The sequence below is a fragment of the Salvelinus fontinalis genome, chromosome 9 (assembly GCF_029448725.1).
Source record: "Salvelinus fontinalis isolate EN_2023a chromosome 9, ASM2944872v1, whole genome shotgun sequence".
Classification (NCBI taxonomy): Eukaryota; Metazoa; Chordata; class Actinopteri; order Salmoniformes; family Salmonidae; genus Salvelinus; species Salvelinus fontinalis.
The window spans coordinates 32,998,394-33,255,458 of NC_074673.1; the positions used below are offsets into that span (position 1 = coordinate 32,998,394).

At 42.4% G+C, this 257,065-nt stretch overlaps 7 protein-coding genes across 21 annotated transcripts; 3 read left to right on the forward strand and 4 right to left on the reverse strand.

Moving 5' to 3' along the window:
* The first annotated feature begins 509 nt into the window (after positions 1 to 509).
* Positions 510 to 128,938, forward strand: LOC129862456 (S phase cyclin A-associated protein in the endoplasmic reticulum-like). 4 transcript variants are annotated; one of them, XM_055934150.1, is made up of 32 exons: positions 510 to 837; positions 30,338 to 30,455; positions 31,532 to 31,608; positions 31,833 to 32,030; positions 35,672 to 35,707; positions 36,358 to 36,458; positions 40,083 to 40,199; positions 40,969 to 41,096; positions 41,271 to 41,527; positions 42,285 to 42,614; positions 44,827 to 44,994; positions 45,162 to 45,225; positions 48,517 to 48,634; positions 48,772 to 48,883; positions 49,306 to 49,446; positions 49,812 to 49,967; positions 50,069 to 50,211; positions 50,939 to 51,020; positions 51,144 to 51,296; positions 53,698 to 53,805; positions 69,711 to 69,847; positions 80,761 to 80,826; positions 80,947 to 81,073; positions 90,839 to 90,954; positions 103,809 to 103,932; positions 105,791 to 106,014; positions 107,795 to 107,950; positions 112,547 to 112,787; positions 114,535 to 114,684; positions 126,937 to 127,128; positions 127,805 to 127,853; positions 128,094 to 128,938. In XM_055934150.1, exons 1-32 carry the CDS (start codon positions 661 to 663, stop codon positions 128,195 to 128,197), a joined length of 4,470 nt encoding a protein of 1,489 aa, XP_055790125.1. In that variant the 5' UTR covers positions 510 to 660; the 3' UTR covers positions 128,198 to 128,938. The 4 variants fall into 4 exon arrangements, with proteins under 4 accessions (XP_055790125.1, XP_055790128.1, XP_055790126.1 ...); XM_055934152.1 differs by lacking the exon at positions 510 to 837 and adding an exon at positions 8,240 to 8,584; XM_055934153.1 differs by lacking the exon at positions 42,285 to 42,614.
* A 9,481-nt stretch (positions 128,939 to 138,419) lies between these two features.
* Positions 138,420 to 143,074, reverse strand: LOC129862457 (insulin gene enhancer protein ISL-2A). 2 transcript variants are annotated; one of them, XM_055934156.1, is made up of 6 exons: positions 142,868 to 143,074; positions 142,315 to 142,504; positions 141,568 to 141,827; positions 140,566 to 140,849; positions 140,219 to 140,386; positions 138,420 to 139,125 (listed from the first exon to the last, which is right to left on the reverse strand). In XM_055934156.1, the coding sequence occupies exons 1-6, from the start codon at positions 142,923 to 142,925 to the stop codon at positions 139,009 to 139,011; spliced, it is 1,077 nt and encodes a 358-aa protein (XP_055790131.1). In that variant the 5' UTR covers positions 142,926 to 143,074; the 3' UTR covers positions 138,420 to 139,008. The 2 variants fall into 2 exon arrangements, with proteins under 2 accessions (XP_055790131.1, XP_055790130.1); XM_055934155.1 differs by lacking the exon at positions 142,868 to 143,074 and having other exon boundaries at positions 142,320 to 142,410.
* A 3,670-nt stretch (positions 143,075 to 146,744) lies between these two features.
* Positions 146,745 to 156,788, forward strand: etfa (electron transfer flavoprotein subunit alpha). Its single transcript, XM_055934159.1, has 12 exons — positions 146,745 to 146,865; positions 148,521 to 148,670; positions 148,796 to 148,877; positions 149,041 to 149,123; positions 149,329 to 149,428; positions 151,082 to 151,192; positions 151,433 to 151,534; positions 151,629 to 151,697; positions 152,590 to 152,672; positions 155,193 to 155,258; positions 155,381 to 155,461; positions 156,430 to 156,788. The coding sequence occupies exons 1-12, from the start codon at positions 146,827 to 146,829 to the stop codon at positions 156,463 to 156,465; spliced, it is 1,002 nt and encodes a 333-aa protein (XP_055790134.1). The 5' UTR covers positions 146,745 to 146,826; the 3' UTR covers positions 156,466 to 156,788.
* Positions 156,789 to 156,865: 77 nt separating this feature from the next.
* On the reverse strand, positions 156,866 to 209,652 carry LOC129862458 (transmembrane protein 266-like). Of its 2 annotated transcripts, XM_055934157.1 has the most exons (12): positions 209,136 to 209,652; positions 208,485 to 208,626; positions 207,188 to 207,287; positions 195,584 to 195,778; positions 168,995 to 169,149; positions 167,749 to 167,822; positions 166,552 to 166,608; positions 166,218 to 166,356; positions 165,588 to 165,709; positions 164,680 to 164,872; positions 158,598 to 158,660; positions 156,866 to 158,489 (listed from the first exon to the last, which is right to left on the reverse strand). In XM_055934157.1, exons 3-12 carry the CDS (start codon positions 207,199 to 207,201, stop codon positions 157,843 to 157,845), a joined length of 1,659 nt encoding a protein of 552 aa, XP_055790132.1. In that variant the 5' UTR covers positions 207,202 to 207,287; positions 208,485 to 208,626; positions 209,136 to 209,652; the 3' UTR covers positions 156,866 to 157,842. The 2 variants fall into 2 exon arrangements, with proteins under 2 accessions (XP_055790132.1, XP_055790133.1); XM_055934158.1 differs by lacking the exon at positions 208,485 to 208,626.
* A 5,089-nt stretch (positions 209,653 to 214,741) lies between these two features.
* LOC129862461 (pro-neuregulin-4, membrane-bound isoform-like) lies at positions 214,742 to 216,914 on the forward strand. Its single transcript, XM_055934162.1, has 5 exons — positions 214,742 to 214,798; positions 215,055 to 215,105; positions 215,224 to 215,317; positions 215,539 to 215,691; positions 215,812 to 216,914. Exons 2-5 carry the CDS (start codon positions 215,096 to 215,098, stop codon positions 215,885 to 215,887), a joined length of 333 nt encoding a protein of 110 aa, XP_055790137.1. The 5' UTR covers positions 214,742 to 214,798; positions 215,055 to 215,095; the 3' UTR covers positions 215,888 to 216,914.
* Positions 216,915 to 217,668: 754 nt separating this feature from the next.
* On the reverse strand, positions 217,669 to 220,633 carry lactb (lactamase, beta). 2 transcript variants are annotated; one of them, XM_055934160.1, is made up of 6 exons: positions 219,805 to 220,633; positions 219,576 to 219,642; positions 219,249 to 219,439; positions 218,797 to 219,103; positions 218,533 to 218,698; positions 217,669 to 218,406 (listed from the first exon to the last, which is right to left on the reverse strand). In XM_055934160.1, the coding sequence occupies exons 1-6, from the start codon at positions 220,177 to 220,179 to the stop codon at positions 217,884 to 217,886; spliced, it is 1,629 nt and encodes a 542-aa protein (XP_055790135.1). In that variant the 5' UTR covers positions 220,180 to 220,633; the 3' UTR covers positions 217,669 to 217,883. The 2 variants fall into 2 exon arrangements, with proteins under 2 accessions (XP_055790135.1, XP_055790136.1); XM_055934161.1 differs by having other exon boundaries at positions 219,811 to 220,630.
* Positions 220,634 to 223,187: 2,554 nt separating this feature from the next.
* Positions 223,188 to 236,838, reverse strand: LOC129862463 (tropomyosin alpha-1 chain-like). 9 transcript variants are annotated; one of them, XM_055934163.1, is made up of 10 exons: positions 236,609 to 236,836; positions 235,727 to 235,852; positions 231,741 to 231,874; positions 231,037 to 231,154; positions 230,729 to 230,799; positions 229,842 to 229,917; positions 229,349 to 229,411; positions 229,140 to 229,209; positions 228,234 to 228,312; positions 226,837 to 227,044 (listed from the first exon to the last, which is right to left on the reverse strand). In XM_055934163.1, the coding sequence occupies exons 1-10, from the start codon at positions 236,720 to 236,722 to the stop codon at positions 227,041 to 227,043; spliced, it is 855 nt and encodes a 284-aa protein (XP_055790138.1). In that variant the 5' UTR covers positions 236,723 to 236,836; the 3' UTR covers positions 226,837 to 227,040. The 9 variants fall into 9 exon arrangements, with proteins under 9 accessions (XP_055790144.1, XP_055790139.1, XP_055790141.1 ...); XM_055934169.1 differs by lacking the exons at positions 226,837 to 227,044; positions 228,234 to 228,312; positions 235,727 to 235,852 and adding exons at positions 223,188 to 224,871; positions 236,004 to 236,129 and having other exon boundaries at positions 236,609 to 236,838; XM_055934164.1 differs by lacking the exons at positions 226,837 to 227,044; positions 228,234 to 228,312 and adding an exon at positions 223,188 to 224,871 and having other exon boundaries at positions 236,609 to 236,837.
* Positions 236,839 to 257,065: the final 20,227 nt, after the last annotated feature.

Consider the following 257,065-nt stretch of genomic DNA (forward strand, 5'->3'; position numbering starts at 1 on the left):
GAATACAGCTATGGTTTCCATTTGCTTCAGCCTTTTATGAGCCATCCTCCACTCAGCAGCGTCCACTGATACTAAAGTTTGGTTGACAGTCATTGAGCCAAAAAACGATGTGCCTACGCTTAATACTAGGATATTGCTTGGCTAGGATGATAAGGCTCCGAATTTCCATGAAATACATGATTTGGTGACAATTCTGAAGTCAGACGCGTTAGCTACAGGCGACCGCCTGGCAATCTGTAGGAATAATTATCGTAAACAAACTTTTGCGTGCTCCAATTCGAACAGTTTGGGTAAATATTTGGCAAATAATGATGAGGATGACAAGACGCAAACATCGACCTGACAAAAAATGTAGTTTCTTGTTTTTATCCCGCCCATTTACTTGGTTGCCATGGTTGAATGTTTAACTCCCACCGGGGTAGCCCGAATAATGAGCTTTGTGATTGGTTTGTATTTCTTCAGTTACCACCAAACCAATTCATGATTGGATATCCTATGTGTCTGTCATAAATGTGATCATACTCTTCCTGCAAAAAGCTAGGTTGCTTTTAGCTGTCAGTGGTGTTTTATGTCGTTTCCATCAACACCGAAAACGCTACAAGTTAGATCATTTTCAAATAAAATAATTTTTACCCCGAGAATTGAATTACATTTACGTCAATGTCAAAAGACAGTCGCCACGATGGACGACGGCGTGGCGCTGGTCAACACCGACTCGGCCCTAGAATTGGACAAGGGCAAGGCGGAGACGGGAGGGAGAGGTCTGGCAGCAACAGCTCTGGATCCTCGCATGGAGGAGGCAAAAGCAGGAATACTCCCATAACCGTTGCCTCGAAGGTAGCTAGCTCTATTTTCAAGTTATACTGTATAATACACCAGCAAAGTAAGACCGTGTTTAGCCAGCCAACAAAAATATACCAATTTAGCAAAGGGGTTTAGGCTGTGTTTCTGTATAAGCACTTTGTGACATCTGCTGATGTAAAAAGGGCTTTAAATACATTTCATTGATTGATTAATTGATCGAGCGCTAGATAGTTAGCTAACTGGGCTACCACTGTCGCTATTCTGTAGCGTTCGTTATGTTGTCGCTAACTCCGCTCAGCTGAAACCCACGGCTATTTTGACCCAGCTAGCCAACTAAAGTAGCTAATGGTGTGTTGAGTTGCAGGGCCTTTCGATAGGGGTTTTATTCCTTTTGTCCAAAGTAAATAATATTTTCTTGTGTCGTTATGTTAACTATACGCTACCGGTCAAACATTTTAGATCAAGGGTTTTCTTAATTTTTACAATTTTCTACATTGTAGAATAATATTGAAGACATCAAAACTATGAAATAACACATGGAATAATTTAGTAAACAAATCAAAATATGTTTGAGATTCTTCAAATAGACACCCTTTGCCTTGACAGCTTTGCACACTTTTGGCATTCTCAACCAGCTTCACCTGGAATGCTTTTCCTACAGTGTTGAAGGAGTGACCACATATGCTGAGCACTTGTTTTCTGCTTTTCCTTCACTCTGTGGTCCAACTCATCCCAAACCATCTCAATTGGGTTGAGGTTTGGTGATTGTGGAGGCCAGGTCATCTGATGCAGCACTCCATTACTCTCCTTTCTTGGTCAAATAGCCCTTATGAGCCTGGAGGTGTGTTGGGTCATTGTCCTGTTGAAAAATAAATGATAGTCCCACTAAGTAAAAAAACCCAAATGAGATGGCGTATTGCTGCACAACACTGTGGTAGCCAAGCTGGTTAAGTGTGCCTTGAATTCTAAATAAACCACTGACAGTGTCACCAGCAAAGCACCCCCACACCATAACACCTCCCCCATGCTTTATGGTGGGAAATGCACATGTGGAGATCATCCATTCACCCACCCTGTGACTCACAAAGACATGTTGTTTGGAACCAAAAATCTTAAATTTGAACTCCATACATACCAAAGGACAAATTCCCGCCGGTCTAATGTCAATTGCTCGTGTTTTTTTGCCCAAGCAAGTCTCTTCTTATTGGTGTCCTTTAGTAGTGGTTTCTTTGCAGCAATTCGACCATGAAGGCCTGATTCACGCAGTCTCCTCTGAACAGTTGATGTTGAGATGTCTGTTACTTGAACTCTGTGAAGCATTTATTTGGGTTGCAATTTCTGCGGCTGGTAACTCTAATGAACTTGTCCTCTGCAGCAGAGGTAACTGGGTCTTCCATTCCTGAGGGGGTACTCATGAGAGCCAGTTTCATCATAGTGCTTGATGGTTTTTGTTACAGCACTTGAAGAAACGTTCAAAGTTCTTGAATTCTCCATGTTGACTGACCTTCATGTCTTAAAGTAATGATGGACTGTCATTTCTCTTTGCTTATTTGAGCAGTTCTTGCCATAATATGGACTTGGTCTTTTACCAAATAGGGCTATCTTCTGTATACCACCCCTACCTTGTCACAACACAACTGATTGGCTCAAACGCACGAAGAAGGAAAGAAATTCCACAAATAAACTTTTAACAAAGCACACCTGTTAATTGAAATGCATTTCAGTTGACTACCTCATAAAGCTGGTTGAGAATATGCCAAAAGTGTGCAAAGCTATCAAGGCAAAGGGTGTCTATTTGAAGAATCTCAAATATAAAATATATTTAGATTTTGTTTAACCCTTTTTGGTTTCTATATGATTCCATGTGTTATTTCCTAGTTTTGATGTCTTCACTATTATTCTACAATGTAGAAAATGAGTAAAAATAAAGAAAAACCTTTGAATGAGGTGTTCTAAAACGTTTGACCGATAGTGTAGTTGTCACAGAACAATGAGACCGACATTTCACTGGATGTATAAATGTTCAGCATCCGCTTGGCCTTTCCACTCACTACCAAAACTGGTTTTGAGAGGAAGCCCAGTGTGAGAAGATCGAACGAGATGGATTTTTATGGAGCCATCGAGCTGCCAACAGGTTGAATGTATGTATCGTTTGAATCGTAAGAAAAGCCATGCATGACATGAAACAGTTAAATTAGGTCTGTAAACGTGCAAACCCTATGTTACGACAATGAATTAACATTTACACGTTCAATTATTACTTTGTTTCCTATTCCTCGGTTACAGATATTTTTTTATATGTACACATTGTCAGAAAGGTGGCATCTGCAAAGGACATGAACTGAAAGTTGCTAGACGAAGTTAGCTTGTCAATAAAGCAACTCTAGCCCAGACGTTAGTTGCTTTGCATCTTCCGGTTTCATTTCCAAAATAAAAGCCTAGAGGTTGTTTTAGAACGCCATTCAACAACGACATTACACCAATAGTTGGCGTAGCATAGGGTTGGGCCTCCAGCAAATGACTTTGAAGAGCCTTTTCTAGAATAACCGCCAGAGCTGCAAAATAGAAAGTAAATATGATTTAGGCTAGGCCTATTCCACTATCTAAATAGGCCATTCTGTTGTGTGTTATTTAATTGCCATATAATTGCATCATTTATTTTTACAGCGGTGTGGGGATCCTGTGGGTATCATGTAACCTAATGAATCTCACTTTTTCACTTTTTTTTTTAAATATTTGGGGAGGCCTAAATAAAACTTTGAATTATTAAAGTAATAGGCTAAAGAACTTTGGAGAATTTAGATTAATTTTGAATACACATGGATTTTAATAAAGATGGCTAAGGCTGTTCTATTCTTGTTGATTTTGTTCCTATTGCAACTCAGACAAATTACAGAATGGATGACTTTCTCACTGTCTGAACTGAAGGATGAATTCAAATCAAATTTTATTGGTCACATAGATGTTAATGCGAGTGTAGCGAAATGCTTGTGGTTCTAGTTCTGACAGTGCAGTAATATCTAACAAATAATCGAACAATTTCCCAACAACTACCTGTTACGCACAAATCGAAAGGTGTGAATGAGAATATGTACATATAAATATATTGAAGAGCCATGGCTGAGCGGCAGTTAGGAAAGCTAAGGCTAGCTAGTACAAACTCAAAAACGTTCTGGGACACTGTAAAGTCCATGGAGAATAAGAGCACCTCCTCCCAGCTGCCCACTGCTCTGAGGCTAGGAAACACTGTTACCACATTCTTATTGGCAGACTCGACAGCCTTGGTTTCTCAAATGATTGCCTCACCTGGTTTACCAACTACTTCTCAGACAGAGTTCAGTGTGTCAAATCAGAGGGCCTGTTGTCCGGACCGCTGACAGTCTCTATGGGGGTGCCACAGGGTTCAATTCTCGGGCTGACTCTCTTCTCTGTATACATCAATGATGTCGCTCTTGCTGCTGGTGATTCTCTGATCCACCTCTACGCAGACGACACCATTCTGTATACTTCTGGCCCTTCTTTGGGCACTGTGTTAACTAACCTCTAGACAAGCTTCAATGCCATACAACACTCCTTCTGTGGCCTCCAACTGCTCTTGAGCCGGCTAGTAATAGGGGTTGCAACAATTTCAGCGGATAATTTTGGAGAGGGTCCAGATTGTCTAGCCCAGCTAATTTGTAGGGGTCCAGATTTTGCAGCTGAAATGTTGCATATCGCGGGGGCTATCCGATGCTAATGCAGTACACCATAGGATGTTTTTGTGCTGGTCAAGGGCAGTCAGGTCTGGAATGAACCAGGGGCTATATCTGTTCTACTTTTTTTGAATGGGGCACACTTATTTAAGATGGTGAGGAAAGCACTTTTAAAGAATAACCAGGCATCCTCTACTGACGGAATGAGGTCAATATCCTTCCAGGATACCCGGGCCAGGTCGATTAGAAAGGCCTGCTCGCTTTAGTGTTTTAGGGAGCGTTTGACAGTGATGAGGGGTGGTCGTTTGACCACGGACCCATTATGGACGCAAGCAATGAGGCAGTGATCGGTTGAAGACAGTAGAGGTGTGTTTAGAGGGCAGGTTGGTCAGGATGATATCTATGAGGGTGCCCGTGTTAACGGATTCAGGGTTATACCTGGTAGGTTCCATGATAATTTGTGTGAGATTGAGGTGCATCTAGCTTAGATTGTAGGACGGCCGGGGTGTTAAGCATATCCCAGTTTAGGTCACCTAACAGTACGAACTCTGAAGATAGATGGGGGGAAATTAATTCACATGTGGTGTCTAGGGTACAGCCGGGGGGCTGAGGGGGTTCGATAACAAGTGGCAACAGTGAGATACTTATTTCTGGAAAGGTGATTTAATTATTATTTTTTTTAAGTACAAGCTTGAATTGTTTGGGCACAGACCTGGATAGCATGACAGAACTCTAAAGGCTATCTCTGCAGTAGATTACAACTCCACCCCCTTTGACAGTTTTATTTTGGCACAAAATGTTGTAGTTGGGGATGGAAATTTCTAAATTTGATGGCCTTGCTACGCCAGGATTCAGACACGGCTAGGACATCAGGGTTGGCGGAGGGCTTGCAAACCATTACAGACTACAAAGGGAAGTACAGCCGAGAGCTGCCCAGTGACATGAGCCTACCAGATGAGCTAAACTACTTCTATGCTCGCTTCGAAGCAAATAACACTGAAACATGCATGAGAGCACCAGCTGTTCCGGAAGACTGTGATTACGCTCTCCACAGCCGACGTGAGTAAGACCTTTACGCAGGTCAACATTCACAAGGCCGCACTGCCATTTGCATACAGATTCACAGATGATGCAATCTCTATTGCACTCCACACTGCCCTTTCCCACCTGGACAAAAGGAACACCTACAGTTGAAGTCGGAAGTTTTACATACTCGTTTTTCAACCCCTCCACAAATTTCTTTTTGACAAACTATAGTTTTGGCAAGTTGGTTAGCACATCTACTTTGTACATGACACAAATTTTTCTAACAATTGTTTACAGACAGTATAATTCACTATCACAATTCCAGTAGGTCAGAAGTTACATACACCAAGTTGACTGTGCCTTTAAACAGGTTGAAAAATTCCAGAAAATGATGTCATGACTTCAGTGGCTAATTGACATCATTTGAGTCAATTGGAGGTGCACCTGTGGATCTATTTCAAGGCCTACCTTCAAACTCAGTGCCTCTTTGCTTGGCATTATGGGAAAATCAGAAGAAATCAGCCAAGACCTCAGGAAAAAAAATTGTAGACCTCCACAAGTCTGGTTCATCCTTGGGAGCAATTTCCAAACGCCTGAAGGTACCAATAGTACACAAGTATAAACACCATGGTACCACACAGCCGTTATACTGCTCAGGAAGGAGATGCGTTCTGTCTCCTAGAGACGAATGTACTTTGGTGCGGAAAGTGCAAATCAATCCCAGAACAAAAGCAAAGGACCTTGTGAAGATGCTGGAGGAAACGGGTACAAATGTATCTCTATCCACAGTAAAATGAGTCCTATATTGACATAAGCTGAAAGGCCACTCAGCAAGGAAGAAGCCACGGTTTGCAACTGCACATGGAGACAAAGATTGTACTTTTTGGAGAAATGTCCTCTTGTCTAATGAAACAAAAAAAATAACTGTTTGGCCATAATGACCATCCTTATGTTTGGAGGAAAAAGGGGGATGCTTGCAAGCTGAAGAACACCATCCCAACCGTGAAGCACGGGGGAGTCAGCATCATGTTGAGGGGGTGCTTTGCTGCAGGAGGGACTGGTGTACTTCACAAAATAGATGGCATCATGATGAAAGGAAATTATGTGGATATATTGAAGCAACATCTCAAGACATCAGTCAGGAAATTAAAGCTTGTTTGCAAATGGGTCTTCCAAATGGACTTTGACCCCGAGCATACTTCAAAAGTTGTGGAAAATGGCTTAAGGACAACAGTCAAGGTATTGGAGTGGCCATCAAAAAGCCCTGACCTCAATCCTATAGAAAATTTGTGGGGAGAACTGAAAAAGCATGTGTGAGAAAAGAGGCCTACAAACCTGACTCAGTTACACCAGCTCTGGCAGGAGGAATGGGCCAAAATTCACCAAACTATTGTTGGATGCTTGTGGAAGGCTACTCAAAACGTTTGACCCAAATTAAACTATTTAATGGCAATGCTACCAAATACTAATTGAGTGTATGTAAACTTCTGACCCACTGGGAATGTGATGAAATACATAAAAGCTGAAATAAATCATTCTCTCTATTATTCTGACATTTCACATTCTTAAAATAAAGTGGTGATCATAACTGACCTAAGACAAGACAGGGAATTTTTACAAAGATTAAATGTCAGGAATTGTGAAAAACTGAGTGTAAATGTATTTGGCGACGGCGTAGCTAGCTGACGTTAGGTGGCTGGTTCGCTAGCTAACATTGTCACCCCTTTATTTTATGAATGTGAAATGTGAGATTAATAGTATATATTTTTTTTAAATAAAATAAAAATTGGGGGTGAGATGAACCTGCCAAAACTCTGAAAGCTATTATTGTACATCAGAATTGCAACACACGATTGTTTCAAGCCTAAAATGTTAGTCCGTTATCGTAACATGGTGTTTGAATGTTCACAGGTGAAATTTCACGTTTTACGTTTCAGGTTTCACACATGGCTTTTCTTACGATCCTAACGATATGTGCGTTCAACCTTTTGTCAGCGGTCTGACTCCATAGATTTTGGCCGACATTCAAATTTTTTTTGCAATGCTTTGTCAACATGTGGCAATACATTGTCTGCTGACATAATATGCCAGTTTATAATATTAAAAGAGTCAAATACTTCACTTTGTAGTGTTATGTCAGTCATTAGGAAAAAACATAATTCACTGGAGCTGTGGATGTACTTTCTAAAGATGGGTGTGCTCAGGTTATTGCTCCGACAAAAAGTAAAACTTCTTAATAGATCCTGTTAAGCCATTCTTCTATTGCTAAGGGTTGATTGTTAGGCATTGCATTGTTTTCTATAAGAATCCCTGCTCACACTAAATATCTTGCTGCATACCTCGTATGCTCGTAGCAAAGCTTATTTTGAGACTGTTACTCATTTGGCACAAAGGTGCAGGCGGACCATGTGGGTTTGTGCTTTTCCTCCAGCCTTGTATGATTCATCCACTGCCAAGTCCAATCGGATGCTGCTGAGCCTTAGCCTCTCTGGCTAATGCAGGCTTACATTAGCACACTCCTTGAGCCTGCAGCTACACTAATTTCTGTCAGTGGAGGACGGGGGCTGAGGGGCAGGCCTGCTGTGTGCATGCACATGACTGCACAGTGCTGAGGGAGAGCAGGGGCTGCGATGCAGTGCTGTGAGATGAGAGGAGCTGTAAACACAGGAAGCAGTGCAGAGGAAAGGAGAGGAGACCCGGGTGAGTGGCAGGAAGGCAGACGGACAGCAGCAGCAGTGGTCTGCAGCACTGGCCCAGGGGCTGGATGCTAGCTCAGCACAGTGCTCCGAGCTCAGCCCTGATTACAAACGGAGCAGAAAGGATTGACAGCCCACTAAGCACCAGGCTGTCTCAATCACCATTTGTGGTGAAGTTGACACAGCTGGGCAAGTTGCTATAGAAGTGCTAGCTACAGACTGTCTATTTTGATCCTGCTGTTAGATGATGATGTCACCTATCACAAGTGGCAATGCTGGGGAAACAGGTTGGCTGAAGTGGGCTGCAAAAGTATGTCAGGGGCGGATAAGGACGAGGAACCTGCTTACAGACTCTACTTCTATTCTGTATGTATTTTTTAATCCATCTTTCTTTCTCTCTCTTCACTCCCCCACTCGTTCTGCAAGCGTCTGTTTGTAAACTTGCTTTTTAAAAGGGTAACTCTTTTAAAACTACACCAAGCTCTTTCCTGTGTGCTTGTAGAGGCTGTCTGTGACCGAGTTGCATAACAAGACTGTATTCTCCATCTTAAATGGAGAAGTGCTGAAATATACAACCTGCACTGTCTATCATAGTCAAGGCCAGGTGGCAGCAGCTGATTAAGTGGATCAGGAGAGCCTTCCCATAAGCCTTGCCTAACTCAGGCTGTACAGCTAGGAGTCAGTCAAGATAGGCTTCCCTTCATGTCAAGAGTCATCTGTGATAAGATGGCTGCCAAGCCCATGAAACGGTGGAAATATTTACTGTCATCTGGGCGACGCATTTGCTATGATGGTAACGTAGCTATTTGTTTATTTCAGTGGGATTTGGCTACTCTGTTTGATGTGCAGCCTAGGGATGTTGGTGCTTGATCCTATTGTCCTTATGCTTTTCTGGTAGGAGAATGAAGCTGGGCATTTCCATCTAAAAGGACCCATGAGCACCAACATAGAAGCATGTCAAATTGGGTCTCAAATGAAAGCAAGGAGTGTAGGCTTGGGTGGTATACCGTATACCGGGTATTTGGAAATGGCCACGAGATGGTTTTTCAATACCTTCAATATGGTTGAAACTATTTCTTTGAAGTTTTTCAATAGATTTTTATATTTGTAGCTGCTTTTTAAATAAATACCTGCAGTCAACGTGTACAATACATAAGGAGATAAAGCAGATTGCGTTCTTCATTTCACCTGTCACATTGTTTTACTTTATGAAGCATTCGTAGTTCCCCAGAACAGTTGAGCCAGTCACGTGTTTGTTTGTAAGTAGCACAACGGGAGAAAGTGGGATCAAATTTAATTTGTCACATGCGCTGAATAGAACAGGTGTAGACCTTACTGTGAAATGCTTACTTACAAGCCCTTAGCCAACAATGCAATTTTACAAAAATCTGAGTTAAAAAATGATTTACTAAATAAAGGTAGGGGTAAAGTGACTACCGTAATTTCCGGACTATAAGCCGCTACTTTTTTCCCACGCTATGAACCTCGCGGTTTATACAATGACGCGGCTAATTTATTATTATTTTTTTTCACAAGATTCATTCCGCCAAAAAACTGAGCACCGTCACATAATGTGCCGTAAATCGAGCGCGCTCAAACTTGCCATCATTCTGATTTACCGTAGTCATTTTGTCACCCTCATCATGGCAAAGAAACTGAGAAATGCATGTGATGCAGCTTTCAAGTTGAAGACGATCGATCTGGCTGTTGGAAAAGGAAATAGAGCAGCTGCACGGGAGCTTGGCCTTAATGAGTCGATGATAAGACGTTGGAACTGTGCAGATCTGACTGAAAGCCAAAACAATCGCCACCGCAATGAAGTTTGACTTTCTTGGTAGGCTACTGTTTACTGCTATTTATTTTTTATTTTTGTTACAAGCCGTGTTTCGTTAAAGCCTATTTATTTTTGTTACAAGCCGTGTTTCGTTTAAAAGCTTATTTATTTTTGTTACAAGCCGTGTTTCGTTTAAAGGCTGTGTAAAGTTCATTCGTTTCAATGTACCGGTAGGCACTTGCGGCTTATAGACATGTGCGGTTTATTTATGTACAAAATAGATATTTGTAAAAAATTCAGTGGGTACGGCTTATATTCAGGTGCGCTTAATAGTCCAGCAATTACGGTATGCATAGATAATTAACCGAGAGTAGCAGCAGTGTAAAAAAGTGCAAATAGTCCAGGTAGCCATTTGAATAATTGTTCAGCAGTCTTATGGCTTGGGGGTAGAAGCTGCTAAGGAGTCTTTTGGACCTAGACTTTCGCTCTGGTACCGCTTGCCTTGCAGTAGCAGAGAGAACAGTCTAATACTTAGGTGGCTGGTGTCATTGACAATTTTTGGGGGGCCTTCCTCTGATGCTGCCTAGTATAGAGGTCCTGTATGGCAGGAAGCTTGATGTACTCGGCCATATGCACTACCTTCTGTAGCGCCTTAGTCAGATGCCGAGCAGTTGCCGTAGCAGGCGGTGATGCAACCGGTCAGGATGCTCTTGATGGTGCAGCTGTATAACTTTCTGAGCATCTGCGGACCCATGACAAATATTTTCAGTCTCCTGAGGGGGAATAGGCGTTGTCGTGCTCTCTCCATGACAGGCTTGGATCATGATAGTTGCCACCAGAGGTCTCGTCACAGTCCCCAAGTCCAGAACAGACTATGGGAGGCGGACAGTACTACATAGAGCCATGACTACATGGACTTCCTCTATTCCTCTATTCCACATCAAGTAACTTGTGCAAGCAGTAAAATTTGATTTAATAAATAAATAAAATACACCTTATTAACCAGCGGAGACTGTGAAGAAACATAGGCACAAACACACGATAACATACGCACTATACACACGTACACATGGATTTTGTGTTGTGGATATGTGGTAGTATAATAGGGGTTTGAGGGCACACACTTACTTAATATGTTGTGAAATCTGTTGCAAATGTATTGTAATGTTTTTATTAAATGTATAACTGCCTTAATTTGGAGCAGCTAATGGGGATCCGTAATTAATACAAATACTACAGCCCCGTCGACGTGAATGAGGGCGTGTCGGCCCTCCTTTTCCTGTAGTCCACAATCATCTCCTTTGTCTTGCTCACGTTGCGGTCAGGTTGTTGTCCTGGCACCACACTGCCAGGCCTCTGACCTCATATAGGCTGTCTCATCGTTGTCGGTGATCAGGCCTACCACCATTGTGCCTTCAGCAGACTTAATGATGGTGTTGGATTCGTGCTTGGCCACACAGTCGTGGGTGAACAGGGAGTACAGGAGGGGACTAATGATGCACCCCTGAGGGGCCCCCCGTGTTGACGATCAGTGTGGCAGATGTATTGTTACTTACCCTTACCACCTGCGGGCGGCCTGTCAGGAAGTCCAGGATCCAGTTGCAGAGGGATATGTTTGATCCCAGGGTCTTTAGCTTAGTGATGAGCTTTATGGGCACTATGGCGTTGACTACAGCTCAGTGTTAAATAAACAGCGTTCTCACAGGTGTTCCTTTTGTTCAGGTGGGAAAGGACAGTGTGGAGTGCAATAGAGATGGCGGCATCTGTGGCTCTGTTGGGGTGGTATGCGAATTGGAGTGGGTTTAGGGTTTTCAGGTTGATGGTGTTGTGAGCCATGACCAGCCTTTCAAAGCACTTCATGGCTACAGACGTTAATGCTACGGGTCTGTAGTCATTTAGGCAGGTTACCATGGCGTTCTTGGACTAAGGGACTATGGTGGTCTGTTTGGAACATGTAGGTATTACAGACTCAGTTAGGGAGAGGTTGAATGAAAATGTCAGTAAAGACACTTGCCAGTTGGTCCGCGCATGTTCTGAGTACACGTCCTTGTAATTTGTCTTGGCCCCACAGCCTTGTGAATTGAGATTTGGGCCTGGTCTTTGTTCAGATATCCAGAAGCTTTTTTAGGTCGTAGGAGATGGTAGCAGAAACATTATGTACAAAATAAGTTACAAACTGTGGAGAAAAAAAACACTCACAATGGGTTAGGGGACCGTAAAACGGCAGGCATCCCCTCCGGCGCAGAGAGTGATCAGGGGCATTCAACTATAGTTGTCCTTCACAGAAAATAACTTAGTGCAACACAATTGGCAGAAAATTTGCTTAGAATGAAAAATGTTTTTTTTGCAAAAACAATGCATGGCCATCATATTTCTGTTTTTCACTGAAAGAATGTAGCCAGCTCCTAATGTTTTGCTTGCGTTTTACCAGAGAAAAGTAGGCTACACCGAAAAGTAGCTACAGTAAGATACACCCCCCCCCCCCCCCCCTTCGATTATTCGGCAGGGACATATGCAGGATGCTACCCTTAACAGCATGGCCTTCGTTCCAGATCCAAACCTACAACCCAATTTTGACCAAAATTAACCAGAGAGATTACTGCTACGAACGTTTCCTTTTTATAAGCTATACAGGGGTTTGCTTGCTAGAGCACCCTACCATCAGAGACATGAGGACACTATCCAACCTAGAACTGAGCTGCCAGACTTGCAAGGACAGACCAGAGACAACTTCAATTAGCATTGAGGTGTGAAGTAAAAGGTGTCGAGGCCTTTGGGCCCAACAAGTGGCAGGAGTCTTTGAAGCCCACTCCTGCTGTTCTAAGACCATCCACTGGCATTTTCTAGAAGAAATCTGCCTCCAGAAATAACAGCTTCTCCCAAGTGGGTTTGACACCTACTCCCGTTGCCTGCTGCACTGCTGCTTGGATTCCACCTGGCGATCTGTTCACCATCTGCCCTGGCCTGTCTCCACCTGTCTGGTACAGGTACCCCATCACACTCCCCCCTCTCTCCCGAGCTTTCGCTTGCCTCCAGCACACACATACTGTTGGGGCGAGTGACTCTGAACTTTATGGTGGAAATTACAAGATTATGTTATAATTTTATTGCATCAAATGGTTGTTTTATGCAACAGAATAGAGGATTCTTAACTATTGTTTGTGTGTTCTACTGAGGATGGGCCTCTGGGACATAACACTGACAGGAGATTTGATGTATTTTGGGTGATATAACTTAAAGAGACCGCCTTCCAAAGCATGAGTTGTTATTTCTGTTCTATATGGTACCAGGGAGAGATGACCCCAGGGCCAGACCCTGGTCAGTACACAAAGATAACTGTTTTTACAGCAGATGTCTTTATTATACTGTCTTTATTTTTATTTTATTTCACCTTTATTTAACCAGGTAGGCAAATTGAGAACACGTTCTCATTTACAATTGCGACCTGGCCAAGATAAAGCAAAGCAGTTCGACACGTACAACAACACATAGTTACACATGGAGTAAAACAAACATACAGTGAAAAATAAGTCTATATACAATGTGAGCAAGTGAGGTGAGATAAGGGAGGCGAAGGCAAACAAAATATATATATAAATAAAAATATAAAAAAAGGCCATGGTGGCGAAGTAAATACAATATAGCAAGTAAAAAAACACTGGAATGGTTGGTTTGCAGTGGAAGAAAGTGCAAAGTAGAGAGAGAAATAATGGGGAGCAAAATAAATAAATAAATACAGTAGGTAAAGAGGTCTGCTGTGAATTAAAGTATCTTCCATACAAATCTTAACCTTGTGACCCATTCTATACATCTGTTGTTTGTCATGTAGGTTTTAGCTATAAAAGACCTTGGTACTTTTGTCTCGGGGCTCTCAACGATTCATCTGAGGGTGATTCGTCAACCAGCCATCATTATCGTAGAGCACTCAATCGATTCACTTTTATATGTGTGTGTTGTATTGACCTGCTCCCTTATTAATAAGTGATTAAAATGTAGTTTAAGTATTACTCTGACTTGTGTGATAGGTTTCTCTCCTCATTTGATAGTAAAGAAATTAACCACCACAACTTACAATGGCTAGCCCCAAGTCGTTATATATATATTTTTTTTTCTTGTGCATTTTGCTATTTGCCTCATGACTCCTGCATGCTTTTTGACTACAAACTTTCTTTATCCAACCGTGGGACAGACTGTTTGTTCCCACACTCGGGACTCTGACTCTCTATTGGTTACACAGACTTTTGGCCAGCCATCCTATTCTAACCACCTCTCGCCGGCTTTGTATTCATGTTACCTGATGAAATTGCTGTATAATATGATCGTGTTGCCAGCTGATGCACATTCAGATGTCATAAATCAGCACTGCAGAGCTCTCCCTGTCCTATGCCGTGCCTTGATTGTATTACTGTTGATGATATCTGGAAATGTACATATACACCCTGGCCCATCTACTGTTGCTAGCCCCAATTCTGATTTGTGCTCTGATATCTGCTTCACTGATTTCTGCTCTCGTAAAAGCCTGGGTTTTCTGCACATTAACCAGTGTCCGAAATTAACGTTTTGGCTCACCTGCCAAGGGGACTGGTAGATGAATGAATCCACCAGCCAAGCATATTTTTACCGGCCAAAATAATAAATTGCCTTTTTGCGTAACATATACATTATTTTCAGTACATTTCATTGAGATAATAAGGGATTACGTTGAATACAAACTTAAAGAAGAGGCCAGGGCAAAATTTGAAACAAAATGATTTTAATATATTTATCAACGGTTAATCAAATCAAATTTATTTGTAGAGCACATTTAAAAACAACTGTAGTTGACCAAAAGTGCTCTAGAAAGTGCAAAAATGCCAAACAGTGGGCACACAATGAAATGAACAAAACCGGTCAGATACAATGAATAAGAGTACATAGAAGTCAAAACAGGGCAACAGCAATGGTAAGATAGTTATGAGAAGTGCAGTGGACATAGAACTGGTGCTCTACTGATATAAAGGGGAAACAGGGGAAGCAGATCTACAAATCCTTTGCTTTGAGTAGAAATACCCTGATAAAATACAGGTAAAATAGAGACTTATCACATGCTGGTTAATTTTGGCTGTGGCTAGATTTAATTTCCCAGCTTGAATACAACAGAATAAGTCTTGAACTCAAAATTCTACTGAAGTATTTGCTATTAAATGTAATTAAGGATCAAACATAAAAGTACATTTTAAAGGTTTTGTAAACCTACCAGATGCTTAATAATAATTTTAATCAACTTAAACCTCATCAGACTCCTCACTCTCTACTGCAATCACCCTCTTTGCATGGTCCATGAAGTCTGGCCTCCTGACAGAGTCTTGGTGCCACAGCATCACAGCTTTTATCAGATCATACTCCCTGATCTCTGGAGAGGACAGCTGGACCATGAGGTCTGACAGTGTATCAGACTTTAGGTTGGACCGCCAATTAGTTTTCACCTGTATTAAAACCTCTTTCACATTCAGCTGTGGTGGCAGAGAAGAACAGGACCAGGTCAACCAATCCCAGCAAGTCAGGGCAGGAATGCTGATGGCTCCTGTTGACACGGAACCAGGACATCTTCTGCAGGGACTGAGGCTCTTGGTACATCAGCACCTTCAGGACAGTCCACTGGTCAGGGATCCTTTCAACATGGATGCCAGAGGTCTACAGGACAGGCTTGAAATGGTCCACCAGGGTTTCCAGTTCAGTGTCACCAAAATCTTGAATAATTGTATACATTACAACAGGCATCATTCAGTTTTAATTCTCAAACTATAAACATTTTGCTTAGCTGTGTTGTGTGTCACGCAGGAAGCCACAGAAGCGGATAACAACAGCCTCCCTCGCAGTACTGCAGTATTTCCTGGCCTTGGCCTGCTGGACATTTTAGGCATCAGCAGATTGAATCTGAAATGCATAAAGAACAAAGATTGCAACCGTGTTTGTTGTCATTTACTGGACATGATGACTTTTGGAGTACTTAGCATAGCAATCTAGACAAGCCCCTGTTAACATCACAGGAAGTGGTCCAGTGCAAGCAATAGGTGTTCTAACCATCGGGTACTGCCAATTCTGGTGGCACCAGTGGTGTGTGCCCAAGAGCCTGAAAGCTGTTTACCAGGTTTGCCCTGTTCAGTGGACTGGTGTGCTAGGTGTAGAGTCCACTGAGGAGGTCTTCTAGTTTCTGAAACTTCACATTGGACCGGATGGCATCAGAAAAGGTCAGTTCAAGGCGGTGTGCCATACTGTGGATGCCGATTTGATGTATGCCCTGTCCCCCTTCAGCTGGCTGACCACACCATTCTTGGCTCCGGTCATCACAGCAACTCCATCTGTTCCCAGAGCGACCAACTTGCTCATGCACTCATCACACACTCCCTCCATGATGGCCCTGATGGCGTTGCTTATGTGTGCCATGTCTGCCTTCTCCACCAACTTGATGCCAAAAAACTTTGACTCGATCTTGCCCTTGTGACAGAATCTGACATAAACTAACTCCTCCTCTTTCACAGACCTGTCTGTGGAGCCATCTGACATAATGGAGAGAAATGTTGGCTTTTTCAGATTCTCTCTGTTGTTGTTTCTCTCCACCTCTGCAATATGGTTTATAAACTCTTTGGCCTGCTTCTCATTTCTATATGTTGAGCCCACAGCGATAACCTTTTTAAAATTCTTAATCCAAAATGCAAACATCAAATTAATTAAATAATTAAATATACAATCAGGTTATCCAATATAGCTGGCACTTGATTGTGCTAAATTTGCCTTCTACCCTTTCTTTACTTAAGGATCAATACTATAAGGCTGGTAAAGTAAATTGTGTCACAATGCTTTAAAATCTAAACGGCATCTGGAGACAAACATTAAAATAGAATGTTACAGAGCCATAGGAAAGCATGGAGATCCATGTCAGCATCAGTAGGCCTATCATTTTATTGTATTTATACACTATTTTGAGAAGAACCCAAGCTTATCAAGAGCTGAGAAATAACTGACTACTGGACCACGTCTGTTAAATAGACTTGAAAAAACTAGCTACAAAAGTAATAGTCTAGCTACAAGAGTAACAACATTTTCACATACTCGCACATCCACTCGAAGTCGAAGTGGTCTCGCCTTCTTGCCAATGGCATGTAGAGTCCTAAACAGTATCTTCGTGCTGGTCTGCTCTGACATTGCCATTAGCGCCGTCACAGAGGGGGTCAAGAGGAGAGGCTCCGACACAGACACGTAGGCAATGTGACACTTGCTGTGTTCATGGTCACGAATGTTCTCCAGCTTCATTGTTTTATTTCCGATGACAAATGAGTGGTTTCTGCTTTTATCTTCACCATACTGGTGACACACAGAACAACTCATCACCACAGCCTCAGCATCATACTGTAGCCAGCCTCTTCAAACTCCTTTATCTCCAAACCTCCATTTCTCACAAACATAATTTTTTTATGTGATTAGTCCTCCTTTTCGTCGGTGGGTTTTCGTTTCAAAGGTTGGCTTATTCCAGGTAAACCAAATAAATTTTTATTTGTCACATACACATGGTTAAACGCTGCCACATAACAGCTATTTAATGAACGGTAGCTAGCAGCAGACCCGTGGCAAGTGAGTGATGTCTAGTAGCTGGTGTCCCGTACGGTAAACAGTACCGCGAATCTAGGCGCACTAGAGACGGTCTGTGGCTGGCAAACACGAGTAATTTCCTCCGAGCCATCATGCCAAATATTTTATTACTTTACTATTTTGGTACAAACATTTACCCGCCAGTGTGTCGGATAGCCTTCTGAGATTTACTCGTCAAATGGAAAATCTATCTGCATTTGTCGCTTGGCGGGTGTTTTATTTTCGAACCCTGACGTTAACACTAGAAGCTTATTACCTGAAATGGATAAATTGAAAAACATATGGGGGGGGAAATATAATGACAACCCTCAAATTTATTGGACAATTATAACTGTCTGGTTTCCCGTCTTGTCTCTGTCATCTTCTACTGTGAGATTAACTGCTTTATGGCCTTTGCCTTTTTTTTGCCAAATCAAAAATGTTTGTCTTGGAAATTTCAATCCAAATGACGGTTAAGATTTTAAGTTACAGTTTCTTTTCATTTTTTTTTTTGTACAGAGATATATATTGTAATGATAACAAAATGCATAGTCTGTCTTCAATACAGTATGACGTTGGGTTTAAAGTCTTTTGGCCCCCCAATGTGATTTCTGGAACCATGTTGATAAAGAATCTCAGAGTCAGAGTGCTGATTTTTTTAACCATAATCAGCACCATAATAAACACATCCTACAGCTGTTCATATTAGTCAGGACTTTTAACATAATAAAGTAGCACTATTTCAAACATATTTTAAATGTTGACTTCCATTAGATTGAATGGTGGAACCCTTTGGTCTTTAAAGCAAAAAGCTCAAGCCAGAGACAGGTCCCTGGGCATGGTAACCAGTAAGCCTGTACTGTGACTGATTGTGTGATTACATGAATACATTTAAAAAACATTGTTTTAGCCATGATTATCTTCCCTTGTGTGGTGTAGCTGCATATTTAGAAAACAAGGAAAGGAGAAACCCCATGATTGGTGGAACCGTAGGAGGAACATGATTAGTGGAACCGTAGGAAGAACATGATTGGTGGAACCGTAGGAGGAACATCCAGATGTGTTGGTCATTACTGAGACATGGTTGAATACTGATGTTAACCTTTCTGGTTATAACCTTTTTTGGCAAAACGGATCTTCCAAAGGTGGGGGAGTTGCAGTCTTTACCAAGGATCACCTTCAGTGCTCGGTTGTCTCCACCAAGTCTGTCCTCAAACAATTTGTATTGTGTTTTTAAGCATTCAACTTTCAAATAACTCTTTGTTGACTGTTGCTGGGTGCTATCGTCCTCCATCAGCACAGGCCTGTACCCTACCTGCCCTAAGCTCTCTCCTGGCCCCTTACACTAAGTCTGAATTTGTCCTGCTAGGTGACCTAAACTGGGACATGCTTAAACCACCTGACCAAGTCCTAAAGCAATATGGCTCCCTAAATCTTTCTCAGATTATTACCAATCCCACAAGGTATGACTCCAAACACACACAAAAGGCTACTCTCCTTGATGTTATCCTCACAAATAATCCTAATAGCTATCAGTCTGGTGTTTTCTGTAATGACCTTAGCTATCACTGTTTTACAGCCTGTTCGTAATGGGTGCTCAGTGAAACGACCTGTCCTGATTTGTCATAGACGCTTGCTAAAAAACTTGAATGAGAAAGCCTTCCTTCATGAACTGACCTCTGTAAAATGGTATAGAATCAGCTTGATCCCCTCTGTCGAAGAGGCTTAGACCTTCTTTTTGGATATTTTCAGTGTTATTAACAACCCCCCCCCCCCCCCCCATATATGAGAATTAGAAACAGGTTCAGTCCCCGGTTTGACTGTGATCTGGCAGAGTTACTTCACCTCAAGAATTGCATTTGGCAAAAGGCTCGGCACACGCATACTCAGGCTGACTGGCTCTCATTCAGGCAAATGAGAAAGCCCGAGTGCACTTCTATCTGGAAGGCCAAAGTTAGTTACTTTAAGGAGCAGTTCTCTCTCTGTGGGTCCTAACCCGAGGAAGTTCTGGAAAACGGTTAAAGACCTAGAGAATAAACCCTCCTCACAGCTGCCCATGTCCCTTGATGTTGTGGTTGTTACTGACAAGAAGCACATGGCTGAGCTCTTTAATCACCACTTCATTAAATCAGGAATCCTATTTGACTCAGCCATGCCTCCTTGCCTGTCCAACATTTCCTCATCTCCCATCCCTTCTAATGCGACTATCACCTTTCCTTTTTATCCTTCCCCGCTACAAAGTTTCTCCCTGCAGGCAGTCACTGAGTCCGAGGTGCTAAAGGAGCTCCCTAAACTTGACCCCCCAAAAAACATCTGGGTCAGATGGTTTAGACCCTTTCTTCTTTAAGGTTGCTGCCCCTATCATCACCAAGCCTATCTCCAACCTTTTATAACCTCTCTCCTTTCTGGGGAGGTTCCCACTGCTTGGAAGGCAGCCATGGTTCATCCTTTATTTAAAGTGGGAGATCAAGCTGATCCTAACTATTATAGGCCTGTTTCTGTTTTGCCCTGTTTATCAAAAGTGTTGGAAAAACTTGTCAATATTCAACTGACTGGCTATCTTGATGTGTATAGTATTCTCTCAGGTATGTAATCTGGTTTCCACTCAGGTTATGGATGTTTCACTGCAACCTTAAAGGTCCTCAATGATGTCACCATTGCCCTTGATTCTAAGCAATATTGTGCTGCTATTTTTATTGACTTGGCCAAAGTTTTTGATACGGTAGACAACGCTAAGTGCCCCAATGCATAGTGTACATTTTGGTGGATGGATAATGGTCTGGGGCTGTTTTTTCATGATTTGGGGTAGGCCCCTTAGTTCCAGTGAAGGGAAATTACTACGCTACAGCATACAATGATATTGTAGACCATTCTGTGCTTCCAACTTTGTGGCAACAGTTTGGTGAAGGTCCTTTTCCTTTTCAGCATGACAATGCCCCTGTGCACAAAGCGAAATCCATACAGAAATGGTTTGTCAAGATCGATGTGGAAGAACTTGACTGGCCTGGACAGAGCCCTGACCTCCACCCCATCGAACACCTTTGGGATGAATTGGAATGCCGACTGCGACCCAGGCCTCACTAATGCTCTTGTGGCTGAATGGACGCAGCAAAGTCCCCGCAGCAAAGTTCCAACATCTAGTGGAAAGCCTTCCCAGAAGAGTGGAGGCTGTTATAGCAGAAAAGGGGGGACCCACTCCATATTAATGCCCATCATTTTGGAATGAGATTTTCAAGCAGTTGTCCACATACTTTTGGAGGAGTAGTATATGAAATATACAGTGGGGCAAAAAAGTATTTAGTCAGCCACCAATTGTGCAAGTTCTCCCACTTAAAAAGATGAGAGAGGCCTGTAATTTCCATCATAGGTACACTTCAACTATGACAGACAAAATGAGAAAAGAAAATCACATTGTAGGATTTTTAATGAATTTATTTGCAAATTATTGTGGAAAATAAGTATTTGGTCAATAACAAAAGTTTATCTCAATACTTTGTTATATACCCTTTGTTGGCAATGACAGAGGTCAAACGTTTTCTGTAAGCCCTCACAAGGTTTTCACACACTGTTGATGGTATTTTGGCCCATTCCTCCATGCAGATCTCCTCTAGAGCAGTGATGTTTTGGGGCTGTTGCTGGGCAACACGGACTTTTCAACTCCCTCCAAAGATTTTCTATGGGGTTGAGATCTGGAGACTGGCTAGGCCACTCCAGGACCTTGAAATGCTTCTTACGAAGCCACTCCTTCGTTGCCCAGGCGGTGTGTTTGGGATCATTGTCATGCTGAAAGACCCAACCACGTTTCATCTTCAATGCCCTTGCTGATGGAAGGAGGTTTTCACTCAAAATCTCACGATACAGGGCCCCATTCATTCTTTCCTTTACACGGATCAGTCGTCCTGGTCCCTTTGCAGAAAAACAGCCCCAAAGCATGATGTTTCCACCCCCATGCTTCACAGTAGGTATGGTGTTCTTTGGATGCAACTCGGCATTCTTTGTTCTCCAAACACGACGAGTTGAGTTTTTACCAAAAAGTAATATTTTGGTTTCATCTGACCATATGACATTCTCCCAATCTTCTTCTGGATCATCCAAATGCTCTCCAGCAAACTTCAGACGGGCCTGGACATGTACTGGCTTAAGCAGGGGGACACGTCTGGCACTGCAGGATTTGAGTCCCTGGCGGCGTAGTGTGTTACTGATGGTAGGCTTTGTTACTTTGGTCCCAGCTCTCTGCAGGTCATTCACTAGGTCCCCCCGTGTGGTTCTGGGATTTTTGCTCACTGTTCTTGTGATCATTTTGACCCCACGGGGTGAGATCTTGCGTGGAGCCCCAGATCGAGGGAGATTATCAGTGGTCTTGTATGTCTTCCATTTCCTAATAATTGCTCCCACAGTTGAGTTCTTCAAACCAAGCTGCTTACCTATTGCAGATTCAGTCTTCCCAGCCTGATGCAGGTCTACAATTTTGTTTCTGGTGCCCTTTGACAGCTCTTTGGTCTTGGCCATAGTGGAGTTTGGAGTGTGACTGTTTGAGGTTGTGTACAGGTCTTTTATACTGATAACAAGTTCAAACAGGTGCCATTAATACAGGTAGCGAGTGGAGGACAGAGGAGCCTCTTAAAGAAGAAGTTACAGGTCTGTGAGAGCCAGAAATCTTGCTTGTTTGTAGGTGACCAAATACTTATTTTCCACCATAATTTGCAAATAAATTCTTTACAAATCCTACAATGTGATTTTCTGGAGTTTCCCCCCCCTCATTTTGTCTGTCATAGTTGAAGTGTACCTATGATGAAAATTACAGGCCTCATCTTTTTAAGTGGGAGAACTTGCACAATTGGTGGCTGACTAAATAGTTTTTTTGCCCCACTGTATATGAATATGAGCTGGATTGCAGGTCTTTTCAATTTGTTTATATTAGTTTGTGCTCGTTAGCATATTTAGCTAGCAGGCTCCATTCGCTATTACTTGTGCTAAAAAGACGATGTGGAAATCTGGGTACCGCCCAACCCTGTGAGTGCTTATTCCTAATTTTTAAGTGCCAAAAAACGTGGAATAAGTAAAGGCTGTGATTTTCCCTAATTGTTAAGAGTCTAAAAATGTGGAATAAGCAAGGCTTCGATTTTTGGTAAACAGATGGAAAAGGGGTCTTAATTAGGGATCAAATCCCTTTAGCGGGATCGATTTGACAACATCCAGTGAAATGGCAGAGCGCCAAATTCAAATTAAATTACTGTAAATATTTAACTTTCACGAAATCACAAGTGTAATACATAAAAATAAAGCTTAACTTCTTGTTAATCCAGCCACCATGTCAGATTTCAAAAAGGCTTCACGGCGAAAGCAAACCATGAGCTTATCTGAGGACAGCACCTCGCATACAAATGCATGACAAATATTTTTCAAACAGGGAGGTGCGACACGAAAGTCAGAAATAACAATATAATTCATGCCTTATCTTTTGAAGATCTTCTGTTGGCAGCAACACCTCAGGGCACAACTCACATAAAAACTGTGGATAGAAGTATGGTTATTGTCATGGTAATATCATATTGTTGTTCAATTCATTCCATGCATTTTATATTTTCCAAATAAAAGAACTTACAACGACTTTCTATTTTATGTTAAAACGCTAAATAATCTCCTGGTGGATAACAAAGTCAAATCTACTGGTAACACAATTAGACTATACAAATTGCTACATTCATTTGGACATGGTTATTAAAATTGTGGCTTGAACCAGATTCCAGGTTCTCTGAGTTCTATCCCAAGTCGTGTCATGGGACAAATTGTTCTCAAGTCTCAACTGTCACTGACAGGCACTACCATTCACAAAGACTACAAAAATACCATTATTTCCACGACACTGTTCAGAAGAACTAATTAAAACACTACCATGACCGTTTATATCTACTATATGAAGTGTCTGACAATAGTGGTACTTCTATCTTTTAATTAAGCCCATGCCATCTCTTCGGTGTGAACCTCCCACAGAATACATGCTGATATGGCTCATTAGGTTTTAAACATGCATAAACAGCAAGCATTGTCCTGGTCTGTTACTATTTCATGTCCTTCGGGAATATACACAACTGACGTACTTAAAGTGAGCAAACAAATGTATTTTTTTTTTACATAGAAACTGGGAAATTCCATAGTAAAATAATTTGACTCAGATTACTCACTTTAAAATGTATGCCAAACTAAAACCATTGATCAAAGTTAACAAACTATACAACTATACAGCACATTTGTGGCCTGCTGGAGGTCATTTTGCAGGGCTCTGGTAGTGCTCCTCCTTGCACAAATGCGGAGGTAGCGGTCCTGCTGCTGGGTTGTTGCCCTCCTACGGCCTCCTCCACGTCTCATGATGTACTGGCCTGTCTCCTGGTAGCGCCTCCATGCTCTGGACACTATGCTGACAGACACAGCAAACCTTCTTGCCACAGCTCGCATTGATGTGCCATCCTGAATGAGCTGCACTACCTGAGCCACTTGTGTGGGTTGTAGACTCCGTCTCATGCTACCACTAGAGTGAAAGCACCGCCAGCATTCAAAAGTGACCAAAACATCAGCCAGGAAGCATAGGAACTGAGAAGTGGTCTGTGGTCACCACCTGCAGAACCATTCCTTTATTGGGGGTGTCTTGCTAATTGCCTATAATTTCCACCTTTTGTCTATACCATTTGCACAACAGCATGTGAAATGTATTGTCAATCAGTGTTGCTTCCTAAGTGGACAGTTTGATTTCACAGAAGTGTGATTGACTTGGAGTTACATTGTGTTGTTTAAGTGTTCCCTTTATTTTTTTGAGCAGGGTATATACTGACACGGTGACTGAATTCCTCAGGAAGTGTACAGATGTTGTTCCCACTGTGACGATTAAAACAAACCAAACTGTGGATAGGCCTATTTATATGCTTTATAATGCTATGTCTGTATTTGATTAGAGCTTTGATTGAAAATTCAAGCCTGACGCTACCTGAGCCTGATGAGCCCTACATTAGACATTTTTAATGAGCCCATGCCCAAAAAGCCCAAACAATTGTGCCGTTATCCAATACATACAGTGCATTCAGAAAGTATTCAGACCGCTTTTTAAATTCTCATTAACCTACACACACTTCCCCATAATGACAAAGCGAAAACATGTTTTTAGACATTTTTTGAAAAATGTATTACAAATAATGTGTTTATGTAAATGAGGTTTCAGACCTTTTGCTATGAGACTCGAAATTGAGCTCCGCTTCATCCTGGTTCCGTTGATCATCTTTGAGATGTTTCTACAACTGGAGTATACCTTTGGTAAATTCAATTCATTGGACATTATTTGGAAAGGCACACACCTGTCTATATAAGTTCCCACTGTTGACAGTGCATGTCAGAGCAAGAACCAAGCCATGAGGTCCAAGGAATTGTCCGTAGCGCTCTGAGACAGCATTGTGCCGGCATATATCTAGGGAGGGGTACCAAAAAATGTCTGCAGCATTGAAGGTTCCCAAGACCACAGTGGCCTCCATTCATTCTTAATTGGAAGAAGTTAGAAACCACCAAGAGTCTTCCTAAAGCTGGCTGCCCGGCCAAACCGAGCAATCGGGGGAGAAGGGCCTTGGTCAAGGAGGTCACCAATTACGCAATGGTCACTCTTGACAGAGCTCCAGAGTTCCTCCTGTAGCACTCCACCAATCAGGCCTTTATGGTAGAGTGACCAGACGGAAGCCACTCCTCAGTAAAAGGCACATGACCGCCCTCTTGGAGTTTGCCAAAAGGCACCTTAAGACTCTGACCATGAGAAACAAGATTCTCTGATCTTACTGAACTTCTTGACCTGAATGCCAAGCATCACATATGGAGGAAACCTGGCACCATCCCTACGGTGAAGCATGGTGGTGGCAGCATCATGCTGTGGGGATGTTTTTCAGCGGCAGGGACTTTGTGACTAGTCAGGATCGAGAGAAAGATGAACAGCGCAAAGTACAGAGATCCTTGATGAAAACCTGCTCCAGAGCGCTCAGGACCTCAAACTGGGGTGAAGGTTCACCTTCCAACAGGAAAACTACCCAAAGTACACAGCCAAGAGACTGAATGTCTTTGTGGCCCAGCCAGAGCCCGGACATGAACCCGATCGAAACCAATCTGGAGAGACCTGAAAAATAGCTGTGCAACGACGCTCCCCATCCAACCTGACGGAGCGTGACAGGATCTGCAGAGAAGAATGGCAGAAACTTCCCAAGTACAGGTGTACCAAGCTTGTAGTGTCATACCCAAGAAGTCTCGAGGCTATAATCTCTGCCAAAGGTGCTTCAACAAAGTACTGAGTAATGGGTCTGAATACTTATGTAAATGTAATATTTCAGTTATTAATACATTTGCAAAGATTTCTAAACCTGTTTTTGCTTTGTCATTATGGGGTATTTTGTGTAGATTTGAGGGGGGGAAACAATTTAATCTATTTTAGAATAAGGCTGTGACGTAACAATGTGGAAAAAGTCAAGGGTTCTGAATACTTTCCGAATGCACTGTATACATCTAGAACAGGATTGTCTATTTGGATGCTAATTGAATTGGAGTGAAAAAGACTGCGAGAGTGTTCTTGCATGCACTGATTTTTAAAGCAACGATATTTGAGTAATGGGCTGTTTTTAAAACGGCAGCTGCAATTAAAAAAAAATACAAAATCTTGGTCTGACCGTAGTTGCTGTCACGAACCGGCTACCACCCTTTTACTCATCCCTGCTCCTTAGAGGCTACTGCATAGACATGGAACACTGGTCACTTTAATAATGTTTACATACTGTTACCCACTTCATATGTATATAGTGTATTCTAGTCAAGTCCATCCTATTCAACTATTGCTTTACATGTACTGTTCTATCCTATGTCTTATTCAGATATACTATGTATTCTATCCCCATAATGTCTGTGACGGAAAAGTCCATCACTGGCCGCGGGCAGTGTTTGGTATACTAACACACGCACACACACTCATCGCCCCCTCCCTGCTACGTTAACTTGTGTGTCGACACAAGTTAACTTCGGTATCTTAGTACATACATTACAAACTTTATGCTTACCTCCCGTTAGTAACAGTTTGTTATGGTATAAACAGACAAGCATTCATGTTTAAGTTGAGAAACATTTATTGTACTTATCAATGTTATGGATGAGCTCGCTGTTTGGTTCTGTTCCTCTTCTCCGTCTCTGTAGCTTCCGGGTATGCTGGGATAAGGACCAGAGCTATGGTAATCGAGCTGGGACAAGGACCAGAGCTATGGTAATCGAGCTGGGACAAGGACCAGAGCTATGGTAATCGAGCTGGGATAAGGACCAGAGCTATGGTAATCGAGCTGGGATAAGGACCAGAGCTATGGTAATCGAGCTGGGATAAGGACCAGAGCTATGGTAATCGAGCTGGGATAAGGACCAGAGCTATGGCAATCGAGCTGGGATAAGGACCAGAGCTATGGCAATCGAGCTGGGATAAGGACCAGAGCTATGGCAATCGAGCTGGGATAAGGACCAGAGCTATGGCAATCGAGCTGGGATAAGGACCAGAGCTATGGTAATCGAGCTGGGATAAGGACCAGAGCTATGGTAATCGAGCTGGGATAAGGACCAGAGCTATGGTAATCGAGCTGGGATAAGGACCAGAGCTATGGTAATCGAGCTGGGATAAGGACCAGAGCTATGGTAATCGAGCTGGGATAAGGACCAGAGCTATGGTAATCGAGCTGGGATAAGGACCAGAGCTATGGTAATCGAGCTGGGATAAGGACCAGAGCTATGGTAATCGAGCTGGGATAAGGACCAGAGCTATGGTAATCGAGCTGGGATAAGGACCAGAGCTATGGTAATCGAGCTGGGATAAGGACCAGAGCTATGGTAATCGAGCTGGGATAAGGACCAGAGCTATGGTAATCGAGCTGGGATAAGGACCAGAGCTATGGCTGGGATAAGGACCAGAGCTATGGCTGGGATAAGGACCAGAGCTATGGCTGGGATAAGGACCAGAGCTATGGCTGGGATAAGGACCAGAGCTATGGCTGGGATAAGGACCAGAGCTATGGCTGGGATAAGGACCAGAGCTATGGCTGGGATAAGGACCAGAGCTATGGCTGGGATAAGGACCAGAGCTATGGCTGGGATAAGGACCAGAGCTATGGCTGGGATAAGGACCAGAGCTATGGCAATCGGGCTGGGATAAGGACCAGAGCTATGGCAATCGGGCTGGGATAAGGACCAGAGCTATAGCTGGGATAAGGACCAGAGCTATAGCTGGGATAAGGACCAGAGCTATGGTAATCGAGCTAGCTTTGTAGTGACTGTCCCGAATGGCTCGTTCATGTGAATGGGCGTATTGGAGGACACCATGTCAGTAGTGATGGGATTTTGTAAATGTGTTATATTGTATCATGAGAAACTGATTACAAAGGTGCAATGTATATAATTAATGTTTAGCTGAGTGGAAAATGTAGGCTTTGATGCTGGTAATGGCTTCATTAATTAGTGTTTGGTATGTTCTGATGGGAGGGGCTACCCCTACAAAAGGAGCGCCTCTCTCAGTTCAAAGGGGTGACCATTTTGGATTGAGCTGTTGATGGGGCAGCATTGTTTTTAGCTTTCCCATAATGTATACTTTTGATGGCAGTACTGTTGTTTCTCTTCCGGATTCACTATGTAAATAAACACCCTTGCACAGAAGTACTTTTGCGGCTCCGCCATCTTTTTATTTGATAGAGGTTAGATTTTTCTGTTTAATCTTCTGGCCTACTCTACGCGGCAGTCTATACATCCTATATGGAAGGAGAGTTTACATACATTCTATACATCCCCAACCTGGAAGGAGAGTTTACAGTCTAACCAGCCACCTAGGTATTAGAATATGTGGACAATTACAAAGTCAGAACCGTCCAGAGTGTGCGGGCAGGTGCGGGCAGCGATTGGTTGAAGAGCATGCATTTAGTTTTACTTGCATTTGGAGGCCACAGATGGAGAGTTGTATGGCATTAAGGCTTGTCTGGAGGTTAGTTAACACAGTGTCCAAAGAAGGGCCAGAGATATACAGAATGGTGTCGTCTGCGTAGAGGTGGATCAGAGAATCACCAGCAGCAAGAGCGACATCATTGATGTATACAGAGAAGAGAATCGGCCCGAGAATTGAACCCTGTGGCACCCCCATAGAGACTGCCAGAGGTCTGGACAACAGGCCCTCCGATTTATGATTGTCATAACTCACCATCACTGTGGAGCTTCTCAAAGTAATTTTTCCTTCTTCTCGAACAGCAAGTAAACAGTCTGTTTTTACATCCATTGAGAATGACAATAGTTCCTCAACGTAGCCTATTTAAAAAAATCTTTACAGCTCTCTCCCTTTCGATTACCACTCAGCATGAAAGGTGAAATGTCATGCTCTGATCCGGTGGGAACTAAATAAAATAGGCCTGCCTGATTTATTTCTTATCCTTACAGCTGAGTCTGTCTGTCCAGAGCTCACTGACCTGGGAAACTCTGAGGACCCAGAATATGTTATACAATGTTGCAAGTTTACTAGCTTCAGGCTGGACCAAGTTAATCCAATACTTGATACAATGTTTCAAGTTCCTTGCAGACAGGCCATGCACAGCCAATGGGATTTATAGGATATTTATATTCCTCATATTTTCTACCTGTTGGCTGCAATGTTTTTTGGCTTTATGTGGGCTATTTTTACATATTGGCAATGGCAATAGAAGTTACTTTTAGATAAGTATCATTTTCACTGTTGGCACTGGGAATGTAAGCATTTCGCTACACCCGCAATAACATCTGCTAAACGTGTATGCGACCAGTAAAATTTGATTTGACACAGATTTTTATCCGCAAGACGTCATTTTGGTGGAATCACTCCACTGGTGGGAGAATGTAAATATTTTCTTTATGCGGATTTTAGAATATTTGCATGAAAATCTGTTGTCAATTGGATGGAAACCTAGCTAGTGTCAAAAAAACTAATTTATTTTGTGGTTATGGAGAACATAAACCTAGATGCCAGGCTTTCTCAATAGATGGAAACAGCAGTCTTTAATTGGCATTGCGAAGTGGGACTCACTGCTTATAAAGCTGATTTTCTTTTGGTATTCATGCATGGGATCCTCTAGACCATGTTGTGATGTCTGTCTGTGCATATCTGTGTGTGTGTGTGTGTGTGTGTGTGTGTGTGTGTGTGTGTGTGCACATGCATGTGAGTGCGAGAGAGGGGAAAAGAGGGGGCGAGAGCCAGCTAGGAGTGAACAAGAGATTTTTGACATGACTAACTCAATGCTACATGAGGTGCCAGGACCCAGAGTTCAGAGACGTCTCTATTAAACACAGTACTCTACATTTATGTATTATAAGGCATTTGATGCCCCATTCTGATTAAAACTCATAACCTAGAGACTTATGTGTACATGTCCTCCTGTTACCAAGCAGCATAACATAACATGCTGGTGTGAAGAACCCCATTGTGCTTTTCAAAACTTCACATGCTTCTGTCCAGTTTGGGACAGGTCTCCTCAGATGGCCATAAAACATTTGTGCACATTCTCTAGTGTAGCCTAGTCTATATGTAGGCCAACCCTGCTGCATAAACATTTCCATCTGCCGTACAGAGCACCAGCTTTTATCAACAGCTTGTTGTCAGTGTTATAAACTTGCCCATGTGTAGTTACGTTTTGGTATTTGGTACCATTTGACGTGATCCCCATTTTTGTCTGCAGGCATCCTTTCAGCGCTCAAACAGCCATGACAAGGTGCGGAAGATTGTTGCAGAGGAGGGCCGTGCTGCTAGAAATCTCATTGCCTGGAGTGTTCCTCTAGAGAACAAAGAGGAGGAAGGTCAGTGATGTCAAAATGCACACAGGCACACTCACATGCTAAAATGGGGCTTTCAATACTATGTCAGATTAATGACTGTCTTAATGTACACAGTGTTTTTCGCCAGATATATTTTGTTATCTTGGTGGGTATAGAATTGGTTGGATGGGCAAACTCCAATGTTCACCTCCAGTGGCAGGAGCTGATGTTGACTTTTATAGTGCATGAATCAGAGGGCATTGGGGTGAGGAAAAGTCACAAGTCCAGACACTGCTCTAAGCTGTAATACAACATCTACTATAACAAAATTACATCTTCAAATTCACCTCTGTTGTTCTTTCGATTGGCCCCACATCTATACTACCCCTCACTGAGACGACTACAGTAGATAGATTAGAGATTGCCTGCCCTCTGATATTTCTATACTTGAGACGGTATGCAACGTTGCATTAGAGATTCCAACTATTAAGTTAAACTGGTGTTAAGATATACACTGATAATGTGTGTCAGTTCATTAGTTTAAAAATATCAATATGACTCGGATTTAATGAGCTTCACATCCACTGACTAGGCAGAAAAGTGGGGGTTGTTTTAATTGATTGACGGAAAACAATCAGTTTGCCCGCTTTTAAACAACACGATTGATTATGATTAGGAACATGCATTAATTAACCCAGTTAATCCTTTGAATGAACAAAGGCAGAATATTTCATAACCGGCTTAATAGGTTCTGCAATGGGTAACTACAATAAAGAAGAAAGATGTTTCATCTGTGATACCAATAACCTGCTCTTGCTCACAGCTTTTTCATTCTAACAGGGTTGTTTTTCCACAGTATTTGGGCATTTTGCCAAAGTAAAAACCTTTTCCCTACTCTGACAATGTTGGGCAGAGAACAGCTTGAGAGAGAGTGTTTTTCTCTTGCAGGGCTTGTTACAGGCCTGTGTTATGTAAGGTGTGTGTGAGGTTCTGCACTTTTATGTTTAGTTCCTCCCTCAGGCCATATTCTATCTTTGACAAAATGAAGGGTGACCAGATCAATGTAAAAGCCATGTGTGTATTTCAGAACTACATGTTTTTATTTTTATGTTTCACAGGGAAGTCCAAAACTCATACCAACACCCATTTGAGGAACCAGCGGATCAACTCTGGTCTGCACAGGAATAAGAAACAGGTGTGCACAACACATCGTCAACTCTTAAACTAATGGGGATAGAGGCCAATATTAGCCCACATATTCAAATTTTGCCACCCTTTTATAAAAAAATGTAGTAAAAACTAAAGATGTGTGAAATGGTTTGCTCACTGCTATTTATTCACCTTTACCACTAGAGGGCATTGTAGATGTAGTTGCATCCTATTATTTGTCTTAAATCTCCCCTCCTGCTGTCTCCACAGAATGCAGGACTGGACAGCAAGAGTACAGCCGGGGCCTTGCTTGAAAAGGGAGCAGAGAAGAGCCCCTCCAAAGCCAGGCAGCCGCGCAAGGTGGACCTGCGAGCACGATACTGGGCCTTCCTCTTCGACAATCTGCGGCGGGCCGTGGACGAGATCTATGTCACCTGTGAATCTGACCAGAGTGTGGTGGAGTGCAAGGTAGGGACCCAACAGACTGTCACCCAACACCTCCTGTCATATTTTAACTCTAGCTACTTCAACAGGGTCCTTCTCAACAAGCTCACAGACAATAAATATAAGTAGTTGAAGGCACTTCAGATCTTCAACACTAGAGGGAGATATTGAGTTGATAACGGAGGTTCTCCCCCTCTCACATTCCTGTTGTTCTCTGGTTAGTGTCAGAGGGGCCTTTGAAGGCTTGCTGGTGAAAGAATTATCACAAGGCACTCTCCTGGATCTGGCTGGAGGGGGTGGATGTTGATGACCTGGTGTGGATTTGTGGCATGTGGTTTTCTAGGGTTGTGCTAGTGGGCTTGGAATGGAGGCTGGGCTGGCCGACTGGAAGGGAAGCCATGCCGGAGTCTCTGTTTGGGACAACAATGATTGTGAACTGAATAACTGAAAGGATAGGCTACTGATAGCACACAATAAGGATATTGGGATTTGTTATGAAATTGTTGCTGCTTACAACTGAGTTTCATTCCAAAACACTATACATCCATTTTCAGGAATATTGGTGAATTAGCTTTTATTGTTAAAAGAGTACAAAAATAAATAATGAAATAGATTGGTGTCTTTTCACTCTAATCATGACCTGGGGTTGTTCAATGTATTTGTTTAAAATCTACCACTTGATGGCTTCATTTCAGAGACACACATATGGCTACCTTCATGTGTGTGTAAAATAAGATATTTTATTCATAGATTTTAGATGTGTATGAAAATGTGTTTTTTTGCAAAATTCTATATATCCTCCTCACTCTGAGAATGTAGTAGTACTGCTAGGTTTTACAGTCAAACGTAACAAATAACTACATTTATTATAAAGAAATGTACAAATGATACATCAATATAAAAAAAGATATATATATATATATATATATATATATATATATATATATAATTCAATACAATATGAGATCTATATGTAAAATATTTCCATTTTACATTTGACTCATTTAGCAGATGCTCTTATCCAGAGTGACTTACAGTAAGTGCATTCATCTTAAGATGGCTCGGTGAGACAACCGCATATCACAGTCAAATATAGAGGATACAAACATTCCATTCCAGCTAAACAATGGATATATAGCATTTTGCAAAATAACACATTTTCATACACATCTAAAATCTATGAATAAAATATCTTATTTTACACACACATGAAGGTAGCCCCATAAGCAATCATTTCTGATGAAAAAACACAAATGTGAAATATTGGTGGATATAGCGTTTTGGAAATAATCTCAACTGTTATCAGTGGTGTACACCAGGCATGGTATGTTGTTGAGTGTCACTCCAGCAGCACACTAAAGCCCTTGTTTACTAGGCAGGGCCAGTAGTGTAATACTGCTTCAGGGCTGTCCTGCCATGTTGCTCTGCTCTGCTGTATTGATGATTCTGCCATGCTGCATTATGCTGAGCATGGTTGTGGTGACCGCGTGTGGTCAGTGCTGGAACACACTGCCCCTGCCTGTGGTCTCCATGCTGACAGTGGGGCTGTGTGAGATGTAGTCTGGCTGCTGTGTTGTGTTCTCACCCCAGTGAAGTCTAATGGGCTGGGCTCATATGCCCGTCAGTCCCACGACTCCCACCCAGCCAGCCTCAGCCTGGCCCTAATGGACTGACTGACTCTCTAATAAATGATTGAATTAGCTGGAGGGGAAGCAGAGTGCTCTGATACCACCCGGCCACAATCCCCTGGAGTGGTGTAAATCTGCACTTTGTGCTCTCGCACAAACACAAAACAGACCCACTGCGCTCTGCCACCCACAGGCACATAGCGCTGGCCTGGTGATGTGACATCACTTTGTTCTCAGGCCTATAGACTAGTTTAGACATTTAGAACTGTGGGGAGAGTTTGATTGTGTGCTTCTGTTGTTTGAATGAGACTAACAGACCAACAGATACAGTTCAGCCATTCCTTCATCAACACTGGCTCCTCCTGTGTGGGACCCTCCAGCCCCAGCCAGGAGAGCCAGCCCATGCAGCGATCTGATTTATGCTTGTATATTAATAACGCCCACATCTCTTTAACCCACAGCCCCCAGGTCTAATTAGTTATTTCGAATAAACCATTTGTTCTGTCTGGGCCCTGATTTATGCCACATCATACTATGCTACCATGAAGGGGAGGAGAGCTACAGTAGAAGGGATCTACAGCATCATAAATTATGAAATTGAGGAAGCTTCAAGGCAAAAACAAACATGATTTGGCACACAATATATTGTCAGAAACTAAAAGTGAAATTGGATGAACTTTCACTAATAAATGTTGTTAGCATTTCATTGTTACTGAAATGACCATGTTTTTACTGTTCATCAGGCTTCATATGACCTCTAGCAGGTTTAAACCTTTATGCAGTTCTCAGGAAATCTTAAGTACTTCTACTTAGGTGAGTAGTATTTGTCGGCAAGTGTGTTGGTTTGTGTCGTGAACATGGTTTTCAGAGCCTTCACGCAGTGTCACACCAGGCAGTGCCTCCCTCTGTCCTCAGCTGTTGCAGCCTTCATTATCAAATGAAAGCAGCAGCAGAGGGCCTGGCTAGGGCTGTTAACTAGCTCTAATCAGCAGGCCTGCTGCTGAACACATCTTTCACTGGGCTGACTTCTCTATTAACTAAAAGCACTGTGAAGCTTTACTCTCAATTACCACTCCCTCCCATACTCCCCATCAATCACCAGAGCTCTGCCTGGGCTGACTGCTGAGGAGGGGACAGATGGGCAATAGTCTTCACAAGCCAGTATGTCCCCTCTCTGTCGGTTTCACTAGAGTGCTGGGCGGAGGAGAGGACTGGCTCTAGCCTTCACAACTTACTATGTCCTCTCTGTGATAAACAAACATGAACCTCGTCTCTAACAAGTAGGTTAGTGGGTAGGTTTTTTTTTTTTTGACCATGTCAGATGACCTATAATAATTAAAGAAATATGACTTGTGTAGCCTACCAGTTTGACTGAGTTCTAAGATTTTGTATTTTGATAGCCACCTTCACAGAGGATGGGAAATGAACAGTGGGTAGAGTGAGATTGTGTATTTCGCTCTGGATAAGAGCGTCTGCTAAATGACTTAAATGTAAATGTAATGTGTATCAGATGAACAATAGGTGGCATCACCGGACTCTCCCTGTGCCAGTAGCAAGAAATGATTACAAGCCAATTAAATTTGTCTTGGGCCCTCTGGTAATGTCATTGATCATTTCAGCCCCACCTCTTGTGGTGGTTCAGGGAGAAGTATTTTTACTGAGATGTTTTTGTCTTCCCTTGTCATGGGCTGAATAGAAGGGCCTCTTACCTGTTTGTGTGGGTGAGATGTGCTTCACTGACTGTGACTGGGCCTGGCCCAGATTCCCACTCCTCTGGGTTTTAGAGGTGCAGGGGGCATTTGGGTTACTGGAGCCCCAGAGTGCTGTGAGATTTGGAGCTGGATAGAGCCTCTGAGATTCTCCACAAATAGAGACAATACACAGGGTGCAGAGATCTGTGCCACTTCTCCCTCACTATGGCTGTTTCCAAAGTTAACCTATTACAAGACCACACTGAATAGTCTGAACTGAATTTCAAATCATAATCTCTAAGACAAAGTAGTTTCTCATTGTACTGATATTATATGTGGATTGCAGGGCATCAAGCATCTAAAAAATCTTAAGGGACACAAGGTACGTAAGGATGGCTGGGGGGTGGTCCGGAGGTGGCCCGGCCCCCGTCCGTAAGTTGGAGAATTTTTCAAACACATGAAACAGCTTTTTCCTGCTATCTAGAGCTATAATCATATTGTTAATTCTATGTAAAAAAAAAAATATATGTAACATTTTATTAAACGTATATTTTTCTGCATATCTAAGCATACCTCTTGAGCTGTCGTTATCCTCCTGACTGGTGGTTCTTTTTTTAAAGAATCTAAATATGCTTCTTTGCATCTGCTAAAATCTGGGTAAAAGATTTAAAGGAATGTAAGTTTTATTCAGTACATTTAGTTATTCCTTGCTTTTCTAAAACTTATGAACCATGCCAGCTAACATGGTTAATCTAGCTACTCTAACCTGATTAACAGCCTGAAATGGCTTCTTGGTAGCTAGGCTAGTTATGAGGTTGGGAGATTAGGAACTTGTCTGGGCTAGCTAAAGCATACTTCATAAAATTGACAAGTGGCTAGTAGTGTTACAGAAGAGAAAAAAATATTGGACAAATCTGAGTGGGCAAGTACCCCTGCGCCCCCTATGGGCATGACGCCTCTGGATGTTTGTGTGATTGATGATGGATACACTGAGATGCCCCGTCTGTCTGAAAGGTGTTTGTCCTTATTTAGGAGGTGCTGATGATGTTGGACAACTATGTGCGGGACTTTAAAGCTCTCATCGACTGGATCCAGCTGCAGGAGAAGTTAGAGAAAACAGATGCCCAGAACAGGTGATCGATCGATGTCTTGTCTCTCTCTTTCTCTCACACAGATGTATGTATGCGTGTGTATATATGCGTGTGTGTATGTATGTATATATATATACACACACACACACACACACATATATACATATACATACACACACCTCTATATATCCATTAGCGGCGGCTGTCGTAGAGCTGGGCGATTATCGATTTGATTAATTAAAAAGAATGTCTTTGCACAATATTCCAAATGCCTGTATTGCAAGAATCAAGATTGTTATTTTTTGTTATGTCCGCTTGTTCACATGTTGTATTTTTGGTCTCATCTCTTTCACTCCTTCTGTGCTGTATGCACCTCTCCATTTACACCAGAGATCTGTATATAATGAAAAGATGCTTGTATCCGCCCTAACAATGTGATTCTTTGTCCCAAAGGTGGGAAGACAGGCGACAAGCTTAGGTCCAAAATAAACCCATAGAAATGCATTGGGCTTATTTCGGACGTATTTTAGCGAACGTGAATCCTCTCTCTTCACCACTTCCTCTATGGTTTACACACACCAGGACCCTACCCTGTCTCTCACGCCAACAAAGTTGAGAGATCACATGGACACCAAAACACATTGAGACATTAGTTTACTGTAGTAGAGAAGTTAACTTTTCTAACCATACCCGTTTTATGTGTCAACTACTCAAATTCCACGTAGAGCAGACACTACCAAAACGAGAGTATCAATGAACATTGATTCTGTAAAATGAATGCTCAGGTTGTCGTACACGGGATTGGGGTACCACATACCGCTAGCAGCATTTTAGCCAGACTGTTATACTAGCTGTCTAGTCTGTTTATAAATGTGCAACACACCATTTTATATAAGGAATTGGAAACTCGTTCTCATTCTGATAAATAAGGTAGGCCACTTGATTTCAACATCTGACCAAAGTGGACAGGCTAACATGCTGTTTAAACAGTTGGAGACAGAACGGTGTGTTCATAACAATTCACCTGTTCAACCTCGTTAGCTAGCAAATAGATCCAAGTTGGCTAAACTTGAAATATAAAGATTAGCTGGCTAAGCACGAGCATGTGGACTTGAGATTGTTAATGAGACCTGTGTTATTTTCTATAGCCTAATGCCTGCTACAAGAAGTTAGTCATTTATTAGTGAATGTGCATTATGCATGGTTCTAGTTAAGTGTGTAACAAAAATGGGCATTTTCATAGACAGACTTGAAAGCCAGATCTGTGACTATTACAACAAAAAAGCAGGTTAAAATATGTGGATGAAATAAATACACTTATTAGTGGGTCTTGTGGTTGTGGAAGGCTTATATTTAGCCCAGGTATAACTTCACAAGCCCTGAATTCATTAGATTATTGCTGACTGTTTGAAATGCTGTGTATTTTACCTTTAATTGTACAACGCTTATTTAGAGAACATACACAAAATCGAAATGTATATCGTGAATCGCACATAAGTTTGAACAAAATGTAGATATGATTTTTAGGCCATATCGCCCAACCCAAGGCTGTCCGCTAATCAACCGATTACAGATTCATGTTCCACTTCATATTAACTAGGCTACTCTATATTTAAACGTTTCAATTCACTAGTCAGTCGAGCCCTCTCCTGCTGGAATGAACGATATGCATCTTCTAGCGATCTATTGATAGTATAGACACCTGTCAGTCACAAAGCGAGCGATGACAGGGAAACGCAGTCTGCTGTCTATCCCGCCTCCCTATATAATTTTTGTGTGCTGGGGTTGGGTTGCAGTCGAATTTCTATACACGGGAGAGAGCAGATGCTGGTGAATTTGTATGTCCCATGTAATGTAAGCGGTAACGATTAGTCAAAATCCACGATTTAGCCTAATATTTCTGGCATAATCACGTGTTTCACGTAGCTAGCCTCGGAGTCTTGGAGCATAGTAGGCTATTTACTGTGCTTTGACAACTAAACAGCAAGTGTTGACTAGTTTTATAAAAGCTGTCGAACTGGCTGGATAAAGTCGATCTCCCATATCCCTTTGCCATTCATAAATCATGCAACGTGGTTACACTATGTCCATGGTATCGCATCCGGACAAGTAAACCAAATTATTTCCCAGGTTTCCTTTCCTAGGATGACGGGACTTGCCAGACAGTGACTCTAAAAAATTTTTTAAAACAGTGACGCTAAAGTGAGCGACTCGTCTTGTCAGTGTAGCCTATCGAATCTGTGAAAGAGACATTTATTTGGCTCCCTGATTTGCATAGCTTACTGGTAGGTTTCTTGACGATTATCTTTAGATAAATTATGAAAACATTCGATGAAGATGGTGAATCATCACTGCAGGAACAATAGGTAGTGGAGTGCCTCATTATGGTCCAAATACTGTGTGATAATTCGGGCCCAAACGGAATCCAGACATTACAACGGAGTTTAACAATATACATGTTTTTATTGACTTAAGTAGGGAACCAACTAAAGGTATTGAAAATGTTTTAGTTTTCCCAAGTTTATCATAAGACATGAGCAGAATGCGTCAGTGATAAGTATTTGCTGTAACTTTCTGAAGAGGCAACGATAATGTCCCTGTGTGTGTGCGCGTTGCGCGTGTCTACCACTTTGTGTAGCCGTTAGCGATGATGCTAATGAAAACAGTCTTCTGGTAGATGGAGTCTTTCCCAAAAACCTTCTCAGTTAAATCTTAACTACAAAGTAGCCTATGCTTACCTGGCAGAATATCCAGTGGGTATTTGTTTTGCAAACTTTACCATCATGTGCGCAACAAAAACACCGCTAAACAACAGCCTCTTGCTAGGTGCACACTTGAATTAAAGGGTAACTACACCCACAAATCCAAAATTCGTTTGTCCCAGACCTCAAAAGTAGTCTCCAGATGTGGTTTAAGTATTTGTGGATTTAGAACATCTCGTTGTGGACTTACAACATCAAATGTGTTTGTTTTTCTATTAAACGTGATTTTGACAGTGAAACCCTAAACTGAAAAAAAACGTAACCTACATTTTTCAAGATAATGTGGGCTATTTACTAAATATTTCTGTTTTAATAAAACACAATTTGAAAAACAAACATTGTGGCCATTCATATCTTGCAATAAAACCGTATCTAAGACATGTTAAAGGTTTAATGTTCTCCAACTTAGAACATTTTCCTGATCATATAGAACTGGACAATATCCAAAACAAGACATTAGAATGTACCAAAATAGAGCTCCTTCGGCCAAAAAATCCTTTGCCCCGGGGCACCTGGCTGTTTCTATTTGGCAGGGTACTCACACTGCTTTCGCTCTGTCTCACTCTCACCCCCACCCCCATCACTCCCTGAGGGAACCTCTAAGTGACATCTCTGCTCCATGCCATTGAGTCACAAACAGACTGGATCAATGGCTTCTCTTTAACACAATGACCACAACACCTGTTAATTGACTAAGATATAAAAATCCAAGCTTTTATGTTGCCTCCCAATTTGTACATTTTACATAGACTGTTAATCAATCAGTCAACCTTTGTTTCTGTGTTCCATTAATTTAATTGTTTTTAGGTTAAGTGAGACAAAAATCTCACCTTGAACTATGGTACTACAGTATATTACAAGTTTATGAAAAACATATTCATTTCTTTGTCCCCTCTGAATCCAGACCCACGTCTTTGGCTTGGGAAGTGCGTAAAATGTCCCCAGGTCGTCATGTGTTGCCTAGCCCATCATCGGACAGAATGGTCCCTTCTCCTAGTGCTCGCCGTGCCCTCAACTTTGGGTAAGATTTCTCCATCTCATTTTTGGTTCAGTTGACAGCCCTAATCTCTACTGTTTCTGATCTGAGCTCAAAGTGCTTACCATCATGTTTATGTAATGACTGACAGTCATTATGAACACACAGCAGTCATCAAAATCCCTTGTTGTTTTACTCCCCATCAGCACATTCTGGGAAGCAGTACAATCTGTTGTGCCTCAGCATCTTTCAGCTGCAGCCTGGCTGACATTACGTGTAAAATGGTCAGCCATCATTAGATGTTTACAGTTAGCGTAAAGGGAACACAAATGCTAAAACTTTAACTAATCAATGTAAGATATGATGTGCCGACTGGTCTAGGTTGGTAGAGGCTACTCTGTGATCTGATAAGGGGATTGATTGCTGATGGCGAGGCATTTGTTTAATGTAATTTGTTGAGTCTCACTGGCCCTCGCCACAGAAACAGTGGGAGGTGTAGATAAAAGTGTGGTTAAAGACTGCTGAAGCATCAGTTCAATATGTGCAGTTCCCTGTAATCGAATGCTGCAGGAAATGGGTATTGATCATGAAGGAGGTCTGTTGCCTGAGACAGTCCTGTAGGACCTGGGAGTGTTGTGATGAAAACCCTAGCCTGGAATGACAGATGGAGCTGCTCCCCTTGGGTCATCTCTTTTAGTGGTCTTCACAGCCATTTATACTATTTTTGTACAGTGATAATCTCTCTGGTTGAAATGCGTTTGTGTATGTTGGCATTGTTCTCTTCTGGTTCTGATTTATGTGTTTATCTCTCCAGTGGTCCTCCACCCACACTGGCGGTAGCTCGTCTGTCCCACACGGGCCCCAGCTGGGCTGAGCGGGTCAAGTCCTCCCAGTCTCTCCCTGTCCCCAGCCAGTCCAACACCTGTCCTGTAGAGAAACCAGGTAAGCAGAGCTCTTTCCTCCATATCTATAGAATGAACTACATGATCCTCATCATTTAGTACACCTCTGATGTCCTTTTGTTGTCAGGGTGTGTCCCCCCTTCTGATTAACGCCTATGGGACATCGACATTTGTTTTGTTCTTTTCTTATTTGTGTGTGTTCTTCTGTGTCCAGGTAAGAAGGACTCTGAGGGCTGGGAGACAGTCCAGCGTGGACGTCCTGCTAGGCCTCGCTCTGCCATCATCGTAGCCAAGGTCAGCCCGGTCCTGGCCCACATCAGCCCTAAAGACGACAGTAACAAGGAGAACCAGCAGCTCCTTGGCAGGTCCTGCCCCCTGGATAAAGACAAGGGTCACTGTGAACAGCCAATCCCTGAGGAGCCTGTCCCACTTGAGGAGACGGCAGGAGACTTGGAGAAGGGTAACATGGAGGTACTGAGCCCTGACGTCGCTCACCCTACAAGGAGTCCCCAAATATAAATGATTCAGGAAGACGGGAGATGTGGTGCAGAGTAACTCAAAACCGTTTTATCAGCCACATTGTTTTTGTTTTGGGCTCCACAGTACTCATAGACAGCCTGTCCAGATGGGGCATATCAGTTTTAACACAATTGATCGTACACTGAAATTTCAGAGGCAGAAAGATGCCATTTTAACTCTCATGAAATAAATTCTCAATGTCTCAGAACACACTGGGTAGGGGTGTATTCTAGGCATTGCTTGATTTAGACAGATTTCATGTTTCCACATTTATACTGAAAAAAATATAAACGCAAAAAATATAAAAATATAAACGCAACATGAACTATTTTTACTGAGTTACAGTTCATATAAGGGCATCAGTCAATTGAAATAAATGAATTAGGCCCTAATCTGTGGATTTCACACGCCTGGGCAGGGGCGCAGCCATGGGTGAGCCTGGGAGGACGTGGGCCCACCCACTTGGGAGCCAGGCCCAGCCAGCCAATCAATTTTTATGTTAGTTCATGAAACATTTGACATTTTGCGTTTATTTTTGTTCAGTATAGTTTATTTGATGATCTGATGAGGTTTGTGTGTTTTAGGGCATGTTAGTACCAACCTCCCTGCATGATGTGTGTGTTAATCGTTTTGATTTGTCACTGCTCTCGTGAAATGCTTGGAATATGCATGTCTTTAATATTGTGTGTGTGTGATTGTGTCGGTGCAGCCCCCAGCAGACAGTGTGCAGGACTCGGGGCAGTGTGTCGACACACCCTGTGAGGACACGCCTCCGCCCATACCAGCCCCAACCCCTTCTCTTACACAAGCCGAAGACCCTGCCCACTCCGCAACCCTATCCCTACCAGCTCCAGTCCCTTCCTTAGCCCTCCCTCCGTCCCTAGACACGGCCCAGATGGATGGGCCCAGTGCTCTGGGGAACAAGGGGGCTGCCGGGGGTGCGTCACAGGGCATGGCAACATCTGCTCCAGGACAGGCTGAGACGCCCATGGCAGCGGTGAAACTGGAGAGTGTGCTGGACCCCACAGAGCTTTCCACTGTGAGTGCTGAGCGATGGAGGAGCAGAGGGAGGGGAGGGCTCAGTGCGCGGGTTGGGGGGGGGGGGGGGGGGGTCAGGGATCCCCCAGGGGCCTTCACCGCCTAAACAAAGTCAATCTACAGAACCTTCAGCCACAATGTGAGATGACATGCTGCACAGCCCGCTCAGAACAGCCCTGTGCCAGGCAGGACGGTTTACTTTGGGGTGTTGATGGTTGGCTGTGAGAGGATGACCATATGGGTCCGGTTGTGGGAGCTATGAAAGCAGTGTCTGTCGTGTTCGTTGCTGGAAGTAGCCAGCCCAGTTGTTATGCTGTGTTGATGAAGTGGGCAACAATCAAAACTTGACTGGGATTTGAGCTGAAATGGTGAGAGAACCTGTGACAGGGTGTCCAGTTCAGGGACAGGTTCAGCCCAAAGGGCCATGGGTCATGGCATGTGTACAGTTGTGGCCAAAAGTTTTGAGAATGACACAAATATTAATTTCCACAAAGTTTTTTGCTTCAGTGTCTTTAGATATTTTAGTGTCTTTAGACCTGCCTGCTGCCATTCCTGAGCAAGCTCTGTACTGGTGGTGCCCCGATCCCGCAGCTGAATCAACTTTAGGAGACGGTGCTGGTGCTTGCTGGACTTTCTTGGGCGCCCTGAAGCCTTCTTCACAACAATTGAACCGCTCTCCTTGAAGTTCTTGATGATCTGATAAAAGGTTGATTAAGGTGCAATCTTACTGGCAGCAATATCCTTGCCTGTGAAGCCCTTTTTGTGCAAAGCAATGATGATGGCACGTGTTTCCTTGGAGGTAACCATGGCTGACAGAGGAAGAACAATGATTCCAAGCACCACCCTCCTTTTGAAGCTTCCAGTCTGTTATTCGAACTCAATCAGCATGACATAGTGATCTCCAGCCTTGTCCTCATCAACACTCACACCTGTGGTAACGAGAGAATCACTGATATGATGTCAGCTGGTACTTTTGTGACAGGGCTGAAATGCAGTAGAAATGTTTTTGGGGGATTCAGTTCATTTGCATGGCAAAGAGGGACTTAGTAATTCATCTGATCACTCTTCATGACATTCTGGAGAATATGCAAATTGCCATCATACAAACTGAGGCAGCAGACTTTGTAAAAATGTATATTTGGGTCATTCTCAATTTTTGGCCACGACTGTACAATGACTGTGTCAGGTATTAGTTTGTTTTCTGTTGCTAATCTCCACTGTGCATTAGCGATCAGCAGCTGTCCTGTGTAAGGTTGGTTACTGCCTATGTAGTCTCTCTGCAGTTAATCAGGGATACCCTCCTTCACTAGCAGGGCTACTGTCTGTCATAGATACTTACACAGCACTTTAACCTCTTATGGAGGTTTTTTCTATACCTAGAGATGAAAACTTTCCCTGTAGATCATTCAAAAGACATCTTAGCTCAGATTAAACGCAGGCAGATCTGGTCTTAGTTCTGGACCAGGCCAGACACCTCTCTGGGTGGCTCAGATAAGCCCAGTGCTGCAGGACCCTAGTTAGAGACAAACAGCTTTGTTGGTGAGAAAAACCCCTCCCTCATTCCCCTTGTTAAGTTAGACTGGAGCTCTGGTCTCTCTGGACTGGAGTGCAGCTAGCTGTCTATCCTCCCTGATAGTAATTTTGGACTAAGGAAAGACTATTTGTCAAGTTCATGTCGGAAGTGTGAAGACTAATAGACATTGAGACATTTTGTTCTCCATCAGGCTATTTAGACTAATCTAGTAAGTATTTATTCTGACCTGTGTTTCATTGTTTTGAACCATGTCAGTGAAATGGTCCCTTAGTTGTGCCTCCTTCCACCATCTCGTCATCCTCACAGTGAACTTGTTCTGCATGACTCCTGAATGCTTCCTCACCTGTGATCTTGTGATTGGTCGTGTGATGCAGTTAACTTTTTGGTTTGATCTTCTTTTCAGTTTTGACATATATATAATACCAACATTTCAAAATGGTACTCTTAGAGCTGTATGAAATGAAGACACATTCTTCAAAATAAAACTCAGGAAATGTTTTAAGTTGATCACACCAAGCCCACCACTATATAATAACATATTTCAAAATCTTGGTAAAAGCAATAGACAACATTCCTGCATTTTAGAGATGTTGAGATAGACCCTGACTGCCAGTGGGCTTAGTCAAACCTGAATGACCTGAAGGAGCTGTATGTGAGTCTGTGTGTGTGCTGTGTCCAGCCACAGTCCATGGCAGAGGTCCTGGCTAAGAAGGAGGAGCTGGCTGACCGCCTGGAGAAGGCCAACGAGGAGGCTATCGCCAGTGCCATCGCTGAAGAGGAACAGCTGACCAGAGAGATCCAGGCTGAGAACAATGACCTGGAGACTGACAACGAGAGTGACTTCTCTGTAAGACACATACCTCACACACTCACACTTTTCTTTGGTCATATGAAAGTAGTTTGGTGGTTAAACATGTGAAGTGGTAGGATCTCTTTCACCATGTCTTGAGTTTTGCTCACTTTGCAATATCCTAATGATTGTCACTGATCATGAACTGATTCTCTTACTTCTAGGCCAGCATTGGCAGTGGAGGTGGACTCAACATGGACTGGAGTGACATGTTAGCCGATTATGACGGTAAATCTCTTTTCTGTAATTGATCTACACTGTACAAAAATATAAAGGCAACATGTAAAGTGTTAGTCCCATGTTTCATGAGCTGAAATAAAAGACCCCAGAAATGTTCCATAAGCACAAAAAGCTTATTCTTTTCAAATTTGGTGCACACATTTGTTTACATCTCTGTGAGCATTTCTTCTTTGCCAAGATAATCTATCCACCTGACAGGTGTAGCATATCAAGAAGCTGATTAAACAGCATGATCATTACACAGGTGCATCTTGTGCTGGGGGCTATAAAAGGCCACTCTAAAATGTGCAGTTTTGTCACAACACAATGCCACAGATGTCTCAAGTTTTGAGGGAGCGCGCAATTGCCATGCTGATTGAAGAAATGTCCCCAGAACTGTTTCCAGAAAATTGAATGTTAATTTCTCTACCATAAGCTCTACCATCCATCGTTTTTGAGAATTTGGCAATACATGGAGTTATGTAAGGAAAGACCCCCATGAAATGGGCAAAAATGAATGGCTACTTATTGACATTAGGCAAAACATATACACAATTGCAAATACCACTCAATTGGGTGGCAGTTGGTCAAAATCATATTGCAAGTGGAACATAGCAAATGCCGGGTGTAATAAACCAAAAATCCCAAAGGGGGCGAGCGCGCTCCACCGTAGGATTCAATATGGTAAATGGTCAAATTCAGGTCTCAAGGGTGAATCTTCAAAATCTGAATAAAAACACAAAAAATGAACCTCGGAAAAAGTGCGTTTTTGGACCGTTTTTTTTCTTCTTTTTTTGTCAATTATACATATGTAAGAACCGTATGTACCTAAATTTGTCTTATTTTATGCGAGTTTGTCCATAAGGCCTATGTTTTGTCCATTTGCCATATATGATCATAGGAAGTCTGCTTCCGAACCCAAAAGTCAGTGAACCATGTGCAAATAGCCTATATACTGACCAAATGGAATATATATATATCACTATGTTAAGCCCTGGATCAACCTAGAAGGTCTATTTGTCAAGTTCTGATCATAGGAAGTTAGAATTTCTCAATGGTGTTGATTCAGCATGTTAATTTCGTAATGGGAAGTCCTTATGGATGTACATTGGCAATGGACACTGTCAACTTGCAGAATAGCATGTTCACACTGACAATATGCTGTATAACTGCAGTATAACATGTTAAGACTGGCAATGTATTACACTACTGTTCAAATGTTTGCGGTCACTTAGAAATATCCTTGTTTTTGAAAGAAAAGCACATTTCTTGATCCATTAAAATAACATCATATTGATCAGAAATAGTGTAGACATTGTTAATGTTGTAAATGACTATAGTAGCTGGAAACGGCAGTTTTTTTTAATGGAATATCTACATAGGTGTACAGAGGACCATTATCAGGAACCATCACTCCTGTGTTCCAATGGCACGTTGTGTTAGCTAATCCAAGTTTATAATTTTAAAAGGCTAATTGATCATTAGAAAACCCTTTTGCAATTATGTTAGCACAGCTGAAAACTTGTTCTGATTAAAGAAGCAATATAACTGGCCTTCTTTAGACTGGTTGAGTATCTGGAGCGTCAGCATTTGGGGGTTCGATTACAGGCTCAAAATGGGCAGAAACAAATACCTTTCTTCTGAAACTCGTCAGTCAATTCTTGCTCTGAGAATTGAAGTATATTCCATGTGAGAAATTGCGAAGACACTGAAGATCTCGTACAACGCTGTGTTCTACTCCCTTCACAGAACAGCGCAAACTGGCCCTAACCAGAATAGAAAGAGGAGTGGGAGGCCCCAGTGCACAACTGAGCAAGAGGACAAGTACATCCGTCTCTATGGGCCGAGGCGGTTTCAATGCACCTAGTCTTGTGATTTTGGGACTTTTCTAAATGTTGTCATTTTCGCAACGTTAAAAATGAATTGAAGATATTGCAAATAGACAAGGCTGTTTCTCGACCTGAGAACCTTCTAGAGCCACAACTCACCGTGCACTACCGACTTAAGCTCTAGAACAGGTTTCTACGTTTCAGAGTTCTAGGTCTGACGGTTCTTTGATGGTTCGAACGCCGGTCACTATAGCAGGCTCTGTCTGTCTAAGCCCCACACTGTGTCAGTCCATATTGGTTGTGTGTGTGAGTGCAGAAAATCACGTAGAGCTCTGAAACACGCCTTAACATGCCTCAGCTGGATCTATAACTTTTTTTTTCATGAAATGGACGTTGTACGATTTCTCGTAAACTACGGTAGATAAATGACTGGTTCTATTTTTCCTTACACCGTAGGTTTATGTACTTTGACGTGAAGCGGTCAAATTAGTGCTGTATTACCGTTTTCGACCTTCAATCCCACAAAATGTGCATTAACTCAAAGAGCATTGTGGCCTCGATGTCGTCATGTTTCTGGGCTAAAAGTACATTTGGCCACCCGCTGTGCTCGAGTTTCGTCTTTGAAGTCTGTTTCATTTACAAGAAAAAGCCATGTCCATTTGGTTATGAAATGTCCATTTGCCATATAGTCAGTTGCCATCTGGTGGAATTTTCCGGTACAGCAGAAAGACATTTATTTATTTATCTCTGAAACCGAGTCTCCTTGACACTATTTTTTTACTTCCTGGAAGACCAGGCCTTGGTTGCGACCTGAGGTCGTCGGCCTATTTTAATATCACTCCCGGTCCTCTAGTAAGGGACCGTCCATTTGCCCTATGAAAATCCTCATCAATCATAAGGGAGTTGCCACATGCGTCCCTTAAGTATGGTATGGGCAGGCATAAGCTACAGACAACAAACACGATTGCATTTCATCGATGGCAATTTGAATTGCTAGAGATACCGTGACAAGATCCTGAGGCATGTCACCCATTGAGCATATTTGGAATGCTCTGGATCGACGTTTATGACAGCAACTTCGCACAGCCATTGAAGATGAGTGGGACAACATTTCAGAGGTCACAATCAGCAGCCTGATCAACTCTATCCTCAGGAGATGTGTCGCGCTGCATGATGCAAATTATGGTAACACCAGATACTGACTGGTTTTCTGATCCACGTCTCAACTTTTTAATTAAAAACAAATCTGGGACCAACAGATGTATATCTGTATTCCCAGTCATGTGAAATCCATAGATTAGGGCCTAATGAATTTATTTAAATTGACTTGTTTCCTTATTAACTTTAACTCAGTAAAATATGTTGCATGTTGAGTTTTATATATTTTTGTTCAGTACATATAATGAAATGTGTTGATGCTCTTGCTAAAGACACAGATTTGGTCAATGTCTAGACTCACCTCTCTCTGCAGCGAGGGAGCCCTGGCGTCAAAGCACCTCCTGGGGGGACATTGTGGAGGAGGAGCCTTCTAGACCCCCTGGCCATGGAATCCACATGCACGAGAAATTGTCCTCACCGTCTCGTAAAAGGTGAGACACACACCCACCCTCATGTCACGCTGAAGTTTGTCAGAGAAAAGATCTTGATTCATGTCAAAGTTCACTGCTACTGTGTGTAAGACAATTGGGGGAGAGGAAAGTCGTTTTTTTTCTGTCTTTGTTGGCAGAACCATTGCGGAGTCTAAGAAGAAACATGAGGAGAAACAGCTGAAGGCCCAGCAGCTCCGAGACAAACTGCGGGATGAGAAGACCCACAAGCTGCAGAAGCTCCTGGAGAGGGTGAGTGGCCATGCAGTGCAGAGACAACAGGAAACACCACAGACTAGCCCCAGACTGGCCACGAGGAGAGCTTCTGTCAGCACACTGCCAGATAGAATCACTAAATATCAGGCCAGCTCCGTCTCTCTCAAACCAGCTGGCCACAGATGTGTCTGGGAGAGACGTAGCCCAAACTCGGAATCTTTCATGACGTTTGTTTTTGTTCTTCAGGCCGTCGTGGGATGAGAGAGCCCTTGAATAATCCTGAGTATTAACCACATAAATACATGAAGTGGTGTATATTCACATTAATCCCTGTGGACATGAGACCAGAGCGGGTAGCAGCAAATGCTTTGAAAGCAAGACAACATGAAAATGTCTACCTTGGTTAGAGAAATGTACATGGGTGAAATGAGCTGACCCAAGCTGTCTTTCCCTCACAGGAGAAGGAGGTCAGGAAATGGAAGGAGGAGTTGTTGGACCAGCGGCGGAGGATGATGGAGGAGAAGTTACTCCATGCAGAGTTCAAGCGGGAGCTGCAGCTCCAGGCCATAGTGAAGAAGGCTCAGGAGGAGGAGGCCAAGGTACAGGACTGACCCCTTTTATATGTCCGAACTCAGAATCAAAGAGTATTTGCAAAAATAACAGTCACTGTGGTATAACTTTTATTTGATTGGCAATTTTCTGCATTTTTCAAAGTCCCATCAGGTAGCCCGATGTTCCAGGACTTACCCCTGGAACACTGCACACCTAGTCCAAGAGTTGAAGTATTTTCCTAATTAGATGTCCCTTGTGATAATACATTTTTGACACTGAGAATGTTCTTAAAGTAAAGACACAGGACTACTAAAAAGCAATGGCAAACTAGAGTAGAGGCAGAATTTTAGATTTTTTTTTTGTAGCTTGGTGATTCAGACTTGTTGACCGGTGGCCTTGTGACTCTGTACAGGTGAATGAGATAGCATTCATCAACACTCTGGAGGCCCAGAACAAGAGGCACGACGTGCTGGCTAAGCTGAATGAGTACGAGCAGCGCCTCAACGAGCTGCAGGAGGAGAGAGGCAGGAGACAGGAGGAGAAGCAGGCCAGAGATGAGGCTGTACAGGTAACAATGGACAGCAGCTCCCCCTTTTCCCCCCAGACCTCTCTGCCTTACCCCAGTGTACAGTCCCACTGACTGGCTGTGGTCCCTGTCTGTCTCCCCAGGAGCGTAAGCGTGGTCTGGAGGCAGAGAGACAGGCGCGTGTGGAGGAGCTGCTGATGAGGAGGAAGGAGCAGGATGCGCGCATCGAGCAGCAGAAGCAGGAGAAGGAGCGGGCCAGGGAGGACGCTGCACGAGAGAGGGCCAGGTCTGTACCACCTGGCTCACAGTTGGAATCACATCTTTTTTGGACTATCAAATGTGGCCCTCATTGTGCTTCATGTGCAATAGATTTACAGTTGGGAGTACCCGTCTGATACGGATGTCAAGGAGGTTGCTCTCCTCACTGAGCACGGTTACATGCACACAATAATACGATTATTGTAGGTAGTCAGATTAATATAATCGTTTGTTTAAAACGTTTACATGCTTTGCAAGAAGAACGATTTCCCTAATAATCCTGTTTCCATGACATCTGAAATCGGGCTACCTGATGGGACTTTTGATAAATGCAGAAAATTGCCAATCAAATAAAAGTTCTACCACAGTGACTGTTATTTTTGCAAATACTCTTTGATTCTGAGTTCGGACATATAAACTTTGTATGTGAAAGGTATTTCTAAACTGCATACGTTCAGTATTTCCCAAACTCACTTCACAAGCGCATAAGGGTAGGCTTGCGCTACCGTGCTGGCACAGGCACAGATACACAGCTGGAATACTGACTTAAGCTGTTTACATGTCCTAATAATTTGAAAAATTGCTCCGAAAATCGGCCTTTGCTTACTTAGATTTTGACGTTACAGTGATTAAGATAAGCAGAGTGTTTACATGACTAATTCCATACTCGGTCTACTGCCATAATCCACTTAATATTGAATTATTAGTGTGAATGTAAACGTACTCACTGCTCCTGTATGTTGTCCTCTCCACAGAGACCGAGAGGAGCGTCTGGCTGCCCTCAGCGCTGCTCAACAGGAGGCCATGGAGGAACTGCAGAAGAAGATTCAGATGAAGGTTAGTGTTGCTGCTGCACCTCACTGCTGTTCTAAAGACCAGACTAATGTTGACATTTCCTAGTTGCAGACCAGACAAAAGTTTACATTTTCTATTTGACTTCTTGGTTGTTCTCCTTCCCAGCACGATGAGAGCAGTCGCAGGCACATGGAGCAGATTGAGCAGAGGAAAGAGAAGGCAGCAGAACTCAGCAGTGGCAGACATGCCAACACTGACTATGCCCCTAAACTGACACCGTATGAGCGCACGAAACAGTGCTCATTGTGCAATGTTGTGGTATGTACTCATAGTCTAAGTCTGAAATGGTTTTTAATTATCTGTTTTTTAACAAGATGTCTTTGTATTATTCTTAGTGTAGATGCTGATTTTATATTTTGCCCAGTTGTCCTTGGCATATATTCCCTCTGACACTAGATGTGACACTATTTACCAGACGTCTGGTAGCATTAGACAGATGCTGACATACTGAGTAAAGAACCATTTTAGCATATACATTCTAATTTTCTTGATCCACTCTCCAGTGAGAAGTTCACCCTTTACTTAACTTAATTCCTTGCAATAATTTGTGAGGCTGATTGGCTTACATGCTTAACCTAAACTGAAGGGGAAAGCAGCAGCAGCTTTGTGGCAGTAGAGTGTCTGTGGAGGTCCTAACCATTGTTGTTTGGCAGACTGTATGCATAAAAATGTTGACAAGAAGGTGATTCAGAGGATTTTGGGAGAGAATGTATTTAAATGAGGATTTAACTGCATTGATTAAACATGAACTCTGGGGTGGAGATTTATGACTGGGCATGATTTTCAAATGACAGGCAACAAATCCATTGGCAGGCACATTTGTCTATGACGGACCCGGCCGGCTCTCACTGCTACAAGGTTGAGACACCTTGAAGCTCCAACTAGCATCAGATAAAGAACAGTGTGTGTGTGGGTGGGAGAGGGGGGAATCTTGTTAAAAATGTCAGATGACCTTGGCCAGCATCTGACACCGGAGATCATCTATAGGTCAGCAGCTGGCACTCTATTTAATGACATTAATCACAGGCCATCTGTAATAGGCTTTATTCCAGCCATGAGTGGGAGGAAAACAACACAGCCACATCAACCTCATCTCACGCTGTTTGTGTCAATTCTTCATCTTCACACCACTTATTCCAATGCTTCAGTCTGTGTATCGTCCAATCTTGCCCACAGTTTAATGTGTTAGTACTGTATCAGCTATTCAGTAGTGATGGGGAAAAAAATTGACACAGTTACGTATCACGATATTATATTGATACTTTGACTCCAAGTATTGATTTAGCTAGATAGCTGGTGCTTGTCGGCTGTACCTGCGCCAAAACTCTGGTATTTTTCATCCAATAACTTGTTCTGGGCAATTCTACGGTAACGAAATTACACTGAGAATACGATTTTTCACTTTAAAATGTATACCAAACAAATAACATTGACTTCAAAGTTCAACAAACCATACAACTCTATGCATAATGACTCAATTTACACAGTAAATATTTAAACATTTACTGGAAAACTGTGCGGATGCGAGGTTTGGTAACACAGTTACGGTAAAATCTCTCCCAGTTTTGTTCTGTTACCAAAGTTTGTATCTGCACAGTTCTTTCTGTAAATGTGTTTTTGTAGCATTTTCGGTGGAAATTGTTAAAAGTGCATGGAGTTGTATGGTTTGTTAAACTTTGAAATCAATGGTTTTTGTTCGGTATACATTTTAAAGTGAAATATCTGAGTCTCAGCATAATTTCGTTACCCTTGGAATTGCCCTTCTGCATCTTTTGAAATACTGAGCCAACATGTTTTCAGCATTTTTGTTTACATTACTTTTCAAAGGCTCTCTTGTACCTCTGCGCCAGCAATATGTTTGGAACATCAAATCACATGCATATAGAATCTTGAGAATCGCATATCATATTGGTACTGAAGTATCATGATAATCTCATGTTGAGAGGTCCCTGGCAAATTGCCAGCCTTACTATTCAGTGTGTCGTTTTCCAAACATGCCACTGTATATGGTCACTGTGTGTGAGGAGCAAGAATAACAGAAGGGACATTAGTTAATCAGTTGGTGTGAGGAGTAGTCATTGACACAGAGTAGAGGGATGAAAGATAAAATATTCTGCTTGATTTGTGATTGACCATCCTAGGGCAATCACATTAATGTTATTATATAGGCTGGATCATCCTGAGTGGATCTGTCAGCCACAATTTCATACTGCAGTATTTAGTATGGTCCTGCTGTGCTGTCAGAAAGGAGAATATCATGAAATGCAGCCATGAAGTCATCTTCAGTTTAACAATGCTCTCATGTCTGTCTGACACTTATCACATGCTGGTTGAAGAAACTACGCTGCCACACTTGCCACCTTTCTTCTTTACCTTGTCAATTCATTCCACTAAAGGCGTATTGTGTTTAACATGCACAACATATGGATCACGATCTGAAGACTGCAGTTAAGTTCCTGACACCTACTAAAATATTAGGTCTTACTATTTATTCAGTTTGTGAGTGGAGGTGGATAGGAAACATTCTGTAAGATCTTATTGAAAACCAGTTGTAATGTATAGTTGTAGTGGCCTCCCATGGGGGGTGGGGACCTTGTTGACCCCCTCTGCCTCTGTCTTCATTGTCCTCAGCAGTAACCTCTGACCTGTGTGTTTGTAGATCACCACGGAGGTGCACCTGTACAGCCACACCAAGGGCAAGAGGCACCAGCAGGCCGTGAGAGACAGCAGTAGCATCCAGGGACGGGAGCTCTCCGATGAGGAAGTGGTACGTACCCCCAAGCACTTAAAGACCCAGTGCAGTAAAAAAAAACAAAAAAAAAACATATATCCCTGTGTTTATATATATAATCTCCATACTGTGAAATTGTGAAAATTCTGATCATGCCCTTTTAGTGTAAGAGCTGTTTGAAAAGACCGTCTGAAATTTCAGCCTGTTTTGGTGGTATGTAGTTTTCGCCTGCCTGGTGACATCACCAGGCAGTAAATGGGTTAATAGACCAATAAGAAAGAGTTCCAAACCTCTACCAATAACAGTTAGTTTTCAGTTTTCCCCTCCCCACTCAGACCACTCCCAGACAAGTTCTAGCAAAATTCTTGAGAAATTGCCCTTTGCTATAAAGCTATTTTTATATTTTTGACCATTGTTTTCAATCAAAATCATACTAAGGTACTTAATTGTTACCCAGAATTGTAATATGATTTATATGATATGATATTGAGATGAAAAGGGATGCATATATCCTTTTCAAAGGAAGTCTTACCTCAAATATTCAGATACCCCATCCGTCCATCATCCCAACAAAATAATAATACTTAGATATTGTCTTTGATATTAAATGAATGTTATTGTTGTTTATGACAGGCTCATTATTATTGTTTGAATCATATAATGTTAGGCTCTCTCGCTGGCTTTGTGAGATTATAAAGGGGCCCTGAAATGTAAACAGTTAGGGTTCAGTGACTCAGTTGAGGGGTGACATCACCCCCATATCTATAGGCCGATCTGTCACAGAGCACTTTTCATGGGAAGGCTGCTCGTTAAAGGAAGGGGGCTTCTCAGCCTGCTCTGCAATATGAGATTTCCTTTTCAGCATGCTGCTCTTTGTGAGGCTGACAACTGTTGGTGCTATATGCAAAACCTTTGGCCCCAGCAGCTCCTTCATTCAAACCTGTTCTCACTGGCTGATCATTAATCCCACCACCTTCCACTCTAAATCATTTGCTTTCCAACTGACGCCCATTTCTCTGTTTGACAGTATGATAAACAAGGCATTGGCAATGAAGGCATGCAACTTTCCAATACAGTACTATGGCCACAGCCAGTATCACACTACCTCTTCAGACTGCCTTTAAACCATGCAATGTAGGCTATGCTTTACAATAGTAGTGGCGGGTGGGGTATGAAATGGCTTAGCTAATGGGCCCAAACGATTGCAATGTATGTACTATGGATTATCAGCATGGTGTTCCCTGCGTAATAATGGCTCTTCTTTGTTGTAATGGGATGAGACAAGACAACTGTACTGGACATGCTCTTATCATTTACTACACTATGTTTCAATTATGGGCTGTTCAGCCCTGCTTTTGTCCCACATTTTCATTCAGCTTTTGAGGGCAATCAAGCAGGCGTTGGAGAAATGTCCTGGGATTTTTGTTTAGATAGACTATGCTGGCCTTTCTTTATTTATGTCCTGCTCATTTTGGTGTGCAGTATTTCATTCATGCAACTGCCAACAATTTTCCAGCCGCTGGTTCCATAACTCTTGCTGGAATGAAAGATTTTTAATTAAAATGAAGATGGTTGGCTGAACTGTACAGAGGTCACTACATAGTTTTTCAGTGGAAGCGGGCAGCAGATGCCCCAAGGCTTAATATTTTGTCATTTTCTCTAATTTTCAAGGACTTGCGAATTAAATAGAAAATACAATGATTATCAACAGGGCTGGATCGATGTGCCGAGAGAACGGCTGGGATTGCAATCACTCTCTTTACTTACACTTATTAGTTGTCAAATGTCCTCTTTTAATGATATACGCAATGTCAGGGCCCCTCGGGTTGGACATATTGGATTTATTTATTGGTCACCCTTGACACAGCAGCACAAAAACACCAATGACCTCTCCAAGGGAATACTCATCCCTTCCCAGCCCCCTCCTGCATCCTCAGCTGGGCCTCTGAGAATGGAGCTGTGGGACAGGGCTGGGCCAAAAGAGGGATCACTAGGCTGTGATGGACTCCGGCTTCTGGGTATGAGAGTTGACCTCCTGGAGCCAGCAGTAAACGAGGGTGGTGTTGATGATGAATCCCTTCTGGTGGCCAGAGACCCCTGTTGAAATACACAGAGTGCCAGCTGAAGTACCCCTGTCTTTGCCAGGCTGTTAGAACAAAGTGTGCAGAGCTGTAAAGAGACCGTTTGAACTAGTTGAAGGAGTGAAGTTGCAGTTCAGAGTTCCTGGAAGATAAAATGTTCATTGAAAGACTTCTAAAAATGGACGGCATTAAACATTGAAAGATGCATAGAGAATGAATGTGCATTTTTTTGTAAGTCTGTCATATTTATCATGTTCTGTGTTGCAAGTGCTACTTGAATGTCACAGAAAGGATTCTGTTCCATAAAACAAGGTCCTGTGAGCAAGTTGCATGGATGGTGTGTGTAGCTGGATCCAGTGTGCCATCACATTGTACCCAACATGACATACCGCTGTCTATTTCACACCAAGTGCAAAGCCAACCTCTGAGTCTTGTGTCTTAGATTGTGCTCTAAAGAGGCCTGTTTTCTGGGCGCTGTGGGGGTGTGATGTTTAGAAAGCCCTCTGGTTACTCCTTCCAGAACAGAACAGAGGAGAAGCAGTGTGTGGTAGGTATTGTGAGGGAGCTCTGCCCTCAGGCCTGGCTCTGTGGCCTATTGTCTTCCTGCTTCATCCAGACACATGTCTGTCACACATCCTCATCAGATTACCTGTCATGATACAAAATAATCTTATAGTTAAGTTCAAATAAAAGCATTAGGCAATGACATGGTCATGATATCAATTAATTCTGTAGATGAGTTCATATTTAAGATCCTTTCTGACTTTTAATGTGATTTGTGAGATGGCTCGTGTTTGAACAATTCCGTTAAGTAAATGGAAGTAGCATTGGAGGGGATAGGCTCTCAGAGAGATTATTGAACAGCTGCCTCTCAAGCAAGTCAGAGCCACAGTCTTGACTGTAAGGCTCAAGAATTTCCTAGCCTATCCATTGCACCAATGTCCCTAGGATACAGAGGCATCTTCAAGACAGTCCTGCGAGCACGAGGTACTCTTTCTTTTTTATTATTTTTTTTCTGACATAATGGGATGTGGCCCCATGAAAACGCCTCGGCTATGGCATGTTTGTCTGGTAGGGTAGGGTACACTACAACTTTTTAAATGCCGATACCAAAACTTCTCTGGAGATACGAACGGGCATTTTACTTGCCTGTAAAGGAATGCCACTTCTGAACCGGGACTAACGTCCATCACTAGGCGACCAGGGGCTTTCTGAGTGGCACAATGGTCTAAGGCACTGCATCGCTGTGCTGCTAGAGATGCTGGTTTGAGTCCAGGCTCTGTTGCAGCCGGCCGTGACCGGGAGACCCATGAGGCGGCGCACAATTGGCCCAGTGTCGTCTGTGTTAGGGGAAAGTTTGGCCGGATGGGATGTTCTTGTCCCATCGCGCACTAGCGACTCCTGTGGCGGGGCGGGCGCAGTGCACGCTGACATGGTCACCAGGTGTACGGTGTTTCCTCTGACACAGTGGAGCGGCTGACTTCCGGGTTAAGCGGGCATTGTGTCAAGAAGCAGTGCGGCTTGGCTGGGTTGTGTTTCAGAGGACGCATGGCTCTCGACCTTCGCCTCTCCCGAGTCCATACAGGAGTTGCAGCGATGCGACAAGACTGTAACTACCAATTGTTACCATGAAATTGGGTAAAAAAAAAATGGAATAATAATCACTAGACGACCAGAACAAATAATCTCGAACAACTGCACATTGCCAGCTGCCTGCGTGCAGACCACTCTCTCCTAAAAAAGTACTTTAAAGTTTCACTTACCAAGACATTTAGTAGCTGCACATCAATCAGGAAAATGTATTGTTGCCAGGGAAACCATACAGAACATTCTATGCCACAGCAGAATTCTACTGTCTGAAAAGGTACAGACGCATCTGATGCGGCACTTTAATTGTCTGAAAGGTTATTGTCGCTATCGACATGTTACTGTAACTGCATTGTGTCTGTAAAGGATTGTGGTAGATGTAGGAGTGAGTGAGCGATGGACAACAATGATGCTGGTATAGATAAGGCGGCCTCCATCTCTAGCCAAATTGGGGGTGGGAATATCTCTCTGCTCTGCAACCAGTACTGAATGATCTTAAGGTTAGCGGCCCAATAATGGAATCTGAATTCCTGTAGAACTAGACCGCCCTCTAGTTTGCGCCTCTGCAAAAGCTGTTTTCGTATCCTGGGGGGCTTTTTGTCCCATGTAAAGGGTAGTATTAGGCCGTCCATCTTTTTGAAAAATGTATTAGAAAGAAAAATCCGAAGGCTATTTTGGAGAAACTTTTTGACGTGAGAATTGTCAAGTGTTTGGTTCTTTAGGAGGGGAGCGACTCTGGCCATTTTGAAGTCAGAGGACGCAGCTAGTGGTCAGTGATGAGTTGATGAGGGAAGTGAGGAATGGGAGAAGGTCTGGAGAAAGGAGGGGATGGGGTTGACCAGTGGATACAGAGGAAGAGAAGGTAGAGAGGAGGGAGTGAAAGGATGATAGGTCCTCCGAAGTTTAGTTTTCCTCCATTTTTGCTCAGCTGCCCGCAGGCCTGTTCTGTAAGCACACAAGGAGTCATTCAGCCACGGAGCAGGAGGGGAGGGCCAGGCTGGCCGGGAGTAAAGGGGACAGTGCTAGTCATAGGTTGCAGAAAGGGAGGAGAGTAGGGTCGAAGAGGCAGAATGAGAAGGGAGAAGGATTTACCAGGAGGGAGAGATGATAGGATAGAAGATGAGTGGGGGAGAGGGAGAGCGATGACGCATGACCATCTGGGTAGGGCCTGATTTAGCTAGGTTTGGAGGAGAGGGAGATGGAACAGGAAACCAATATTTTCAGAATACTCTAAAGTCTCAGGATATATAATTAACGTGAAAAATAAATGATAATGGCAATAAGAAAAATAATAACTCATGATCTACAGGAATACTTTGTGGACTACAAAAAATAACAAATGCTTAGAATGCTTAATAAGTGACAACAAAGAACAAATATATGAAGTTAACTTTATCCCTTAACAATATGAAAGCAAATCTAATTAAATGGAACTCTAGTGGGCATAATATTTATCATGTATGATATATTATAAATACCTCACGTGACTAAGACTAAGCAATTAGTCCAACTCTCTATTACTAATCAAATGTTTTGTAATGGGAAACAAAAACATGCTACATGTTGGCAGTAGGCCTTTTAGAATAATGCAAAACATATTATTGACTTTATCTAGCGACTCATACGATGCCAGCCCACTGAATGGACGTGTGGAATGGGTTTAAATTGTGTAAGTTACTTCACAATCGAATTTAAATTAGGCATAGCTGAGGTTGATTTTAATTTAGAACAATTGTGTCATGTTGAATTTTGTGTATTGCCTATTTATCAGCGTTGGTGCTCATTTTAATCATTTGACCATGCGCCTTGCATGATACATTCTCTTTTTATGTTTTACTTTGTAAAGTCAGCCTGCACAGCCAGCCCATCGAAACTATACCAAAATGAATTTCAAACATAATAAGAGTTAGCCTATAGACAAGATTACATTGACAATCTGATGAGTGACAATATTAGGCCTATCAGTTGTTAAATTGTACATGAAGAGATGGGTAACATCTTGTAATTGACAGATGCAGGGAAAGGAGCATCACTTTATCAAATCCTCCTTCAGTCACATGCAGTAAAACATTTTGATTTCTATATAGTATCTGAAATAGCACATTCTGCGGTTCATGACTCTTTCTTTTTGTCAACTCAAAATTCAGGAGGTGCAGCTCTTTTTCCAAATTTCACTTTTTCCAAGAATATCCGTGCTGTCCATGCTTTCAGCACATGACCACTCACGTGGCAGCATTGCTCTGGCTACTAACCAAAAACTAGTAACATAATAAACATAAAATTACAATAAGCTATTCTATCTTCGATGGATAAATGGGCAATAGAAACTGAATGTGACTTCAGTTAAGTTTTGGTTAGCCGCCGATGTCCAAACCAAGTACTTGCACAATGGCTTTCCATATCAGGGGAAAGATGAAACAAGGCCAGCGGGTGAGCGACTGTCTGAGACTGTGGTTTTGAGATTCGTGGAGCCTTACATGGGCAAATCTGACCATGGACAACTTCACATTAATTTCCCTGGCAGACAAGTTGATTGCAAAGAAGACTAGCCTGCTCGGAACTGTGAACAAACACGGGCGAGAGCTGCCCCCGACGTTGCAAACCAACATACCAGCGGCGCTGTACTCCACATCAGCGAAGGAGAGTTGTAAAACAACACTCATCGGTGACAAGTAAATAAGTGTTTCATCTAGGGATGCACGATATATCGGTGAACATACCGGAATCGGACGATATTAGCTAAAAATACCAATATCAGTATCGGCCCGATGTCTAGTTTAAAGCCGATGTCAAAGCTGACGTGCATACCGATATAACATGACGTAATGATGCCATGTAAAATGTTGCGCTTTACGTACAACACAGCATTCCTAACCTAGCCCACAATGTCTGCTGTGTGGATTGAGCAGTCAACAAGTCGAGCAGTCATTTGAAAGAGTATGAAAATTTCAGCGAGACAATTCAAAGGCGAAATCCATTAACTTCTCTTGGGTAGGGGGCAGCATTTGGAATTTTGGATGAAAAGCATGCCCAAATTAAACTGCCAGCTACTCATCCCCAGAAGATAAGATATGCATATTATTAGTAGATTTGGATAGAAAACACTGAAGTTTCTAAAACTGTTTGAATCATGTCTGTGAGTATAACAGAACTTATTTAGCAGGCGAAACCCCGAGGACAAACCATTCAGATGTTGTTTCTTTTGAGGTCACTCTCTTTTCAATGAGGTTTCATTGGGAAACCAGATTTCTAAGGGACCTTCTTGCAGTTCCTTCCATTCCACTGGATGTCAACAGTCTTTAGAAATTGGTTGAGGTTATTCCTTTGTGTAATGAAGAAGTACGGCCATCTTGAAGGAGGGTCACTCGAAGTGTCCTGTTTGTTAGAAGCGCGTGACCAGAAAGCTAGCTACAGTTGGTTTTAATCCTGTATTGAACACAGATCATCCCGTCTTCAATTTTATCGATTATTTACGTTAAAAAATACCTGAAGTTGTATTACAAAAGTAGTTTGAAATTTTTTGGCAAAGTTTACAGGTAACCTTTGAGATATTTTGTAGTCACGTTTCACAATTTGGAACCGGTGTTTTTCTGGATCAAACGCGCCAAATAAATGGACATTTTGGATATATATCGATGGAATTAATCGAACAAAAGGACCATTTGTGATGTTTATGGGACATATTGGAGTGCCAACAACAGAAGCTCGTCAAAGGTAAGGCATGAATTATATTTTTATTTCTGCGTTTTGTGTCGCGCCTGCAGGGTTGAAATATGCTTCTCTCTCTTTGTTTACAATGGTGCTATACTCAGATAATAGCATAGTTTACTTTCGCTGAAAAGCCTATTTGAATTCTGATTGTTGGCTGGATTCACAACCAGTGTAGCTTTAATTTGGTATCTTACATGTGTGATTTAATGAAAGTTAGATTTTTATAGTAATTAATTTCAATTTGGCATTCTGCATTTTCTCTGGCTTTTTGCCAAGTGAGACAGTAGCGTCCCGCCTAAACTCCGATTTTTGGATATAAATATGAACTTTATACTTTACATGTATTGTGTAACATGAAGTCCTATGAGTGTCATCTGATGAAGATCATCAAAGGTTAGTGATTAATTTTATCTCTATTTCTGCTTTTTGTTACTCCTCTCTTTGGCTGGAAAAATGGCTGTCTTTTTCTGTGACTTGGCTCTAACCTAACATAATCGTTTGGTGTGCTTTCGTCGTAAAACCTTTTTGAAAAAGCGGACACTTTGGCTGGATTTACAACAAGTGTATCTTTAAAATGGTGTAAAATACTTGTATGTTTGAGGAATTTAAATTATGAGATTTCTGTTTTGAATTTGGCGCCCTGCAGTTTCACTGGCTGTTGACGAGGTGGGATGCTACATACCCTAGTGAGGCCAAGATAATGGAATTCATTGCCCTTGACAATCAACCGTTCTGTCGTGGATGATGTTTGCTTTCGCCGACTGATCGAGCACCAGTACACACTACCAAGTGCTCTATTTTTCTAATGTTTTTCTACCGGAGTTACACAGTAATTGCGTCACTGCTATTAGCTTCACAACATACATACTATTGAACGCCGTTTGGGTTTTTGCGTGTCAAAAAAGATAGAGTAGTACTGTCAAAGCTATACAAAAAAGTCTGCAAACAAGCAAACGCCGGCCACGAACGATGTGTTTACAATACCGCGTTGGTAATAAAGCATTATTTGTTCGACCACAACTTCTGGGGTAGCTAGCTTTAGCTTGGTACCTAGCTAGCACCAATACAACCATCCTGAAAACAATGACCAGTAGAAACTGCAGTCATTTTCCTTATTCTTAGCAATGATTTAGTAATCCTTGTGAGTAAGTATTGGCTAGGTTGCCACTTGTTCTTCAGCTATTGAAATTGAACTTTAAAAATAAATAGCTAGCCAGCTACTTAACCCTGTTGCCCAAAGCTAACGTTATAAGCAGCCAGCTAGCTTCATCTGGCTAGTGACGCTCGACCTGACCGGGTTGTGTTGTGAAGCTAGCCACAATAAGGATTAGGCACAATAGTGGAATATGCGGTTTGCCTTCAAAATAAAAGTATGTCATTGATAGTGATGCAAATTAATACAAATAGTAGAATTATGCCATACATTTATTTTGAAGGGTAACCGCAAAGTCCAAAATTGTGGCTAATCCTTATTGTGGCTAGCTTCAAACAAATGGTTCCGACCACCATTAATCAAATAAGAACTGTCTTATAAATTACTGCTGTTTTTAGATGACAGCTAGCTACTGAAACAGATTGTTATTTTGCTATGTTTTTGGAAAAGAACATTGTTTGCATCCATTCTAGTACAGTTAAATGAATCCTTTACAATTGTCCATGCACTGGTGCTTTTGTTTAGAAATACAGCAAGTAAATTCACCTGCGCTCCTGCCTGGTTATAATTAATATTATTATTTGTATTTTTTTACATTTCTGCCTTGTTAAAAGAAGCTGTAACTGGACATTATTAATTACTATAACTCCTATTAACCTTTCTATCCCCGGGAACTAGCGGAACCACCCCCACATTCCACTGAAAAGGCAGCGCGCGAAATTCAAAAAATATATTTTTTTAATATTTAACTTTCACACATTAACAAGTCCAATACAGCAAATGAAAGATAAACATCTTGTGAATCCAGCCAACATGTCCGATTTAAAAAAAATGTTTTACAGGGAAAACACCACGTATATTTATGTTAGCTCACCACCAAATACGAAAAAGCACAGACATTTCTTTCACAGCACAGGTAGCTTGCACAAAACCCCCAAATAGAGATATAATTAGTCACTAACCAAGAAACAACTTCATCAGATGACAGTCTTATAACATGTTATACAATAAATCTATGTTTCGTTTGATAAATGTGCATATTTCAGGTATAAATCATAGTTTACATTGCAGCTACAATCACAAATAGCACCGAAGCAGCAAGAATAACTACAGAGAGCAACGTGAAATACCTAAAATACATGGTGTACAGCAAATGAAAGATAAACATCTTGTGAATCCAGCCAATATTTCAGATTTTTTAAGTGTTTTACAGCGAAAACACAATATAGCAGTATATTAGCGTACCACAATAGCCAACCACACAACCACATTCATTCACCGCAAAGGTAGCGATCGCAAAAGATATTCAATTATTCACTAACCTTGCAAACTTCATCAGATGACAGTCCTATAACATCATGTTACACAATACATATCTGTTTTGTTCGAAAATGTGTATATTTAGCGGTACAAATCGTGGTTTTACAATGTGAATACGTAGCCAAACTGCACAAAATTATCCGGATATATTTCTGACACTCACCTAATCTAATCAAATAACTCATCATAAACTTTACTAAAAAATACATGATCAAGCTAGACACCCCATTCCACCTCCACTCCCTGTTGACATCTAGTGGAAGGCGTATGAAGTGCATGTATATCCATAGATTTCAAGCAAATGAATAGGAGGGCCCTGGAACAGCCTCGATTTCAGATTTTTCACTTCCTAACAGGAAGTTTGCTGCAGAATGAGTTCTGTTTTACTCACAGATATAATTCAAACGGTTTTAGAAACTTGAGTGTTTTCTATCCAATAGTAATAATAATATGCATATTGTACGATCTAGAATAGAGTATGAGGCCGTTTAAATTGGGCATGATTTTTTCCCAAAGTGAAAATAGCGCCCCCTACACACTAACAGGTTAATGAATGAATGTTTTTATTGTAAGGGAAACTAAAATGGGCAATAGGCCTACGTTTTTTTCTAGAATTATACAAACATATCCTTGACTCTATATAAACAAGTCATAATTTTTTTTTTTTTAAAGTAGCCCCTTTTCTCTCCCCAATTTCATGATATCCATTTGGTAGTTATGGTCTTGTCCCATTGCTGCAACGCCCCTACAGACTCGGGAGAGGCGAAGGTCGAGAGCCATGCGTCCTCTGAAACACGACCCTGCCAAGCCGCAGTGCTTCATGACTCACTGCTCACCAGCTGCACCAATGTGTCGGAGGAATCATCGTCCAGCTGGCGAACGAAGTCAGCTTGCAGGCGCCCGGCCCACCACAAGGAGTCGCTAGAGCGCGATGGGACAAGGAAATCCCGTACCGCCTAACCCGGACGAAGCTGGGCCAATTGTGCGATGCAGTGCCTTAGAACGCTGTGCCACTCGGGAGGCCCCATGAATATTTATTAATGCAATTAATCCTTTACAATAGTTTATGCACTTTTATCAATAATTTATTCATCAAGCATGTTTGCGTGCCTTGCATATGCATCTGATGCATATGCTAAAGATGGACACCCGGCAACCTTCTCTAGCGGGTACCTAAAGTGCATTCGGAAAGTATTCTGACCGCTTCACTTTGTTACAGCCTTATTCTAAAATGTTTTTTATTTATTTATTATTAATGTATTCCCCCTCATCAATCTACACACAATACCCCATAATTACAAAGCAAAAACCTTTTTTAGATTAAAAAAATAAAATGTAGTTTTAAAACAACGGAAATATCACATTTACATAAGTATTCAGATCCTTTAATCAGTACTTTGTTGAAGCACCTTTGGCATCGATTACAGCGAGCCTTCTTGGGTATGACGCTACAAGCTTGGCACACCTGTATTTGGGGAGTTTCTCCCATTCTTCTCTACATATCTTAAGCGTTGTCAGGTTGTATGGGGAGTGTCGCTGCACAGCTATTTCCAGGTTTCTCCAGAGATGTTCGATTGGGTTCAAGTCCGGGCTCTGGCTGGGCCACTCAAGGACATTCAGATACATGTCCCGATGCCACTCCTGCGTTGTCTTGGCTGTGTGCTTAGGGTCGTTGTCTTGTTGGAATTGAACCTTTGCCCCTACGCTGCTTCAGGGATGGTATTGGCCAGGTGATGAGCGGTGCCTGGTTTCCTCCAGACGTGATGCTTTGTATTCAGGCCAAAGAGTTCAGGCCAAAGAGTTCAATCTTGGTTTCATCAGACCAGAGAATCTTGTTTCTGGGAGTCCTTTAGGTGCTTCCGTCTTGCCACTCTACCATAAAGGCCAAATTAGTGGAGTGCTTCAGAGAACGTTGTCCATCGAAGGTCCTCCCATCTCCCCAGAGGAAATCTGGAGGTCTGTCAGAGTTACCATTGGGTTCTTGGTCACCTCCCCATCCAACCTGACAGAGCTTGAGAAGATCTGCAGAGGAGAATGGGAGAGACTCCCCGAATACAGGTGTGCTGTAATTGCTGCCAAAGGTGCTTCAACAAAGTACTGAGTAAAGGGTCTGAATACTTATGTAAATGTGATGTTTTTTAATTTTTTTATATATATATATCTATCTCCTGGAGTCCAGGAAACCACTCACCCAGAGGCCGCGCTCCTAGTGGCCGGAGACTTCCATGCAGGGAAACAGTTCTACCAAATCTCTATTAACATGTTAAATGTACAACCAGATGGGAAGAAATTCTAGATCAATTGTACTCCACACACAGAGATGCGTACAAAGCTCTTCCTCGCCCTCCATTTGGTAAATCCGACCACAACTCTATCCTCCTGATTCCTGCTTACAAGCAAAAATTAAAGCAGGAAGCACCAGTGACTCGGTCTATAAAAAAATTATCAGATGAAGCAGATGCTAAACTACAGGACTGTTTTGCTATCACAGACTGGAACATGTTCCGGGATTCTTCTGATGACATTGAGGAATACACCACATCAGTCACTGGCTTTATCAATAAATGCATTGAGGACGTCATCCCAACAGTGACTAAGTACATACCCCAACCAGAAGCCATGGATTACAGGCAACATTCGCACTGAGCTAAAGGGTAGAGCTGCTGCTTTCAAGGTGCGGGACTCTAACCCGGAAGCTTACAAGAAATCCCGCTTTGCCCTGCGACGAACCATCAATACAGGGCTAAGATTGAATCATACTACACCGGCTCCGACGCTTGTCGGATGTGGCAGGGCTGGCGAACTATTAGACTACAAAGGGAAGTACAGCCGCGAGCTGCCCAGTGACACGAGCCTACCAGACGAGCTAAATCACTTCTATGCTCGCTTCGAGGCAAGCAACACTGAGGCATGCATGAGAGCATCAGCTGTTCCGGATGACTGTGTGATCACGTTCTCCATAGCCGACGTGATTAAGACGTTTAAACAGGTCAACATACACAAGGCTGCGGGGCCAGACGGATTACATGGACGTGTGCTCCGGGCATGTGCTGACCAACTGGCAAGTGTCTTCACTGACATTTTCAACATGTCCCTGATTTGAGTCTGTAATACCAACATGCTTCAAGCAGACCACCATAGTCCCTGTGCCCAAGAACACAAAGCAACCTGCCTAAATGACTACAGACCCGTAGGACTCACGCCCGTAGCCATTAAGTGCTTTGAAAGGCTGGTAATGGCTCACATCAACACCATTATCCCAGAAACCCTAGACCCACTCCAATTTGCATACCGCCCAAACAGATCCACAGGTGATGCAATCTCTATTGCACTCCACACTGCCCTTTCCCACCTGGATAAAAGGAACACCTATGTGAGAATGCTATTCATTGACTACAGCTCAGCGTTCAACATCATAGTACCCTCAAAGCTCATCACTAAGCTAAGGAACATAGGACTAAACACCTCCCTTTGCAACTGGATCCTGGACTTCCTGACGGGTCGCCCCCATGTGGTGAGGGTAGGTAGCAACACATCTGCCACACTGATCCTCGACACTGGAGCTCCCCAGGGGTGCGTGCTCAGTCCCCTCCTGTACTTCCTGTTCACCCACGACTGCATGGCCAGGCACGATTCCAACACCATCAAGTTTGCAGACGACACAACAGCGGTAGGCCTGATCAACGACAAGACAGCCTATAGGGAGAAGGTCAGAGACCTGGCCGGGTGATGCCAGAATAACAACCTATTCCTCAACGTAACCAAGACTAAGGAGATGATTGTGGACTACAGGAAAAGGATCACCAAACACTTCCCCATTCTCATCGACGGGGCTGTAGTGGAGCAGGTTGAGAGCTTCAAGTTCCTTGATGTCCACATCAACAACAAACTAGAATGGTCCAAACACACCAAGTCAGTCGTGAAGAGGGCACGACAAAGCCTATTCCCCCTGAGGAAACTAAAAAGATTTGGCATGGGTCCTGAGATCCTCAAAAGGTTCTACAGCTGCAACATCAAGAGCATCCTGACCGGTTGCATCACTGCCTGGTACGGCAATTGCTCGGCCTCTGACCGCAGGGCACTTCAGAGGGTAGTGCGTACGGCCCAATACATCACTGGGGCAAAGCTGCCTGCCATCCAGAACTTCTACACCAGGCGGTGTCAGAGGAAGGCCCTAAAAATTGTCAAAGACCCCAGCCACCCCAGTCATAGACTGTTCTCTCTACTACCGCATGGCAAGCGGTACCGGAGTGCCAAGTCTAGGACAAAAAGGCTTCTCAACAGTTTTTACCCCCAAGACTCCTGAACAGGTAACCAAATGGTTACCCGGACTATTTGCATTGTGTGCCCCCCCCCAACCCCTCTTTTACGCTGCTGCTACTCTCTGTTTATATTATATGCATAGTCACTTTAACCATACCTACATGTACATACTACCTCAATAAGCCTGACTAACCGGTGTCTGTATATAGCCTTGCTACTCTTTTTTTCAAATGTATTTTTACTGTTTTATTTCTTTACTTACCTACACACACACACATTTTTTCGCACTATTGGTTAGAGACTGTAAGTAAGCATTTCACTGTAAGGTCTACACCTGTTGTATTCGGCGCATGTGACAAATAAACTTTGATTTGAAATACATTAAGACACTTACATTTACATAAATCAAATGAGATCTTTCTCTCTTTCCTTCCTCGAAGAACTCCTCAGAACAACATTTACATTTACATTTAAGTCATTTAGCAGACGCTCTTATCCAGAGCGACTTACAAATTGGTGCATTCACCTTATGACAACACTGCAGAAGTCTTTGTTTCGGTGACGGTCTTAGTTTTTGCAACGAGACCGCCACTTATAGCTGCCGCTGAGAAAATGGAGACTGGAACACTGACACAAAATACCAATTGCCTTACAGAGGTGAAGAGCACACCACCTGGTACTAACTGATGATTGGCTAGGGGATGAGAAACCACTCCCCCTCCAATACAGCCTCTGATTACGAAAACAACAATCACAAATTGCCATGCCCCTTTATTACTCCTGGTTAATGTGTCAATCATCTGCAATTTATGAGCAGTCAGCAGTTCACACATCAAGTAGGCTACTGGGAAGACAGACTTAAAGTAGTTGGCCCTAGCTAGCAAAAAACAAGAACTATACAACAGATTAAGATACATCCAGGAGTGATAAGTATAATTTTGTATCAGGAGTCCTTTAGCAATAGAATGAAGCACTGCAGTGTACTAGTTATATGGCACTGTAACTGTAGTTATATTGCAAAATTACTGCAGTAAAAATATATATATTTTAGACACAGTATTTTCAGCATACTGAAGTTGTACTACAGTTATACTGCACTCTGACTGCAATCTTGTTTTGTAAGGGTCCTTCTGATTGATCAGGTTGATAACAAATCAATAAGTCAAAACAATGAAACCGTATGAATTGATTCCTGATCCTGTTTGTGATCGCTATTGCTCATGGATTATTGAGCACTTTAGCACATGGTTAACTGTAGGTCTTCTCTAGTGTGCTTATGATGACACCGTTCTTTCAAGGGTTTCTTCTGAAACCCCTTTTCAAGCAGCAGGTACACTGCCAACACTTAACAAAAATAAATGGAAGGCCTCATGCAGGCTAGGCTGCTGAATGGATACTGTTATCTAGTTAGACCATTCCATCCTCTAGGATTCTGGATGACAGCATAATTGGGTAATTGATTTTTTTGCACATACATCATGATTTTTAAATTGGGTTACATCCCTCTGTCTCCTGGTGGAGTTATCAGCAGCATCTGATCTGACAGACCTGGTGTGGCGCATTCTAGACTGGAAGCAAAACCTCTACCTAATTCAGCATTACCATGGGTGCCAGGCAGCAGGTGGACTCACAGGCTTCTCAGTGCCAGAGGTTATGTCTACCAAGAAAAAATGGGACCCTAGATAATTGCCTGCCTTTTTATTTAACCTTCTTTCCTCACTCCTTGTGTCCATTACAATTTCATATCAGCATCACATTTGCTTACACTCTTGGACACATTTTTAATAATGAGATTAGTTGTAATGAAATGTTTGCATGTGTTTTAGGAGCATCTTTCCTTAAAGAAGTACATAGTTGACATTGTGACGGACAGCACTGTCTCCTCTGAGAGTGTGAAGGACGGAGAGGAGAGGCAGAAGGCACGTAAGAAGGCAAAGAAGCTCCGCGGACGCATGAACTCCAGGTGATGCATCCATCTGTCCCTCTTCTCTCTCCCTCGCTCTCTCTCTCTCTCTCTCTCTCTCTCTCTGTCTGTCTGTGACACCCTCTCAGGCATAGAGGACAGCGCTGCCTTCGGCGATGTGCTTTGAGTGACAAGGCGATGGAAGCAGACGTTATGTGCATCACAGCTGTCCACAGAATAACACTGATGAGCTTAATTTATGGCCACTTTCTGAGATTGGGGAAGAAAAATGGGTATCGATCTGAGGCCCTGGCTTTCACCTGTTAAGAGCTCTCCCCCTAATTGCTGCCAGGGTTCTGCCAAAACTGAAGCCGCCTCCAGTGGGCAATAGTATGTTAAAGTATGTGTAAACCATGCCTATTTTTCTTTCTCCGGGCTATTGATTTTTAAATGAAGTATCAAAGAAATTCTATAGTAATCAACAAATAGGAGGCAACGCGCCTCCGTGTCAGATCCCAGGCATGGGATCAATCAGTTTAGTAGCCTGTCACAACAAGTGAGGAAGGAAGGGGTTGGGGGGCAGGATAGGGACACGGCAGAGTAGCGAGAAAGTTGTGGGATGAGCTGTTTGTCACGGGGCAGGTTGGACTGTGGCTGCCTGGGTGGTGCAGCACCTGAAATGACATATGTCTTATGCGCATCGTTAACTCTTACGAGCAAACGGTCCTGTATTGTAGTCACTTTTATTATCAGGACGCTCACTCACCTTGTGATGGATCCACTATGTTATACAGTCCATTTTTAAAAGCGTCCGCTAACATTTTAACTTAACTCAGCTTCTCAGTATATATCCGACTTATGTTTTATTTAAAGTGGACTGGTAGAGGGGGCTAAAGTATCCAACATATTAAATATGTAGTACTTTATTCTATAGTACTTCGCTTTCAGTGAAGTTTGTCATGAGTGTTTCTGTTCCCTTATGGAGGAGCTTGCTGCTGAGAAAGTGAAATGATCTGCCTCTGTTCACCAGCCCTAGCCCCATCCCCAGCCCTCTCTCTCTCAGTCCCAGCTCTAACCCTGCTGAGACTAGCACTCAGAGGCACAAGGCTTTTAGAGGTAGTAAATAACACAAAGCCCCAACTAGCATAATGGTGAGCAGTTCCATCGCTGAGTGGAAATGAGCCATTTTATTGGAGCATGGCAGGGTGTCTGTAAAATGCAAGAGATGTTTTCATTGGACTCAGAGGCGGGCTTTTATCCCCTCCATCATAAATTGCTGAACACAGTTTAACCCACATTTTGGCAGTTTGGCTGTCTTTTTTCCTGTAATATTGGGCTGCTTTTCTGATGAAAATATGCTCTTGAAAAGGCTTGTAAGTAGCATGTCATTTTGCGTCGGGATGCGTTCTGAACTTTGAAACATGGATTTGGAAGTGTGTACCTGCTCCTGTAGTGCATGCCGTTTGGCTGTAGCCCGCTGTGCGTGTTTCCCTTGGCTGGGAACAGAGTCAGTAGTGTGTTAGTGGAGCTCAGAAGGAGGTGGGCACACAGACACCCCTGTGTGGAACCTGGATAGGTCATCACAGCAATACTCCTATCACCCAGTAGAGGAGCTGAATGGGTCCGTATACACACAATGTTCCTGTGAGATGAGGCCCCAGGGAAACCACTAGAGGTTTCAGGCTCATCAAGCCAACTTGTAGTTAAAACAACCTGTCCATTTGGGTCCACCCCGACTGTTTAGCTGTTTTGCCATGATGCACAGTATATACAGTAACACAGCATCAAACAGTAAACATGTAACAATATAAAACTAAATTGGTAACTTTTTGCCTCAAGGTAGACATTTTTACAGCGTTGGCTCTCTTTAGTCAGTCAGGGCCAGCCCAGTCCAGATTAATAAAGAGCAGACTGTGATGAATTCATTATTAGTTCTGCATTGTAGATTTGTGCTTTTTCTCTTATTGCTGATTACTAATATTTATAGCCGCAGCCCATTTAGCCGAGCCTGCTGCCGAGCATGATGAATGGCTCAGCAATTGCTCCCCGTTTAACCTGAGCGGGTGTAAACCTGTCAGAGATGAATATTGTAATATTAGGAATGACAAACGGGCCAGGTATAGTTCAAGTTCTGGTGAAAGGAAAGCAGCAGCATTTTTTTATTCAGTCGTCTTGGAGGACATGTTAAATAATGTGATAGAATGATGGACCTCCATCACCCCACTAGCCGTTTAGCTGATCGGTTTACTCAGAGTGCCTATAGCATTTAAGGACCCTGACCTTGCCTTCACACCACATCTGAATATCTCGGGGTAATGCCTCTTTTGTAATGCAATTTATGGTCTGTTCTCACGGTAAACAATCTTTCTGTTTTCATACATTCGGAATATACAGTACTAATAGCTTTTCATGTTAAGTTTCTCTCAGCATTGGGAAAATGCATACATCCTTGGTTAATCCAGTAATCTTTGTGTGGGAATGTACATACACAACTAGGTTTCACATGGGGGCCACATTTTTCGGAGCTAGTAGTCGGCAGGCCAGAACATAATTTGCATATAAAATATTAGCACAATTAATAGGCCTACACAACAAATTGAACAAAATGTTTTAACACATCTGATGAGTACATTTAAATGACAGTAACATAATAATTTCGATCTGATTACACTAATAAAATCCCCAATGTTTCTATTAAGTTATTATTTTTGTCTTTCTCTGTGCTGTGATTAGTGGGGAGAAACAGGTCTACGTAGCCTACTGTAGGCTATATTTTTTTTAATGGCAACATTAGTTCAAAACAATTAGCTTGCTAGCAAGAGGAAAATGTCACTCTCAAAGTAGAACCACTTCATCCACTACATATCTACTATGAACATCAACCACTCCTATCAAAAGAAAGGTGGATAATGATCTAAGTTTCAGGGAAAAATGGACAGAGATATGCGTTCATCTTACAATCTTTCGCCAATGTCAAGCCAGTGTCTTATTTGCAATGAAAATGTCGCTGTTTGAATTATTTGTTATCTCAGACGACATTATGAATCAATGCATGGCACTTTCAAAGTGGCCTTCCTGCCCCAGACAGAGAAATTGAAGTGTTAACTGCTAGCTACACACACGGCACAAGAATGCTCCTTTGTGGCCTGACCCAACAATAGGTCTCAAGTGCCTCCCTAAAAGCTTCCTGAGGTTTAACCAAACACAACATGCCCTTCACAGACGCACAGGTATTTTGGTACATTGTGACAGTTTTAGAGGAACTGTCAAACAGGTGCCCCTGTCTGCGTCAACAGCCGGTCGCTACATCCGTGCACTGGCGGATGATGTGCATAGGATTGTTCTAGAGGGGCTCAATCAGGCTGAGCATTTTTCACTGGCTATTGATTAGTACTGACAACACCGACGTAAGCACAGTTGTGTGTGTACATGTCTGTTATTTTGATGGAAATGAATTTCAAGAATAGCTGCTGGCACTGATTCCCCTCAAAGAACACCACCCTCATATTCACAAAGCTGGAAGAATTTTTACACAACATGTCATTCAAAAAAGTCAACGGGGGGCAGACACAGGGGCCTGGTCAGCAGGTTGAAGGAAATCCCCCCCCCCCCCCACAAATGAATAGCTTGCATTGTCTCATCCATCAGAGTGTTTTATTTATTTTTTATTTTACCTTTATTTAACTAGGCAAGTCAGTTAAGAACAAATTCTTCTTTTCAATGACGGCCTAGGAATGGTGGGTTAACTGCGTTGTTCAGGGGCAGAACGACAGATTTTTACCTTGTCAGCCGGCTTTCACATAATCGAGGACTGCCTGCGCATCAAAATCACATCCATCACATCCATCTCAACCGACATCCACAAGATTGTGTCTGAGGAGAAATGCAACTTTTCCCATTAAGTAACTTAGTAGCCTAGTTGACTTTATTTAGTAAATACTGTCATTTATTGTGAGTGCTTATCCAAGGCTATTTAGGTCTCACGCTGACAGAATTTTCTGTTCTGTCATTACAGGAGCAGGCTAGCCCGAGTGTAACGAAGACACTGTGAGTCGAGGTGCAGATTAAACGTTTAATAAAACTACTAACATGGAACGAGACAACACAACAGTAGTGCGTATGCAAAAACACGGGGATCAATACTGACTGGGGATGGAACCTAAGGGAGTGCCAGATATAGGGGAGGTATTGGAGTCCAGGTGTGCCTCATGATGTACAGGTGCGTGTAATGATTGATGCAAGGTGTGGGTAATGATGGATCTTGTGGTTAGTATACCGGTGACATTGAACGCCAGCGGGGAGGAGCGGAAGTAGATGTGACAGTACCCCCCCCCCCCCCTCGCGCCACTCCAGCCACAGGATGACGCCAACCAGAGGGACGGCCCCGAGGATAAGTAGCGGGCCGGTCCGGGCGGCGAAGGTGGAAATCAGGGATAATGTTGGGATCCAGAATGTCCTCCACCGGAACCCAACACCGCTTCTCTGGGCCATACCCCAGTCCACAAGGTACTGAAGCCGACCCCCACAACTTTGGGAGCCCAGTAGAGATCTGACGGCATAGGCCAGACAACTCTCGATGTGGAGGGGTGTTGTGGAGGACAGCATCAGCTAGGGGACCGGGAACCACCGGCCTGAGAAGGGCGACATGAAAAGGTGAGATACGGTAGTTACTGGGAAGCTGTAACCTATACGTCACCTCGTTGATCCTCCGGAGAACCATGAACGGCCCCACAACCGGGGACTCAGCTTATTGCAGGGCAGGTGGAGCTGGTGTGCTGGAGTCTCACATGAGCATCACTCCACACTTCTTCTGTGCACCTGAACCACTCATCAACCACAGGAGCTTCAGTCTGACCCTGTCGGAGCCCGGGCCGGCTAAAAACCCAGAACACAATGGAAGGGGGTCAACCCAGTGGAGCAGTGAGGTAGCGAGTTCTGGGCATACTCTGCCCATGGAAGGAATCGAGCCCACTCTCCCTGATGGTCCTGACAGTGACTCCTCAGGAACCTCCCCAGCTCCTGGTTCATCCTCTCCACATGCCTGTTGGACTGAGGCCTAAATCCAGAAGTAAGGATGACCGTGACCCCGAGCTTCTCCATAAAGGCTCTCCATACCCGTGATGTGAATTGGGGGCCACGGTCAGAGACGATGTCCTCCGAAAAACCATAATGCCGGAAGACCTGCTGGAATAGTGCCTGAGCGACCTGGAGAGCAGTAGGGAGACCAGGAATAGGGGTTAAACAGGATTTAGAAAATCGATCCACAACCACCAAAATGGTGGTGAAACCGTCATGCACATCCGCTGGATAATGCTACTGCCCAAAAGGTGAGTGTGTACTCGGCAGCTGTCTGGTCCCTCTTGCGTAATTGGAGTAAGCGCTCACCCCACTCTCTGCCCTCCAGGGGATGATCAAAGCTGCATTTGGACAGAGCCATGAGCCCCGCATATGAATCTAGCTCCTCTCCTCTCTCCCAGACGTCTGTGGCCCATTCCAAAGCCTGCCCAGTCAGCAGAGAAATAACAGTGGCAACCTTGGAGCTCTCGGTGGTGGGGGCTCCCCTCTGGTGCGTAAAGTAGAGGGAGCACTGAAGTAGAAAGCCATGGCATTTAGATGGGGTGTCGCCATATTCATCTGGGAGTGAAAAATAGGCATCGCTGACCTGAGTAGGTTGCTGAATGTGCTGTTGTGCTGGCTCGCTGGGTCGACTGGTTGTTGAGTATCCTCCGCTAGTTGATGGTAACGCCTCCCGGGTATGTTCGAGAAATTGCACACTAGAAGAACCTCTCCCATAGCTGTCCTCAATTGTGCCAGCTGATCCTGGTGTTGACGTAGAAGGTATCCCTGCTCGTCGACTGTCTGGGAAATATTTTGTTCTCCTGCTGCTTCCATTGTTTGAGTCAGTATTCTGTAACGAAGACGCTGTGAGTCGAGAAGCAGGTGCAGGTGAAACGTTTAATAAAACGACCAACATAACAGTAGCATCTATGCGTAAACACAGGATCAATACTGACTGGGGAAGGAACCTAAGAGTGCCAGATATAGGGGAGGTAATGGGAGTCCAGGTGTGCCTCATAACGTACAGGTGTGTGTAAAGATTGATACCAGTTGTGCGTAAAGATGGATCACAGGACCGGTGGTTAGTATACCGGCGACGTCGAACCCCGGAGGGGAGGAGCGGGAGTAGACGTGATACCGTGACTCCTGATACAGACATTAACAGACATCGCCTTTCTTTAAATTAATGTTTTATGTAGGATGCTGCAGTTTGGGCTAGCTGTCATTGTAAGTAGGCCTAATTAAAACATCCCACTTCTATTAGGCCACATTTCTTTATTGTGAAAGATGCCGTTAAGCCTCAGCCAGTTGTCATTTTATATAGGCCTAGGTTTAGAAGAAATAAACTCCAATTAAGCCCTCTTCTTGTTTGTAAAGTCAAATTGAAATGAAGATTATTGTTGAAATGAATTACTCCACTGGTGTAGTTTTTATCCATCTGTTTACTGTTGCCTGCATTCGCCATCCTCATGAATGAAGTTAACATGTAACTTTTGCATTATTTAGGTGGGGTAACTTCCTTCCTACATCGCAGGTCCGAGTTGTTTAAATTATTATAATAAAAAATGATAATATTGCTGGCGGGCAACACTGACCTACAGTGACAGTCGGCTCTTAAGCCCTGTGTTTCTGATCGAATTACCTTCCATTAACCCACCCAAATCCCTCTACAATACTGTATGATATTACATTTACAAACGCAGGTTTTTTCACAGAGCACTGTATGGATGTTGGATGTCCTAGCCGTGTCTGAATCCTGGTTTAGGAAGGCCACCAAAAATCCAGAAATGTCCATCCCTAACTATAACATTTTCCGGCAATATAGAACTGCCAAAGGGGGCGGAGTTGCAATCTACTGCAGAGATAGCCTTTAGAGTTCTGTCATACTATCCAGGTCTCTGCCCAAACAATTTGAGCTTCTAATTTTAAAAATCCACCTTTCCAGAAACAAGTCTCTCACTGTTGCCGCTTGTTATAGACCCCCCTCGGTGCCCTGGACACCATATGTGAATTGATCGCCCCCCCATCTATCTTCAGAGTTGGTACTGTTAGGTGACCTAAACTGGGACATGCTTAACACCCCGGCCATCCTACAATCTAAGCTAGATGCCCTCAATCTCACACAAATCATCAAGGAACCAACCAGGTACAACCCTAAATCCATAACCATGGCCACCCTCTTAGAAATCATCCTGACCAACCTGCCCTCTAAATACCTCTGAATTCTTCAACCAGGGTCTCAGCAATCACTGCCTCATTGCCTGCGTGCGTACTGGGTCCGCGGACCACCCCTCATCATTGTCAAACACTCGCTAAAACACTTCAGCGAGCAGGCCTTTCTAATCGACCTGGCCCAGGTATCCTGGAAGGATATTGACCTCATCCCGTCAGTAGAGGATGCCTGGTTGCTCTTCAAAAGTGTTTTCCTCTCCATCTTAAAAAAGCATGCCCCATTCAAACAATTTAGAACTAAGAACAGATATAGCCCTTGGTTCACCCCAGACTTGACTGCCCTTGACCAGCACAAAAACATCCTGTGGTGTTCTGCATTAGCATCGAATAGCCCCCGCGATATGCAACTTTTCAGGGAAGTCAGGAACCAATATACTCAGTCAGTTAGGAAAGCTAAGGCTAGCTTTTTCAAACAGAAATTTGCTTCCTGTAGGATAAATTCCAAAACGTTTTGGGAAACTGTAAAGTCCATGGAGAATAAGAGCTCTTCCTCCCAGCTGCCCACTGCTCTGAGGCTAGGAAACACTGTCACCACCAATAGATCTACGATAATCGATCATTTCAATAAGCATTTTTCCACAGCTGGCCATGCTTTCCATCTGGCTACCCCTACCCTGGCCAACATCTCGGCACCCCCTGCAGCAACTTGCCTCCCCACTGCTTCTCCTTCACCCAAATCCAGACAGCTGATGTTCTGAAAGAACTGCAAAATCTGGATCCCTACAAATCAACTGGGCTAGACCATCTGGACCCTCTCTTTCTAGAATTATCCGCCGAAATTGTTGCAACACCTATTACTAGCCTATTCAACCTCTTTCGTATCGTCTGAGATTCCCAAAGATTGGAATGCTGCTGCAGTCATCCCCCTCTTCAAAGGGGGAGACACTCTAGACCCAAACTGTTACAGACCTATATCCATCCTGCCTTTCTAAAGTCTTCGAAAGCCAAGGTAATAAACATCACCAACCATTTTGAATCCCACCGTACCTTCTCCACTATGCAATCTGGTTTCCGAGCTGGTCATGGGTGCACCTCAGCCACGCTCAAGGTCCTAAACGATATCATAACCGCCATCAATAAAAGACAGTACTGTGCAGCCGTCTTCATCGACCTGGCCAAGGCTTTCGACTCTGTCAATCACCGCATTCTTATCGGCAGACTCAATACCCTTGGCTTCTCAAACGACTGCCTCGCCTGGTTCACCAACTACTTCTCTGATAGAGTTTAGTGTGTCAAATCTGAGGGCCTGTTGTCCGGACCCCTGGCAGTCTCTTTGGGGGTGCCACAGGGTTCAATTCTCGGGCTGACTCTTTTCGCTTTATATATCAATGATGTCGCTAATGCTGCTGGTGATTCTCTGATCCACCTCTACGCAGACGACACCATTCTGTATACATCTGGCCCTTTGTACACTGTGCTAACAAATCTCCAAACGATCTTCAACGCCATACAACACTCCTTCTGTGGCCTCCAACTGCTTTTAAATGCTAGTAAAACTAAGTGTATGCTCTTCAAACGATTGCTGCCCACACCCTCCTGCCCGACTAGCATCACTACTCCTGATGGTTCTGACCTAGAATATGTGGACAACTACAAATACCTAGGTGTCTGGTTAGACTGTACACTCTCCTTCCAGACTCACATTAAGCATCTCCAATCCAAAAGTAAATCTTGAATCGGCTTCCTATTTCGCAGCAAAGCCTCCTTCACTAATACCGCCAAACTTACCCTCAAAAAACGGAATATCCTACCGATCCTTGACTTCGGCGATGTAATTTACAAAATAGCCCCCAACACTCTACTCAGCAAACTGGATGTAGTCTATCACCGTGCCATCTGCTTTATTACAAAAGCCCTATATACTACCCACCACTGCGACCTGTATGCTCTCGTTGGCTGGCACTCGCTACATATCCGTCGCCAAACCCACTGGCTCCCGGTCATCTATAAGTCTTTGCTAGGTAAAGCTCCACCTTATCTCAGCTCCCTGGTCACCATAGCAACACCCACCCATAGCACGCGCTCCAGCAGGTATATTGCACTGGTCATCCCCAAAGCCAACACTTCCTTTGGCCCCCTTTCCTTCCAGTTCTCTGCTGCCAATGACTGGAAGGAATTGCAAACATCTTTGAAGCTGGAGTCTTATATCTCCCTCTCTAACTTTAAGCATCAGCTGTCAGAGCAGCTTACTGGTCACTGTACCTGTACACAGACAATCTGTAAATAGCACACCCGACTACCTCATCCACATTTTATTACTTACCCTCTTGCTCTTCTGCACCCCAGTATCTCTACTTGCACATCATCATCTGCACGTCTGTCACTCCAGTATTAATGCTAAATTGCAATTATTTTCGCCTCTAAGGCCTATTTATTGCCTACCTCCCTACTCTTTTACATCTGCACACACTGTACATAGTTTTGTATTATTTTTTTATTTTTGTGTTATTGACTGTACATTTGTTTGTAACTCTGGGTTGTTGTTTTTGTCGCACTACTTTGCTTTATCTTGGCCAGGTCGCAGTTGTAAATGAAAATTTGCTCTCAACTGGCCTACCTGGTTAAAAATAAAATAAATAAATAGATGCTAAAACATTTTTATTTACTCCAGGTCAAAAGTTTGCCCTTCTAGTTCATGTACTGCCAATGTGCAATGATTTATAGTACACTTTAAGATCGGAAATAAGGCCGTATTAATATTTTTGGAACTGTTACAACTGCTGAAGAAGACATTGATAACGTAGTGCAAAGACTAAAAAGTTAAGCACGTGAATTGATCATTTCAATGGTGGTATCGAGTTTAAACTCATGCCTTTTTATATGGTAAGGTTGCCCTTGAGAGCAGACATTTCTGATTTGCTCATAGATATTTCTCTGAGTGATAAATGTTTGCTGATTTAACCTTAGAAATGGTAAACATTGATAAAACCCCATAGTCAGTTTACCTAAATCTTTTGTCTTCACTGGAGCAACACAACCTTTTATTTCAGGGTTTAATTCTGAGCTGGATTGACATTAACAGTGTTTATAATCTCCTATATCTAGCTGATGCTAATGACTTGAGCCTTGTTCAGCCAGGACAGGTCTGGACCTCTAGGGAGGCTCCATCTGTCCTCTTCCGGGACCTGTTAGTTTATCAGCTGCTTTTTGTCTGACCGTAGGACCTTCTTTCTGTCAGCCTGGGATCTATAATAGCTCTTATCTGCTCTGAGATGCTGACTGTCTGACTGACAGACATATGCTCTGTGTGCTGCTAGTAGAGCCTGTCTTCTTTGCCATGTCTGCTGGTCTAATGCCACAGAGAACAGTCCTAATGACCCTGTGAATCTGTGGAGGTCATAGATTCAAAATACTGATGTCTTTGCTACCTGAGTTGGAGCATACTATTTATTTAACAATATAGTTTAACAGAACATGTGAAATGCCATTGTAAAGTGATGAGGGTGGAATGTCCTTATGAATTTTTAAAAGCATTTGAGGAACTATGCCCCTGTAGAATTAACGCATGATTTATTTAGAGTTACTGGGGGGGGGGGGAACAGTTGACAGGCAAAATAAACACTTCGTCTTAACTTGATCTTTTTCTGTTCCTTCAGACTTTTCATCCTCCCCTGCCTTTTCTCTGACCACTGGAGTACTCTTTTCCTCTTATTCAAATACTGTTTTTTATGTTCCCTATGTAGGGCAAAGGAGTACGAGATGTCAATGGAGGCAAAAACACAAGTCCCCGACTCCCCATACAAGGCCAAGTTAGTTCCCTACTAAACATTTATACCTTCTACTTCATCTACTTAACTGTAGTGAATATTGATGATACTGCAATTATAGTTGGAAGGATGACTGGACTAAACCTCTCCCCCTCTCCCTAGGCTCCAGCGACTGGTGAAGGACTTGGTGAAGCAGCTCCAGGGCCAGGACAGCGGGCAGTGGGCCAACACCAGGGTGTCAGGCCTGGACAGAACCCTGGGAGAGATCTCCCGCATCCTGGAGAAGCAGGTAAATCACTAACACCTCTCCTCCATGTCATATAGTGCTGCTTGGGTGTTGTTCTGTCAGTGCTTAGTCAGTGTGGGTTGTGTGTGCAGTGAGTGGGGCAGTTCTCTGAACTGAAGTGTTCTGTTTGGCTGCAGCTCTCTGTCTGTCTTCCAGTGTAGAGTATCACTTACTCCCCAACTCCTTGCCCCAGGTTATTTGTAATGCAGGCCAGATTAGCTATGCCTTTTCCATTGGCCACATGTTACTAATAGAGGAGCAACCCATTACTAGACAGGCAAACATTTGCATGCTTCAGAAGTATATTGTGGGTTTATACAATAACATAAGGTTTTCCTAGAAAATGTAATCCAAAGGATCTCAAATTACAGTGGAGTATCAGGTATTTCATTGGTATTTGCTGCTTTTTTAGAAAGATATATACTGAATGACAGACATTGATAACAGCAGTTGACTTAAGTCAATGTAATGAATGAAAGAGATCCACTGTAGATGAGACTTTGTTTGATGGTATTTTATGGAGTTGCATTGGGTTTATGAAGAGAACCTGTCACTGTGTTTATGAAGAGGAAAACATATAGTGACAAGCCATCATTCTTCTGCCAAGTTGCAGTTCAAGGCCCGATAAAGCACACTGTGCATGTTGGTGGGTGGGAGGATAGAGAGATGATGGTGTTTGGTCATTGACAGGGGGAGGGGTGGAGAGGCTATTACTGAATTTCCCCAGAGAGAGGGAGAGCGAGGTGGCAGGAGTGGCTGGCACAGCAGCACAGTGTAATGAGAGAGGAGTCGTCCAGTGTGATGGTGCTCAAGCTGTCACTAACAGGGGGACTCCTCCCATTCGCTCCATACTCTCCCTGTTGGAGGTCAGGGGTCATTGGGCCCGGAGTCCTCCTCAATTCAACACTGGGATCGCTAGGACAGACAACGCTGTGTGGATAAAGCTCTTTACATATTTATAGTTCATTAAAACAATTGAGGAAAGCCCTATTGTGAATTCATTAGAATTTTGTGGGTGTAGAGGGGTGGAAGAGACTTCATTCAGTATGTCTGTTAAACACATTCTTCCCCCTTAGCCCAGAGCAGAGTGAGGCCTGGGCTGAGTGGGGTGGGCCATGGTGGGCTGGCCTGTGAACCAGCCTGGGGAGCACTTCCTCCTCTAATCCCAGGACAAAGGCAAATAAATATAGTCTCTGTCAACATGGGTGTCTGCCCCCTGAGTCACTTTAAGTCAGGATCGTTTAGATTATTTGACCTAACAAGCATATCTCGTGTTATTGACTCACCTAGATATTTGTTTTTCCTCTGCGGTATCTGATTCAGTCTCCACTTTCTCTGCTAATTCCTTGAACAACACCCGACACTCCCCCTCCACGCTGCCTCAGTCAGGCATCCCCCCCCCCCCCAGTCTCCGACCCCAGCACGCCTCTCCCTCTGTGAGCACTAATGGGTTATTTTTTTGTCAAACTCAAAAGAAGTAGAGAGCTTTTTCCCTCTAAGATTTTTTTCAGGACAATTTCTTACCTTTCTGCTCTCACACCTTGGTAATGAACTCGCATATTTACACACTGGCCCAAATTTGTTTGTCACTGCTTTCAAATAAAGGCTGGCCTTAGATGGAGAGCGTTTATGACACTTGAGGGACTGTCAGAAACACTGTGGTCTAAGAGCTGAAGAGTGGAGACTGTATTTACATTTTCATTTGCCAGCTGTCATGGGCTGGTTGGTCTCCCCTTCATGACTAGCCGTTGGCTTGTTCTACCTGGGATGTGGAGGTGGGGGAATAGGGCAACAGAGTAACAAGAACATAGGGCCTCAAGGAGCCTGCCTGAAGTTGACGGATGTAGCCAAGATTAGCAGTGTCCGAATGTTGTGAAATACCAAGGTTATATTTTGTATTCCTGCACACTAAATGCAATACTCATCTAAGCCTAGTATACTGGTCTTGTAGCTGAAAATCATACTTTTCTCTAAATTCCTCATCCCCTTGGAGGGTTTTCTTTGTTCCACATGGCTTAGATTGGGAGTGTTAGTGTGTCATAGATCCACTTCCCCAAATGTTTGTTTTAATGTGCTTGTCAGATGAGACTAGGAGGACCAAACTGACAGGAAGTGTGTCAGGAAGCTTATTATTATTCTTCAATAGTCTGGTCCATGGCTATAATTGCTCACATTAAGCATTCAAATTGATGAGGTTAATTGTTATTTCACATCCAGGTTAATAATACACTCTTACTTTTGTAAAGAAATTGCAGATTTTGTGAAGATTAGTACCATTTTTGTAAAAATTTTTGGCTAAGGGTTATACTCCAATAACTTTCAATGCTATTGTTGGCTTACCCCTATACAAGAAGTGTTAAGATTTGAATTCTAAGTGTTATGGTTATTTAATCTAGTCTTGACAGCTATTGAACAGAGGCTATGTGATTTACTATGTTGCCAAACCTTAACCCATCTGGAAGTCTTTAGTTATTATGTTAACTACAGATTTTACTACAATAAATGAATAGGTAGAGTAGACTAAAGTTGGCCAGAATATGATCCATTCACATGACCTGCTCTTGAAAGGCCCTATTGTATGAAAATATCCCTCTTATTATGAGTTCGGAAGGATTTATATTATTTATCAAACAAACAAACTTTTGTGTTGTTGCTGCCAAAGTAAGTCCTAAAGTCAGGGAAATAATTTAATTTGACTGTCTTTGTTTCTCTGAAGTACCTACATGTTTCTTACCTAACCAGAACAGGTTTGCTGGAAGACTATGAATATAGCCTTTAATATTTGAGTTGATGTTTCCAGGATGGCTTACTTTTTGTACTTACTTCTTTAACTGGGGTCAAACATTGAAATCTCTCTGTGTTGTAGTTCCTCCATAGGCTGTCTGGTTTCTGTGGTGTGTCTGATTTTGTGCCTCGGTACAGGGTTTGCATTAGCCAATTTTATTCATTGATGGAAATACCAGTCAATGTGCTCCAACTTCAAAGGCAAATATACTTCATAGTCTAATAAATCCTCGGCTGTGTTTCTATTTTTACTCACGCAAAAGACACGCATAAGGGACTTCAGCTAAGTGCACCCCGACTGGGAACAATTGGTGAAGATTGTGTTGATTATCCCTGTTTCCAGTGTGCCTTCTGAGAGGGGATTTCTTTCTCCAAAACATCTTAAAGATGGCCTCACGATCGCGCCATTTTGAGGACAAAGTAAAGAGGCTGATGCGCCGTCGCAAGCTGCTCCAAGGAGTTGGAGAGTTTTGTCTTCCCAACAGCAGCGGCTCACTTTGAGCAGGCCAAGGTCTACCTCAAACGCAAGTAAATTAGAGGAAAGTTGAGCCTATTCAGTAGCACTTGGAAACTAAACATCATTGTCAACTCTTCACATCGCAGAGTTACAATGTTGCAAGAACTAGGCAGCCAACTGCCTATAGTAGGAAATAGAGTTCTCAATAAGCCACGTATATCACACATGGCACGAGTCACGACCCCACGATAGTTGAAATTATAATAAACATGTTTATTATCATCATCATTTGAAAATGGTGAGATATGATTTGAGCTTTAGAAACAAGTGCTTTTATAAATGTAGGGCTCAATTTACAGCATTGTAAAATAAGCTTTCTCTCAATAAACCAGCCTTAACGAATTTAATTTATTTACATCTTTTTACATATTTACATATTTATAATTTGTTTGTCCAATATCAGTTTTATAATTTCTTCATTTTGTGGCTCCCTGGAGCAGGGGTATACGACTCTTACCCTACAAGGTCCGGAGCCTGCTGGTTTTTTGTTCTACCTGATAATGAATTGCACCTAATCAGTCCCTGATTAGACAGAAACAGTGAAAAAAAAGTAGAGGAACTGGCTTTGTGGTCCAGAGTTGAGTTTGAGGGGCCTGGAGTGTCCTCTTTCCACTGCTGTGGTGCTGAATCGCAGAGGGAGGGGAGTGGGCCGGCACGGTCATGGCTAGAAGGGATTCAGCTTTTGTCAAATTAACACATTTTATAACCCATTTCGCTACACCCGCAAAAACATCTGCTAAACACGTGTATGTGACCAATAAGATTTGATTTTGATTTGACCTTTTTCTCCTAACCTGTTACGTTAGTTCTCCTAACATGCTACGAAAAGTCGAATCTGAAGTTAATTTAACAAAACCGGTCCATTCTAGCCATGTCCGGCCGGCCCTGGTGTTCGTAGACAGCCATGTTTTGTTATTTATTAGGCCTAATTAAAATGTTTATGCCTAAGCTAATTAAATTACTGAGGCCTACATTTAATTTGAAAACAGCAGTTTTTTGTGATTTATTAAAAATGTGATGCAAATAGCCTATAGGACAGGTCATTTGCAAATTATAGTATACAAATATTATATTTTTTACTTTTGACAGTGTAGGCGACTTGTTTTTCTTTTTTTAAATGACATTCACTAGTCTAATGAATCTCAGTCCATTTTATATAATAAACTCACCCAGTATTGTTTCCCATTTTAAAATGAACTCACCCAGTATTGTTTCCCATTTTAAAATGAACTCACCCAGTATTGTTTCTCACATATAATAAACTCACCCAGTATTGTGTCTCACATATAATAAACTCACCCAGTATTGTTTCTCACATAAAATAAACTCTCCCAGTATTGTGTCTCACATAAAATAAACTCACCCAGTATTGTGTCTCACATAAAATAAACTCACCCAGTACTGTTTCTCACATAAAATAAACTCACCCAGTATTGTTTCTCACATAAAATAAACTCACCCAGTACTGTTTCTCACATAAAATAAACTCACCCAGTATTGTTTCTCACATAAAATAAACTCACCCAGTATTGTTTCTCACATAAAATAAACTCACCCAGTATTGTTTCTCACATAATATAAACTCACCCAGTACTGTTTCTCACATAATATAAACTCACCCAGTACTGTTTCTCACATAAAATAAACTCACCCAGTACTGTTTCCCATTTAAAATAAACTCACCCAGTAATGTTTCCCATTTAATATAAACTCACCCAGTATTGTTTCTCACATAAAATAAACTCTCCCAGTATTGTGTCTCACATATAATAAACTCACCCAGTATTGTTTCTCACATAAAATAAACTCTCCCAGTATTTTTTCTCACATAAAATAAACTCACCCAGTATTGTTTCTCACATAATATAAACTCACCCAGTACTGTTTCTCACATAAAATAAACTCACCCAGTATTGTTTCTAACATAAAATAAACTCACCCAGTATTGTTTCTCACATAAAATAAACTCACCCAGTATTGTTTCTCACATAAAATAAACTCACCCAGTACTGTTTCCCATTTAAAATAAACTCACCCAGTACTGTTTCCCATTTTAAAATAAACTCACCCAGTATTGTTTCTCACATAAAATAAACTCACCCAGTATTGTTTCTCACATAAAATAAACTCACCCAGTATTGTTTCTCACATAATATAAACTCACCCAGTATTGTTTCTCACATAAAATAAACTCACCCAGTATTGTTTCTCACATAAAATAAACTCACCCAGTATTGTTTCTCACATAAAATAAACTCACCCAGTATTGTTTCTCACATAATATAAACTCACCCAGTATTGTTTCTCACATAATATAAACTCACCCAGTACTGTTTCCCATTTAAAATAAACTCACCCAGTAATGTTTCCCATTTAAAATAAACTCACCCAGTAATGTTTCCCATTTAATATAAACTCACCCAGTATTGTTTCTCATTTAATATAAACTCACCCAGTATTGTTTCTCACATAAAATAAACTCTCCCAGTATTGTTTCTCACATAAAATAAACTCACCCAGTAATGTTTCCCATTTAATATAAACTCACCCAGTAATGTTTCCCATTTAATATAAACTCACCCAGTACTGTTTCTCACATAATATAAACTCACCCAGTACTGTTTCTCACATAAAATAAACTCTCCCAGTATTGTTTCTCACATAAAATAAACTCTCCCAGTATTGTTTCTCACATAAAATAAACTCTCCCAGTATTGTTTCTCACATAAAATAAACTCTCGCAGTAATGTTTCTCACATAAAATAAACTCACCCAGTAATGTTTCTCACATAAAATAAACTCATCCAGTATTGTTTCTCACATAAAATAAACTCACCCAGTAATGTTTCTCACATAAAATAAACTCACCCAGTACTGTTTCTCACATAAAATAAACTCTCCCAGTATTGTTTCTCACATAAAATAAACTCTCCCAGTATTGTTTCTCACATAAAATAAACTCACCCAGTAATGTTTCTCACATAAAATAAACTCACCCAGTAATGTTTCTCACATAAAATAAACTCACCCAGTACTGTTTCTCACATAAAATAAACTCACCCAGTAATGTTTCACATTTACAGTCTCTCAACCAATCATTCTACTTTTGTGTACCAAACAGCATGCCATTACACCTTTTTAATATACAAACTCTTACTCAGTCTCTAAATGTTTACTCCAGCAGTCTTGTTGTGGTTTATCACTCCTCCCATACATGCAGATGCTGGTTTAGACTACTGAACAAAATGGAGACTTTGGTTACTCCTCACAGGCTTTTTTTGCAACTGTATATGTTAGTCGGGGTCCAAGAGGAAATGCATGTATGGGGGTGTGTCTGCCCTGCTCACTCCGTCTGTAATATTGTTTGGGGCAACCAGTTTGAGGCCAAAGACTGATTGACAAAGGGGCTGTGCTGTGTCACACCTTTAATGAACTCCCAGCCAGTTGTTCCCCAGCGTCTGTTGGTGGGGCCAGAGGATCGGGGCTTTCCCCTCCTCCTTTCTTTATGTATCAAATAAAAGTGGCTGGTGGGAGGTGACTACAAAAAGCTGTCTGGCTGGCCCTCCCTACCTCCCTTTCTCCCGCTTCTCTCAGCAGTGCCACAGCCACAGGAATTAACAGCTGCGAGCCTTCTGATTAGCTGGGGTAGTAATGGTCAGCAGGAGTAATAATTGTGTAAGATTCCTTCAGCTGTATAATTCATGTTGGACTCGACTGTCTGGCCTGCCCCCTCGCCTTTCCTCATGTCTTCAGTCATGTTGGGGGGTTTTCTTTAGAAGAAATGTACCCCTCATCCTATTACACTGTCACCAGAGTGTCTAGCAGGGAGTGACAGGACACAGACAGATCACACACTGCTCCATAGTTACATGGAATGGAGGATTGGTGCTAAGCTAGATGTGGCTTGTTGAAAAGATGTATCAAATCCAGATGTTGTAACCATGGCTTTGGAACCGGAAGCCTGTTGGCTGTAATCAACATTTGGCAACAATAGATACAATAGTTACTACAGCACACGTCCTATGGAGATCTCACCTTAAGGTTGTTATACAGTTCCCAGTGTGTTTCAACGGGTTATTTAATGAAAGACAGCTCTGTGTAACTCACAGTAAGTGTACCTGAAGAAGTCCGTACCAGAGGGTTCTGTTTAACATGGTGTGTAATTCCGCTGTTATTGCAATTTGCTCTCTTTAGTTCTTTCAATTTAAAAGTTATTCTTCATTGATCGGGAACAAGAAGGCCTATTATTCCTGCTCTGCTCTACTGCCATCCACAGTACTGAGCCAGCAGAGTGTAAAGCTGTACATCCTAGATAGAAGGAAGGGAAAGGGGGATGCCTACCTACTCAGTTGCACAACTGAATGCATTCAACCGAAACATGAGGAACACCGCAGAGGTCCACTCACTGATTACTATGCTGGTTTCTGCACCAAAAACACAAATATCTAATTGTGTTCTTTTAAGAAATGAATGATTGTGTATCTCCACACCAGCAGATGGGTCCAGTCTGGTAAGGATGCCATGGGTTTTGCAGATGTAGACCACCTGAAGATGTTGGCTAAAATGATTGGAGGTTAATCCTCTCCTTTTTTTCTTCATTGTCACAGCAGATCGATCTGTCAACAGGCCAAGACCGATGCAGCCAAACCGTCCCAGTCTGGCTTTATCGCCAGAGCTGGGCAGGTCCTAGTTAACCCCTTTAAAATACCATTTGATAAGACACCATGAAAGAGCTGCCTTTTCTCATTTAGCCCAGAAGCTTTTAGATGGCTGCGTTGATGGGTGAGTTAAGAATGGGTTAAACCCAGCTCAGTGCTAGAGACCATATCGATGGAAACCGTTGGTAACCTACACAAAGGAGGTTGTTCTCTTATAAACAGCACTCAACCACACACATGGGCAGATTGGACCATGGTAGAGATTTCCATAATCCTCACTGCACATCATACATAGGGCCTCTTGGTGTTTTTTCAGTGTGTTGGTCCAAATCCCTTAACCCTAGCAGAGTTCAGTGTTTTTTGTCACCGGATCCTGCTGACTAGTGCCTTGGCAGTCTGTGTGAGTGACAGATGAAGAGCTTATATATCGTTTTGCAAAGCGCTTCCTCAATGTGTTCAGGCTTGTTGGCAACCCCTTCATCCGTGGAACTAAAATACAGTGGAGTGCCTGGATTTGAGGGCTGTCACACTACCTGGGAGACAGTGACCTCATTAGGTGTAGGTGGGACCCCCAGTGTACCTCCATGCTTGTTGTGGTGAGGTATGACTGTCCCCCTGGCTGCTCCCTCTGTGAGGAAAGCCTTCCATCAGCACCCACTCCTCCCCTGGAGCCCCTATCCTCCCGGTCGACCCAGGCACTAACATGTCTGATAGCAGCCGCTTGCTCTGGGCTTAGGAGCTGTTGATTTATTGGACTGTGTAGCTGCAGCAGCATCTGACCCAATGCCAAGAGCTCTGACTCTCTTCTCCTCTCCTTGCAACAGGGCAGGGCCCTCTTATTTAGAGCTGTTTGGTCTTAGATCTATGGACTGCTGTGGACTATTGACACTGTATTGTGTTAGACTAAACATGTTCATTAAATGATGGTTTCAAGGCGCATTCTACTATACCTTTTTAAAACTGCAATATGTAACTATTTGGGCGACCCGACCAAATTCACATAGAAATGTGAGTTATAGATCTGTCATTCTTATTGACAGAAAGTCTCAGAAGCGGTGGATATGTTCTATGTGCTCTATTTCTATGCTTCCCATGCTAAAGTTGTTTTTGCGTCTTTTGCTTTCATTTTTTGTAGACCAGCTTCAAACAGTTAAATACAATATTTTTGGTTCTAGAAAATATATTTCACATCGGTTTAGATGACAATGATTTTCTACACTATACATTGTTTTGCCACACAAACTGAAATTAGGCAACCTATTAGAATATTAGCAACCAGGAAATGGCGGCGTTATTTTTGCATATTGCACCTTTTTTAAATGCAGTGTGCTAGGCTCAGCTGGGTGCACTTCCTCTGTCGGAGTTATAGCTCGTTTTATATTGGAATAAATAAAGAGTGAATTGAGAATGTATCCAATACTCTTACCTTGATTGATGATTTTCTTCAAAGTTTTTGTTTGATTTCTCTGTTCTCTACTTTTGTACAGTCTCTCCTCAGGCTGTGTTTGGGAACACAGACCACCCTGGTGCTGTGTGTGTGTGTGTGTGTGTGTGTGTGTGTGTAGAGGTCTGCAGAGTAGCTGTCCTCCATTGAGACTTGGCTGGACTGTAGTGGGGGTGGAACACTGGGGTTGTGCACTTTTGAGATTTAACAGGAATGCTTTGGGGATCACTTTGTTTCAGATTTCATTCCCAACTGGGAGGTGAGGAAAAGAGAAGCTGGGTCCATACTGAGAGTAACGTGATACCTTGGTCTGTTCAGCTCCCTGTTACCTGAATGTGGTTCTTGTTCTCTCTCTCTCTCTACAGAACAATGCAGATCAAGTGGCGTTCCAGGTGGGCGGGGGACTCTCTGCTCTGGAACAGATTCTGCTGGTCGTCACTGCAGCCTCCACCCCCACCGCAGTCCCACGCATTCCAATCAAGTGAGTACCAGCTTTTACAGTCAAATACAGCTCACCTCCTCTCCAAACACACTGTCTTTTCATACTCTCTATTCATATTAGAGGGTTTTACACAAACTATGTGGTTGCTGCTTGTGGCTCTGCAAGGGTCATGGTCATTGGTCAACTCTCTGTCACCTCTGCTGAGACAGCCATGAGGAAGTGTACATTTCAATTACTCTGTTGTTTTTAGATAGAACGACCCCATACAATACAACTTCATTTAACCCATTGAAATAAAATGGAAATGTTGTATTTTTGCTGTGTTTTTATTTAATTCCCCCCCCCTCCTGACACCACACATACACCCCCAATAGGCTAGAAACAGCACAGGGTCATCCGCAAAGCAGCATCCCTGGAGCAAGTTAGTCTCATTTAGTCTTCACAACCAGCATACGATATCCTGGCCTAGTGCTACTCTCATAGCCTAATGAGCCAGCGTTTCACTGTCCGGCGTCCGACCCGACCTCCACTGAAAAACCATGAGCCTTTTCAGCTGCTGTGTACAGCCTCTAAAGACATGGTCCACACTCAGACTGTGTCCTCTCCCTGACCTCAGTGACAGCTCTCCTCTGTTTACAATTGGAAATGTGCGGTAAGCTCAGCCCCTCTTTTTATTTCTCTGTTTATAGTGCTCGCATCTCAATAAATATCCTAAATGGATCATGAATAATAATGCACCATTTTTTTTTAAAATAAGGGGATTATATTTTGGTCATCTATTTTGTATTCATTCTTTTCTGTTGATCTACAGAAAGGCTGTGTGTCTAATCCATCAGACGGACTCTGTCGTGGTTTTGAGTTGTGGGTCTGGAGTTAGCGTGGCCTGCCAGTAGATAACCTCCGAAAGACCGCCATTCTCACAACACTGGGACTCTAATGGACTGAAATGGACTCTCTCCTTCACTTATTAGCTTTTACTGTTTCCCAAACCTCCACTAATGGACAAACGTTACTTGTATTTATAATGCTTTTACGTATGGCCATTCGTGTTTATCGATTTTCTTTAAAACATTTTACTTCCTCAATCACTAATCCTAGCGAATTTGAAGCAGACTTCAGTATTCTGAGGAATTTGAATAACTTAAATGGGGGGGGAGGTTTCTACTTGTAGGTAGCTAGGAGTCTTTTGCTCACAATTGGACTGTGTTTGCTTGTTGGAGCTGAAGACCATACACACTGTTGTTCCTATGCTTTGAGAGTTCCACTTGAGATACAGTGCATTTGGAAAGTATTCAGACCCCTTGAGTTTTTCCACATTTTGTTACCTTACAGCCTTATTCTAAATTGGATTAAATACATGTTTTTCCCCGTCAATCTACACACAATATCCTAAAATTACAAAACGAAAACAGGTTTTTAGAAATGTTTGCAAATGTATATATTTTTTTAAATACCTTAGTTGCATAAGTATTGAGACCCTTTGCTATGAGACTCGAAATTGAGCTCAGGTGCATCCTGTTTCTATAGATCATCCTTAAGATGTTTCTACAACTTGATTGGAGACCACCTGTGGTAAATTCAATTGATAGGACATGATTTGGAAAGGCACACACCTTTTTATATATAAGCGTCCCACAGTTGACAAAACCAAGCCATGAGGTCGAAGGAATTGTCCGTAGAGCACCGAGACAGGATTGTGTCGAAGCACAGATCTGGGGCAGGGTACCAAAACATTTCTGACAGAGTCTGAGTTCCTCTTTGGATATGGAAGAACCTTCCAGAAGGACAACTATCTCTGCAGCACTTCACCAATCAGGCCTTTATGGTAGAGTGGCTGGACTGAAGCCACTCCTCAGTAAAAGGCACATGACAGCCTTGGAGTTTGCCAAAACGTCTGATGAAACCAAGATTGAACTCTTTGACCTGAATGGCAAGCGTCACATCTGGAGGACACCTGGCACCATCCCTATGGTGAAGCATGGTGACAGCATCATGCTGTGGGGATGTTTTTCAGCAGCAGGGACTGGGAGAGTAGTCAGGATCGAGGGAAAGATGAACGTAGCAAAGTTCAGAGATCCTTGATGAAAACCTGCTCCAGAGCGATCAGGACCTCAGACTGGGGCAAAGGTTCACCTTCCAACAGGACAAATGACGCTAAGCACACAGCCAAGACAACGCTGTAGTGGCTTCGGGACAAGTCTCAATGTCCTTGAGTGACGCAACCAGAGCCCGGACTTGAACCCAATCGAACATCTCTGGAGAGACATGAAAATAGCTGTGCAGCAACGCTCCCCATCCAACCTGACAGAGCTTGAGAGAATCTGCAGAGAAGGGGAGAAACTCCCCAAATACAAGTGTGCCAAGCTTAGCGCCATACCCAGGTAGACTAGGCTGTAATCACTGCCAAAGGTGCTTCAACAAAGTACTGAGTAAAGGGCTTGAATACTTATGTAAATGTGATACTTCTGTTTTTTTTGTTGTCATTATGGGGTTTTGTGTGTAGATTGATTTGGGGGGGGGGGGGGACTATATTCATTTAGAATAAGGCTGTAACGTAACAAAATGTGGAAAAAGTCAAGGGGTCTGAATACTTTCTGAATGCACTGTAACTATGAAGAGGTGCGTAAGATCAGAGCAGGGTTTCCGTTAGGAACATGTGGTGACGGACATTTGAGAAATGTACCAGACTCATATGCATTGGGTGCCTAAGCTGATTAGGGCGTCCACCCACGGTGCTCAGAATGACAGAAATCACATTTAGAATATGGTCATTCATATTAACAGAACATGCAAGTTGAGAACGCAATGATGGGCGGTCCTTCTTACCGAATTCTGATGTGCACTTTGAACATGCTAGAATAACTGTCCACATTAACTTTTCCGCTGTCAACAAGACGAGTAATGAACAGCAAAATCACTAGCCATTGTCAATTTACTATAGTAGAAAAGTTTAAGCTACCTATTCTATTGGTCAGCTTGTGGAGAAAGAAATAGCCTATTCCAAACAGACTCTGGTACAGTTGTGGGATGATTGAACCCTAATTCATACAACCAGTGTGCCTAGGCTACGTAAATAATAACATTTTAAAAAGCAATGAGTCTGATGCAACAGATCAGAACGTTTAGCTTCAAACGTTGATAAACTTTCTTCACATTATAAGCGCTGCAATGCACACAAGGCAGTAGACTACTCGCAAATGTTCGTTCCATAATACAATTAGCAGGAAAACACTGTTGCCAAAATGGCACTGCACATGCGAGCGGTTTCATGTGACAGTGATGAAAATATCCTTAGAAATGTAGAAGAGAGGAGAGCTAATGGGCTACTTTGAATCATGGTATTAATGTATTAAACGTTCAGATTTCAAACAATTAAGCATATGTTTTCAAAATGCATACAGCCTCCAGCTCATTGCAAAGTGGTGTGTGACGCGCTGTTGAAGCCTGCCTTCCGTTTCCGTTTAATGCAGCGTTCAAAACAACTGGGATCTCGGAAATTTCCGACTTCTGTGCGTTCAAGACAAAACAAGCTCCTACTGGGAAAAATTGTTTTGAATGGGCTCTGTATCTGTATGCTGTAGGCCTATGTGTGTGATAAATAAGATACATAACGAATATACAATACACGCGCCAATTTAATTTATTATGCAAATACCCTGTAGATAAGCATTTCTATTTTTTTATCGTCCAAAAGCCGGCCATTACCCGCTAACGCAAACCATGGATCAGAGATACTTATTTTATCCTCTACAGAACAGCTTGTCCTATCCAGAGCTGAAGTGTGCAATGTCTAGTGATAATGGAATGGCCTCCCAGTTACCTTCTTTCAGTACTCAATTACTTACTACCTTGTCTGAACATGTTGAGAAGAACTTCTCCAGAGTTTCTATAAATATGCATAAGACTGAGGACAAGTCCAATACACCACGAAGGGGCAACTCACTCCTTTGTCATCACAATTAGGAATGTTAGGATGCAACTAAAGAAAAGCTCAAGAAATTCGTCCAGTTCTTGCTATGTGTTTCACTTGATATATATGAATCAGTAGTATTATACTTTTAACAGTATTTAGTGATCGTATTCATGATGTTGCCAATGGCAAAACATGCGCCGTGTTGCCAGGTCCTGTCTGGGCAGCTGGAATGGTCTAACCAGCACCTATGGTGTTTGTTGGTATTGATTGGCTCAGGTTGTGATAGGCTGTCTGTCTATAGACCGTCTCTGTGCTCTCTCTGTCATCCGTGCTGTAGAGTAGAAGGCATGGGGTTGTTGCTATGCCCCTGAGTGCTCTGAACCTGGGATAACCCTCCTACAGAGCATATCAATCCAGCCCCTCAGACACACCCAGCCCACACTCAATGTAGTCCGGTGCCTGGTTAAACATGTATTACTCCACCCACATTCTGTAAACACACACATTTACAAAATAGGAAAGGTAAGGGAGTCAAGTCGGGTCAAGGGAAGGGAATATTGAGAGCTACAGTGGTGATGAGATGCAACACAAGGACATGGTATGTCTGTCCACTAATCACTATTGCTCATCTGGATGGAGTAATGGGCGGTGTCTGTGAGACAGACGCTAACCACAGCGCTCGCTACATTATCTGTTTACAGTAATGCCGCCGTATTGATCGCCTCCTCTCAGATAAGCTGAGTGATTTACAAAAAAGTCAACTGCAGAGTTGGAGATGCTCAGGCAATATTACCCCTCTGGGAGGCCCACTCCACCTCGTTACCATTACATTAATGAGCTAATTCCTCAGTGAGGCTCTGCTAATGTCCCTGTGTAACCCTGTTGCCGCTGGATCCATGTCTAGACTAGCAGAGCAACAACTCTCATTAACATGAATATAGCAGTTTGTCGAATATATCAAAGATGTTAACGTGGAAAGTCATCCATAAACCATATTTACTTGCATGTGAAGATTAACCTTAATTGGTCTGCACCTGGAGAGTAATTTTGTAGTTTTGAAAATCGTTCAATCATCTAAATAATAATAAATAAATAAACTCTTCCTGATGTGTGTATTTTAATCTTAACGTGAGGGACTATTGTTAAAAATCCTTCAATGGATGTATATTTTTTTATTGGAGCAGTGCAAGTGTGTGCTCTGTGTGATTCTGAGTGGAAAGTGTTGTGTTCCCTAGGGGAGGAGGGGGAGAGCTGTCTAAAACAAGCTGTAAATGATCCCAGATCCTCACCAGGCAGCACCTCTGCTCTGGTCTCTCTGCCTCTGGAGACTCTTATCTTCAGTGTCACTATTAGTATATGGTGTGAAAATGTTTTGCCCCAGGCTGGAGGTGTGGATTAGGTGGGGGGTAAACTGAGGTGTCTTCTGACCCCGTTTTTTAAAACTTTATCAGCACATCCTTCCTCGCTTTGGGGAAATCACTATGTGATTTGATTAGCAAAAGCAAAGTTTCGTTATCACTACTTTAACAAATCCAACACTTCTCAGATGTGTTAAGGAAAGATGGATGCTTTCTTCAAGTATTCCAACCTTGTGTCAACTACTGTGTGTTTATGGGACATGTCCCTTTGTCTCCCAGAAGGGGTCACTGGGGAGTAGAGAGGGGGAGAGAGATGGGACTGGTGTCTCAGTGATATCTGGGCTCAGCACCAGAGCCTGTCAGCATATGTGCCCCCCTCTGGGGCTGCTGGAGTATAACTCAGAGAGAAGACAAGCCAGCGTTAGACCAGACAGACTGGCCCATCTGAAGGGCTGAAGAGCCAGTCTTAAAACTTTGAGTTGAATTTTAGAGAATCGTTTATTCCTTTAGAGTAGGGAGAAGAGACAATTCAATATGACTGTGGTTGTGGTATCCATTTTATCTAAGTGATAAGTTCTACCTTGCTGAAAATGGAACGAGCTGCTTTCTAGTTTTAGGGAGACGACTTAACAGTGCAGTGGCACTGCTGTGCTAGGACACTGCATGTTAAAACACTATTGTAGTTGACCACCTCTGTCACATTACTGAGTGTGTCCTGTGAAATCAAAGCTGCTCCCTGTGGTTTCCTTTCAGGATGTCGTTATAGGCTACGAGTGAATGAGTGTGTGCTTGCATGTGTGTGTGATGCGTGACGGCTCATCAGATTTCTCCCAGTTTATACCCAGCCGGTGTGGCATGACAGGCAGAATGGACATCTTGGAAGCACTCAGGGTATCAGATCGATCAACAGGAGAATCAAATGAAATGCCATTTAGATAGCAGTGAATGAAGGGATTGTTTGACGGTACCAGGAAATGGATTTGCTCCTCACCTTGTGTTTTCGCTTACACCATGCCCAAACCAGATGCGCGCAAATTGATTTTGTCCCCCCACACACCAAACGCGATCAGGACACGCAGGTTGAAATATCAAAACAAACTCTGAACCAATTATATTAATTTGGGGACAGGTTGAAAAGCACTAAACATTTATGGCTAGTTAGCTTGCAGTTGCTAGCTAATTTGTCCTATTTAGCTAGCTTGCTGTTGCTAGCTAATTTGTCCTGGGATATAAACGTTAAGTTGTTCTTTTACCTGAAATGCACAAGGTCCTCAACTCCAACAATTAATCCACACACAAAACGGTAAACCAAATATTTTCTAGTCATCTCTCCTCCTTCCAGGATTTTTCTTCTTTGGACTTTATATGGCGATTGGCAGCCAACTTTCATAATAAGGTGTATTACCACGACCGACTGACCTCGGTTCATCTTTCAATCACCCACGTGGGTATAACCAATGACGAGATGGCACTTGGGTATCTGCTCCTATAAACCAATGAGGAGATGGGAGAGGCAGGACTTGCACTGCGTTCAGCGCCACCAATGGAACGGACTTCTATTTTAGCGCTTGGCAACGCAGATGGTCGTTGGCGCGCGTGAGCAATGTGGGTGCAGTGATTGAATAACATGTATGTGTAAATTCATTTTGCAACACGAGTGGTGTGGTCACCATGTTAGGATTTGATTTCTTTCCCTGAACACAAATTTTCTTTGTTGAAAAGCAGGGATTCAACCTGATCTGGAAGTTGATCAGATTTCTGCAGCATTGCCATGGTCAGGCCTTACTGGGCACATAGGAAAAGCACTGAGATGTTGGGAAACGTGAGCTTGAGGTTCAGGTGGAACGATCTCCTGCTTGATAACCCAGTTACAAAAAGCATAAAGAGTCTTTTACATGGTTGATGTCCTGTTGACTTTGCAGGATGGGAAGTGCTGGACTTCTGAAATTTGGAAACATCTATCTGTAAGGGGAGTCTACTTGATATTGTCCCAGTACACTAAACTATTATGCTGTTTCTGTTTATGTCACTAAGAAAATACTGTTAAATACTCTTGAGCCCTAAGTGTCTCCTGGGGTATTTGGGCAGTACTATACTATGTGGGGGTGGGGAGGATCCTGACCTTTGCTCTAATTTTCCCTTCCCAGCCATCTGTCTATCAGCCCCTGGGATACTCTATGGATTCTGGGATGGTTTAAACGTAAGAGTTTTAATTCAGCCACAGAAGTCAGTGACACTCCCAATCCCCCAGCCCTCCTGTTATGTCCGAGCCGGTCGGCCACCCAGGGTGATCCCCACAGGGCTGCATGGTGTAGGGCTGTCCCAGGTCAAGGTGTTTCTCCAGTCAGTGTGTCTCTAGTCTATCTAGCACTCTATACTTGTACATGTGTGAAATAGGACAAATATAAGCACCCACCAAATAATTATGATTATTATTATTATTACATTAACTCCTAGCCTGAGATCGCTGTGTGTCTATGGCCTCATCAGGCCAGTAGGGTGATCTGCTGTGGCTGGCTGACTGGGGTTAAGCAGTTTACAGTAGGTGAGGAGATTACATTGCTAATTATCTACATCTCTCTAGGCTTCTTCCTCTTCTCTCTCGATCTCGTGCTTGCGCTCTCTCGGGCTCTCTCTCTACCTCGTTCTCTATACAACCTGTTAGTAAAGGCAAGCAGTGGAACCTAATCCCGTCTACAAGATAAGGCTTCATTATTCTCAGATTAACAAAGTGCCCGTTGTGTCTCCTGCTGGGTGAAGTCTGGCAGGTGGAGCAGGCACCAAATGATGGGGTCCAGCAGTGGGCGTGGCACGCGTCAAATGGGCAGCCCAGAGCTATGTAGGTGGAGGAATGCTGCCTGTTAGGATGGATTGGCACTCGTGCGTCAACCAACACTACCTACATACTGCATGGTAACACGAGATGGACTAGCGTGGCACTTTACTAAATTGCTCCTCAAAATCATTGAGCCTGTCGTCGAGGGGGCACAGCAACAGAGATTCCAGGAGACTGGATGATATCAGGTGTCATGCTAATCACGCCGATTTAGGTGGGAGGGAGCTAAAGACGGATCACTGAGATTGCTCATTGTATGAGCTGCTGTAAGGACATTATTCAAACATGCCTTTGGCATTCTCGCCATTTGTTTAAAGAGGGCTCAAGACATGCCTGATTATCTGTGTCACAAAGCAATTGCATGCTCATTACATGAGCAGTTGACTGAGTCGATTGTGAGAAGTCGGTAGGATGTTCATAACTTCAGATCTGACTGTTTGGTTGAGTGTGTGTGGTGATTCGAATTAGAATGGAATGGATTCCTAGACTAAAATCATCACTATAAACTGGGTGGTTCGAGCCTTGAATGCTAATTGGCTCCAGCCGTGGTATACCACGGGTATGACAAAACAAAACATTTGAATTTACTGCTCTAATTACGTTGGTAACCAGTTGATTAATAGCAATAAGGCATTGCTTCGTGCCTAACAGCCCTTAGCCATGGTATATTGGCCATATACCACACCTCCTTGGGCCTTATTGCTTAAATATACACGGAACAAAAATATAAACGCAATATGTAACGTGTTGGTCCTATGTTTTATGAGCAAGGTACTAAGGAGTATTTCTGCCTGTAGTAAAGCTGTAGGAACAACTAATTCTGATTTGGCTGAGCCTGGCTCCCCAGTCATGTGAAATCCATAGATTAGGGCCTAATGAGTTTATTTAAATTGACTGATTTCCTTATATGAACTATAACTCAGTAAAATCTTTGAAATTGTTGCATTTATATTTTTGTTCAGTATAATATAATTCATAATATATTATCTTCTACCAAATGAAATGCATGTTCTACATAAGATGGAAAATGGTCTGCATACATTTGATATGTTGACATTTACAGCTAAATGTGCCTTTAGATCCGTCTCTGTCCTATGGGTTTGTGAAGAGAATGGAAGCAGTCGACAGCTGTTTTTCTCTCTAATAAGATTAAAGAAATGAGGGATGTGCCCTTTAATCTGCTGGTTAAGAGTGGCAGCCACCTGGGGACTGGCCTGCCCCCCCCCCCCCCCCCCTCCCCCAGCTCCCAACATGGATAATGACATTCTGGGTAGGGCAACCTCCACTTACGCATGGAGTAAAACCAGGTTGCTATGGTTGACAGGTTATTATAGAAACATCGTGAAGACGTTTGCCTAATCCATTTCGGGCTTTGCAGCCTATTATTTACAAGTTATTTAATAAATATTGACCTTCCCTTTTTTGTCATGTTATCATTCATCTTCCATTTAGTAGTCTGTGTTTTAGGACTGCTCTCTTGCTCCCTCTCCTCATAATTTCTATGTCTTATAGATTTCCGAGGCCTTTTCATGTAGGACGATGTCAGTGTTGTAACAGGATCAGCCCACCCTGTCATTTTACCTTCCCTATGGTTTGACACCCTGTCTTATTTAATTCGATAAGGACACCTTGCATTCCATCACAGTAACTGAAAGAATCTTCACCTGAAATGGCTTTTCTCCCTTCTGAGTCAGGTATGGGAGTGATAATAGCCTGGTTTTATCTCTGTACATACAGAATGAACACATGAAAAGCAGCACAGCATCAGACTGAGAGGAAAGCTACTATTTCATTCCATTGGTTTGCAGTCTTTCCAGTGGTGGAATTCTGTCACTGAAAAACGGACTTATGGCTGAATTACTAAATTATGGAGAGAAAAAAAGTAATAATTTGAGGCAGCCTCGGTTCTGGTCAGCTGCCCAGAGAGCACAGTTTGGTGGGGTTCTCACGTTACTTCACTTTAGCCCAATAGAGGCTGTGTTATCATTCCACTCAACCATGAATATGTATGAACTTTCCAATTTGTAAGTCGCTCTGGATAAGAGCGTCTGCTAAATGACTAAAATGTAAATGTAAATGTAAAGGCTGACTTCTTCCACCCACTACATTCTAAGACTATTAATGGACAATAGAATTAATGTGGCATTTGTGTTTTTGTGCATTCCTGGAAAACAGATCTTATTAAGGAGGAGTTTGGCAGAAACAGGGATCAACACACCAAATCATGTTGTTTTGGTTTGCATTTTCTCAGGAATTTGTATATAAAATGGTGGCGGAAAAGATCCAAACATTTTATTTGGCTAGAATGCCCATACACATACAGCATATGATACTCATATAGTAAGGTGTTTAAAAGTTTTAAGCAAGCAAACCACAGAGTTCTTAACCAGATATCGATGGGACTATTTGGATACTTTCCCATTACTCGCAATGTAATACTTCTCACATTATCACCACATTCTATGTCTGACAGCTTTACACTACAATGTCAATAATGATATGGAACAAATTACAGATCTTCCCACTAGCATATGAAACAAGACGAGTATTTTTTTGTTATGAGGAAGTTATTGACAGACCAATCCACCTAGGCCTACATCAGTCTCTGCTATATTCTATCTAAATGCCAACTAGGTTGGAGTGGAAATGCGTTGCAGATGTGAATGTTGCAGGAGATATCAAAATGTTTACCAGTTGAAATAAACATGCCCTACTTTAGAATAGGAAAGCCAGATTCCATTCTTCCTCCGAGCAGATAGGACACGCCACTCTTCTATTGGCTAAAATATACAGATGTCAGAAAATATTAAGTGATGAAACAAGGGGGAGCAGCAGTCAGAGCAGAATTATGAATCAGTTATCTGTGGCATGAATCTTCTCATAGGGTTTGTTTAAAGCAGACATAATACAGAGGCATGCTCCACTCACAGCTCTGCTGTAGCCTGCCTTTAGGCTCTGAGCTGAGGAGCTACTGAGAGGAATGGCCTTATCGCCACAGAGGAAGCTCTGCTGGAGCAGACTCCAGATTGGACTGACTGTGATTGCACCGAGCTCTACTGGTTATGCAGATTTCTTGTCTTATTACTGTCCCTAGCTCTGGATAACCAGTTGACTAGTAGTGAGGGGGTAGAGCTATAAGTATACTGAACAAAAATATAAACGTGACAAGTGTTGGTCCCATGTTTCATGAGCTGAAATAAAAGTTCCCATATATGTTCCATACAAAGTTTATTTCTCTCAATTTGTTTGCCCACATTTGTTTACATCCCTGTTAGTGAGCATTTCTAATTTTTTCCAAGATAATCCATCCACCTGACAGGTGTGGCATATCAAGAAGCTGATTTAACAGCATGATCAGTACCTTGTGCTGGGGACAATATAAGGCCACTCTAAAATGTGCAAGTTTTGAGGGAGTGTGCAATTGGCATGCTGACTGCAGGAATGTCCACCAGAGCTGTTGCCAATGAATTGAATGTTAATGTCTCTTTAGAGAATTTGGTGTACATCCTCACAACCGCAGACCTCGTGTAACCACGCCAGCCCAAGACCTCCACATCCAGCTTCTTCACCTGCGGGGATAGTCTGAGACCAGCCACCTGGACAGCTGATGAAACAGTGGGTTTGCACAACCAAAGAATGTCTGCACAAACTGTCAGAAACCGTTTCAGGGAAGCTCGTCTGCGTGCTCGTCGTCCTCACCAGGGTTTTGACCTGACTGCCGGTCGGCGTCGTAACCAACTTCAGTGGGCAAATGCTCACCTTCGATGGCTACTGGCATGCTGGAGAAGTGCTCTTCAAGGATGAATCCCAGTATCAACTGTACCGGGCAGACTGCGTGCGTGTATAGCATTGTGTGGGTGAGCAGTGTGCTGATATCAACGTTGTGGACAGTGACCCATGGGGGCAGTAAGGTTATGGAATGGGCAGGCATAAGCTACGGACCACAAACCCATTTGCATTTTATTGATGGCAGTTTGAATACACAGAGATACCGTGACGAGATCCTGAGGCCCATTGTCACGCCATTCATCCGCCGCCATCACCTCATGTTTCAGCATGATAATGCACGGCCCCATGTCGCAAGGATCTGAACACATTTCCTGGAAGCTGAAAATGTCCCAGTTCTTGCCTGCATACTCACCAAACATGTTACCCATTGAGCATGTTTGGATTAATGTGTACGGCAGCATGTTCCAGTTCCAGCCAATATCTGGCAACTTCGCAAAGCCATTGAAGAGGAGTGGGACAACATTCCACAGGCAACAATCACCAGCCTGATCAACTCTATGCGAATGAGATGTCGCTGCTGCATGAGGCAAATGGTGTTCACACCAGATACTGTGTTTCTGATCAACGACCATATTTTTTGTTTTTAAGGTATCTGTGACCAACAGATGCATATCTGTATTCCCAGTCATGTGAAATCCATAGATTAGGTCCTAATCTATTTACTTCAAATGACTGATTTCCTTATATGAACTGGAACTCGATGAAATGTTGCATTATATATTTTTGTTCAGTGTAGTTGATATGACTGGGTTTCTGAATTCTGCTTACCTACTCTTACATCAATGGCAGTACATACTTTCAACCCTTCCAAAGTTAAAATTGTGCCCTTAAGGAACCACAAATCTGGTGGAGTGTGTTTTGGTTTCCTGATTACTTCAGATAGCCATGTCAATGCCTGGGGATGAACACCTACACTGTAACACTAGTGTTGAATTTTACCTTGAACTATTTAGTTTGTTTTCTGACAAGGGATTCATCTGGTTCTCTCTCTCCTCAGGTCCCTATGTGCTGCTGTAAACATATACTTTCTGGCATGCTCTCGCTGCCACCTCAACTGCTCCTATGTTCTATTCAGCAATAAGGTAGCCTCCCTCATGGACCTGCTGCTGCATCAGCTCACAGTAAGTGTCTTTTCACCACACCATAAAAAACATCACCAATTACTATCATTATTGCTATGATGGCATTCCATTAAATGTATGTTCACTTAAACAACGCATGTATTATTCAAAGATGTTATTTGTATGGAAACGTAAGTCCCTGAACATTGTGTAATACTTACGAAGGTTGAATGGCATGATCAGAACTGTAGATTGTATTCCCAAGGACCAAGCTGTTTAATGAATCCCTCACAATGTCTCGGTCTATGTAAATTCTCCTGACTACATGCAACACTGTGAGTGCTAAAAAACCATGGCCTCATCGCCAGCATTTGTTCCTTCCTGGCACAGTGTTAATAAAACAGAGACCCGCGCTACAGTACAAATCCTGGCTCTGCCACCACCTCAGCCACACAGATACTTCTGGGCTTTAGGGAAGGGGAGACCAAAGCAGGCAGTATGGTGGATGGGTTATATGTCAGTCCAAAACCTTTAGCACTCTTTCAGAGACTGTTAACATCAGCCGACTCCAAACATCTAATGGTGGTGACTGCACAGACAGGACAAGGCAAAGACATGGGCTTTGATACATGCATGAACTCTATTGGGGCTTCCTTCTCCAGCCCTGAGTTCCAATTGAAAGCAGTCATGTTTCCTGAGGGGACGGAGGGGGAGGTTAGTCTGTATGCTTCAGATTATATAAAACGTATATCCCCACAGCTGCTTTGACGACTGACATTTTGAACAGGACAACGTTAACTTATTTAGACGTCTTGGACACTGACGAGCATGGGGCTCATGAATAGTCCGCGTAAGAACGTGTGTGTGTGTGTGTGTGGGTGGGTGGGTGGGTGGGTGGGTGGGTGGGTGGGGGTAGAGAGTGCCGGCGTCTGTGCTTGTCCCTCTTTAATTCGATTTGTGGAGAATGTTGGTGGATTTACTAACGCTGTCAGCATGCTGCCCTAACCATTAATCTAAATGAGATGGTTCAGACATTTTACCTGACCTTCTCTTTATTTCTAAAACTAAACCTTAACCTCTATATACACACACACACATGCAAAAATGTCACTGAACTAAAAAGGGATATACACTCCTGTCACCAGAACACCATGACCATGAGTCTTTATATACCCTGAGACTCTTTTAAATTATTTTCATGAACATTTCTTGGAATATTTCAGATGCTTGTGCTCTTCTTGTAATAAAGAGTTTGGGATAACTAACATGAAAATATTACATTTTTAAAAGTCCACAAAATCATGTCAGAGGAATCGGTATGCTGCAAGTTCTATCAGCCCGTCTATGTATATGAGGCATGGGTAAGGGGAGGATTTGGTTTAATATCACAGATGATGGTGAACACAGAACACCCCCCAGTGTTAGTTCCAGTGGTTTTCTCTACAATCTCATTATCCGGTTGTCTTCCCTTGTTACCAGGGAGGGAATACCACTGAGACCTCTCATATAGCAGCAGCAGTAGTCTGGCACAGCAACAGTAACCATGTCACACTGACTGTTAACCACCGACGTATGTCCCACCCGATTGATTATACAATGACATCAGGATCACAACCAATACAAATGGCCTTGGCCTGTGTTGTAGAAGTCAAACTGAGGTTGCAATGATCTGGTCTTTTGTTAAACTCTGCTGTTGGTGGATACTGTGACTGCCTGGGACATTGTCAGTTTTGCACTGTGATCGATCAATGTCAAGATTCCTTTTTTGACAGAGGACTTGGCAAGCTGACAAGGACAAGCCAAGGCTGTATGTGATACAAGCTAGCTCGAAAGAGCAGGTATAGAGCTACTGGTACAGACTGTACTGTGACATGGAGGTTTACGGAACTCTTGACTGACCACACTGTCTTTTTCTCAGCTGTACGTCCCAGATGAAGACAAGTCCATCTTTGGTCGCAGTGTGAACAAGCAGGTGTTTGAGGGGCTGACCACCGGCCTGCTGCAGACCAGCGCTACCATCCTGAGTCTCATTCTTCCCTATGTTCCCGAGTGTGGCCGCGGAGACGCCCCACGCATCCTATCACCAGACACCAAGACCTCCCCTATGGAGCCCTTCAACACCCGGGCCCATGACCTCATCAGGTAAGCTCTTCCTCCTCTCTCTCAAACCACACATTGCGCTACTACGGCCGTCCTCCCTGTCACAACACCTCTGTCCCATCTCTACTTTCTCCTTTAGGGTTGATCTGGGGAACCACTGAAATTAAGCCAACTTAGTTACTATCAGAAATTGCCTTTCGTTGAAAAGATTACTACAAAAGGTCAACTCCCTTAGAAAAGATCAGATAATGCCAGGGGCTTGGAGTGAGGGTGAGAGAGGGTGTCCTCTGGCATCTGTCCAAAAACTACTTTTTCACACGTTCTGGATCAAACTCCTCAGCAAAGTAATATGTCTTTTTTTTTAACTTGAGGCAACATAAACATAGAACACTCCTGAAAGTTTGCAACATCCTCTTAAACGTGGCCTTTGAGTAGCAGGGGCTGTGTCTGTCCAGGCACTGTGGGGCGGTGAGGAAAGGCAGGCCCAGACCTTCGGGAAGAGTGGAGTCTTCACATCATCCCTCCCACAGCCAATGATTCATCTGACCAGAGCAGCTGCACAGGCCTAACACTCATACTATGACCCAGTCGTAACCCTGGAGACAAGGGAGAGCCTGAGAAAAATGGTGTCGTCAGACTAGTAATCCCTGCAAGCAATGAAAGATTTACCTCCGCTGCCTCAAATGATGTATGTGATGGTAGGGAGGAAATAAGATCAAAAAGATGGTAACTTCAGCAACACTTTTCCCCCATTATGGTGAACTGTAGATCACACAGAAAGAGAACATCAGCATTCCCCTTCTAAGTCTTCATTTCTCATTACCAATCACTCACCAGGCTTTGTACCATACTTATCTCCTACCAGTGTCAGAAACATACAGATGCATGTAGGTCATAAGTTGAAACACACAGGGGCAAGACTGAACAGCTTTTCAAACATACTGTGGGCCAGGCATTGTGCACAACTTTGCGTGGAAAGCTCCTTTCAGCTCTAGTGAAGCTGTGGAAGAGGATGAAGTCATAACAAGGGGCCGTGGTTCAAGTGTCAGATGACCTATTGTGGAGGTTGAAAAAATAGGAATTACCTGCATTGAGGAGCCCATTTTGACTGACAGTCCCAACAGAAAAAGGTATGCGAACGAGGGAGCGAGTTGAGGGAATAAGCTAAGCGAAGCCAGAGAGGGTAAGGAATGAATTCATGTAGTGTAGAACAGTGGCAGGCTTCCTGAATCTGGACTGAACTATCTGGTACATCTGGGAGGTCTTGTGATTGACTGCTGAGCCTTCCTGTCGGCCCCTATAGTGGGTAGGGCAGAGCGGGGTGGGAAAGGCATACCTGAGCTGTGAGGCAGCCTCAGGTCAGTAGACAGTCAGGGGCCTAGCTCTGGGCTGGCACAGTGGGGCACAACCACCGTCTAATGACTTATTGGAGTCAGAAAAAGTATGAAAATGTATGCACTCACTACTGTAAGTCGCTCTGGATAAGAGCATCTGTTAAATTACTCAAATGTAAATGTAATGATGCCGTTACCAGTGATTTTGTTGCTGAGATAGCAGAGGGAACATGATCATGAGACCTGTCATTGGCAAGACAAATTGGTGATATCACACTAATAACAGGGAGTATAGAGGGCTTAGGTGAGATCACATTTCAACTGTGCTGCCGGTGATTTGCACTCAGTTCGGGTCTTTGTTAGGATAGAACATATGTCACAGAGACACTTCTTGAATGACATCAAATATTTCATTGTGAAGGTTTAGTAATTTGTTTATTTCCTGTGAATTTACTCTTATCCTCTTTTTGTGTTTGTCCCTCCCTCAGTTATGTGGTGAACATGGGTCTGATTGACAAGCTGTACGGCTGCTTCCTGTCTGTCCAGGGCCCAGTGGACGAGAGCCCCAAGATGTCCACCTTCCTCCATCAGGCTACCGCTCTGCTGCACGCCATGTGTAAGCTGTGCTTCGCTGTGACTGGCCGGTGGGTGGCAGCCGTCTCCCTCTTTGACCCTCTCCAGACATCCCCGTGGGGAAAAAAAAAATCAAATTTTATTGGTCACATACATGTGTTTAGCAGATGTTATTGCGGGTGTAGCAAAATGCTTGTGTTTCTAGCTCCAACAGTGCAGCAATATCTAACAATTCCACAACAATACACACAATTCTAAAGTAAAGGAATGGAATTCAGAATAAATAAATATTTGGGCGAGCAGTGTCAGAGCGGCATAGACTAAGATACAGTATATACATATGAGATGAGTAATGCAAAATATGTAAACAGTATTAAAGTGGCCAGTGATTTCAAGTCTATGTATATAGGACAGCAGCCTCTAATGTGCTAGTGATGGCTATTTAACTTCTTACGGCTAGCAGAAACCCTCGACAACATCCGCTGAAAAGGCAGAGCGCGAAATTCAAAAATATTTTTGGGAAATATTTAACTTTCATGCATTCACAAGTGCAATACACCAAATTAAAGCTTAACTTCTTGTTAATCTACCCATCGTGTCTGATTTCAAAAAGGCTTTACAGCGAAAGCACACCATATGATTATGTTAGGTCAGAGCCTAGTCACAAAAACACATACAGCCATTTTCCAGCCAAAGAGAGGAGTCACAAAAAGCAGAAACATTTTCAAATTAATCACTAACCTTTGATGATCATCATGGCACTCATAGTACTTCATGTTACACAATACATTTATGTTTTGTTTGATAAAGTTCATATTTATATCCAAAAATCTCAGTTTACATTGGCGCGTTATGGTCAGTAATGTTGTGCCTCGAAAACATCCGGCGAATTTTCAGAGAGCCACATCAATTTACAGAAATACTCATTATAAACTTTGATAAAAAATACAACTGTTATGCACAGAATTAAAGATGCACTTATCCTTAATGCAACCGCTGTGTCAGATTTCAAAAAAAAACTTTACGGAAAAAGCACACCATGCAATAATCTGAGTACAGCGCTGAGACACAAAAACAAGCCATACAGGTACCCGCCATGTTGTGGAGTCAACAGAAGTCAGAAATAGCATTATAAATATTCACTTACCTTTGGTCTTAATCAGAATGCACTCCCAGGAATCCCAGTTCCACAATAAATGTTTGTTTTGTTCGATAAAGTCCATCATTTATGTCCAAATACCTCCTTTTTGTTAGCGCGTTTAGTTCACAATCCAAACTCACGAGGCGCGGGCAAGTCCAGGCGAAAGTTCAGACGAAAAGTCCAAATAGTTATATAACAGTTCGTAGAAACATGTCAAACGATGTATAGAATCAATCTTTAGGATGTTTTTAACATAAATCTTCAATAATGTTTCAACCGGAGAATTCCTTTGTCTTTAGAAATGCAATGGAACGCAGGTCGCTCTCACGGCCACACGCGTGACCAGCTCATGGCACTCTGCCAGACATCTGGTTGAAACAGCTCTCATTCTCTCCTCCTTCACAGTAGAAGCCTCAAACAAGGTTCTAAAGACTTGACATCTAGTGGAAGCATTAGGAAGTGCAATATGACCCCATAGACACTGTATATTAGAAAGGAAATGAGTTGAAAAACTACAAACCTCAGATTTCCCACTTCCTGGTTGGATTTTTCTCAGGTTTTCGGCTGCCATATGAGTTGTGTTATACTCACAGACATCATTCAAACAGTTTTAGAAACTTCAGAGTGTTTTCTATCCAAATCTACTAATAATATGCATATATTAGCTTCTGGGCCTGAGTAGCAGGAAGTTTACTCTGGGCACGCTTTTCATCCGAATGTGAAAATGCTGCCCCCTATTCCAAACAGGTTAACAGCCTGATGTCCTTGAGATAGAAGCTGTTTTTCACTCTCTCGGTCCCAGCTTTGATGCACCTGTACTGACCTCACCTTCTGGATGATAGCGAGGTGAACTGGCAGTGGCTTGGGTGGTTGTTGTCCTTTCTGTGACATCGGGTGCTGTATGTGTCCTGGGGGGTATGTAGTTTGCCCCCGGTGATGCGTTGGGCAGACCGCACCACCCTCTGGAGAGCCCTGCAGTTGCGTTCGGTGCAGTTGCCGTACCAGGCGGTGATGCATCCCGCTAGGATGCTCTCAATTGTGCATCTGTAAAAGTTTGAGGGTTTTAGGTGCCAAGCCAAATTTCTTCAGCCTCCTGAGGTTGAAGAGGTGCTGTTGCGCCTTTTTCACCACACTATCTGTGTGGGTGGACCATTTCCGTTTGTCAGTGATGTGCACGCCAAGGAACTTGAAGCTTTCCACCTTCTCCACTGCGTTCCCGTCAATGTAGATAGGGTGGTGCTCCCTCTGCTGTTTCCTGAAGTCCACGATCATCTCCTTTGTTTTGATGGTGTTGGGCGCGAGGTAATTTTCCTGGTATCTCACTCCCAGAGCCTTCACACATGGCAGTTCACAAATCTAATGGCAGGCGTGACTCACTATTGAATCTTTTAAGTCCTCCGTCCCATAAAGACTGGTTGTTGGAACCCAAACAAATACACAGCCTCCTTTTCAATCGCACTCAGTGGTTTCCTTTAGTCTGAGCGCTGGCGAGGCCATCGTTACTGTTGATGGAGATAGGCATCTACTTTACTCCAGTGCTCTGTCACTCACCATAAACCCTTGCCTCCAGCACACTGGGAGAAACCCACCCATGTGTGTCACTGTGACCACCCCCAAGAGAGGCTCAGTGGCGCCGCTGACAGAGGCTAAGCACACAGACTGAGACGCAATACTGACAAAGATAGCATGACCCTTAGTACAGGTATACTGCCCTGCTAGTTAAACGCGCGTCATATGGGCACATCAGATCCCTTTAGTTTCTGTAGTGTCAAAGTTTGAATTAGGACAGATGCATTTTAGCTCAAATATTTCATGTCTGTTGTCAAAACCTGACATAAGTTAGTATCAACAGGACTGATTTACTTACAATGCTGTTCTGCTAGTATACCTCTCCCCTCCAGCTGCTGTGTGCTGTAACAGTGCCCAGCTGCTTCACACCAACACGGGGAGTACTGCTGAGACTGTCACTTAATATCTGTGAGAAAACACGGCACCATAACTTTAATGAGCGGACCGAGCGATGTTGTGTAATAATCAACACCCTGCTAATCCAGCCAACTATCTCCATTCTTACCCGTTTCTCTGTGTGTTCATGAGATTATACTGGAGAGAATGCATACTATGGTCCTGGAATATTTTTGGTCATGCCAGTTGCTGTGTCAAGGGATTTAATTGGCATTAGAGACCATGTACTTGCCGAGCTATGAATTTCCCCACAGAGCTGTTGGCCAACATCAAGTAACAGCATGCACAGTGGGTTCTATCCAGAGGTCAAAGGGCCTCTTCTCTGCCTGCAAATCCCATCCTGTGCAGCAGGGGTATTCTTACATTGCCTGTCAGCGCTAGCTCATGGAACTCTGCTTGTTTGCGTGCATCCTAAATGTAAAACAATGGGAGCGATTTGAGATGAGTTTCCTCTGATGCCATTGACTTTGATGTAGCTCTGTTATCTAGTTTGAAAGAGGACATTTTGTACTCTATTTATAGACGTTTGAATTGACTGGCCTCCAGTCTTATGAAGAGGGCAGCTGAGGCACTCAGAGCAACCTCTCCTTCCAGCCAATCAGTATTATACTCCGGTTCTGTTCTCACCTGTGATGTGTACTGAGAGGATGATGTTACCAATCCCTTTAATCTGCAGGGTGGCATCCTGGCTAAGACACACGAACACGCTGCTTTCAATCCTGTAAGGCGTGCCTTAATTAAATGTGCCTGAATACACAGCACGTTGCCAGGAAGCCCTCTGCAGCCAAGGGCAGAGGAGCTGTTTTCAGAGCTACTTCCAAATTCCTGTGTTCACTCTGACCAGCTTGGAGGAGCAAACTCAGATTCTGAACTGGTGAAGATAGGAGCCACATTTCTGTGTCACTGTTGTACCATTAAATAATATCTATAGCTATGGTTGTAGTGGTAATGACCAAGCTTTTTAACCCTGATTATTCAATCATTTTCACTTGCACAGCTGAGCATAGGCACCTTCTCACACACAGCCACCAGACTTCAACTCCAACTTCTCACTCTGTGTAACCAGTTAAGCCACTTGACCCTATAGGCATGCAGGGTAAAGAGGGCAGGCCCAATTATTTATATCTGAGGGGACAGCCCTGGTCTAGCGAGTAAATCTAGAAGCCACAGGGACCAGACTGCCTTCACTCTTACATCCTGGGTCTCTGGTCACTGCGGTGAGGAGAGCAGCCAACACCTTCTCAGGTTTACTGACTTTCAGCTGGTTGTCAAACTCAGCTCGGCTAGCTCGCTGCAGTTGCTGGCGGCAAGCTGAAGAGCTATGTTGTGAATTCAACTTCTGCTTGATATAGAAGGAAGTGAAAAGTCAGGATATTTTTAACTAAGCTTTTTAGTAGAAAGGAGATCTATTTCTTAGTAAGTAATAAGGAGTTTGGAAATCTTATGTGGAGTACTCTGATCTAATTAATTTCCCTATATAACATTTCTGTCACTACGTTCATTGAGCAGAAATGAAATGATCATGTCACGTGTTAATTTATATTACCTGTATCCTCTGCAGGTCTCCCAGTATATTCGACAACAAGCGTGCAGACCCCACAGGACTGACAGCCCTGCTGCAGTCCACAGACCTGGTGGGTGTGGTGCACACTCTGTACTGCATTCTGCTCCACAGCTCCGCCCTGCCTGAGCCGGCTGCCCAGGGCCCACAGGAGCCCTACGCCCCAGGGGTCATCCAGGTGGCCCTAACGGGCCTCCGCTTCCTCAACAGCTTCGCCGTGCTCGACCTGTCTGCCTTCCAGGTATGATACACACACTCTTCTTCATTCTGAGGTACAATAGACACACAGAGACACACATTCTCACACTTGAATCCCTCATCCTTCAGGTCCAGTAGATGATGTTGATTACAGTGATTGTAATCCCATAAATTATGCTGCGGTGCAGGTTTTTCATATATACTGGCCTTGCTTGTTACATAGGTGTATTATGCTGGACACATTCCACAGACTGACATTCCAAATAGGGGGTCTTGTCACCTTATGGGCCCCTCTGTTTGATTGACTAGCACCCTCGTATCCCTGTGCACAAGCATCAAGCAGCACTGAAAATATCCCTCCTTCTTGTTCCTGGCAGCAACAAGGCCATATGTAACTGATCGGGCAGCAGAGGCCAGTTCTCAGAGCTGCTGCCATTACGACTGGAGTATTTTTCCTTAGTATAAAGATGAACTCTCGGACATAAACACGCCTGTCCCGTGACCTGGGGTCACCTGCTGAGGTTCAAAGGAGCCCAGTGGGTCAGTAGTGCGGATGGACCTGAGTGATTAGTGCTGTAGCCAGGGCCATACATTATCAGCTGTGATGAAAAGAGGATGACAGCTTCACTGTTCTCTGGTAGCACATAAACAGAAAGGTGTGAGGGAGAAAGCTAGAAAGTTATTAATTATTTTAATGTCTGTGGGTAATTAACACAGAGGCCACTCCCTCGGCTCCGCCATGCTCAGGCTATTCAAAACAGCGGGAAGTCAGTGTTTCAGTACCATTTTTATGAACATTTTAAATAATGATTATTTGTGGCCTGTGAGTTGTTTTCACCTTGTGGTTCACATTACCCCACACCAGTGCTGACTAATAAGCACTACAGTGGATGCTGAGCTGCTCCCTCTTCTCATTGGCCATTTTGCTAGGCTCCAGAATCAGCTACCAAATAGGGTGGCAAGAGGGATTTCAAACTGGAAAGGAGACTGCTAGTGATGAGTTCCTTTGCACATATGTTAGTCTATTTTGAAGTAAATGTATAATATTCATAGCATTTAATCATCAACTTTTTTGGTGCCCATCAAAACACATTATATTCAGTCTTTGCATTCATTCACTGACAGTCACAATATAGACAGACACAATATAGGGTCAGTTTGTCTTACTGTTCTTCCCAGGTCCTAAGACTGATTACATTGGGGGGAGATGGTTATGTCTACAGTATGCAGAGTGTTATATTTAGTGTGTAGACAGGAGTGAGACTCAGGTCTGATAGCAGGATTGGGCCTCTCAGGTAAGTCCTGTTGTTTAGGAGACTGTTTACCCCCTCCTCTCCCACAGTCCCCAGTCCAATCCTCATCCATACACCCCAACCTGATTCCAGTGGTTTGTTTCTGTGCTGACCCTGTGGTGCTCAGTCAAACTGACATGTTTAATAAATACTGTCTGTGGACCACTGATAGCATCTCATCTGCAAGGGGATTGGGGTCCCTCTGGTAGGACCCCCTGGTATTGGGGCTGGGGAGAGACCCCCTAGCAGAGTCTCTGTACACAAAATCAACCAGTCTGTAGCCGCTAAAGCACACACATCCCTCTCCTCTCTTTTAATTCAGCAAATCCAGCTTCTCGTATATTAACAGCATAGTGTTGATTTCTCTACTTTTTAGCACTATTGTTGTTCATTTATCCAGTTAGTTTTAGTGAATGTCTCTCGCTAGCTAGTGTCTGCTTTGTGTTTGTGGTTTCTCAGTGATGTTTAATTGCTGCTGATGTTTCTGTGCTGTCTCAGACTGTTCTAGGTGCCGAGGGGCTGTCCCTTGCCTTCCGCCACATAGTGAGCTCCCTGCTGTGGTACTGCTCTCAGCACTCCTCTGAAGAGCTGCTGCATGAAGTCCTTATCTGTGTGGGCTACTTCACCGTTAACCACCCTGACAACCAGGTAAAGGTTTTAACATACACAACTATGCTAAACTACAGTGAGCTCCAAAAGTTTTGGGACAGTGACACTTTTTGGGTAGTTTTAGCTCTGTACTCCAGCACTTTAGATTTGGAATGATACAATGACTATGATGTTGAAGTTCAGACTGTCAAATTACAGCTCTTTTTGTACATAATACCCCCATTTTAGGGGACCTAAGGTATTGGGGAAAATTCGCTTTTGTGTATTAAAGTAGTGAAAAGTTAAGTATTTGGCCTCATTCATAGCTCGCAAAAGACTACATCAAGTTTGTGACTCTACAAACCTGTTCCGTGCTGTTTGTTTTGGTTGTGTTTCAGATTATTTTGTGCCCAATAGAATTCAATGGTAAGTAATGTATTGTGTCATTTTGGAGTCCCTTTTATTGTAAATAAGAGTATAATATGTTTCTAAACACTTCTAGATGAACTTCTCTAGGGTATGTGGGACGGTAGCGTCCCACCTCGACAACAGCCAGTGAAACTACAGGGTGCCAAATTCAAAACAACAGAAATCCCATACTTTAAATTCCTCAAACATACAAGTATTTTACACAATTTTAAAGATACACTTGTTGTAAATCCAGCCAAAGTGTCCGAATTCAAAAAGGTTTTACGACGAAAGCACACCAAACGATTATGTTAGGTATGAGCCAAGTCACAGAAAAAGACAGCCATTTTTCCAGCCAAAGAGAACAGTAACAAAAAGCAGAAATAGAGATGAAATGAATCACTAACCTTTGATCTTCATCAATGACACTCATAGGACTTCATGTTACACAATACATACAGTTCGGTAAAGTTCATATTTATATAAAAAAATCTGAGTTTAGACGGGACGCTACTGTCTCACTTGGCAAAAAGCCTGAGAAAATGCAGAGCGCCAAATTAAAATTAATTACTATGAAAATTACTATAAAATCAAACTTTCATTAAATCACACATGAAAGATACCAAATTAAAGCTACACTGGTTGTGAATCCAGCCAACATGTCAGAATTCAAATAGGCTTTTCGGCGAAAGCATACGATGCTATTATCTGAGGATAGCACCATTGTAAACAAAGAGAGATATGCATTTTTCAACCCTGCAGGCGTGACACAAAACGCAGAAATAAAAATATAATTCATGCCTTACCTTTGACGAGCTTCTGTTGTTGGCACTCCAATATGTCCCATAAACATCACAAATGGTCCTTTTGTTCGATTAATTCCGTCTATATATATCCAAAATGTCCATTTATTTGGCGCGTTTGATCCAGAAAAACACAAGTTCCAACTTGATCAAACGTGACGACAAAATAGGTTACCTGTAAACTTTGCCAAAAAATTTCAAACTACTTTTGTAATACAACTTTAGGTATTTTTTTACGTTAATAATCAATACAATTGAAGACGGGATCTGTGTTCAATACAGGATTAAAACCAACTGTAGCATGCTTTCTGGTCTCGCGCCTCTAACAAACCGGACACGTCAAGTGACTGGACTTCAAGATGGCCGTACTTCTTCATTACACAAAGGAATAACCTCAACCAATTTCTCAGGACTGTTGACATCCAGTGGAAGCCGTGGGAACTGCAAGCAGGTCGCTTAGAAATCTGTTTTCCCAATGAAACCTCATTGAAAAGAGTGACCTCAAAAAAACAACAACATCTGAATGGTTTGTCCTCAGGGTTTCGCCTGCTAAATAAGTTCTGTTATACTCGCAGACATGATTCAAACAGTTTTAGAAACTTCAGTGTTTTCTATCCAAATCTACTAACAATATGCATATCTTATCTTCTGGGGATGAGTAGCTGGCAGTTGAATTTGGGTATGCTTTTCATCCAAACGTGTGAATGCTACCCCCTACCCTAGAGAAGTTAATATGGATACTACTATGATGACAGATAATACTGAATGAATTGTGAATAATGAGTGAGTAGGTTAGATGCACAAAAATCATACACCCAAGACATGCTAACCTCTCACCATTACAATAACAGGGAGGTTAGCATTTTTGGGGGATATGATATTTATGCCTCTAACTTTCTCACTCATAATTTTTTACAATTCATTCAGGATTATCTGTAATTAGGGTAACATTTATAATAATGTAGGTGTTCAGAAACATTCTATTGTTTACAGTTAGTTGCTCCAAAATGAAACTGCATTACTTTTAGTCCCCTAAAATCCCAAAGTGCTGGAGTACAGAGCCAAAACAAAAGTGTCACTATCCCAATCATTTTGGAACTCACTGTATGTAGTAAAGTCAAGTGTGTTTCTTTTCATGAGCTTTGTTTGTCCGCTTTAGTGTTTATGCTATTTGTTTAGTTTTCACCATGGATCGCTTTTGGACAAGTGTTCATTTCACATGTCTGTTCTGTTTCAGAAATATGAGATGAATGACAATTGGTTTGTCAAGATGAAGTCAGTGTGGCCCTGTAGCAACCGTCTTTCCATATGATGATACTTCTGTTTCCTTTATATGCTTCTGATAACGTATCATTAGATGAAGAGAGGGTGTTGTTTTTTGTGATTCATTAAAAAGAAACAAGAGCCACCTCTTTAACTATTCCTGCGTTGCCACCTCTTTAACGATTCCTGCGTTGCCACCTCTTAAACGATTCCTGCGTTGCCACCTCTTAAACGATTCCTGCGTTGCCACCTCTTAAACGATTCCTGCGTTGCCACCTCTTAAACAATTCCTGCGTTGCCACCTCTTAAACGATTCCTGCGTTGCCACCTCTTAAACGATTCCTGCGTTGCCACCTCTTTAACGATTCCTGCGTTGCCACCTCTTAAACGATTCCTGCGTTGCCACCTCTTAAACGATTCCTGCGTTGCCACCTCTTAAACGATTCCTGCGTTGCCACCTCTTAAACGATTCCTGCGTTGCCACCTCTTTAACGATTCCTGCGTTGCCACCTCTTTAACGATTCCTGCGTTGCCACCTCTTTAACGATTCCTGCGTTGCCACCTCTTTAACGATTCCTGCGTTGCCACCTCTGTGCTGTTGGGCTGTCTATTGTCCCTCAGAGTTACGGGGTCCATTGTTCTGTCCCAGTGGAGCAGCCAGGTTTCTCTAGTGTAATGTGCTTGGCTTTGTGGGTCTTGGCCTGGCGTTAAGGTTACTAGTGTTGCACGGTAGACCGAAACTTCAGTAATTTTTCGATACTAGAACATTAAAAGCTTTTCGGCACGAGAATTTTTTTTCTCAGTACATCTGTCAAATGTGTCTCACGTCATCTACTAAAGTCTATCAGCGCAGCCCATGTCCCCTTATAGCACCAGAGCACCGTGCCTGTTCCACTTACATGTTGCTAGCTCTAGCCTTCCCCCCTAAAACAAATAATAGTACAGCGGACTTCCTAAAATGTTACACATTTTGCCATTGGGCATAGAGACACATTTGTTTAAGAGCTAATCTCGTGCTATTTTACACATTTTGCCATTAGGCTAAGAGAAAATGTTGCTGTTTTAAAGCCGATTTCCTGCAATTCTACACATATTGCCATGGGGCAGAGAGAAAAATGTGCAGTTTTATAGCTAAACTCATGCTATTCTACACATTTTTCAATTTATTTAACTAGACAAGTCAGTTAAGAACAAATTCTTATTTACAATGACTGCCTAGGAACTGCCTTGTTCAGGGGCAGAATTACATATTTTTACCTTGTCAGCTCGGGGATTCGATCTAGCAACCTTTCCATTACTAGTCCAACGCTCGAACCACTAGACTACCTGCCGCCCCACTGAGAATGAGAATCTAGCATTAACATCAATTCACTTCCCTAGTACCTTGTTTGTAATGATATGCAAACCATAACGCAAAATATTGCTGATTTCAAAGCTGATTTTCCCCAAAAACATTATTAATTCACTTCCTCTCCCCCGCCTCACATCTCTCCCAGTCAATAGCATCTTTGCTCAAGCCTCGAACTGATTGTGTGTGTGAATGATGTCATGGGTCTTAGAGACAGTGCACACTTAAAAATAAATAGATTGCTTCTTCAAACGTTTTTTCAATTTAAATGTAACATTTATTTAACTAGGCAAGTCAGTTAAGAACAAATTATTATTTACAATGACGGTCTACACCGGCCAAACCCAGACGATGCTTGGGCAATTGTGCGCCACCCTATGGGACTCCCAATCATGGCCGGTTGTGATACAGCCTGGAATCGGACCACGGTGTCTGTAGTGACGCCTCTAGCACTGAGATGAAGTGCCTTAGACTGCTGCGCCACTCAGGAGCCCTAAAGCTGAAACTCCACGGGCTGGAAATCATATCAGAAAGCGTGAAGCGTATTTTCCGCTTTGTGGACTTAGCTACATTGTACACCCTAGATATGCCTTATAAAGCAGTCTTTACTCCCCGTCCGAGAATTGAACCCCAGTCTCCCCCGTGACAGGCAGGGATACACACTCTACTGAACAGGAGCAGGTTGTTGATCAGTACAATAAGTCTGAAATTGGTTTTCATCTGTGGCCCCATGAAATTAGCCAAAACAAGCTCAATAACTCAATGCACGCACACTCTCCACTCCCATTGAATATGCATTCACCTGTCTTGTGAATAGGCCGAGGTTACATCTTGATTTACCCAGTTTATCAATAGACTAGAGATTTACCATTCAAATCAATTATTTTGGAGTTAGATTGGTAAAAAAAAAAGTCCAATTGATTGTATAATTAATGCATACATTCAAAAATAAAATAGAAACAAATATATCAAAAATAAAGATCTGTCTGGATCAAGTGCCATTTTGTGACTTTGGCTAATAAGCTCTACATGTGACCGGAGGCAGCGATCTTGACCGCTAGACCACCCTAGGCCACTGGCCGGGCATTAGTTGTGAAGCCTGACCCTCAGTGCCAGCAGTCGAGCTTTGAGACTCAAACCTCTGCTACAAGGTCTTTGTCTTCACAGGCGCAGTCAACCACGCAGCAATTTATAGGCAGATTACAGATTCTAATTTCCAAGATCTTTTAGTCCTAATTAAAGAATCTGCCTCCACTTTATGGCAGTTCAACTCTCTCCACTGCTCCTATCCAATTTAATTATTCTGATGTACGTAATTAGCATTTTTATGCCATTTTTGGATGTATTTGCATATTATATTGGATAATTGAATGAGGACTGACGATTGAATTAGGGGGGTGACAGATGATTGGGCTTTGTACTTGCACAGTAAAGTTAACCTGGGAGTAGCATCCTTTTGCATATTAATTTATGACCAGCGCACTTTGCTAATTTGAAATGCCCTAATGGAGTTTTTAACCTGTGACTTCCATTCAGGGCACAAGCTGCTAAAAAATGTAGGACGGTCATATGATGCCTTTTTCTATATCTGCTCCAAAGTCATCCCAAAGAGTGAAATCAGCATTTAGGACTTGTTAGCAGTATTTCTTTTATTGTTTATTGTAGATTTTGATAGGTGGGAGAACCCTGTTGAGAAAATGTGAGGAAACATAAAAAGTGATCCTTGGTGACCTCCACAGAGCTGATCCTGGCCAGTGGCACTGTTCCTGGAATGTGTCCATGTGTTGTGGGCTCGGAGCAGAGCAGGATGGATGGAGTAGAGGGAAATATTTGCCGTAGTTTTAGCTTTTCTCAGGCTTATGTAAGCATTGGTAGAGCACAAAAACAGGCCGACCCGCAACCCGTGCGGTCACACAGACTGCTGATTCACTGTCGGCGGACAGGCACACCAGCCTTTGTTTATATGTGTGCACTAGAAATAATGCTGCTCATAAAACGCAGAACTTTGAAGAAGGACTTTGTAGAGAGAGAGATTCTCCCTCCTCCGAGGGTATGAATAACTCAGCCTGTCACACATAAAGCCATTGGGAGAGTGACATATGTAGCCTTGTGTGTCTTCAAGTGTGTTTTAGCTCACAGAGCCATGTAGCCATATGTTTTCATTGTATTTTGGGAGAACCCATAGACAGACACTAAAGAGGACTAAATGAAATGTTTTTAACTGCCATGTTGCTTGGCTCTTGAGCGGATATTTAAGCTCATCTTTTTCTTCCCAACCTTCAGTGATTCATTTGTGAATCATTCATGGTGGTGATCTCGAGCTTCTTTGAAATGTGGGAACAGTAAATGATGGCTGTAAGCTGTTGACATCTTAACCTAGACACCTGGCTTTGAGGTCTTAAGAAAAACTTTCTCTCATTCATGGAAAATGGCCACACACGTACGCACAAGCAGACTCATGCAAAGGTATGCAAATGTATCCCATTTCATGACCGCTTCCAGACTATGGACATTTCTGAATAGGTTAATAAAATGTCACTAAATCGACTTAAATTTACACTATTTCATCCTGACACTTGCAATGCATCTACTACTCAGATGCAGTATTTCAGTTCATTATAAAGGCTAGTGTAAAATAGAACATTTGCGGCTTGTGAACTGCGGTAGGCCCCTTCCCAGACTGACATCCCACACATCAATGTTATCTGCAGCCAGGCAAGTCCCTGTCCTTCCCATTCTGTACAAGGGTGTTTCCTCTGCCCTGCAGGCCCCAGCCCCACTCTCAGCTCTGGGCCTGTAATCCATGATAAACACATGTTGAAACCGTCCCTTCAGTAGTCCATTACTGCCAAGAAACCAAATGCTCCATGCCTCCAGGGGGAAGTGTGGCTCATGCAGACCATGGGAGCCAGCCCAATGCACACTGTCTCTTACTATACACCAGAGTAAACACACAGACTGGTGACTGGCAGGAGAGGGCCTGATTGTTAGCTTTGTAGATGATTTACACGCATCTTGGGTGAGTCCAGGTTTAACTAACTTCAGGTGATCAGAGGGCCGGAACATAATTACAAATAATTTGTAGACTGCAAATTGACTGCAAGAAGCCCAAACAAAGATAATTGACTAAAACAATCATTTCAAACCTTACTTACATATGTATACAATCACATATACCTCTCTGTTATGCATCAGAATAGTTTGTAAAATATTTCCAAAATTAGAATCACTTGGAATTAATTTGCTGGTGTTTCTACAGTCTTTTTTTGTCCCCAAAAAATAAGAGGGGGGGGGGGGGGAATCACCTACGGGCCAAATTCTGCCCACAGGCCACCAGTTGGGGAACCCTGATCGAGAGTAAGTTAACAATGTCAGTTGGCAGATGAATCTAGAATAATTACAGGTTATTTGGCAAATACCATGTTTTTTGTGGTTTAGAGGAGATGGATACTCTTGGCCTGTCTCTTAAAAGCGAGGGTGGGATCTTCTCTTCTTGTCCATGTCATCTGATTGTCAGTAGATGATTTACGTAGCATTCAGTGCACGTCTTCCATCAGCTGTGGGTGGGTGGTAGGTAGGTAGTTGTTAAAAGGCCCTTTCAGCATTAACTTCCCTTCCTGAAAAGACTCTCTCAGTATCCTCTGATGTCATCTGCCTACCTCTCTTATCAGTAGGGCAGTTCCTTCATTAGGGTAACTTCAGTGTGTAGAGGAAGGCTTGGGAGAAGGTCTGGTTTGTGTTGTGCGCCAGAGCTTCAGATTTGTGGCCCTGTTCTAAGGCTGACATTTCCTGGTTCCTCTAGTTTAGGTGTCTGGGCCTGTCTAGACAGCATGCAGAATAGACTCTGCCACTGTCCACTCATCCACGATGGTCTCCCTATGTGTTGAGGGTGTCGCAAATCAAAGATATGCTGGATGTAGTTTATTCTGGAATTACAGTACATGATCCCGGGGAAGGACTGCCCGTTCCATGATCTCGCCATCACGGTTGACAACTCCATTGTGTCCTCCTCCCAGAGTGCTAAGAACCTTGGCGTGATCCTGGACAACACCCTGTCGTTCTCAACTAACATCAAGGCGGTGACCCGTTCCTGTAGGTTCATGCTCTACAACATTCGCAGAGTACGACCCTGCCTCACGCAGGAAGCGGCGCAGGTCCTAATCCAGGCACTTGTCATCTCCCGTCTGGATTACTGCAACTCGCTGTTGGCTGGGCTCCCTGCCTGTGCCATTAAACCACTACAACTCATCCAGAACGCCGCAGCCCGTCTGGTGTTCAACTTTCCCAAGTTCTCTCACGTCACCCCGCTCCTCCGCTCTCTCCACTGGCTTCCAGTTGAAGCTCGCATCCGCTACAAGACCATGGTGCTTGCCTATGGAGCTGTGAGGGGAACGGCACCTCCGTACCTTCAGGCTCTGATCAGGCCCTACACCCAAACAAGGGCACTGCGTTCATCCACCTCTGGCCTGCTCGCCTCCCTACCTCTGAGGAAGTACAGTTCCCGCTCAGCCCAGTCAAAACTGTTCGCTGCTCTGGCACCCCAATGGTGGAACAAACTCCCTCACGACGCCAGGTCAGCGGAGTCAATCACCACCTTCCGGAGACACCTGAAACCCCACCTCTTTAAGGAATACCTAGGATAGGATAAAGTAATCCTTCTAACCCCCCCCCCCCCCTTAAAAGAGTTAGATGCACTATTGTAAAGTGGTTGTTCCACTGGATATCATAAGGTGAATGCACCAATTTGTAAGTCGCTCTGGATAAGAGCGTCTGCTAAATGACTTAAATGTAAATGTAAATGTAATTGCTTTGGATCTTTAAAAGTTGTAAAATCTAGCAAACTAACCTTAGTTTTTGCATGGCCTTTTTTTTGCCAGTGTGATGCGTGTTCTCAATTCTACACTGACATATGTACAGCATTGAACTGTTCAGCTTGGTTTCCGCTTCAACTTGGGCATTCCTGAGGTTTTGTTTGTGTTTCAGAACATTAACTTTACACACTCTTTGTTGTCGGTGTACAGCAAGGTGATTATGTAATGGAGTGTCGTAAAAGAGCAGGCCTGTTTGAAAAGCCAGGTCTCTGTAGTTAAGACACACCAGAGCTACCAGGCACTTGAGCTTTACAGGTCTGTGTTAAACTGAGGCCTGATTCATGGCTTCAGACGCTTGCTGGTCCTTTTATGATGTCAGGGTTTGAATAGATACTTCCAGTGGGCAAGGAGAGACTGGGCGGAGGCCTTATCCCTGTTTGGAGCACTGCTATTGCTCTTCGCCTGGAGAGGCGTGGAAAGTTGGCTGTAGACTTGGTTTCTCTAGGATTAAGTGACCTCTGGTCTGTGGCTGCCAGTTGGCTTTGTTTTATGTCTACCTGCAGCGTGCACTTGAGGGTGGACAATGTGTTTAGGTAGCGGAAGTTGGAACGCTGTGTAGTAGAAGGAGTATGATTTGTGGGTTGAGTCTCCTTAGAGCATCGGCCCCAACACAGATACTGGCTTCTGAATATCTGAGACCTATAAAGGCTCTGGATTATGACGTCCAGCAGCTGGCCCTGCAACAACAAATTGTTAGTCTGCAGTGTTTGTGTGTTTTTCAATGTTCTGATGAAAGATTCCTTTACCTGGGATCTCATAATCAAATGTATGACCTTTCTCTCTGCCAGTTCCTCCTCGGGCAGTGTTGCAACGGTAACGATTGATTCGCTGATCTAGAATCTTGTTAACTTAGCACATAAATCCTGCAACTTTCGCTCCTATACTGAAAATAAGCAGCTCCATTTTGAAAACAACCAGATCTTCCTCTGGTCAGTGGACAAGCTATGGTGGAGCTCGAGACATTCCTTTGGTGAGAACATTACATGACAATGTGAAAATACAGGGTGTTTCAGTATCCTCCTAGTGAACCTGCATGTTTGTGAATTAATCTCTCTCATTGAGAATTTGCTTTAGTTGAGTGCCAGGGGAGCATTAACTCCCCTAAAAAGGTTCTTCAGTGGTTTGTTTCAGCTGGTCAGTAAAGAATCTTTAAACAGACGTTAATAGGAAGAGGCATCTCCCGTGGCCCGTTTGAACGCTGCTGTAGAACACAGCTTTGAGGAGCTTCAGCTTGAAATGATAAAAGCAGTGAATTATGGTTTTGTTTATCCTACCCTTAAACCTTAAAGTGCATTATCAAAGAGAGAATGCATTGGAAGAGTATTGTTAGTGTATTCTCTGAATCTTGTAAATCCTCTTAATTTATGTCACTGTGGCCAAGAGACCTCACCCTGCCCTTCTGGTTCCTATTTCAGTTAAGCCCCAGCCCGGGTCTCTGTACCTGTAAAGCAGTGGGGTGTTTTTCCAGCCAGGATTTACTCTGGTGACCCCCCCGGTTTGCCTTCCCAGGCTCTGGGAAGATGCCCTGAGCATTAGGCCAGGACCAATTCCTTTGGACCAGTCCCCCTCTAATCAAACTAGGCTGGGAGGGATTTGGTTTTAATATTGGTGGTCCGGATGTAATAGTGTGATTGACGGGCTCTGGTAAAGGGGAGCAGGATGTCAGCCAGGTGAGAACTCCAGTAATGGTATTGCTCATTTCTTAAAGTGGTGGTGGCAAGGCTACAGTGGAGGTCTGCTCACCCTTCCCCCTACCCCTGCACTGTGCATGCCCTTTCAACCTCAACTGCACAGAGCACACACCCAGGAATATAGTCTGCTGTTCAATATCCCAATGACACTCGCACAATTGGAGACAACTATAACCTGGTAAAACATAAAAGCCTGTATCTTTTGATAATGAAGTCAAGATCTTTCTCATTCAGAAGATTTTTCACATTTAATATTTCTCATTGCCTTCATTTAACAACAGCTCAGCAATTACAGTGCCTTCAGAAAGTATTCACTTTTTCCACATTTTGTTGTTACAGCCTGATTTAAAAATTGATTAAACAGATTTATTGTCACTGGTCTACACACAATACACCCTAATGTCATTGGAATTATGTTTCTATACATTTTTACTAATTAATTAAAAGCTTTAATGTCTTGAGTGAATAAGTATTCAACCCCTTTTGTTATGGCAAGCCTTAATAAGTTAGGCAAGCCTAATAAGCAATAGTGTTTAACATGATTTTTGAATGACTACCTCATCTCTGTACCCCACACATAGAATTATCTGCAAGGTCCAGTCAAGCAGTGAATTTCAAAAAATAGATTCAACCACAAAGACCAGGGAGGTTTTCCAATGCCTTGCAAAGAAGTGCACCTATTGGCAGATGGGTAAAAATAAAAAGTAGACATTGAATATCCCTTTGAGCATGGCGAAGTTAATTACACTTTAGATGGTGTATCAATACACCCAGTCACTACAAATATACAGGCGTCCTTCCTAACTCAGTTGCTGAAGAGGAAGGAAATCGCTCAGGGATTTCACCATGAGGCCAATGGTGGCTTTAAAACAGTTTGAGTTTAATGGCTGTGATAGGAAAAAACTGAGGATTGATCAACCACATTGTAGTTACTCCAAAATACTAACCTAATTGACAGAGTTAGATATAAATATTTCAAAACATGTATCCTGTTTGCAACAAACCTGGTTAAAAAATGTAGCGAAACAATTAACTTTTTGTCCTGAATACAAATTGTTGTGTTTGGGGCAAATCCAATATAACACATCACTGAGTACCACTCCATATTTTCAAGCATAGTGGTGGCTGCATCATGTTATGGGTACGATTGTAATCGTTAAGGACTGGGGAGGTTTTCAGGATAAAAAATAAACGGAATGGAGCTAAGCACAAGCAAAATCCTAGAGGAAAACCTGGTTCAGGCTGCTTTCCACCAGACACTGGGAGATGAATTCACCTTTCAGCAGGACAATAACCTAAAACACAAGGCCAAATCTAAACACGGAGTTGCTTACCAAGAAGACATTGTATGTTCCTGAGTGGCCGAGTTACAGTTTTGACTTAAATCTACTTGAAAATCTATGGCAAGACCTGAAAATGGTTATCTAGCAATGATCAACAACCATTTGACAGAGCTTTAAATTTTTGAAAAGAATCATGGGCAAATGTTACACAATCCAGTTGTTTCTACAAAGTTTTGACTCGGGTGTGAATACTTATGTAAATTAGATTTATGTGTTTAATTTAATGTGCAAACATTTTACAAACATGTTTTCCCTTTGTCATTATTGTGTGTAGATGGTTGAGAAGAAAATAAATAAATTGAATTCCGGCTGTAACACAAAATTTGGAATAAGTCAAGGTGTATGAATAGTTTCTGAAGGCACTGTACTTGCGGTTCAAAGGAAGAACAACAACATCCCATTGTGTTTTTTAGCCCGTAATTGTGTGGTGGGAGGCTGTGCCCTCCAGTTGTCCTCCTAATGGGTGTTTGTGTGATGCTTTAGTAGCAGATTTACAGGTGGGAGGTGTGTGCAGGGTGGTAGTTTACGGTTGGCACTGCCGCTGACTGACTGGTTGACTGGCCCTACTCTGTGTGTGTGTTCCAGGTGATAGTGCAGTCTGGCCGCCAGCCCAGTGTGCTGCAGAAACTGTGTCAGCTGCCCTTCCAGTACTTCAGCCACCCGCGCCTCATCAAAGTGCTCTTCCCCTCACTCATCTCAGCCTGCTACAACAACCCCCAGAACAAGGTCATCCTGCAACAGGAGATGAGCTGTGTGCTGCTGGCCACCTTCATACAGGTAACACAGACGCGTACACATGTTTTGGCGACGCTTTTCAAATAAATAACAGACCCACAGTTCTTTAGTCAGTCTTTCTGTTTTCATGTCTGTCGCCTTCCGGTGAATGTTTATCACCAACACAGATGGATGGCTTCCTCAGTGGATTTACCTGCCAGGGGTTTAGCCTCCGGTAAACAAGCTGTCTCCTCCCCTCTCACCGCCCAGCTAATACTATTATTTACACTAAGATTAGCTCGCACTATAGAAGGTGATATATAGTGTCTCCTGCCTTATGTCATTATTTATTTTACAATTAACCTGAGATTAAGCTAAAACTAGTGCTTTTGCAATGCTAATAGTATTACGGATATGGTTCTGATTAAAACATTTTGAGTACATTGTGACATCTTTACATGCTTCAATAATGTGTGTGTTTACCAGAGGAGTATACTACAAAGCAAGATCAATGACATCATTGCAAAATGTATTGAAAAGCTTGTTTTTTAAGTTCAAGTTATCTGTTAGTATCTGAGTTTGGTTAGTTTCAAGCCTGATGAGTTATCTTTTGGTGGATAAGATGAACCACACACTCTTCCATTTATTCACAGATGGTGGAGAATGGTGTCTGGCCTCCACCTGTACTCTTGTCTTAATGCTGTGGATCACTGACACGTTCCTATTTTATTTCCTCCAGGACTGTGCCTCAAGCGAGAACCATCCAGACAACAGAACGCAACAAGCAGGTAGATAAAAAATGTTAGCGTAGTTGTGCATGAGTATAGTCCACGTATATTTATTAAGAAAGTTGACCATAAAGTAATACTTTACAATTTTGCAATTGAAATATTTAAAATACATACATGATTTCATTGGGACTATTTTAATCAATTGATCAAATTCTTTAACATTAGTGAAGAATCCTGAAGCTTCTCCTTCAGACACATTATAATTATCTTTTATTCCTTTGCTTTGTCACCATGCAGACAAAGTGTCTCAGCTGCTGGATTACTGTGAGCTATCCAACCGCTTTCCTAGAGACCAGTGGGACTCGGCACTGCAGTTCTTCCTCAAGAAGCAGGAGGACTAATTCAGAGTTGCACGCCATCCTCTAACAGGCATATACACGTGAAAAACACTACAAAATAGATACACTTCACCCTCCATTCTACACTACATACTTTTCCATTTAGATTTGAAGTCTGCACATGGGCTTATTCGTAAATGCAGTTTATTAGCTTTGCCAAAACTCTTGAAATCCTAGAATTCAAGGGCTGAATCCTAACTTGAGATGTTTGTGTCTAACTCAAATGTTCATGTAAGTCATCCATCCATGTCCATGGGAGATTGCAGAAAAGTTTGAGTTGGACGTGTGCATCTTGTGTATTCTTCCCTGAGTCACGCACAATAATGATGTTCCCTGTCCAAACCTAGTCATGTTTTTGTGTTGTGTGTCTGTGGATGACAACGTAGCAGAAAAGAGCAGAGATAATCAAAAGCACTCTTGATGATTAGATGACAACATGTTCATCAATAATACTGTACTTCCTGTTAATTCCTTTATTATTTTCATATCCGGTTAAGATGTGAATGACCTGCCCAGAATGTTTCTTCCCTACAGTTATTTTACAGGCGTTGGACAGTTTTGTACTCCAATAAGTTACATAGCCTGTTTGTGTTTATTCTGTACATTTAGATTTGCTCTAAGTGGGAGCTGTCCAGTTTTTCAAGTACAAATGTTTTCCTTGTTCTTGTTGTGAAGCACTTACAAAATAATATAATTTATTGAATAATTTACATTTCTATCCCATTAATAAATTATTTATTATTAGCATCGTTCATTGTACTCCAATTATTTTTAACTACAGACTGTGCAGCTCACTCAAGTCTCAGTAATTTCTCTACGTTATACTGATAGTCAAGTGACAATGGACTGTACGGACTGTAGCCTCTCTACCTGTGTAACTTTCTGCTCGTACAGCATACTATAACATTTGTTATAGTGATTAGTATCCCAGGTGGTGTGAAAATTAAATCTGGGTTAAAATTAAAATGGCTGGGCCTTCTCTATACCATACTCGGTTTACCAGGCTCAGTCAGTCCTTTGCTCTCACCTGAAGCAGCCCCATCAAACCCCAAATACATAGTGCCTAGTGAAAGTCTACACACCCCTTGCACAGTTATCACATTTTGCTGCCTTAAAATTCAATCTAAAAAGGGATTCAATTAATTGAATTTTTTCCTATTAGTATGTTCAAAGTGAAAGAAAATGTATAGAACCTTTTCTAAGTGTGTGTGTGTATATATATATTATATATATACACACACACGCACATTATATATATATATAGTTGAAGTCGGAAGTTTACATACACTTAGGTTGGAGTCATTAAAACTCGTTTTTCAACCACTCAACAAATTTCTTGTTAACAAACTATAGTTTTGGCAAGTCGGTTAGGACATCTACTTTGTGCATGACAAAAGTAATTTTTCCAAAAATTGTTTCCAGACGACAGATTATTTAACTTATAATTCACTGTATCATAATTCACTGTATCACAATTCCAGTGGGTCAGAAGTTTACATACACCAAGTTGTGCCTTTAAACAGCTTGGAAAATTCCCGAAAATTATGTCATGGCTTTAGAAGCTTCTGATAGGCTAATTGACATCATTTGAGTCAATTGGAGGTGTACCTGTGGATGTATTTCAAGCCCTACCTTCAAACTCAGTGCCTCTTTGCTTGACATCAAGGGAAAATCAAAAGAAGTCAGCCAAAGACCTCAGAAAAAAAATTGTAGACCTCCACAAGTCTGGTTTATTCTTGGGCGCAATTTTCAAACGCCTGAAGGTACCATGTTCATCCGTACAAACAATAGTACGCAAGTATAAAACCTATGGGACCATCCAGTCTCCTAGAGATGAACGTACTTTAGTGCGAAAAGTGCAAATCAATCCCAGAACAACAGCAAATGACCTTGTGAAGATCCTGGAGGAAATGGGTACAAAAGTATATATATCCACAATAAAACGAGTCCTATATCGACATAACCTGAAAGGCTGCTCAGCAAGGAAGAAGCCACTGCTCCAAAACCGCCATAAAAAGCCAGACTACGGTTTGCAACTGCATATGGGGACAAAGATCGTACTTTTTGGAGAAATGTCCTCTGGTCTGATGAAAGAAAAATATAACTATTTGGCCATAATGTCCATTGTTATGTTTGGAGGAAAAAGGGGTGGCTTGCAAGGTGAAAAACACCATCCCAACTGTGAAGCATGGGGGTGGCGGCGTCATGTTGTGGGGGTGCTTTGCTGCAGGAGGGACTGGTGCATTTCACAAAATAGATGGCTTCATGAGGCAGGAAAATTATGTGGATATAATGAAGCAACATCTCTAGACATCAGTCAGGAAGTTAAAGCTTGGTCGCAAATGGGTTTTCCAAATGGACAATGACCCCAAGCATACTTCCAAAGTTATGGCTTAAGGACAACAAATTCAAGGTATTGGAGTGGCCATCACAATCCCATAGAAAATTTGTGGGCAGAACTGAAAAAGCGTGTGTGAGCAAGGAGGCCTACAAACCTGACTCAGTTACACCAGCTCTGTCAGGAGGAATGGTTCAAAATTCACTCAACTTATTGTGGGAAGCTTGTGGAAGGCTACCCGAAACGTTTGACCCAAGTTAAACAATTTAAAGGCAACGCTGCCAAATACTAATTGAGTTGTATGTAAACTTCTGACCCACTGGGAATGTGATGAATGAAATATAAGATGAAATAAATCATTCCCTCTACTATGATTCTGACATTTCACATTCTTAAAATAAAGTGGTGATCCTAACTGACCTAAGACATGGAATCTTTACTCTTATTAAATGTCAGGAATTGTGAAAAACTGAGTTTAAATGTATTTGGCTAAGGTGTATGTAAGTTTCCGACTTCAACTGTATATGTATATATGTATGTGTGTAAATATTTATATATATATATATGTGTGTGTGTGTGTGTGTGTGTGTGTGTGTGTGTGTGTATATATATGTATGTGTGTGTATGTATGTGTGTATATATATATACACTGCTCAAAAAAATAAAGGGAACACTAAAATAACACGTCCTAGATCTGAATTAATGAAATATTCTTATTAAATACTTTTTTCTTTACATAGTTGAATGTGCTGACAACAAAATCACACAAAAATGATCAATGGAAATTAAATTTATCAACCCATGGAGGTCTGGATTTGGAGTCACACTCAAAATTAAAGTGGAAAACCACACTACATGCTGATCCAACTTTGATGTAATGTCCTTAAAACAAGTCAAAATGAGGCTCAGTAGTGTGTGTGGCCTCCACGTGCCTGTATGATCTCCCTACAACGCCTGGGCATGCTCCTGATGAGGTGGCGGATGGTCTTCTGAGGGATCTCCTCCCAGACCTGGACTAAAGCATCTGCCAACTCCTGGACAGTCTGTGGTGCAACGTGGCGTTGGTGGATGGAGCGAGACATGATGTCCCAGATGTGCTCAATTGGATTCAGGTCTGGGGAACGGGCGGGCCAGTCCATAGCATCAATGCCTTCCTCTTGCAGGAACTGCTGACACACTCCAGCCACATGAGGTCTAGCATTGTCTTGCATTAGGAGGAACCCAGGGCCAACCGCACCAGCATATGGTTTCACAAGGGGTCTGAGGATCTCATCTCGGTACCTAATGGCAGTCAGGCTACCTCTGGCGAGCATATGGTCGGGCTGTGCGGCCCCCCAAAGAAATGCCACCCCACACCATGACTGACCCACCGCCAAACCGGTCATGCTGGAGGATGTTGCAGGCAGCAGAACGTTCTCCACGGCATCTCCAGACTCTGTCACGTCTGTCACATGTGCTCAGTGTGAACCTGCTTTCATCTGTGAAGAGCACAGGGCGCTCTTGGTGTTCTCTGGCAAATGCCAAACGTCTTGCACGGTGTTGGGCTGTAAGCACAACCCCCACCTGTGGACGTCGGGCCCTCATACCACCCTCATGGAGTCTTTGTGACAGTTTGAGCAGACACATGCACATTTGTGGCCTGCTGTAGAGGTCATTTTGCAGGGCTCTGGCAGTGCTCCTCCTGCTCCTCCTTGCACAAAGGCGGAGGTAGCGGTCCTGCTGCTGGGTTGTTGCCCTCCTACGGCTTCATCCACGTCTCCTGATGTACTGGCCTGTCTCCTGGTAGCGCCTCCATGCTCTGGACACTACGCTGACAGACACAGCAAACCTTCTTGCCACAGCTCGCATTGATGTGCCATCCTGGATGAGCTGCACTACCTGAGCCACTTGTGTGGGTTGTAGACTCCGTCTCATGCTACCACTAGAGTGAAAGCACCGCCATCATTCAAAAGTGACCAAAACATCAGCCAGGAAGCATAGGAACTGAGAAGTAGTCTGTGGTCACCACCTGCAGAACCACTCCTTTATTGGGGGTGTCTTGCTAATTGCCTATAATTTCCACCTTTTGTCTATTCCATTTGCACAACAGCATGTGAAATTTATTGCCAATCAGTGTTGCTTCCTAAGTGGACAGTTTGATTTCACAGAAGTGTGATTGACTTGGAGTTACATTGTGTTGTTTAAGTGTTCCCTTTTATTTTTTTGAGCAGTATATATATAACTCTGGGGAGTGAAGACATTTGCAATCAAGCCATTTTTATACACACACATATAGGTATATGTGTATATATGCACATACATATATATATATATATATATATATATATATGTGTATATATACACATATACCTATATGTGTGTGTATAAAAATGGCTTGATTGCAAATGTCTTCACTCCCCAGAGTTAACTTGATGGAAGCACCTTTGGCAGTAATTACAGTTGTGAATCAGATTCTAACAACTTTGCAGAACTCTTAGGGCATCCATTATAAATTCAATTGGGAATCATTGAAGAACAGCAATAATCAAAACTTGTCTCAAGCTGATTTAAGACTGTTGGAAAAGCATTCCAGGTTAAGATGGTTGAGAGAATGCCAAGAGTGTGCAAAGCTGTCATCAAGGTAAAGGGTGGCTATTTGAAGAATCTCAAATATAAAATATATTTTGATTTGTTGAACTCTTAGTTTTTATTTTATGGTTACTACATGATACCATATGTGTTATTTCATAGTTGTGATGTCTTCACTATTGTTCTACAATGTTGAAAATAGTTAAAATAAAGAAAAACCCTTGAATGAGTAGGTGTACCAAAACTTTTGACCGGTTGTGTACATACGGTGAAATATCTATCTCGTTGTTCTGTGGTTCCACTCTTGTGATTATTTGGATTTGACCCAAACCTGAAGTTTCTAATATAGGCCAGTTCTCTCAGCTCAGCCAATGATTTATGTGGCTTTTAAAATAATCTTAAATATGCACTCCTGCTATTTTTTTTCCTTTTCCTTTTGAAAAAACGAATTCCCAAGTATACAGTGCATTCGGAAAGTAGTCAGACCCCTTTGTGTTTTCAAAATGTTGTTACGTTACAGCCTTATTCTAAAATGGATTAAATAAAAATGTTTCTCATCAATCTGCACACAATACCCCATAATGTCAAAGCAAAAACAGGTTTTTATAAAAACAGAAATACCGTATTTACTTAAGTATTCAGACCCGTTGCGATGAGACTCGAAATTGAGCTCCTGTGCATCCTGTTTCCATTCATCATCCTTGATGTTTCTACAACTTGGAGTCCACCTGTAGTAAATTCAATTGATTGGACATGATTTGGAAAGGCACACACCTGTCTAAATAAGATCCCACAGTTGGCAGTGCATGTCGGAGCAAAACCAAAAAAATGAGGTTGAAGGAATTGTCCGTATTGCTCAGAGACAGGATTCTTTCAAGGCGCAGATCTGGGGAAGGGTACCAAAACATTTCTGCAACATTGAAGGTCCCCAAGAACACAGTGGCCTCCATCATTCTTAAATGGAAGAAGTTTGGAACCACCAAGACTCTTCCTAGAGCTGGCCGCCCGACCAAACTGAGCAATTGGGGGAGAAGGGCCTTGGTCAGGGAGGTGACCAAGAACCCGATGGTCACTGACAGAGCTCCAGAGTAACTCTGTGGAGATGGGAGAACCTTCCAGAAGGACAACCATCTCTACAGCACTCCACTAATCAGGCCTTTATGGTAGAGTGGCCAGATGGAAGGGGCGAAGGTTCACCTTCCAACAGCACAATGGCCCTAAACACACAGCCAAAACAACACAATATTGGCTTTGGGACACGTCTCTGAATGTCCTTGAGTGGCCCAGACAGAATCCGGACTTAAACCCGATCAAACATCTCTGGAGAGACCTGAAAATAACTGTGCAGCGACGCTCCCCATCCAACGTGACAGAGCTTGAGAGGATCTGCAGAGAAGAATGGGAGAAATTCTCTAAATACAGGTGTGCCAAGCATGTAACGTCATACCCAAGAACACTTGAGGCTGTAATCGCTGCTAAATGTGCTTCAACAAAGTACTGAGTAAGGTTTTTTATTTTTGATAAATTTGCAAAACTTTTTTTTTAAACTTTTTTAGCGGAATATGAGAAATTAGATATTTCTGTATTTAATTTTCAATAAATCTGCAAACATTTCTACTAACATGTTTTGTCTGTCATTATTGTGTGTAGATAGGTGAGAAGAAAAAGAAAATTGAATTCCGGCTGTAACACAATGTGGAAAACGTCAAGGGATCTGAATACTTTCTGAATGCACTGTAAATACAATAATGTACACACACTTAAAATGGCACTCCTTTTCACCTCATTTAACACCTTATTTCCAAAAGGCACATCTCATTAGGTGGTCCAGGTAAATCATGGCATGGCACAAGTGGGTGTCGGGTCTTTCCTCTTTTGTCCTCAATTGTTCCTAAAGCAAGGGGGGAACTCGATGACATCATGGATTCACATCAGACCAAATCCTTAAATGCCCTACTCCTTAAAGTTTCCAGTTGTCTAAAAAACACTCTTTTTTACTGTTTTTACACTTGGGATATCGCTTTTCAACAGTAAAAGTTCATCAATTGCAGGAGGATGTCTTTAAGGGTATAACAAAATTACCAAAATAGTTTACACAACTGCAAATTCAAGGAGTTGGTCTTATAGTGATGTTATTGGCCTCCCCCCTTGCTTGCGGGAACAACAGAAGAGAACAGATCCCCACACACTTCTGCCATACTTACAGTAGTGTGTATACAGTTTCGTACTGCTCCCCCATGCGAATCAAACCCACAGCCCTAGTGTTACAAGCGCCATGCTCTACCAACTGTGCCACACAGGACCACCTATTGAGCTGTGCCTTTTGTTAACTAAATCAGGTGATAAATTAGCTGAAAATGAGCCATATTGATGTCCCTGAGCAGTTTCCATTCTCGCAACTCCGTTGGGAAGGATGGCCAGATATTTGCGGTGTCTGGGTGATATGATACACCATCCACAGAAGAATTACCATACTTGACCTTACACAAAGGGATATTCAGTGTCTTATGATTATTTCTGAACCTCCCCTGATCTATGCCTGTCTGAAAATGTATCCCAGACATGCTTTTAAAGCTCATTGGTGGCTCTGAGGTTGAATCATTGTTTGACATTCACCCTCCAATTGAGGGACCATACAGACACAAGAGAAGTTGTTCTTATATCACGAGAACCACTTTTGCAAACACATGGACCTCCTTGAACAATTATAATGTTTTTTTTTGTTACAATATTTTCTCCTGAACTTATTTATATGTGCGACAGCTGGGGGTGTGAAGACCTTCACAATAAAAACTTTGTTTTTTGTTTTTTATTACTTTCAGAAAAATTCTAAAAATATATATTTTACTCTGAAAATGTTGATTAGGTTGTGTATTTCAGTGGGGGGAAATCCTAATTGAATCAATTTTTAGATTTAAATTTAAGGCTTAGGATTGTGAGAACAGAACAGTGCAAGGCACCCTAGACTTTCAGCACTGTATTTCATAGCTCCCAACAAGGAGACTTACCAGTGGATCGTTTTTAGAAATAAAACTTTCATATAAACAATGCACAATTTAATAATTATTTTCAGTGTTTGTGTGCAAGCCTGTACAGGGCAGGGTATATTCTCACTGCTGTTGAGCATTTCTTACATGCCAAGCATCTCTTCAACTTTTATCTCAACTGAAGAGGTCTCTCATATTAAGGGATAATAAATCTGTAAAACTCTCAAAAACATTACTCATGCACTTTGCATTCTGTGGTAAACTTATGCTCTCAGGCAAAGTTCTGAAATTCACCTGCAAGCGCTAGCTACTACGGTCCGTGGCAGACTTACCATTTAGTCAATTGCTTGCGGGCCTCACATCAGGGGGACTTGTGAATTTAAAAAAATAAGAACTCGGTCGGGTCTCAATTTACCGTTGGGAGTTAGAATAGTAGAATACTTAAGGTTGCAATTTCGAAATGTGGTATTGCATCAGCAGTTTTTCTCATATCAGTCACTCAATTAGCCTATGTCAGCTAACATTTTATAATTTGCTAGGTACGTTGGTCTAGCCAGCTATCTAAACCTTGTAATCATGGCTGAATTACTGACAGGGCACGAAGTGCGCATTTTGGGGAACCCCGACCTTCAATCTCTCTTAGGGCCCACAAAGGCTTGAGGTGGTTCTGGGCGGGGCCTCACACTGGCATCTGCCTGGGCCTTCCAAATGACTTAATCTGCCCCTGTCTACAGTAGGTTGGGTGCCTACCAGGTGCTTAAAAAGTAGACCTTCCCTTAAGAAGTACACCCCAATTGTTTATGCATCAACCTGTAGAGTAGCCTAATTAATTACATAGCATATTATATTTGAGTCCAGAGTTTAGGACAACTGGTGACTTTAGTATGGGAAATGTGTCCAATAACTTCCAATAATTTGTTATCGGTAGGGTGAAGTCCTGAAATGCCTTAGGAGGAAATTACAGTAGGCTATCTATTTTCATTCCGCCGCTCAGGGCGCATCGGTGGCGCAACAGTGGATTAATGATGCTTTTGTTTGGGCTAATGATGTGTATCAGATACAGCTAGCCTATTTAGATGGATGATTGTGGGATGTAGATTTGTAAACTACCTGTATAATTATCTGATAAAAGGGAAGTTATTTTCTGTGTGACTCCTTTTTTTAAACTTTATTCTTGACATTGGCTTTTATACGCAAATAAATACATAAATACGCAAAACATGTCAAGTGAATTATGAATGTGTATTAGGCCTAAATAAGGTTTAAATTGCGATGAATTTGATTAGGCCTGTATCTCAAACACGTTATATGCTTTGTTTCTAAAATATCTGAAATATTTCCAGACGAATAATTAGGTGGAGTATAATGGCAGGAAACCTGGATTTATTGGTCAGTAGGCTACTGGATGCATAGCAATTATTGACATAATTGACATAGCAAGATAGAGTATAGACCTAATGGCTTTTTGATTTGATGCCAGACGTCACATAGAGAGGCCTACTATGTTTCTTTCAATTGCCGTTTCATGTCGTGATAAATAGATTAGACTGCTATTGCATCCTCTGTTCAGAAAGTTCATCCTCGACAATAAATTGTTGATGTCTAGTTGGCTATATATCAGTCGTAGGCAAGCTTGACGTACTCCATGTCCAGAGGCTATTCCTATCCGGGATTCCGGCTGAAATGCAAATAAACCCAAGACACTCCAGAAAGCGTTCTCAGGGTGAGAGTCCCCTTTAGCACTGACTCCAGCGACAGAGAGGTGGGTTTGTTGTGGTTCCGTTCAATGTATCGTTTGCAGGTGATGCCAAGCATAGATAAGGAGCCGCCTAGCCCTGTCTTCTGTCTAGACTTGTGACTTTACAAGTGAAACTGGAATGATCACATCGCAAATCCATATGTGGAGGCCCATTCAATAAACAAATTGTTCTCCGTAGTGATTAACAGGCCTCAAATGCTTGAATTTGACCCGAATATGATGCTGCTCCTTTATCCATTTTTAATAGCCAATACAATTAAAATGACAAGCCTACAAATTGGTTTGGTCTAACAACCCTAGCCATTTCCGGAAATAGTGTCCTCTAAACTGACATCAAATCAGTGATTTCTTTTGAGTGGTTCGAAATTAATTTGAGATTATATTGGCCTATTATAAATCGCAGACGTTTTTCATCCCAAAAGCGACATAATTTAAATTAGGTCTAAACCTACCATAAAGTGCTGAAATAGCCGTTTCATAAATACATAAAGTGATTTATTTTGTCAATTGAAATTTCGGTGAATATTTTAATGAATTACTGCAGAGATTTCGCATGCAGTTCATTAAACATGAAACAATTAATATGGGTTTATTAAGATTACCTGTCTTTCCTCACAATAAATAACAATAACTTAATTTTTCTTAAAAGGCTCAAACAATTTGTATCTCATCCACTTAATTACAATATTTTACAAGACTTGATATTCATAATCTCTAGAAATCATGCACATCTATACAGAGACATGGGGCTCCATATGATCCCAACCCAGCATAGGAAATTTAGATGAAACTACAATGATGGCCGTGTTGGCCACTATGGATAACGTTCTGATATGTTCATTATAAGTTAGCGGCTCATAATAAAGTTGAATGTTTGTAGATATAATCCTCACGTATGTCCAACCATGTAGGATCCGAGGCTCAGACTCTGCTGTAGTTATAGGCCTTGGTTTGCACACTGGTACCTTGAAATTCATCTGATCCTGAACAATGCTGTGGACAGGTCCCATCCGTGAAAAATTGGTATCCTCGTAGACAATTCCAACTTTATTGTTCGTTAAATAAGATAAAATAAGTTTCCTATCCATGCTGTGAGCTGGCCAGTTCTCATGCAGGACACGCGGGAGCATGCTGGGGTTCGAAGCGACCTGTTGGGCTGGTCTCACGTGTCCACCGGACTCGCTACCATGCTGTTCGGGGTGTCCGGCAACTGCGACGACAAGGAGGTCACATCACTGCCGGAGGAGTTACCCATGGAGCCCGATTCAGAAAAAGACACCTGCGATGAAAACAGGTGTTTAATTAGCGTAGTTTCCTAACCAATATTGCAACAAGAAATGTTTTATTGCAAAGCCTATTATTAATATGGACCCTAAAGCCGATGCCACACGAAGCAATTCCGGACGCAATGTCGCACGCGTCACTCCGTGTGTCTAAATTGCATTGCATAACAAAACAGAAATCAATCATATTTCATGCAACTGATTGTATGCAATGTCCAATCAGTGAGCAGAACTCATATTGTTCAGTTCCGGACTCCAACCAGTTGTCGTGTCAACACAGCTGTCAGTTTTGCTGCAAACCGAGACAGAAAATACATGCCAAATGGGGAATGTATTAGAAATTCTAGACATAATGGCTAGTCATCTGTTATGTACATGGTCTGGCAGACAATACATGTCATTTCAGAAGTGAACCCAGACCATTCTCTGTCCAGTTTCAACTGAAATTGTTCAAAATGTACTGCACTGGCTAGTTAGCTAGCTTAGCTTATCCCTAGCTTGGTTAGCTAGCTAAATTAGCTATATTGTTAAAACATGATTGGCAACATTTTGGCTAGTTAGCCAAATTGTACAGATAGCAGTTTGTCTATATCGATGATGTTATAATTACCAAACAAATAAATGAAACCGTGATGTATGAAAGGATTGGATGTTGCATGCAATTTCAATAGCGTCTGAATTGCTTCGTGTATCAGCAAAGTTGCTTTAGAAGATGTCGCTTGCAGCTTGCATTGACTTGCTTAGTTAAATAAAAAAAAATTAACACATAAAAAAGAGATTTGCAACAGAAAATGCGTCCAAATTGCTTCGTGTGATAAAAAAATTATTTAGGCCTATAAGAATATGTATAGCCTATTATAGCCCAGAATGCAAATCGATCAGCAATTCCAATGTAATGTTTAAAAGCATATATTTATTATTTAGAATTGTATTGAGTGAATAAAGCATCAGTGTCTAATCTGAATTGAGATTCAGAGATCGAGTGGATGATGTTCAGCTCCGTGAATAAACATTCATTTATTTCAAAATTATTGTGTGTGTGTGTGTGTGCCTAGAGTGTGCAGCTCTCTTTTTCATGTGGGTGCCTACCAACTGCTGGAAGGCGGGCTGGTCCAGATCACTCTGCAAGGCGAACTCGCTCAGGGCCTTCCATGGGGGCTGGTAAGTCTGCACCTCTACTGGGTTCCCTTGGACCGTGTTGTCGTGTCGAATTGGACTGCCTGCCACCAGAGGCGTACCCGTCAGCCCCTGAAGATTCTACAGAGAAAACGAAAATGTATCACAACAAACATCTCACCAGCATCTGGTTGTCTCAACATTTAAAGTGCAATATGCATGCATTGCATTCAACATTTTGGCACGCGTCATTAAAATACACCTTTATTTTTAGAAGACCGAAATGTTTATGTTGCATTGGAATGTCTCAATAAGCTCACCGTTTTATCGCTGTGATGCTGTTGTTGAAGTTGCTTCATGAATATCGATCTCTTCTTGTCTTTACAACGTTTGTTCTGGAACCAAACTCTGATGACCCTTGGGCTAAGTCCGGTCATCTCGACCAATTGTTCTTTCATAAGTGCGTCTGGTCTTGGGTTGGCATTGTAACAGGTCCGAAGAGTATGGAGCTGCTTCTCGTTTAATACTGTTCGCACCCGAGTGGTCTTCTCAGACTGCTTGTGGACGTGGTTCCGATGAGGAGGCTGTCGAACGGACACAGGATCTGTGGGACAAATATTCAAAAGGAAATACCTTTGAAAATTGAATTTCCACTGACTGATTCAAATGTAGAAATGCATCGAAAGGAAACATGGCTGATGATAACCTTCTTCTCCCTATTCTGCTAATACGTAATAGGCTAAGGATGATACATGTCATTTCGTGATAGACTAATTAATAAGATGCTTTGTTAAACTTTAATTAAACCTATAGGCTATATACGTTTGCATCCCCTTGCAAATAGGCTAGTAACTTCCCCAAAAATGTATTACATTAAAAGAACATTAATTATTTTTATGTTGTAGAATTAGTCCTATGTTTTGATCGAGGTCTTCTCTTCTGTCTTTTTCTATCTTCACACCTACAAACTAAACGTTCAGTAGGCCTATATAGGCTAAATTACCACAAATATATCGACCATTGCAGAAAGTCTAAATGTTACCTTATTGTTTAAAAAAAAAAAAATGGTCTAATAACTTAAACAACTTAATAGATACAAACAGCACCCAAAGGCTGTACTTTGTTTAGTCTACCAATGAGTGTAATTAAAAAACTAGTAGGCTTAAAAGTCTGAAAACTTGCTCAATAAAAGGACAATTTTACAGACAAGAATAATTCCTATTATTATCCTATTATTATGTTATATCCTTTAGTTGTTATTAACGTTGTTATTAATATTATACTCTCGCGATTATTATTAGCACCAATAATATTTTACTGACCTGCAATATGAAGAGACCTGGAGTGAATAATTCCCGGACTGAGGGGACTTCCCGCTGAGGCCCGTTCCATCAGTAAACCATGATCAGCTCGACACAGCAGCTCCTCGTCCCGCAGAGAGAACTCATCCCCCGGCAGGAGATGCCTGCTGCACACGGAGCACCTAAAACACTCCATGTGGTACACGTTGTCACGAGCTCTCATCACTAGATCGCTGCTGCAGAAGCCAATGTTACAGTTTGCACATTTAATCCCAAATAATCTGAAAAGGACATAGGAATATTGGTCTTAATATGTTATAATGCATGGGCCTATAGCAGGAATGACTTCACACATCCTTGCCTGGTTTTAATGTCTATGATCCTGGCTAACTCAAATGTATTTCAAGGATATAGCTATCAGCAACAAAAAATCATCAAAACAGTTTGGGAATTCATATTGTACCTACTAGGCCTATATATTACACACGTTTCGTTCCAAGCATAAAACATTAGACTCAAATCATCATAAAAACATGCTTACGATAAAACAACCTTTTTAATTTAATTTTTACAAAATAAACCAGAAACTTTGACTAGCCTGTATGCTATTGTCTCTCATATAGATCTTTTTTTTTTTGCATTAATGTCAACAAGCTTCTCATACAGTTCCACTTTCTTGTACAGTGACTAAATCAAATCACAATTTTGGCATTTGGAAATTCCAAAGCTCTGAAATCATGTTAGTGAGGAAAGTTAGTCAACTCCTACCTTACATAATCTCTTTTGCAGTATGTCTTGCCATCTCGGACGAAGCAAGTGCACGTCTCATCCAGGTACTGACTGCATTCCGCGCACTTCAGACACGCAGCATGCCACTCCAGGTCCGGGGCGACCCGCAGGATGTACTGGTCGTGGATCTGACTCCCACAGCCCACACACATTGCGATTACAGACTTCTCTGTGGAATGCACATTGTATATTTATGCTACCACCACGTACACCCATGTAATCCCCCTGACATACTCGCTAAATACTCTTGTCAATACATCTTGTCCTGTTCTGTCATCCTTGTCGTTTCCAGAATGAAGGGCCGTAGCCTACGCTTAAAACTGACCACAGACCTCTACTAAGATGTATTCCTATCACCATTACCAACGATAAAGGCCTTGCTTTCGATTCACTGGGTCTGTTTAACGCTAAACATATGCATAGGATTGTACGTACAATGTTCCAATAGTAGGCCAATATTATTAATTATCAAATCAATCATAAATGTGCCTGGGTCAAAGTAAAAAAAAGAGAGACACAAATGTTTACTTACTTTTGGAATGATCCCCCATATCACCCAAGAAAGAAGAATTGAATATAATATCCACCATACAGGAGGGATAGTGCAGGCCGATAGCTGTAGAAATGGAGTGGGAGACTGCCCCGTCCCGTTCCTGGCTGACAACTTCTATTCCTCGAGTGAGAGGTGGGAAGAGAGCAATGTCACACGCGTATAGTGACGTCACATGCAAACCTGGACCTCTGTGCGTTTGGGGAGGGGTAAATTATGCAAAGTCTTTGACTATGAAACAATAGTAGATCAACATTGACCCCCTCCATTTGTTTTTTTCCAAGCCAGCGTTTGCTTTTTTTGTTTGAAAAGAATGAAAGTGGAAGAAAGTTCTAAAGGCAATTAAAAGCCATTAGAAAATGAAATGTAATTTTGTATTTTTTAAAATACTATTTTTGCATGATAATACACATTTTATTAAACTAAAAACATTTTATTTTCTCAACAGAAATTTAATTTCACACATATGCTGAGTGGAAAGTGAAACTTTATTGTTATGATTATGCTTCTAAACCTATTATTGTGATAATGATTATGGTGTTGATGATTATTTATAATATTCTTAATATTATTATTTTTATTCATATTCTTTTTCCTGGTGACAATACATTATTTAAAAAAATATGCATTGCAAAATCATATTGAAAGCCTTGGTTTCAAAGGGTAAGAGATAAGAATAGAGACCTCATAGAGGACTATGAGAGTGTTCTATGAGTGAGCCCTCTACTGGAAAATGAGCAGAAAGGTCCTTTTGGAGCAGAAGGGACAATTTTGGAGCAGAAAGGATATTTTTGTTGTTTATGTTTTGAATAACAGCTACATTATTTCGTCAATATTATTATGTAGTCAAATTATAAAAAGCTAACAAAATCCATCCATAATAGTAAATGGCGAAGCTATTTTGACATGCATTTCCTGAACTAACTACTCAAATAACTGTTTCCATTCTGCAATATTGTATAATCCTAATTCAAATTCGATTTGTATTGTCCGAATATATAAATCAATGAATCTTTAGATACCGTTTTCAGTACGTTTTAAGACACGTTTTGAAATGGAAAATCCATCAATTTTTGTGCATGTGCAATAAATAAATACATTATCGCAAAGAAATGGATGATATCAGATTACCTACCGGTTTATTTGTTCAAGATGTGTTTATTCAAAAATACACGTGGCAACATCAACCTTCTCCTGAAAATCAAACTGCGACCGTGTCTCGAACCTCACCTTTGACATTGACCCTCACCCCAGATACAAATACAGATACAAATTATTTTAAATTACAAATCGTAATTAGGATTAAGGGATGTTGATGTCGTCCAGACAACAATGAATCCCCAAAAAAGCTACATTTTTTTTTTATTTGAAGCATTCTTCGAGTTTGATTCCAAAGCCGTTAAAAGAAATCAACATTTAGCATAAAAGTTGCACTAGAAATGGATAGGCCATGAGCAAATGTTAACCAATCATTATGATTGCCCTAATCGAATAAATGCTTTATATTTCAACGCAATTGCATTTATAGACATATAGGCCAGTTATTCACTAAACAAAACTCAAAAATTGAATAGGCTATATGGAATAAATTGTAATTCAAACCGCAAATCTGTCTAATTTGAGTTGGCAATGCATAACTAATGTTTATGAAAATCGTAATTTTGTTTTGTGAATGGCTGCTTAATCTTTATTTGTTACATGTTCATGATTGACATCCCTCCCACCCTGAGACGTTTAAATAAAACGTCTTCATAGGCTGCCTATTTTTTTAAATGTATAATTTATTTAATTATCCATTTGGCCTAGATAGTTTAAAAGTCTAATTCCTACAATCATTTATACATTTATTCATCACGATCTAGACATGTCCCAAGACTGCAATCAAACAATCAAGACACACAGCCCACTGGGCAGAGACATCAGTTGAAGGTCTAGTTTGGATTTACATTTGCTGAGTTGTCAACTAACGTGACTTCAACGTGAAATCAACAAAACAAATGTCACCATGTCGTTGGATTTAGGTTAAAAGTTTGGTGGAAGAAAAGCAAATCCTATCAGTTTTCAATGTTGACTCAACTTCATCACACATATTTATTTGGTTTATTAAACGATGTGGAAACAACGTTGATTCACAATTTTTTTTTACCAGTGGGCATGAAAAATAGCTTACAGTTTAAGATCTAAGATAAGACTAAGCTTTTTCCTGGGTGAAAATGTCTCCCTTATTGCGCTTACCCAGTAAACATGTCCACATTGGCACAATGTGGGCTCAATGTGGGCTCAAATATTGGCCCCATGTAGGCTGCCAACATTGGCCTCTGCGCCTTTGCTATTTAATAGGAATTTATATATTTATTGTTTATTTCTGACACTTAATTCAATGCATAAATTGTATACTGTTCAATCGTTTTAGGTATTCAGGGAACATGATACGTTGTATCAGAAATACAGCCAAGTTGTTGATTGTGAGGCTGGGCTGTGCTATCATACGTATGCCTATAATTTATATACCATAAGTAATAGACCTACATAGTTTTTCACATGTCACATGCACGTATTTAAGTATTTTTTAAATACTTCATCATTGTACAAGATGAAACAAAACTGGGCATCACACAACAGAACCCTTAAATTGGAAGTGGAATGACACTCAGTAATGGTTGCAAAAAAAGGACTATGTGCAAACCACGGCCCCCAAATATTCTAATGAGCCACCGCCTTCAGCTGGGCTTGGTATGGGCTAGCCGGTGCTGCAGAGGAGGCTGGTGGGAGGAGCTGGTCTAGGGCAGGGTTTCCCAAACTTGGTCCTGGGGCCCCTACTGGGTGCATGTTTAGTTTTTTTCCCTAGCACTATCAAAACTTGATGATGAGTTGGTTATTTAAATAAGCTGTGTAATGCTAGGGCAAAAACCAAAATGTGCACGCAGGGGGTGCCCCAGGACCCAGTTTGGGAAACCCTGTTCTAGGGCAGGGATGGGCAACTTTGATGGGGATGGGGGCCACAAAAAATCTGAACTCATTATAAGGGGCTGCAGTGGCTTGCAGGTCTATCTACCCATATCCATACCCACACATGCAGTCAGAGCTGACCCTAGCCTTTTTGGTGCCCTAAGCAACATATTATCTGGCCTCCTGGTGGCCTGTGTTGGGCTTGTTGTGGGCTAGCCCATGCTGGGCTAGTGTGGGCTTGGTGTGACGTTGGTGTGGGCTAGCCCGTGCTCACCTTGCCCACCATATACCCATGAGGCCAATGGGGTCATGGTTGCTGGGCATGGTCTAGGCTACTACGGATTGGTTACATCTCTCCAACCTACATGTATGGCAAAAGTAATTTATGGCAAAGCAAGAACTGGCCCCGAACCAGTTATCACATTTTATTTGGTGTGCATCGTCTTGCCCGGTTCCATGTCGGTCCCTTTACTCTTCTCATAGCCACATAGGCTACTCATTTAAATTAGTATATTTACAGATATGGATTAAATGGATATGCATAATGATTTTGTTGGTGACAATAGTAGGCCTATCTAGTTTTCCCTGTTGTTAACACCCACCTACCCAGTCATCATGGACCCGAAGGCTACAGGGTAGGACAGTCATCACTATCTTCTATAGACACAAAGTCATTTGTACAATTTATCTTCATAAAATGTGATTTTAAACCTAACCTTAACCTCACTAATAACTTTATGCGTAACCCTAACCTTAAATTAAGACCAAAAATAGGCTGTTGAATCTAACTTTGTTACTGTGGAATCTGACTTTGTGGCCATGGAAGCTACTAGTGGAGACCGTGGTCTCTGAAATAAAATTGTATTCTGCTCCCACCTAAAACGGAAGTGATTTTAGTCCATCCATAGTTTTGTCTCGCGAGAACATTCTACAGCTGTCAGAGTTCGTTCTAGGAAAGTAGCATTTGGCAACATCGAATAGAAGGGTCCAAGATGCTTAAAGCTGTCAACAAAACACATTTCAAACAATTGGTAAGTACAAAATAGACATATATGATTATATTATATTAACTAGCTATGTAACTTGCTATTCATTCGCAATGTGGCAAATGCAAATCAGCACAATGTTGCTGGTGCCTAATAGACAGTTAACGTTAGCTAGCAAGGAAGCTAGCCAGTCAACTAGCTATCTTAGCTTACTCGTTAGCTAGCTGTGCACAGTGAACGAAATGGCATAGATTTTTTTTCTATATTCATAAAAATGAAATAAGTCGATTGACACAGTTTGAACATCTGATCGTAGTTGATGGCACAGCTAACGTCCTTGGCTAGCTGAAAATAGCTAGCAGTTAGCTAGCTTACTTATGCAACCTTGTAAACAATCACTTAAGAAACAAACAAAAAATGGCCATGCAATGATTTTAAAGACATTGAAGCACCATTTCAATAAAGACAATAATTTAATGTACACTAAATCTATTAAACATGTATTGTGCTGTGACGTTGTCTAGACTGCTGTGAATGACCTCTACTCTAGAAACTGTCATTCAGACACAGGTTCAGATAGAGCAGCTGGTACTGTCATGTTTTAGCTTGGTGATAGGCTTGATACTCCCTGTCAAAGGTTGTATAAGCAAATGTATAGCTCTGATGTTATGTCAGATTGTTTACAGAAGGGTCTCACAGCTCCCTCCTCCCCTGAGGTGGTGTTATGTACTAGTTCACACTTTCTGCTATAACTGACCTCCAATAAATAACCCACTAGATGTTGCTTTCCCCAAAAAGCTACACCTGAACAGAACCAGTAGTATCCTGTATTAACTCAATATTAATGTTTCCTTGCTCTTTATTGGACTACCCAAAATGCTCTCATATTATTCATAGCTATTAATCATGGGTGTTTAAGTTTGAAGTACATGGCATTAGAGCCATGTAATCAAGGCCGGCTCATCCATTAGGCAGACACATAACACCTCACATAATTCTACCTAAATACAATGAAAACTTCTCTCACCCAGTGGCATATGGGCTATTTAGGTGAGCGCTGATGCCGCCCCATGAGGAGCGTTGCCCACTTTGCCAAAGTCAGGGGCGCAAAATATTTATCTTATCCATGCACAGCACGCCTCTCCAGGGTGCTGTTGGAGAGACACAGCGCTGCGGCTGTGTTTCAAATACAAATGCGCTTCAATTTGAATATGACTTTTCCTAAAAACAGGACAGGTCAAAATAAAATGGACAATATGGAATGAAATTAGCCTACTCACAACTGCTGTCCTGGAGTTTAACTCTGTGGGCTAAATTGTCATGAATTAGTGATTTCAATTGTACATTCATACATTTTTGATGAGCTGATCATAGCGAAGAAGAAAATATTTCATAATTTCTCACTGTGTAAACACATTGATTCTCATTGCAAATAGGCTCAAAATAACTCCTGGTAAACTTGGGTAGCTGATATGCAGATATTAAATGGCCAAAATGATTAGGCCTAGTATTAGGCCATGGTCATGAATCAGACGGTACAACATGGATGGGCATTCATAAAATTGCATTATAGGCCGACACTGTAGGCTACACTATTCTAGTTTTGCGGGATAGGAGGAGGGAAGCAGAATGGCCAGGACTGGGGCTGAGTGTTATGTTAATGTTATGTCCTATTTACTGAAAATACCTTTTCCCCATAGTCTGGTCTCCTCCAGAGGTTTCAAAGCACCTTGGTGGTGGCAGAACACAACAATGACAAGCTGACCCCCATTACGCTGAATGCTATCACTGCAGCCAAGAAACTGGGAGGAGATGTGTCCTGTTTGGTTGCTGGAACAGACTGTACAAAGGTAAGTTAAAATCGTTGGTTTGATCATCAGACTAATAACCTGTTGAAAATGGATGATATCCAGACCTACACTGTTCGTGTTTTTCTTCAAGGGATTGATTTGCTGTATATTTATAATCTGTTCAGGTTGCACAGGAAATCAGCAAAGTTCTGGGTGTGAAGACCGTTTTGATTGCTCAAAATGATGTTTACAAAGGCTCTCTGCCAGGTATGTATATCCACAGTGTGAAGCAGATGCAGCCGACAGATTCACTGAAGCTGTAAATGAGTTGGGAGTTTTACTTCTATGTAAAGTTAGTATGTTAAATTTGAGGGATATTTTCTGTCAATTTGCATGTGGTGTTAACTGCAACTTGCATGTCTTTCCATAGAAGCGTTGACTCCACTTATCCTGGCAACCCAGAAGCAGTTCAACTTCACCCATATCTGTGCTGGAGCATCTGCCTTTGGGAAAGTAAGCTTATAACACCTTTATATACATAGCTTCAGTGAGGTCATTTGTTACTCCTCAGCAAGCTGTCTGCCTGCAGATGATTTCATATAATGGATTTAATTTCATACGGCTAGTGTAAAAAAACATAGTTATTTGTAGGGCATCTTTGGCTGATTGTTACAGATTGACTTGTATCTCTGCTTATTTACCATCCTGTCTTTTGTAGAACCTGCTGCCCAGACTGGCTGCCAAGTTGGATGTTGCTCCTATTTCAGACATCATCGAGATCAAATCCCCTGACACCTTTGTCAGAACCATCTATGCTGGTAACTAGCTTTTTGTGAACGTGTTACAGTATATTTGAACTTTTGTACCTATTGTTTCCCCCCCAAGCCAACCTAAGATGGCGTTCATATTTATTGACCACATTATAAATCACCAATGCAGTTTAGACTGCTTTAGAATTTTTTTGTTACTCTATATGGATCTTGTTTGAAATTATTATGGGAAATCATGTCAATTTCTAACTGCGTTTGGGACTGCTCTTACAAATTAGAACAGTAACTCACCACTTCTCCATGTACACAGTACTTACATGTACCATAGAGAACCAGTTTGTTTTAGAGGTCGACCGATTAATCGGAATGGCCAATTAATTAGGGCCGATTTCAAGTTTTCATAACAATCGTAAATCGGTAATTTCTTTACACCTTTATTTAACTAGGCAAGTCAGTTAAGAACACATTCTTATTTTCAATGATGGCCTAGGAACGGTGGGTTAACTGCCTTGTTCAGGGGCAGAACGACAGATTTTTACCTTGTCAGCTCAGGGATTCAATCTTGCAACCTTACGGTTAACTAATCACACGCTCTAACCACCTGCCTCACGAGGAGCCCGCCTGTTACGCGAATGCAGTAAGAAGCCAAGGTAAGTTGCTAGCTAGCATTAAACGTATCTTATAAAAACCAATCAATCAATCATAATCACTAGTTATAACTACACATGGTTGATGATATTACTAGTTTATCTAGCGTGTCCTGCGTTGCATATAATCGATGCAGTGCGCATTCGCGAAAAAGGACTATTGTTGCCCCAACGTGTACCTAACCATAAACATCAATGCCTTTCTCCAAATCTATATATATATTTTTAAACCTGCAAATTTAGCTGAAAGAAATCCAGGTTAGCAGGCAATATTAACCAGGTGAAATTGTGTCACTTCTCCTGCGTTCATTGCACACGAGTATAGAGAGAAATAGTCCTATAATTCCTATAATAACTACAACCTAAAACTTCTCACCTGGGAATATTGAAGACTCATGTTAAAAAGAACCACCAGCTTTCATATGTTCTCATGTTCTGAGCAAGGAACTTAAACGTTAGCTTTCTTACATGGCACATATTGCACTTTTACTTTCTTCTCCAACACTTTGTTTTTGCATTAGTTAAACCAAATTGAACATGTTTCATTATTTATTTGAGGCTAAATTGATTTTGATGTATTATATAAAGTTAAAATAAGTGTTCATTCAGTATTGTTGTAATTTTCATTATTACAAATACATTTAAAAAATTGTCCGATTAATCGGTATCGGCTTTTTTTTGGCCCCCCAATAATCGGTATCGGTATCGGCGTTGAACAATCATAATCGGTCGACCTCTAGTTTGTTTATAAATCTAAAGCTAAATCAGCTTTTCGGCAATACCAGCTTTGATTAGATCCCAAAAAGCCTAATTTTTCAATTGCACTAATGGGCTATGAATAAATCAGAATTATCCACTTAAACCTTTGCTGTTTGTCATGTCCAAATAGGTCTTATGGAAAACTCATGGTGTACCTTAAGCCCAGAAGATATTTTATCTTTTAGACTCTATTTGTGTGAAATGAATTTTCTATTTTAATTCCCAGTTGTCATCAAAAGAGTTGAATGTGGTAGTTACAAAACTGAACATCACTGTTGTTTGTCTGTCTTCACAGGAAATGCTCTCAGCACTGTCAAGTCTAATGACAATGTCAAGGTTTTCACTGTCAGAGGGACATCCTTTGAGCCCGCTGAGGTGGAGGGAGGCAGTGCTACATCAGAGGAAGGTATCTCCAGTACTAACTAACTAGCTCCATGCACTGATACACACCCGAAAAGCACACATACAAAAGCCATTGTTCTTGTTTATCATTCTAAAATAAATTTTTATATTTCCTGGCTGGATGACATATTTGTCAGGGTATAGTTAAAAGCAAGAAGACATGAGACAGTTTGTCCTTGAGATGCAGTTTTGTTATTTAATATGATTATCTGATGTTTCCTCATGTGTTGTTTGTTTATTTCAGTTGCTGCGTCCGCTCCTGCTGGGATGTCAGAGTGGCTGGAAGCGTCCTTGACCAAGAGTGACCGGCCAGAGCTGACCAGTGCTAAGGTTGTGGTGTCCGGAGGTGAGACACCTAACTTCATGCTTTTACTTGACAAATTAATTGATGTGTATGCCAAATGTTTAAAGAAATCATTAGTGTCTTGCCCTTCTTTTAGGAAGGGGCCTGAAGAGTGGAGACAACTTCAAGCTGCTGTATGACCTTGCTGACAAAATGAATGCCGCAGGTAAGTGCGTGATTAGAATGAGTCTTTGAATGTTGACCTGCATATACAAATGCAAGTTCTGCATCTGAATAAGTATCTAGGTCTTCATCCAATTGGTGACAGACTTTCATGCAAATACTCTAGAATCCACATAAAGAAAACATGTGCATTTTCCCACCAGTGTTGTGTTTCCACCAAATAGACTTTTTGCGGATAAAAATCAGTGCGTGATGATGTAGTGCACACAAATTTCATGTACCGAATAAAAATCTGAAGTTTAATATGTTTCCATCGCTTTTCCAAATCTACCGATAGTTTTGTCACAACTGTTGCATTAAATAGCAAATGTGCCTACTCTGGTCTTAGCACGTGTACTCCAGCCAACAGCTGGCAGATAGTGTTGGTAGGCTGTGCTGCTAGGTTAGTCTACATGAGATTATTATGGATAACATATTATGGATAGAATATTTGTATTTGTCAAACGACAGTCAAGCATCAATCATCATGTCACCAGAATAAGACCCTCAATATTTATTGGAAAGAAGCATCAATATCACCGTGCACTTTCACCACCATGTGAAGTTCATCATCACTTATTTAATCTGTAGCCTAATAAACTGCATGGTTTCCCGAGTCGTAGTGGGAGGACCACACACCATATGATTGTTTTTATATCAATATTTGCGGATAAAGGCACTGCCATTTCTCGCATAATGAATTTTACCGATACAAAAAGATCCCACCATGTCGAATGAACAAATGATCTCTCGGCATTTATACAATTGTACCGAAATGTCCTGTTTCCATCATAGCTGTCGTGATTTTTTTAAACGGTATGACTTTACAATAAAAATATTGGTGAAGAAATTTGATTGACAGCAGTGAAGTAGGTTTGAATTGATTCTCCCCGCAGTTGGTGCTTCCAGAGCTGCTGTGGATGCTGGATATGTCCCCAATGACATGCAGGTTGGACAGACTGGCAAGATCGTGGCCCCCGTAAGTTTTTTTTTATTTTTTTATTTTACCTTTATTTAACTAGGCAAGTCAGTTAAGAACAAATTCTTATTTTCAATGACGGCCTAGGAACAGTGGGTTAACTGCCTGTTCAGGGGCAGAACGACAGATTTGTACCTTGTCAGCTCAGGGATTAGAACTTGCAACCTTTCGGTTACTAGTCCAACGCTCTAACCACTAGGCTACCCTGCCGCCCACTAGGCTACCCTGCCGACAAACTCTAGATAATTTAACATTCATCCTATTCTTTGATAGGCAATGTTGTGCTCACAATGGTTTATTATGTATTAATTTTGCACAATTATTCAAGATAAACCTTTTGTGGAAACATAGGTGTATACTTACAACAAAATAAATCAAAAAATGCATAGATATATTTTCTGAGTTACCCACCCAGTATTGATTATTGTGCAAATTGCCCGCAGCTTGACAAAGGCCTGTTACTTTAGATGCAAACACAATTCCTTAAATTCAGTGTTCTAAAGATGGATCCCTTAGTCCCTTTTAAAAAGGTTAAATTTCCATTATCCGGTTCAAATGGGATATCCCAGCTGTGATTATCCACACATTTGAAATGTAGTTAATGGCACATTTATGCTCCTAAATGATTTAGCTGATCCATTAGAGAGCAGAGCACAGAGCACATGGTATCTGCTCAGAGCCCCAGACCAGGCCATTCTGCCCAAATTGGATTTTGCTAATGTTTTGACAAGCTTGTGACATTTGGGCTTAAAGCCCATTTTATTGTTTTTGTTTTGTTTATGAAACATACTCTGCTATTCTATCGCTCGTGCAGTAATGTCTGAGGGGGGAAAAACAGTGTTCGCTGTTTGAAGTAACACCATTGTCACAAACGGATGTGGCAGTTTCACCATTACGGATTCCAGCTTTAATGTATTAAATCAAATTTTAATGGCACTATTTTTATCCTGTTCATATTTGTCAGTCAGTTATTCATAGCCCTCATGCAAACCATTCAGAGGATTCAAGTATTAAATGGACATTTTTGATCTCTACCTTCCGGCATTGTTAGGACAAAAGAACCATGCATGTCATAAGTGTTAATGTCTGTCTGACATCTTTTTTATTTGGCAAATGTCCCCTTGAATAGCACAAAACTGTGTTCCTTCTTGTTATGTGTATTTGAATGATCCACTTTTGACAGAAGGAATATTTAGCTAATCAACTATTTGCAGGCTTTAAATAGTAGTTATATCCACTATTGAACTGCTCCAGTTAGTTTTTCTGAAATTAAATTTGAAAGAATCTCACATCACAGAATTATTTGACATTTAGTGTTTTTGTCAGTATGTATTCATAGCTTTTGCATATTTATGTATATCAAAGGATCGTCACACTAGCATTCAGTAGCCTAAAGTCTTTATAAGACTGTCTTCACCCTACTGTCCTGACGTTTACAGACAGTGTGCCGTTGTATTGTTTATGTAATCTAAGCTGTGGGGTGTCATGCCTGAGCAACGTTTCAGGCGAGTGCCACATTCGGGTAACAGCTTGGCAACGGAGCAGCCAGGTTGTCATGTTGCGGTCTTTTGTTGTTTTTATCGGTTAACAATAGCATCACCACAGTTGAACGACTAGCTACCAATAAAATCATGTTGCTTTCACACCTGAGGGAATGCTGGGTGTGAAATAGTAGGTTGAAACAGTGCTTTATGCTATTTTTAGCAACACAACAGCAGGTAGCCCTGTCTAGCCTTCTAATTGAAAATGCTAAGCTGCTAGAAGAGCTTAAAGAGACTAACTCTGAGAAGATTCTCCAAATAGGTTAGACATTGGACCCTTGCTAGTACCTTTTTGTTTTATTTTTTTTTATTTTCGTATTTTTGTAGGTACTCTGATCTTTCCATACGGTGATACTACAACATGTTTTGTGGTCATTTTATCTCTGCAAGGACAGTACACTTGCTGGATAGGACAGTGCCGCTCATGGTGAAATATTGGGCCTCACTTCTAGTCGTTGGCAGACTTGTGTTCATAAATTGATGTTCTGCTCCTCTGAGACTACTCCAATAACATTAAGTAGCACTGAAATATTCATATGGCAGTGCATTACGCTGAAAGCTTCTGATGTGTTTTCCCCATAGGTGAGGTGGATGCTTGGGAGGGTCCTACACTCTGCTACACCACCCCCCAGCACTCCCCCTCTAAGAGATTACACAGACCTGGTCAGGGTCAGCACTAGAACAGCTCCATACTCTAACCCAGGATTGTCCTGCAATCAGCTGCATCTGTACTAGGGTGCCAATGACGACCTTAGTGGTGTCATGATGGTTTTCTGGAGATTGATGGAAAGTTATTTAATAAATATTGTAGGCCCACATATTATACTAATGGTATTAAGTCTGTTGCAGGCATTCCTACAGTAAGTTGCCTTACCTGTGTTCAGCAGCCTGAAACAACTGGGACTACATAGATGTGGCGGTGCACCAAGCACTTGTATTATGCTGATACAGCTTGTTCGTCATCTTGTTCTCTCTGTAGGAATTGTACATCGCTGTTGGTATCTCTGGAGCTATTCAGCATCTGGCTGGGATGAAGGACAGCAAGGTACAGTACAGTTAGCATTCTTGCTTGTTTCTTCCTTGTCCCTTTATACCAGAACGTTCTGTCATGTATATAGAATAGGCATGCTGCATTATTTATGAAACACATTTTGCTTTGCACTACAGACTATTGTGGCCATCAACAAGGACCCAGAGGCTCCCATCTTCCAGGTGGCTGACTATGGTCTGGTGGCTGATCTGTTCAAGGTGAGATAGCAGGCCGACTGTGTTGGAGGAATATTCACCCACTCTTGCCATGACTGAAACTAACCCAACACTGCACCAGCTTTCAGCACAGCGCTGACTAGATGATCAGCAAGACACCAACATTTCAATAACCAAGACATGACAACAGTGACAATCAGAATATTACATTCACTATTTCCCTGATCAGTGTTGCAAGAACCATTATTATTCCACCTAATGGAAATGTGTTGAATTATTGAGGTGCTGAATTAATCAGAGGTGAGTTGTGGCCAGAGCCTGCTGTTGTGTAGAGATACAACAGCGCTTCTTCAAACCATATGTTCTCAGGTTTTATTTTCTCTTCCCTTGTGCCAGTACTTTACATGCTTAGCTGCCCTCTAATGTCTGGCTGGCACATATGGCCAGTGTGTCAGAGGGTTGCCACACTCTTGAACAATAGGGCCCGTGCTTTCGGTGAAAGTGTAGTAGCATTTATTTTCATGTGTGTGTAATGTTGTTCATCTTTTATTTACTATGGCGGTGGTGGTGTGTGAGAGGCCCAGGTGTTATGGGGAAAGTCCGTAAAAGTGATTGGTTATAATAGCTCGTGGCAGCAGAGTTGTGACCTGCTGGTTATCAGCTTACATGTGATAACTCATTCAAATGTATGGTCTTTCTCCTCTTCCTTCAATTGAAAACTGATCTGTGGGACACTCGACTCGGGCGCTACTGATATAGTTTATCAGTATGTCATTCAGCAGGCAACCCCGCTCATGTCCCTTTGATCAGTTACTCTCAGAAAATGAAAAGGTTTATCAATGACTTGATCTTAAATGGTGTCACCCCAAACCGTGAGACTCAACACTTACATTTATCTAAAAGTTTATGTCGCAAGCACACATTGTGTCCATTGTGTCAACCTTGCTAGATATGCCTGGTTAGGGGGTGCAACCATCTTAAACTACTCTGTTTTGGCTTTGTCTCACTAGGCTGTCCCTGAGATGACTGCAGCATTGAGCAAGTGAGCCAAAATTCAGCTCAGCAGCTGTACCGTCACTACCTGGGTATCAAGATCACATGGTTACAACTCTCCTACAATCTCTGCCTTAAATGTTTCTGGAGCTACTTTTCTGGGAACACTAATAATGTTATCATCCTTCTTCCTAAATGGAAACAGAACAACACTTTGTAAACCGGACATCTGTTTTTATTGACGTAGCTATGATAATGCCACAAATAACGTTTTGCTTACCTGGCGTAGGTGATATTTTTGTTCCCTGTTAATGCATATTTTGTAACATGTATTTAACGTAGCGTCACAATAAAGGCAATCTTCAGGAAGTCTAAACCTGCCTCACTAATGCACTTTTATTAATGTGTCGTCCCCCGAAAGGTCTTGGTATCAATGATAAAACTGACTGTAAATGACTGTTCTTTTACCATGTTTTCCTTTTAATTGCTTTTACTCTGCACTGAATTCCCTTCATGATCAATTTACAAAATGGCTGTTGACATTTAAGTGCACGGATTAGATTGCCATGTCTAAAAGCAGATATTTTTAAAAGGTCCATGCTATAATACTTTTTCTTCTGACCAACACTTTACATAACATCTTCAATTACAAACCCCTTGAGATTTGGTAGCTGAAACATCCCTCAATTGCTCAATTGTCTGGCTTAAAAATATTTTGTCATATCATTTGAATACAAACTTTAGCATTGATAATGTAGAAAGACAAAGGTAAGAAATAAGCTGAGAACACAGCTCAACACATTAGAACATAGATCAAATGTACCCTGCATTAGTCCGATCAGAGAGGACTGTACTTAATGTTGAGGTCGAGAAACTCCAGGTTGACTTTCAGTATGGTTTGTTTATAAAATGTCTGATTAGTGTGGCTCATGACATCATAATATGATAGCCAATTAGTAGTTGTTTTGTGATCAGTCTAGTGTCTCCAATCCCTAAGCAAGTATATCAGACAAACAAACCACCCAGTTCCACCCACACACACCCAGCCCCATCGCTAAATTATATCACATTCAAAAGCATCAGAGCCAGTCACATTTCTGCTGAGCCCTGCTACCTCAGAGCCTGGGCTAATGCCCTAATGCTGGTTTCTTTTGGTGACTCCATATACTCATTTATTGTGGCAATTCCTGATAGATGTTCTGTGCCTGCTCACTAAAGCATGTTTCCCTGTCCTCAATGGACGATGGGCTGTGCTGGCAGAGCTGCCATTCACAGTCCCAAGGTGCTTTTGGCAATGAAGAAGATGGCTGTATGCCAGTGGAGGATGCCTCTGAGTTCATGTCTTTAGTTTTCGTCAGTGAGTTTCAGGAGGGTCTTTGAGGAGTGAGTCAGTGCTGGCTAAGAGATACAATACCCCGTGTAGCCCTTTCCTATGTCTCGGGCAGGCTGCTGACAGTGGCATCTGCCTGAGATAGCCTGTACTTCTCCTCCATGAAAGGCTCCCTGGCCTGCAGGTGGATGAGAGGCTTGGTGTGGAAGCCTCTGTGGCTCTCCTTGTTCCTCTTGTTGTAGATGTTGAGCCTGTGCTGCAGCTCAGGGCTGGTCTTGGTGGAGCCAGCAGGGCTGGGCAATTTGAGGTTGACAGGGTCCAAGCCCTTCTGGCCCAGACAGGAGTCCTCAGACAGCGAGGAGAGCAACTCCTGCACCACGGCGCTGGGGTGTCCTCTGGGGGCAGGCTGTGTGCCCAGGGCCAGGGGGCTGCAGTAGGGCGGGGGGTAACAGCGCTGGCCGCTGTAGGAGTCTGTGGAGGTGGAGGCCTCGCGGACGGTGGAGCTGCAGTCGGTGGTGGAGCCCAGGGTGTGGCTACTTATACTGTGCTGGTGGCCGCTGAAGCTGGAGCGAGAGCGGGACACGGTGGTGTTGGAGGCCTCGCTCACAGAGCTACCCGTCCGCTGCAGGCAGCTGGACGCTGCATCTGCACTCACCAGAGACGAGGGCAGCTGGCTGGGGTTATTGGGCAGGTGCACATCTATGGCTGCAGTGGTAATGACACGAGCTGGGTCTGGGATCCCAACATCTACAAGAATCACAAACAACTTGAACTCAATACATGATCCTGCTGACTGTCCGCAAAGCAAAGTACACAAACAAACCTGTGAGGGTGTAGACAATTGTTTATTCTTACCACTGCTTGCCTCACTGTAGTACTGGCTGATGTAGTTGTTCATGTCATCTTGAACAACATGATCTGAAAGAAATAAGAAACAAAATAGGTATGTACTCTTTCTCAGAAACAATTGAATGAGTTAGATGTTTGGTACCCTTATCTACTAGAGATTGTGACAATCTATTCCCATGTTTGTTCTGTAAAGATCTCCCAGAATGCATCCGTCAGATATTCCTGACCAGAAGGTTGAACCCATAGGAGCAAAGCAAGGAATGTAAAAAGAGGTGAGGTGGTGGGTAGAAGGGCCTGTGGCTGGCATCTCTGACCTGTCACAGTTTACCTCTAAGTGCCATCCCCATTCCCTCAGGACCACTAGACAGATGGGTTTTATTTATGTTTCTTCTTCAAATATTCATTTTAAGACTGTTCCAAGAAGGCAGGGGATGCTCGGACTAAAATGTGGCGTCAGAGACAATCACTCTGCGATTAATAACACATGAGCATGTGAGGACCACTTAAAAGGCTGCAGTCTGACACAGCCTCTCTGTGAAACCTCAGATATCTCATCTCAGATATATAGCAGAGAGAGGAGCAGGGTGATTTATGTCATTACTAAAGGAAAGTGCTTTGTTTCTCTACCTCCTGCAACTTATGATCTGTCTCCCTTTGAAAGTTTTATGGCTCCTGTATTCATTGGAGTGTTTGTTCAGAATTTTAAAGACTTATGTTTTGATAATAGTTCAGTACCCCCATGCCAGTATGCCAGTCACCCTGCACTCCTGCACTCCTTCTCCTGAGACATGAAAACAAACAGTAGGTTTAGGAGGATGTTCTCCTCATGATTAAATCCGATCGCGGGTTATAGGCGTTGCTGCTTTTAAAGGCAATGTTCCTGCGTTCGCGGAGATCCCATTCACGGAAAATGCTGTGGAAAACAATTGGAAATTGCCATGAAAAGGTCCTGAAAAGTCCTTTTGAAAAGTACTTTTTCTCTCATGGCTAACTACCAGGAAGTTTGAAGAGACAGGTTGAGGGGGCAGGGAGCTTATATTGAAGAGCTCGCCTACATTGACAGCTCTTTGAAACTCCTATGTCAAGCAACTTGGATGCAGTGAGCAACTAATTTGTTGATACACAAAGCAACTCAAAAAACATTGAAATTGCTTCAATGATGCCAATTTTTTTTATACATTCCCATTTGATATGTCTCTTGTGATGCGGTTCACAGCAGTACTGACGAATGTGTTGTCATGACAACTGTCAGAGTTTTGAACGACCCTTCCCCCTCCTTTGTTCCGTGCTGGCTGAAGACCCAGCTAACCAGTAACTAGCTAACACCAGACACAGATGAAAGGGGAAACATATAAGTATCTTTGCCATAGATGAATATGGTAAACATTTAATTATATTTGCTGACACCCTACAGTCAAATTTTGGCACCAGTAGAGTAGCTATCTAGCTATATAAACCACGCCCCTCTGCAAACACACCTTTTCCCATGTAGGTGGTACTTATTTAAATTAGGCAAGAGAATATAAATTTTACCATTGGTGTATTAAAATGAGATTAAGGTGATGTCACCATGTCCATGTTTCCAAGTGTTTGATATGGGGAGGGGACCAGTAACTTTATGATCAAACTTTATCAATGTAGAAGCAACAGTTATTAGTCGTCATACTTTGATCTGGTTTCCTTCAAATATCATCACATTTTATGAAAAACATGATTTTGACTGTTCATACATAACCTTTATAAGCAACAATGCCTATAATCCATGATCGGATTGAATCCTGGTCTAGGTTAGATACAATGGTCATCATACAGAAGTACGACATCTTTTTAAACCAATCTCTTGGTTTACAGATACACTCCCCTATGTATTTATTTGGACAGTGAAGCTAATTTGGCTCTATGCTCCAGCATTTTGCATTTGAAATCAAATGTTTTATATGAGGCGACGGTATAGAATGTCACCTTTTATTTGAGGGTGTTTTCATAGATCTGTTTTACTATTTGGAAATGAAAGCACTATGTATCTAGTCCCCCCATTTGAAGGTGTCATAACTATTTGGAAAAATGTATTTATAGTGTATAAAATGTTGTCAACATTTTTGTATTTGTTCCCATATTCCTAGCACACAATAACTACATCCAGCTTGTGACTCTGCAAACTTGTTGGATGCATTTATAGTTTGTTTTGGTGCTGTTTCAGATTATGTTGTGCCCAATAGAAAATAATGATAAATAATGTATTGTATCATTTTGGAGTCATGTTATTGTAAAAATAAATATATACACTGCTCAAAAAAATAAAGGGAACACTTAAACAACACAATGTAACTCCAAGTCAATCACACTTCTGTGAAATCAATCTGTCCACTTAGGAAGCAACACTGATTGACAATACATTTCACATGCTGTTGTGCAAATGGAATAGACAAAAGGTGGAAATTATAGGCAATTAGCAAGACACCCCCCAAAGCAGGAGTGATTCTGCAGGTGGTGACCACAGACCACTTCTCAATTCCTATGCTTCCTGGCTGATGTTTTGGTCACTTTTGAATGCTGGCGGTGCTCTCACTCTAGTGGTAGCATGAGACGGAGTCTACAATGCACATTTGTGGCCTGCTGGAGGTCATTTTGCAGGGCGCTGGCAGTGCACCTCCTTGCACAAAGGCGGAGGTAGCGGTCCTGCTGCTGGGTTGTTGCCCTCCTACGGCCTCCTCCACGTCTCCTGATGTACTGGCCTGTCTCCTGGTAGCGCCTGCATGCTCTGGACACTACGCTGACAGACACAGCAAACCTTTTTGCCACAGTTCGCATTGATGTGCCATCCTGGATGAACTGCACTACCTGAGCCACTTGTGTGGGTTGTAGACTCCGTCTCATGCTACCACTAGAGTGAGAGCACCGCCAGCATTCAAAAGTGACCAGTGTGATTGACTTGGAGTTACATTGTGTTATTTAAGTGTTCCCTTTATTTTTTTGAGCAGTGTATATATGTTTCTTAACACTTCTATGTTAATGTGGATGCTGCCATGATTAAGGATAATAATGAATCAATTGTGAATAATGATGAGTGAGAAATTTACAGAGGCATAAATATCATACCCCTCAAAAATTATATAATCCCCTGTTACTGGTAATGGTGAGAGGATAGCATGATCTTTGTGCATCTGTAACTTTCTCCCTCATCATTATTTAGTATTCATTCATTATTATCCTTAATCATGGTAGCATCCACCATTCTTATTTACAATAAAAGTGACTCCAAAATGACTCAATACATTATTTACTATTCATTTATATTGGGCACAACGTAATCTAAAACACAACCAAAAAACTACGAATGCATCCAACAACTTTGTAGAATCACAAGCTTGATGTAGTTATTACGGGCTAGGGATATGGGACCAAATACTACACTTTTGACTAAATGTAATACACTGTAAGTGAATTTGTCCAAACACTTAAGACACCTTCAATTTTTTTTATTTAACTAGGCAAGTCAGTGAAGAACAAATTCTTATTTACAATGATGGCCTACCCCGGCCAAACCCGGACGACACTGGGCCAATTGTGCGCCGCCATATGGGACTCCCAACCACGGCCGGATGTGATTCAGCCTGAATTCGAACCAAATCAAATTTTATTAGTCACATGCGCCGAATAAAACAGGTGTAGACCTTACAGTGAAATGCTTACTTACAAGCCCCCAACCAATAATGCAGTTTAAAAAACATGAATAAGAATTAAAAGTAACAAGTAGTTAAAGAGCAGCAGTAAAATAACAATAGCGAGACAATATACAGGGGGTACCAGTACAGAGTCAATGTGCGGGGGCACCGGTTATTTGAGGTAATATGTACATGTAGGTAGAGTTATTAAAGTGACTATGCATAGATAACAGAGTAGCAGAAGTGTAAATGAGGGGGTGGCAATGCAAATAGTCTGATTAGCCATTTGATTAGATGTTCAGGAGTCTTATAGTTTGGGGGTAGAAGCTGTTTAGAGATAGATGCTCTCGATGCTGCAGCTGTAGAACCTTTTGAGGATCTGAGGACCCATGCCAAATCTTTTCAGTCTCCTGCGGGGGAATAGGTTTTGTCGTGCCCTCTTCAAGACTGTCTTGGTGTGCTTGGACAATGTTAGTTTGTTTGTGATGTGGACACCAAGGAACTTGAAGCTCTCAACCTGCTTCACTACAGCCCTGTCAATCAAAATGGGGGCGTGCTCGGTCCTCCTTTTCCTGTAGTCCACAATCATATCCTTTGTCTTGATCACGTTGAGGGAGAGGTTGTTGTCCTGGCATCACACGGCCAGGTCTCTGACCTCCTCCCTATAGGCTGTCTCGTCGTTGTCGGTGATCAGGCCTACCACTGTTGTGTCATCGCAAACTTAATGATGGTGATGGAGTCGTACCTGGCCATGCAGTCATGAATGAACAGGGAGTACAGGAGGAGACTGAGCACGCACCCCTGAGGGGCCCCTGTGTTGAGGATCAGCATGGCGGATGTGTTGTTACCTACCCTTACCACCTGGGGGCGGCCTGTCAGGAAGTCCAGGATCCAGTTGCAGAGGGAGATGTTTAGTCCCAGGGTCATAAGCTTAGTGATGAGCTTTGAGGACAGCATGGTGTTGAACGCTGAGCTGTAGTCAATGAATAACATTCTTACACAGGTGTTCCTTTTGTCCAGGTGGGAAAGGCCAGTGTGGAGTGAAATAGACATTGCATTATCTGTGGATCTGTTAGGGCGGTAGGAAAATTGGAGTGGGTCTCGTGTTGACTGTTAATGGTGTTGTGAGCCATGACCAGCCTTTCAAAGCACTTCATGCCCACAGACATGAGTGCTACGGGTCGGTAGTCATTTAGGCAGATTACCTTAGTATGGCACAGGGACTATGGTGGTCTGCTTAAATCATTTTGGTATTGCAGACTTGGACAGGGAGAGGTTGAAAATGTCAGTGAAGACATTTGCCAGTTGGTCAGCGCATGCTTGCAGTACACATTACTGATAATCTGCCTGGCACTGCGGCCTTGTGAATGTTGACCTGTTTAAAGGTCTTACTCACGTCGGCTGCGGAGAGTGTGATCCCACAGTCGTCCGGAACAGCTGGTGCTCTCATGCATGTTTCTGTGTTATTTGCCTCGAAGCGAGCATAGAAGTAGTTTAGCTCATCTGGTAGGCTCGTGTCACTGGGCAGCTCTCGACTGTGCTTCCCTTTGTAGTCTGTAATGGTTTGCAAGCCCTGCCACATCCAACGAGCATCAGAGCCGGTGTAGTACGATTCGATCTTAGTCCTGTACTGACACTGCTTGTTTGATGGTTCGTCGGAGGGCATAGCGGGATTTCTTATAAGCTTCCAGGTTAGAGTCCTGCTCCTTAAAAGTGGCAGCTCTAGCCTTTAGCTCAGTGCGGATGTTGCCTGTAATCCATGGCTTCTGGTTGGGGTATGTATGTACAGTCATTGTGGGGTCGACGTCATCGATGCACTTATTGATGAAGCCAATGACTGATGTGGTGTACTCCTCAATGCCATAGGAAGAATCCCGGAACATATTACAGTCTATGCTATCAAAACAGTCCTGTAGCTTAGCATCTGCTTCATCCAGGGACTGTAGTGACATCTCTTGCACTAAGATGTAGTGCCTTAGACCGGCTGCATCACTCGGGAGCCCATTGGGGAGGGGACTAAACACATAAAGTGCTTCACTGTCCAAATAAACACGGAGGGGAGTGCATATTTACATAGAGGATCTTGTCCTCATTCAAACAGCACTCCCATAGCACTGAGGTTTCCGACTCAGAGGTCCCACACTGTAGGCCTCCCATCAGGCTGCTGTTCTTGTGGAATTATTTTCCTTGTACAGTACTCTACTATTCTATCCTCCCTGGAATCTGGTGTGGTTTGTTAGATGTCTGTTGTGGTTTCCAGGTGAACGGAGAACATATTTTCGACCAAGCCAACCTCTGTTAACAAACATGACCCAAAGCACAGAGCACTCTATCCCTAGAGACAGAACCCTATGACATTGTTCTATCTTGATGAGACAATCTGCAGTGTTCTGATGTAATGCTACCAGATCAGGGTGTGGTACCTCTAGAGGCCGCTGCCTCCCTGGCTTTAGCCTGGCCTCGCTGATCGGGGCCCCCAGGGGCCAGGCCGTCCACCTCCTGGAAGCTGCTGCTCTGCTTGCCCCACACATGGTGGATCTGCATGGCAGCCTCCCGCTCTGCTACCAGGTCCAAGTCCTGCTGAGCCAGGTGGGCCCGCAGCTGCCTGATCTCAAACTAATAGAGAGCGAGAAAGAAAGAAAGAGAGCGAGAAAGAAAGAGAGCGAGAGAGAGATAGAAAGAAAGAGCGAGAAAGAGAGAGAAAGAAGGGGGGGGTGGACAAAGGGAGAACATACATGTGTTATCCTTGCATACAAACACCTGAACACCCTTTAAGAGCTCTGGCCCTAACGTCCAAACCATTGAATCTCATCCATTAACTACATTACTGGTAGCTGTTGTCTGTATTGCCAAACCCTGACTTGTGTCACACTGACCCTTGCACACATAAATAGATGACATATACATATGTACATATTCCATATTCCTCTAATGGTTAGAACATAAACCTTTTCCCTCTTGGGTCAACAGGACCCAGCAGGATTGTACAGTGACAGTCATAAGCCCTCAGCGTTACTATATTACAGGGACAAATGTGACTGGATAATTTTCCTGAATGGAAATCCCATTATGGGAATAACATGAATGTTGTGAATCATTATGACTGAATACAGAACCTGATAGTATCTCCTATTAAGGATATGTAATGTATTTATATATTCAAAGGGTCAGTGTGACACAATTCAGTGTTGTCAGATTAAAAGTTTGGTTATTGCACTAATACGTGTGTGAATTTGAATGTGTTATTTTAGCAATTATTTCTGGCACTTTGCTTCCCTCTACTGGTCAATGACAGGTAATGGTAACTAGTTAGACAGATGTGTAAACATACTGCCTGCTCCTGGCAGATCTGGGTGAGTCTCTCCAGCTGCTCCTCCCTGACAGCTTTGGCCTTCTCATACTGCTGGTTCTCCATCTCCATCTCCATCTCCACCTTCACCTGTAGCACGTAGGCTGGGACAGAACACAGGACAGACTGTTATAGAGACTGCTTTGTAGGGATAAACACAGTCAAACTGACATAACTTATTTTTATATATATCCGTAGTAGGCCACATAAGAGGGATTATGATCAGTAATAAAAATATGTTTCCTGTCTTAAATCAATCATTGTACGTGTGTGTGCGTGTGAAACATGGAACTTCCACAAGAGGGCGTAACAATTGAAAACAGTTTAGAGTCAAGAAACAGTACAATATGTGTGTATCTGTATCAGATTATGTATGTATTTGTCATTGTGTTGTAAAGCAAGTATTGATTGTGGTTGGTAATATGCATGGTAAAAAAAACAACGTAAAACTCAGTAAAAAGCCAGTTAGGATAATGACATCCATAGGGGTGGAGCTGCTGAAATATTGTTGTCGCGTCTCTGCAACTTGACAGTTAAGGACATGGCGCAGAGGAGACTGTATTCATCTACCCTCTGCACCCATCCATCTACCCCAGGCCCTCCCAGCCTCACCATCGATGATCCTCTTGACCCTCCAGATGCGTAGGGTGATGATGAGGCCGATGGCGTCCCAGGGGCTGCTGGGGCCGTTGGCCACCGTTGAGGCCACCATGGGGGCCAGGGACAGGACTATGACTGCACCGTCAAACACCTACACACAAAGATATTAGCAAGCAGACAATATTTGAATGAAAAAATATGTACACATCCAAGTTTCAGAACATTCCCTCTAGGCCTGTGGGCGGTTTCCAGTCTGATGTCTGACATTGGGAGAATGATATTGCTGTGGAAGTGATGGGGTGCTCCGAGCCCCACCTCCGGACTAATGGCCCTCCAGGGAGCTTACCTCCACTTTGTTCTCGATGTAATCCCAGATCCCCAGCACCACAATTCTGAACACCGTCTGAGAGAGCGGGAGGGAGGGAGATAGGGGGAGGGAGATAGGGAGGGAAAGGGTAAAAAGGATTGGGGAAGAGAACCATAGCAATAGAATACATTTCCTTTAGTTGTAAACACACCCCTAAAAATACTAATGTCTCAGCGAAAGTGAATTGCAGTTGTGATTCAGTTTTTTCATCTATCCACCGGCAATTCATCAATGACATACTCCTACAGTTCACTACCACAGCGGTCAGATTTCCTTCAAACAATTAGAGACACACTGCACCAGCTACAGCTGACTCATCAGGGGCTGCAGAAGGCCACTGCACTCCTCTCCTCTCTTTTTACATATTCAGGATTCCACCTGAGCAGAAGCTGTCCTGCCACAGCCAATACTTACATGAATCACTAAGGGTTGGCTTTCATTGATAACTAAAACACATACACATGGTAGACGGTGGCAGATTGTGGTAAATTGCATCATTCTGGCAACAATGGCTGACACATAAATAACTTGACATAGAATTCTGCGGCACCCCACAAGCTGTGCTGCAGTACGCCGCAACTTTTAAAGGAAAACCACTGTACTGTTTCTCAACCAAATAGAGCAGCAGACCGGTGAACAGAGAACTACTAAGATAAATGCTGCTAGGCCTGAGGAAACGGTAATCAATAGGGTTTATCTGAGGCTCTGGCGCTAGTTAAAAGCTACAGTGCAACAGAAAAGCTCTGACTGCATTTTAGATAAAAGAGATTATGTTGACAAAACCTAATACATCAAGAGCAATTAACAGTCACAGCAAGTTGTGAAGGGAAATAGTACCCAAATGAGTGAGATAGAGGAGGCTGTAACGCTGTGAACAAACATTAGGAGCAAGTTAAATAGCTGTGTTTATGTTTAACAATATACTGTATGTGATGGACCAATAGAGTACATTGACCAACGCTCTAATAAGTCGATAAGTGTTGATAAAAGAAAGGCCAGGGCTTAATTTGGTGTTGTAATCAGAATACACCACTGCACCTCTCTAGCTCACCTTTGTCTCATACAACTATAGCACACTAGAGCATTAAATCAACCCTCCGCTACATCAGCTTTAAGTGAGCCTGCTGCCACTGTGGTGACTGTGGGGGAGAGAGAGAGAGAGGGAGAGTGGCTCACCTCAGTGAAGAACACAGATAGAATGGCCAGGCTGATCCAGTGGATGATGCTGGCAAACTGGAACGCGTTGTTAACTGTGAAGACAGCACAGCAGAGACACCGTTTCAAGATGACTAGTTTACTCAGGGTTCAGATCCATTGGTAAATACTGGAGACAGACCCAAGCACAAACACATAGCCCTATGTAGCTCAGTGTGTAGAGCTCAGTGTATACACGCTTCACTGTAGTTTGCTTTGGATAAAAGTGTCTGTTAAATGGGATATGCAGTGCATTCGGAAAGTATTCAGACCCCTTGACTTATTCCACATTTTGATACATTACAGCCTTATTCTAAAATTGATTACAAAGTTTTTTCCCCGTCATCAATCTACACACAATACCCCATAATGATAAAGCAAAAACAGGTTTTTAGACATTTTTGCATATTGCTCAGTTTGGCCGGGCGGCCAGCTCCAGGAAGAGTCTTTTGATGGTTCCAAACTTCTTCCATTTAAGAACGATGGAGACCACTGTGTTCCTGGGAACCTTCAATGCTGCAGAAATGCTTGTACCCTTCCCCAGATCTGTGCCTCGGCTCCCTGTCTCGGGGCTATACGAACAATTGCTTCGACCTCATTGCTTGGTTTTTGCTCTGACATGCACTGTCAACTGTGGGACTTTATATGGAAAGGTTTGTGCCTTTCCAAATCAAATCATGTCCAATCAATTGAATTTACCACAGGTGGACTACAAGATACATCCATATTGACCTGTAACCCATATAGCCCTACCATCGTTCATAGAGCTTGTGACACCACAGAGGTGGGGACTCCTGACCGTAACCCATGACAGATGAGGACACCCACTTCTCCAGAGCAAGATGATGCAGATGAGGTCATCTCCATATGCTATGGGTCACAGTGGCATTAGACCACCTGTCACTGTTTACTGAGGAATACTAATGATGCTGATATTATAGGGGAGAGGTCACAGCCCCAGGTCCTGGACCTGTAACTGTCACTGCGTAATAATAGGTACTGCATTATACAACAGGCCTAGCGCCAACATTAGCTACATTCCTAATAACAGATGTGCATTTTTGTAAATTCCAAATTCCAACATAACACAAATTCCACAGCTGTTTTGTGTTTTAACTTCCCTAAGGGTCGAATCACAATTGAAGATATGTGCAAGTAACTCAAATGTTCATGTATCTATAAGCTTAGATCCAGGTTCTAATACAAAGACAGGTCCAGGGTCACTCACATTGCAGAAGCTTGGTGTCGATGAGCAGCTCCAGACACAGCAGCACGACCACCAGGATGACACAAGCCACCAGGAAACAGTTGAAGCCTGCGCTCAGCAGACATACCTGCCATAGGGCTGCCCTCCGCCCACAGCATGGCTTCAGCCAGTTAGACCTGACACCGGGGGGGGGGGGGGGGGGGGGGCAGAAACAAAGCTGAATGTCATGATATGCATATCAGAGATGGAAATGTATTCAATTGTATTACTTCTCTTTGAAACCTCTATGGTGGAGTCGTTGAGAAGTGCTTTCTACCATGTGTTCGACTCCGTTTCAACCAGCAGAAGGCAGCGTTCCAATCAGGCACAAATACATACAAAACACATTCGCACACGTTTTTTTTAAAATATATTTTATGTCACCTTTATTTAACCAGGTAGGCCAGTTGAGAACAAGTTCTCATTTACAACTGCAACCTGGCCAAGATAAAGCAAAGCAGTGCCACACAAACAACAACACAGAGGTACACATGGAATAAACAAACGTACAGTCAATAACACAATAGGAAAAAAAATCTATATACATTGTGTGCAAATGAGGTAAGATTAGGGAGGTAAGGCAATAAATAGGCCGTAATGGTGAAGTAATTAGAATTTAGCAATTAAACACTGGAGTGATAGATGTGCAGAAGATGAATGTGAAAGTAGAAATACTGGGGTGCAAAGGAGCAATAAATAAATAAATAAATAACAATATGGGGATGAGGTAGTTAGACGTGCAATTTACAGATGGGCTATGTACAGATGTAGTGATCTGTGAGCTGCTCTGACAGCTGATGCTTAAAGTTAGAGAGGGAGATATGAGTCTCCAGCTTCAGTGATTTTTGCAATTCGTTCCAGTCATTGGCAGCAGAGAACTGGAAGGAAAGGCGGCCAAAGGAGGAATAGGCTTTGGGGGTGAGCAGTGACATATATCTGCTGGAGTATGTGCTACGGGTGGGTGCTGCTATGGTGACCAGTGAGCTGAGATAAGGCGGAGCTTTACCTATCAAAAACTTCTAGATGACCTGGAGCCAGTGGGTTTGGCGACGAATATTAAGCGAGGGCCAGCCGATGAGAGCATAGAGGTCGCAGTGGTGGGTAGTATATGGGGCTTTGGTGACAAAACGGGTGGCACTGTGAGAGACTGCATCCAATTTGCTGAGTAGAGTGTTGGAGGCTATTTTGTAAACGACATCGCTGAAGTCAAGGATCGGTAGGATAGTCAGTTTTACGAGGGTATGTTTGGCAGCATGAGTGAAGGATGCTTTGTTGTGAAATAGGAAGCCGATTCTAGATTTGATTTTGGATTGGAGATGTTTAATGTGAGTCTGGAACAATATTTTAAAGTCTAACCAGACACCTAGATATTTGTAATTGTCCACATATTCTAAGTCAGAACCATCCAGAGTAGATTTAGTTTTACTTACATTTAAGAGCAGTTGGAGGCCACAGAAGGAGTGTTGTATGGCATTGAAGCTCGTCTGGAGGTTAATTAACACAGTGTCCACAGAAGGGCCAGAAGTATACAGAATGGTGTCGTCTGCATAGAGGTGGATCAGAGAATCACCAGCAGCAAGAGCGACATCATTGATGTATACAGAGAAGAGAGTCGGCCCGAGAATTGAACCCTGTGGCACCCCCATAGAGACTGCCAGGGGGGCCTGGACAACAGGCCCTCCGATTTGACACACTGAACTCTGTCTGCGAAGTAGTTGGTGAACCAGGTGAGGCAGTCATTTGAGAAACCAAGGCCGTTGAGTCTGCAGATATGAATGTGGTGATTGACAGAGTCGAAAGCCTTGGCCAGGTCGGTGAATACGGCTGCACAGTATTGTCTCTTATCGATGGCGGTTATGATATTGTTTAGGACCTTGAGCGTGGCTGAGGTGCACCCATAACCAGCCCTGAAACCAGATTGCAAGCGGAGAAGTTACGGTGGGATTCGAAATGTTCAGTAGTCTGTTTGTTAGCTTGGCTTCCGAAGACCTTAGAAAGGCAGGGTAGGATAGATATAGGTCTGTAGCAGTTTGGTTCTAGAGTGTCTCCCCCTTTGAAGAGGGGGATGACCGCGGCTGCTTTCCAATCTTTGGGAATCTCAGACGATACGAATGAGAGGTTGAACAGGCTAGTAATAGGGGTTGCAACAATTTCGGAAGATCATTTTAGAAAGAGAGGGTCCAGATTTTCTAGCCCGGCTGATTTGTAGGGGTCCAGATTTTGCAACTCTTTCAGAACATTAGCTATCTGGATTTGGGTGAAGAGAAATGGGGGAGGTTTGGGCAAGTTGCTGTGGGGGGTGCAGGGCTGTTGACCAGGGTAGGGGTAGCCAGGTGGAAAGCATGGCCAGCCGTAGAAAAATGCTTATTGAAATTCTCAATTATCGTGGATTTATTGGTGGTGACAGTGTTTCTATCTTCAGTGCAGTGGGCAGCTGGGAGGAGGTGCTCTTATTCTCCATGGACTTTACAGTTTCCCAGAACTTTTTGCAGTTTGTGCTACAGGATGCAAATTTCTGTTTGAAAAAGCTATCCTTTGCTTTCCTAACTGTCTGTGTATATTGGTTCATAACTTCCCTGAAAAGTTGCATATCGCGGGGGCTATTCGATGCTAATGCAGTACGCCACAGGATGTTTTTGTGCTGGTCAAGGGCAGTCACACATACTACAGATACTACCGATTTGTGACAAGGTTTGTTGGCCAACACAGAGCTTGTGTTTGCCTTGTGGCACCACTCACCACATGGCCATATTTACTCAGCTTTACGAACAAAATGTATTGGCACTTTCGAGAGCTGAACAGTATGTTGAAGCTATAAAACTCTAAACATGATGTTGATGATCTCTTTAATTAGAGGTATAAAGAGAGATATTTCCAGCCAGATCTCTGTGCTCAGTGTGCCTCATTCCTCTTGGAAGCAGACTCTGTTCTGTTGTGTTGTGTTCCAGCCATCACCATGCTGGCTGTGGGACTGTTTAGCAGAGAGTATTCTCTCTGCTACTCTCTGCTACCGCAAAGTAAGCGATACTGGTGCACCAAGTCTGGAACCAACAGGACCCTGAACAGCTTCTACCTCCATGCCATAATACTGCTAAATAGATAGTTACATAGTTAACCAAATAGCTATCCAGACTATCTGTATTGACCCTTTTTGCACAAACTTTTTTTACTCATCACATTGTTTATTATCTATTTAGTCACTTTATTCCTAGTTATATATACATGTCTCCTTTATTTACCTTGTACTCCTGCACATCGACTCGGTACTGGTACCCTATGTAGGCTCTATTGACAGTAGGCTCCAGTGATCCTCCTCCCTGTACATCGCCATGCATTTTCATGTGTGGACATAAGAGTGGCATTTCCCAGGTGAGCTGGTCGCTTGTCTAGGTACATTGTGTCTGCCTTAAATCCAACCTGTCTCCCCTCTGTGTCCCTCCTACCAGACACTAGGCCTGAGAGAGGCTCCCAGGGATTTACGGTCAATAAATAATGACAGATCTGTGCGAGGCAGACACTTTACTTCCCTGTCACTACTCTGTCACCTTTCCCAGAGTGAAGAAATACCATGATCAACATCCGTCTCTAAGCACAAGAGAGGCAGAAAGATTCTACTTCCAGGCTTCAGGACAGACCCAGGCAAACAGACAGAGGCAGTTATTTTTGAAGCCACCGGGGCTATGCAAAGAGGGGTAGAGAGAGAAAAGAGAGAGGGTGGGGAGGGAGAGAGAGGTTGGAGCCAGAGATAGAGAGAGAGAGTAAGAGTGTCCCAGTGAGAGGAGCCAGTTTGTGGCTACAGCTGGACCTCCGGTGGAGGACTAGATATCCTGTCCACCTGGAGCCAAGGTCCGCAGAGGGCCTGGGGGCTGGAGCAGGGCCATGCTGTGTCAATGAGCACTCCCAGGGGCGAACTGGCACACGCTGCTGCCCACTGCTCCCCTGCCAGTCACTCTGAGCCAAGCCATGCCAACAGATTAGGAGCACAACTCTGGAGGTGACAGGGAATTAGAGGAGGATTCCATGTGATAGTAGAAAAAGACTTTCATTCATTCTATTTATTGGCTAGTAGTTAAAACATTTCTGCCACAGCTATGTGAAAGGGTAGCACAATGACAAAGCACCTTTTTTTAGGAAACACCTCTGTAAAGTTTTGGATTAAAAAGGCTAATTTGAATGTATATGGTTTCATAATTCATTTACAGGGCTCCCTCCAGCAAAGAAGGAAAATGTATTAATTTAATAAAATGGTCAAGAAAAACCCTATCTGGAAGGAGTGTAAATGGCCCCCCGACCTCTCGAAGCTCAGAAATTACATTTTGGGGAAATCATTTTAAACCTGGAGCACTGAAGACTTGAATTGAAGTAGTATCAGTGGTAAAACTGAGTGAGAGTGGCTATAGAACAGGCAATAATTCAAGGAGCTCCACACACACACACACACACACACACACACACACACACACACACACACACACACACACACACACACACACACACACACACACACACACACACACACACACACACACACACACACACACACACACACACACACACACACACACACACAGTATTTGCAAGGAGGAAATGAGAGCTGCAGAGGGGTATTGACCAGAAAGGTTTATAAAGGCATCAGGAGTAAGTTGCGGTAGGTAGTGAAAGTGGGAGCGAGGGGAGATTGAACTGTGGTAAACAGAGGAGGAGGATTAAACCATGGGACTGATCAATACAGCCCAGGAGAGGAGAGGAGGTGAGCTGCTGGACATGACATCAGCTGATACAGCCCTCACAACAGACAGAAAGGAGAGATGACAGAGTGGACAGAGATATTACTGTGTGTCAGGGAGCAGGTGTGTGACTGACCAAACTCAGGCACACTGTTGGTGGCCCTTACTCCTGCTCCGCTCCACAGGCTGGGCTGGGCTCAGGCCCCTGCTAGTCTTACTGAAACGAACCTAGCAGAAAAATACTGCTTTCAGTTACCGTCAGTCCTAATCGAGCCAAGATTAAAGACAAAGTTAAGGCACCAGGCCTCCTTGTTGTTCTGGTGTGTGTGGAAAAGGGTGTGTGTGCTGTGAGCTCCTGGGACCATGTTAATGGTGGTTACTCACCCCATCTGCCACCATTGTAGCCTGGTCCCAGATCTGTTTAACTGCTATGGTCATTATCATGCCAAATGTACAATTTATAACTATTTCTTTGGTCGTTGTCATGCCAATTCCTATGCCAACTCATGTGACACGCCAGCGCAATGGGGGTGGATGACGCTAGTTCCTACTTCCCAGTAAGGCCGTTTTTGCAGACATGCCTTCTTAAACATGTAAACTTTCATGTACCTTAATTACAAACTTGTATGGGAGTTGTAAATATGAATGTTAAATTAGGAGCCTAGTTTACCCTGAGCTACTGTACATTGGGAGAAAGACATAATCCTTCCTAGCTAGACATGATTGGCTGAGATAATGGAGGGCTTGACCATGCTGACGGTTGGCCACGCGTTTCTTTACACGTTTTTTAAAGAGATGGGTGGGGCTATGACTTAAGAGGGTGTGAACAATGCTGAATGGGCGTAAACAAAGAGGAGCTCTCTAGCACTCAAAATCTTTCCGAGGCATTTTCTCCTACTTGTCTCCTAAGTGGGATATTACAGGTTTTTTCAATTGCTAACAAGAATCGGTCAATACTGAAGCCACTTTTTCAGAACTCTTCCCACTGTCTGCATTACCAACATGCATCTTGGCCAAACAGTTAATCTCACCTCCAAAACTCACTCAAACCACCAAAACACTTCATACATGTCTCAAAATAAGCTCGTTCGACCAGAAAACTGGCAACAATTCTCACTCAGAAAGCATATGTTGTCTCTCATAACACACTGACCTGAAAAACACTAACAACAGAGAGCGTTACATAAATGATTAACTTTTCTCTTTGAAGTTTGAATGATTTTTCACATAAATCAGTATTTCATTATAGGATAAGAATAACACCTTTTCACTTTATTGACTGTACTGAAGTATATGTAACAAGAATTAATCAGAAACGGAGCAATTGGCTTCAATAGCCTTTATTCTTTCTATATCTTGGCATATAATAATTTACTTGTGAAAAATAAAAAGTTGAAACAAAAAACGAATTCCTGAAATTCCAGGGCTGCAATAATAATTACAAAAAATCCATCAACAACATGTATAGTATAATCACTCATACTGTACAGTACTGTGAGGGGTCTAGTTCTCATCAACATGTATAGTATAATCACTCATACTGTACAGTACTGTGAGGGTTCTAGTTCTCATCAACATGTAGTATAATCACTCATACTGTACAGTACTGTGAGGGTTGTAGTTCTCATCAACATGTATAGTACACTCATACTGTACAGTACTGTGAGGGTTGTAGTTCTCATCAACATGTATAGTACACTCATACTGTACAGTACTGTGAGGGGTCTAGTTCTCATCAACATGTATAGTACACTCATACTGTACAGTACTGTGAGGGGTCTAGTTCTCATCAACATGTATAGTACACTCATACTGTACAGTACTGTGAGGGGTCTAGTTCTCATCAACATGTATAGTACACTCATACTGTACAGTACTGTGAGGGGTCTAGTTCTCATCAACATGTATAGTACACTCATACTGTACAGTACTGTGAGGGGTCTAGTTCTCATCAACATGTATAGTATAATCACTCATACTGTACAGTACTGTGAGGGGTCTAGTTCTCATCAACATGTATAGTACACTCATACTGTACAGTACTGTGAGGGGTCTAGTTCTCATCAACATGTAGTATAATCACTCATACTGTACAGTACTGTGAGGGTTGTAGTTCTCATCAACATGTAGTATAATCACTCATACTGTACAGTACTGTGAGGGGTCTAGTTCTCATCAACATGTATAGTATAACACTCATACTGTACAGTACTGTGAGGGTTCTAGTTCTCATCAACATGTATAGTACACTCATACTGTACAGTACTGTGAGGGGTCTAGTTCTCATCAACATGTATAGTATAATCACTCATACTGTACAGTACTGTGAGGGGTCTAGTTCTCATCAACATGTATAGTACACTCATACTGTACAGTACTGTGAGGGGTCTAGTTCTCATCAACATGTATAGTATAATCACTCATACTGTACAGTACTGTGAGGGTTCTAGTTCTCATCAACACGTATACTATAATCACTCACTGTACAGTACTGTGAGGGGTCTAGTTCTCATCAACATGTATAGTATAACACTCATACTGTACAGTACTGTGAGGGGTCTAGTTCTCATCAACATGTATAGTATAACACTCATACTGTACAGTACTGTGAGGGGTGTAGTTCTCATCAACATGTATAATATAAACACTCATACTGTACAGTACTCTGAGGGTTCTAGTTCTCATCAACATGTATAGTATAACACTCATACTGTACAGTACTGTGAGGGTTGTAGTTCTCATCAACATGTATAGTATAATCACTCATACTGTACAGTGAGGGGTCTAGTTCTCATCAACATGCATAGTATAATCACTCATACTGTACAGTACTGTGAGGGTTCAAGTTCTCATCAACATGTATAGTATAATCACTCATACTGTACAGTACTGTGAGGGTTCTAGTTCTCATCAACATGTATAGTATAATCACTCATACTATACAGTACTGTGAGGGTTCTAGTTCTCCCTCTCTCCTGCATTTGGCCACAAGTTCTCATCAACATCACATCTTGTGTCTCTGGTGATGCATCTTGGAAAGTATCTTCTGGAATGTCTAATCAAACCCTGGTAGTCTTCAGGAGAAGTGTCTCCACACCACGCATTCATGGCATCCAGTAAGGACATCTGGTCATGTGGATGGTGGTCATAAACCTTCCACCTCAACGCAGAGAAAAACTCCTCTATCGGGTTTAGGAAGGGGGAGTATGGAGGCAGGAATAGTACTGACATCCTGGGATGTGCAGCAAACCAGTCTGTGACTGCAGCAGAGTGGTGGAATGCCACCATATCCCACACAACAACGAAGGTAGGGAAGTGTCTTGCCCCTCTCTCCTCCGCTGGTACAAGTTGATTATGCAGGTCATCCAGAAACAAAATGAGCCTCTCTGTATTGTAGGGGCCAATGAGTGGTTTGTGTAACAGCAAACCATCATTGGACAGTGCTGCACACATTGTGATGTTAACTCCTCTCTGGCCTGGGACATCCACGGTTGCTCTCTGTCCAACCACATTTCTTTCCCTGCGGTGTGTTTTTGCCAGGTTGAATCCAGCTTCATCCACAAAGATGAATGTATGTGCAGTTTGCCTGGCTTCCATCTCCATTACTCTCTAAAATACAATAAATCCACAGTTTTACAGTACTTTACATTATGCATAGCTGTGTATGTACCCTGTTTAGTTATTGAACAGACATCTAACCTGGACATATTGATACCAGAGTTCTTTCACACGTTCACCATTTCTCTCAAAGGGTACAGTGTACAACTGCTTCATCCTTATTTTGTGTTTCTCTACGACTCTGGCAATTGTCGTTGTGCTGGCCGGATTCACATTTCCAAAATTGATATTGTCTGCCAGCACTCGAATTTCCCACAGTTTTATTGCATTGTTGCGAATTACCATGTCAACGATGGCAATTTTCTGCGCATCTGATAATATTCTGCCTCTCCCTCCTGTGGGAGGCAACCTTTGGATCCTACTGAAAAACACAAAACAATCAATATATTTCAAAATGTCAGTACATGTAAAAATGTGGACATACTATATTGTACTGTAATATATAGTTCAATTATCATTGAAGGATGTTTTGCTGGAAAATTTGTACAACTGTTGAACGCTGCAGATTTGGTTAAACCGGCCTCTCTCAAAGAGAGACCATGAATTACAACATGGTCAATAATTGTGGCCCTTATCTCATCAGAGACCACCGCTCTTGGTCTTCCTCTCCTTTGTCCTCCACGCATTCTCCCTCTCCCTGCCACTCTTCTTTCCACACCAACCTGTCTTCCTCTCCTTTGTCCTCCACACATTCTCCCTCTCCCTGCCACTCTTCTTTCCCCACCAACCTGTCTTCCTCTCCTTTGTCCTCCATGCATTTTCCCTCTCCCTGTCACTCTTCTTTCCACACCAACCTGTCTTTCTCTCCGTTGTCCTTCACACATTCTCCCTCTCCCTGCCACTTTTCTTTCCCCACCAACCTGTCTTCCTCTCCGTTGTCCTTCACACATTCTCCCTCTCCCTGCCACTCTTCTTTCCCCACCAACCTGTCTTCCTCTCCTTTGTCCTCCATGCATTCTCCCTCTCCCTGCCACTCTTCTTTCCCCACCAACCTGTCTTCCTCTCCTTTGTCCTCCATGCATTCTCCCTCTCCCTGTCACTCTTCTTTCCACACCAACCTGTCTTCCTCTCCGTTGTCCTTCACACATTCTCCCTCTCCCTGCCACTCTTCTCTCCCCACCAACCTGTCTTCCTTGATCCATGTTTCCAAACTAAATCATTCTGAAGCTGTCCTCTTTTGTCTGTTTGGTAACGAGACTAAAAACAGGACACTTGGGTAGGCTTTCAGCTGAAATTGCAATCAGCTGTGTTTGGAATGATTGAATATTCTGCTGAGATTTTCTATATGTTTCAATCTGGTGACTGCAGAAATGCACAACATTTGCCATAATTCTGTTTTGAATGTGTTTTTAACAGTTTTGGAAACTGTGTGTTTGCATTTGAAAATGTGCTGCAAATATATAGTTTTGCAGGTGGTGGAGTATGAATGAGAACAGAGTTCATGGATTTCAGAGAATGTGGACATTGAATGCCTTTTGTGTGAAAGCAATGTAAAAATATTCACAGTTTGGTCCACATACACTTCTGTTTCGCTGACTGTGTGAAGAGTTTTGACAATGAGACTTCAGTTTTGACCAATGCATGTTAGCAATTGAAAAAAACTGTACATTTATCAACTTTTAAAGCAGCATGCTTCCTCCAATTACAGTGTATGTTACACTGTAAAAAGCATTTAGGATTTTTCGACATAAGCCCCCGTTGGGACGGGATGTCACATACGGAGTTGTCATGACTTTTTGTGCAAAGCCACCTCTTGGAATGACACCTTCCACTGACACTGTGTGTAGCACAGTGAGTCTTCAAACTGTAATGTTTATTCAAATTGTATCTTGTTGGTAGGTTCAGATGTGAAGCTCTCGAAGTCCCCATTGGAGGATGACATGGCTACGGTAGTAACTCTGGAGAGGACAAACAAAGTGGTGACCATGAAGTGTCTCATCTGAATCATCAACTCAGCCAGAAGCTATGAATCTTCTATCAGCCTATCAAGTCAAAGATGAGTGTTGGACGTGTGAGGTAAGTCATTATTTTATTTTTATTTGCCATTGTAATGAATACTGTAACAAATCTGATATTTTTATGATCACAAACTGCTCTCCCAACAGAGTTCACTTTTTTTGAGCCATTGGTTATGTTGGCTGCCCTTGGACACGATCGCTGCTCTCGGACATAGTCGCTGCCCTTGGACCTGATGACCGGGGTTCGAGTGCTGACGTTACCATTTAGCCCCTCTGAATTGCTGTTAGACTGCCACATGTAGTGGCTCATTTGGATGTGTTTGATGTCTTGAAGCTTGACTTCTCTACGTTTCTCCTACAACTGGGCCTGGAGCTCGTTTAGAGATTCTAGCAGGGGAGTGCAGCTACACGTCTACTAATGGGGAAGTATGGATCTCTTCCTAAAAACACAGGCTTCAGCAGGGACACACATGGAGCGATGAGGGAGAAATGGGACACCTGCCCAGCCAGCCTAATCAACTCGACAAATGGCATGACATGTTGCAGCCAGATCGCCCTCACATTTTAATCTGACCGACCAACTGTTCTTCAAAGAGAGTCAATGTTTTTTCTGGCCAGCGGTTACAGTTGCTGCACTCAATCATGGTGACAGGGATTTGAGTACCGGCAACAACATTAGCGTTTAACCCCTCGTAATGTGTTTTTTTTGTTGGTGAAATGTTTTAGTCTTTACAAGGGTCTGTGCATGTCTTGAATGAGCTGTGTTTGCAATGCATTCCTTTTTTTTTTCTTGGAAGAGGAAGCATGTTTAAAGAGTTTTTCTATTGATTTATTTTTACGGAGTGACTTTGGTTAGCACTGTCTACTATATTTTAAGCATACTGCCTGTGGTTTCAGTATTGCTGTCACGACCGTCGTCTAGGTGGAAATGACTGGACCAAGGTACAGCGTGGTGAGCGTATATTTCTTTTATTTTAGAATGTCGCCAACAAAACAAGAAACGACCGTGAAGCTTACTAGGGCTATAGTGCCACTAACAAAGTCAACTACCCACAAACACCAAAGGAAAAAAAGGCTGCCTAAGTATGATTTCAAATCAGAGACAACGATAGACAGTTGTCCCTGATTGAGAACCATACCCGGCCAAAACATAGAAATACAAAACATAGAAATAAAGAAACTAGAATGCCCCCCCTAGTCACACCCTGGCCTAACCAAAATACGGCCAGGGCGTGACAATTGCTTTCATGGTGTAGCTTTTGTTGTTCAGTGCAGTCAGAATAGACTTTTCCCACATTTTGTTAAGTTACAGCCTTATTCTAAAATTGATAAATAAATCATCCATCTACACACAATACCCCAGAATGACAAAGCAAAAACAAGTTTAGAAATGTTTGTTTTTCCATTTATTAAAAATAAACTGAAATATTACATTTACATAAATCAGACCCTTTACTCAGTACTTTGTTGAAGCACCTTTGGCAGCGATTACAGCCTCGGGTCTTCTTTGGTATGACGCTACAAGCTTGGCACACTTGTATTTGGGGAGTTTCTCCCATTCTTCTCTGTAGATCCACTCAAGCTCTGCCAGATTGGATGGGAAGCGTGGCTGCACAGCTATTTTCAGGTCTCTCCAGAGATGTTCGATTGAGTTCATGTCCAAGCTTAGCTGGGCCACTCAAGGACATTCATAGACATATCCTGAAGCCACTCCTGCGTTGTCTTGGCTGTGTACTTAGGGTCGTTGTCCTGTTGGAAGGTGAACCTTCGCCGCAGTCTGAGGCCCTGAGTGCACTGGAGCAGGTTTTCATCAAGGATCTCTGTGTTCTATGCTCCGTTCATCTTTCCCTCGATCCTGACTAGTCTCCCAGTCCATGCTGCTGAAAAACATCCCCACAGCATGATGCTGCTACCACCATGCTTCACCGTAGGGATGGTGCCAGATTTCATCCAGATGTGATGCTTGGCATTCAAGCCAAAGAGTTCAATCTTGGCTTCATCAGACCAGAGAATCTTGTTTCTCATGGTCTGAGAGTCCTTTAGGTGCCTTTTGGCAAACACCAAGCGGGCTGTCATGTGCCTTTTACTGAGGAGTGGCTTCCATCTGGCCACTCTACTATAAAGTCCTGATCGGTAGAGTGCTGCAGAGATGGCTGTTCTTCTGGAAGGTTCTCCCATCTCCACAGAGGAACTTTGGAGCTTTCTCAGAGTGAGCATCGGGTTCTTGGTCACCTCCCTGACCAAGGCCCTTCTCCCCAGATTGCTCAGTTCAGCCAGGCAGCCAGCCAGCTCTAGGAGAGTCTATGTGTGTCCAAACTTCTTCCATTTCAGAATAATCGAGGCCACTGTGTTCTTAAGGACCTTCATTGCTGTAGAATTGTTTTGGTACCCTTCCCCAGATCTGTGCCTCGACACAATCCTGTCTCGGAGCTCTACGCACAATTCCTTCGACCTCATGGCTTGGTTTTTGCTCTGACATACACTGTCAACTGTGGGACCTTATGTAGAAAGGTGTGTGCCTTTCCAAATCATGTCCAATCAATTGAATTTACCACAGGTGGACTCCAATCAAGTTGTAGAAACATCTCAAGGAGGATCAATGGAAACAGGATGCACCTGAGCTCATTTTCGAGTCTCATAGCAAATGGTCTGAATTCTTATGTAAATAAGGTATTTCTGTTTTTCATTTCATTTTTAATACATTTGCAAACATTTCTAAACCTGTTTTCACTTTGTCATTATGGGGTATTCTATGGACATAGATGAGGAACATATTTTATTTAATCAATTTTAGAATAATGCTGTAATGTAACAAAATGTGGAAAAAGTCAAGGGGTCTGAACACTTTCTGAATGCACTGTATGTAGCAGCTGTCTTCTATTCTGTACTGCCTGTAGTCTCATGGTTATTGATGAGTATGATTGTTGGCCCCGCTACCACTAACTCCATGTTACTCTTTTCTGATTCATTCCCACTGCATGAGGGGCTCTGAGCCCCTCTAGGTAGCAACCTGCCTACGTCAGCCCCTCCCTGCCTGGCTTGGTGCCTGGCCTGTCCAACCCCAGGCCCCCAGTCCTGCTCTGCCTGTGACCCTGCCCAGCTGCTGGATCTTTGCTGCCCCAATCGTACCTGCTTCTTGTCCAGTCTCCAAGATCTGTGTCTCCAGTACCAAGATGACATTTACCATCTACAGATCACACACTCTTTTGTTTCTGAGAATTTTCCTGCACAGTAGGAAATGTAAACTTGTAGTGTAATCGAGTTTTAAAAACGCTTCTAAAGTTAAACATCTCCCCTTTCAAACATCATGACTTGATTTGCCTTAACAAAAAAATTTAGCAACCTCTACAAAGATGTCCATTACCTATAATTCACATAATAATTCACATTTCCTGCTGCTGCATGATTATTTTCCTGCTGTAGCAAACTGGCTCAAATTAAGATCCTACATCTGTACGAACAACTTTAAATGTTAAAACAATTATTTTATTTAGCTTTTCCATCATTACTAAACGTTTACTATGAGGTACGTTGCCTCTTATCTTTTGTGATAACTCACTTTGGTTTACAGGTGTTTTAGCACTGGGTCTATCGTCAGTAAACCTTAAAAGTAACATTTCAAGTAAATTCTTAATTGATATACGTATGTTGATAATTAGTGTATTTTCTTGCTCGATTGTCTTATAAAAGAGATCAGGGAGAATTTTCCTGTTAACTCCATATTGGCTTAAATGAGATTCTGGTTTTTCGCTTTCCTCTGAAAAACATTGTAACATTAAATATTGTAACATTAAATAAATACTAATAAATACATAATTTCTGTTGCAATTTGTCATTATTGTACTTTTACTAAAGATAGATGACACACTGTAATGGGTTTCGTCCTCGTCTGAAGAGGAGTATGAAATGTCGGACCAATTTGCAGCGTGGTAAGTGTCCATTTTAATTATTATAAAACTGAACACTAAACAATACAAAATAACAAAGTGCAAAATACTGAACCCCCCCCGAAACAGTCCCGTATGGTGAAAGCACTAACATAGGAAACAACCACCCACAAAACACAAATGAAAACAGGCTACCTAAATATGGCTCCCAATCAGAGACAACAACTGACACTTGCCTCTGATTGAGAACCATACTAGGCCAAACACATAGAAACAGACAACCTAGACATACAACATAGAATGCCCACCCACATCACACCCTGACCAAACAAAACATAGAAACATACAAAGCAATCTATGGTCAGGGTGGGACACACACATTAGCAGGTTTTTGCATTTCAAAATGTCCAAATGTAACGTTGTATTATAATGCTGTGAAATCACCTTCTGGTGTAATAAAAAAAACTTGTAACTGAAACACAAAAACGACATTTTAAGTGAGAAGTAGACAGGTCTGATGGCGAAAAAGAAAGGAAATTGACAAGAGCAGCATTTGGCCTACATCACCCATGAATGAATGAGGCAACAGTAGACCAACATCCTCACACACTCAGTTTTAAGAAAAGCTCCATTGAAGCCAAAGTGCAAGTATGAAAAGGGCTAAATGGAGAGCTCTGAACCGGATGTGCTGTGCCAATGTTCTGAAATTGTTCAAAGCTCTTGATTGATGTCTCAATTGCACATTTACATCAGAACCAGTCTGCTCTCTCTGAAAAACTCCAAGGCATTAAGAACCAGACCTATGGCAGCAGTCACACCATTACCGTTGATTCCAAAAAGTAATTCAGTTTGAAAATGGATTGGGCGAGCCTTGTTGTTCCCTCAATTTTAAAACCTGTAAATATATGGTAATGAGGTAGATGTGAGATATTTCCACCAACAAAGGAAGTGATTGTTAAACCCGTCCAAGCCTGTCTAATACTTCTCCCTCTGTTCTGATAACTTCATGGCTCTATGGGTTCTCCATGTAGAAACTCCAACCAATTCACACCAATCTCCTGAACTCAGCATGCATAGGCAGAGGAAAATGGACTAGCACTGTGAGCCTGCAGCTAACTTTAGTTTGGGGAAGTTCTTTCTTTGTTGTCTGCAAAGGCTTCTTGCTGACAAACCTACTACCTATCCAAGCACTTAAAAAAAGGCATTGCTTACAAATCTCAATGTAACAACTGGTGGAATCCCTGAGACCACTGCTGAATCATCTGTGTCATCATCCCAGCTAATAGAATCAGTCCCTGAGAGAGGAAAACCAACTAAGTACTAAATATGCTGAATATGGCTTCTGCTGCTGTTATCACAGGTAATCAATTGTACATCTGAGAGGTTCCACATTTATTACCAATTCATCACACTAACGCCAGGGGAATTGGCAAATACTTTGCAGGGATTTATACAATGAAAAGTGCAAGTTAATTTGGTAGTATAACGATGTGCTTGATTGAGTGTGAAGGTGAACGGAAAGGCTCTGGAGCAACGAACCGCCCTTGCTGTCTCTCCAGGGCCGGTTCCCCTCTCTCCACTGGGATTCTCTGCCTCTAACCCTGTTACTGGGGCTGAGTCACTGGCTTGCTGGTGCTCTTTCATGCCGTCCCTAGGAGGGGTGCGTCACTTGAGTGGGTTGAGTTACTGACGTGAACTTCCTGTCTGGGTTGGCGCCCCCCCTTGGTTGTGCTGTGGTGGAGACCTTTGTGGGCTATACTCGGCCTTGTCTCAGGATTGTAAGTTGGTGGTTGAGGATATCCCTCTAGTGGTGTGGGGGCTGTGCTTTGGCAGAGTGGGTGGGGTTATATCCTTCCTGTTTGGCCCTGTCCGGGGGTTTCTTCGGATGCGGCCACAGTGTCTCCTGACCGCTCCTGTCTCAGCCTCCAGTATTTATGCTGCAGTAGTTTATGTGTCGGGGGGCTAGGGTCAGTTGGTTATACCTGGAGTACTTCTCCTGTCTTATCCAGTGTCCTGTGTGAATTTAAGTATGCTCTCTCTAATTCTCTCGTTCTCTCTTTCTCTCTGAGAACCTGAGCCCTAGGACCATACGTCAGGACTACCGGGCATGCTGACACCTTGCTGTCCCCAGTCCGCCCGGCCTTGCTGCTATTCCAGTTTCAACTGTTTCTGCCTGCGGTTACGAAACCCCCACCTGTCCCAGACCTGCTGTTTTCAACTCTTAATGATCGGCTATGAAAAGCCAACTGAGATTTATTCCTGATTATTATTTGACCATGCTTGTCATTTATGAACATTTTGAAAATCTTGGCTCTCTCTAATTTTCTCCTTCTCTCTTTCTTTCTCTCGGAGGACCTGAGCCCTAGGACCATACGTCGGGACTACCGGCCGTGGTGACTCCTTGCTGCCCTCAGTCCGCCTGGCCTTGCTGCTATTCCAGTTTCAACTCTTCTGCCTGCGGTTATGGAACCCCTACCTGTCCCAGACCTGCTGTTTTCAACTCTTAATGATCGGCTATGAAAAGCCAACTGAGATTTATTCCTGATTATTATTTGACCATGCTTGTCATTTATGAACATTTTGAAAATCTTGGCTCTCTCTAATTTTCTCCTTCTCTCTTTCATTCTCTCGGAGGACCTGGGCCCTAGGACCATGCGTCGGGACTGCCGCCCGTGGTGACTCCTTGCTGTCCCCAGTCCGCCTGGCCTTGCTGCTATTCCAGTTTCAGCTGTTCTGCCTGCGGTTATGGAACCGCCACCTGTCCCAGACCTGTTGTTTTTCAACTCTTAATGATCAGCTATGAAAAGCCAACTGAAAATTATTCATGATTATTATTTGACCATGCTTGTCACTTATGAACATTTTTGAACATCTTGGCATAGTTCTGTTATAATCTCCACCCGGCACAGCCAGAAGAGGACTGGCCACCCCTCATAGCCTGGTTCCTCTCTAGGTTTCTTCCTAGGTTTTGGCCTTTCTAGGGAGTTTTTCCTAGCCACCGTGCTTCTACACCTGCATTCTAGCTGTTTGGGGTTTTAGGCTGGGTTTCTGTACAGCACTTCGAGATATTATCTGATGTACAAAGGGCTATATAAAATAAAATGTATTGATTGATTGATTGATTGATGTGCGCTGAGAGTCGGGAAGCAAGTTCAGGGAGTGAGTGTTTTAATAAATAAACGCAACTAAATACAAAACAAGAACCACAAACAACGCACAGACGTGACACTGGAACAGAAAAGCAACAATGACGACTGGGGAAGAAACCAAAGGGAGTGACATATAAAGGACAGGTAACCAAGGAGGTGATTGCACACCTGTACCATGACATACAGTGAGCTTAGTGCCAAAAGCGATTCAGCCAATTATTTGCCGAAGAAATAGGCTTTTAATATAAAGCAAATGAAGATGATCGGCCTACATCTGCAGTGCAGCAGAAAGGCTGGTTCCGAAGAAAGAGTTTTCACCAGGACACTTGAACTCTCTTGCTCTCAGCCCAAAAAGCAATCTAGCCCTTTGCATGTCTGTGAATATTAACAAACCCTCAAACCAAGCCCTTAAATGTAATCTATTGTGCTACCCGGCATGTGGTACCTGCTGCACAGCCAATTTGATGGAGAGGACTGTTCTTCTGTGTGTTTGACTCCCCTCTACTCTTTTCAGAAATCCATCTACAGATACCAGGTAGGTAGAATATGACTCTGGCTTCTGCTGATATATATTACTCCTGCCAAGATTCAGTTCAAATTCATTCTGTACTGTATTCTTACATTCTGTGATGTTCATATCACTTCAATCTTAATTCTACTGTCTGTTGAAATGTACAAGAGAGTGCATCATTAACTGCATCATTTGTATCATTTCTGCTGAGCAACAGTCATGTCTCAACGGTTACAGGATAAGTCGCCCAAGGACTTGATGCCAGTAGGGCACTCAGAGCAAATTTGTAATCAATCTACCCTGCACTAATCTGGCCATGTGTAAGCTAATATAATACCATACTTCTCACCATCACTGTATGTATCAGCCCTGTGCTTCTCACTGCAGAGCCAGCACACCACAGAGTCAGCCCTTCCACCTTCACCAAACATGGAGACCAGTCCACATTCATCAAATGGAGCCATTTCACACTCATCTTTGGCAGGCATCTTTGTGAATGAATGGGACGGTGGGAGCAGGGTGAGAGCCCCTCCTCTCTCGCTCTCCTTCAGTCACAATACCAGGTTGACCCACATGAACCATCTGCCATTGCTGCGGCGCATCACACTGGCCCTTTGAGATCAGTGGCATATGCTGCTGTTCCTGCTGCTGGAAGCTTTTGACTACGGGTCGCATGCTGATCTTGATGATGATATACCCAGAGAGGGGTTGAGGGCCTGGGTTGGCAGCTCAGAAGGGAGCCCTGGCCCCACTTGTAGCTCTGGAGTGGCTTGGGGCCTCATTTATAACCGTTGCGTGAATTTTACACTAAATAAATGCATGCCCCATTTCTGAAAATAATACGGATTTATAAAAATATTGAGATTTAAAAACTTGGCGCACGCCACACATATACACGTTCCTGTTATAAATCAGACCCTTAGTAAAACCGTGTTAAACTGAATGTGGTTGGATCATCACATAATTGGCATATATATTACTCTTACAGAATTTCCCCCTTGGTGAGGATATTGGACATTTAATCAAAGGCTTCTAGATGATAAATTGTTTAGAACTAGGACAGAAGAATTTATAACTGACTTTTTCAGACATTGCATAGGTATAGCAGATCTCCTTATTGTATGGGACACTTTTAAATGTGCCATGCAATTCAGTACTCATCTATAAAACAAAAGCAATTTAGATCAAAAGAGTCCATATTAACAAAGGAAATTGAAGGACTAACAGTTAGATAGCAATAAAAAGTGTACCATAGAGGCACAGAATAAGTTAGACGAAAAACAAAAAGAAATGGAGGAACTTATTCAAGAAAGATTAAGTTCAGTTAATATATTATAAAAATAAAGCAAACTGGATGGAATATGGTGAAAAATGCACCAAATTACTTTTCAATCTTCAATATAGAAATGCTACCAAAATAATATATTGAAACTTGTTACAAATGATGGGTTCACACATGATTCACCGAATGATATTTTGAAAAAGGAAGTAAAGTACGTTAAGATTATGTTTTCGTTTGTCTCCTCCATCTCCACTAACCGAAGCTAATCGTATGGATTTTCCCCCTAATAATAATGTAAAATTAACATCTATACAATAAGACTAATGTGAATGCCAAATTACAGAGGAGGAACTTCTTGATGCAATTAAAGCCTTTAAAACCTCTCTGGGATAGCGGGACGCTTGCCAATAGCCAGGGAAAATGTAGAGCACCAAATTCAAAAAAATTATATAAAATCAAACTTTCATTAAATCACACATATAAGATACCAAATTAAAGCTACACTCGTTGTGAATCCAGCCAACATGTCAGATTTCAAAAAGGCTTTTCGGCGAAAGCATAAGATGCTATTATCTGATGATAGCACAATGTCAACAAAGAGAGTGTAGCATATTTCAACCATGCCGGCGCTACTCAAAACGCAGATATAAAATATAAAACATGCATTACCTTTGACGAGATTCTTTTGTTGGCACTCTAATATGTCACATAAACATCACAAATGGTCCTTTTGCTCGATTAATTCCGTCCATATATATCCAAATTGTCCATTTATTTGGCCGGTTGATCCAGACAAAAACAGCTTCCAATTTGCGCAAAGTCACTACAAAATATCTAAAAGATTACCTCTAAACTTTGCCAAAACATTTCAAAGTACTTTTGTAATACAACTTAAGGTGTTTGTAAACGTTAATAATCGATCAAATTGAAGACGGGTCTATCTGTTTTCAATACAGGAGATCAACAAACAAACGTAACATTTTTTTGTCTTGCGCAACTCTCAAACAGTACACAAGACGTTACTCTACTTCCTGATGGCCTTCTTCTTCATTTCACAAATTAATAACCTCAACCTATTTCCCAAGACTGGTGACATCCAGTGGAAGCAGTAGGAACTGAGAATAGAGTGATTAGAAATCTGGCCTCCCAATGAAAACTTATTGAACAGACAGTGACTTAAAAAAGATTATGGTTAGTCCTCAGGGTTTTGCCTGCTACATAAGTTCTGTTATACTTACAGATGTGATTCAAACAGTTTTAGAAACTTCAGAGTGTTTTCTATCCAAATCGACTACTACTATGCAGATCTTATATTCTGGGGATGAGTAGAACGAAGTTGAAATTGGGCACGCTATTTTTCCCAAAGTGAAAACTCTGCCCCCTATCCTAGAGAAGTTTTAAGGTTGGGAAACCTGCAGGGCTGGATGGCATACCAGTGGAAGTATACCAAACTTTTTTGATATACTCAGAGGACCATTATTAGCATGTTTTAACCACTCCTATATAAATGGTAGATTATCGGACACGCAACAAGAAGGTCTGATATCATTATTACTGAAATAGGACCCAAGTGGTATATATAAAGATCCAGTCCATTAAAAAAATTGGAGGCCTCTTACACTTCAGTGTTGTGATGCAAAAATCCTAGCAAAATGTTTGGCGCATAGAATTAAAGTATTGTCAGATATTATTCATCCTAATCAGACAGGTTTTTTACATGGATGATACATTGGCGAGAATATAAGACAAGTACTGGAAACAATAGAATTCTATGAAATATCGGGGACACCAGGCCTAGTTTTCATAGCTGATTTTAAAAAGGCTTTTGATAAAGTACGACTGGAGTTTATACATAAATGCCTAGAATATTTCAATTTTGGGGAATCTCTTATAAAATGAGTTGAAGTTATGTATAGTAACCCTAGGTGTAAAATAATGGCCACATCTCAGAAGTTTTTTAACTATCTAGAGGAGTAAAACAAGGTTGTCCACTATCGGCATATCTATTTATTATTGCCATCAAAATGTTAACTGTTAAAATTAGATCGAACAATAATATTAAGGGATTAGAAATCCGTGGCTTAAAAACGAAGTTGTCATTGTACGCTGATGATTCATGTTTTCTTTTAAAACCACAATTAGAATCTCTCACTGGCCTTATAGAGGATATGGATATTTTTGCTATCCTCTCTGGATTAAAACCAAATTATGATAAGTATACTACTTATCTATACTATATTACGTATTGGATCACAAAAAAATGCAAATTTTACATTACCATGTAATTTACCAATCAAATGGTCTGAAGGAGATGTGGACATACTCAGTATACAAATCCCAAAAGAAAGAAATAATCTCACTCCAATACATTTTTATAGAAAGTTAGCAAAAATAGATAAGATCTTGCTACCATGGAAATGAAAATACCTGTCTATTTGTGTAAAAATCACCCTGATGAACTCTTTAGTCATATCACAGTTGACCTATTTGCTTATGGTTTTGCCTACACCTAGTGACCTGCTTTTTAAATTTGAAATGTATATGAACAAAAAATATTGAATTTTACTTGGAATGGCAAGCCAGACAAAATTAAAAGGGCCTATTTATATAACGAATATGAATTCGGAGGGCAGAAATGATGAAATATTAAAGCATTAGACCTCTCACTAAAGGCATCAGTCATACAAAAGTTATAATTAAATCCAAACTGGTTCTCTAGTAAATTGGTAGGAATGTCTAATCCCATGTTCAAGAATGGCCTTTTTCCCTCTATTCAGATTGCTCACTTTCAGTTGTTTGAAAAGGAAATAATCCCCAAAATCTTTATTTTTTAAACAAGCCTTAGACAGTTGGTTGCAATTTCAGTTTAATCCACCTGAAAAGACAGAACAAATAATACAACAAATATTGTTGTTAAATGCAAATATACTAATTGATTAAAAAAACATATTTTTCGAAGACATTTTAAAAAATATATAATAAAATGCAAATTAATTACTTCAAAATCATACAATGTGATTTTCTGGATTTTTGTTTTAGATTCCGTCTCTCACAGTTGAAGTGTACCTATGATAAAAATTACAGACCTCTACATGCTTTGTAAGTAGGAAAACCTGCAAAATCGGCAGTGTATCAAATACTTGTTCTCCCCACTGTATGTGCATATGTATGCATATGTGTGTGTATGTATAGGGATATATATATTTGCCAAAAAAAGATATGGGGGATTGGAAATGATGCAGACAATTACATTGATGGAAGCAATAATCCTTTCGCAATATTAAGCTGATCCACCACTAAATAAACATTTCTTTTTAAAAATGTGTTAAACTGTGCACTCATGAATGAGCATTATAACTCCACCTGGAAAACACCCACCATTCACCTTTTATGGTGACAAGAATGCTGTATAATTTGGAGCTATTAGAATGAATGCCCCTTTTATCTAATGTTTTTGGAGGTGTTGTCAGAATCTTTTAATCTTTTGCACTAACTTATTCTGTATTATGCAAAGGACTGTGACAGTTTCTGAAAGAAAATACAATTGTTGTGGACTTGTCAGAAGAACGTTTTGAATTCAACATTGTTTTGCATCAACTTTCTCCCCCAACCTGAATATGCTGGACGGAATTCTGAAACATTGACTAGGCTAGTGTATTTTTCTTTTTACAGTAATTACAGTAGTAGCATACATGTATACTTCAATGTAAAAGATCAACTGTCTGTTCACCTGTTAAATTTGACTGTGCATTATAAACCACGCTGTCTATGGGATTGCATACAGCAAAACTTGAAATACATAGCCTTTTTACAAGGCTACTAGGCCCAAATGAGAGATGTGCATGGTAATTCGTTGTATGGCTACTTCGGTAATATGAACCCATCACGGCCAGAAAAGGTGAGGAATTTATTCTGCAATGGTTATGAAAATAAAATAAATAGGAAATACATTCCTATGTCTAAGTAGTTTAGATTCCAAAAATATACACACATAGATTTTCTCTCTACTCACTAATGGCAAATGGCTGCAACTTGTTATTATGTTTTCCTTTTTTAATGTTTTATGAATAAGTGTCTCGTACTATGCCCCATTCGCACAAAATACTTACTTGCCTGCCTGCAATACAATTCTTAAACCACAAGAAAAATGTGCATACGCATGGTCTAAGGTCTGCATGGAGGCAAGGACATTCTCCCAGCAAGTTTAGTTTTTATAAATTCCAACGCATGTTTTGTGGTATATTTGTATTTTAATTTAAAAAAAAAATGTTTTATCCCATTTTCTCACCAATTTTCGTGGTATCCAATCGCTAGTAATAACTATCTTGTCTCATCGCTACAACTCCCATACGGGCTCGGGAGAGACGAAGGTTGAAAGCCATGCATCGTCCGAAGCACAACCCAACCAAGCCGCACTGCTTTTTAACACAGAGCGCCTCCAACCCGGAAGCTAGCCGCACCAATGTGTCGGAGGAAACACAGTCTATCTGGCCCCCTTGGTTAGCACAGCGCGATGAGACAAGGATATCTCTACCGGCCAAACCCTCCCTAACCCGGACGACGCTATGCCAATTGTGCATCGCCCCACAGACGTCCCGGTTGCGGCCGGCTGCGACAGAGCCTGGGCGCGAACCCAGAGACTCTGGTGGCGCAGTTAGCACTGCAATGCAGTGCCCTAGACCACTGCGCCACCCGGGAGGCCCTGTTTTGTGGTATATTTTGTACATGCGCAACGTTTAGAAATGACGCTCCTGGACTCCACTGAGTCTTGGTCTGTGGGGTCAATCCACCATGTAGGTCCCTAAGAGGGCATCACTCTCACAGATTCACCTTAATGCAGCTTCACATCTCTACTAAAAGACCATACATAATCTGGTTCCACTCACAAACTGCTAAATAGCCTGTAACAACCAGACTGTAAGTGTGTAGTACAATTTGACCAACGACAGGCTGGGATCTGCCTTTCTATGGTCTAAGGTTTGAAAGTCACAACCCTGTGATGATGATTTTCAGAAGCTGAACGTCATAACATGACAAAAGCATACGACAGGTTAATCAGAAGAGTTAAATAAGGTGATGGGAGAGGAAAGCAGCAGGCCACATCACCGTAGTCTCTAGCATGTTCTGGGCAAGAAGGTAGCTCCATCCAGGAGTCTATTAATAAATCCAGAGCTCACCACTGCTCTGAATCTGCTAGTACTGCATGTGCCCCCTGTAGTCCGCAAGAACATCCACCTCCTACATAATCGCCCACGTCTGCTGATAGAAAGCCATGTGCAGCAGCTAGATACAATGCAAAACCTACCACATGCACTCCAAGACTCTATCTTTTCCGTTTCACTGATATACAGAGCACAACAAAGCCAAGCACTCTTTAAGGGCTCCATTTAGTGTCAATCAACCTGTTTTCAGAAACCTAAAAACCTAAAAACCATAATGTATATCAACATTACCAAAGTCTTCCCAGTGCTGATGGTAAACAATGTTATAGCATGTGATTGATAACTAAATCACACATAAAGAAACGTGTTGATGAAGACCCACATTTGATCGTGTGGACCAATAATAGTCTGTTTGTGTTCATACTTGGTATTGGGATAGGAAATGTGTTCTGTCAGGTTTAAAACAACGTTTAGTCATTGTCTGGAATGTCAGTCGGATTTAGTAGAACTGTGAAGATAATCTTATAAGGACATCTAAGAAAAGAAAAGAGGTAGTTTGAGGAAAATTTTTCAACTTTAGATAATCAGTCCCTGTGTATATGCCAAATATTGACCATGACATAAGACCCTACATTTAAAGAAAGCACTTTATTAATCTTTGGAGAGCTTGCTTTTAAGTCTATTAAGACAAGGTTGAAATAATATTAATGGTTAAGGAGTGGCGCAGCAGTCTAAGGCACTGCATCTCAGTGCAAGAGGTGTCACTACAGTCCCTGGTTCGAATCCAGGCTGTATCACATCCGGCCGTGATTGGGAGTCCCATAGGGCGGCGCACAAATGGCCCAGCATCGTCCGGGTTTGGCCAGGGTAGGCCGTCATTGTAAATAAGAATTTGTTCTTGACTGACTTGCCTAGTTAAATAAAGGTTACATTTAAAAAATAAGTGTAGGGATAAAAACGTACCCTCATATTTCAATGACTGTAATGAATGACAATGTGCAATACCAACCTAGCTCTCCGTCATTCCTCTAATGCTACAGACATGAGTCACAGAGTAAACAAGAAACCATGACGTGGCTGCATATTTCTTTGTTTTCCACAAATGATTCCAATGGAGGGAAACATGAGCCCACAGTGAAACTCTGGTGACGAGTAGGCCTTGGAATGCCTGTGGTTTGGAAATCTGGAATTCCAATCTAAAGAGTTCAATGAACATGCCATATCTCCAGCTTCACTGGTACCTCTGCCTTCTCTTATTAGTGTGATGGCGCTACAGGGATAGAAGGCTTGGAGGGAAATATAATTCCAACCCAGAAAATCATTCCTTTCCCTTTCATCAAAACAAATAGCTATTTAGCCAGGGACTGAACCATAAAAGCCTGACTTCTGAAATCCCTTAGAGATGCAACTTGATATCCCATGACTTCCACATCACTGTGTGCTCTATCATGGGATGATAGTGTCATATGGACATGTTCTCCTGAGATGCCCACAGTGATGCCAGTGCTGCCAGCTCCTGCACTCTGTGGCCTGGGTGTGTGGCGTGGGACTAGGACCCATCTGTCCCCCCTTGCGTCCCACAGAGCCCTGCGCCGGGCCAGGTCCAAGTCGGGCTTGGATGGTGTGGAATGGCGGTCGGATGCTCTAATGAAGCTTGTAGTGTTTGTCTACTTTCTCTGCCGAGATGAGAGCGCCGCGCTACCGCGCGCAAATGGCCTGTGAGTCACGCTTCCTGAGAGGACAGGCAGAACGAGAGGGGGTGTGTCCTGTACACACTCAGCCTGCAGCGCAGTGATAGGGCCATGTCCAGCCAGGACAAACAGGGCCCATGGGTATAGACAACACAGCCACCAGCGCCTGACATTTCAGGAACAATATGACGCTTACAAAACGCTTTGTTTTGAGCCAAAAGTGCACGTTGAAGGGAGGAATCTTTTTATAGCAAAGAGAAATGATGTCACTGAGACAAATAGTGTGGGCTCACAGGCATATCAGTTAATGCCTTGACAATGTAAGGATGATACTGAAGTATTTACAGACACATATCCTCATAGGATCCCTCACCATCGGTATGATGAATTTGAATTTGAGTGATTCAGTATCATGTCATGTACCATTATGATGAGCTGTTACTAGCATGATAGAGAATGAAGGCAAACGTTTTCTCTGTCAAGGTAGATTATGGATAGTGCTTAGTTCTGTGTCAGTTATGCTAATAGTACAATTATCAAACACACAGGGGAGATGTTTTCAGGTACAATCTCTGTGTCCACCTACCCCTCTCTGTTGTCCTCTTCGTCCAGGTTGGAGATGAGCTGGGATCCGGCCAGGGAGATGTCCAGCGCGGCCAGAGGCAGGTCTCTGTATGCAAAGCTGACCACCTGGACTGGAGCGTGACACTGGTTGTCCTCCTCCACCTGCTGGGAGATCACCTCCAGCTCTGAGGCTCTGGCCTGGGCCTGGGGAGGGGCCCTGGAGGACACAATGTACGGAACACCATGGACACTCTGTAAGTAGCACTCATATATGCAACTAAACAAATGAATATTTTCTCACAATCTCATCGTAACAGAATTTCAGAGTATTTCTCCTATTCAGTTAATTTTCAACACTAAAACCCAGGTGTGGGTAGGACCCCATCCTCTCTCCAGCTCAGCCAGTAAAGATGAGAACAGGAATCCCAACCTGCTTGGCACTCTGCACAGAGTAGCCAATGTGAAGACATCAATAACCCCAGAGCTTAGCAAGGGAGGAGGCCATTGATTACAAGCCAGAGAGAACAAAATACATTGTGCTGGAGAGCCTGTAGATAGTTGGGGACTAACAGCCTGGTGATATGTGGAGGTAAATAGTGTACACAGGGAGGGAGAGAGGGAGAGAGAGACCTATGAAATGTTAATGTACCATAGTCAGCCCTGGAGAGGAAAACATCCCCTGCTCTTCACTGACTTATGACTAATTCATACTTAACATACCTGCTTACTTCAAAGGTTGCTTTCTTATCTGCATAGGTACCCACACTCATTTCAGACACAATGTCTGACAGGGTGGTGTAATAGTACTCTTATAAATCCTTACTACGTCTATGCATTTCAGTGTACTGATATGATGCTGTAACTAACAATTGGCTACTGGGATGTGTTTGCCTCAGGGAAGAATGCCCCCACATACCTCACATGCTTAACATTGAGAGCCAGTGCATTCCAACATTATCTGTACCCTTGGCACCTCTCCTTACGAGACGCAAAACAAAGATGCTATCAGTCATGACAGACACAAACTGTTCACTGCATCAAAATCACATTTCCAAACAATCACTGGCGAGACTAGGTTCCATTATGTGCAGGGGCCGCTTCAGTGGCTTGTTGCCATCCTGGGGAGGGGGTGGCTTGGTGCACTTTGGTATACTGCTCCATTCCACCCAACCTGGTCTCAGAGCATTTTGTATTATTCTGAATGTAAATCTGAGACACTCCATTTGGTATGATATGTTATGTTTCGTATGGTATGTATTCATTTGTGAATGTCCATCATGCATTTGTATGATATGTTACCAATTATAATTCGTATGATATGTAAGAAATTTGCTACATGTACAACATGTACACATTTTTCACAATGTACAATGTGTCACGAATTTGATAAATGTATGATATGTTATGAATTACAATTTGTTGTGGCTAACGTTTGCTAACACTGGCTAGGCTAGGGGTTAGGATTAGGGTGAGAGGCAGGGTTAAGGTTAGGAGTTAGGTTAAAAGGTTAAGGTTAGGGTTGGGGTTAGGGGAGGGTTAGCTAAAAGGGTTAAGGTTAGGGGAAGGGTTAGTTATCATGCTAAATAGTTACAAAGTAGCTAAAAAGTAGTAAGTAGTTAAAAAGTTGTTAATTAGCTCAAATGCTAAAGTTGTCCGTGATGACATTCGAACTTGTAACCTTTGGATTGCTAGACGTTCACGTTATACGCCCACCCATTCACCCCGACAAACCACCCTCCATTTGTTTTTTGCCTTAAATAACATTCTGTCTATATATAACCATACCAAATGCAACATATCATACTATTTTGAGTGTCCCGGATTTACTTTTACTATGTTACGTCTACTCTATGAGACCAGGCTGTTCCACCTGGCAGGCAAGGCAAGGGCACCCAGCACACCAAAGGCTAGAAATCTTTTCAAAGACATGCAATATTAGCAAATGCAACAAGGAAGCTTAAACATAGATCTCCCTGAGCATCGAGTGTCCTACCTCCCATAGTTACACCATGTGAATAACACTGTACTAGTTTAAAAAACATGGTGCAATGCATGTGCATATGCTCTAATGTAAGAAGTATCTCACGATAAATATAATGTAGGTAATATAGGAAAATATATATATAAGGAAGACCATTTCCTTCTGGAATGTAATCATTGCCAAGAATTGACTCCCCTAGAATAAAAGGCATCCATGGCTCTGCCTCTAGTGTGTTTACACCACTGGGCCATAAATCACCACATGACAATCAATAGAAATATCAAAATAAAATACCCGGCTGAGACTTGAACCTTTCAAGTCCAACTCATTAAGTCTGAAGGAGGACATTTTAATGCAGCTTGTCAAAAAAGTAGAGTAAAAGCTTTTGAAATTATGGTTCAGAGTATGGATTCAGAGTATTGATGATGAACTTCACCCATGCGTTGGCTAATTCAATGATTAATAAAGTTGATTACAATTGTCAGAATCTGGAGGTCTGAAAGCAAATGACAGATAGAAAGGCTTTATATACTATACTGACTTACAGTATAACCATGAAAGGTCTCATATACTATACTGACTTAGAGTATAACCATTTAAAAATTAATTTTTGAATTTTTGCCCGTTCCTCCTGACAGAGCTGGTGTAACTGAGTCAGGTGTGTAGGCCTACTTGCTCGCACACTCTTTTTCAGTTCTGCCCAAACATTTTCTTTTGTATTGAGGTCTTTGTGGGCTTTGTGATGGCCACTCCAATACCTTGACCTTGTTGTCCTTAAGCCATTTTGCCACAACTTTGGAGGTATGCTTGGGGTCATTGTCCATTTGGAAGACCCATTTGCGACCAAGCTTTAACTTCCTGACTGATGTCTTGAGATGTTGCTTCAATATATCCACATAATTTTCCTTCCTCATGTGGCCATCTATTTTGTGAAGTGCACCAGTCCCTCCTGCAACAAAACACCCCCACAACATGACGCTGCCACCCCCGTGATTCATGGTTGGGATGGTGTTCTTCGGCTTGCAAGCCTCCCCCTTTTTCCTCCAAACATAACAATGGTCATTATGGCCAAACAGTTCTATTTTTGTTTCATCAGACCAGAGGACATTTCTCCAAAAAAGTACGATCTTCGTCCCCATGTGCAGTTGCAAACCGTAGTCTGGCTTTTTGATGGCGGTTTTGGAGCACTGGCTTCTTCCTTGCTGAGCGGCCTTTCAGGTTATGTCGATATAGGACTCGTTTTACTGTGGATATAGATACCTTTGCACCTGTTTCCTCCAGCATCTTCACAAGGTCCTTTGCTGTTATTCTGGGATTGATTTGCACTTTTCTCACCAAAGTACGTTAATCTCTAGGAGACAGAACGCGTCTCCTTCCTGAGCGGTGTGACGGCTGCGTGGTCCCATGGTGTTAATACTTGCATACTATTGTTTGTACAGATGAACATGGTACCTTCAGGCATTTGGAAATTGCTCCCAAGGATGAACCAGACTTGTGGAGATCTACAATTTATTTTCTGAGGTCTTGGCTGATTTCTTTTGATTTTCCCAAGATGTCAAGCAAAGAGGCACTGAGTTTGAAGGTAGTCCTTGAAATACATCCACAGGTATACCTCCAATTGACTCAAATTATGTCAATTAGCCTAACAGAAGCTTCTAAAGCCATGACATAATTTTCTGGAATTTTCCAAGCTGTTTAAAGGCACAGTCAACTTAGTGTATGTTAACTTCTGACCCACTGGAATTGTGATGCAGTGAATTATAAGTGAAATAATCTGTCTGTTGGAAAAATTCCTTGTGTCATGCACAAAGTAGATGTCCTAAACGTCTTGACAAAACTATTTTTTGTAAACAAGAAATTTGTGGAGTGGTTGAAAAACGAGTTTTAATGACTCCAACCTAAGTGTATGTAAACTTCCGACTTCAACTGTAGGACCTTTTTCTTGGGAACAGATAGTTGGGTTAGTAGACAGCAGTCTGCTGTAGGAGAGGTGCTCAAAGTACAAACATCCTCGTCCTCTCAAATACTGCTGACCTCAACAGAATATACAACTGAATTAAATCTAGCACTGAATACAGTATTACATGCACATTAAAATGTGGTTTTGTAGAGGTTGTTCAATTTCCTGTAGAACACACTCTGACATTCAACAAGATAGAGCTATTTATTTGAAAGCATTAAAGAAATGCAGACTAATGCAACCTTGTGTAACAAGGGGTAAATAAAAACTGCAATCCCAATTGAAACGTTTAAAAAAATAACTCCCATTTGCTCATACCTTAAGCCTTTAGCCGCACCCTCATCCTACTACTCCTCTGTTCCTCGGGTGATGTGGAGGTAAACCCAGGCCCTGCATGTCCCCAGGCACCCTCATTTGTTGACTTCTGTGATCGAAAAAGCCTTGGCCTCATGCATGTCAACATCAGAAGCCTCCTGCCTAAGTTTGTCTTACTCACCGCTTTAGCACACTCTGCCAACCCTGATGTCCTTGCCGTGTCTGAATCCTGGCTTAGGAAGGCCACCAAAGATTCTGAGATTTCCATACCCAACTATAACACTTTCCGTCAAGATAGAACTGCCAAAGGGGGAGGAGTTGCAATCTACTGCAGAGATAGCCTGCAAAGTTCTGTCATACTTTCCAGGTCTATGCCCAAACAGTTCGAACTTCTAATTAAAAAAATTAATCTCTCCAGAAATAAGTCTCTCACTGTTGCCGCCTGCTACCGACCCCCCTCAGCTCCCAGCTGTGCCCTGGACACCATCTGTGAATTGATCGCTCCCCATCTAGCTTCAGAGTTTGTTCTGTTAGGTGACCTAAACTGGGATATGCTTAACACCCCGGCAGTCCTACAATCTAAGCTTGATGCCCTCAATCTCACACAAATCATCAAGGAACCCACCAGGTACAACCCTGAATCCGTAAACATGGGCACCCTAATAGACATTATCCTGACCAACTTACCCTCCAAACACACCTCTGCTGTCTTCAATCAAGATCTCAGCAATCACTGCCTCATTGCCTGTATCCGCTACGGGTCCGCGGTCAAACGACCACCCCTCATCACTGTCAAACGCTCCCTAAAACACTTCAGCGAGCAGGCCTTTCTAATCGACCTGGCCCGGGTACCCTGGAAGGATATTGACCTCATCCCGTCAGTTGAGGATGCCTGGTCATTCTTTAAAAGTTACTTCCTCACCATATTAGACAAGCATGATCCGTTCAAAAAATGCAGAACTAAGAAAAGATATAGCCCTTGGTTCACTCCAGACCTGACTGCCCTCGACCAGCACAAAAACATCCTGTGGCGAACTGCAATAGCATCGAAGAGCCCCCGCGATATGCAACTGTTCAGGGAAGTCAGGAACCAATACACGCAGTCAGTCAGGAAAGCAAAGGCCAGCTTTTTCAAGCAGAAATTTGCATCCTGTAGCTCTAACTCCAAAAAGTTCTGGGATACTGTAAAGTCCATGGAGAACAAGAGCACCTCCTCCCAGCTGCCCACTGCACCGAGGCTAGGTAACACAGTCACCACCGATAAATCTGTGATAATCGAAAACTTCAACAAGCATTTCTCAATGGCTGGCCATGCCTTCCTCCTGGCGACTCCAACCTTGGCCAACAGCCCCGCCCCCCCCGCTGCTACTCGCCCAAGCCTCCCCAGCTTCTCCTTTACCCATATCCAGATAGCAGATGTTCTGAAAGAGCTGGAAAACCTGGACCCATACAAATCAGCTGGGCTTGACAATCTGGACCCCCTATTTCTGAAACTGTCCGCCGCCATTGTCGCCCCCCCTATTACCAGCCTGTTCAACCTCTCCTTCGTATCATCTGAGATCCCCAAGGATTGGAAAGCTGCCACGGTCATCCCCCTCTTCAAAGGGGGAGACACCCTGGACCCAAACTGGTACAGACCTATATCCATCCTGCCCTGCCTTTCTAAGGTCTTCGAAAGCCAAGTCAACAAACAGATCACTGACCATCTCGAATCCCACCGTACCTTCTCCGCTGTGCAATCCGGTTTCCGAGCCGGTCACGGGTGCACCTCAGCCACGCTCAAGGTACTAAACGATATCATAACTGCCATCGATAAAAGACATTACTGTGCAGCCGTCTTCATTGACCTGGCCAAGGCTTTCAACTCTGTCAATCACCACATTCTTATCGGCAGACTCAGTAGCCTCGGTTTTTCTAATGACTGCCTTGCCTGGTTCACCAACTACTTTGCAGACAGAGTTCAGTGTGTCAAATCGGAGGGCATGTTGTCCGGTCCTCTGGCAGTCTCTATGGGGGTACCACAGGGTTCAATTCTCGGGCCGACTCTTTTCTCTGTATATATCAATGATGTTGCTCTTGCTGCGGGCGATTCCCTGATCCACCTCTACGCAGACGACACCATTCTGTATACTTCTGGCCCTTCCTTGGACACTGTGCTATCTAACCTCCAAACGAGCTTCAATGCCATACAACACTCCTTCCGTGGCCTCCAACTGCTCTTAAACGCTAGTAAAACCAAATGCATGCTTTTCAACCGTTCGCTGCCTGCCCCCGCACGCCCGACTAGCATCACCACCCTGGATGGTTCCGACCTAGAATATGTGGACATCTATAAGTACCTAGGTGTCTGGCTAGACTGCAAACTCTCCTTCCAGACTCATATCAAACATCTCCAATCAAAAATCTAATCTAGAGTCGGCTTTCTATTTCGCAAAAAAAAGCCTCCTTCACTCACGCCGCCAAACTTACCCTAGTAAAACTGACTATCCTACCGATCCTCGACTTCGGAGATGACATCTACAAAATAGCTTCCAATACTCTACTCAGCAAACTGGATGCAGTTTATCACAGTGCCATCCGTTTTGTTACTAAAGCACCTTATACGACCCACCACTGCGACCTGTATGCCCTAGTCGGCTGGCCCTCGCTACATGTTCGTCGTCAGACCCACTGGCTCCAGGTCATCTACAAGGCTATGCTAGGTAAAGGGCCGCCTTATCTCAGTTCACTGGTCACGATGGCTACACCCACCCGTAGCACGCGCTCCAGCAGGTGTATCTCACTGATCATCCCTAAAGCCAAAACCTCATTTGGACGCCGTTCCTTCCAGTTCTCTGCTGCCTGCGACTGGAACGAATTGCAAAAATCTCTGAAGTTGGAAACTTTTATCTCCCTCAACAACTTTAAACATCTGCTATCCGAGCAGCTAACCGATCGCTGCAGCTGTACATAGTCCATCGGTATATAGCCCACCCAATTTACCTACCTCACCCCCCATACTGCTTTTATTTAATTACCTTTCTGCTCTTTTGCACACCAGTATCTCTACTTGCACATGATCATCTGATGATTTATCACTCCAGTGTTAATCTGCTAAATTGTAATTATTCGATTTATTGCCTACCTCCTCATGCCTTTTGCACACATTGTATATAGATTCTCTTTTTTTCTACCATGTTATTGACTTGTTTATTGTTTACTCCATGTGTAACTCTGTGTTGTTGTCTGTTCACACTGCTATGCTTTATCTTGGCCAGGTCGCAGTTGCAAATGAGAACTTGTTCTCAACTAGCCTACCTGGTTAAATAAAGGTGAAATAAAAAAATAAAAATACAGTGTTCTCATTATTTCCAGTGCTCTCACTGTAAAATAAAGCCATCCATGTCTGTCATAGAATTACAAAGTGCTGCTTCAGCAAAGCCTCATGTTATGTAGAGGGCATCCGTATCATTGTCATTTTGAGTGCTTACCACCACACTGTTCCTGGCCCGCTGTCTAGGACTCTGTCACACTGTCTCACCCAATAAGCATGTAAGCCTGGTTGGCTGTTCCTCAATGGAAAGCAATTCAGTGCTCTGATACCATCAGGAAAGCCGCAACAACATGCCAAACTTAAGCCACATTTCCAGCCACCGCCCCTGACTCCATTGATGATGGCCATTGATACACCAGCACATTTGTAAAATCAGATATTTTAGGTAATAAGATAATGATAAGATAATGAAAATCAATATGCGCGTCTTCGCTTTACAAAGTGTGCATGTGTTGGGGGCACTTTCCCCATCTTCATCCTGAATACTGTGAGCGTCAACTTGAGAAGACAGGACTTTGTGCCATTGAATGAGCTTGCTTTCATAATAAGGGTTAATATATGATACAGCTAATTCCTCCTGCTCCTGTACCATCCCAGCTATGGGCCACTCTATCAGCAGACAGAGAAGATGTGTGTATAGAGAGATGAGAAGATGTGTGTGTACATGGACGTGATGTCAGGCTCAGCAGAAACCTCTGCAACAACATCTGCCAGACCTCCAGCACCAGCTGCTACATAGAGCAGTCAAGCAACAAGCTATAAAAATTACAGCCAATAGTGAGCTATTATATTATTGATGATCATAGACAAATCTAATTTACGGCAATAGGCTTTATAACATATTATTCAATGGATAATACACAGCAAAGAATACTATAATGTGTAACTCAACGTTCTTGTAAACCAATGTTTTGAAGATCTGTGTGGATTCGAAGGGAATGGAACTCACTGAGCTATTAAACCACAATTAACTGGCTTTAAATCAGAGTATGACACTGGCACTGGTTTCTGACTAATGCTGTTGGTTGTAGTAGCCTTGTTGTCTCAGTAAATACCCCATGGGACCTACGGTTTGAAGTGCTGGATACATCTGCCCGCAAAACATGCAAAATATTATGTAATGTCATGTAACATGTAACATCATCTGTAGGAGATTTAAACATCCCATTTGTGAGCTAAATGTGGAAATGGTGACCTGCTAATTAGCACATCTTGTTGTAATGAGACAGGATCAAGACAGTGTATGACAGAGAGACTAACTGCACTATGACAGGGGCTCACATGACCACAGAAGTTAGTTACAGTAAATGTTAGCTGGCCTGTTTTAAACACATATGACTCCGCAGGGTGTGTAGTGTACTATATTAGTGTGCTGAATGGAACAAAATGTACAAATAACTCTGAATAGGGCCTGGAGAAAGAAAACAGCCTTACTACATATAAAGCACACACCAACCACTACTGTTACAGAGTACTTGTCATCAAACTAGCATGGATCATCTGCAATGAGAAGAGCTTACAGCTAGTTTATTCAATATGATTTAATACAGAAAATTATATTATTGGATGACACTCGGAAAGGTAATACAGATCATTCTTCTTTTTGTCAGTAAATGTTCCTCACTGGTTTGCGTCAATCAACATAAAAACTGCCTTTGAATGCAATTGGAAAAGAAAATGAATAAATAAAAGCGTCCATAACTTTAACATGTTCAATGTTATACTGAATGTGAAATATATTATAAATCTGTTCACTCACAGGGGGGTTATATCTTGAGTCGTAACTACACTACATGACCAAAAGTATGTGGACACCTGCTCATTGTGCATCTCATTCCAAAATCATGGGAATTAATATGGAGTTGGTCCCCCCTTTGCTGCTATAACAGCCTCCACTCTTCTGGGAAGGCTTTCCACTAGATGTTGGAATATTGCTGCAGGGACTTGCTTCCATTCAGCCTCAAGAGCATTAGTGAGGTCGGGCACTGATGTTGGGCGATTAGGCCTGGCTTGCAATTCATCCCAAAGGTGTTCGATGGGGTCAGGGCTCTGTGCAGGCCAGTCAAGTTCTTCCACACTGATCCATTTCTGTATGGACCTCGCTTTGTGCATGGGGCCATTGTCATGCTGAAACAGGAAAGGGCTTCCCCAAACTGTTGCCACAAAGTTGGAAGCAGAAAATTGTCTAGAATGCCATTGTATGCTGTAGCGTTAAGATTTCCCTTTACTGGAACTAAGGGGCCTAGCCTGAACCATGAAAAACAGCCCCAGACCATTATTCTACCTCCACCAAACTTTACAGTTGGCACTATGCATTGGCGCAGGTAGCATTCTCCTCCGCCAACCCCATATTCATCGGTTGGACTGCCAGATGGTGAAGCGTGATTTATCACTCCAGAGAACGCGTTTCCACTGCTCCAGAGTCCAATGGAGCTTTACACCACCCCAGCCGACAATTGGCATTGTGCATGGTGAGCTTAGGCTTGTGTGCGGCTGCTCAGCCATGAAAACCCATTTCATGAAGCTCTCGACGAACAGTTCTTGTGCTGACGTTTCTTCCAAAGGCAGTTTGGAATTTGGTAGTGAGTGTTGCAAGCTCTCGGCAGTCCCGTTCTGTGAGCTTGTGTGGCCTGCCACTTCGCGGCTGAGCTGTTGTTGCTTCTAGATGTTTCCACTTCACAATAACAGCACATACAGTTGACTGGGGGAGCTCTAGCAGGGCAGAAATTTTACAAATTGACATGTTTGAAAGTTGGCATCCTCTTCAGTAAGGCCATTCTACTGCCAATATTTGTCTTTGGAGATTGCATGGCTGTGTGCTCAATGTTATACACCTGTCAGCAACATGTGTGGCTAAAATAGACAAATCCACTAATTTGAAGGGGTGTCCACATACTTTTGTATATATAGTGTATTTCTCCATCTCTGACTCACTACAGTATGTCTCCTGTTACTCTTAGTATATGCAGAAATACATCATAGAGAGTGAGAGATGATTTAAAGGACTATTCTATAATTAAAAGAACAGTGGGGAAAATATCTCTGCAGACGTGATCACACCACACAAAGATTTCCCATCTGTCATTTCACGAGGGTGTCGCTGAGGACCGACATCATTAATTCACGTCTTCCTGTTAACCAGAAAACACATCACAATTCTGTGTGCCGCCCATTGGGTAATATATTGTCCCACTGTGTTTTCTTTCAAACAGGGTCCATTTGGACACAATGCTGATAACCTCAAGGTCTGCATTGAGCTCAGACAGAGATCTCTGTAGGACTGGCTTTAAACAGAAGATGCAGCTGATTGAACCAATTCTGCATTCAACCCCACCTCACCCCCATCTCTCTCCCACCTCACCTTCATCTCCCACCTCACCCCCATCTCCTTCCCTCCCACCTCACCTTCATCTCCCATCTCCCCCCCATCTCCCTCCCACCTCACCTTCATCTCCCACCTCACCCTCATCTCCCTCCCACCTCACCATCTCCCACCTTACCTTCATCTCCCTCTCACCTCAACCTCATTTCTCTCCCACCTCACCATCATTTCCCTCCCACCTCACCCTCATTTCTCTCACCCCCATCTTCCTCCCACCACGCCATAATCTCCCTCCCCTTCCTTGGCCATAACCAGGGCTGTCATCAGGCTGCAGAGGCCGTCTTGGGGACCACATAGCGACTCATTATTTATAAGAAAAGATGACAAGTGAAAATCTCTCCTGCATGCTAAGAGATGGCAGCAGAGGCAGTCTGGTGACTGGTGGTAGTTCTCTTGGAATGCCCAGCACAGGAGTGCCTGCTCCCCTGTTGCTCCCCTGTTGCTCCCCTGCTGCTCCCCTGCTTCTCAGGCTCAAAGTCCTTGGCTGAAAGGGTATGAGGAAATAGACAGGAGCTGTTCTCATAATCAGGCCAGACCATGCTGGGGTCCCATCACAAAACCTGTGCTAGTAATAGCGGGCAGTCGGGGTACAACGAGCAAAATGCATAAGAACAGGATGAGAGGTTTTGATGTGTTAAACAGATATAAATATCAGTAGTCATGTGTTTTACTTACTGGGGGTTGCTCATGTTGCTGTGTTGTTTCTGTGAATGGACGTCGACACGATTGTTACTCTTGATTTAACCAGAGAATAGAGACTTGGCTCACACCACACCTGTGGAGAAAGGTTAGGAAACAAGGAAGTTAATCACAGTCTCTCCATAACTCTTCACATTCTGACAACAATGCAGTATACACATCTCATGTATAACTTGTTCATCATACTTTTAACTATTTAACATTTGTTTTGAATGTCATGTTCATTAAATGTTTTATGAATTCACAGAATAGATCGAAAACAATCAATTGATATACATAAACATTCTCATGCAGTATAGCTCTGCTATGGGAGTCCAATGACATATTTAACTCTGCACCAGGGGCTCAGAAACATCACATTACTTGCATAACAAGTAAGGAAGGATGAGAACACTTTATGCAATAGGAAATAGATACATTGAAGAGTTAATTTACAGTCCATTCCAGCAGCTTTCCACAGAGTAAACATGAGCGAAGAACAGCCAGGTACATAGGCTTTACCCAGACAGAATCACAAACATCTGAGTCTTTGAAAAGGGGTATTACTGCACAGACAGCTGCATTCCCCACATTGCAGGTGTAAACTGAAGCTCAATTTGCTAGTGTCTCACTTTCGAAAAGTCTGATGAAGTTGTCAGCAGCAATATAAACACATATCAGTAAGCAGCATGGGCTGTAGAGGTCGTTTAACCTGAGCTTCAATCATTTAAATGCCGGGGCGGAGAGGAGAGGTTAATTTGTATAGCGTTGTATGAAGTCAGTGTAGTGTCTGTCTTACAAACAAAGGCAAAGGGAAAACCTTCAGACACACAAGTTGTGGTGTGGAGTCAGTATTCGGAGCTATAGCAGAACAGAGTAATGTAGTATAGCACAGCAGATTAGATGTCATTCTAGATAAATCAATTCAGGTCATTCAAGGACTAGACTGTAATATTGCATCACTGCAATGCCCAAGAAAAAAGACTGCACACAACTGGCACCTATAGAAAATCTGGCCACAGCACAGGCAATAGTGTAGGCTATGCAGTGGAAAGGTTGTTCGACCAGTGCAGACAAGACAGTGAGTGAAATTAAGGCATTTGAGATACTGCAGGATTTCTTATTTTTAAAGAAACCTGTCAATCACAGTTCCTAATGGATGGATGTGGCCATAAGTCAAGGGCTGGACTTGACAACCTATCAAACAAGTTAGGTCTTTGAAACAAGCTCTCTGGGACCAGGTAGAATATTGCATAAAATATCCATCAATTCCAAGACTTGAGTAAATACTTACACTGCTGTATACTCATCATCAAGATAAGAGATCCCTCTAGCAGGCTGTAGATGAACTGTTGCCATATATCAATGTTGTCTCCAACATAGCTGTTGCATTCCTCCATACAGACAATAATTACTTGATTTTCAAACGGTTTCCCCTGGAAATTAAGACATACAACAATGCAACCATTTCATATTGTCCTAACCCTTCACTTCCCAATAGTCTACTGTCTACATTTTTGTATCCACCTCCTCCGTCAGAACCCAACATGTATCCTACATTTGAAGTTCCCCCAACAAACACATGCTTTTACCTTAATAAAAACGTGTCAACACTGATCCCTGCTAAACTGATTAAGGCTACTATGTCTCAATTATTTTTCACAAGGCCCTGGACAGCTTTCGACAATGACTATTATTCTGGTTCAAAGCACATGTAACAACAGATATATAGGTTGCTACTACACAGTATATACTAAACATAGTACATTATATGTTTTCCTGATAATTTAGCAAAGCCATCAATAGTGCAACAACGATAAATTACGAATACGACAATTATGGTGGTCATTAAGACGAAAGTAAAAGAAAAGGGGGACGGAATGGATGAAAGAGCAGGAAGTATCAAAATGATTTATCAATATGCTATTCTGACAAATAAACCTACCTTTTATGCTCTACATTGTTGAAAGTATGGTCGTGACTCATGCCCTCCTAATGATGATGGCAATGTCTCCCTTGCCGATGATCAGTGTGAGCGAGGCTCGGTTGCTGTGTGTAGGCTGCTGCTATCCTCTTCAGATTTGGATTGGCTAACGACCCGTGCTGCTGCTTAGAATACAGGGCACAACGAAAAAGCCCGATCCTTATTGTAAGCATCATCATTCACGGAGATGCTTTTAAATGTCCACCACTATCCACATATTCAGTTAAACGTCATCTTTTGGAAGGAGGGCATTTTAGTGCCCAAATCTCGCCTGCTCACAGGGTTTCCCTACAATCACGCTAGGGACTCCATGTGCCCAGTAATAGGTTAACCAGGAGCTGTCCAGGTGCTGAATTGTGATCCCGCGTCATCCACAGAGGCGAGGCAACAAACGATCTCTCACAATGAAATGTGAGATGAAAATCCGAAATAACTGACGTCTTTATGGCAGTCATAACGAGGTTTTTCAAGCCACCCCCCCCCCCCCCCCCCCAAAAGCGTCGATGTAAAAACACTCTCGCTTCACTTCACCTCTTCAGAGCTTCATCTGTGTTCCTCGCGATAACATCGCAGTGATCACAGGACAGCATCCAGTTCCAGTCACCTTGCTAAATATTAACTGGATGGCAAAAGGCTTGCATTCTCAAAAATTTTCTGATAAAATATCAAACGGATTTTGTCTGAGACAATTGGCTAAACCATGGTGTAAAGAAACAATCAATCACATAACTTTCATAGATCTAGCATGGGGGGATATAAGTTCTTCAAATGATGATACTTGACTGACATTGAGGCAATCTTGAATTTAAAAAAAGTAGTAGGCCTATTTAAAGCGCCATTCAGTAGTTGAAACAACAAATAAGTGTTCTCATCACCCCTGTTTTTGTAAAAAAGCTGATGGATGGGGCTGGAGAAATGTAACCCCTCTCAAATTCTTAGACAGAGCTATGGATGCAAGGACTGACCATCCATGATATCAACATTATAGTTTGAACCACTTTTACTTTGTTTATAAACACTGGAGTAAAACAAGCGTATGTGTTGGGTTCTGATGGGGTAAGACAGTTGAACTAAGCTCATGAGGCATTTCTAAGTTACATTCTTGAAGAATCAATGGGTATATATCATTAATTCAGAAGTCCAAAATTGGATGAAGCAACTGCAGATTTCCCCTTTAAACATTAGTGAGTATGATTACAAGTGGTAGCACTTATCCCTGACTTTTATCTTTGACATAAGTGTATTTTAACATTGAATGTTTGTGATGTATAAACTGCACGATAACCAAATATTCTGAATAGCCAAATTTCCCAATTTACAATCTATAGTGTTGGACCTGACAGTTAAATTCTCAGCACTATGTGACAAGATGATCACTCCCTTATGGTGTTTTTCAACATAGCAAAAGGGTTATTTGATCAAATCAAATCAAATTCTATTGGTCACATACACATCTTTAGCAGATAATGGGAGTGTAGCAAAATTCTTGGGCTTCTAATTCCGACAGTGCAGTAATATCTAACAAGTAATCTAACAATTCCCCAAACAACTACCCAATACACACAAATCTAAAGGGATGGAATAGGAATATGTACATAAATGTACATAAATATATGGATGAACGATGGCCGAGCGGCATAGGTAAGATGCAATAGATAGTTTAAGATACAGTATATACATATGAGATGAGTAATGTAAGATATGTAAACATTATTAAAGTGGCATTGTTTAAAAAAGTGACTAGTGAGACTCTATGTAGGCAGCAGCCTCTCTGAGTTAGTGATCGCTGTTTAGCAGTCTGATGGACTTGAGATAGAAGCTGTCTTTCAGCCTCTCGGTCCCAGCTTTGATACACCTGTACTGACCTTGCCTTCTGGATAGTAGCAGGGTAAACAGGCAGTGGCTCGGGTGGTTGATGTCCTTGATTATCTTTTTGGTCTTCCTGTGACATCAGGTGCTGTAGGTGTCCTGGAGGGCAGGTAGTTTGCCCCCGGTTATGCGTTGTGCCGACCGCACCACCCTCTAGAGAGCCTTGCGGTTGAGTGCGATGCAGTTGCCGTACCAGGCTCTCAATTTTGCATCTGTAAAAGTTTGTCAGGGTTTTAGGTGACAAGCCAAATTTCTTCAACCTCCTGAGGTTGAAGAGGCCTTCTTCACCACACTGTCTGTGTGGGTGGACCATTTCAGTTTGTCTGTGATGTATATGCCGAGGAACTTAAAACTTTACACCTTCTCCACTACTGTCCCTTCGATGTGGATAGGGGGGTGCTCCTTCTGCTGTTTCCTGAAGTCCACGATCATCTCCTTAGTTTTGTTGATGTTGAGTGAGAGGTTGCTTTCCTGACACCACACTCTGAGTGCCCTCTCCTCTTCCCTGTAGGCTGTCTCATTGTTGTTGGTGATCAAGCCCACTACTGTTGTGTTGTCTGCAAACTTGATGATTGATTTGGAGTCGTGCATTGCCGCGCAGTCAGGGGTGAACAGGGAGTACAGGAGGGGGCTGAGCATGCACCCTTGTGGGGCGCCAGTGTTGAGGGTCAGCGAAGTGTAGATGTTGTTTCCTACCTTCACCCCCTGGGGGCGACCCATCAGAAAGTCCAGGACCCAGTTGCACAGGGCGGGGAAGAGACACAGGGCCTCCAGCTAAATGATGAGCTTGGATGGTACTGAGCTGTAGCCAATGAACAGCATTCTTACATAGATGTTCCTCTTGTCCAGATGGGATAGGGCAGTTTGCAGTGAGATGGCAATTGCATCGTCTGTAGACCTGTTAGGGTGGTATGCAAACTGAAGTGGGTCTAGGGTGGCAGGTAAGGTGGAGGTGATATGATCCTTGACTAGTCTCTCAAAGCACTTCACTATGACAGAAGTGAGTGCTACAGAGCGACAGTCATTTAGTTCAGTTACCTTTGTCTTCTTGGGTACAGGAACAATGGTGGCCATCTTGAAGCATGTGGGGACAGCAAACTGGGATAGGGAGTGATTGAATATGTCCGTAAACACACCAGCCAGGTGGTCTGCGCATGCTCTCAGGACACGGCTAGAGATGCCGCCTGGGCCAGAAGCCTTGCTAGGGTTAACACGTTTAAATGTCAACGTCAACAGTAAAGAGGCGACTCCGGGATGCTGACCTTCTAGGCAGAGTTCCTCTGTCCAGTGTCTGTGTTCTTTTGCCAATCTTAATCTTTTCTTTTTACTGGCCAGTTTGAGACTGGTGTTTTGCGGTTACTATTTAATGAAGCTGCCAGTTGAGGACTTGTGAGGCGTCTGTTTCTCAAACTAGACACTCTAATGTACTTGTCCTCTTGCTCAGTTGTGCACCGGGGCCTCCCACTCCTCTTTCTATTCTGGTTTACGCTGTTCTGTGAAGGGAGTAGTACACAGCATTGTACGAGATCTTCAGTTTCTTGGCAATTTCTCTCATGGAATAGCCTTAATTTCTCAGAACAAGAATAGACTGACGAGTTTCAGAAGAAAGGTCGCTCTGGATTTGTAAGTCGCTCTGGATAAGAGCGTCTGCTAAATGACTTAAATGTAAATGTAAATGTCTTTGTTTCTGGACATTTTTATCTGTAATCGAACCCACAAATGCTGATGCTCCAGATACTCAACTAGTCTAAGAAGGCCCGTTTTATTGCTTCTTTAATCAGGACAACAGTTTTCAGCTGTGCTAACATAATTGAAAAAGGGTTTTTAAATGTGTTTATTTTTAAAATGTTATTTCACTTTTATTTAACCAGGTAGGCCAGTTGAGAACAAGTTCTCATTTACAACTGCGACCTGGCCAAGATAAAGCAAAGCAGTGCGACAAAAACAACAACACAGCGTTACACATAAACAAATGTACAGTCAATAACACAAAAGAAAAGAAAAATAGAAAAGTCTATGTACAGTGTGTGCAAATGTAGAAGAGTAGGGAGGTAGGCAATAAATAGGCCCTAGAGGCGAAAATAATTACAATTTAGCATTAACACTGGAGTGATAGATGTGCAGATGATGATGTGCAAGTAGAGATACTGGGGTGCAAAAGTGCAAGAAGATAAGTAATAATATGGGGATTAGGTAGTCGGGTGTGCTATTCACAGATTGGCTGTACAGTGATCTGTAAACTGCTCTGACAGCTGATGCTTAAAGTTAGAGAGGGAGATATAAGACTCCAGCTTCAGAAATTTTTGCAATTTGTTCCAGTCATTGGCAGCAGAGAAGTGGAAGGAAAGGCGGCCAAAGTAAGTGTTGGCTTTGGAGATGACCAGTGCATTATACCTGCTGAAGCACGTGCTACGGGTGGGTGTTGCTATGGTGACCAGTGAGCTGAGATAAGGCAGGGCTTTACCTTGCAAAGACTTATAGATAACCTGGAGCCAGTGGGTTTGGCGACGATTATGTAGTGAGGGCCAGCCAATGAGAGCATACATAATGATCAATTAGCCTTTTAAAATTATAAACTTGGATTAGCTAACACAACGTGCCATTGGAACACAGGAGTGATGGTTGCTGATAATGGGCCTTTGTACGCCTATGTAGATATTCCATTAAAAATCTGATTTTTCCAGCTACAAATGTAATTTACAACATTAGCAATGTCTACACTGTATTTCTGATCAAGTTGATGTTATTTTAATAGGCAAATTTGCTTTTCTAACAAAAACAAGGACATTTCTAATTGACCCCAAAAGTTTTAACGGTAGTCTATATGTATATATATTCTTAATACATTCCTTACTTAGATGTCGTGCATTTTGGGGAAATGTTGTGAAACTGTTAGATATTACTTGTTAGATATTACTGCACTGTTGGAGCTAGAAGCACAAGCATTTCGCTACACCCGCAATCACATCTGCCAAACACGTGTATGTGTCCGATACATTTGATTTGAACTGCTAACGGTTTTGAAGAAGTCCACAGAACAATGTTTCCAAGAATGCTGGAAGTGTTGAGGCAGGAGAAATGTCATTAAGATGGCCAGAGCAAAGCAAAGTTCCCACGATTCTAGCTATGCCTGTGCTGTTTGTTCCAATTCCCTCTCACCATACCAGTCATTCCATTGCCTCTCACCAAACCCACAGATTGTCTATTTAAAGATAAGTTGAAGTCACACGGAAAACAAGTGATCCACCAGGTGATCCACGCCCCACCTGGATAGATTGTGTGATGCAATGATAATTACTTGGCTTTGACAAACTAATCCATTAATGTATCATTACAGTGAATGCAGACACCTATTGTTTGTTTGAAAGTAAACCACTACTGCACATTTTCTTAGTGAAATGTCAAAATTGGAAAATTATCGTAATTTCCACAAGTGAGGAAGCCTTTGTTTACTTACTCTGTAGTGGGGATATTGTATTCTGAGGCAGTCATTGAAAACAACCCCATTTTACTATATCAGGCATCCTACCAAAATGAATCAGAATCAATAGAGAGAATCCTGACATTTAGCATGCCATTTACAATGTGGACAAACAGCTATCACAACATTTCTGGACTCAAAGGAACACGCCCACATTTGTGCTTTTGAAGGCCCAACAAAAAGCAGTTGGCAGAGTTATTTTCAACAGTCTGTCTCTGTGGATCACATTAGAAACCTACACTAACCTTACCACAAACTGGGATTTCCTGACGGGGTAAGGACAGATTCATAACAATACTATTTGTAAGAGAATAACAAACCTCTTTATTATTTTCATACAACGGTGATAAGTCCTTGATATGACTAAGGACGCATAACCAGTTTACTTCTCTTATACCTTGTTTTAGTGCAGAAAGAAAGTGCAAAACATGAAGCCTTTTTTCGGATGATCTTTTCTATGTAAATTCATAATTTTGTCTATGTAGATTAAAAATGAGCTGTTACTTTTGTACATTGTACATCATTCTTAGGTGGGGATCTTAGAGAACCCTGTCACATTCTTCAGGATCAAATGATGGCAGGTAAAAGAGTTTGGCGAAATAATTTGATCAGGAATGCTATTGAGAATTTCCATATGATGTAACTGTATTCGTTTTATGTGTCTGTTAACCTGAAATGTTTATATTCTCTCTTTTGTAGACCATGGTGACCCATGCAACGAGTTAGAGGTTTCTTACTGTATGAATGGAGGAAAATGCTTTAAAATTTATTTTATGGATACGCTTACTTGTCTGTAAGTTACTCTCTCATCACTATTCTCTAATGTCTCTAACAGTTTGTCAGCCATGAGCAGGTGTACAGTGTTGCTTGGCAATGGGCTAAGGAAGTTCTGGGAACTTCTGCATGGTTTTAGCCTTTGTTTTACTTCAGCTCAGACCAGGCAGACCTACCCTGGCTCTTGGTTCTCAACTGGTGACAGCTTTCTTGAGAATAATGCAGTTCCTTCTCCCTCAGCTGCAGTGAGAACTACAAAGGTAGTCGTTGTGAGCAGTATCAGCTGTTCACCACTGCACATGATGCAGGGGAGACAGGACTGGTCGCTGCTGTGGTCATCATTGTCCTTTTTATTCTAGTTGTGTTGGTAGTAGTAATCTACTACACCTGCAAGTAAGTAACACATTAATTTAGCTTGATTCATGAATCCATAAGTATGCAGGAATAGTGTTGTCAGGTCTGATACAGTTTCTTCTACGTCTGTGTCATTCCTTGTATTTGTTTTATTGTTAGGCTATGGAAGGCCAAACCAAAGAACCAGCAGAAAAGCAGTGAACAACAGTATTGGAGAGTAGAGCCCAGAGTATGAGGCCTGTTGTATATTGTTTTGGGGACATCGGATTGGATAACAAAATGTTTCATGGACGGTGGCATGATATAGTGTGGGTCTGGATGCTGCTGGAGATGTGGCTATGAAGGACCAGGAGGACAGAGGAGACTTATATCCACAAACATTCTGCAGCAAGCGTCAAATGTCACGCTGCAGCCTGTTTGAGTGGCCATCAAAAGCTGAAGCTGCTGTAGACACATTACATTTACATTTAAGTCACTTAGCAGACGCTCTTATCCAGAGGGACTTACAAATTGGAAAGTTCATACATATTCAACCTGGTCCCCCCATGGGAATTGAACCCTGGTCCCCCCGTGGGAATTGAACCCACAACCCTGGCGTTGCAAGCGCCATGCTCTACCAACTGAGCCTCACGGGACCACAAAGATAGTCAGCCACAACACTTTTTCTCCATACTGTGTGACTGGGTGTAGGACTGACTACGACCTGTTACAATGGCTGCGTTTAGGCAGCCCAATTCTGATAGTTTTTTCACTAACTGTTTTTTTGACCAATCAGAAATCTGAAAAAGATCAAAAGACCAACGAGTACGAAAAAAATCTGAATTTGGTTGCATGTGTAAACGCAGTCAATGTGTTTCATTCCAATGGCTATTTTCCACTTACACACACAATACATGCTTTTAAAGCTGGTGGATGGAATGGCATGGAGTGAAACCTGATGCCTTCACTCAAAGGAATACTATGACTGTAAAATGTTTGCTTAGCCTTTGCTTTAATTGACAGATAAGTCATTGAGTGTGTCGAAGTTCAATTGTGAATGTGCGCTTTCTCTAAGCCTGTGATACCATAGATTAGAGTACAATGGGGCAATACTTTGAATATTTCATGTAGAATTCACATGCTTTTCTCAATGTATCAATAATGCATCTATTTGTTCAACTTTCATACAAGTCAAACATGAAGTGAGCATTAGTTACAGTAAGCATCTTTCTTGTATTATTGAATGAATGTTCATGTGTAATATCACAAATCACAATAATAAATCGTACATTACTTATGATTGCGTATCAGGAAACAAGGTGTTGTCTTCAGTAATCAATGTCAATCAAGATTATTGAAGTGATGTAATTGAGCGATAAGTAAGGATGATAATTCCTGCTATAAATACAATCTTTTACATTGGGGTATTGGCATTCATAAGAGGTTCATCAATGGGTCTGGACCATAGCGAATTCAGACTTAGTGAGTGGTATATTGTAATCTCCATAGATATACCCAGTTCCATTTTAGATGCATTTTTGAGCCCCAACCAACAGATGGTGCTAAGAGTCCCTCATCTTTAAATGAACTTCCAGAAGTAACGTCATCTATTCATGGCCAATTAAGACCACATCAATTCACCACTCTGTCCCTGAGGTGTTTCATATGGGATAGATAGTAATGAGGCAAACCAGGGTTGGGGTGAATTTCATTAAAATTCAAGAGAGGACCCCAAACATTTGAACAGACAGTACACTTAAGACCTAATGCAAACTGCTGACTATGTGGGTAGTTTCAGGTCTCTCAATACCATCATGCTCTTCCCACGCAGTATGACCTACAATTGGTTTGCTGAAGTAGATGAACCATTTAGGCACTTATCAGTATTGAACAGTGTGTGATTTCAGAAGTCACTGGTTCCTATTTATAGCAAAGCAGTATACTACTGACACCTAGTGGCAAGATTAGTAGGCTCAGTTCAGCAAAGGTGAGAATGGTTGTCACTTATCTGCATCAAGATTAACAACACTACCAAACTAATGACTTAATATTTATTTAATGCACACCCATGTCGAACAATGTATTTTATTACTCAACAAAACAGGCCAAAATTTATAAAAAGCAGTATCAAATTCAAATATACAAATGCGAGTTTGATAAATCATTCATCCACTGACTTTGGAAAAGATATTGTAGTGCATTGATACTTTGTGGTGGTTTTAACCTATATTTGTAAACACTATAAACTCTCATTAGCCTCTGGCTTTATCAAACTCGTGGGCGATTTTCAGTGCTGTGCTGTTGAGTCCCACAGACTGCATGTTAGTGATGATGGTCACCACTATTCCCTGAGGTAGGGCTGTAGTCAGTCCTTCGGGCTGCTGGACTGTCTCGCTGGGCAAAACCAGCAGGACACTGCTGGCCCCCACGGCACCCCCTGTGTGCGAGACATAATGCCTGCGGCTCCTGCACTGGCCATACTTCTGTTCCTTCTCCACCACCAGCCAGCCCTGTGCATACAGCCCATCCTTATCCCAGGAGGCCTCTGTCTTGTCCACAGGGGCCCACAGAGCCCGGGCTGTCTCTGGTTTAAGGAAGCCAGGCAGGAGGTCTCTGCAGTCCTTTAGGTTGGCCACTTGGTAGCTGAAGAGCAGAGCATTCCCAAACAGGAGCAGGTCTCCCACAGTGGAGAGAAAGCCACCTCCTGCCCACTTATAGGAGTTATCCACGTAAGGGCAGTTTACTATGCGTCCTTTCTTATTGAAATGATAAAACCTGCAACAACAAAAAAATAGTTTGAAAAAAAAAACTAAAAATAACCAGAACACAATAACAAAGCTGATCTTATACGAATCGACCACTGATATGCAGTGAAGCAAAAGGAGATTGGTCACTCATTACCTTGAGCGGTTATAGATAATGGGGTCATTCTCATCTGGCACAGTGTTGAGCATGCCCAGTTCCCTGAACATCTTCATCATGTGATCCAGGAAGCGCTGGCCAGCAGCTCTCTCCACCACGGCACTGAGAAGGGTGAAGGCGTGGGTTGAGTACAAGAAGGTGGTGCCTGCAGATGACAAACCACTAGTTTACTTTCACGTAAATTAATTTGAATACACATAAGACTAATTTGATTGACAGCGATAACTCTTCCATAGCTCCTACCAGGTTTGAAAACGAGAATGTCGTCTTTGAACAGGTCCAAGGCATGAATGACACTTTCATAGCTGTCTTTCAGGTAGTACTCTTCTTGCTCAAACTCTTTTTTCTTCTGAGCCCGTTTGTTTTCCTTGCTCTTGGTGCTGCTGTCCTCGGTCTTGGGGTTGTTTTCAGACAAGCTCTTTTCCTCTTTACCAGGCAGTTTTAAAGGTTGTTTGGCCTTCTCCCTGTCCTGCCTCACTTTCTTGGCATCCTTCTCGTAGTGCCGTATGCCACTTAGATGAGAGAGAATCAACCGTGGAGTTATTGTCACCTACATGTCAAAGAGAAAAAACATCCTCAAGAACCACACAAAAACAAATATCTGGAAAAATGTAGGGAAAAATAGTGCTTGAGGTGAGAGGATCATGCTCGTTTGGAATGCATCTTTATTCCAACTTCTCAGAAACTCAATTTACATCTTCTCCCTCAAACTGTTTTTGGGGGAACTCAGGGACGTATTTCTGGACAGGGGCATCGAGGTCAAGCTTCCCCTCCTCCCACAGGCGGGCTGCTGCTGCTGTTGTTAGGGGTTTACTGATGCTGGCGATCCTCAGCACTGTCTCTGGTCCACAGGGCACACGGTTCTCCAAGTCAGCATAGCCAAGTCCTGCAGCATGGACATCAGTTAGTTAGGAGACTGTTTGACACAGCAACATTATGCATTGCAATAATTTGTGAACATATGAGGAGTAAGTGTATTGTGTCTTCTACAGTGAACCTAAAAGGTACTGCATGACACCAACCTTCGCACCAGACTTGAGAGCCATCCACAGATACACCGACCACCAGCCCTGGAGCCCCAACCTCATCCTGTCACACCAAGCAAAAAAGAGGAGATTGACAGAGATACAGACAGAAAATGCATGAACATGTTCTGACATGATGAGGTTGAGCTGCATGCGTCAACAGAATGTCATGTTAAACAATTCATTTCAGGAGAAAAACATTCTGAATGCAAAAACCGTCAAATACCTGTACCTTTATCCGCTGAACAAGGTCTCTGCTAACTTGAATGGCAGCAGCATATCTTCCAGTGTTTTGGAAGTCCTCTTCACATGTGAGCTCAGCTATGTCAGTATGATATTTCAATCCCAAAGCTAAAACAATGCCCGCACCTATTCCCCCAATCCAAAACTTTGACCTTGAGTAAAACCGAGAAGTTATTAGACGTGAAGGTCCGAAACATTTTCTCTGCTGTTGTTGTAACACGACAAATGTCTGTTGTTTTAACAGCTGGGGGAACCGAGTTAGAGTCAACAAAGAGGAATAGCAGCGGGCGGTCACCGCAGAACAATCTTTACACTTGACACAAAAACGCTTGAATGGCGAGTAAAATAACCGCGACATATTTACTTTTTTGTAGCCTATCGACCGAATGACATTTGCTTTACTGTAGAAAATCCCTACAATCGAATCGAGTTTGAAACATTTCCTGAGTTCCCTGCTTGCGTCAGACAGAATTAATCAATCCCCGATCCAGACAGCACTAGCCAAATGACCGATTGGGAGCTCAGATCAACAATTTCAAACGCTTCTTTTTCTTCCTCGATGAGGTTTAACGGCGTTTGGCATCCACTAGATGTTACATTACCGCTACGTACTATACTGGAGTACAACCCCCTTATCCTTTGCTTAAAACATTATTAACCTTTATTTAACTAGGCAAGTCAGTTAAGATCAAATTCTTATTTACATTGACGGCGAACAGTGGGTTAACTGCCTTGTTCAGGGGCAGAACGACAGATTTTTACCTTGTCAGCTCGAGGATTCAATCCAGCAACCTTTCGGTTACTGGCTCAACGCTCTAACCACTAGACTACCTACCACCACAAATCAAAAAAAAAAAAAAAACCTTCCTCCTAACACTACACACACAAACACATTTATTTTTAAATAAAATTGAAAATAAAATAATAAAACATGTAAATATTAAGAATACCACCCTGCTCCACTATTTAAATCAATTTAGTCCTACCTCAGGCCAACAACTTGAAAGGATGGGACACCACCACTTAACACACCCTGTAACTCTTCTGCTGTCAAGTATCGCACACCCAAATACCTCTCTGCAGCTGTCACCACATCCTCAATTTTCTGAGACTTACGTTCCATCCCTGCAGTACAGTTGATAACCATTGCTATGAATGCTAAAAATCCAATTTTACTGAAACATATCACTTGTTGGCCTATCCCTCTGTACTGGTACAGATCTACTACTCACACCACTCCTCTCAGGATCCCTCCCTCTTGACCCATCTTCCTCTACTTTCTTCACTGCCTCAGTATATGTCTTCTGCAGTACTCTAACCATGGAAACCTCAACCTGCCTCTCACACAGGATATGTCTTATCCCCAGCCCCATGGGCACCCCTACAATTAACATATACCACTACTTTCCCCAATGTTAAACATTCCTTTGTCTCATGCCCTTCTGCACACTTCTCACACCTAGGAACCTCCCTCCTACACACTGCTGCCACATGCCCATAAGCTTGACACCTGTAACATGTGTTTAGCACAAAAGCTTGTACAGGATAACTTATATATACTAACATAACTTTGTCGGGAAAAGACAACATAAAAACTAAAAAAACAGACAATGACTTCTGTTTCACCACTCATGCCACCCTGTTTGCGTGGTACCAGACGACGAGCATCACAAACACTGGGAATCTTCCCCTTCAGTTGATCAACTTTGACATTTAGTGCTACCCCAGTAATCCCTCCTTTCAATAGCCCCCTTTTCTTGGGAGCAAAACAATTCACATTTCTTGCCCCCATTCGTTTAAAGTGGAAGCAGAAACAAGCAATTATCACAAGACCACTTCTGTTAACCTCACCGATTCCACAGCACCAAACTCTGTTTTCACCCACCATGAAACCACAAATGGATCCGCCAAAAGGCAAGGGTCCACTTTTTCCCAAAACTTCACTTCTACGGTCACAGACTCATCTTTATCCTGACCCTCGGTGCAAGCCTCGGGCGCCGAGAACAACACCACACCTGCCTCTCCTTATGACAGTACTGGACTTCTCCTGACATACATCTTGTTCTTGCCTTCAAGGGACGCCATTTAACCGGCTGTCACAATCTCAGTACAATCAGCACGAACCCCTCAGGATGTAGCGCTCAACAGTGCTTCCCACTTATAAAACAGCTGCTTCGTCTTGATGTTCCTCTTTATCGAAAGCTACTGCAACGCTTTTCCATCTCAAACAAGTGCGCTCTTCCAACTACCATCCACCATCCATACCCGACTGCCTTCACTCCAGTTCGAGTGAAAAAAAAAACAGTCTTCCCTATTTCAAATGCAACAAATGCACTTCATATGCCGTATGCAGCCTATGAATGACAAAATTTGTGTTATAGAACGGAATATTTCAATTGTATCAAATTCATACATAAACTTTGATTGAATTGAGAAAAAAAATTATCTTAGGGGCAATTACTTGGGCACTAAATCTGCAACAATATGACAGCATACCACAACCAAACCTCAATGACACCACACACAGCCATTCACATCAAATTCTCAATACCGACATCATAACTAGGATTCAGGTCTACAAAATGGCATAAAAAAAATGTAATGTCCATAAAAAAAAGGGCCAGTAAGACAGATGGCCCCATGATTGCTTTTTCATTAGTATCCTTCCTTATCCAGATTGTTATTCATACTGATGACCATCTCTCTGAGAGGTGATGCAACAGTAGTAGTTGGTCTATGTAATTTCTTTGGCCGACAGTCCCCTTACCTTACATTCAGTTTATCACCCAGTCCCCAGGGTGACAAAGTACTCTCTCAGAGGTTACATGCCAGCACATGGCTCCTGTCGGCACCTAGAGAGTAACAATGCCCTCTGTTCTGTATGAGCTTGTTTACATTTTCACTCTTTGCAATCTCACCTGTCATACAACTAGTTGTATTATGATGGGTCATTTATAATCCAGTGACACAGCATGTGGCCTATTACAATGCATTTAAATTAAAACAATAAAACCAAGCTTAGTACCAAAATATAGATGCCAAATTACATAGGTAGACTAGACTACATTCTTGCATGACCTCTCTCTGGAAGTCAAACCAACACCTAGATCAGAATGAGCAGTCAATGTAACAAGGTTGGAAGATGAACAGATTACCATTTGTTCTGGAAACACACACGAAGCTGAGGTTGACAAGGTTGATAATGCAGCACTGTATTTAAGGGGTCCACTTAATTCCTCTCAAGATGCCTTTTAAGACATCCTACAAAACACAATCAATTGGAACTTTCTAAAAATAGTGAGGATACTTTACAATATATATAAAAAACGGATTAAGGACAACAATAACCAAATAAAAATACTCCACTTTAGAAAATCTCAAACTGTGCTGTTTTATTTATATTCACTATTTTTTACATTTCAGATGATATACATTTTAAAAAAATAGCAAAAAGAAGTGAGGCAGACCCACATGATTCAAATCATATTTCTAGACAAGACAAAAATGTTGTTTTCGAACCATGGTTTAAACAAACAAAAACAGGAATGCATTTAGCAAGAATGTTGCCATAGAGATTTTGTAATGAGTTTAAGGATGAAAAGAAAAATAAATATACTTCTGGAGTGTAAGTAGATCCCTTTCTAACCACGGATTGATATAGGCAAAAAAATACAAATCAGTATACAAACAAAATTAATTTTGGCCTTTCCTAAAATGTCCTAGGGTTATTCCACGAAAAGAGTGCTTTTTGCATCCCTCTGATATGTTAAGTAGAAATTGTGCACCAATATTGAATTTAAAAAGCATGTTATATTAAAAGGAAGTGCTTTTTAATATAAACATGGAGAATTCAATAAATCAGATTTTTTTATAGAATAAATACCTGCTAAAGTGCCAAAATCCTCTAGGAAGATTTTACCCCACTTAACCCTAAAATGTATTTACATTTCCATCATCATTGTAAAGACATAGCTTTGTTTCTTTGAAACTATTCCTTTCAACAACAAAAAAATTCAAAAGAAACATTGATCATAGTCAAATTGGAAAACCGAGTGGGTCGAGCATAACACGTCAACTCTGTTACCCATAGATACAGGCTAGAAATGTTTTAAGCATTTTTGTGAAGCTTGCATTCAATTACCAATCCCTGTTGCACACAACAAACTTCTATTTCCTATGTCACAAGGGGATTTATGGATGATTTAAGATGAAATCGCCAACCCTGTTACGGTCTGACCAACCCTGTTACGGTCTGACCAACCCTGTTACTTTATTTGGTACTTACTATAGTATTTTCCCCCTCTTGAGATGGGAAAACATTGAACATGAATGTGCTCGTCATGACAGAATGTTTAAATTAGGTGAAATCAAGAAACACTTCTCAAAAAGGTACCGAATTGGTGAAACAACCCCCTAACACAGCACCAATATACATGTGGACAGGCTTATCCAATGTATACTTACTTGAGGAAACTAAGAAATACAGAAGTCTTCAAAAACTAAAATCATGTGTTCTCCTACACTACTAATTCTGTGCGTACGTTGAAGTTGAATTAAGTGCAACATTTTTCCACTATGTCTTTGATTGAAATGTAAGGTATGTGCATAACCAGGGTGAAATGGGTATGTGCCAGATTCATCCCCTTCAATCTATCAAATGCAGATAAAAATAACCTTTGTAGCAAAAGGCACATCATTTCACCTGATAACTTGTCAAAAACAAACTAAACTCAATGATTACAAAATGCTGACATCATTATAAAATCAGCTGGCAAAAATAGAAGTGTTTCTCATTTTGGGTTTCATTAAGGAAATGTTGTACCTTCCTTGTTGAGTTCCACTGAAAGCAGGATGGTGCAAAAGGAAAAGCATCAGTTTGTGTGTTCCTCAACATGGGCATGGAAGGAGGGTTCATGGCATGCGAGGTGCAAATACAGAAAGCCAAAACCAGTGGGTAAACCAGGCTTTCACATGTTATTTAGTTCCATTAGTGTCTGGTCCAGCATCTGGTGCATATCGAGGTTCTCTTCTTTAGCATGTGCCAGTTTCTCTGTTAAACACCAAATAAAACAAAAATATTAAAATCCAAGCAAGCACCCCACAACACGCAAAAGCGCACCACAACATGCAACAGCAGCCTAAGGACCATCAATATTCGAGATTACTTCGGTTATGAATTAAAATGTACTGTTAGTCAGAGCTACATAATTAGCCATCAAAAAGCAAAACGCTTTCAGTTAGAGAAAAATAACAAAATGCGGTAACTATGCTGTGGCAGTAACCATACAGGCAGTACACACAGCTCTTATAGCATAGCCTTCACATTGCTTAAACTGGGGAAACGAACAACAGTGGTGCGTATAGTATACTATATTTAATGGTATATAAAGGCACATTACGGTACCTAGTTGTAAGAGTATACAGTAAGTATATAGATTAACCCATTACATTGTGGATACCTTGTTACGCCAGCAGTAACATCTCCAGCATTATGTGCATCATACAAACACAATACAAGCACGCATCTTTCTTACACAACATTAAACTGTCAATACTGTACATAAGCTCATGGATGAAACATTCACACTATTTAGTCCTCATTCAAGGTCACTCTTAGTTCGTTAGAAAGAAGGCGTTTTTTGTCGAGTTGCTGGTAGAGGTGATCTTTGCAGTCAGAAAGCAGGTAGGAAAGCGAGAGAAAGAAAACAGGAAATCAGTGCAGTAACAGACTAGAGAGCTCAAGAGAAAGCTTCATGTGGGATCACTTCACACCTGATACCTTACCTTGTTTGAAAATGGCATGATACATAAATTCACAGTCTCTCTCCACAGAACAGTGGAGCAGTAATTGCAGAATGGGATGGGTGGAATGCCTCTGAACTTTGTGAATGGAGATATGAACAACATTTCACTGGGGTGGATAATTGAGCAAACAAGTAACAAATTGCCAGTGGGTTCTACTCAATTTCTAAATATACCTTCCAGTACCAGAAGGCATGTACTGTACAGATCCTGCTTAAAGTCTTATAGGTGCAACTAAGGCAGTATAAAAGCTGCCAAATTCCAGCCCTGTATGGAGGATCACTACCTGATGTCATAGATGCCCAGGATATTCCACACCACACAGTTCTACATTAAACACTGACTGTGGGAGAACAGATATCAGTGAGTGGCCTGGACATTCAAAACTCTAGTTGTGAATGAATGAAGTGATTGGAACCCATAAAATGGCTAACAATTTGTCTTAATAAATACTTCTAGTTGGGTGCAGTTAACTCAGTGCTAGTGCCTGTGATGCTCGCTTTTAATTGAAAACAATGATTCGGAAAGTGCATATCTATTAATTTATTTCAACAATAAAATGATATTGCAAATTGCAGACTTCATGTCATCAACATCAGCATCTCAATAGTTAATCTTACTACTCTTTCCAACACGCAAAGGCAGACAATCCTACATACTGTGCTTCTCTTCACGCTTACTACTTTCCCTACTCGTTCAATAGCAATCCAACATGTGCCACCTCTATCAAAACATTACATTAACTATACTGTATTGAGCCAAATGACATTCGCCTTAGAAGCTACTTTTGTTTTAACAGCAGTATGTGTAATGCCATGATGCTCCTAAAAACATACCTTCATTAAGGCTGTAAGATAATCACTACTCCCTTAGGTGTATACCTATTAAATGAGGGAAAGTTGAATAAGAGCTACAAGTGTGTAGTAGGCCTACTTGCAAGAAATTTTCACTGGACAGTGCACATCTCGCCTCAAAATGAATGAAAATGTTGATCAACACCAATGGACATTAAAACAGAGGTACTTTCAACTGAACTTGTAAGAATGCCAGCACCATAACATTTGTTTATGGGTTCCTGAGACATAAAAAAAAGACAACATTACTAACATCAGGGCTCTTTAGTTTTATTATTAGAGCCGCTTGAAAATAAATAGAAATAAAAATAAAATTCAGAAGGAACAGAAAAGGATAGAATAAGGAGATAAAGCTTACATAGAAGGAAGAAGGTTTATTTGTATACAACACAGAAAGATTCAGAGGTTCTATACAAGAGATGGGATACAACACTGACAGGATGAGAACATGGGGAGTAAAGGAAAGCATGGCGAGAAGGGTTGGGAAATGGAAGAAAGGCCGGGAAAGAGCAGAGCGATGCTGCTCAGCTGGTGGGAGGCGTCTTTGATGAGGTGTAAACAATTTATCTGTGCGGAAGAGAAGAGGTACAGTGAGGTACTGCTATAGGGGGTTTGTTGGAAGACAGATGCGCAGCAACACATCAGCGCTACTGGCGCCACAACACAAAGGACAGGCTAGAGCCACAATGCCCCACTGGGAGGTATTGCCAGGAAGGGATACAGACAGTGTACGACAACTACTGCAGCAACCACCTCAAACACAAAACAAAGGTTGGACCAAACCTCTGATCACATGAAGACCTTTCCAAGGAGTCATGAGGAGCATCAGTTGACCAAACATCTGTCATACATGGTGCTCCACCTCCAGCTTGACACATCTGATATCTTCTCAGATGCCAAAGGGGCACAGCATAAAACCCAACAAAAAGACAACTTCCAAAGGCAACCAGACTGTAGATTGTGACAGTTTCCCCTCAACTGTGGTTATGAACAAAAAGGAATTAAGGGGGACGCATGGGGCCTTTCTTCCATACAGAAGTAGACCTTGTTAGTAGTAAAAACAAGTGAGTTACACTTGAGAAAAGGTACAGAACACAAAAGCACACTGACTACATGGAGAAACTCAGTTTAAAGACCCAGAAGAAGGCTCACATTGAAATATTGCATTTCAATAGACACCTCACATGCATTAAGGGCTGACAAAATATTATGAATATTTTGAAATTAAGACATTAATTTGTTGGTCGAACAATGTACATTTAAAATACGATCACAAAATGAATTACGATTACTTCTTTACGTAAAAAGTAATAAAATATAGTAGTTATTAAAATGTAAGCCCGAATGGGTAAACAAAGAACCTCCATCCTGTATTCTGTTCATACAAAACAAGTCTAGGTTCAAGTACTCTACTGCACTGCTAAAATGGTAACTAACTTTAAATGGAGAGAATGTCCTCACAACCACAAACAAGTCTAAGTGTGAGAATGGAAACCATTGAGTGAGCTTAAACAATTCCCATAGTTAGCCAGTTCTTACAATATACAACCCCCTTTAACTAGGACATTTAGACTACCTAGTGTATAGAAATAATTAGCTGCTTTCTAACAGTAACGTGAACCACTTTATCTTGTACGAACAGAAACAGCAGATGGATTTCAGATAGACAGCAGATTGTGATGACTGGACAATGGGGATGGGAGGTGCAAGGAGGTGACGACAGAGGCACAAGCAGGCAGCGCAGATGAAGAATTACATGGAAGTCATGTCGTTGAGGGCGTTGTCCAGCTCCTCGCTGATGGCCTTGTACTTCAGTTTCTGGGCATACAACTCATCTATTGGGACGTGGGCCAAGTGCACAGACAGGGAGGAGGAGGTGGAGGGGTGTGTGGGAAGGGGGTGAAGAGCATCCGGGTCATCAGCAAGACCCCAGAGGGAGGTGGGTGAGACAGCCCAGGGAGAGTGACAGAGTGGAAAAGGAAGAAAAAAAAGTTATACCAGAAGAGGATAGAACAGAAATGTGATTGAGGCCACGACAAATTCCTCAGCATCATCAAGAAATTGTGAACAGAGTCCTGAACATCTCATGTCAGAGATATCATGACCATATGGCTGCTTCTTCAGCCCTTCTAATTACCATGAGAGCCTCATGATACATTCTTTAAACTACAGATGGATGATTTACTGTAACAAGCAGTTGTAGGGCAGCATATCCCTTACTGTGACTAATAGCTCATTCTCATTAAGCAGATGCAACGCAACTTAATTGTTGCAGATCAACTGGCAAAAACAACCCAACCTATGAACAAAAGTAAATTTAGAGTGAATAGGATGACCTGACAAATGTCCAACTACCAGAGTCATTTCCATTCAGATGTGACCCAAAAGTACACCGACTCAATCAGGGGCACGTGCTGCTCAGAATATAAATATGATAATAATGGAAATTGTGAGAGGTAGCAAAGACCAGCACAGATTAGAGTATATTGACGAGGTGTAGCATAGAAGGGAAGAGGGTTTCCTCCTCTTGTTCAAGGCATTTTGAAAGAAGCATAGACACTTACCGAATGGCCATGAATGAGACTCACTGACAGTATAAAATTTAGACCTACTCCAAACAGATCACAGTACAGTTTTGAAATAAACTGCAAAAAAGTCATACCTTCCAAGTCGTCGATGGTCTTCTCAAGTTTGGCTACTGATCTCTCAGCGAACTCAGCACGAGTCTCAGCCTGTGGTAGAGAGAGACGGGTTCTTAAGAATCAATCTGTAAATGTCAGTCAGTGATACTGTAGGCCGACAGTACCCACAGCACTGGAATAGCCTGGCCTCTGGCCAAAGCCCCCAGATAAAGGGGGTTGTGAAACTTGCCTCCTTCAGCTTGTCAGTGAGGACCTTGATCTCCTCCTCGTACTTGTCCTCCTTCTGTGAGTACTGTGGACCAAAAGAAGCAGAAACAGGAGTCATGCATCTACCCAACTGTAACATATGCACCAGTCTACAGAGACAGACAGAGCCTTAAAAACCCTCCCACTTTATATTTTATATGAAACAAAGACCTTACATCTAATGACTTATCAAACAGATCTAAAAAAAACAAACATAACGAGCAACAAGGCTTAGATGCAATAGGTTTCTCTTCAATTAACAGAACAAATACTGAAAGGTATTTGCATAACATCTTTAAGTACAATGTTTGACTAATCTTATCCCTCTCCAATTTCGTAAGACAGATACTGTATCCAATGACCCAAGTGCTGCTGTAAATGGTTCTTCAGGTTCCTTCCATTCATTCTCCTGCATGGCTGGGGGTCTGGGGTTTGGAAAGCATGCCCGAGGCTGAACACAGCGGCAGACTACCTACCTTCTCAGCCTGGGCCTCCAGTGACTTCAGGTTGTTGGTGACAGTTTTCAACTCTTCCTCAAGCTCAGAGCATTTGCTGTTGTTTTAGAGGGGAGAAGGTGCGGAGGAAGTGGAGGAGGGTCCAGAGGAAATTGTGCCGAAATGGAGGGGCGTATTGAGACACCGATGACAAATGGAAGCAGGATGGACAGAGGGAGAGCAGGAGAGGGGAGAAGATACAAAACAAAATAAATACGAACTAGGGGAATTACAGGAAGGAGACCAAAGTGCTTTAACACAGCAGGAATGCAACAATAATAACAAAGGTGGAGACTACAAAGACGCTTCTGTAAATGCCTTTTAGCTTGCAGATTGGTCAAATTAAGAATGCTAATATGGTATGTGAAAGATGTTATTCTTGCACAGTTCCTACCAGGTTAGAGGTGTAAAAGGCTCTAGTTCTAGGATATCCCGAGCATAAGCCCACACATAGGGAGCGAGCAAAGCAGAGCAAGGTGCTAGCAGGAAAGAGAGGCTTCATTCAGCAGAGTGAATGAACGTGACAAGAAGAAGTCATACATAAGTCTCTAAAGATAGACCTGACAGAATACTTTGTTAGTCTGCAATACCTTTGCCTCGGAAGCGGTAAGTGATTTTAAGCTTTGTTCCAAAACTCTTAGCTCGTCCTCCGCTCGTCGAATCCGTCTGTTAGTGGATGTTGTGAACAAAAGGCCATTCAAAACATGAAACGCATGCAAATTAATAGTACATGCAACAACGAGTGAGCAACACATCCAAAATAAAAAGTTAACTTTTAATTTTGAGCCAGGCGTGGCGTTAAATAACCTCATTCATGCATGTTAATAAAGTGCAGCGTTACTCCTAGGTGACAGTAAAAAAAATCTTACCCTTCTGAAAGCTCAGCGCGCTCCTCTGTACGTTCCAGATCACTCTCAATGATGACCAGTTTACGGGCGACCTTTAGGTACAGAACACCAAGGAGTTACACTCTATACACAAAATGGCTGTGTATATACACCCAATATCTGGGTACATACACCCTATATGAATTAGGGTATGTCAGGGTGGACTTAATCATAGTGTGTGCCATTATGTTATTGTGTGGTGTAGGGTAGGTTCAAGGCAGGGTGTGTGGGGGCTGGGATGTAGAGACAGCTGGACAGCAGCCAACAGCTGCAGCAGCTGAGAGACTCACCTCCTCGTATTTGCGGTCAGCCTCCTCAGCGATGTGCTTGGCCTCCTTCAGCTGGATATCCTGCAGCTCCATCTTCTCCTCATCCTTGGAGGCCCTGTTCTCAATGACCTTCATGCCTCTGTGGGGAGGAAGGGGAGAGACAGGCAGCAGATGTTAGGCTAGGAAGAGTCCCATTCCCAGTCTCACAGAAGCACTGCACTGTAACTCAATGACTCAAATCAATATCTCCAGCCCAAACTAAACCTGGGTGGGCAGGTACCACTGCAAGCAGCTCTCTGGGAGTGCCGTATACGCCCAACGCACATCCACACTGGCTGGCCAACTTTAATATGCCCTTTCAAAGTCAAGGCCTGACAGCTTTTTTAATGGGACTGAGGGAAAAACACTGCATCACTATATCACTGGAGATGACAGGGCAGGCCCAGACAGGGTCTGATCTACAGTCTCAGATGTTCAGGCATTGGGCTGTGCAGCATAGAGGGGTTGTTTATACACCAAACAAAGGAATGGAAACAGAGCCTCATGGCCCATTTATTCAGGATTTCATAGTCACCACTGAAACAGGTTGTGTTTGTTGGAACCGGTCAGTGGCACCGCCAGTCATGACTTTCACTAAAGGCCCTAACAACTACAAATACAGTAAGGGGGCAAGAGAAACTCAGTCTACTCTATGGTCTAACTCCCTATCCACCATAAATATATACCTCTCGGACTCATCAGCCGCCTTCTCAGCCTCCTCCAGCTTGGTCAGGGCAGTTGCCAGACGCTCCTGAGCACGATCCAACTCCTCCTCAACGAGCTGGATACGTCTGTTAAGGGAAGCGACATCGGCCTCAGCCTAGGAGAGAAGAGAAGAACTTGCCAGAACCTGCATCGTGGGGTAAAATGCATTAAGAGAGAAACATACAGTACAAACATATCAACATAAAGAATATTGGTGAAATTTCCACCTCAGTGTCGTGTGTTTTATAGGTGAGAGGTCTGGGTAATGACTATTTCAAATGGTGCTTTCTCCATCTGCCAGCCTAATGACAGTGTCACCTGTTGGGGAGAGAAAAGGGCCTTCCCAGGAGGATTCCCCTGTGCTGAGATGCACACTGTGTGTAATGACAACAATGCTCCAGGCTGACACAGGCTGAATACCTGGGCTCATTATTGGACACCAAAGGTGACATTAACGCCAAAGAGGTTTACACTGTCACAGGCCACACACACCAATGAAGAGTTCCCAGTGGACCAAATCTGAAGATTAGATGAAGTTCAGCCTTTCATCCTCTCAAAATGTCTACTTTATTGTTATTTTACTGGTGAGTGGTGGTGTGACTTATCAAGTTTATCCCCCTACTGTTCTAATTAGCTTACCACTAGTACCAACAATAAGTTATGGAACCGTCACAATTTTTTTAGAAGAGATTTTATACTGAGGAAGTGTCAAATTCAGCTCCAGATATGCTTTTGTGGTAATAAAACATACCATTTGATATGGACAGCCACTGCTCTATTGTTTGTTGTTTCTATATGCACTAAAGTCGACTTATTTTGAATCTTTAAAAAACACTCATTGGCCCATTGCAGAAGTGGTCAGAAAGTGACTTTTTGGACTTGAATGCCAAAACATTCAAGAGATAAAGGTGCTCAAAGTTGACCTATTTTGCATACCATGACACATCTTTGCACCTGGTTAACCTCTCAGTAGCCTGATCACATACTAACACAAGAGTGGTACGCGGGGTCAAAGTCCATCTCATGTTGTAGATACGGAAACTAGCCAGTGAAATTAAGATAACCATCTTGGGGTTTTTCAAACCCCACCCAAAACGTTTCCTTCAAATAACCTAACATGAAGTGACCATGTTGATGATGGCAATTAACCCTCTTAGCGGCAAATGCATACAGGCTTAATTTCCTGTTTCTATAGCTCAGAGGCTGGCCCCCTGTTCTCTAGAACCTGCGACAACTATTTGCCCTTCTAAAGGAAACCTTGTTTAAACGACATTCTGCTATTGATGTTGTTCGCAGCTCTGTTGCAACATTCTTTTTGACGTTCTTTCTTGTTTAAATGGAAAATAGTTTCAGAGTTTAAACTCTGTGCTGCAATTATGTTAAAAAAAAGGACAATTTACTTTAGGTTATTATGTGCACCAAAGTATGTGCCTAGAAGCCTAGCATACCCAGGAGATGAATATTAGGGGTGATACAGTACCATTAAACAATCTAACATTTTAATCCAAGAACTGTTTGTGAAAAGTTACCTTTGTACATCATGACCATCAATTAAGAGAAAATATCAACGGACTATGACATCAGAAACATGGTGGTTACAGTATCACTGAAATCCATCAAAAAGGCCTGAAGCGCTCTACCGCCACAGCAAACTCTATTCACACTTGGGGCAATCATCAAATTCGCCTCGAGCACGTAATCTGTCCGAGTTGGCGAATCGTAAACAATGAGCATGATAAATTAGGTTGTTAGCTAACGACACAACGGGATGCCAGAGGAATTCCGCTATGTCAGTGCTGAGTGCTTCACCACGCATTTTGAAAGTCTGTGCTACTCACTCGGATATTAAACATCTCAAAAGCAATATATCATTGTTGCACTTTTGGAGAAATGTTGTTTTTTGCAGTAATTTTATGACATGCTTACGGATTCTCTGGTTTTCCTCTCCAAGCCCGATTCTCTCTGTAGTCTTTCAACTCTCTCTTCAGCACCGTCTGCCTGCTGTTGCAGGGTTTTTATTTTCCGTTTAACGGCCTCCAGTGATGTTATACCGGTCATTATTTCAACTTGCTAAGAAAACTACGTTAACACTTTCATTGGAATGGAAACCGAGCGCAACAACGCCCTGGAATGTACCTGGAGGGAGGCTGCCCGCGGTACTCGAATCGTCTGTGAGGAGCGCACACAGCAATACTTGAACGTTACACCGGAAGTAACCATGCTTTCATAACCAAGTTCAAGGCTACAACAAACGAAAATATATTGGAAGTATAATTTATTTTTAGTTTCTTGTTTTCGTAATATTATAATGGTTAACCAACATTTGGTTATAATAAAAAGTGTATCTGTGGTAGACGTACTGTAATAATAAGGGCACGCCCAGCTATTACAAGCGTTGACTAAGGTACCTTGCACTGGTGTATAGCACCATCTGCTGGTATTATCTAGACAGTACACATGGGATTGAAAAAATCTTCAAACTGTATAATTCCTAAAGAGCACAAAGAGGAGGCCTTCTATGCATTTGTAGAATCTTACTCAAGGAGTTCAACAAATTCGTTTTTTCCTGATCTCCTTACCTTAATTTGCAGTGATATGAAAACGTAGGATGGGTGAATGCCAACCAAGAATTTATATATTTTTACCAGTTTAACGCTTTCATATCAGTGCAGATTATTTTTTATTTATTTAACCTTTATTTAACTAGGCAAATCAGTTAAGAACAAATTCTTATTTACAATGACGGCCTAAAGGAAAGGAGATTAGCATACGGAGTCCCTTTAGACTATTGAGATGCAGGCTACCCTATAGACACTTTCAATACATGAAAATCAATTGTTAACTGAATGTCACATCTAATTTGATAATCCCCCTTCAATAATGAAGAAGTTAACTTGCCTTGCTAATGTTTTTTCTTTGTTCATATTTATTTAGCCTAGGATTATCATGCCATAACATGATAAGCCTAGGTATTTTATACATATAATTTCTTTCAGCCCCTGGATGCAGCTTCTGGTGTCACGCATGAATCGACATACACACGTTTCTGATAGTTTTCCTTTTATGGAGCATTTCCCTAATTATGGAGCATTTCCCTAATTTCAAGTTCTTCCCTGTATGAAGCCAAATTACACTCTAGGGTATGAGTTTAACTAAATGTACCTCAAAACAACAAGAAACAAAGTACATTAATAATAAGATACAAGAATAATCTTGCAAAAATACTACAGGTCTAAAAGTGGATTTCATTAGTAAATATCTCATTATTAGAAAATACTTCAGGTTGATGGTAGAATAGTTAGAAAATTAAATTTTCAAGGGAAAGTAATTTACTATAGGCCTAGTCTGTTCTGTTGCAAGAAACAGGCACAGCCCAAAAAAGTAAGCTCTAACTTGACCAATGACCAAAAAAAGCAGTGGGCTATATTTATCCGTGCGGTGCACACGCACTCGGCTTGGAGACTGCACGTTTAACAAATTCAGTTTCCACTCATAAATGTCCCCACTTTAAGGAGCTGTGGAGAGGAATCTGATTTACTGTCTTAAATTGACTTTGGGGTCTCATATGTAGGCTATCTATGTGGAGAGATTCAAATACCAGAACACTGAAACACTTTTGTTCTTTATATTGATATGATTTAGGTGACTTGTGATCTTTGACAACAGACAAACAACCATAAACAAAATATATAAAATGACAGTTAAACAATATCTGGCATGACATCATGATTTAAATATTATTCCTTTATCATAAGCTACAATCCAGCTGGCCCATAGACATTTAGGGCTCGACAGGTGCGTCCCACCTAAAAAGTATTCTACCTACATTTGGTAATCAGAGAAAGGACTTTAGACTGAGTGATGAGGCCGAATAAAGGCCTCTCACATAACTCTGTCATTTTACACATTTTACAGGTTGATGTGAGAAGCAGTGTGCAGGAATGGTGATTTTGTGCCCTTTACTTACGTCCGTGGCGGTCTTCTCAGCCACCTCAAGTTTCTCCTGGGCATCCTTAAGAGACTCAGAGTACTTGTCCAACTCATCCTCTGTTCCCTTCAGCTTCTTCTGCAGAGCTACCAAGTCATCCTCGAGCTGAGGTTTGTTTTAGTGTGGACAGTTTCACAGGGGTGATCAGCAGGAAACAGAGGGCGTGGGCGCGCACAAGGCGCAAGAACGCAGACAGACAGAGAAAGGGAGAAAGAGGAGAGAAGTTAGGGAAAATCATGCGAGCCACATAAAATACCTTGGTGGCCACCTCCTCGGCGTTCAGCAACTTTTCCTCGGCGGCTTGGAACTCATCAAGCACTTTATCACGTTCATCTTCGGTGATCCGTAATTTCTTTTCCAACTCACTTATTTCATCCTCTAACTACACATGCATAAAGGACAACATTTTATTTAGTTGAATAGAACATCAAAGTGAATATACTATTGCATTTATGCTGAAAGAAGTATATGTTTTTCAATAGCCTATCCATATTCCCCACAGTAATTATTCTATATTTCCTACTTATAATTAGCCTACAGTAATTTTCCTATACACATATTTTCCTACTTATAATTAGGCTACATTAATACAACTTCACCCACCCATCAATCAGTGACACGGACGTAATTAGTAAACACAATTATACCGATATTCATACCCAGGTCACTTATTAGCCTACCCGTTGTGATATGTTATTCATAAATATCACTTAAATACTCCTTATTTCGAATGATCCGTAAAAGTGATACATCCACATTGAAGAGGTGATCGATCCACGTTTAGAGACTGCGGCGAACAGAGCCAATGGTATTCAGGTGCCTTTTCTAGAATCATTTAGATGTTCCATATATAATGCCGACCTGTTTGCTCTTGTCCTCTGCTGCCTTCTTGTCTCCCTCGGCTCCCTCTGCTCTGTCCAAGGCATTCTCCTTGTCGAGCTTGAGCATCTGCATCTTCTTCTTGATGGCATCCATGGCTGCTTATTTTTTGTTTGGCTCCACCAAATGTTTCGAAAGAGACCCGAGGAGAGAGACTGTGCGTCTGTGCTTAACTGAACGTTGCGCTGGAGTGCAAGCTCTTTTTGAATGTGCCTTGTCAAATATGTACTGTCAAGAAGGGGAGGGGACTAAATTCCTTTAGACATCCAATACTTTTTTGGAGACGGCATCTCGGGGTCCCTTCCCCTTGCCCTATCTTTCTTTATGGATCTACTCGGTGATTCGCTGCTCTTAGACATTTGACCATTGATATGACTATATATGGGATTTGATAGTTTTGTCTAGAAGGGATACAGCTTTTGTCAAAGTTGACTTTTCGTAGCAGGTTTGGCAGAACTTGCGCAGCAGGTTATGAGAATTAACTTAGGTAAAAGGGTTAGGGTTAGCTAAAATGCCCAAAAAACTACGTTTGACTTCAAATTTGACAAAATGCCCAAAAAACTAAGTTTGACTTCAAATTTGACAAACGCTGTATCCCATTTAGGCAAGACCGATTTGATGGGCAGGAGAGCAGCCCCTTCAAGATGTAGGTTCCTATTTCTAAGGTAGTAAATACTAATGTTTGGGAAGGACACTGTCCAGGCCAGGAGTATGCTAAATGTACTGTTTTATAATGCTATTCTACACATTTTGTCAGGATGCTAAGAGAACATGTTGCAGTTTTAAAGCCCATTTCCTGCAATTCTACAGTGTGCCAGCATGTTGGCAGTGGGCCATACTACAGTAAGTACAATGTATTGAGATTTTTTCCCCTCATGTCATTCTGAGATGATTTAGCATTGAATACTGTTTAATGTTTTCTTTTTCCTTTTGTCTCAGGATACTGGACCATAACTGTGCCAGTGCCCAGTGCTATCCATGGAGCTGAAATTGTCCTCCTGGGAGGTGTTGTATTAACTCAGGTCAAGTGTGCAGTCAGTGAAGAGGTACTGCTGGTGAAAGACTCAGGTCAACCAGCCCCTCGAGGCATTGTTCACAATCTGAGAGGCGTAAGATAGGAAAGAGCTGCCAGATAATGTATCAAGTAGCCTCCCTGCTAACTCTTTAAGTATTAGTTGGCTGTAGCCAGACAGCCTCCATGGGATACTGAAGTGGGATGGTATTTCAACAACCCTTTGCTCCCTTTGACAATTTACAGTAGCCATACACTGTAGTTCTAATCAGGGGTGCAACTTTGGTTTTAGAAGTTGGATAACATAACATCATTTAAATTATAATTTTTGAATCCAGTCTGATAAACACTCCAAACAGCCTACCTGATCGCTCGGAGGCGTCCGCATGGTCCTAAAGCCCCCTCCCCCCATTTTGTATCACATTCCAATGATAAAACTGTGAGGGACAAAAATGCAATTTCAGAATGTGTGTGTGTCGGGGGGTGGGGGGTGGGGGGGGGGGGGGCATGTCCCCGATCCATAGTGAAAGTTGCGCTGCTGGTTCTAATGTTAGAGAACTGTCACTGCTGTTCAGACTGTTCAAGATGGATATAAGAAGAGCAATCGTAAAACACAATCTACAGGGAACGAGTTACATAAACTGGACCTGCATGGCCATATAGTACATGACAGGTTTTTAGCAATTGTTTAAGTTTGGAAATTAACCTAAAGAAATATTGATAAATCAATGGATTGATCAGTTTGACTATCTCTCATATCATCCATCGCATTGAAGGTTAACCATATCAATTGAACAGATAATAATTTGCCACAATTGACAAAAAGTAGAGGCAAGCCATTCGTGAAGCACCCAAACAGCTAAAGTTGACATTGGTAAAATTAAATGTAATTCAATTGAGTAATCCCTAATTGTTATTAGTGTGTAAATATATAACTTCTTGTAATGTAGACAGGAAGCTGAAAGAAACATAGGCTTAGACTGAGGCCTTCTTGAGTCTCTCCTTCTTATGAGGGTATTTTTAGGATTGCCTTCTTCAAGCACCTGCCTTGGTCTGTAAAGTTCAACTAAGTCACTATGCCAAGTGTTCGGGCCAAACCCTATGAGATAAGCCTCTAAAATAATCCAAGTCTTTCGTATGCTGTTCACTTTGAGTTTGGGCTGTTTTTATTATCACAGCAACTGACATACGTAGGTTGATTGCCATTCATGGGTGTGTTGTGTGCGCTGTGGTTGCAGTCAGATATTTACATGATGGGAGAGAGCATGAATTTGCACATCCCATATAATGTGGTAATGAGTCAAAATCCACTTAGCCTATTGTTTTCTGGCACATTAATTTATTTTCTTTCGCGTGCAGGGTCCGACATTAAAGATGGTACACCGGGGCGAGTAAAAACATGTGTCGGGCCAGTGGATCTCGTCACTCACTGGCCCTAAGGGCCAGTAAGCAACTTTTCAACGCATTTTTGCATTCCAGTTCAACTTTTGCCTGCTCTGTCACAGTTTAACATAGAGCTCCACAGTGAACGCATCATAATACTCAAAACCTAGCGGTCAAACACAGAAATTGTGTTTTTTTCACAGTTCATTTTTCACATGGGGGAATTTAGAACCACTTCAAACAAGGTCTGTGTTTCATGTAGGCTTTCCTTGGTGTGATGTTTTGATAACCATGTAAATATCTCTCAGACAAGGTGAATTTTAGCAATATATTTGGCTTTATTTAATCTCAGATTAAAAAAAGGTAACTAGCATCTAAGTAGACATCATGCAAGACTACAAAGACTACAAGACTACAAGACATCATGCAAGACTACAAAGACTACAAGTTCCAGCACGCCATCTTTTCTGTCAGCTAGCTAGCAGATAGCTACCCTGATCCAAAACTAAAGATATATTGAACATTTCAATTGACTGTTCTATATTTTATCTAACAAAAATGTTTTGGTTTATTTATGCATCTGGTCTTGTGTCTTGTACAGAATACTACCCTAGTAGCAGTCAGATATTTACAATGTGCCATGAATACTAGGCTAGTTCTTTGCCTACATGATATTAGCATTTATTTATTTATTTATTTTAGCAGATCCTCTTCCCCTTCAGCCAGTTGAGGTCTATATTTAATCCCTATAATTCCTGCCAACTATATGAAAGAGGTGAAATCTATTTAAATTCATGGTGACAGAATTCAGGGCATCAACTAACTTGCTGACATGTTCTGTTGCAGATTCAAAGCCAGATTAACTGTTGCAGAATGTATCCATAATCATGAATGAATAAGCATATTTATTTGAAAAGAATGCACCTAGTCACCCATCAATCACAAACACCTGAACTCCAACAATTTAATTGTTTTAAATACATCTAAAATAGTAGACAAATATAGTAGACAATGCATACATATGCCTTTCAAACATAAAATAACAAACATCTGACTTGAAAGTAAAGATACAATTATTGATTAATCAATGCCACAAACCTGGGACATCGAAGAGCACCATATCTTTCATTATAGGAATTAGACCAACACAAATAAAATGTAAAACAGCATTTTGTGATTTTTGATGGATGTGTTACAAATGGAGAAACAACCGGATGCGTGAGGTAGGTTTAATATAAAATACTAGCTCCAGCAGGATGAGAAACACACTTAACAGACTCAAAATTAGGAATCCATGCCTAAACGCAGCTATATCAACACCCTTCTTGTCCATGTTGCTGCTGTCAATTGTGAGCAGCACATTTACCACTGCATTCAGTCTGAAACCCAGAATAAGCAGAAGGACAGCATTACACAGGTGAAAAAAGGTAGCAAAAACATTACACCACAACACTTTTAAATGTGTTACTGAGTCTAGATGTTATCAAATAGGAGAAGAATAAGTGAATAGGGAAAATTACTGACGGTAAGGTGGGTTTATAGCGATAAGATGGAGTTTCAAAGACAATGAGTGATCACAGCATTTCCAAAAATGGAGTCATACACAATACAACTTAAGCATAGAGGACAGCATTTTGTTAACAACATGGTGGTTTACATTATGTCTACTATGTGTGAATGATGAAAGAATCTTTCCCCAGCTGTAGGTCCATTTGAGTGTGTGCGGTCACTTAGACCAGCACATCAACCAGTACTGGGACCAACAGAGACTATAAAGTTTAAGTACAAAATGGAGGGAGTTAACAATCTGTGGCTTAGACTTCATTTAAAGTTGACACAAATGATAACTAAGCAATACGATTCCACAAACTACAACACATATGAAAGACTGTACCACACAGGCCAGTACAATCACCTATAGATGGAAACAGTGGAGATTTGAGTATGTACATTTTGGTGGGGCAAACCCCCCAACATTGTTTTAAATACATGCCAGCAAAGCCACAACACAACACTGACCAATACATTAATTGCACTATAACAATGACAAACGGTGCCCTCAAACTGTTAGGCCCTACATAAAGCTGTCCCAAAAAGCACCATGGAGTGAATCCTTACCACTGCTACACCTGGCTATCAGCAGAGCCTTGTCTGGCAGCAAAACAGTTAATTCAGCCTCATTTACTGCCTTCTAAAAAAAACTAGCTGATATGGCTGACTTGCTTAAAAAAATGTGGTTTCTGTCACATCCTGATCTGTTTCACCTGTCTTTGTGTTTGTGTCCACCCCCCTCCAGGTGTTGCCAATCTTCCCCACCATCCCCAGTGTATTTATACCTGTGTTCTCTGTTTGTCTGTTGCAACTTCGTTTTGTTTTGTGAAACCAACCAGTGGTTTTTCCCCTTGTTCATGGCTGTTCTAGTTCCTGTTTTCTATTTTTTCCTGGTTTTGACCTTTCTGCCTGTCCTGAATCTGAGCCTGCATGCCATTCTGTACCTTGCCACACCACACTGGATTATTGACCCCTGCCTGCTCTGACCCTGAGACTGCCTGCCGTTCTGGACCTTTTGCACCCTATCTGGATTACTGACCTCTGCCTGCCCTTGACCTGTCGTTGAAGTATGGTGGTGACAACACCATGCTGTGGGGATGTTTTTCAGCAGCAGGGACTGGGAGACCAGTCAGGATCGAGGGAAAGATTAGCGGAAACAGAGTACAGAGAGATCCTTGATGAAAACCTGCTGCAGACCTTCCAACAGGACAATGACCACTAAGCACACAGCCAAGACAATGCAGGAGTGGCTTCGGGACAAGTCTATGAATGTTCTTGAGTGGCCCAGCCAGAGCCCAGACTTGAACCCGATCAAACATCTCTGGAGAGACCTGAAAATAGCTGTGCAAAATATTTCTAAAAACCTGTGTTTGTTTTGTCATTATGAGTTATTGTTTGTAGATTGATGAGTAAAAACGATTTAGTCAATTTTAGAATAAGGTTGTAACGTAACAAAATGTGGAAAAAATCAAGTGGTCTGAATTCCTTCTGAATGCACTGTAAAAGGTATTTTCAAAGATATTGATATACTAGGCTTACTGATTTAATTAAAGTGTTGACAATGCTTTCTGTGTAACAAAGACCATGTTTAAAACCTGCTTCATTTTTCAATCATACCTGTATTGCAGATATCTGAGAAAAAGCATCAAAAGGAAAATTCCACCCCAAAACGATCTTTTGGCAGTTGTTTCATTAGTCCATGTCAGCAATCAAGTTTTCAAGATGTATAACTTTCAAAATACAGAAATACAGCCGGTATGATGCATTTTGCATGTTGCCTGTTGTGTCCATCACTGTCCAGAGTGCAGAGGACGTCATCTAGAAAAGTCACACAGATCAGTTACTGTTGAGTAAAGCCACACTGACAGAACCACCAGTCACGAGTGGTCCAGAACTGTTACTGGGTGACAGACACCCTGACCAAGCAGTCGTCACCTAGGGGCTCACAGTCACGTTGTCAGGACACTGACTCAGCCGCACCCACACGTGTATGACGAGACTGTGACATACAGTAGGCTACACACGTCTACACCTGTGTCAGTGCCACAGTCTCAAGATGTTGTTGAGAGTCAGGTTGACCGCCGTTACCCTACGAGAGATAGGCGGACACCAAGATGCTAGGGACTTGTAAGGTTATTCATAATTGGGACAATTTAAGAAAGTGGGGAGGAGACGTGTATTGACGTGTACAGTTGTAGAAACAGTTGTAGAAACATCTCAAGGATGGTCAATGGAAACAGGATGCGCTTGATAAAAATATTATTAAATAATAGCCAATTGGCGTTAAGCTCAACTGAATGAGTTCAGCTGTGAATGATCCTGGAGGACAAAAAAAAGTGTGAAGGGAAGCCAGTTTGGATTTGGCTTCAGACCAATCAAAACACATCAGAAGCCAAAAAATGTAATTATTCCATCTCGTTGTGCTGCAGAGCATCATGGGAGTTATGTGGAGATCATATAAATAGTTGAACTGATTCCTGCCTCCCATCTCATCATTACTGAATTGTTATAAAGACGTGGTTATGAAACCCATGTGACACAATACTCTCAGCCCCATTGTTGTAAGAGTAATTAATGAGAAAGCACAGTCTCCAGACAGACAGTGTACAGTTGAAGTCGGAAGTTTACATACACTTGGGTAGGAGTCATTAAAACTCCTTTTTCAACCACTCCACAAATTTCTTGTTAACAAACTATAGTTTTGGCAAGTCGGTTAGGACATCTACTTGATGCATGACACAAGTAATTTTTCCAACAATTGTTTACAGACAGATTATTTTCACTTACAATTCACTGTATCACAATTCCAGTGGGTCAGAAGTTTACATACACTAAGTTGACTGTGCCTTTAAACAGCTTGGAAAATTCCAGAAAATGTTGTCATGGCTTTAGAAGCTTCTGATAGGCTAATTGACATCATTTGAGTCAATTGGAGGTGTACCTGTGGATGTATTTCAAGGACTACCTTCAAACTCAGTACCTCTTGTTTGACATCATGGGAAAATCAAAAGAAATCAGCCAAGACCTCAGAAAATAAATTGTAGACCTCCACAAGTCTGGTTCATCCTTGGGAGCAATTTCCAAATGCCTGAAGGTACCACGTTCATCTGTACAAACAATAGTATGCAAGTATAAACACCATGGGACCACGCAGCCATCATACCTCTCAGGAAGGAGACGCATTCTGTCTCCTAGAGATGAACGTACTTTGGTGAGAAAAGTGCAAATCAATCCCAGAACAACAGCAAAGGACCTTGTGAAGATGCTGGAGGAAACAGGTACAAAAGTATCTATATCCACAGTAAAACAAGTCCTATATCGACATAACCTGAAAGGCCACTCAGCAAGGAAGAAGCGACTGCTCCAAAACCGCCATAAAACCGCCAGACTACAGTTTGCAACTGCACATGGGGACAAATATCGTACTTTTTGGAGAAATGTCCTCTGGTCTGATGAAACAAAAATAGAACTGTTTGGCCATAATGACCATCATTATATTTTGGAGGAAAAAGGGGGATGCTTGCAAGCCGAAGAATACCATCCCAACCGTGAAGCACAGGGGGTGGCAGCATCATGTTGTGGGGGTGCTTTGCTGCAGGAGGGACTGGTGCACTTCACAAAATAGATGGCATCATGAGGGAGGAAAATTATGTGGATATATTGAAGCAACATCTCAAGACATCAGTCAGGAAGTTAAAGCTTGTTTGCAAATGGGTCTTCCAAATGGACAATCACCCCAAGCATACTTCCAAAGTTATGGCAACAAAGTCAAGGTATTGGAGTGGCCATCACAAAGCCCTGACCTCAATCCTATAGAACATTTTTGGGCAGAACTGAAAAAGCATGTGCGAGCAAGGATGCCTACACACCTGACTCAGTTATACAAGCTCTGTCAGGAGGAATGGGACAAAATTCACCCAACTTATTGTGGGAAGCTTGTGGAAGGCTACCCAAACCGTTTGACCCAGGTTAAACAATTTAAAGGCAATGCTACCAAATACTAATTGAGTGTATGTAATCTTCTGACCCACTGGGAATGTGATGAAAGAAATAAAAGCTGAAATAAATCATTCTCTACTATTATTCTGACATTTCACATTCTTAAAATAAAGTGGTGATCCTAACTGACCTAAGACAGGGAATTTTCACTAGGATTAAATGCCAGGAATTGTGAAAAACTGAATTTAAATGTATTTGGCTAAGGTGTATGTAAACTTCCGACTTCGACTGTAGTTAGTCATTGTGGAGGTCAAAGTGTCATGGGCTGCCTTTGAGTGACAGGTAGTATTAAGATGTTATGATGTTCCTGCAGGGCCAAGCCAGCCCATGCTGTAGCAGAATTTTTTTTGCATAATAATAACTGGCAGAGGAAATATTAACTGCAGATTTGTCTACGACTTCCTTTTTTTCACTCTGACTCAGAATAGCGATCTTGGAAGACAAATATGGTTTAGAGGTCAGGGTTCAGTTCAACTTTCATCCTTTCAACTTTTCACCATGCTGGGAATATGCCACAATCGTTTGTATTCATTAAAATAACTCGTGCTCATAGATATACTGTACACTACAGCTGCAACATATACAACACATACCCCAATTCTTACCAGACAGTGCAAGGCTGTCATAGCAACGTTTTGTTGAATTGTACTGTATAGATTAATTTTAATATTGCATGAGCTTGTTCTTCAGTTGTCCCTATAATATTTTCTGTGTGGAGAAGCAAAAATAAGTTTGTGGTGGCATGCTGAATTTGCAACAATATTCTGGTTATGAAAATAAGCTCTATTATGAAGTTTTCCTTTCGAGTTTAGACAATATACCTCCAAATCATATTTCCATATGGATATTATAGGTGCTTAAAACAATAGATTTGAAAGATGTAATTCTTAGAATGGTCAGAGTAGGAAAGGTCTTATTGTAGTTTTGGAAAACAAAGGTTTCCCTTATCAAATCGACACATGAATTTGAATATGATTTTGCAAGTTTCAGAATGTAGAGAGTAGTCCGAGTTTTGTTTGGCTTAGTGTGTCAACCATGTTTCAGTCCTGATAGCTCTTTACAGCTACAGAACCCAACATTTCCCTGACACTAAAAAAAAATCTTGAAGTGGTGTAATTATGCGTTTACTTGGAATCCAATAATTAAAATACCTCTTGATAACTACTGTGTAATTCAATGCTTTTGTGAGGGATCAGAGCATCGTTTGAAAATTAATATGTTTGTGTAGGCAAAACCTACAATTTTATTGAGAAACATAATCAACCTCATGTAACATTTGAAATAATAAAGTGTTTTCAAAAAAATGATTTTGAAATCAAAGAAATCATAAAATGTTATTTCTAAATCATAAATGCACTATAAATAGTTTCAGACAGAGTGCATTGAGTTAACTTTCATGGTCATTTACCACCACTCTCTCCCCTGGCTCCCATCATGTCACCCTCTGTCAAACTAAGGTTGTGTTATTTCTATTATGTGAGAGAGTTGACACTTGGCTTTGTCTGAGCCCAGTACAACATAGCAGCATGCCTGGCATGCATGGAGATCACAGTGGATCAGCTGGGGATCCTCACACTTTACCAGTGCTTTAGGGAGTCTGTACTACGGCTGTACTACTCCAACCAAGTGATACCTGATGAAGAACTCATTCCTTTGGCTTGCCTTATATTGTGTCATGCAGCATGTAAGATAATTCACAATGACAGTTGCTCCAGAGATGAGTTTATACTACTCTGTTAGGTTGTGATTATGGACATGATCAGATCCAGACCAGTCAATGAGACACAAATCCGAAATGACATAGGAAGAGTATTACAGACAGGTTGAATCATGAGAATAATGTCTGTTTGGCTGGTACCACATCCAGGTCTGTTTCAGCGTTAATAATGAAGATGGTAGTTAGGGTCTATCAGGTCTGCTGATCTCTTACAGTAAGGGTCCCCTGTGTGAATGAAATGTCCAGTTACTCTCCTTGGCTGCATAGGGAGGGGCTGAGCTGAGCTGCACTGGACTGTTGTACAAGAGCGTGTTAGCTAAACGTGAGAGCCCATGGGAGAGAAGCTATGGGACTTTGTCATGGCTGAAAATACTCTTGCGTCACACGTGTGGCAGGTAGCCTAGTTGTTAGAGTGTTGGGCCAGTAACCAAAAGGTTGCTAGATTGAATCCCCTAGCTGACAAGGTAAATAAACTGTCATTCTGCCCCTGAACATGGCAGATAACTCACTGTTCCTAGGCCGTATTTTAAATAAGAATTTGTTCTTAACTGACTTGCTTAGTTAAATAAAGATTACATTTAAAAATAATAAAATAAAATCACTCGGCCTCATAGCCTCACAGGAAGTGGACTCCAAACTTCACAGTGTGTCGGATTGACACCTCTCTTGGGAAAGTAAATATACTGTAGATACATTAAGTAGCATATCCCACACAACTTTATATATGCATAGGAAGAAAATTGAATGAAATCGTTACGTGCCTGTCAAGCCTACAAACAATTAAGTTTACTCTTGTCGTGCTTGCATTGGTTTACATCTGGGAAGCAGTCCTCCGGGCCAGAGGTTAAAGATACTGTACCAGCCAGAGCCAGTAGCTGAAAAGGCTAGGCAAGGACTTCATGAGTACAGTGTTACCTATAAATATTACATAATTATTTCACCAGTGGTAAGGGGCTTGTTGTTTGGGCTTGCTTTTTTTGTAAGTCACCCTTTGTACAACTGTGCTGTCTCCTGTCTGGACAAAATCACATCTACCATTTGACACACAAAAAAGTGGTCCCTCGTGTGAACCCAAGCCAGTCAGTCAGTCAGTCAAACAGACAAGAATGTTACTGAGAGCAAAGGCCTATTCTGGATGGTACTCTACATTTGGTTTAGAACCCACTATACACCCAGTCAGTCTGTGTCTCTGAGGAGTGCAGTGTTAGAAGGTTCCTTGTAAAATACTATTTGAGGATTCTACAGACATGGTCCAGATATATATAGAGCCCCTAGGATCCCTGTGGCCGCTCCCTAAGGATCACAGTGCCATGCATGGGCACACATTTAGCACAGCAAATATGGAGAGAGTATGTTGGGGAGGGGAGGGAGGGGCAGGGCGGGGCGTAAACCTACCCTCCTGTAACCTAAGTGCCATGGTCTATTAATGCCCTGGTGTCACAGGGTACCGGGTCTCTCTGCACGTTATGTTCCACTGAGTTACAGATATCACACACTAAATTAGCATAGACCGACATGTAGCCACAGCCAATGCCTTCACAACCAGGTACAGTACATTTTCACTTTCATAACTAAGAAATTCAGGGGTGGGGGAGGTCACCTTTCAGCTAGAGGTGCCCCAATAAAGCTGCACAGAATTCTACCTTTTGCTATATGAGGTTTATTTTGATAGAGAGGGACTTTCACTGCTCAAACTATGTGTCTTGCCTGGGTGAGTCTTGTATGGGCCAGGAATGGGGCACCCTCTTTGTCCTCACTGGAGTTCCTGTCTGCCACTGAAGAACATTTCCAAGTAGCACAAACCATCAAGGCTAACGTCAAAGTCAACAACATTATTTTTTGTCTTAGGTTGATCTGTGTACAAAACTCAGTTGACATATTTCAGCTTGTAAGGTTGAAGTTCATGTCCTGTTTTAGGGCTGACTCTGTGCTGAGGTACACATCAATCCGTCACAGTTGAAATAAAGAAACATGTATTTTTATTTTCTCTTTTAATTCAAACTCATATGTTGTCTAGAGTAAGTAATGAGCCTACAACTAACCTCCAATACATTTCAAACAGACAAGCCCAGCTAGCGCTTAAGGTACTAGACAACATTTTTTGGTATTTCATTACTTTAACAGAATTTTCTTAAAGTTCAAACATGGTTACATTTAATTTCAATATCAGTAATGTTCTAGGAATGTTCTTCAACTGGTTTGACATTGGGAATGTTCTGGAATAGTTCAGAGAACGTAAAGAAATATCATTCTTCTGTGGGAATTTCAGTACTTCAGCATAACATTTCCTACAGATTTCCTCATGGTTCTATTTAAAGTCATGTTCTCAAATTGTTTTGAGAATATTAAGAAAACCTTTCATAAAAACCACAAGAAAACTTTAGTAACGTTCAGAGAACGTTCTAAGAATGTTATTTAAAATAAAATATACAATAGGTTCTCAGCATCATTTAAAAAAAACTCTCTCCTTTACCTCAGGAGTAGGTAACCCTGTTTTTGATTTGCCCAACCTGGAAGACCAGGTGTTTTGAATTTAGGCAATCACTGAACTGACAAATTAGCTGTTGGTCAAGTGTGGTGCCCTTCGGCACTCCAGGAACAGGGTTGCCTGCCTCTGCTCTATCTTGTTAAGTTTGTTCAGGTGTGTTGGCCGAGCCCACTAATTTGCCACACCTGATCTTAATGATTGCTTGTTTCCTTTGAAAAGGGGTTTTGTTGAATAGGCTAAACTGAACAGCTTTGTATGAGTAAAAAAACATTGCATGCTAGTTCCATCCAGGTGGCACAGTGGACTAATTCCATGGATGGAGAACAGAACATCACAAAGCCTTTTTCAGGACCCTGTCTTTCAAAGATAATTCGTAAAAATCCAAATAACTTCACAGATCTTCATTGTAAAGGGTTTAAACACTGTTTCCCATGCTTGTTCAATGAACCATAAACAATTAATGAACATGTGTAACAGTATAACTTTAGTACGTCCCCTCGCCCCGACCTCGGGCGCGAACCAGGGACCCTCTGCACACATCAACAACAGTCACCCACGAAGCGTCGTTACCCATCGCTCCACAAAAGCCGCGGCCCTTGCAGAGCAAGGGGCAACACTACTTCTAGGTTTCAGAGCAAGTGACGTAACTGATTGAAACGCTATTAGCGCGTACCCGCTAACTAGCTAGCCATTTCACATCCGTTACACTCACCCCCCTTTCAACCTCCTCCTTTTCCGCAGCAACCAGTGATCCGGGTCAACAGCATCAACGTAACAGTATAACTTTACGTCGTCCCCTCGCCCCGACACGGGCGCGAACCAGGGAGCCTCTGCACACATCAACAACTGACACCCACGAAGCGTCGTTACCCATCGCTCCACAAAAGCCGCGGCCCTTGCAGAGCAAGGGGCAACACTACTTCTAGGTTTCAGAGCAAGTGACGTAACTGATTGAAACGCTATTAGCGCGTACCCGCTAACTAGCTAGCCATTTCACATCCGTTACACATGCACCTGTGGAACGGTAGGCAATTAAGGTCACAGTTATGAAAACCTAGGACACTAAAGAGACCTTTCTACTGACTCTATAGAACACCAAAAGAAAGATGCCCAGGGTCCCTGCTCATCTGCGTGAACGTGTCTTAGGCATGCTGTAAGGAGGCATGAGGACTGCAGATGTGGCCAGGGCAATAAATTGCAATGTCCGTACTGTGAGACACCTAAGATTGCACTACACGGTGACAGGACGGACAGCTGATTGTCCTCAAAGTGGCAGACCTCATGTAACAACACCTGCACAGGATCGGTACATCCAAAAATCACACCTGCGGGGCAGGTACAGGATGGCAACAACAACTGCCCAAGTTACACAATGAACGCACAATCCCTCCATCAGTGCTCAGACTGTCCGCAATAGGGTGAGAGAGGCTGGACTGAGGACTTGTAGGCCTGTTGTAAGGCAGGTCCTCACCAGACATCACCGGCAACAACATCGCCTACGTGCACAAACCCACTGTCGCTGGACCAGACAGGACTGGCACAAAGTGCTCTTCACTGAAGAGTTGCGGTTTTGTCTCACCAGAGGTGATGGTCGGATTCGCGTTTATCGAAGAAATGAGCGTTACACAGGAGGCCTGTACTCTGGAGCGGTATCGATTTGGAGGTGGAGGGTCCATCATGGTCTGGGACGGTGTGTCACAGCATCATCGGACTGAGCTTGTGGTCATTGCAGGCAATCTCAACACTGTGCACCCCCACTTTTCTCAACACCCCCCTTTGTTCAGGAACACATTATTCCATTTCTGTTAGTCACATGTCTGTGGAACTTGTTCAGTTTATGTCTCAGTTGTTGAATCTTGTTATGTTCATACAAATACTTACACATGTTACGTTTGCTGAAAAGAAACGCAGTTGACAGTGAGAGGACGTTTATTTTTTTGCTGAGTTTAGGTTTGAATCTCACTGACACCGTGTCACAAATGTCACGATCGTCTTCTTGAGAAAGAGAGAACCAAGGCGCAGCGCGTGAAAAATACATCTTCTTTAATGAAGGGAAAAACAAACACTTACAAAATGAACAAAACAAACGATCGTGAAGCTAAACAGAACTAAGTGCACACATGCAACATAGAACATAGACAATTACCCACAAAACCCAAATGCCTATGACTGCCTTAAATATGGCTCTCAATCAGAGACAATAAACCACAGCTGTCTCTAATTGAGAACCAATCTAGGCAGCCATAGACATACAAACACCTAGACAAGACATTGCCCCATTAAACATACAAACCCCTAGACAAACCAAAACACATACATCCCCATGTCACACCCTGACCTAACTAAAATAATAATGAAAACAAAGATAACTAAGGCCAGGGGGTGACAGTACCCCCCCCCCCCCCCAAAGGTGCGGACTCCGACCGCACAACCTGACATTGAAGGGGAGGGTCCGGGGTGGGCCTTAATATGGCGGCGGCTCGGGTGTGGGACGTGGCCCCCACTCCACCATTGTCAATACCCGCTTTGGTGGCGCCTCTGGAGCAGCGACCCTTGTAGAAAGTTCCGGACTGAAGACCATCCCAGAGGGCGCCACCGGACGGATGGGTAGCTCCGGACTGAGGGGTAGCTCCGGACTGAGGGATGGCAGCTCCGGACTGAGGGACGGCAGCTCCGGACTGAGGGACGGCAGCTCCGGACTGAGGGACGGCAGCTCCGGACTGAGGGACGGCAGCTCTGGATTGAGGGACGGCAGCTCCGGACTGAGGGACGGCAGCTCTGGACTGGCTGACGGATCTGGCTGCTCATGGCTGGCTGACGGATCTGGCTGCTCATGGCTGGCTGACGGATCTGGCTGCTCATGGCTGGCTGACGGATCTGGCTGCTCATGGCTGGCTGACGGATCTGGCTGATCCTGTCTGGCGGACGGCTCTGGCTAATCCTGTCTGGCGGAAGGCTCTGGCTGATCCTGTCTGGCGGAAGGCTCTGGCTGATCCTGTCTGGCGGAAGGCTCTGGCTGATCCTGTCTGGCGGAAGGCTCTGGCTGATCCTGTCTGGCGGAGGGCTCTGGCTGATCCTGTCTGGCGGAGGGCTCTGGCTGATCCTGTCTGGCGGACGGCTCTGAAGGCTCATGGCAGACGGGCGGCTTTGCAGGCTCATGGCAGACGGGCGGCTTTGAAGACTCAGTACAGACGGGCAGTTCATGCGGCGCTTGGCAGACGGACAGTTCAGACGGCGTTGGGCAGACGGACAGTTCAGGCGCCGTTGGGCAGACGGGCAGTTCAGGCGCCGTTGGGCAGACGGGCAGTTCAGGCGCCGTTCGGCAGACGGGCAGTTCAGGCGCCGTTGGGCAGACGGGCAGTTCAGGCGCCGTTGGGCAGACGGCAGACTCTGGCCGGCTGAGACGCACTGTAGGCCTGGTGCGTGGTGCCTGAACTGGAGGTACCGGGCTAAAGACACGCACCTTCAGGCTAGTGAGGGGAGAAGGAAATGGGCATGCTGGACCCTGGGGATGCACATTAGGCCTAGTGCGTGGTGCCGGAACTGGTGGTACCGGGCTGGGGACACGCATCTCAGGGCTAGTGCGGGGAGCAGCAACAGGACGCACAGGACTCTGGATACGCACAGGAGGCGTGGTGCGTGGTGTAGGCACTGGTGGTGAGGGGCTGGAGACACGCACCATAGAGCTAGTGCGTGGAGGAGGCACAGGGCTCTGAAGACGCACAGGAAGCCTGGTGCGTGGTGTAGGCACTGGTGGTACTGGGTTGGGGCGGGGAGGTGGCGCCGGAAATACCGGACCGTGCAGGCATACTGGCTCCCTTGAGCACTGAGCCTGCCCAATCTTACCTGGTTGTATGCTCCCCCTCGCCCGACCAGTGCGGGGAGGTGGAATAACCCGCACCGGGCTATGTAGGCGAACCGGGGACACCATGCGTAAGGCTGGTGCCATGTAAGCCGGCCCGAGGAGACTCACTGGTGACCAGATGCGTTGGGCTGGCTTCATGACATCCGGCTCAACGCTCAATCTAGCCCGGCTGATATGTGGAGCTGGAATGTACCGCACCGGGAATGCACGGTACAGGAGACACCATGCGCTCTACTGCGTAACATGGTGTCTGCCCGTACTCTCGCTCTCCACGGTAAGTACAGGGAGTAGGTGCAGGTCTCCTACCTGACTTCGCCACTCTCCCTTTAAGCTACCCCCAAGAAATTTTTGGGTTGTACTCACGGGCTTCCAGCCTTGCTTCCGTGCTGCCTCCTCATATCGCCTCCTCTCGGCTTTAGCTGCCTCCAGCTCTTCACGAGGGAGGCCATATTCTCCCGGTTGTGCCCAAGGTCCCTTTCCATCCAGTATCTCCTCCCATGTCCATGAATCCTGTGTAGGTGGGTCCTGTTGCCGCTTGACACGCCGCTTGGTCCTAGATTGGTGGGTAATTCTGTCACGATCGTCTTCTTGAGAAAGAGAGGACCAAGGCACAGCGCGTGAAAAATACATCTTCTTTAATGAAGGGAAAAACCAACACTTACAAAATGAACAAAACAAACGATCGTGAAGCTAAACAGAACTAAGTGCACACATGCAACATAGAACATAGACAATTACCCACAAAATCAAAATGCCTATGACTGCCTTAAATATGGCTCTCAATCAGAGACAATAAACCACAGCTGTCTCTAATTGAGAACCAATCTAGGCAGCCATAGACATACAAACACCTAGACAAGACATTGCCCCATTAAACATACAAACCCCTAGACAAACCAAAACACATACATCCCCATGTCACACCCTGACCCAACTAAAATAATAATGAAAGCAAAGATAACTAAGGCCAGGGTGTGACAATAAAAAAATGTATGTGCTTGTGTGATTAATGCTTAAGCAAATTAATTTCCATGTGTGCTATCTGTGTTTGGAGTTCAAAACAGTTAACTTAAACTAGCAGTGTTCTGAGAACGTTAATGAAACTTTCAGGGAACCATAGCAAAACATTCTCAGAACCTCCCTGCAACCTACAAATGTATGTTTCCATAACAGGTGAAATGTTCACTTCCGTTCTCAGAACATTCAGTTTTACCGGTCAGGAAACTTATGGCTTTGTTCCCAGGGTCAGTGGTAAACCAAAAACGTACATTCCCACAGCTTCCAAGGAACGAAATGTGCTAACTGGGAGTATATGTAAAGAAAACATGAACTTGAGGTAAAGAAACCGATGTGAAGAATGTCCTTTTTTCTGCTCCAAAAAGACCACTGCGGGTGGTAGCCATAATGATGGAATATTTGTGGGCTAGCCAGGACTCCTCCCAAAACGTTTGTTTGTGTTCCCCCTCCATATCTGGGAAGACACACAAGGAAGAATGTCAGGCATATCTGATGCAGCTCTGTCATGAAGAAGGGGAAATAAATGAGGGGTTGGCACCATGATTCATTTCTAAGTCATAGGGGGAGCTAATACCACAATTTAACCCAAATACAAAATAGAAGTTCTACAAGCCTAAAAGTTTTTAATATCAATATCAGCCCTATTAATACATTTTAAAACACTAACTTGGGCTTGCTTATGGCAGATATTCATGTAGACCCGTTCAAATTAGGGGGAAAAAGTGAACTTGGGGGTCATTGTATTTTGCACTTTGACTGTGCTTGTTTGCACATACCAATGTGGAAGCCAACAAGGGGGAGGAGAAAGTAAATGACTGTTTACTGGCAGCTTGAATTTCTCCAAGTTTCAGATAAGAGATTCCTTACCAGCATCATCAGGGCCGTGTCCTGGTCAGGAATTCTCCCTCCGTGGATCAGAGGATGTTGAAAGCTACTGATATGGGGGAGATCTTTACAAGTAGTTGAACTGAAAACCCACTGTTCTTTGAGTGGTCTTGTGTTGACAATTTCCCGTTCTGAGTGGTTGACCCCCTTACAAATATCTTCACACTCCAAGTTTAGTATTTCTTAGTTTGTAGCCTAGCATCTTGTTGCCTAAATTATTTAGCCCCTAATGTCACAAGGTTAGAACCTTCCGTGTCTACACACACAGAGACACTTCCATACGTGTCCATATATGGAGTCTCTTGTGCTGTAGCCTCTGTGTGTGAAGTGGAGGGCTCGGTTGGAGAGCCTTTTTGTGAGGTCTAAGTCCTACTTGATATTTTTGTTCCATTCCACAGAGCTATAAAACCCTTCGGTATGCACTTACAAATGAGCCACTGTTCTTCTCCAATACTCTCCTCCTTGTGTAATAACTACTGGAACAGAGAGAGACAGATGAAAAAGCAACGTTAAGGGGAAGCGAATCTTAGAATAGGAATAAGGGTTTGTTATGGAATACTTACTGAACCACTTTTCTGACAGTATTTTATGCTGTACTTTGTCACAATTACATACATATATGATACAAATGTATTATTGCATAGTTAACCTGGAATAATGGCAATCTATTGTCACATTGAGCAGTATGACCAGTACATACTGTACATAGATTGGCATAGCCCATCTGATCAGCTCTCAAATTAAAATCTGGGCCAGTTTGTATTACTGTGTGCATCATCTCCCCAAAATTTGAAATGTCCTTTTTCATTATTAAATAACATTTCTAAAATTAAATTCACCAGTAGGGGTTTTAAACTAGATTTTGTGAATGAACTCCTAACACCAAAATTACTTTTAAAGTTAAAGTAAAACAGTAATTTGGAGCTTGCGTGGGAATCAATGGCAATGATACATTCCAGTGTGGTTTTGAGTGACTGGTGAAAGGCTGACAGAGTGTTCATACTACAACCTGACCCAGCAGTCTCCCTACAGTAAGGAATTATGCAGGAACCCACAGCTCTATAGTAACTGTCTGCTGCTCATACCAAAGCATGGCTGTGACCCTGTCTGTGTTTGTTCAGATGCTGTGACTGTTTTCCCGTCACATTTAGACTTCCCCATCAGGTAGAGCAGATGGGAAAAGTAATGAAACAACTGTCTGAATGCATAGACGTGAGAATCAATAGACATCCATTGGTGGTGGTGTGGTCTGAGTGATCCCTGCCCTGAGGCCACACTGTTAGAGATAACAGCATATAATTATTGTCATTATCTCCTGAGGATGCTGAGAGGAACATTCATATCACGAGTCACATTAAAGAAACTGGGAAAGGGCGTAAAACACTTGAAGCTTGCTATCCCAGGATCCCACTCCCTCAACCAGCCCAGTCTCTGGGTCAGTCTCTGCAACCAGAGCTGCTGGGTGAACAGTACACCGGAAGAATGGACAGCCAAGCTCTCAGAGTAATAGAGAGTAGAGTTTAGCCACATCGATTAATCACTCTGGTTCAACACAGTTTAAACCCTCATGAAAAATGGCATCAGTCAAGAGAGTATCCAGAGTAACTGTTTATTCAGCTTTTATACATGGAGGGGAAGCCATGGAATTGAGAGAAAAAAGTAGCCCTGCCAGGACGTTTGTGTGCAGCCAATTTGGGCTCTCATCTAGTGTGCACTGCAAAGTTTCCAGAAGGGGAGGGACGGAGGAATGAGTGTTACATTTCATTTGAGACAGCTTAAATCCCTGGGGACACTGCGGCTCGGTTTCAGTCTGCAGCAGAACAGTTTGAGACAGAGCTTTCCGACTGCTCACCATCATGTGTCTGTATCAGATACCAGCTGAACTATCCCACCTCATGTTAGTGTCCAACACGCTTTCTATACTCTTAACCTTGTTCTGAACACCTCCAACAAAAAGGGCATGTGGTTTGGTAAGAAGAATGCCCCTCTCCTCACAGGTGTGATTACTACCTCTTAGGGCTTAGAGTTTGAGGTAGTCACCTCATACAAGTACTTGGGAGTATGACTAGACGGTACACTGTCCTTCTCTCAGCACATATCAAAGCTGCAGGCTAAAGTTAAATCTAGACTTGGTTTCCTCTATCGTAATCGCTCTTCTTTCACCCCAGCTGCCAAACTAACCCTGATTCAGATGACCATCCTACCCATGCTAGATTACGGAGATGTAATTTATAGATCGACAGGTAAGGGTGCTCTCGAGAGGCTAGATGTTCTTTACCATTCAGCCATCAGATTTGCCTCCAATTCTCCTTATAGGACACATCACTGCACTCTATACTCTTCTGTAAACTGGTCATCTCTGTAAACCCCTCTGTATAGGCCTCACTCCCCCCCTATCTGAGATATCTACTGCAGCCCTTATCCTCCACATACAACACCCGTTCTGCCAGTCACATTCTGTTAAAGGTCCCCAAAGCACACACATCCCTGGGTCGCTTGTCTTTTCAGTTCGCTGCAGCTAG

Coding starts and splice junctions, on each gene's coding strand:
- etfa (XM_055934159.1), top strand. CDS start 146,827: ATGCTTAAAGCTGTCAACAAAACACATTTCAAACAATTG. Junction 146,866..148,520: donor AAACACATTTCAAACAATTG/GTAAGTACAAAA, acceptor TTTTCCCCATAG/TCTGGTCTCCTCCAGAGGTT. Junction 151,193..151,432: donor CAGTGCTACATCAGAGGAAG/GTATCTCCAGTA, acceptor TGTTTATTTCAG/TTGCTGCGTCCGCTCCTGCT.
- LOC129862458 (XM_055934158.1), bottom strand. Junction 164,873..165,587: donor AGATCTGCCAGGAGCAGGCA/GTATGTTTACAC, acceptor GCTCTCTATTAG/TTTGAGATCAGGCAGCTGCG. Junction 158,661..164,679: donor GGAGGCAGCGGCCTCTAGAG/GTACCACACCCT, acceptor TATTTCTTTCAG/ATCATGTTGTTCAAGATGAC.
- LOC129862461 (XM_055934162.1), top strand. Junction 215,318..215,538: donor ATGGATACGCTTACTTGTCT/GTAAGTTACTCT, acceptor CTTCTCCCTCAG/CTGCAGTGAGAACTACAAAG. Junction 215,692..215,811: donor GTAATCTACTACACCTGCAA/GTAAGTAACACA, acceptor TTTTATTGTTAG/GCTATGGAAGGCCAAACCAA.
- lactb (XM_055934160.1), bottom strand. CDS start 220,179: ATGTCGCGGTTATTTTACTCGCCATTCAAGCGTTTTTGTGTCAAGTGT. Junction 219,643..219,804: donor TTCAGCGGATAAAGGTACAG/GTATTTGACGGT, acceptor TTGGTGTGACAG/GATGAGGTTGGGGCTCCAGG. Junction 218,699..218,796: donor CATTCTCGTTTTCAAACCTG/GTAGGAGCTATG, acceptor TGTCATCTGCAG/GCACCACCTTCTTGTACTCA.
- LOC129862457 (XM_055934156.1), bottom strand. CDS start 142,925: ATGGTGGATATTATATTCAATTCTTCTTTCTTGGGTGATATGGGGGAT. Junction 141,828..142,314: donor TGCAAAAGAGATTATGTAAG/GTAGGAGTTGAC, acceptor TGTCCTTTTCAG/ATTATTTGGGATTAAATGTG. Junction 140,850..141,567: donor CAGGTCTCTTCATATTGCAG/GTCAGTAAAATA, acceptor TTTGTCCCACAG/ATCCTGTGTCCGTTCGACAG.
- LOC129862463 (XM_055934169.1), bottom strand. CDS start 236,722: ATGGATGCCATCAAGAAGAAGATGCAGATGCTCAAGCTCGACAAGGAG. Junction 229,210..229,348: donor TCACTGACAAGCTGAAGGAG/GCAAGTTTCACA, acceptor TCTCTACCACAG/GCTGAGACTCGTGCTGAGTT. Junction 224,872..229,139: donor GACCATCGACGACTTGGAAG/GTATGACTTTTT, acceptor GGTGTTTAACAG/AGAAACTGGCACATGCTAAA.
- LOC129862456 (XM_055934150.1), top strand. CDS start 661: ATGTCAAAAGACAGTCGCCACGATGGACGACGGCGTGGCGCTGGTCAA. Junction 838..30,337: donor CCATAACCGTTGCCTCGAAG/GTAGCTAGCTCT, acceptor TTTTGTCTGCAG/GCATCCTTTCAGCGCTCAAA. Junction 32,031..35,671: donor AGAGTGTGGTGGAGTGCAAG/GTAGGGACCCAA, acceptor TGTGGATTGCAG/GGCATCAAGCATCTAAAAAA.